At 41.3% G+C, this 288,358-nt stretch overlaps 14 protein-coding genes and 5 non-coding genes across 53 annotated transcripts; 10 read left to right on the top strand and 9 right to left on the bottom strand.

Annotated features, from left to right (window-relative positions):
- The first annotated feature begins 11,262 nt into the window (after positions 1-11,262).
- LOC124217702 (uncharacterized) lies at positions 11,263-54,267 on the top strand. The gene is made up of 3 exons (XM_046623663.2): positions 11,263-12,446; positions 48,709-48,911; positions 50,691-54,267. Exons 1-3 carry the CDS (start codon positions 12,329-12,331, stop codon positions 52,464-52,466), a joined length of 2,097 nt encoding a protein of 698 aa, XP_046479619.1. The 5' UTR covers positions 11,263-12,328; the 3' UTR covers positions 52,467-54,267.
- Positions 54,268-83,142: 28,875 nt separating this feature from the next.
- On the bottom strand, positions 83,143-127,498 carry LOC124224888 (NAD kinase). Of its 17 annotated transcripts, none has more exons than XM_046637186.2 (10): positions 96,690-97,097; positions 95,173-95,364; positions 92,719-92,802; positions 88,139-88,268; positions 87,572-87,697; positions 87,168-87,339; positions 85,895-86,247; positions 85,138-85,220; positions 84,050-84,274; positions 83,143-83,967 (listed from the first exon to the last, which is right to left on the bottom strand). In XM_046637186.2, the coding sequence occupies exons 2-9, from the start codon at positions 95,301-95,303 to the stop codon at positions 84,082-84,084; spliced, it is 1,272 nt and encodes a 423-aa protein (XP_046493142.1). In that variant the 5' UTR covers positions 95,304-95,364; positions 96,690-97,097; the 3' UTR covers positions 83,143-83,967; positions 84,050-84,081. The 17 variants fall into 17 exon arrangements, with proteins under 17 accessions (XP_046493142.1, XP_046493133.1, XP_046493124.1 ...); XM_046637177.2 differs by having other exon boundaries at positions 95,173-95,389; XM_046637168.2 differs by lacking the exon at positions 96,690-97,097 and adding an exon at positions 96,308-96,650 and having other exon boundaries at positions 95,173-95,403.
- Positions 101,109-101,180, bottom strand: TRNAE-CUC (transfer RNA glutamic acid (anticodon CUC)). The gene has a single exon. It is a non-coding gene; the product is annotated as a tRNA-Glu (tRNA).
- Positions 118,186-118,257, top strand: TRNAG-UCC (transfer RNA glycine (anticodon UCC)). Its single transcript has one exon. It is a non-coding gene; the product is annotated as a tRNA-Gly (tRNA).
- TRNAG-CCC (transfer RNA glycine (anticodon CCC)) lies at positions 118,594-118,664 on the top strand. The gene has a single exon. It is a non-coding gene; the product is annotated as a tRNA-Gly (tRNA).
- Positions 125,909-125,980, bottom strand: TRNAG-UCC (transfer RNA glycine (anticodon UCC)). The gene has a single exon. It is a non-coding gene; the product is annotated as a tRNA-Gly (tRNA).
- On the bottom strand, positions 126,318-126,389 carry TRNAE-CUC (transfer RNA glutamic acid (anticodon CUC)). The gene has a single exon. It is a non-coding gene; the product is annotated as a tRNA-Glu (tRNA).
- Positions 127,499-130,114: 2,616 nt separating the features above from the next.
- On the bottom strand, positions 130,115-178,786 carry LOC124214008 (6-phosphofructo-2-kinase/fructose-2,6-bisphosphatase). 4 transcript variants are annotated; one of them, XM_046616055.1, is made up of 7 exons: positions 178,763-178,786; positions 170,390-170,438; positions 136,150-136,311; positions 135,421-135,581; positions 134,135-134,518; positions 133,769-134,038; positions 130,115-132,469 (listed from the first exon to the last, which is right to left on the bottom strand). In XM_046616055.1, exons 1-7 carry the CDS (start codon positions 178,769-178,771, stop codon positions 132,041-132,043), a joined length of 1,464 nt encoding a protein of 487 aa, XP_046472011.1. In that variant the 5' UTR covers positions 178,772-178,786; the 3' UTR covers positions 130,115-132,040. The 4 variants fall into 4 exon arrangements, with proteins under 4 accessions (XP_046472011.1, XP_046472095.1, XP_046471933.1 ...); XM_046616139.2 differs by lacking the exon at positions 178,763-178,786 and adding an exon at positions 170,547-170,650; XM_046615977.2 differs by lacking the exons at positions 170,390-170,438; positions 178,763-178,786 and adding an exon at positions 142,424-143,483.
- Positions 145,547-148,311, top strand: LOC124214179 (cytochrome P450 6A1-like). Of its 3 annotated transcripts, XM_046616453.2 has the most exons (5): positions 145,554-145,833; positions 145,922-146,833; positions 147,347-147,568; positions 147,657-147,908; positions 148,003-148,311. In XM_046616453.2, the coding sequence occupies exons 2-5, from the start codon at positions 145,966-145,968 to the stop codon at positions 148,167-148,169; spliced, it is 1,509 nt and encodes a 502-aa protein (XP_046472409.1). In that variant the 5' UTR covers positions 145,554-145,833; positions 145,922-145,965; the 3' UTR covers positions 148,170-148,311. The 3 variants fall into 3 exon arrangements, with proteins under 3 accessions (XP_046472545.1, XP_046472409.1, XP_046472320.1); XM_046616364.2 differs by having other exon boundaries at positions 145,554-146,833; XM_046616589.2 differs by lacking the exon at positions 147,347-147,568 and having other exon boundaries at positions 145,547-146,833.
- LOC138190325 (cytochrome P450 6a2-like) lies at positions 151,701-154,825 on the top strand. Its single transcript, XM_069135366.1, is given in 5 exon segments — positions 151,701-151,970; positions 151,973-152,644; positions 153,535-153,756; positions 153,856-154,107; positions 154,218-154,825. Coding segments are annotated over 5 exon segments (1,506 nt in total). The 5' UTR covers positions 151,701-151,777; the 3' UTR covers positions 154,385-154,825.
- LOC124214365 (uncharacterized) lies at positions 156,109-165,922 on the top strand. The gene is made up of 10 exons (XM_069135069.1): positions 156,109-157,105; positions 157,619-157,840; positions 157,929-158,180; positions 158,275-158,432; positions 160,046-160,199; positions 160,303-160,439; positions 163,198-164,074; positions 164,965-165,186; positions 165,278-165,529; positions 165,624-165,922. Exons 1-10 carry the CDS (start codon positions 156,238-156,240, stop codon positions 165,788-165,790), a joined length of 3,309 nt encoding a protein of 1,102 aa, XP_068991170.1. The 5' UTR covers positions 156,109-156,237; the 3' UTR covers positions 165,791-165,922.
- LOC124214874 (PI-PLC X domain-containing protein 3) lies at positions 174,115-181,290 on the top strand. Of its 3 annotated transcripts, XM_069135370.1 has the most exons (4): positions 174,137-174,179; positions 174,779-174,908; positions 175,244-178,456; positions 179,105-181,290. In XM_069135370.1, exons 3-4 carry the CDS (start codon positions 178,336-178,338, stop codon positions 179,998-180,000), a joined length of 1,017 nt encoding a protein of 338 aa, XP_068991471.1. In that variant the 5' UTR covers positions 174,137-174,179; positions 174,779-174,908; positions 175,244-178,335; the 3' UTR covers positions 180,001-181,290. The 3 variants fall into 3 exon arrangements, with proteins under 3 accessions (XP_068991472.1, XP_068991471.1, XP_068991468.1); XM_069135371.1 differs by lacking the exon at positions 174,779-174,908 and having other exon boundaries at positions 174,115-174,179; XM_069135367.1 differs by having other exon boundaries at positions 174,150-174,908.
- On the bottom strand, positions 180,219-196,706 carry LOC124213320 (PAT complex subunit CCDC47). Of its 6 annotated transcripts, none has more exons than XM_046614670.2 (6): positions 196,417-196,706; positions 194,260-194,369; positions 192,952-193,673; positions 192,695-192,792; positions 192,498-192,597; positions 188,476-192,184 (listed from the first exon to the last, which is right to left on the bottom strand). In XM_046614670.2, the coding sequence occupies exons 2-6, from the start codon at positions 194,359-194,361 to the stop codon at positions 189,508-189,510; spliced, it is 3,699 nt and encodes a 1,232-aa protein (XP_046470626.1). In that variant the 5' UTR covers positions 194,362-194,369; positions 196,417-196,706; the 3' UTR covers positions 188,476-189,507. The 6 variants fall into 6 exon arrangements, with proteins under 6 accessions (XP_046470934.1, XP_046470849.1, XP_046470800.1 ...); XM_046614578.2 differs by having other exon boundaries at positions 192,498-192,606; XM_046614755.2 differs by lacking the exon at positions 194,260-194,369 and having other exon boundaries at positions 192,498-192,606.
- On the top strand, positions 184,819-187,813 carry Klp68D (kinesin-like protein 68D). Its single transcript, XM_046615102.2, has 2 exons — positions 184,819-185,209; positions 185,372-187,813. The coding sequence occupies exon 2, from the start codon at positions 185,400-185,402 to the stop codon at positions 187,566-187,568; it is 2,169 nt and encodes a 722-aa protein (XP_046471058.1). The 5' UTR covers positions 184,819-185,209; positions 185,372-185,399; the 3' UTR covers positions 187,569-187,813.
- A 393-nt stretch (positions 196,707-197,099) lies between the features above and the next one.
- On the top strand, positions 197,100-199,129 carry LOC124214814 (pre-mRNA-splicing factor syf2). Its single transcript, XM_046617515.2, has 4 exons — positions 197,100-197,332; positions 197,557-197,697; positions 197,805-198,097; positions 198,243-199,129. Exons 1-4 carry the CDS (start codon positions 197,243-197,245, stop codon positions 198,406-198,408), a joined length of 690 nt encoding a protein of 229 aa, XP_046473471.1. The 5' UTR covers positions 197,100-197,242; the 3' UTR covers positions 198,409-199,129.
- Positions 198,537-218,803, bottom strand: Tab2 (TAK1-associated binding protein 2). Of its 5 annotated transcripts, XM_069133341.1 has the most exons (10): positions 218,516-218,802; positions 209,874-210,008; positions 208,369-208,702; positions 206,553-206,942; positions 205,965-206,189; positions 202,597-202,748; positions 202,379-202,472; positions 201,555-201,803; positions 199,600-199,656; positions 198,537-199,346 (listed from the first exon to the last, which is right to left on the bottom strand). In XM_069133341.1, the coding sequence occupies exons 2-10, from the start codon at positions 209,979-209,981 to the stop codon at positions 199,321-199,323; spliced, it is 1,635 nt and encodes a 544-aa protein (XP_068989442.1). In that variant the 5' UTR covers positions 209,982-210,008; positions 218,516-218,802; the 3' UTR covers positions 198,537-199,320. The 5 variants fall into 5 exon arrangements, with proteins under 5 accessions (XP_068989442.1, XP_046471456.1, XP_068989443.1 ...); XM_046615500.2 differs by lacking the exons at positions 198,537-199,346; positions 199,600-199,656 and having other exon boundaries at positions 200,039-201,803; positions 218,520-218,803; XM_069133342.1 differs by lacking the exons at positions 198,537-199,346; positions 199,600-199,656 and having other exon boundaries at positions 200,039-201,755; positions 218,516-218,803.
- A 775-nt stretch (positions 218,804-219,578) lies between these two features.
- Clic (chloride intracellular channel protein 5) lies at positions 219,579-241,005 on the bottom strand. The gene is made up of 4 exons (XM_046617391.2): positions 240,775-241,005; positions 221,954-222,259; positions 221,518-221,844; positions 219,579-221,281 (listed from the first exon to the last, which is right to left on the bottom strand). Exons 1-4 carry the CDS (start codon positions 240,841-240,843, stop codon positions 221,201-221,203), a joined length of 783 nt encoding a protein of 260 aa, XP_046473347.1. The 5' UTR covers positions 240,844-241,005; the 3' UTR covers positions 219,579-221,200.
- Positions 241,006-255,225: 14,220 nt separating this feature from the next.
- LOC124213668 (uncharacterized) lies at positions 255,226-275,761 on the top strand. 2 transcript variants are annotated; one of them, XM_069133598.1, is made up of 7 exons: positions 255,226-256,653; positions 256,779-257,009; positions 265,038-265,151; positions 265,263-265,349; positions 271,693-271,896; positions 272,151-272,336; positions 272,442-275,761. In XM_069133598.1, the coding sequence occupies exons 1-7, from the start codon at positions 256,386-256,388 to the stop codon at positions 273,146-273,148; spliced, it is 1,797 nt and encodes a 598-aa protein (XP_068989699.1). In that variant the 5' UTR covers positions 255,226-256,385; the 3' UTR covers positions 273,149-275,761. The 2 variants fall into 2 exon arrangements, with proteins under 2 accessions (XP_068989699.1, XP_046471265.1); XM_046615309.2 differs by having other exon boundaries at positions 265,272-265,349.
- A 1,699-nt stretch (positions 275,762-277,460) lies between these two features.
- Positions 277,461-279,521, bottom strand: LOC124218832 (hemolymph lipopolysaccharide-binding protein-like). 2 transcript variants are annotated; one of them, XM_046625805.2, is made up of 4 exons: positions 279,443-279,504; positions 279,243-279,378; positions 278,729-278,827; positions 277,461-277,982 (listed from the first exon to the last, which is right to left on the bottom strand). In XM_046625805.2, the coding sequence occupies exons 2-4, from the start codon at positions 279,314-279,316 to the stop codon at positions 277,580-277,582; spliced, it is 576 nt and encodes a 191-aa protein (XP_046481761.1). In that variant the 5' UTR covers positions 279,317-279,378; positions 279,443-279,504; the 3' UTR covers positions 277,461-277,579. The 2 variants fall into 2 exon arrangements, with proteins under 2 accessions (XP_046481761.1, XP_046481681.1); XM_046625725.2 differs by having other exon boundaries at positions 279,243-279,521.
- Between the last annotated feature and the right edge of the window lie 8,837 nt (positions 279,522-288,358).

Here is a 288,358-nt window from a genome sequence, read left to right on the forward strand (position 1 = left end):
TAATTTTGGAGCAACGCAGGTCAGGCTCATGAGGTGTAACGAACCCTTGCATGGCTAATTTACACTGGCAAACTTGTATAAATTCCGTCTGCAGCTTAATTACTTGTTTAATATTGAACGATAGAAATTAGAGGATTCATACTGACCGCGCGGATTTCGTACGTTCGCCGCGTTATAGACGGCTATCATATATTAGTGAATACACCGGAAGCGCAAAATATTGTCGGGTGTGTAAGTTGATTAAAATTCAACGCTACTGCGGCAGCGGCGTTAAACCCGAGTTTTGTGTATATCGAATGGATGTTTTCTGCACGTTGTGTGGATGTGAGTTTACGTGACTGCATTCATTCGGTTTGCGGTTAAGCGTGTTTGCCTCTGTCCGATTAAATGGAAACAAAAAACCTCCACAAAACGTCACATTGATTCAACGAAGGGACGTTTCGGTGCAAATCAGATCGCAGATGTGAAACTTGTACGCAGTATTTGTATATATTGGCGGTGCCGAAATGTGGGCGAGTGGATCAATCCACCGGATGAAAAAGGCGCGCTGGCTATTTGCGGGAAAATTTTATTCGGATCGCTTTTGCTTCGGAAACCGTTTGAGCTTGAAAAGCAAGAATTGTATATACGTAGCGGTGTGTTTAAAATTCTTCTTCCGCAGCACCGTCTGCCAATATCGATTTTCCTTTGCTTCGCAAGAATTTAAACACAAACGAGGCTTAACAATTTCGTACAGCGCGCTTCTTTATCGACGAGTATTGTCAACCAGTGCTGCTCTCCGGATATTTCAAGCGACTGCTGAAACCAGGCCAAAACTGTCGTGTGTACTTATTCGAGGTACCGGTCGATGGATAAGTAACCGACTGCCAAGAAAATCATTTGATGATAATTCCGTTGGTGTTATATATAATATTTTTTTTTTTGAAATTAACTACCGTCAACATTTTCATTTAAGGAATAATTTCAAGTCTTGCCTTATCAAAAACTGAAAACCCGGCGTTTTATGTACAATCAAAAAAGAATAAAAAATAACTTTCGAAAATAGAAATTAGTTTTCATTGTAAAAACGTTTTTTGTTTTTCACTTTATATCCAATGTTGACAGCAGACGATAAGTTGCAAACATTCAAGAGACATTGACTCATCTGAAGTGAAAATAAAAAATGAGGAAAAAAATTGCATTCCTTGTTTTATATAACGATTAAAATCACATGTACGAGACAAACTGCGCGTTGTTGGTTACACGTGTAGTAATTATGAATTGACGCAGTGTGACGGAGTTCGTTACTTTACATCTGCGATCGGAATTTGAATAATGACCCATCTGTGGGCTTTCATTTATTTACACCGTATACACAGTGTGTCGTTTGCTTTATCAAAAACCAGTGCCAGTTACCAATTAGAGCGATGCTGACGCCAGTATTTCATACATTTATTGCATATACGTATACAATGTCATTATAATGCAAACGATAAGGAGCGATGTCAAACCTCGTGTCTATATACGTTTATACGTTAAGTACACGTGCTCGTGAAAGATTTCTTAAAAATTGCCAGACGCTATTCACGCCTGTCTATAATCAGCGCTATCGCTGCAAGTGCATAAGAAATCCTCACCACCGCAGTTGCTTTTCATTTCATGTATCAATAAACGCGATTGTTCGCTGGACATTTATTCAACGTTGACTCGCGAACGAATGCAAGCTGTTTACGTCAGATTTTACGATCCCTTAATTCGAACCATCGGAACGAGCATAAAATGTTTCGTGATCGATTATTGCCATTGCACAAAGGTCGTCTATTGATCGAACGGATTTCGATCAAATGTTCAAGGGATATCACGTTACCTTGGATGATCCGATATTCCCAGCTGCCCAGTTCTGTTTTGACGGTGAATTCGAGTCACTGAAAAGTGTATTAAAATATCTTTGAATCGGATCTTCTGAATTGATAACCTTTCCTGCACACCGTGGTCAAACGATGAATCGGCAGAATGAAGATGGGTAGCCTTAGCAGAGAATTAAATGGGATTACGTCATGTTTGGTCGAACAATAGTGCGGCTACACCCATCAAGCGATTTATCAATCACGCCGGAGTGAGCATAAATGAATGTGGGCTGACTAGATGCATATCTCGACTAGCTACGACATTAATGACTATCAACATCGGCTTGATGAGAATCCAACGAAGATTTGTTGCCGTCTGATTAATACATAATTACATGGGTTTAACGGCTGTTGAACTCCATTGTGTGCGACGAGCAATTAGTAACTGGAATATCGCATGTAAGCCGCAGAACGATTTTCTCCTCAGTGTCAGGCGGAGAGTTTATTAGTCCTCGCTTTGTCGACAGCGTATCGATTCGACTCACCTTATTGATTACACCTTCAATTTACACTCGGTGGTAAAACCTGCGCTTCGTAGACTCTTGCGACGTATGATTTGAACAAGTTTTACTCATTGTCAAATAGAAAACCACGGTAGTCCGCTAGGCACATGTGACTCCAACCGAGCGTTCGAAGCATGATAAAGTTGACAGTTTTATCTGCCGGAAAGATATTCAATATTTCATCGTCGCTTAAGTCCGAGACTAACGAATTTTATTCTGATCAGATGATATTAAGACGGAACGAAGACGGATTAGGATTTTCCGACAGCGTGCTGCAGGAAATAATTAACACGACGAAGAGTCATTTGACAGAAGAAACGGAATTCCAATTGAGGGAAAAAAAAAATATATTAAAAGATGAATTACCGTTGCGGAGAAGAAACGATCGTGCAACAACGATCTCTCTTAACCTTATATACATGTATATGTATAATATAACACACAGGTATGTAAGAAAATAATGAAAGGGTGACGTGGGCTGCACACGATTCGTCGCCTAGACAGTGAAAGCGCGTAGATAATGACCGTGTAATGAAAATCTGTCGCTTTATTATATAGCTGTAACGATCGGTATTCTCATTATTCTTGTTATACCCTCACCCTAGACGCCTTACAGAGGCGTAATGATGTACGGACAATGAACGATTGGAGAAAAATACCGCACGTCTCTGAAATATATAATAATACACTAATTGTAAGTGATAATCATAACGATCCAAAGATTAAATCTCTCTCTCTCTTTCTCTCTTTCTCTCTTTCGAGATATATCCGCGCAGCTGCGCAAAGACGAGTGCACATTAACAATTCGTGGATGGTACGTGAGTCATTAACGCACATAGAATCCGTCCGTTCTGCATGGCGGGTGCCACGCAAACAAAGTCGGCATCTCCCGCTGACCTAATTGGGAAATCCTGTGGACCGCTGTGCCGCAGATTTTAGATCGACTCAACGACGAGTTTACCCAATTTGCAATTAATTTATCACGGGTTGCGGAAATCTGGGGTCAATTACCGATTGGGATGTTCATTCGTTTGTCAACCCTTCGATATTAATCATTATCGTACTCTCGTGATTTGAACAGGAAGAGCAGTATTTTCGCTACAACATCAGTCATGGAAGTCGAGAGAAATCAAATTCTCTCTCTAGAGTGCTACGTTACTGAGGTTTATTTTGAGGCTCTGCTAACCGCCTTCAAAACTCTGAACAGTTTCGATTTCTTCCTTGACGGAAGTAGGGTCTGATCGTACATCTCGTCGTATTAATTATTTGTGACAAATGGAGGAAAATGCGGCTTCGACCAGGTCCTAGGCATTCATTTTTATGGTAAAAAATTCAATTTGTCGATCTAAAGAAAAATACTCGGGTCACGTATTACCCGCAGGGGTTCACAAAAATCATTTCACTTTATTGCTCGTCAGTAATACGTACATGGGTATATACGTATAGATGTTATCGATGTACCGTTATTCACACAGAAACAGACTCTCTGATCGTCGTTCTAACCTTGTTATTCGTACTTAGATGACATTATTGAATTTCTCTAGTCACCTCGATTCCGGATATCGATATTTGTTTACCCAACGTTCAGAAACGCGCGACGCTATTCGTCTCGTTTTGCAGTAGAAACGCACATTGCGTGCATTATTATGCGTGCATCTCGTACCCCGGACAACTCTGGCTAAATTTGGATCACACACATGCCCGGCGACTTGGTATATTCCAGCGGATAAACGGTTAGCAAATTTCAGTTTCCGTTCTTTCGCAGGCGAAGATAACAAGGCTCGGCGGATTTTTCATTGACCGTGATAAAAGACACTTGGCACTTGAAATTGACAACTTTTCGTTCGCGCCGTAGAAACGAGCGTAATTGTAATCAGTATTGTCCGATATATCATAACAACGCGGATGAATAGACACGAGACGATGGTCGTGGATTGTGTGTATACAGATGGTGGTATTACTGCGGGTTATAATCGTAACCATCTATGGACGTTTCCCAGAAGAAAGGATCATACGCGTATAATGGCTGTTTTTATTTTCACTTGGAACGTGACAACTCTCGTCATCATTGTCTTCCTTGATTTACCGCGTAAACAGCAACGCTTGTATTCCCTTCGCGATTATTTCTCTTACCCGTAGCTATTATCGAGCTTATAGGTATTCAAGGCGGGTAGCTCGCAAATTTTTTTCCCCCGTTAAACATTACCGCGTACTGCGGTAGCTGCAGGGAATTAAGCGTGTAAGTGCACGGATAGAACGTGTCGTGTATTACAGGCAGAGACCGGCAGCTTTCGTTTGCACCAAAGCTGAAAACTCTACGTTTCCAATGACAGGGAGCGTTGACGCCGCGCGCATACCTTTTACTTTCCATTTTCCAACGATTTATAATACCCGTAGAAAATTTATAAATAATGCATTCGCGTATTCAGAGGTACCTATGCATGTAGAATACATAGAGCGTACGTATATAACGTATGTTACATCGTCACGGTGCGGCAGTTCTGCAAATCAATGATAAAACAGCAAATGATGTACATTTGCGAAACGTATACCTTCGGGTTATTGCGATTTAACGACCGTCACTAACACCCGCGTACAATTCTAAATCGGTTTCGTACATCGAGTAGTCGGTATATAATGCATCGTGTACACCGTGCGTTTGTGTATGTGACGTGTGTGTACGAGCGATTGCAAATAGATTCGAGACAATTATTATATATAGGTACCGAGCGTTTATCGATATTGTGTTTCCGATCGAATGCCGCAAATGCCGCAGCTCGTCTCTATATCGAGATGAGCCCAAGGTACAAGCGTATATTTGGCACGTCTATTATATATTTTACTCTGCGAATATTGCACAAAGGCTTTTGTTTCGTAACGGCTTCGTTATAATTGAAATAGAAGAAGAGAAAAGAAGCGAATAAAAGTAAATAAAAAACTCATTGTCAGTCGGTTTTAACTCTCGGTCGTGTATTCACCGTTTTCCGATATTCCATGTATTCCCCATTGTCTCGACATTCAATCTCCGATGATAATTACGACGCGGATATATGCCGTAATACCTGTCGCGTTCAAAATAGAACATGATAATGGAACTGTTTTTCAAATTCGGGTGGGAAAAAAATATACGCATCTATTTTAATACGTTCGCTTTAAAATGAAAATGATTAGTTAAAATTCACCCGAAGTTCCAACTCTTTCATTGTAATTAGCTAATGACTAAAGCGCGTCTAGTCGGTGCTCACGCCCATAAAATCTTTTATACATACGTTTGCAATGCACCCGGACTCGTATTTACATGTACCTGTATACATAAAAGAATCACACACGAGTTTGCGAGGCACGTCCTGACTCGTGTGAGTCAAGCGAGCTCCCCGTGACTTGAGAGCAGCGATATCGAGTTTACTAAAATTAACGAAAAAGAAAATCCTGCATCGGACTTGCCGAGCGTGCGCATTTCGCGTTTTTCTAGGCATTTTAAAATTTTTTCATAGGATTGGACAATTCTTCGAGTTGTAATGAGATGTGTAAAGAAAAAAGAAGGGTGCTTTCATTTTGTAGGATTCTGCGATCATGAAAGGTGATCACCAACTTGGATCAGTTGAGAGAAATTATTGTTAGGTTTCTATCATCATTATTTCTTTATTAGGAACTGTCTAGTTTGTTGTATCTCGCATTGTAAAACGTAGATATAAGTTATTGTATTATTTTATGCAGCGTGTTGAACGAATCAATCTGTGTTTGATCTATTCGCGCGTGGTTTCGATATTACGTTACACACACCGTTGAAGAAATAAAGATTGTACATTCTTTCGGCAAAATCCATGATATTGGGGTGTGGCCGGCGATATTTTACTAAAACGGCCTGTTATACGTACAAGTAAATATCTCGCGGCTATTAACACCAACTGCTAAATCCCTATCGCATCTCTTACAGTGCATCACTACAGCGGCGGTGAAGCCCAGCTGTATAATTTATTTTTAAACGTCTCCAATGAGTCACGTGTCCGCGGCTCAACGAACGTAGATGTATATAAAATGAGGATCGCAAGTCTGAATAAAACATATATATCGCACATCACCGACGAACGTCGAATGAGGGTGAAACCTTGGTTTTAATTACCATTCAAAGCACTTTCGATTTAAGACCGCCGAACGAGTGATAACTTCGAATTCTCGTCAATATGTATAATAATTCGTAGCAATTAATTCCTGATATACGAATGGCAATCACACGGCGGGATAACAATTGTATTGTGTAGATTATTCCCGCCTTGACAATTTTTGTTTAATTAACACACCGAACTAGGAGACAATACACGTCGAGAATGAGATCGAAGGACACTCTCGTCGTGTAATATTTCGCACCTACTATATACGCTTACAATAATTCACAGTTTGAATAATATTTCGCGACGTGAAGGCGAACAGGCAACATTTCGTTGAGTACGTATAACGTATTATTCTTATCATCATCATCATCATCATCATCATCATCATCATCATCATCATCATCATCATCATCATTATTGTTGTTGTTGTTGTTGTTGTTGTTGTTGTTATTATTATTATTATTACGCACGTTCTTCCTAAAAGCGCCGTTGACGCAGCGCTGGCGCCATCAGTGACACGTACACGGTTCACCGGAGCCCAAGAGGAAGAACTTTTACGAGACTTGAGATCGGCGAACCGGACCGGATGACCTACGCGTTGCGTTGTTATATATAGAAAGCACATGCGGATTTATGACCCCAACTAAGGCCATCGCGGTTTCTTGATAATCGATCTACGTATGTATTTAATTTATTACTCGCCACGGACTTTTATCTCTGCGATCAGCGACGAACCAACTAAGAACTAACCACGTTACCAAGAAAGTCTAGTGAAATGAGTATCGTTACAATAATGGTCTACATATCGTTGGACGTATAAGAAAATTGACACGGTTAATTATTCAGTGTAATTACCGTAGTTCGTAATACTTTATTTTCTGGTTATAGTATGATGGAATCCGTTTAATTGGTTAACTACGTTTTTCCGGTTGAGTGACTTTCTAACAACAATCTTGTTGCACCATCAAAATATCGCAATAGCTGTAGGAGAATATATTGCGAGTGACCACGATAAAAAAAGAATAGCAACGGTTCTGTATATTTTTTCTTACTTCGTTTTTAGTCTTTCGCTTCTCATCCATATTTTGGCTATTTTGTGTACTGCAAAAAATCTGGAAAAATTCGTGCATGTTCCTTGAGGCGTTTAGTTGCAGGTCCAATAGTTTGTTCTCTTGATTATTCATTTGGGAGAATGCTGCACGCGTTCTAACATACAAATATACACAAGAAATCACGCGAGCACGAACGACTCCATGTGACAGGGTAAAAGTTAAACACCTTGCTAGATTCAGGAGATATAATAGATAAAACCTGGTGCTTCAAATTTGTTCTTTTTTCATGAAAAAGTACGCGGTATGCAGTCGGAAATTCTTAGTTTTAATTCATTGCCACGAAAAACAAATTCGACTGCAATAATAAATTTGATAATCGAACGATAAACAAAAGCTATGAGTTTGTCGGATCCAATTCCAGTTCCTGCCTCCCCTAATTTTAACATGGATAGAAAAAGCAAAGAAAGGTAAGGAAAGAGAGGGAAAAAATATGTTGTATATATAATCTCCGCAGAGCATTGTGCTAAAATCTCTATAAAATAGATTTTTTCTCCCTCCTTCTCCCTTCCTTTCTTTGCTTTTTCTTTTCCGTGCGCGTGTTTTTCTTTCGCTCTCGGTGTCCATTTCAACAATAAGAGGAATCCGCTAATACGTCGTCAGACGATACTCCGTTTGATATTCCCCTCGAATTCACTATACATACCTACATATACCTACTGCCCTGCAGTCTCCGCGTCGCCTTGCTGCAGGCTTTTGCACAACGGTGGCAGCAGTCGACGCGTGTTGGTTTAACGGCGACACTCTACAAAAAGCCTCCAATGGATCAGCTACTTTACTGCAGGGTGAGAGCTGACGATGTTTTCTCTAAGGGCCCCACCAGGCCTGCCCTTTCATTTGGGCCTCCACTTTGCTCCTTACGTCTGCCGCAGGAATGTTGCCCCATATCGCGTTAAAGAAATCGGGCTGTATGAACCAGAGGTACTAGCCTATGTATGTGACATTTGGCAAAGTCCTGTAATAAGTACTGTCCGTGGGCCCATTATTCTACATTCTATTGCTTATATAATTTGCGCGCACAGCGCTATAATACCTCGTTTGACCCGCGTGCAAATATCCTACGGCTGTACGTTCCGCGATGCAGAGAAATATGTTCACCGAGGTCAAAAACTTCTCTTTACGTATCATAGATGTAGCTTATCCACATTATCCAAGGGGGTACGTGTATAATTGTTATAATTAATATTGATTACTTTCTAGAGCGTTCATAAACCTTCGACGATTTCGCACGTCGGACTACGCGGCCTTTTACTCGATGGTAATTATGTTAATAACCCCAGGTTGATCTCACTTTTACCTTAACGCGTAACGGACGACGTCGAGTGCGGGAGATTAGGCACACTGGTATGTGTAATGCATACATATACATACGTGTACAACCCATGGACAACGGGGATGTGCAATTTGCGAACACGCATCGCTGATTAAGCGAGAATCAAATGTGTCGACTTTTGCACATTACATACACACGACACTCGTCATTCTATTTACATCGTTCGGATTAATGGCCCGTAAGCTTTTACGAGAGACGTATTGCAGGTATATAGAAAAAATTCGGTGCTCAACGATAGAGAAAGCAGGCACGAACGTTATATTTACTCGAACGTTATATGAGGTACTTAAAAGTTGAAAAAATTCTACAGTGAAAATTAACCAATGTTTGCACAGTTGTGCTCGCGCGTTTGTGTGTGTCTGTGTTTTTATATGTAAGGAAAAAAGCAACGATATGTATTTATAATTTAGAAGAAAAAAAACACAGACATATATGATATATATGTGATATATATGATATATATAATACTTTCTCCGAGCATTTAGAAAAGTCGTGACCCACGATCATTCGTGTTAACCTAATTATGGATCGACTCCGTAGTTCCGATTTATGGGATGTAAAAAAAAAAAAGAAAAGAAAGCAAAAGTTTGAGAAAATTCATGACGATCGAGGTTCAATCTCGATGAAATATGTACACCTACCAGGTAACGAAATTATAGTATCCCAACTTCGTGTAAATTACTACAGTTTTATTACACGTATACAGGTTTGTTCAACCGCCGATCAAGTGGTTTTATGTTACCCAAGTGCAGCGAGAAACGCGCGATAAACTATACCTGTAAACGCGACGCAGCATGTTCAGCGATTCGCCAGTTTTTATTCACATACATACGCATACATGTATAATTTCTCGGTCACTGCCTTCGAGAGTGGTTGTCACTTGACGAGCTTTCATATTATTATAATGACCATAGAACGACGTCTGATACTCTGTATCTCGATTCAAAATTTAGGTGTATACGTTAAATTATCTCGGCCCGAGGGCTGTAATACCTACATGCCTGTGTATTATATACGAACAAGTGGTTGTCGTATAACTTGAACAGATTCTTACGGAAATCAGAATACGTAGTTTTGTTTCATCGATCGAACTCGAGGATGTTAACTTTATTTTGTCGGTTGTATGATGATGATCGATAAACGAGTTAATGGAAACGAGCAAAATACAAACGAAGAGTGAGAATAAAGAATAAAGAATAATGAACGAAGATTGAACTTTCAAATTTTACCGTTGGCAACAAAGCGGCTAATCAAGTTCAATTCAATCTCTATGTCCAGACTTGAAGCGATCTATACTCACCAGGTTAATTGTGAACGTTAAATCTTTATTGTGCATTGGCGATCGCCTTCGGGTTAATTGCGAGCCAAACACTGATATTATACCGCGAGTCATAATTCTAACTAGAGTCGAATGCTGATTGTGCCGAATAGTATAAAGAACAGACGGACAGAAATAGCTGGCGATACGCGGTTCACACCTCAAGTTGAAATTTTTATCGCAGCTAGCCGATCCATATACGTATATATAACGTTGGTAAAAAAGTATGTTACACAAGTACAGGTAAAATTAAATGAAAACTTTGAATATGTAGGGCAGAAAATTGGGATAGTAACGAAAGAAAGAACACTTCAACGACCAAGTTTGTGAGAATTTTTTATGTGACAAGTACAATTAGCACATTAACAAGAAATTATTAATTACTAATAGACGGTGATAATATTATAAATTGTGCAGATGGTAGAATCGGTATTGTGAGTCTGCACTGTTATAATAATATCAACAAAAAAAAAATCATTCGTATCAAGAGCTAACCATACCCGTTTTTTTATACAACACACGTACCATACTTACAACTGATTTTCAAATGAAATTAAACTCCAGCAGCTCTAGCTGTCATTTTGTTTGACGTAAAACACCATTCGACATCTAACAAGCTCCGTAAGCCGTCGTAGAACCAAAATAAAACGTCAAGTGTGTCAAAGAGCGGCCATTTTCATTTTGCGTCTAACAATTGTTTCGAATCCACCTGACGAATACATCGTATAAAAACGTTATTTTTCTTAATATCGCGAAACTAAAACGAAAAAACGTCGTAAACTATTCAAACGCCGAACATTTTTATCTAAGAAACAATATTCTGCTCATCGAGTATTCCGTCAACACATTTTTACGTCCATAAACAAGTGACTCTCTTGATTCGTTTGCAGCAGTCGCAGCAGCCGCAGCAGCGAGATTCCGAGAGGGTAAGAATAAAAGGCATCGAACGTGGCTAGCAGTGGGGATAAAATCAGTTGCGGCGTGACGAAAGTCGCCGCGTCTGGTTAGTCGCTGGCAATACGCCCGCCATGGACGACGTCGAGGCGATCCGAGTTGGTCATAACTCGATCCCCGGTAAAACCGCGTGTTGCTCCTTACCGCTTCCCGATGGAGAGGATCGCGGCGGTGTGTGTAATTAAAAAAATAAATATTCTGTGCGAATTATCGTTATTTATTTACGTGGATAAACTCAGTGTCGTTGTCAATGACTGTAACAGCGTACCTCGAGTCTTTTGATTATATCGTGGATTCGCCCGTGTCATGTAATCTCTGTGTCAATACGCGCCTCGCATTGTTCGGGTGACGGGTGTATCGATATGATTTGACTGTAAAGAACTAGGGGAAAAAACTGCGTTGCATCCGTTGTTTTAATACTGCACCGATAAGAGACCGTCCACTTCCCAGCGCGAGAGCTCATTCTCAGATATAAATCGCAGTAGGCGACCGAGTTTTCGTCCCAGTCCGGAAACCGGGTGAGAAAAGTGTTTAACGAGAAAGCAAAATATACCGTATGCACACGGTTCAAGATTGTGTCTGCAGTTCGCGGAACGAACGTTAAGTTAAGGATTACGGTATAGAAAGTAGCGGGCTTGTGTCGTAACGCTGTTTAATAACAACGCGTACCTATTCAATTGTTGAATCATTCGGATAATTTGGACATGGCCAAGGAAGCTTTGGGGAATGATGAGATCGTCGTGAACGCTTCGTGTTTTCTCGTACAACTTTAGTAAGGAAGCGAGCAAAAGTTTGTAAATTACTCGGGTCGTGGAAGAATAATCGATGGTAAACCGATATCTCGCAACAAATAATCAACGGACGAACGAAGAAGAAGAAGAAGAAGATTACCGTCGGACGGTTGCGATCACGTACACAGAAAATTGAGGAGAAACGCGTCTTGTCCCACCTGGATCATTGGAACCTATGTATTTTAATTGTGTCATCGTCGTGTCAGGGCGATCCAGTGAACGAGTTTAAACGATATGTATCGCTGAGCGAATCACTCGCGTAACTGTGAAAAAATAGTGAAGATTTTGACGAGAAAGGATTAATCGAGCATCGTTAGTCAGGATGATGATGGCTCCTCCACAAGTTGTCGGGGTGTTGTTGAAGAAGCCCGGACAACGCGAAGATTCTCTAACTCATCCCAGAGTGCCGCCGTTGGATCCACAGGAGATAAAAATTCGCGGTGAGCTATTATTTATTGTATCCATTCAACGATTCTGTTCGACTATAATTTTCACAACCGTGACGCTACCGAGGAATTATTTCCATCCACGTGGATTGAATGTTTGACCGGAATCGAAACACAGCCGTCGCAATCGGCAGATGCTCGAGGCAAAAGGCGATTAATCTCCAAGGGGAGGTTCTCGGCCCTTCTTACGATTCGTTGGTGGCCTTGCTTTGAATTTTCTTGGGTGTAACGTAAGTATGGATTTATGCAGAATTTGCGACGAACGAGAAGAAGAAGGAGAAAAGGGAGCAGAGAGAGAGGCGCCGTTGTTTCCTGTATTCTACTGTTATCGGTGATTTGTACAATCGTCTGTTAACGACTAAGCACCCGCTGGACTTGCAGAGGTCTCGATAAACTTTCGGGACTGATTTCCTGCCGATTGCAGCCAGTGATGTATACGTATATAATGCCGATAAGGCTGAATTACGTCATTTTCGATAAATTGTCTTACCTGCTTTAGATACGTGTTGAGATTGTGTGCGGTTTGAGTCGTTACTAAAGTGCGAAATCGCGATTTATGGCACTGTTCAAATCAATATGTGTAAACAAAGCGAAACTTGGTTTATACGTTATTGCATACAAACCGAAGTCTCTGTATATACGTACTTGCTTACGATTTATCAGAGGTAACGAAATACGGACCTCCGACTTCGATGCTTCTCGGGTATCTCAATTTCAGGATATCCATAACGAAGCTGGATCGTGTGGATATCTTGTACTTTATAACGACGTGTTAAATTACTGTTTTCATGTATTAACTATCGATCAATAATATCTATATACCGCGATTCCGTTGAACAAATCAAAAGCATTCTCGTCGTCTCTTCACCTGCGAATAACTAACAGCTGTTGGAATTTTTTTCCTCCTCGTTAACCTGCGGAAAAAGTGAATCGTTATTCGTCGGTGCAACGAAAATTCGTCCGAGTTTCAGCGTCGGAACTTTCTGCTTAAGAAAATAGGTGAACGGTTATCTCGTATAAACTAACTTGCAAGAATAACGACTTCCGCGTATTTCGTTTACGCGAAAAAGGAAAAACTTGTTTTCGTACGCGCTTTGACACTAAAATGGTTTTAGTCGTCGTGTTTGACAATATCCAGGAAAGTAGCCGACTGCAGCTTTCGCCTGCAATCTCTGTACACGGTAGCAGCTCTGCGTATGGTCACGGAAGTTTGAAAGAAAGGACCGTATGCCTCGGGTCACGAAATAGCAAACGCCCCCGATATTTCCTCTTCTCCTTTTCTCCTCGGTCCTCCTTCTTTTTCCGGTGGGATCCAGGACTCTGTTAAAATCTCCGAGATCCCCTTACGGCCTTGGTTGGTGGGTAGGTGCCTTATATAGTAGGTTTTGCAAATACTAATGTGATTCCGGTATACAGCTGTGGCAGGGTCGGCTGAAACAACCCTGCGTGACATCGCATATCCAATCCAAGCGAACTTCGACCGTGCGGTGCAGTTACTTTCGTACGTGATTTACGAGAGTCCCTTTGCCAATCCGTGCAGGAACAATACAATGCGGATTGTGAGAGTGCCTACATTTTTAAAGTTGCGTTTGAAAAGGGTCGTGGTTGGCCAAAAATCTATGCTGTCCACCAACTTTATTGCGAGATAATATTGAGATTACACGTTACATTGAGTATTTGTCAAACTCTTTGGGAATGCGAAATAGTTAAACGAAACCATAAAATCAGATATGGATACTTTATTTCAAATTATTTAGACGACAATTTTCTACTAATTTACTGAAACACTTTTTTTTTCTCATTTCAACATCGTTGTGTATTTAATTTTACAACATATTTTCAACAATATTGATTATGATCGATGAATGGCTATGTTGAATCGTTTACTGTATAAAAAAAAAAAAAAAAAGAAAATCTGATTCAGTGACTTTGTAGAAAATGATAGAGTGAAATCCAACGAATCTACTAGATTTTTAACTGACTATCTTTTCTCTATCTATATCTATTAATACAAACTTTCCTAGTTTGATGCAAAAAGAAGGCCGGGAAATGTATTCCTTCAATAAGTGATAATTCCATTACAGGTATTCGTTTTTTTTTTTGGCATTATCATTGCGTCAAACAAAACTTTTTGCTGGGTATCCGGTTTCGACATTGCATGTAGTAAAATTGCGCTGACTGCGGCATTTTATCGTCAGTTATGCGTATAGACTTCTAATAATAATAGTCAAAAATTTACATTCTACTCAGTCGGTAAAGACTGACTATAGCATTCTCAATGGTCAGTTAGCACGGTGAAAAGACACTGCGAGTGCAACATGTGCGCGTATAGCTGCTGTCAGGCCAATTTCGACCTCCGCGACCCTTCTTTTTTGTAACGGCGATGTAATAGCCGCATGTTGGGTTAGCTTTTACTAAACGCATTGGTGCGTTTGAGCGTGTCTTTTTTTTATTTTATTTATTTTACGAGGAGTATATTATGGAACTTGGGTAGGTCGCAGAAGAGCCCTTTTCTTGTACCCTTATCTGCAACGATCTTGGTTTCATTGCGATTAGCTCTCCGACAGCTGCATGCTGCCCTGCTCCAATGTTTCACAAGTCGAGTTTTGTTTAGCCTCCTGCGTTTTGAGCTATACGTATACGTATAAGCATGGAAAATCGTGTTTCCGACACGTACTGATATTTGTTTATTCATTTATCAGACTACTCGCTGCGGGTTTTGATAAATTTGTTATTTTCATTCGACGCTCTTCGATGAAAACATTTTATCCCCTCTTCTCCTTTCGGCGTTTCTATGCCTTGGGTATGTATCCGGAAGTATTTTTTTTTGTTTTTTGTTGAGTATCACGTATTTAATGTCAAAATTTCCAGCGTAACGATTCGTCGTATAATAATAATAATGTTTCAGAAGTATATCAAGCGCAATGTTTGTCAAACAATTACCGAGATTATGCTAATGACTTACCCAAGTATCTCCTCGGCTTGAAATACTTATTCGTTGTGTGTGTTACGTCCAAATCCGTAAGTACGGTTGAAAAAATAAGAACAATTATCAAACCTGATATCGTTCATTGTAATCGTAGAAAACGCAGAGATTATCGTAGAAACAAATTCCTAAGAAAAATCGTCACGCGTTCAAACTCATGGCTTATAATAAAATGTGTTCGTCGTCAATTTTAGGAATTGATAATTCGAGGTTTTTGGTTCATAGAAATAGTCTCTTGGTATGTATGGTATTTAAGTGCAAACAATTCTACCCAATTGCATGTGCAACGGAGAACCGGAAATGGTTACGGAAATTTTAAACTAACACAATCGGCCTACGGTACAGATTGTACTTCTTGTTACAACGTTGGTCGTTCTCGACAGGTGAATCAGAGATTAGAACGAAACGAAATTAGCCCGCAAGAAGAAAAGGATCATATATCCCCGAGGTTCGTATAAAATCGTCGTCGTCTGGGAATAACGTTGAACTGCAAAGAATCGTTGCACCCCGCTTGAATATTTGTCGTGAGAAAACTCACCGAGCTGTAATCGTACGGAATGTTCAATCGCATTGCACCCATGGGGTTAGTAGAATAATTTTGAGTATTTTTTTTTAACGACGTTCCAGGTTTGATCGGTATCTGAAAATCGTTGAAAATCGCTGCAGCCATTGAAACGTGAAGGAAAATTTTGTTTGTTTAATTGTGCAAAGCCTCACGTTTCGAACCCCTGAAAGATTCAATTGATTTTTACGACTTTTCCATTATTATCCTCGATTCTCCCCAAAGTGTTCGTCGTCTTCAGGTCGTCCCGCCAATGGTGGTTTACTTTTACGATTTCGTAGACCGTAGACTCGCGCACATTTGCGATGCACGCGATTATATTACCCATACGCATACTTTGGCATTTACAACGGCGTTCCCTCGCCGCGGGTCTTTTTTGAATCCTCAAATCCCCGGAGTTCCGTATCGACGGGGCGTATATGGGACTTTCAAACAGTGCCCGTCAGGCCCATATCGCCCATTCGATGCTTTCGCCGTTTTTCAAACATTTGCGAAATGTCACGGGGTCCCATAACGCCGGTGGTGGTCGGTATTGTTCGCGTGGGTCGGAGGGGCCGACTTCCTTTGACGATACGTATATATATGTACATATACATATATACATATATATATTCCTCTTCTTCCGCTGGACGATCGTGCTGATGAGGCAGAAATATGCTGGACACGTACGTTTAGTTTTCGCAATTGCACATTCCCTTGCTTTTCTCTATACGTAGGTATTCCTACATCCTGAATTACTATATATAGCTTCGGACTTTCCCCTTTGCCCGCGGACGATAACTTATATTATCTATTCTTTATACAACCGCAGAGATTATGTTATACGTACACTTGTCGCACAAATGTATACATGTAATACTACCTAAATGTCAAAGTATGCTGTATGCAATCGGATCATTTATTCTTGATAACATTCAATGCATAATGTGAGACAGAGTGATTTTCAACGGGGGTTTGCGAAATTCAATTGAGACAACGAGTTGGAGTTAAATTCTTAGGACGATCGGGAGATCTTGCTTGCACACCTGCCTTGCATAATAACCATCTAACGCTTTCTTTCCACGTCGCCGATTCGCGTGACATTCTGCCAATCGATAAATCCACCCACAGCCAACGAAACAATGTCGCCTTCTCCTCGCCTTTCGTGCGGCGAGTCGATATCAGACACTCGCTGGTCAATCTAGATAATTCCATGGGATCCGGTGATAGACGCGAACCGATACCTGCCTACGTAGATCCAACGTGAGCCAAGCTGGGAAAAGAAACAGAGCTCCGCCATGATCGGAAAATACTCATTGTTGTATCAGACGTTCGCCTCCGCGCTGATGAAGGGAAACGACGTCGCGCGACGACGAGGAAAAGTTTTCCATATTGGCGAACCCTCAATGTCGTCACCCTGACACTTGAGTTAATCTATTCGAGTGTGGGTATAGAGGACGTCTTGGAAAATGTATGGCTGGGCGTATCTTTTTATACTTACGTAAAGGCTATACCGGTTAACCGGTGGTGTTTATCGATACGGAGACTAGAGCCACGGGCCGTATGTTATTGCAATAACAGCTTCATCGCTCAGTAACTTTGCACTTTACTGTGTACATAAATCGCCGTATTTTAATATTCTGCGCAAACTCGACCGTCACAGTTTACGAAGGTACGCGTGAACTGAAGGGTATGATTCGCTTGTCCTTGGTTGTTCAGAAATCGGTTTCGCGCAGGGTTCAGGATTTTTGGGATTTAGAAAAAAAAAGAATCCTTCGATGTTTGGTGGATCGAGGATTCCAGTTGAACCTGACACTCATTCTTCCGTAAAAAATAATGCTCCTCTGGATCTTATATTATAGGAACACATTTTGCCATGGTAGGTACTGTGTACAAAAGCTGTCAGCGTTCGTCTGGGCTGGTGCGGACTCGGATCTTATACCTGCTTTAGATGCGACAGCAGACTTCTGTATGCTGGACATAAGTTCATACCTGTTACGTCGGAGACTGTAGATATGCGCGAAGGTGTGCGTGTGTGGGTATCCTAGTAACACTTGGCAATTCACGCTGTCTGCGAAACAAGCTACCGGCTAACTATAAAGTCTGCTTCAGCCTTCGCCTCGAAAACCAATCAACCGTGTTCACTCCAAGTCGTGTGCAGGTACTGGTAGACCTTCCATACCTTATACTCTTTTTGGCCTGCGATATGCCGTCTGAATCAGATCGCTGGACATTACATGCCGGATAATCTATCCCCTCATCCGTGACGCTGTCAACTTTTAAACGAAAAGTAGATCCCCAAGTGCTTTCTGGCCCGATGTTGACCTCCGCGTGCTTGAATCCGCGTCAAAAATTCATTGCGCACTTTTATGAAGCTACGATGAATTTGAACGATTGCGGAAAAAGATTGTTCGATCATTTTCAAAAACGGTGAGAATCGTACGAAATAGTTCGACGTGTTCAAGCTCGAATCGGATCTTTTGGTGCTATTTTTAGAGCGCGAAGAGATTCCTATCGTAGTTATACGGTGGCTGGATAGTCGAGATGCGCGCTGCTTTCCGATGCGAGGCGGTGTCGTTTGACCTTTCAAAACGAACCCTAATTGCCAAATCAAATTCCATGCGCCCGGCGTATGTCTTTATTGACGCAAATCTTGGCGATATTTTTCATCCTCAACTGTCTCTGGAATGCGGTTTATATTATACGAATTGCTCGATACGGTGTCGATGTTCGAGGGTACGGGAATTCACGAATCAAAACTCGATGAATCGTTTTTATTTATTTCTTCTCGTCGTCCGGATTCCGGATCAACTTGTCGCTACTTTATATAATACATGTGTGTATGTGTGCATGTGCATAACGTTAACGCCTAATGCTTCTTGACTGATATGTTTGCTTTTAGAAATGTTTTTTGTTCACCCAGATCGATTTTACGCCCGGGCGAATCGCGTGACTAAATTATTGTTAATACTAAAATTCATTGATGCAGCACGCGAGTTTCCATACAGGCACCTCGGCTCCCCATATTGCCTGCATGCATGGTAACGATGTGACTTTTACGTCGAAACGGTTCCGCCTAACTCGACGACTTCTGACACGCGATAATATATTATCGAGTCGAGTCTTTCTAATGCTTTCAGGTGAAAATAACATCAAAGAAAGCAGGTTCTATTCTTTATTTCTTTTCGTTTTCGTAACCTCCTTTTCTTGGCGTTGACTTACACCGACGTTTGAAAATTCAGGAAAATGAAAACTGTGACTATGGCTTTTACAAATTTTTTCAACACGTCAGAGCCGCAGATCTGACCGATTTGATGGATTTGATTGAAACCGTTGTAGGGAACAGCAATTTAATCAGTCGGGGATTTCAGTCGTCTACACCCTGAATAATCTGTCTGTATCTCCTCTCTCCTGCAGGTATTGCAGTCCGCAATATTGATCGTTGTCAACCGAGTGCACGTAGGTATATACGTTGAAGTGAAAATGCAAATGGCTGTGCACCTGCACATACATGAATCACAGTAATAATATGTTCGATTCGACGATGAGCGTGAAGTTTGCAAAAAAAAGGTATAACAGCAGAGAAGTATTTAGTTTGAATCGCTTAGTCAAGCGGGTTGACATCTTTTATACGTCACGCTTCTATTGGCTAAAAATCATTGTCATTGTCCGATAGTGCACTCGATCGATCATTCAAAATCGTTGCACCGCACAGTAGCAGGATATTCGTAACTGTCACCTTCATTTTTCACACATTATAACGATTCCAGTGATTTTCGATTGGTTTTCCCTTTGCCGTAGGCATTTTCAAAACGTGATGTATTATTATCAAACTGAGAATGAGCGATCGGTTGTTTTCGAAAAAGAGTCAAAGCCGGTCAGTGACAGTCGCGTTAAAGCGCCAAATCGCAGCTACTGCTGCAGAAGAAGAAGAAGAAGGAGGAGGAGGAGGAGGAGGAGGAGGAGGAGGCAAGGCAAGCACTCACTCGGTTTAAGGTACACGGGGATTCATCCACGTGTGAAGACCCAGTGAAAGGCGGCAGACGGAGACGCCTGTGACCGACATCTAAGAATCCTAACCTATCGCATTGATCGTTTCTGTGCTACAGTGCCTACCTACGGGCCCATGGCTGCAGTTACACTCCTCGCCAAAGATAATCTCTGAAAGTCTCGGAGGCAGGCCCTCGAGCACTTGGACTATTCGGCAAGGCCCCTTCTGTATTTTCTCTCTTTCATGCCGACGAATACTCGGCAAGTTATTTCACAGACGGCGGTTTTTCTCGTGCAATATACATCTTTATATACAAGCTTGGAAATTGGCTGTACGAAAAAGCCAATTTATAAATCTGCTTCGAATTTCTCCGCACTTGCTGCGGGCGGCCAACGCGCAACACGAATTTCTGCGATATCGGTATCATTATACATTAGGGCGGTCCTTGTATGAGGTACAAAAAAAATGTCAAATCGATTCCAAATGGCGAAAAATAAATTAATTCGTTTTATTTTTCAAGACGACGAATGATCAGATTAAGTAAAAAAAAATAACCTCAATATTTGCACGTCATCGATTGTGATATTACGTAGCGTTGACTGAATGAATGCTAGTCTTTTGTTTCAAAATTTTTTCTCTCGGATTACGTATGATTGACAAAACGATTTTTTTCCCCACTGGAAAGAAGAATCTCACTGAATAGTCGAGATTATGGATTTTTTTTGCCTAGGAAGAAGTTTGAAATAAAATTCAGTACAAAATATAGCGTATGAGCATATTTTTGAATAATTTGAAACTTCCCTCTTAAACAGGGTGACTAGGGGAATGAAATAAAAGTCTGAAAAAATTGAGGATTTTTTTTTACCCCATATAAGGACCACCCTATTATACATATAACTTATTTGCAAATATATTACAAGTATCTACAAAAGAACACATTTCCTCTGCCATTTGTCTGGTTTTAATGTAAGTCTGATTATAGACGTTCCTTGTTCGGCATTCGGTTCCGTACCTACCTAACTACGTAGATCTGTAATAATATGCAACGTTTATAATTTCACTTTGGAATTCACACACTTTATTCCATATTTCCGCAGTTTTTTTGTAAGCGCATGCTTATGTTGTGTAAGGTACGTTGAAGAGTTGGAAAGTCGAAGAAACAGCGGCATTCCGTGAATCGCTATCTCTGCACTCGAGTGTTAGAATCGAATTAAACTGTCAATTTCTTTTTTACCCAATGTGTGCAGTACGGTACGTTATACCTAATTTTATACAAGCCCCGACTTTAAACCGATCTAAATTTCTTCTCTGAAATTGCGATACGCCGTAAACAAAACTGTATGCATGATTACAAGTCCAACGGGTTACTTACTACAAGGCTGTAAATTAACCTATGTCCATAAGTTCCCTGGCCCCGTTTCGAAGTATAAAGTAATTCCCGTTGCACCGTTCTTTCCAACTTGATGATTTCTATTAGCGTACACCGTGAATTCCGGAACTTGCAACGCGTCGGAGAAAAGTGGTTGTGAAAATTTTCCGCGAACCGGTATACAATACGACGTAGTGGTGTTAAATGGTGTTAAACGGTGTAAAACCGGACGTTCGAGGTGCGGTGACCCCCTGGAAAAATAAATCCTGAGAAAAAGAGTCACGAGGTAGTTTGACGAAAGGAAGCAATCTAGAAACGCAGAACATAGAACATAAAGTCTAGGCGGGCACGTAGACCTAGAATTAGGCTACCCTGGCACACTGTTATACAGGTATGTATACGTATCGATTAACGTTTGTACCTGCTGCAACAGTTCTCCCGACTTTCTCTTGTTCTAGGTATGCATGTAACTCGTACCTAGTGTCCTGTTACTCGCTATATACCTGCAACTGGAGTTTAAGGTACCTAAAACGTATCCGGTATTCGATTATAAACAACCGTCACATTTTATCGCAGGCAAAATTTTATCTGCCCTTTGGCAGATCGTTTCTCTTGAAAAATGTACCAGCGTTAGCAAAGCTGACGAGCGCTAAGCACTTCAATCTCTTCCTTGTACTATTTAAAGCAGCCGCGGCTTACGCTAGATCTCGATCCTGTACACATAAGGTACATACGCTGTCGATATTACGAAACGCATGCATACGTGTATATCTTCATTTCGTTATCTTCGCGTTTGGTCGAGAGTGATGCGAACAACGGATCAACGGATAAACATAACTAATTATAGGTTCCCTAGAAGAGTGGAAATCAACCACGACTTTCCGATGTAAAGTTGTGAAATCTTCTTCGCCTCGTCGTAATTCCTACCCTCACGTTTTACTCCTCATTACGAACACCATATTCTCGAAGAGTTATCGCTTATTGTGCAGTAATACGTATACGAGCTTATTTAAGCAGGTAGTTGTAGTACGACACAAATTTTTGGAAATCTTTAACCAATCTTATCGTTGTCGAACGCCACATGCTATAATGTACGGAATGCGTTTGCATAGTACAGGGTCTTTACGCGCACGCGAATTTCACGCCATTTCAACAAGTCGTTGAATTTCATATCATCCTTGAAAATTTTCACATCATTATAATCAACGACCCATGCGTGGAAAATGTTTTTGCGTGCGATGATAGATCTCGTTGATTGGTTTTATTATTCAGCCTTGGACAAAGCTGCAGAGGCGGAGGCTGTAGTTGGTCCGTTTGCCAGTTAGGAGCATTGATGTTTTATCACGGTGAGTCGGTGGCAGGAACTTGATAGAGAGTGAGGAGATAAGTCTGTCAACGGTTGCGCTGCCTCCGCCGTTTCGGCGTGGGTGTTAATATACGTATGTGTAAGAAATATTTTCTTACTTCTTTTTTTTTTTTTTTCAACACGAGCGAGTGGTTCGTAGACGTCTCGCCTGCATCAACGAGCTCATCGTCGGGGAACTTGTTTGTGAAGCTGTGACGAGCAACGATGGATTGGTGTAGATACCTACTTCGACTTGTGCGCGTCGCACGCGATGCAAAACTTCTCACTGTAAATCATTATTGCACAGTCGAGACTTGGCTAGTCACATTTAAGGGAAACGAGACGCAGCTTTAACGAATAGAAAAATACATATTTGGTGAATGTAGGTCAGTTTCTGAGGAATTTTATTTTTAGACACTGAGGAATCGGTGATACGGAATGACCGGGAAGCGAGAGGGAATTATCGTTTTTCGTAGAAAGACAACTTTGTCCTCATCGCGTTGTGTAAGCTGACGAATTGATCGTTGCGTCTGATTTCACTTCGGTCACGTTAGAGTCTTTCAACTCTTGAGGAATAAACACTATGTCAATATGTCAATATAAACGGAATAAATGTTTAAAATTTGAAAGCTCGAGACAGCCTGCAATTTTTATAATTACCATGACGTCTACTGTCACGCATAACGAATTAAATGTGCTAAAATGATTTTCAGAAAGTTTCAACTTCAATTTATTTCTTGTTCATAAACTTTTAATCGAGTCAGATTTTAAAATAAAATTTTCTCGCTTATTCGCTCGAGAAGGAGGATTTTTTACCGCATGATCATCGCCGCGCTTTCCAGGATTAAAGGTCGTTAATTTTATTATACCTATCCTGAACTCTCACGTGCATGCGGCGAGACGCGTGATCCATCACGCATTTTTACCGCGACGAAAACTCGTCTTTACAGAAGACGATCGATCGAGATCGTAACCGAGGGTTCGAAGGTTGTTGGGTTGTTAATGTGTCGTTACCTCCGTAGGCTTGCTCTTGAACTCCGATCGACCACTAGGCCTACTCCGTCAAATTTTTTTATTATTTCATTTTCTCTAAACGATGCCATCTGTTGCCTCAATATGCACTAGAGAGTTGAGCGGTCGAACTTTCTGACTTCGAAAAATGTATTCCTGCGACTTTCACCTTTTGTTTTTGCCCGTATATATTGTAGCCTTTTTATTTCTCCAAACTAAGCCTCGAGCGTGATATAATGTCTATAATTTTCACCGCGGTAACTTTGAGATAAATTTTTGTAGGATATACCGTACCTATAGGTATGTACAGAAAAGAGAGAAAAATGTCGAGAAAATATTAGAATATCGAAAAATAAACGAGGCTGGTATTGGTAACTTTAATGCATCGAACACTGTCAGAAAATTCACGGTGTCGGTAAAAGTCCACACCGATTACTGTAAAATTAAAGGTCATCGGTGTAAATCCTTCGATTCTTGACACCAACTGGTCTTAGAATCAACACCCAAAATAGTGTGGACTTTTAACAGAATATTTTTGGTGTTACATTCAACACTGCATTTCTAACAGTGAAACGTTGAAACAGAAATGACTATTTTACACGCTTTAGAATACCTGGAGAAGATGAATTTACGAAATGTGAGTTTCTTAATGTATTATTAACAGTTTAATAAATTTCAAGTAATCATAAAGCTAAAGAATAAGGATTTTTTTCTAGAAACGCTCCATACAAACTTCAACCTGATGAAAATAAAACGTACGAAATTTTACTTAATTCTCTTTTACGGAAATGCAGCGTGAACAGTATCCGATCAACGCCTGACTTCTGCACAATCGACCGGGATGTTAACCCCGTTGATCTTCGACCCTGTTGTCACGGAAGTGTCGAGAGGGGAAAACGAAATAACTCGCGGAATCTCCGCGTCGTGTCACGCAAAATACCTACGACTCGAGGTTGCCAGGGTCGCCACGTGTTTCTGGGAGGAATTTCGTTTTCTCCGCTAACACGACCCTCGGGAGACCAAAAAGAGGATTCTGGATCGCGCGAGCGTGCATCAAGAATCTTGGTAGAATTAGGTGGGCAGGATGAATAGGTTCGCTTTTTCCCAAATCTGTCTTAACAACGCAGGATCAGAAATATTCCTTCGCTACGCAGTAAAGTTTATCCGATTTCAGTGAATAGTAACGCGCCAATTTAAACCAACAATTTTTTTTTTTACTTTTGCCTTTTTTTTTATTTCCTCATCACCATTTTCACGCCGCTTTATTAAAATTATTGAAATTGGCTTACAGTACGTCGCAGCTTTAATATATTTCCCGCACGCTGTGCATTGCAATACGCGGATTAATTAAACTGCACTTTCTCTGTCTCTCTTTCTCTCTCTTTTTTACATTATCTTTCTCCCTTTTTCTCCCTTTTTCTCCCTCTCTCGCAAGATTGTAACGAGCACTCGGCGGCGAGCGAAATACATGCCGCTACGGCGTTGTCTGTATATAATAAGCCAAGTCACAAGTGGATATAATTAGACAGAGCTCTCTATCTCGCGTGTGGGGGATGAGAAGGAGAGACGATGGGGGATGAGAAGGAGAGACGATGGGCGATGAGAGTCCGACGAGAGAAAGAAAGAAAGAGAGAGAGGAGGTCAGGACGTTGCACCGTTGGCTCTGACCCAGTGTCTTCACAGCCTCCAGCGGTCCAGCGCTTCTCCGATTCGGCCCGAGGCATGCCAGCTTCTCTAGCGAAAGAGAGAGAATTAGAGAGGAGAGACAGAGAGCAGACGTCAAAGTGTATCAAGGACTTTATACTAGTCGTTCCATTTGGCGATGCTCTTTGCGCGACTCTCCCGAGCTGTAACATTCGTCACCGGAATCGATTCGGTTTCGTTTTTAGAAATTCGTCCATTTACGATTTCATTCGCGTATTTTTATTTATTTGCTTTTGTCCTCGTATCTCTTTCTTCGCGTTTCCTTACGTTCTTGTGCGAAAAGCAATAATCAGATACGGATATTAACAACGAGCTCCACTCACGATGACGGTCGTATTTTTTGCACGACGTTGCAGCGAACACGATACATCTCGAGAACCGCCACGGCAGTCGGATTTCGCTCGTCGACGTCTTGTATAAAGCGGGTTTTATGAGCCTTGAATGAAATCGCCGCGCACCTTATCATCTCTTTGTATTGAACTGGATTTTTTTAACGCTGTCCTACTGACGGGTATTCGACAAACGGTACTTGCACCCTACCCTCTGCCTTTTCGTTTTTTCTTCTTTTCCTTCTTTTTCATCTTCTTCTTCTTCTTCTTCTTCTTCTTCTTCTTCTTCTTCTTCTTCTTCTTCGTCTTCTTCTTCTTCTTCTTCTTCTTCTTCTTCTTCTTCTTCTTCTTTCCTTCGCTTTTATTTTCTCGGCCGACATTCGGCCCGTCGTCAAGGACTCCTTTTTGGCGAATAAATTATTATAATGTACCGATCGCGGCTTCGAATTGAAATCAACGATAATTTATCTCACGGTTTAATTCCGTTAAAAACCAGGTTCTAAAATGTGTTCTTTTTTTTTCCATCTTAGGGCAAAGTTGAATGACCGCGGATTAAATGCTCCGAAAATTTCATCAATACAATTCAGTAATATGGTAATAATAATAATAATCAATCGAATCAAGGTGCCAGTTTGAATTATGCTGACGTTTCTTCAATGTCGAAATAAAATTGTACCGAGATTGCGAAGCAACTTGTTTCTTTTTTCATTTCTTCTCCAAGCAGGAACCCGTTTGAAACCTCCACTACTATCTAAAGTTATTTTGATATCGCCGTCACAATTGATGATAAATCTTGAGCCTTACTCCGTTATACCGCGTAATACAGTCCAGTTTATACGCTCATTTACGCACGATGAATTCATCCATTCGGCTCGACAATTAACGGATGACGTGATTGTCGAGATGCGATGGGTTTTGATAATTTTTCCTCGTCGCGACGATACAGAATTACGTCGTTTATTCTTTGGTCATTTTCTTAGACGAAAAATATACAGGAGGAAATGTGCGCATAGCGGAAATTTTCAATATCCGTTTACGTTGATTGGTATTACAGTTTATTTTATTTTTTATTCTACGAAAAAATAAACGTAGGGAAACATGGCTTAGATCAAGTTAAAACCAAGATGACGCTGAAAAGTTTGACGAATTGACAAACCGCCGCGGCTTCAGCGACTGCAGGCTCGGTTAATACAGTAATTTGCGCAACGTGCAGGATGTAGTTTTACTGCCTGAAGCGATAACTGCACACTACAATTGTCTCGGGTTACAAGAACGACGTCCAATTCGTCATTTCTGACCACAGAAAGCATTAAACAAGCTTTACATCAAAGGGTAACACATGAAGAAATAATTGCGTTCTATAATTGCTGCAGAATTCCTATGAACGTCAATTTTTCCAGGTTTTCATTCAGCGCTCTTATTTCTCCGCTGTTGTGTGATTACTGAATTATTACACACAAATTTACCTTACAATTGACATCATGCACCTTTCTTTATCCCCACTTGACAAGTTGGTACATACTTACTCCAAAGACTAAGAAGGTGCAGGTGTTTCCACCGCGAGTGATAAGTCCCGGATATCTTGGCTCCGTCAACGTATCGGTGTCGACGAAATCTCGAAACTTGATATATTTATACGTATACACATATGCATATGCATTATACATGCATGACATGCATCATATGCAGACGATAGCATAAACTTCTTGGAAGACCTTATATGTTTTCTAAGAACACTTCCATATCTTTATCCAAGTTCAGGTTATTATAGACGCAGGCTTTTCATTCACCATCGTCATGTGATCTTGGTGTTAAAAATAGAATCTATCGGGTTCAGCAGCGCGAGTGCATAAAAGCGATGACTCGTATGCTCCGTGCAGCCGTGTCCCAAAAACTGATGCGTTACGAAGCTTGAAGGTATGAAATTTTTGCGGTACATAATAATAATAACAATAATAACAATAATAATAATAATAAGTAAGTAAGTAAACGCATCGCTGATATACGCTCACGTGTCCTGGTATATGGTTTGTAACGAAGTACAGACTACACATTAACCGCATTTTTTTACTCTCTGAATTTTGTCAAGCTCTTCGTGATTTTGCATACATTGATCCTCGGTATAACCCTGAAAAATGAGGTAAAAGTGGTGGAATGAAAAAGGAGTAGGGTATACCACGTCGAGAACAGCTTGTGTAACTTTTTGTCATTTCATTTCATGCACCTTATGGATCGATCGATCTATCCCTCGACATTTTCACGCGTTCTATACGTTGTGGTCAGACCGTTGTCCTTGGCCGATTCCAGCTTCCCTCGCAACGAATCTAAAGGACCTTGCATCACGACGCCACGGATGAAAGTCAACGAGCGTGCCAATCGCGTCCTTGACTTACCTATCAGGAAATACGCGCTAATTGTGCTCGAAATCGTTCAGCATCGCCGTGATACGACGATCGAAAAAGTCAAGTCGACGGCACGATTGGTTTAGAGACAGCTTTGGAATAGAAAGTGACGAATGTCCTCTCGCCGATTAAATGCCGTAGGTGTTAATAAAGTAACGGTTTCACCTTACGATTTTCAGGTCTGCGATATCGGAATAAAATGTGATACACAGTGTCGTTAATTTCAATTTATTTTTAGATCTCGCGTGTTGCACTGCTCGACCTAACAGCACTCTGCGGTCTTGTAATTATTCTATGGCTCTTCGTTATGGACATTACAGATACATAAGGAAGCTAGACTATTGACTCTTACTAATAGCTAAAATCTCACGTTTGTCTTGCAATAAAATTCGATTCTTGAAATTAAACGGTGAACACAGGACGGCGGGGGAATATTGACATCTTTCTCCTGATCAGCATAAATAAAAAATGTATCTAAAATAAATACTTTCACTAATTTATCGCCGATCGTGATGTTCGGTTTCTTTACTTACTTGCCAAATCGAGTCAACTCGGCTTTATCGTCGAACATATTACCTATTCTACGATACGGTGTTAACAGCGAATCGTATAATACCTACGGAATATATTATTAGACGGAGACACAGAGCCCGCAGCGTGAAAGTGAAGAGTTGAGTGAGCAGAGGCGGAAGGAACAAGAACACCAGTGTCTCTTACTGTTAATGTTTAGGTTGTTCGCACGGTGCAGAACGTGAAACCTCTTCTCTGCCGTTCCTTCTTGTCCAACGGGTATGTACCGCAACACAACGAGCTTGTCCGAGTCGTAAAAATCCGTGAACTGGGGTAACGTCGCTTACGTTGCTCCTGCAGCAACCGTTTGTCCGTTACAATATTTCGCGTTGCTTGTACATAAACGCATCATCCAGCGGCGAGGCTGGACAGCGTCTTTAAAGGCGTCAAATCCCCCTCCTGGTTAGGTATTCAAATTTCGCTCGTAAAATGACGAAATTACGGCCATGCTCGGGAGAGACAAAAAATCCAGGATTTCGAAGGGTGGAAAGTCTCGACCGGGGGCGGATCCTGCCGTCGTAATTCGTTTCTTGGGGTGGGTTCAGCCGACATAGAAGAACCTCGGGAGAATATCACCCTGGCCGGTTATGGGTCTGTTGTAATACGCGAGAAATTGATGTGATTATTCAAAAATAGGGTTCTCGACGAGCAACGACGACGTCCCCCCTTTTTCTTCCTCTATATAGGACAGCTTAGGCGCTTTTGCAACGCTTCTGCAACACACGGTTCGTATAATATGTACATGTGTGAGTATATCTGCGCGAAATAAACGCCTGTATAACGGAACTGCATCGGTGTTACGCACCACGCTAGTCTCTATGATGTAAAAATGTCGAATGTTGCCGCTGGCGATGCGTATACGTGATTAATAACCTTTTATACATTTTCTACATTTTCTACATTTTCTACGACGAATAGAGTGTCTTTGAAATGGCCTGCAATTGGTGCCGTCGATGTCGCGTGTGATTGTAAAACGGCGCAATTTACTGTTTCTTCGACATGTGGGAACGAAAGGAAGGACGAGTGAGACAAGGAACAAAGAATGCTAGTCGAGTGTCGATTTTGAAGATTTCCGCAGCATATGTACGTGCCGGAATCATTAACGCATACCTGCACGTATAAGAATGAGAATACACGCAATGCGAAGAGTGCGGAGAGGCATCGAAACTTGCCTGCGATCATTATCATATGCACGTGTGTGTGTATATATACATGTATGTATTCGAATATCGTGAATATTCACAGCCAACGAAATTTATACCCTTAGGGCGCGTGACTAATTCACCTTGCAGGACTTGGTTCTGTTTAAGAAGGGACAACTATCTATACAGACGAGTCTGCAGCTCGCCTCTAAGCAAATGGATGTCCTTTTGACAGCCAGCTGGCGGTGGCTAATACACGCTGAAAAATCATTTCCGAAAGCATATCTAGATCCGAGCCGCACCGCAGGGGACCCGGATAGAGAAAATTGAGTCTTCAAAAACGGGTCCAGAGATTCGGGGCTCGGCAAAAGGAGAGGGGGGAGGAGGGCTGCTAACTCCGCGTGTCCGTCCCATCAGCTAATACGACGTATCCTGTTTTTCCATGAGAAAAATCATACCCATGCATGCCTCTATGGGTATAGGTTGAGGAATCCTTCGCGCGGTGTTTTCTTATACAGTCTGTGCATAAATCTTGTTCTAGCTCTATGCAGAACAGGCTTACGAAAATATTCGTCACCGTGCCGACTCCGGACTTCGGCCAGCTTTTGGACCGGATACGTGCTGTTGGAATAAATTAGCCGTTACTCTGGTGTAGGTATTGTTTATAAATTCACCGTACACTTCTTTGTCGGCAAGTCGGGCTGCCTGGCCCACGCTGAAGAAAGTTTCGGTCTTTGAACTTGCAGACTGAACGCGCGGATAAATTAGCCTAGGTATCAGAAGGAACGAACGATTATCCTTGTACAGTTTACGGCTTGTGAAAGGTGTACGATACACGTGCGAAGTTTGATAAATTTTCAACAATTTTTGGAGAAAGTTTGCTGCATATTTATTATTCATAGATATGTATATAAATATTGTGCACGGGTGTGATCGTGAACATTTGTTTATTTCTCACGGTCATTACCATAAATGATTCTACAACGGCGTTGCCGCAACTTGTATAATACATGTATAGGTCTATGTGACGGCGATCGGTAACACCGCGGTGATAAACACGTGTCGAAGGATCCATACGCAAGGAGAGGATTGAATTTAACCGAGGCAAAGTTGTTAATTGAAAGTTCCGCATCGGTGTTGATTGAATTCGAGAAAGCCGATTAAGAGAGAAAGAGATGATTTCGAATATCCACGAAAACTTGTATTTATCGTCGTGATATATATACATATACTCGCTGCAGGCCGGTCGCCTCGGGGTTTTAGTGAAATCAAATGAAAAACGACTCCCAGTCGCGCATGGCCGTCCTCTAAACGCAGTTAAATATCCTACGACGCGGCGATGGTAGGATTCATCCTCTTATGTAGCGTCGTTGAAAAACCCGATCTTGCAGCGGGTACGAAATGATTAATCGAGGACTTCGCCAGAAGCTAGAGTAAAGAAAGGGTGAGTCGGTAATAAATGGCGAGTCATCGGTCTGCGCGCATCCGCCGTGTGTTATTTATTTTATTTCACATTGAGACGAGGATGAGAGAACGATGGAGCGCGAGGGTTGAAACGTCACAATATTCAAGACTACGGGTACGGAATTTGCCGCTTATGGTGGTATTGAGGAGACAATGTAACGCTCCTGCTGGAGTTTTCGCCACTGCGAGATGACACCCGGCATGTATAGTGTACAAAGCCTGGACCTGGACTGGTCACATCCCGTTGTTCCTCTCATACCCCGAGGCTCTCTTGCTTCTTTCTCTCTGTCTACCGGCAAACATGTGAGTTCGACACCTCGCTCAACCCTTGCCGCTTCTTACACTCTCGGCTAAGGAGTGAGGCGACGGTGTCGCGTGAGAAAAGGGCTTTGCGAGGAAGCGCTTACCACTGTGCATAGCTTTGTACTTTTACTCCCAGAAACCACGCCCAATCTAAGGAAATCTAGTCCGGTCTAGTCGAGCCACCAGTGATACACGGTCTAGCAAAACGCCCGTCTTCGGTAAACGGTTTTGGGTCGTTTTCTTAATTTATTTATTTATTTATTTTTTTTTTTCGTTGGAACCATTACAGACGGTAAGATCTGTAAAATTTATTTACGCGTGTGTTTTGCACGACAAGGTACCTAAATCGTTTGAAAATTCTGCGCGTAATGATACGATTGTCTGAGGGAACGGAGTGAAAACCACCGACGATACTGCACGTTGTGTTTCCACTTAGCTGTACGTTTACTTTATGAAGTAGCCAGATCTTTTAAGAGGAAATATTTGCTCTTGAAACGTTTTGCAAAAAATAACTTTGAATAGACCACCGTGCAGGGTACGCAATTGTCGTAGTTGACGTTCCGAATGAAAGCGTCCGTTAAAGATTTACGTGACTTTGAGTTTAAAGAGTTGACGGAAACTGTGCGTAAGCAGCCACTTCCGGTACCGTACGCGTAAGACGGGTTCGTGTACCCGGTCACATTCTTATTGTTTTCGCGACGAATCCTTGCGGATAAGTTGTCGCGTACAAGTGAAATACCATTTGTGCAATCACTAACCAGTCGAGTTCCAACCGAACCGGCACTGGACTTGTATCGGTGAACGATATTATACGTATATATGTACAGATTTACATATATATACAGGGTGTCCCTAAATTGCCTCCCACGGACAAGCCAGCATGATACCTCGTTAAAATCCAACCGAGAATTTCTTTTTCTGAAGCTCGTCCGACGCATAGTTTTTGAATTATAAGCGATAGCGCTAGGCCAATCAGAGTGTACCATTTCATCTAGATTTGCCGCCACGGAAATTGCTGTTTTGTTCGACTGGGTAAATTATTATTATCCGTTTACGAATTAAATATCGGCACCTCCCCTCTCTCGCTGCTGTACCCCTTATGCTTGAGGATGCGCTTCTGTTTACTCACACAAGTGTGCGCCCATGAATGTGCGGCCGGCAGCGTGTCCGCGGCAATAATACCGAGGTCAGCGCCCGAGAAGGGGTACAACAGGGAGAGAGGGGAGGTGCCGATATTTAATTCGTAAACGAATAATAATAATTCACCGAGCCGAACAAAACAGCAATTTCCGTGGCGGCAAATCTAGATGAAATGGTGCACTCTGATTGGCCGAGCGCTATCGCTTATAATTCAAAAACTATGCGTCGGACGAGCTTCCGGAAAAGAAATTCTCGGTTGGATTTTAACGAGGTATCATGCTGGCTAGTCCGTGGGAGGCAATTTAGGGACACCCTGTATATATGACGTATCAATACATGCACGTATCAATTGATTAGCGACTCGCTCCGCAGTCTCGTCACTTTCACTGTAAAATCTATATACCGTGTTTTTCTTCTTCTTCTCTCTTCCTTTACCTAGGAGAAATCGAGAACCAGTTGGATCGTTAGATGCCAGTAGTAAAGCACCGGTGTATATTTTCTTGACCCATTACTCGCCGTGCTTAATCACTTTTTTTTATTTAGTTTAAATCCCGTCTATGGTCGTTGGACCGAACCAACTCCGCGTACACGAGTACATCCCCGTCTTATACGATCGACTGTAATTAAAACATCAGCTATAACAAGGAGACGAACCATATCCTGACGATGGTGCAAGGTGACGAAAAACCCTTCCTTCGTGCTCGATTCTACCGCACCCTGTAGCGTTAGTCTGTACATATGAATAACAAACTTAAGCACGGTTGGGCGTATAAATATAGCCATACGCACACGAGTACGTAACGATGTTAAATCGTCGGCACGTATCAATGGACGGCTAAGCTCGTACGAGAAATTCACATGTGCATACATCTAGGGTTATAATTCCGTAACAGTAGACCGTGCGACAATGACGACAATAACGTATCGTATATCTATGAATATATCGGGGTTAGAATTTCAACCCCTTTGTTGGCGTCTCGATGCGTTATGGTTTTACTGAAACTCTATGGTCTGCGGGAAATTAAAAATTTGATTCCCTTCCGACGGGGTCAATGTAATACGGTCAAAAGCCTGCAACGAAAATCGGCTGGTTATTATTATTTACCTGACGCGTTTCGAAAGTTACGTTACGGTGAATTTTAATTTTCTTATTTTTTTCTTCTCAATTTTGTCAGCTCGCTCAGTGTACGCGACAAACCGACCAGTTTCCCTGTTCCGGAATTCCTGGCGAACTCTCCTCGTGCATTGGTGACCGCAGAGTTTTGGCAGGTGGTCAACGGCAGCTGGATAAACTCTCGTGTTACAATACACACGGGGTATACATTGCCAATATTTTGGTCGAGCAGCGGAGAGCGAAGCGGCAGCTAAACCGGAGCAACGGACCTTGACGACATTTTTTTCACGGACCTGTTGCCCCGCCGCTTGGACACTCGTAATTTACACGATTACCATTTTACATATCCCGTACGACAAAACCACGGAACACCCTTTACCGGGAACGCCCTATTTTCGAAGGGTGCCAAGTGAAAATGGAGGGAAGGAAGGCCCCATTCTCGTAATCGCGTATGGAAATTTTCGATCCGGCAAGTACTCTTGTCGAACGCTCGAATGCCCATGAATCGTTTCGAGAGTCTTACGGGACCCCGTTGCATACACGCGCGCACGAGGTTGTGGATTCTCAAGTGCGATCTGAGCATACGTGATTTTGACAAGGGGTTTCAACGTCTCGAGACGAAGGAAGCGTACGGAAGTTGAAGCTAGGCCTGAAGAACCGCGCGATGCTTGTACGACGGTGGTTTTCAGTCAACGGCTTTTCAAACTACCGAACGATAAGATTATATATATATATGTGGTATGCCTGTAACGCTGAACAGTGTATAGACGTGACCGCGTCTGTTCCCCGCCATTCAAATGTCAGCTTCTATCAAGATCAAATTTTAAACGAAGGGTTGAGATAACGTCTGCTCTGTTGTACGTGCTTATTTTTCGTCATTACTTCCGTTGCTGTACGATCACACTTTGTCAATAACTAATTCTCACACACCACTCTACGACTTATCGCGTGACGTGTAAGAATTATCGTTACCTTACGCGTTTCATATATCACGCCGATTTCTAGTTATTACTTTTTGACGTTTGCAAAATTATCGCGTGAGATCGCGTCGAGATGTTTTTATTCCAATCGCTCGTTCTCTCTTTTTCTTCTTTCTATTAATACGAATTTGGAGTGTTCTTGAACTACGGAGATAATAAATTCTAAAGAGGAGAGAAATCCCGACTTTCGCTTCTGCCGTATACACGCGTCGTTGCACGGATGAATTAGCTCTCCTCCATTATATATAGCTGTAAACTCTCGTCGATGGTTCAAAGTATTCTATTATATCCGTGCGCTCGATCGTTAACGAAGAAGTGCTCGATTGAATTTTTATTTATCTACGATGATTTTCAATGTGACAACTATCTTGATCTAGAGTGAAAATGATCACCTATCACCGGTTAGCTTAGCGCTAAACGCGTCGGTTATCTCTGCCACAGGAAGAATTCTCCATGCTTTCTCATTTCTCGGTCGAGGGAACCAAACTGCAGTTGAACGTGTGACGGGGAGGCAGAATGAGAGTCGTGGGCAAATAAGGAGAGCCGAATCGAGATAGGGATACCCATGTTGACCCGCATGAAAATCGACACCCCCGTGCGGTTCAACCGGACCCTTCCGTACCAAGGCGAACCATGGTCGAGGTCGAAGCGTCATGTTGCAGGACTTACTGACACATGTATAGGTCCCCAAAGCCTGGTGCAAATGCTGGCGTTGTACATTTCTCGAAATGCATGGGAGAGTAATCCGTTTTAAACCATTTTTCAAAGTAGAATATTGTTCCACGTTATGCCGTGAGAGCAAAAAGACATCGAATCAACTAAATGTACGGTCACGGGCGGTGAAATGAGTATTTATTTGTATCAAATTAAGATCTGTTGGTCCAACAAAATGTTTAGCTGATTTAAATAGTTGAAGGAGTCGGTTTTTTTAGACCAACAGGTCTTGAATCGATACAAATCAACGTTTATTTCGCCGTCCGCGATCGTACATTTAGTAGATTCAACGACTTTTTTCACTCGGTGTACGCATTTCGATTTCGAATGTTGTTGTACCAGTGCGATAATTAAGGAGACAGCATTGGGCGATCGATCAGGATTACGCAATAGCGCGTCGAATCTTACGAGCAGCATTCCCATGATCCGAGGGTAGTTTTGGCTCGTGAAGTATGCGCGATGCAAGAAGTTTGTGACGAATCGTTTAGCCGGGATCATAATCCGGCGGGGTCAAAGTCTGGGGATCGAAATTCATCCTACTACGGCCCCTTGTGTATTCACATGCGAAAGGATCTACGACGGAAAAAACTATGGGGAAAAAATACTGGTCTAAGCGTATACCGAACCCAACTTCGGTGCAGTCTCTGGAAAATTTTTAATGGACATCCAATCGTGTACATCTCTGTGCAACGACGCCTGTAGATGATCGGTGATTTCTGCCTTCCCGCAGGGTGGGGCTGAAATTTAAGAGGGGATTTCTTGCCCGATGCAGTTCGGTACTATTGCTGATAATTTCTAAGGTAAACAAATTCTTTGTGACGCACATTGGGGCGGCATTGTTGTACTCTGCCATTCGCTCCTACGACGTATATAATATACGATTGACAAAGAATGTCCCTTTGTGATCAACCCTAGATCGTAAATCATTTTTGACAAGCCCACGCGCGTTGCGTTTTATTAATGATTTCGACTTTTCTCAACGCCTATCGTTTCATTTCGTATAGTGTACCCCTGTTCTTTTATTTCGCACAAATTTCCGTTGGGCGTATTGTGGGCTGACGGCACAAACACGGAGCAAATTTGCCTCGATTGGGATGAAATCAAGAGTTGTATTTCAATTCGGTGAAAAAGTGAGTCAAGCAAGTTTGGTGCCGTATTTTGTATATTTGCGGATAAATTTCTCTTCCCAAACCCAGAATCATATTACATGTAAATCAATGTAAGACTTTATCAAATTCGTTTACTCTTAAATAGTTATTCATTCTCACGATTCGTCTGCGGTTTTTCACCGTAGCTTAATGAAATTTTGCGCTCAATTAGACGATCAGATCAAATGAAACCAGATCCTCTTACATTTAATATGAGTATACAATCGCCGCATATAAGAAACGCATTCGAATGGAGGAACACATGTAGTTTATGAATCGTCTCTCTGTCCGTCAGACGATCAGCCGATAAAACAACCACTGTGATATTTGATTTGCGAGAATTGCCATAACTCATCTCTCTCGCATCTATAATTGCGACGTGAAAACGCACAAGGAACTCGAAGATGCGCCGACTTGGCACTGAGGCTCGATTAACCGCAATGAGGAAGTAGTTTCTATAATTTGTGGGTTCCTTTTTCCGCTCGGTTTTTCTCAGTCATGCTTGAAGCTGTTTCGCCAGTTTGTATTCCGTTCTTATATGTTCTTGGTAGAAAATCATCAGTCAGTTACAGAAACGCGATGTCGAACAAGGAAACTGTGCTATTCCTAGCGTCCAGGTTCTCCGTCTACGTGACATACAGCGTGTGCTTCTTTATTGGCACCTAATCGACCAAAAGACGTGTGACAATACACGAAGGGGACTGCCGGTGTCCAAAATGGGAACCGATCCTGGCGCCTTACATCGGGTTCAACTGCTTTCGTTCTTCCTCAGTCTCTCCCCTCTTCATTCTATATTTTCTCTTTCCGAAAAAGTCAATGGTCCGGAAATATCAAGCGCGCTTTAACAGAGTCTGCTACTCAGTCAATGGCTACGCTTGGTATTCTTTAAATTCCTCCACGACGCAGAAGGCGCCGGATGAGAAGTGAGTTTCGGGTATCTTTTACGCCGCTATCCGTGCGGGATGACTTTGCGTAAAAACGACTATCGGCAACCCTTTCGTTCGACCGATAAATATTGCGGTCCGTTGCAGCTGCAACTTCCTTCACGGATGACACGAGCCATTTATTTCTTTGTGCGTAGGTACATATTTTTAAATCAATTTTCCCTTTCGCTTTTGCCGCGTGTTGTTGTCGGTATGATATAATCATCGGTCTGCAGGCATCGGATGCTGTCTGAATATAATATTTGCCTTGTATATGAGACGGAAAAAGAAATACATTTTTCAAACGTTGAAAACCTTACGATGGAATCGAAGAAACCGTTATTGAGATACGAGTACAACGCATGCCAGGAGTGATATGCAACTCTGGCATCATGCAGTAAAGCGGATGTAGACCGCGGTTTAGGGTGGAAAAAAAAAAAAAAAACATTACGGCTGCTTAGAGTGAAAAACTCTTCACCAAGCGATAATACACAACGTTTACCCAACGCCTTATCTGCGCTGTGTAGATTTTATAATCTTACTGCATTAAATTTTCTTGACAACGGCATAAATAATACGTACTTGTCGAGTCTGTCTAGTGCAAAGAAAACTCTGAATTTTTTTTTTTTCTCCAAGTATTCTTCCCCTCTCTAAATCATGAACCTATTTTTTCCATGACAGTTATAAATATAATTTCCTCTTGCAGAAGTAATCCTTATCCAGGTGATTTTTAGCTGATGTCTATTTTATTCGTAACGTTTCTAACGGTTTCTTCTAATTAGTTTTGAGTGTCTGCATCAGACTTGATTAACGAGAATTATACGACTGCACCTGATAGTGACTCGGAATTAACTGAGATACATAGACGAGATTAACGATGCAAACGCTGTTGCCTTAGCGGTAAAATAATAAATTTTTACGGAATGCACGAATTTTTTTTCAGACCACAGCTGAAGATTCTAATCACTGCGTGGACACGACATTAACAATGAGTTTTTAAATAATTCTAATTAACTTATGTAATTGAATGTGGATGTAAGCCAGGTATAGATGGATGTTAGGACGTAACGTGTTCACTGAAATGTAATCGTCAGGTGCGTACCTATTGTATGTGATCCCTACCATGCCAGAGTACCTATAATTTACGGTACTCTGTTGCAATACCCATATACGCCAATATGCACAACCCGTAGGGTAATTATGCATTCGTGATTCGCTGCCGATTGTCGTTACGATTATTTCAATTCCCGTACATACAAAAGCAGTCCGAACTTTCTCTTGCCAGCAATGCTACATTACACACGCGCATGCATTTACAATCGCGAATTTTCTTTGTGCCCTTCTGAATTTCTGTCAGTTCGTTATTTCGTTGCCCGGTTTGTCTTCATCTTCATGTGTGATTGAAAAATCAACAACGACTAAAACGCGTATGATTCCGCTAATATTGAACCGTTAATCACTCCGGCTTTGTATCGCGGTTTTCTGCTTTTACGTCACTTCCTCCTTCTCGTGCGCATTATTAAATAACTTATCCTTCGTTGCCGCCACGGTTGTAAATATGTCTGGAATATCGCCCTATGGGAATTGTATAATTAATTTTTTATACACGTGCGACATTATCGACAAATATAATTCAGCGGTATTTGATTTTCTCTGAAAGTACCAGCTACTGTGCTTTCCGGTTTTCGTTCCTTCGCTCAGTAAAAATTACAGATCATTAGTTCCTCCGGTTCCCAGTTTTTGCATCCACTCAACGACGACGACGACGCACGATATTTCTTTGTTTAACAACACCGACTCTTTTTTTTTTCCTAGTGAGAATACGGAGAAAACAGCGAGTTTGTTTAGCATTTCAGTTTTCCTTGAATCATATTTCACCGCCTATTCGTCAAACGAACGCTCTCGCAAAGCACGCAATGAAAAACTTGCGAGCTTTATATTACTTCTTGGCGCAGTAGATTGTCAAGGGCGAGGGTGAACTTGATATAAAAATTGGACACGACATTTGAGCCCTCGCGCTTCCCGCGACCCGGTGCCTTCAAATACCGGAGCGCCGTCTTACCGCTTATACCCTAAAAATAAAATCTCGTTTAAATTCTTCGACCACCATATATGTATACCGAGCCGTTTTCGGTGTCGGTGTCGCGACGCTTTGCTGGTGAAATATCGTTCCGACAATGCTCGTCTTCTCCACCCTGCGTCTACTTCCACTCTTTGTACGTACGTTTAACGTATGTTGGTAGGTATGTATATAGAAACGAGGGAGATTAGAGCCAGACAAGAAACGACATCGAAAACATCGGCTTGTCTTTATGACCGCCAAGCACTTCTTACTCGGGTCAAAAGACAGGACAGGCTCACACAGATCTCTGCGTCTTTCCGCGGGAACTTTTTCTCTTCTTCACATCACGAAGTAGGTGGTACCAAACAGTGCGGATTTTTTAGTTTTCTTCTAAATCCTACCGAAGAGACTCTGGGTTGTTTAAGCTGTACAAAAATACTCCGATTCACTGTCAAATGGAATCAATTTTGAACGAAAGTTTGAAAAGAGTGAAAGTAGGTGCAAATGGTAACAAAAATTTCATTTGTCGTTGGAGTTTTTTCTTTGACACATTTTAGCATACTTGCTCGGATGCTTAGAACGCGTGTCAATCAAATATGCCGAATGATTCGTGTTGCGGCGTAAGAAAAGATGTAGAAAAGATATCGCAACGTGTACGTACGTACGTATACGTGTAAAGAGGTAAACTTGAGTGTGGAGTACATCGATGACGATGAATTGACGGTGTATGGGGCGGAAATGTGGGTCACTCGTGACATCGGGGCCCCAAAGTACACGTTTGATATTCATGAATAAATTATCCTTACGGCAAGGTGCGGGCAAAAAATCACTCCTCTACAGATGTGTTTGACTAGGATAAGTCTGTCAGAGAATTGCGCGAATCAATCCGGGCGTATTATGGTGAAAGGGCGGACTCGGCCATGGTGAAAATCTATTCTGAATAGCGGGCTCGATCGCTATTGTAACGATTTGGGGGGGGGGGGGGGGGGGCAAAAGCCGAAGAAAAAAAGACAGATAAAAAGTTGTTCCATATTCGAGAATCAGGGTAGAGATAATCACACGAATTGGAAAATTTGTGGTTCCTTGGGATTCGTGAAAAATTACTGCTTTTTCGCTGTGTCCTAACTCGTGGCGGTTGCTTGGCTTGTCGGCACGGGTTAAACGAGGTATGCCGTTGACGTTTCTCTTTAAATTTTTTAAACAGCCATAAAATCTTCCCGTAGGGCTTGGTTAGCTCTGGTAATTATAATAATTCATGTAAAACAGTGTTCTCTCGTAAACGAGGCGTGTAATTGTACGACGAGGAATTAATTAGAAAATCTTGAGGACTTCCTTCCGTAATTTCAAATTACAAGCGTGTACGCCTACTCGAATTGAATTTGAACATGTATATGTGCCTGCGTACGCCTACCTATACCAACGTTAAAAGTAGTACTAATTTCAAGTATGAACGCCGTGACTCGATTTTTCAACACAATCACGACCTAACCGTAACATGTTGATTAAAAATATGTAACTGTAAATTAAAAAAAAAAAAATTTCAACTCTAGGCTGTTTATACGGTATGAAATATCATCACTAATTGCCGTGTATACACACAAACGTTACTCGGTTTAGATCTTAATTTCCTTTCGCGTTGTATTATACCAGCGATTCTCGCGGCAGCTCTCATCGTCATATATATCGTACCTTGCCGCCGATGCATGGAGGGTACCGTAAACATTGCCAGCTTACTTAATAACTAATATCTCTACCTTCACTTTGTTCATTCTATACATATATCAAGATAGCTTTCGATTGAGCGCGTGTTTAAAGCGCTCATTTCCTGTCCCTCGTCTTTCTCTCTCCCTCTATCCTTTTTTTTTCTTACTCTTGCCTTGTCCGTTGCATTGCGTTGTGGTTTTCGAGGTGCGGAGAAGGAACATCGAGCACAAGACACGCCCTGTACTCGTAACTGCACTCGACGTTGAAAAAAAAAGAAAAAATTGCACGCGCGATTCATCGACATAATAATTTCCCTTAATTCTCTTCCTATAACTAGAGTAATATCAACTATCGTCCGCGCAAAACTTCCTCCTCGGCAGACCATATTATATCCTATATACAGAGAAAGTGTAATATCGCGGTACATGCGCACTTTAATTGGCACACCGGCGAATCCGATTTTGCACGGTTATAACCAAAGCGCGTTCAAATTGCCCGCCAATGGGAAACGCCGGTTCAGACACTTGAAACCCCTTCGCCTATGTTTCCATCCTCCATTCTCGTCACACCGTTATCCCAGTCATCTGGGGAAGCAAACGGTTCCCTGGTATACTACGTGGGGGACAGACAGGCGCCGTTGCTTCGGTGCACAAAAGTTCCGGTTCGGCTCCTTGTTGTTATGTGTATATTTCACCGAGTTTGTAAAGGTACCTACACAATTATCACTTCCGCGTTGCGCGTGCCTTTACCCGCCGGTGTGCAGGTTACGTTACACTTATTCGCGTGCAATTACACGACTGGCGTTAGAAAATTCTTTACAACAACGGAAACCTCTAGCCGTAACTTCATTTTTTTTTTTTTGTTTTTTATTTTTATTTTTATTTTTATGTACATTTTTTTACCTGTAAAAAATATTTATCACTGTTATGTACAGAAAAAAAATTCAATATCAGTTTATATCGCGTTATGCAGCTGACCTATTTTTCTTGTTTACCGTCGGTTCAAATTCCCCTACAGCCCCAAGGCTGACCTGATAACGAGAGTGGCGTGCAAACCCATGCCAAGATGAATTTTTGCGAGTTTTTTTTTTCCTAATTTATTCTTGTACAGACACCGAGTGTTTCCGGTGGAGTACGGTGTCCTCGTCGAAGGGTATCATAGGTAGACGATGGTTGACGGTGACGCGCCGCGGCGCTTGTAATGCCTGCTTGTGAAAGTTGGTCGGTTCCAAGCTCTCCACCACCTGCGTGTACGAGATTTCTTAATCTGTAACTGGTTCTTCTCTGTGGTTACGGAATAGATATAGGTAGGTATACAAGGTATATCCTCGGTTGACAGTCGGAAGCTGGAGGGGAATCGGTGGCGGAAAATTGGAGAGTCGGAAGTCGGGTAAAGAGTGAAATTTAGATTTCAGCTTCTATAGATGTTCGCCGTTTGAATCGCCTCGGCACCCCGATCCACGAGTGACAGATTTTGAAAGATGACTCTCGCATCATGAACGTGTACGTTTGAGGATGCTTTAATTCCGGGATGATCAGCTCTAACACTCGAATTTTTCGGACCGTTGAGCGTGAAAGTTCCACCCGTAAATATTCCAACATCGAATATATCTTAATTTTTTCCCCTCCAGTATCATTTGACCGATTTCACACTTTGATTCGAAAAATCGATCGGGGACTTTGGGACATTTTCAAAGATACAATATTCGCGCTGGACTGATTTCCATGTACCTACGAATCTACTTCGACGCAGATCTTGAATTTGTCTTTCACTCAACGTCCAGGGTCGTCTTTCCGATGAGAAATTTCGTGGTTACATAAGATTAGACTAAACCGTCACGATGTGAGGATGTTTCTTCTTGCTGTCGATAATTTTTTATCTTCAAGAAAATCAATCGACACTTATTCCCGTCACGTATCTGATGCGGATCCAGGTACCATACTCGTGTGGAGACACAGCTGCATAAGCACGTATCGCGAAGTCAGCATCATTGGCAGTATAACGGATATGCGGGCCTCGTACAATACATCGCCGGGTTCGAATCGAGTTCATGTGTCTGTGACGTAGAAGCGTGGGAGTTTTTTCCTTCAGAGAATATATATGTACCAATTAGGAAAGGTGCCTACGAAATGAGTACAGAAATTCGTAACAGCGCTTTATGGTTTATGGCTATTATTAATAGATCCATGACGAAAAGATTTATACTTGCGTGTGTGTGCGGGCGTGCGTGTTTTCAAAAAAAGAACAATTCCTACAAGGCACGAGATGTTGGTGGGATTATACGCAGGGGGAAAGACTGAGTGTCATCCTGATGCAGCTGCATCGGCAAACTTCGCCGAAACGAGAAAATATTGTACACACGAATATATAGAATGGAAAGGGACGTGCAGACGGCAGCCGCCGAAACGCCTCACGAATCCCTAAACTGTGCTTGCGGACTTACACGTACACTCGACGACATTCGTTCCTGTCGCCCACAGTCTAGGTCGTATTCGAATTACTTTACCCACGTAAAGACAAAATGTGATGTAGATTAATTCGCACATTCTCGTAATCACTCGGATATTAACAGCGTTGCCAACCGTGCTGCATATCTTTTAAGTTTTTATGCAGTGATGACAGAATTAGTCTGACCGAGTGTACGCTACACGCGCCTTCCAGTGTCTGCTCGTGTCTAAAGGCATGTCGTATATGTGCAGAAACGTAGAGTAATAAGTGTATGCATGCGCCGCCGCATCCCCGTCACGCGACTCACAAGGTAGTCATTAATTGGGACTTGGAGATTTTTTGCATATGCTTGAACGATACGCCCAGCCTTTAATGAATGTAGCTATTATGCATAGTATTCGTCACATCCCCTTGATGAGTAACGCTGCATCTATCAATTACCGTTCAGAATCGTATGAAATCGATTTTTAATGCTGCGATAGAAATTACATGTGAGTATAAAGCGTTGACAATAAAATCAACGGATCATAATCACGGTGTTCGTTACATTACAGTGCACTAGACGCAAAGTTCGATGCCCTGGAAGATTCAAACGGACATTTTTCTTAATTGCGTCGCGACGAAGCCTTCTTCTGTTATATATTCCTCCGTTTCTTACATGCGTGATATATACATATATAAAAGAGACACGGGGTTATTGGAGTGCTGTTGCAGTGGTGCACGCATTTCAGAAGAGTCGGCGCACATGTTCTATCGCCCACGTTGGGCGGGGCGCGAAACTAACTGAGATGAGTGTGTACGCACAGTGACACGTAACGTACACGCTGATATATGAGAGACACGACTCACGCACCAGCAGCACCCGATAAAGATAAAGGAGACTGCAGTCTCTCGCGGTGCATCTTCCGATGACGCAATGGCTCGCGGGTGTCGGGTATCTCGTTGAGGAGAACGAGGGAGGTGAAGAGAATTCGAAGAGCAGAGGGAGAGGGGGGGGGGGGGGAGACGAGAAAGAGGAGAGAAACGAAGCTGCAGGATGCGGACATCCGCCCTCCTCTGCCTTTCTTTATTTCTCCTTCACTCTTTATGTCCCTTTACCTCCATTGTACCCTGTACCGCTTACATTTTCCATGGCTTAGCTGCCAAGTGTCGCCTGCCTTCTTCTATACCCACACATTGAAACAGAGCGTGTTGTATGCACCCAATGCTTTGGCCACGAAATGTCAGGGTCGAAAACGCATAACGTGGTGCAGGGAAGATGAAAGTGAGGGGTGAAAAAAAAAAAAAAAAATAAAAAAGAAACGAGAAGACGCGGTGATCAACCGAGTGCGCACCGTCTGCATGCCGTATGGTGCTTGAACTTCTTTCAATTAACCGTCGACTTGTTGTATATATAATACGTAGAAAGCGAGAACTTCTGGAAGAATACTCCGCGTTTATTGCGATGACGATGGACTCGGTCTTGAGAATTATTCGAGTTCTTCGCTTACACAGCGATCACTTCGGACGTGGTACGCGTAATTCTAATAATCCCCGTTAACGAGGAACAATTGCAATTCCCTCGGAGTCATCATCACTCCGCGGACATGCAGTGTTACATGTAACCGTATAACTCTGATCTGAGTTAAGACGACGATGATCTCGCTTGTTAATTCTTCCAGTTAAGCAACAAGTATTCTTGACCCTCACTCAACTTCATCTGGCTGTGTAGTCACACGGTTCGCTGCTTCTGTTTTGTAAATAATTGCGTGAAATTGGACCGAGGAGACGCGAATGGAGATTAGAATTAATAAATATAACTGATTGAAGAACGAGGCTGAGGAAGATTGCAATACACTGAGAACAGAACTGTGTCATCGAATAAACGTATATCCTACGCTACGACTATGCGCCGTTCTCGGATCAGTCATTTTGATTGTACTAGAGTTTCGCTGACTGTGGGAGTAACCCGTCAGATGTCCGATTATTCAATGCCTAGTTTGTCGTTTGCATAATATACGTGTGTAGTACATACTTAACCAGCGACCGCTTTCCATCCGAAAAGTTTTGCGCTCGTGTAAAACCTCTCGTATTGCGATCCTCGGCACAATTGAATTTAGAAAGGACTCGAGGCGTGTGTAACGTGACGTACGTTTCTCCGACGTAAATCCGCTTGTATAACCGCGATCGAACGCGTTGCTACATTACCGTAACGCACAAGGTCTTTGATCTTTGGCTTCGTGCTATCCACGATTGATCTTCTCTCAAGATAAATCCGAAATCAGTTTCTATAGAACAACACCTAAGCCTAAGTAAGCGAGTATGTGCTCAATCTCCTCGGACGTTTTTTTACCGTGAACTTTCGCAACGCCGTGTCGGATTGGTCGATTGATCGGAGGTCCGGCCAAAATTAATTTTCATCGCAAATTAAATAGCCGACCAAAACAACGGATCGTAAGGTCTACAGCTGCCGACGCGACGGCGGATCGCCCAACGGCCAGCATTTCCGGTTGGCCCACTATCTTGCCTGCTCGTGTATAACCGTAAAAACTGTCAAGCTTCATTACCGGATGGCTTGCGAGAAGGTAATGCGACGAGACAGAGAAAGAGAGAGAGAGAGAGAGAGAGAACGAGATCCGACTGATTGTGAGCGACGTCTCGTTTCGCTCCTCCGTTTAAATGAAAATCCGAAACGGTGAATCGCTCGTTATCTTAACACCTTGACGACGCCGCTTTGCTATACAAGGCAATTAGCCGGAGCCTTCAATTACGGTCGTTAACAGACTCGATATTTCGCGGTGGCCTTATAATGCCAATTTGGAAACAAAACCAACTCGTTAATAGCCCGCTCTGTTTCTTTCCCACGTGAAAACAACCCAATTACCACACCATATTCATATCTTCTGTGGAATCCGTCTATGGCTAATACGGAAAGGGTTCAGCTGATTCGGGGACGAGGTTGAAGCTAGCGATCAAACGTCCTAATCTTCATTCGAATAAGGTAGTGAAGGTCGATAAGAAAATTTTTTGAAATACCTTGAGCCCTCCGATACTTTTATACAGTTGTGAGGATAAAACTGAGATGCATTTTTCCTGTTTCTAAAAAGTTTAAACACATTTGGCTGCTAACTCTTGCTGCTAGCTTCGGCTTCATGATTCGGGGAGTGCAGTGCAAATCAAGATAATGTCAATTAGTGCGACTAGATCGCTTGCTCAGTTCCGAATGTTTTACTACATCAATGGCAGCTAACGACAGGAACTTCGTAGTCAAACGATGCTTGTTTCTTTATCTTTTTCCTGCATTCACAAATACTTATCCTCACTTTCCTGAAGCACCCACCAAGTGACGAAGGTTAAAGAAATTGTGAACTTGGGTACTTATCTGTGTGACGTAATCTCTATGAGTAGAGCTTTAAGAATTTGGTTAGGACGTTTTCGTGACTCGTCTGTGTTTACTATCGGGGTTTCTTTCGAGTGAGAATGTGGATGGTGTATGTTCCAAAATATCAGGGGACTAGTTTGTATCTGTATATGTCATCGAATGCGCAAATTGGAAATAGACGCATGGGTCTACCGCAATTTCAGCCGGGGACTTCATCTGTCACATATCAATATGAGAATAAATTCTCATTATATTTTTCTTACTAATTAAATACTAATACTATTAATAAGATACTTTAGAGTTGCATAACTGTGTTAGCTACTTTTTTCACATGGCATTTCTAAAATATTTATACAAAATTTTATCACGAAACCGTATGAGGTCACTTCCTACTTGAACTCAGCCGACCCGGAATGCTCGTTAAAATAGAATTCCCATTGATAAGTTAGGGGCTTTGATTATAGCCAGCACGGCTCTCTGAACTTCTCTGTCTTTGTCTTCTTCTCTCTATTTCTCTTTCTCTCTTTCTTTCCTCCATTCTTCTCCGACGGCTGGTCACTCAGATCTTAGTCGGTCGAACGTATCATAATACCTACTCATGAGACAAGGTCGGACGGCCGCTCCTTCTCTCCCGCTTGCATTCCGATATTTCGCAATCCACATTCCAGGTAAACATGACAGATGTGGGGGGTCGCTATACTATCGTCATTTGTGGTATCCATTCGTTGTCGGTCAAATCGATTTTGGCAAGGATTTTTCCGCAAAGAATAAGAGGATGTCGGTGACCTGTTTCTCACTTGCACTGAATAAGGAGGAAAAAATGTGAACCGACAACTGGCATTACTGGTCGCAATCATTTTCTTATCGTATGCGAGACAGGCTGTGATCCAAACACTATGATCTGTTGCAGCGCTCGTCACTCTAGCAATTTGCGATTCAACGATTGCATGGATATAGGTATAATTGCAAGTGCCGCCTGCGAGGGCTGAGGAGCTGTCATCTGTCACGTAATCGTAGACGCTTGAATATTCATGAAGAAGTAGATACTTATTATACCTCCAAGACTTCTCTCTTTCGACTGCAGAGACTGAAGAGACAACTTGCAGGCTGAATCGCAATTGTCGAGTCAGTACGCAATCCCGCCTTGTGCAGCATATAATGGGGGAAGAATAATTAACGTATCGTTAATGAACGTGGCAATCCTTTCACTCAAAGTGGTTCTTCAACGCGAACGGAATTTCCAAATTTGTTTCATATGTGAACGTCGCGGCGTCGGCCGCGGTAAAAGGGTCGAAAGAAATTCATTAGATGAAATCTAGGTAACGGTGCCTGGTTCGTAACACGAAACGCTACCGAACATTCACAATTCTAACGATATATTCTCGCCGTAGAATGAATGAGCCGCGAGTTTTTCATCGTCTTCAATCAACCCGTCGCTTATTGTCAGTCGACGTCGTTGACGGTGCTGACACTCGAGCTGATGTATACCCATTTTATCGTTCCAGGTGAACTGTATGTGGAAAACCTTGGAGAACAGAGGATGGTTACGATCAGGATGGGATGGCTTTGGGTCGAGGGAACCCCGATGAGGCTTCCTCTCAGAGCGCTGAACCTGCGCCAAGCAACTCCAAGTATATGCCAGCCCCACGACTCCGCTCTTGGTTTCACCTTGAGCAATCCCCAGAATGGCACTCTGGCTACGTTTTGGGTGAGCTGACGAGTTTTAGGAATGAATGATTTCTGAATGTGACGTCGAGGTGCATGCCTCACGACATTTCCATACAAGCATCGTGCATGGTTAGCGTAATCGCGTAATGCTCCAGTCACGTAACGGAATAATAATCAAGACATAATCACGCACCGCGAGAGTCTGCTCGGCGCGGTTTCTGACCTAGGGGAACGAGTTGAACTTCTTTGCTAAGATGCACCTGCAGAACGTGCCCGTGTCTTTTTTAGACATCGTGACTTGGCAGCAGTCCATGATACGACTGATCGAGATGCTTGTACGGTCGTTTCTCGAGACGGAATACCAATAAATGATGATAATACAAAGTAAAAAATCGCACGACGCTACGCATTCCAAGTCAATCATGCGCACTCACTCACACTGGCAACAATACCATGCTATTCGCACATTTATAGACGGACTTGAATCCTGGTATGTACAACAGTTTTCTCGGTTTCGTTTTATACGCGTTTCGTGGGAAACGTTTTTACGTCCGGAATATCTCAAGCACCGTTGCAAAAAGGCTCGGAATGAAATTTGCTGGACATCTGATCATCGCTAGTTTTGTTTCTAAGCTACTGATATAAGAATTCGATGCAGTAATTCTGAAAATTAAACTTGAATCTTCTCAAAGGTTTATTTTTACCGATATTGAAGTACCCCCTGTATCTAGGTACATGCTAGGCGAAAAAATCATTTGCAAGTGAACGTACAATCGAGGAATTAAACTGGTGATTGAACCCAAGGCATCTTGCGCGTGTAATGCCTTTGAATGATCCGAGGTTTACGTAATATCAAGTTGTATATCTACGCCGAGCACATTGATAAGCGGGCACGTATGTAATTTTGCTGATATATAACTGATGAGTTAAAACTAATGGCTTTGTTGAGAAGTCAAGGTCGTCGCCGTCGTCCTCTCTTCCATAAGATCGTTAAGATACAAGCACGTCTATGGTTAGCGTGGGAGTCCGAGATCGCTCTCCCATGACCCATTGTTCAGGATCTTCTCTTAATGCGTATGCATGTATATTCACTCTACACACTTTTCTATCCAGCTGTACACGGCGAGACGTATCTCTGTTGGCCATGTGTGTTTCATTAAGTACAAAAAAAAGTTTGAACTCTCCGAGCTCGCGAGAATGAATCATTCCACTCGAAAGATAGCCTCTCTGTACAAATACGGATGTATCGTGCGAAGAGCGCAACGAGACTGCAAGATAAATTTGATGTTTTATAATTGGTAATTAATGAATCGACGATTTATGTTGGTTTAATCAATACTGGACGAAGCTCAGTAATTCTGTTCTGTATAATCTAATCGAGATCAACGACTTGTATCCACCAACGAGACTTAGCAACACAATTGTTACCAAACATTTATATCGTTGAACAATATAGACTAGCGGGTCGGAGGTGCACGATTCCTGATCCGGACGCTTTGTAATTGGCGACCGCGACCTTGCAATTACCAAGCAGAAAGTCGCGGGTTCATCCAAGTTTCACATCCGCCGAAAGAACGTACGATGGCGTTGGCATCGGAAGTCGGCTGAATTCTACGCGTAACGTCGTCATGGTTCTCCTGCGATGAATTGAGCAACGTGAAACTTTCCATCGTTGTTGAAACAGTTTTGTTGGATTGAAAAATTTATCGTCGGAGTTAAAATTTTAAAAGCCAATGCTTGAGCTAAACAGTCAATCAAGACTTTTCTCTACGATATCCGTTCTTTACCCAATGAATCAATCGAGCTTTTCTTTTTCCAGGCCGACACAGAACCCATTTACTGGTCCTGGGTGCGCGCTATCGCTGCTGAACTCGTTAGACAAACACCGTTCCGGGCTCAGCGCTGTTTGAACTTCCTTGAGATCCTGACCATCTGCCCTCGAGGTCCGGTGCCGCTACCGGACAGTCCCACCGAGTCCAGAAGGCGGTCTCGAAGCGAACTGCGCTCCTGGTTCCGTAACTCTTCGAAGGAGCGAGAGGTGAACAGTTCGATCACGTCAGAGGAACACCAGAGGAGAGCCAGGAGCGAGCTGCGAGGATGGTTTAGCAATTCGAGCGACGAAGACGTCCACGTGGAGTTTCGCAGTATTCCTCATATACTCCCGAAGGAACCTCCAGCCACGAGGCCTTGGGCCTTTAGCGAGAGCAGCGAGGGTAGCGACGACAGCTTGCCCTGGGGTGGCGGCCAGTCGAGCGTCGACTCCGTCGACTCCGTCAACGGTATCTGCAAAACAGTTCTACCAGAGCCGGAGCTCAAGGAGCAGAGGATACAGAGGTACAAGGAGGCGAGGCGGAGGGAAAACGAGGCCCGGAGTCGCAGGGTCGTGGAGGAGGATGCCCGGCGCCGAAAGGCCCGGGCTGAGGAGAACAACAACATCGTGTCTCTCGCCAAGTTAACAAGGATTTACCGCTCTGCCGAGAGTGAGAAAAACGTCGAGACCAACAACAATAATAACAATAATAAAAATCACAACATAGTCCTGTTGACTTCGACGAACGGCGTGCGAGCTACGCGCAGGAACGGTTCGGTGTCGCGTGAGAAATTCGCGAAAGATGTCTCCTCGTGTGGTTTGACCACGGTGCGTCAGAGGTCACCGGAGTCGAGGACGACGGCGATGACGAACGGCTCGATTCTCGAGGGTGAAAAATTCGAGGCGATAAAGTCGTCGCTAGTCAAGGTGTCGGGAAACTTTGTGCGGTTCGAGGAGCAGGGGAACCTGGCCAAATCCGCGAACCTCATATCGAGCCAACCGAAAACTGATTCAGTTTCCTGCAGCGTCGGCGAACGCAGAAGCCGCGCCAGAGAACGACGCAGTGTCCGAGACAGGGGCATGACGACGTCGATTAATCACTCGTCGAACGTCGATACGCAGGTCGAAACTATCTGCGATCGCAAGGAACGACTGGCACCAGTTTCGTCCAGGATTCCGATATACCAACAAGTACAAACTCCACCATTCGAAGTCTCCGCGGCCACTTTGACCTCCTTACCCACCTTGTCCTCGACCAGATCCTCAGCACTAAAACACAGAGAAACGGCCCAGCCGAAATCCCCGACGTCCTTTTCCCTCGCCCCTGAACCATCCGAAGAAGCGATTGCCAGGCTCCTGAAGCGGTGTCAACGCGTCGATCACTATGTTCCGGTTCGCGACAAGCTCACGCTTTTCGAATCGTTGTCGAGACTCGGCGGCCGGCTCGCAAGAAGCACCGAGGACCTCGGCAGGGCCAAAGCGAATCCTAGTCCCAGAGGAAAGCAGCGGGCGCGTTCTCTTCACGACTTGAACAGAGCCACCAAGTCCGTTCCGGTTAGAGAAATGTGCAGGTTTTTCGAAGGGGAAAAATCCACCGAGGAAACTAATGGCCATTTGCATATACAGAGGCCCAGATTCTGTAGCGACTCTGCTTTGACCAGCCGGAGTCGGACGTGGAGCGATGGCGGCGTTGTTGCTAATCTTAGTCTATCAGCCCCGAGTAGTACCACGAATAAGAAGTCTTCGGCGAAATCGACCGGCAGAAGGAGGCAGTACGTTAAATGAACAATCCGATAAACGGAAAAATGTTTGAATTGTGTTTTGTTTCTTTTTGTATCTGTCGGAAAGGAATCCATTATTTGTTGCTATTGAATACACCTTTAAAGGGTGGATTTTTGCGGTAATGGAGTGTCTTGAAAGAATTACCAATGAGAAGTTAACATTATTACGGCAGCTGAGTAATCTTTACATGTATGATGATAATAAAATATCATCGATGTTCGATTGTTTAGCTTAGATTTTGTTGTGGTTTTAATTATATATTCTTGATGTCCCGAAAAGTCACTTCTGTAACATTTGGAAAATCACCAGTCGCGGGTGGTACTTTGTTAATGTTTATTTTTCACGCAACAATCACCAAAAAAGTTACCAGTGCTCATCCAGCGGTGCTTTTTTTCCGAACAATTAACGATTTTTCGTTCATCACGGCGACTGCGTTTATTTTGACTGATGACAACTACCGGATTACCAATCACAGCGTTATCACATGATTTTACTTTGGTAGATCAATCAAACGTTGTTATATTAAAATTTGGCTGTTGGATAATTCCTTCAAGGCACCCCAGTTCTTGAAAAGACACTATTTTGCACATATTGTGTCTTGTAGAACGTATCGCTTTAAATGAAAACTGATAGGTTTACAGGGAAATGAAAAGTACGCGTGTGTCCGAAACGACGTTGTCGTCGCAATTGTCAGATACTGTGCGTTATGTTATTATCGGCAATTATTTATCGCCATTTCGTGTTTCTAATTTTATACAAATATTTTGTACAATCAATTTTTCTTCGTTAAATTGAAACTGCGAGGAATAGATAGAAGTAATCAGTTTCACAAAAGTTGTTGAATTTTCATGTGGACAATAATTTATAAAAAATTGAAAGAGACTGGTAATTTACGGGCACTATTTATTATACGCGACGTTATTACACGTAGCGTGACCTGGATTCGCTGGGTTTCTTTCCCGTTCAGTTATCTTTGTACATATTAAATTAAATATTTACTTGTATCAAGATTGAATACTTGTATAACTACTCGCAGGAATCGTAGACAAGTTACTTTTAAGAAGAATAAATTTCCAGTATTGACTTCATTCTGTATACATATGTACACATAACTTACAACCTGCCGAGATAGGCGAGAATTAGGCAACAACGCCTGCATATATAATTCGATAATTTGCTGTACTGTGAGCAAAATGTTTAAAGAAATTAATTTCTGTTAGCTAGTTGATAGGTCTACGTAGAAATATTATAATATCGCGGTAACGCTCTTGTAGCCATTTTCACTTTTTGCAGGAAACCACCTGTATATATATCGGAAGTGTGAGTCAGGACGAGTGTGTTTATACGTTCTACATGTAATTAATAGAATACATACTACATGTTAATTTCTTATCCTATTTATTTATTGTATTGTACCGCGACCGGTTAAATTCGTTCAAGTATAAATTCTCGACTTACTGTCGAATATCAAAAATTTAATAAGCTCAGGCAAATGCTATTTTTTTGCCCACATGTTGGCACTGCTTTTTGAATCGGAAAATATTTTTTCTTCGAATACTCTACATTAAGGTATATAACGTTCGTTAAGTGTGGCTGATTGGTTGCGTAACACGTTCAATCTAAGGTACAACGGAATAGATGGAATTCAATTTCCGAATGCCCCACGATTAAGAAAGAACTAAAATCAATTGAGAAAAAAGAGAAGAAAAAAAAAAAAAGAATAAAAAAGTAAAATTAAAAATATTGTTAATTGAATAGATATTATACCTCAGAATTTATAAGACTGTGGCGCAAAATTAGAAAACTCTGAAAGGTCGTAGAGAATTTTTCGAATGAATGAATGTAGAAATGAAACAAATGACCAGGTTCTTTTTAAAACGAAAGTGTGGCTGCAGAGTATTTTTGTGCAACGGTTTATCATTGTTTGACAGTGAACTGTGTGTAGTGTAAGCGCTTGAATGTTATAAATATCGTGTAAAAATTTTTTTTATGTAAGTAAATGTCAATTGTTTGACCATTTAATCGTTATAATTTGTTTGTTTGACTTAAGACGTGTTTTGTTGACAATAATTAGCCGACGGTTTGCGGCAGCGGCCAATCGCCAAAGAGGCCCTCTAGTCCCTCCTCCACAATGTATTTATAATAAATAATAACAAAATCCCCGATCACTTGTCGATTTTGTTCATATATGACTAGTATCATTATCATTACTACTACTATTATTATTATTATTATTATTATTATTATTATTACTATGATTATAATATTATCATCAATAATTATTACTATGAACTATTATTTGTATTTACGTTTGTTGTAATAAAGGAACGAATAATGGCCGTTACATAAAGTGATTGTTGTTAGAAAGTCATCCGTAGCCTTGGTGCATTAAAGCGTACGCTATTTCGTTTATTACGAGTATACATACCGACATCAACCGATCCAACTGGTGAACATATCCGCAAGACGGTGGTATGTACGTACGTAGGTTCGAACGTAATATGTAGATATGTAGATATACGTATGCTGCATGCACTCGAGTTGCACATACGAGTATATCGGAATCGTGTAACCATTATTTCAGGCTAAGAGACTTTTCAAACAAGAAGCAATCGATAGTATTATTTGATTAAAATTAAACCTGTGTAGGTAATACATTATTGCAATCGACGCAACTCGCGTCAAAATTCACGACCAGTGACGTATAATTGTGCCGAACTTGAGATAATAAAATCAATCTGTTATATTGCCATAGGCTGACCAGATTGGAATTGTCGGGTTTTTGATTAACGTCAATGAATTGTTCCCGAATACAAGTGGTTCGGATATGACTTTTCTATTCGTCATCAACGTGTATATCTGATGATTAATTCGCGTAACCGAACGATGGTCGTAATGATTATTGTAAAAACGTGTGCAGGTTCGTATTTTACAGAAATCATAATTGAACTTCGTTCGAAACTATTTGGGATCACTCGGCCGGAGCAGATGAGTGGTTATAACCCAGGGATAACGGTACGGCTATTATATTTTCCAGTCGACAATGCACATATATTTACGCCTCAGTTATGCTTATGCGTTATTACGCACGTACACTTTCATGCAACACTAGCTGTAGAGCTTAACGATTATTTCCTTTGCTTTACTTCAACTAAGTCCAAAGTATGTAGCTAATTAGCACTCGGAAACTGAAGGTTTTCTTTCGGATAGTTGTTAATTTCACGTGCTAATGTGAAATAACCGAATGAATACTCACAATCCTTCCTTAAATTGTTTGATCGTATACGCGTTTTATTAAACTTGCATCCTTGTCCTTGTTCGTTTCGTTCTTATATCTTCTCTCCTTAGCAATTTTTGCCACCCGACAATTCGATACTCACTGTGTTTTTTTTTTTTTTCCAAAATTTCTAGTAGATATGAAAAACATCAGGATTACAGTGTCGCCTTATTCGTATTGAGGAGCGTATAACAGTTACAACAGTTATTCGATAATTACCCACGATTTTCATTTCGAGTGCTACATACAATGAAGGTTTTTTTTTCGTTTTTCATTCCCTAACTAATTGTAACACATTGTCAATGGATGTACCATGTTGGTTTCATGTAATTGCTAAATTGTTATCCTCTGTCGAGTCACGTATCACGCTTCAAAGCGTCACGGCTGCAATTCCGTTACAGTCGTTATTTGACGCGCGATGTTTTATTTCTATAATATCCATTCTTGTTTTTACACCGATCGTCATAATGACATCCATGATGCATCGTTTTACAACTGTACAAGAGAACTTTTGCCAGGGATTACGCACCTAGATTTTTGCAAATTCATTGTAGAATAAAAATGTTCAATTAGTCCAGTACAGCTTGAAATTTCGCTCCTAAAAATTGATACGTAATTATTGTAATATTGTAGTGATTTCTTCGGCTTTGTAAAATTCCTACTCTGATTTCAGCGAATTTGATACCGTTTCCCGTTGAATACTTATCGTCTCTAGTCAGATTTAGTCGTAGGTACACGGAGAGAAAAATCTGAGAAAAATTAGCCTGCTGTTACTAATCGTGATGTAAAAGACACCTAATGCAGTTTTTATTGATGCATGGTACAAAAATTATGGGTTTTTATGAAAAAAATTACTACCTTGCTTAAAAACTATGTATTTCGGCAGCACAAAATTTAAAATGTGACGACGCATTTTTCTGACGCAGCACGGTAAAAACTGCATTAGGTGTTTTTTACATCACGATTATAGTAACAGCAGGGTAATTTTTCTCAGATTTTTCTCTCCGTGAACGCTACTCATTGTCAGTTGGTGCTACAAGAAACTCGGATAATAGGACCACTGGCCTTGATATCGTATCGAGTCAGCACCACCAGCGACAGATTCGACTCAGGTGTGCGTGAATAAACATATGTGTAGAGAATAACTTTATATCCATATGCAATGCAGGTACATACATATGTATAGATATACGTAGAGAGCTGATTTCGGTTCCGGCCTATGCAGTGCAATCTAGATCGAACCTTTATGCATTCACGTTGGTACCTCTCTCCCCGTTACTTTTGTTTCATCGAGCTTCGAAGTTTGTCACACGCGATACTACAAGTATTACTGCGACACTGAGGTCACGAGGAAAGACGTTCTGGCTCACACGCACTGTACGATCTTATAGAATACAGAAACATCAATCGAGATTATTTTACCATGCACAGTCGCGGCAGACTTGTATGGGAAAATATTTTTCGCTTTTCGAATAAAAACTATCGATTACACAGACGCTACACGAACGTGAGTTTTGAAAAAAATAAGTTAAGCATAGTCTGAAGGAACTGTGATGAGCGAATCGAAAGTAATAGCCGCAAAACAGAAATTATGCTTCGTAATTGCCCAGCTACTTATCCTACGATGTTCTAGTAGTGTTTTTTGCGACCCTGAGAGATCGATTGATCGGAAAAAGAACCTACAAATCCAGTACTGGATTGAGGAAGAAGCTTTGAGAGGCTGAAGCCCCCGGTCCCGCCTTGATAGGGCCCCGTCTTAGGACATAAAATTTTTTTTAGGAAACTGATGTGTGTTCTGGAACATCGTGCAATAAATCACCATGTTTGGGTGAACCTTATTTCTGTTATATTATAATACATTCTTATTCCATAAAAACCGTCAAATTGAGCTCGATGACAATGAAACAATTTTCGATACCAAAAAATTCTCGATGTTGATATTAGACAAAAAACACAGGACTTTGTAGTGACCAATTGAGACTTGAGACCTAATACATAAGACTTGACACATGAAGAAAAGACATGACACGTGACACATTACAATTGACAAGAACAACAATAACAAACGCGAGAAAAACTGTAAACAGAAATTTATCTGCTGTTTGTTTGGTCCTAGGCTTTTTTCGATGTGATTTTTGCGTGATTGAAGGTCAAGTTGGTGCAGAAAGTATCATACAATTCAATTCTGAGACGGAACAACTTTACTTAAAAAAGTAAGGTTTTCGATTTTTGGTGATATTTTGATGTTTTTGCAAAATGCTGGAATCAATTATTCGATGTACTATATCGACGTGATTTTGCAATAGGAATGGATTGCGCGAAGGCCGAATACGCTAGGATAACGGATGAAAAGTTGCAGCCGAAAAACGAAGAAATTTCACAGTATTTCTTCAGCTGTTGGTCTTCTGCTGTCCTACGTGTCTATTTTGCATCTGTGGGGAGATCAGATTTCTCTTACGAAACTGCAGAATGAGCAGTAATTATACTATGAACGACAGATAATAAGTTACGGCCGAAAATCATGAAATTTACGATGGGTTTTCAAAAAGGTAAGGATGGAAAATCAAAAATTGATGCATCAATATATGGTTAAATCAATGCACCTGAATGACAGTACGAGTGTCGAGTGTCCGTGTGTGTAGTAATTTAAGTATCTGACAAATAGTATTGAAGTGTGAAACGAAGAGAATTCCACAAAGATTAAACATTACATGAAAAACCTAAGTATTGTACATATGCGGAAATGAGTGTGCAGTATGCATTGTATTCAGCAGAATATGCATGATCTATATCAGATAGTTATTATAAGTGAAGCTTCAGTTTCGGCGTATAGGTGCAACATACCTCTGTAGAATACAATGTATGATCTATGATGAAGTACTGTCTCTATTTTATGTAACCTGTATTGAAATAAACAAAAAATTAATTTTAACCGTATTGTTTTGAATTTCCCCATCTGTTGGTTCTTTTGCTGTTCTTGATCTCTCGTTCACGCTGCCACGGTTCCGATGAGTATGACAAGAATCATACCAATTCATTGTGAGACGAAAAATAATTGGGCCCCTTGTGTAACGATATTACATGCGAGTCACATAGAATATAAAGTAATTCGTATGTACGCGCCTTAAGCACATACAACGTTTCAAAATAAAGGGCAAACGCTTAACTCTAGGTGTCACGTCGGTCAAGATCACCTATCCGGTGAAATAAGTGTAACCCTCTCTCTCTGCGAGCCGGGGTCGAAGCGAACGGTCGATATAAAGTCTAGTCCTGTCATATTCACATTCTTATAATTTCGTTAACATTTGGGAAAACAAAACAAGCCAAAAAAAAAAAAAAAAAAAAAATTTGAGACGACGATTCATACAAGAAGTGTAACCCAACGCAATCCCAATCTTTCGGAGCCTGTGAGCCTAAAGAACAAATCCAAATATCTGATCGACGAACGACCACGCAGTATAATCGGTGAAGATCGATTCTATAAAAGGAATATCAAAGAACTTCAACATCCATGATCATCTACGGAGCCGTTAGGCCACCTCTCTTCATCAGAGATATTCCGAGCTAAGTCATCTTTTCATTACTGATTTGTAGGTGGATTGTGCCACAAATCTGTAATAGCCTTCTTAAGTCAGTATTTTATATCTTCGTCTGTTAACTTTATTGTAATCTCACCATAATTTAGAGTCCTTTGTCAGTAGATTCATTCTTTCACTAGAATCATTTTTAAATTTGAACCATAAAGGAAAAGAGAGCCAGTCTTTCGTTAATATGGTACAAAAATTTTACCAGAATAATTATATACAAAACGTCGGTAATCGCATTGAGTAATTTTAACGTGTGAATGAAAGAGTGAATGAGATTTTCTATGATTGCCTGTTCTTTTAAAAGGTTATACCAAAACTCAAATAATCTGTGTTCTACATTGTTTCCTCCTGATTTAATGTATTTTGTTTATTGAATATATGTAGATTTCTAATATAACATAAAATCAAAACGTATCGGTTGAACCTCAAAAAAAAAAAAAAAAAAACCGTTACAAAATGGCGCCCGAACATAAAGTTTAGACATAAAGAAAGTAAACATAGGATTAAATTTGAAACTTCGTCGTTGAATGTTTGTATGATTGACCTTAGGTAGTAATTGTAAGAAACATATATTACGCGATAAATAGAAATATAAGAATTTCAAAAGTACATGGCACCAACGATTAAAAGAACACCTGTTAAAACTAGGTCAAGGATCACAAATAAACCAAGGAGGTCAGAACCTGACATATCAAAAGCAGGCAATAGTCAAATACGAAATAATACAGGCGAGATGGAGGGAGAACTGGAGCGTTTGAAGGAGGAAATGGCGAGTTTCGCGGGTTTACGAAATGCGATTGAACAGCTACAGGCACAACAAGCAACTAACGCACAGCTGGCAAACGAAGTCGCATTGTTGAAGCTCCAGAACGAACAACAAAGACAGGCTCTTCAACAGATACAGAATCCAGTTCAACAACCAGTTACCAATAACGATCAAATATCGGTGAGTGAGTTAATAGTAAGTTTGCAACGAAGTCACATTGATGCCAAAGCTCCCGAGTTTACAGATGAAGAAGTTATAAATCCTATTGAATATTTGGAAAATTTGGAAAATTATTTCAGGTTAAAATGTGTGAAGGAAGAGTGTAAATTGTCGATAGTCGAAAGTAAATTATCAGGTAGAGCAAAAATATGGTGGGAAGCGAGTAAAGAAACTATCAACACGTATAATGATTTTAAAGAAGCCTTTAAAAATAAATTTTATTCCATTCCAATCCAAGTTAAAGTCAAAACAAGGTGGAGTTCAAGAAGGTATAATCAACAGGATGGTTCACTTCAAACATATTTTTTTAAACAGCTTAAGGAAGCAAAATACCTATTACCGAAACTAGACCAGTTCGAAATAAACTATACCATTATCCAACAATTACCATATAAAATTCGTGATACTCTAGCAACTGTGAATATGGCGGATACAAAAATAATAGAACAAGCTTTATCGCAATTAGATGTAAATTATGAAGAAAGAAACAATAATAAACACAAATATCAAAATCAAAGTAACAACAATCAAGTGAATAATGTAAACAACATGCAAATTCAACATAAACAACAGCAACAGATAAATAATACAAGTAGGCAACAAAATTATCCAAATGCTGCAAACAACTTTTATCAAAATCCTCAATTTGGTACAAACTTATCACCATGGCAATATCAACCGCAAGTTCAAACATCAACAAGCAACCAAATGAATTTACCAAACGTCAATTATCCACCACCTTATTTCTCAGGAACCAATAATCAGATACAGTCATTACAAACTCAAATGCAAACTAACACCAATAATTTACAAACCAGTCCAAATAGAAATTTAAACTAATAAACAGCTCGATGTGTATAAGTCCGACATCGAGTTGGGATTATGCAAATTTAGTTGAGGACTTAATGCACGAAATTGGTAATGCTGAAGAAAAAATTGAAAGAGTAAAACAAAACTTATCGAAGGGTCCAAATGTAGTAATAAATGTGTTAAATTATCGAATGGTAGCTTTATTTGATTCAGGAAGCCAAGTAACATGTATGTCTGAAAAAGTATATAAATCTCTCAAAGGTAATCATAGTTTAAATGAACTACCAGTTACAAATGTAGTAGTTTTACCAGCAATTGGGAAAAAGCCCACAGCGGTTAAGCGACAAATTTTGGTTGATGTTCATATGGGATCGCAGAAAATCACAACAGCTTTTTTAATTATACCGCATCTGTCTAGTAGTGTGATTTTTGGTAACGATTGGCTTGATATTAATAAAGTAGTTTTAGATTACGGTCAGAAAACAATTAGTATTAAAGGTAAAGTAATAGCTCCACCACTTTTCTCATACGACCGGGAACCTGCGGAAAGGTTGAGCTCATTTGCACAAAACGCGAAAATATATATCAAAATTTTAAGAACTGAAGATTCAGAAAAAGAACATGAAAAAATAGGTAAAGAAATATTTAAAAAGAATTCAAAGAAAGAGAATAATAATGAAGAAAATAAAAATGATGATGAAGATATAAAAACAGTTTTTGAAAATATCACAACTAAAGATCCTGAATGTGATAATGATGATAAAATGTCAGAAACACATGAAAATGTGATGCAAATTGACAATGAATCTGATTGTGTAGAAGAGAATAAAATTGATGAAGAAACAGAAATAAATTTAAAATATATTTTTGTAGAAAATGATGAAATTGATAAAAATATTTTAGTAGATAAGGAAAATATATGTGTAGCAATAAGTGAATTTGATAAAATTGCATCGGTAGATCAAAGAGATAATCCGAGAAATAATGAATTAGAAAATCTAAATTTGATGTGTGTAAAAAATAATATAAAATGTAATGAATCTGTATTTCAAAATGTAAACGAACATGAACAAAATAACGCAGAAACAATAGAATCACAAGACCATAATTTTTACAAAAAGAATTTAGTTTGCCAGAAAACAGTAGAATCGGAAGATCACAATTTTTTGAAAGATAAATTGGATGAAAATATCGAATCAATTTTAATAGAACAAATTCAAGTAACAAGATCTCAAACAAATGATCAAAACTTTTTCGAATCTGTCCGGTCGATCGCGAATAATCTTATGGGTACAAGTGAAGAGCAAAAAGCTGAGCTGGAAAAATTGCTAATTAAATATGAAAAACTATTTTCAGAGAAAGCCGGATGTACAAACATTTATGAACACTCTATCAAATTACTAAAAGACAAGCCAATCGTTAAAAAATCATACCCGGTACCATTTAAACTTAGAGAAGCAGTAGATGCAGAGATAAAGAAAATGCTTCAAGCAGGAATTATAGAAAGATCAAATAGTCAATACTGCAATCCATTGCGAATAGTACAAAAGAGGGAGAATGGAGTGAGGTTATGTTTAGATGCCAGATATATAAATGACATAATTGAGTCTGATAACGAATGTCCACCACCAATAAATGAATTATTAAGAAAATATCATGGTGTAAAATACATGACATCTACTGATCTAACACATGGATATTGGCAAATCCCGCTAGAGAGAAATTCACGTCAATATACAGCTTTTTTACACGGTGGCACTTTATACCACTTTTGCAGAATTCCATTTGGTCTCAAGACGGCAGGAAGTGGATTCATACGTGCCCTAAATATGGCATTAGGTAATGAATTTACCTCCTTTCTGACTTGTTATATAGATGATCTTTTAATAACCTCAACTGATTTTGATTCTCATATGAAACACCTAAGCCTAATATTTGATCGTTTAATGAAACACAATTTTACACTTCGTCTAAATAAGTCACTTTTTTGTAAGAAGTCAATCGCATTTCTCGGATACGTTATAACACCTGAGGGAGTTAGTCCCAACCCAGACAAAATCAAGGTGATTAGAGAATTTCCAGTACCAACAAGTAAATTGATTTTACAACGATTTTTAGGAGCGTGTAACTTTTACCGGCAGTTTAGCATAAAATATTCGAACTATGTCACGCCCTTGAGAGATTTATTAACAGACAATACACCGTTTAGATGGACAGAGAAACATACGAAAGCATTTAAAGAGATAAAGGAAAGTTTTATAAACTGTGTAACCCTTAATCACTATTTACCTGGCGTCATATGTAGAGTACAAACAGACGCAAGCGATCTTGGAATAAGTGCGATTTTGTACCAAATTGATGAGGAAGATAACCATAAAATTATTTCACTTATAAGTAAATGTTTGTCGAAAGCAGAATTAAATTACACAACTACGGAAAAGGAATTACTGGCAATAATGTATGCATTAGATAAATTTAGAATTTGGTTAATTGGAAGTCCATTTGAAATAATAACAGATCATAAAGCATTAACTTTTATAAATACAGCACCGTTTTTAAGTCCACGATTATCACGATGGGTTGTAATCTTACAACAGTACACATTCACAGTCAAGCATTGCAAAGGAAAAGATAATGTGGTGGCAGATTTTTTCAGCCGAAATATCAACGGGAAACAAAGTACAAACGAACGTAACAAGTTACTAATAGCAAAAATAAACCAACTGCTAGTAGATAATGTAGAACTCGAACTAAACAAAATCGCATCTCAAACTATTAAAATGAATCCAACGTTGATAAGAAACCTGAAAAATTTAAAACAATTGCAAATAAAAGATGAGGAATTGAAAAATATCATAAATAAATGCAATACAGATTCATCTGATGGTTGTTACAAAGTACATGAAGACTTGTTGTTTTATAAAAGTAAATTCGATCAAAATTGGCGAGTAGTAATCCCACAAAGTATAGTAGATTTACTCGTAATTTCTGTACATGAAAAAATAGGTCATATGGGTGTATATAAAACATACCAATATATTAACAGATATTATTACTGGCGAAAAATGAGAGAAGGTATCAAAAAACGTATTCAAGCATGTGACACATGTCAAAGAACAAAGGCATTATCCTACAGCATGCAAGGAAAGTACAAGCAGGTAACAGCTGATCACCCGAACGAATTGACTACAATTGACTTCTATGGCCCTCTGCCGAGATCTATTGGGGGAGTCCAATATTTGTTAGTTGCAATAGATGCATTTTCAAAACTAGTTACGTTATACCCCATAAAACGAGCTACTACAACAATAGCATTAAATAAAATAATCAACGAGTACTTTAAAAACGTAGGAAAACCAAAAAGATTGCTATCCGACAATGGAACTCAATTCACAGCTGCTAGATGGAAAGTCGAATTAGAAAAACAAGGAGTAGAAGTTTGCTATTCATCAATTAGACACCCACAATCCAATCCTACTGAACGAGTGATGAGAGAACTGGGGAGATTTTTCCGTACCTTCTGCAATGATAAGCATACTAGATGGGCAAAATATGTCAAAGAAATCGAAAAATTATTAAATTTAACAACACACCATAGCACCGGTTTTATTCCATACGAACTTCATTTTAATAAAACAGCGCATGATGAATTAACAAAAATTGTAAAATTTCCAGACAGAATTGAAAATAGTCACGATATTAAAATATTGTTAGCCAAAGAAAACTTGAAGAAAAATTTTGAATATAGAAGCCGGAATCAAAAATCAATTTCAACTGTAATTTTAAATGAAGGAGATCTAGTTTTACTACGTGTACCATATCCATCCTCCGCTATCAATAAATTAACACACAAATTCTTCCATTTGTTTAAAGGTCCGTACAAAATAAACAAAAAAGTTAATGAAAATGCATATAATTTAATAGATACAAAAAATAAAAACAAAAACTTGGGAACTTTCAATCGTGTGAGTTTACGCAAATATTATCAGCCCACAAATCCAAGTGCTAAATAACAGATAATTTTTTGTAATGAAAATTCACGAAAAACTCGTCATGAAACCTTCAAATGTTCTAATAAGTCCAACATGCATAGATTATAGAATTTTTTAGATGTAAGTCCAGTTAAACAAAATGTTTGCTAAAAGAAAATGTGATTAGATTTTAAAATGATAATTTTAATGATGAATGATGAAGGATGAATGGATTGAATGATTGATAAGTAAGAAGTAATTTAAAGAGAGGTTTTTAGATTTTACTGCAAATATAGGATAACGAGTAATTTTCGATATTTTCGTTCTCACAACAATCTCGAAAATGGGGGGGGTGATGTAACGATATTACATGCGAGTCACATAGAATATAAAGTAATTCGTATGTACGCGCCTTAAGCACATACAACGTTTCAAAATAAAGGGCAAACGCTTAACTCTAGGTGTCACGTCGGTCAAGATCACCTATCCGGTGAAATAAGTGTAACCCTCTCTCTCTGCGAGCCGGGGTCGAAGCGAACGGTCGATATAAAGTCTAGTCCTGTCATATTCACATTCTTATAATTTCGTTAACATTTGGGAAAACAAAACAAGCCAAAAAAAAAAAAAAAAAAAAAATTTGAGACGACGATTCATACAAGAAGTGTAACCCAACGCAATCCCAATCTTTCGGAGCCTGTGAGCCTAAAGAACAAATCCAAATATCTGATCGACGAACGACCACGCAGTATAATCGGTGAAGATCGATTCTATAAAAGGAATATCAAAGAACTTCAACATCCATGATCATCTACGGAGCCGTTAGGCCACCTCTCTTCATCAGAGATATTCCGAGCTAAGTCATCTTTTCATTACTGATTTGTAGGTGGATTGTGCCACAAATCTGTAATAGCCTTCTTAAGTCAGTATTTTATATCTTCGTCTGTTAACTTTATTGTAATCTCACCATAATTTAGAGTCCTTTGTCAGTAGATTCATTCTTTCACTAGAATCATTTTTAAATTTGAACCATAAAGGAAAAGAGAGCCAGTCTTTCGTTAATATGGTACAAAAATTTTACCAGAATAATTATATACAAAACGTCGGTAATCGCATTGAGTAATTTTAACGTGTGAATGAAAGAGTGAATGAGATTTTCTATGATTGCCTGTTCTTTTAAAAGGTTATACCAAAACTCAAATAATCTGTGTTCTACATTGTTTCCTCCTGATTTAATGTATTTTGTTTATTGAATATATGTAGATTTCTAATATAACATAAAATCAAAACGTATCGGTTGAACCTCAAAAAAAAAAAAAAAAAAACCGTTACACTTGCGATGTGACGTGAATTTAGTCGATTTTGAAAAATATTTGAATCAATTTTGCGATGCTTCACATGGAAAGCTATATTGCATGCGACTTCAGTTCTGCGCAGCCCGAGGACTTTGCGCGGAACGGAACGCAAATGACGTTCAAAAGACGAGTCTGCCTATTATTATTGCATTGCTGATAGTCGTATGCTTTTCATGTAACTTCGCTGAGCTCCTGCGGGTCCGGTCAAGAAGGGTCATACGGATCGAATGGGAAACCTGTGATTTTTTGCTCGTAGATACAGTAGGGCTTAATTTCGCCCCATTGCATTTTTGGCGAAAACTTTCGCGATCTTGAAAAGTGCTGGAATATATTCTTTCATTCACTATTCCGACGTAATTTTGCAAGAGAAATCGATTGGGCGCAGTCCCAATAGGCTGCGATCAACAAATCAAAAGTTACAGCAAAAAACGAGATCCTGTGTTTTCGACGTTTTTCAGCAGGTGCTTTTTTGCTCGCCATTTCTCTGCTGTAGGTCCCACGCTCTTTTTGCTGCGTTTTCTGAGTTCCTGAGGGTCCAATTAGTCAAGCTAGGGTCATTCAAATCGAATCTGGGACCAAAAATTTTTTGCCCAAAAAAAAAGTAAGGCTAACCCCTTTGTGTTTTTGGCGAAAATTTTCGCGATTTTGAAAAGTGCTGGAACAAATTCCTTCTTGCACTATTCCGACGTAATTTTGCGAGAGAAATCGATTGGGCGCAGTCCCAATAGGCTGCGATCAACGGATCAAAAGTTACAGCTAAAAACGAGATCCTGTGTTTTCGACGTTTTTCAGCAGGTGCTTTTTTGCTCGCCATTTCTCTGCTGTAGGTCCCACGCTCTTTTTGCTGCGTTTTCTGAGTTCCTGAGGGTCCAATTAGTCAGGCAAGGGTCATTCAAATCGAATCTGGGACCAAAAATTTTTTGCCCAAAAAAAAAGTAAAGCTAACCCCTTTGTGTTTTTGGCGAAAATTTTCGCGATTTTGAAAAGTGCCGAAATGGATTATTTCATGCACTATTCCGACGTAATTTTGCGAGAGAAATCGATTGGGCGCAGTCCCAATAGGCTGCGATCAACAAATCAAAAGTTACAGCAAAAAACGAGATCCCGTGTTTTTGACGTTTTTCAGCAGGTGCTTTTTTGCTCGCCATCTCTCTGCTGTTGGTCCTACGCTCTTTTTGCTGCGTTTTCTGAGTTCCTGAAGGTCCAATTGGTTGGATAAGGGTCATTTAAATCGAATCTGAGACCAAAAGTTTTTTGCCCAAAAAAAAAGTAAGGCTAACCCCTTTGTGTTTTTGGCGAAAATTTTCGCGATTTTGAAAAGTGCCGAAATGGATTATTTCATGCACTATTCCTACGTAATTTTGCGAGAGAAATCGATTGGGCGCAGTCCCAATAGGCTGCGATCAACGGATCAAAAGTTACAGCTAAAAACGAGATCCTGTGTTTTCGACGTTTTTCAGCAGGTGCTTTTTTGCTCGCCATTTCTCTGCTGTTGGTCCCACGCTCTTTTTGCTGCGTTTTCTGAGTTCCTGAGGGTCCAATTAGTCAGGTGAGGGTCATTGAAATCGAATCTGAGACCAAAAGTTTTTTGCCCAAAAAAAAAGTAAGGCTAACCCCTTTGTGTTTTTGGCGAAAATTTTCGCGATTTTGAAAAGTGCCGAAATGGATTATTTCATGCACTATTCCGACGTAATTTTGCGAGAGAAATCGATTTGGCGCAGTCCCAATAGGCTGCGATCAACAAATCAAAAGTTACAGCAAAAAACGAGATCCTGTGTTTTCGACGTTTTTCAGCAGGTGCTTTTTTGCTCGCCATTTCTCTGCTGTAGGTCCCACGCTCTTTTTGCTGCGTTTTCTGAGTTCCTGAGGGTCCAATTAGTCGGATAAGGGTCATTTAAATCGAATCTGAGACCAAAAGTTTTTTGCCCAAAAAAAAAGTAAGGCTAACCCCTTTGTGTTTTTGGCGAAAATTTTCGCGATTTTGAAAAGTGCTGGAACAAATTCCTTCTTGCACTATTCCGACGTAATTTTGCGAGAGAAATCGATTGGGCGCAGTCCCAATAGGCTGCGATCAACGGATCAAAAGTTACAGCTAAAAACGAGATCCTGTGTTTTCGACGTTTTTCAGCAGGTGCTTTTTTGCTCGCCATCTCTCTGCTGTTGGTCCTACGCTCTTTTTGCTGCGTTTTCTGAGTTCCTGAAGGTCCAATTGGTTGGATAAGGGTCATTTAAATCGAATCTGAGACCAAAAGTTTTTTGCCCAAAAAAAAAGTAAGGCTAACCCCTTTGTGTTTTTGGCGAAAATTTTCGCGATTTTGAAAAGTGCTGGAACAAATTCCTTCTTGCACTATTCCGACGTAATTTTGCGAGAGAAATCGATTGGGCGCAGTCCCAATAGGCTGCGATCAACGGATCAAAAGTTACAGCTAAAAACGAGATCCTGTGTTTTCGACGTTTTTCAGCAGGTGCTTTTTTGCTCGCCATTTCTCTGCTGTAGGTCCCACGCTCTTTTTGCTGCGTTTTCTGAGTTCCTGAGGGTCCAATTAGTCAGGCAAGGGTCATTCAAATCGAATCTGGGACCAAAAATTTTTTGCCCAAAAAAAAAGTAAGGCTAACCCCTTTGTGTTTTTGGCGAAAATTTTCGCGATTTTGAAAAGTGCCGAAATGGATTATTTCATGCACTATTCCGACGTAATTTTGCGAGAGAAATCGATTGGGCGCAGTCCCAATAGGCTGCGATCAACAAATCAAAAGTTACAGCAAAAAACGAGATCCCGTGTTTTTGACGTTTTTCAGCAGGTGCTTTTTTGCTCGCCATTTCTCTGCTGTAGGTCCCACGCTCTTTTTGCTGCGTTTTCTGAGTTCCTGAGGGTCCAATTGGTCGGATAAGGGTCATTTAAATCGAATCTGAGACCAAAAGTTTTTTGCCCAAAAAAAAAGTAAGGCTAACCCCTTTGTGTTTTTGGCGAAAATTTTCGCGATTTTGAAAAGTGCTGGAACAAATTCCTTCTTGCACTATTCCGACGTAATTTTGCGAGAGAAATCGATTGGGCGCAGTCCCAATAGGCTGCGATCAACGGATCAAAAGTTACAGCTAAAAACGAGATCCTGTGTTTTCGACGTTTTTCAGCAGGTGCTTTTTTGCTCGCCATTTCTCTGCTGTTGGTCCCACGCTCTTTTTGCTGCGTTTTCTGAGTTCCTGAGGGTCCAATTAGTCAGGTGAGGGTCATTGAAATCGAATCTGAGACCAAAAGTTTTTTGCCCAAAAAAAAAAGTAAGGCTAACCCCTTTGTGTTTTTGGCGAAAATTTTCGCGATTTTGAAAAGTGCTGGAACAAATTCCTTCTTGCACTATTCCGACGTAATTTTGCGAGAGAAATCGATTGGGCGCAGTCCCAATAGGCTGCGATCAACAAATCAAAAGTTACAGCAAAAAACGAGATCCTGTGTTTTCGACGGTTTTCAGCAGGTGCTTTTTTGCTCGCCATTTCTCTGCTGTAGGTCCCACGCTCTTTTTGCTGCGTTTTCTGAGTTCCTGAGGGTCCAATTGGTTGGATAAGGGTCATTTCAATCGAATCTGAGACCGAAAGTTTTTTGCCCAAAAAAAAAGTAAGGCTAACCCCTTTGTGTTTTTGGCGAAAATTTTCGCGATTTTGAAAAGTGCTGGAACAAATTCCTTCTTGCACTATTCCGACGTAATTTTGCGAGAGAAATCGATTGGGCGCAGTCCCAATAGGCTGCGATCGACGGATCAAAAGTTACAGCTAAAAACGAGATCCTGTGTTTTCGACGTTTTTCAGCAGGTGCTTTTTTGCTCGCCATCTCTCTGCTGTTGGTCCTACGCTCTTTTTGCTGCGTTTTCTGAGTTCCTGAAGGTCCAATTGGTTGGATAAGGGTCATTTAAATCGAATCTGAGACCAAAAGTTTTTTGCCCAATAAAAAAGTAAGGCTAACCCCTTTGTGTTTTTGGCGAAAATTTTCGCGATTTTGAAAAGTGCTGGAACAAATTCCTTCTTGCACTATTCCGACGTAATTTTGCGAGAGAAATCGATTGGGCGCAGTCCCAATAGGCTGCGATCAACGGATCAAAAGTTACAGCTAAAAACGAAATCCTGTGTTTTCGACGTTTTTCAGCAGGTGCTTTTTTGCTCGCCATCTCTCTGCTGTTGGTCCTACGCTCTTTTTGCTGCGTTTTCTGAGTTCCTGAAGGTCCAATTGGTTGGATAAGGGTCATTTAAATCGAATCTGAGACCAAAAGTTTTTTGCCCAAAAAAAAAGTAAGGCTAACCCCTTTGTGTTTTTGGCGAAAATTTTCGCGATTTTGAAAAGTGCTGGAACAAATTCCTTCTTGCACTATTCCGACGTAATTTTGCGAGAGAAATCGATTGGGCGCAGTCCCAATAGGCTGCGATCAACGGATCAAAAGTTACAGCTAAAAACGAGATCCTGTGTTTTCGACGTTTTTCAGCAGGTGCTTTTTTGCTCGCCATTTCTCTGCTGTAGGTCCCACGCTCTTTTTGCTGCGTTTTCTGAGTTCCTGAGGGTCCAATTAGTCAGGCAAGGGTCATTCAAATCGAATCTGGGACCAAAAATTTTTTGCCCAAAAAAAAAGTAAGGCTAACCCCTTTGTGTTTTTGGCGAAAATTTTCGCGATTTTGAAAAGTGCCGAAATGGATTATTTCATGCACTATTCCGACGTAATTTTGCGAGAGAAATCGATTGGGCGCAGTCCCAATAGGCTGCGATCAACAAATCAAAAGTTACAGCAAAAAACGAGATCCCGTGTTTTTGACGTTTTTCAGCAGGTGCTTTTTTGCTCGCCATTTCTCTGCTGTAGGTCCCACGCTCTTTTTGCTGCGTTTTCTGAGTTCCTGAGGGTCCAATTGGTCGGATAAGGGTCATTTAAATCGAATCTGAGACCAAAAGTTTTTCGCCCAAAAAAAAAGTAAGGCTAACCCCTTTGTGTTTTTGGCGAAAATTTTCGCGATTTTGAAAAGTGCCGAAATGGATTATTTCATGCACTATTCCTACGTAATTTTGCGAGAGAAATCGATTGGGCGCAGTCCCAATAGGCTGCGATCAACGGATCAAAAGTTACAGCTAAAAACGAGATCCTGTGTTTTCGACGTTTTTCAGCAGGTGCTTTTTTGCTCGCCATTTCTCTGCTGTTGGTCCCACGCTCTTTTTGCTGCGTTTTCTGAGTTCCTGAGGGTCCAATTAGTCAGGTGAGGGTCATTGAAATCGAATCTGAGACCAAAAGTTTTTTGCCCAAAAAAAAAAGTAAGGCTAACCCCTTTGTGTTTTTGGCGAAAATTTTCGCGATTTTGAAAAGTGCTGGAACAAATTCCTTCTTGCACTATTCCGACGTAATTTTGCGAGAGAAATCGATTGGGCGCAGTCCCAATAGGCTGCGATCAACAAATCAAAAGTTACAGCAAAAAACGAGATCCTGTGTTTTCGACGGTTTTCAGCAGGTGCTTTTTTGCTCGCCATTTCTCTGCTGTAGGTCCCACGCTCATTTTGCTGCGTTTTCTGAGTTCCTGAGGGTCCAATTGGTTGGATAAGGGTCATTTCAATCGAATCTGAGACCGAAAGTTTTTTGCCCAAAAAAAAAGTAAGGCTAACCCCTTTGTGTTTTTGGCGAAAATTTTCGCGATTTTGAAAAGTGCTGGAACAAATTCCTTCTTGCACTATTCCGACGTAATTTTGCGAGAGAAATCGATTGGGCGCAGTCCCAATAGGCTGCGATCGACGGATCAAAAGTTACAGCTAAAAACGAGATCCTGTGTTTTCGACGTTTTTCAGCAGGTGCTTTTTTGCTCGCCATCTCTCTGCTGTTGGTCCTACGCTCTTTTTGCTGCGTTTTCTGAGTTCCTGAAGGTCCAATTGGTTGGATAAGGGTCATTTAAATCGAATCTGAGACCAAAAGTTTTTTGCCCAAAAAAAAAGTAAGGCTAACCCCTTTGTGTTTTTGGCGAAAATTTTCGCGATTTTGAAAAGTGCTGGAACAAATTCCTTCTTGCACTATTCCGACGTAATTTTGCGAGAGAAATCGATTGGGCGCAGTCCCAATAGGCTGCGATCAACGGATCAAAAGTTACAGCTAAAAACGAGATCCTGTGTTTTCGACGTTTTTCAGCAGGTGCTTTTTTGCTCGCCATTTCTCTGCTGTAGGTCCCACGCTCTTTTTGCTGCGTTTTCTGAGTTCCTGAGGGTCCAATTAGTCAGGCAAGGGTCATTCAAATCGAATCTGGGACCAAAAATTTTTTGCCCAAAAAAAAAGTAAGGCTAACCCCTTTGTGTTTTTGGCGAAAATTTTCGCGATTTTGAAAAGTGCCGAAATGGATTATTTCATGCACTATTCCGACGTAATTTTGCGAGAGAAATCGATTGGGCGCAGTCCCAATAGGCTGCGATCAACAAATCAAAAGTTACAGCAAAAAACGAGATCCCGTGTTTTTGACGTTTTTCAGCAGGTGCTTTTTTGCTCGCCATTTCTCTGCTGTAGGTCCCACGCTCTTTTTGCTGCGTTTTCTGAGTTCCTGAGGGTCCAATTGGTCGGATAAGGGTCATTTAAATCGAATCTGAGACCAAAAGTTTTTTGCCCAAAAAAAAAGTAAGGCTAACCCCTTTGTGTTTTTGGCGAAAATTTTCGCGATTTTGAAAAGTGCCGAAATGGATTATTTCATGCACTATTCCGACGTAATTTTGCGAGAGAAATCGATTGGGCGCAGTCCCAATAGGCTGCGATCAACAAATCAAAAGTTACAGCAAAAAACGAGATCCCGTGTTTTTGACGTTTTTCAGCAGGTGCTTTTTTGCTCGCCATCTCTCTGCTGTTGGTCCTACGCTCTTTTTGCTGCGTTTTCTGAGTTCCTGAAGGTCCAATTGGTTGGATAAGGGTCATTTAAATCGAATCTGAGACCAAAAGTTTTTTGCCGAAAAAAAAAGTAAGGCTAACCCCTTTGTGTTTTTGGCGAAAATTTTCGTGATTTTGAAAAGTGCCGAAATGGATTATTTCATGCACTCTTCCTACGTAATTTTGCGAGAGAAATCGATTGGGCGCAGTCCCAATAGGCTGCGATCAACGGATCAAAAGTTACAGCTAAAAACGAGATCCTGTGTTTTCGACGTTTTTCAGCAGGTGCTTTTTTGCTCGCCATTTCTCTGCTGTTGGTCCCACGCTCTTTTTGCTGCGTTTTCTGAGTTCCTGAGGGTCCAATTAGTCAGGTAAGGGTCATTGAAATCGAATCTGAGACCAAAAGTTTTTTGCCCAAAAAAAAAGTAAGGCTAACCCCTTTGTGTTTTTGGCGAAAATTTTCGCGATTTTGAAAAGTGCCGTAATGGATTATTTCATGCACTATTCCTACGTAATTTTGCGAGAGAAATCGATTGGGCGCAGTCCCAATAGGCTGCGATCAACGGATCAAAAGTTACAGCTAAAAACGAGATCCTGTGTTTTCGACGTTTTTCAGCAGGTGCTTTTTTGCTCGCCATTTCTCTGCTGTTGGTCCCACGCTCTTTTTGCTGCGTTTTCTGAGTTCCTGAGGGTCCAATTAGTCAGGTGAGGGTCATTGAAATCGAATCTGAGACCAAAAGTTTTTTGCCCAAAAAAAAAAGTAAGGCTAACCCCTTTGTGTTTTTGGCGAAAATTTTCGCGATTTTGAAAAGTGCTGGAACAAATTCCTTCTTGCACTATTCCGACGTAATTTTGCGAGAGAAATCGATTGGGCGCAGTCCCAATAGGCTGCGATCGACAAATCAAAAGTTACAGCAAAAAACGAGATCCTGTGTTTTCGACGGTTTTCAGCAGGTGCTTTTTTGCTCGCCATTTCTCTGCTGTAGGTCCCACGCTCTTTTTGCTGCGTTTTCTGAGTTCCTGAGGGTCCAATTGGTTGGATAAGGGTCATTTCAATCGAATCTGAGACCGAAAGTTTTTTGCCCAAAAAAAAAGTAAGGCTAACCCCTTTGTGTTTTTGGCGAAAATTTTCGCGATTTTGAAAAGTGCCGAAATGGATTATTTCATGCACTATTCCGACGTAATTTTGCGAGAGAAATCGATTGGGCGCAGTCCCAATAGGCTGCGATCAACAAATCAAAAGTTACAGCAAAAAACGAGATCCTGTGTTTTCGACGTTTTTCAGCAGGTGCTTTTTTGCTCGCCATTTCTCTGCTGTAGGTCCCACGCTCTTATTGCTGCGTTTTCTGAGTTCCTGAGGGTCCAATTAGTCGGATAAGGGTCATTTAAATCGAATCTGAGACCAAAAGTTTTTTGCCCAAAAAAAAAGTAAGGCTAACCCCTTTGTGTTTTTGGCGAAAATTTTCGCGATTTTGAAAAGTGCTGGAACAAATTCCTTCTTGCACTATTCCGACGTAATTTTGCGAGAGAAATCGATTGGGCGCAGTCCCAATAGGCTGCGATCAACGGATCAAAAGTTACAGCTAAAAACGAGATCCTGTGTTTTCGACGTTTTTCAGCAGGTGCTTTTTTGCTCGCCATTTCTCTGCTGTTGGTCCCACGCTCTTTTTGCTGCGTTTTCTGAGTTCCTGAGGGTCCAATTAGTCAGGTAAGGGTCATTGAAATCGAATCTGAGACCAAAAGTTTTTTGCCCAAAAAAAAAGTAAGGCTAACCCCTTTGTGTTTTTGGCGAAAATTTTCGCGATTTTGAAAAGTGCCGAAATGGATTATTTCATGCACTATTCCTACGTAATTTTGCGAGAGAAATCGATTGGGCGCAGTCCCAATAGGCTGCGATCAACGGATCAAAAGTTACAGCTAAAAACGAGATCCTGTGTTTTCGACGTTTTTCAGCAGGTGCTTTTTTGCTCGCCATTTCTCTGCTGTTGGTCCCACGCTCTTTTTGCTGCGTTTTCTGAGTTCCTGAGGGTCCAATTAGTCAGGTAAGGGTCATTGAAATCGAATCTGAGACCAAAAGTTTTTTGCCCAAAATAAAAGTAAGGCTAACCCCTTTGTGTTTTTGGCGAAAATTTTCGCGATTTTGAAAAGTGCTGGAACAAATTCCTTCTTGCACTATTCCGACGTAATTTTGCGAGAGAAATCGATTGGGCGCAGTCCCAATAGGCTGCGATCAACGGATCAAAAGTTACAGCTAAAAACGAGATCCTGTGTTTTCGACGTTTTTCAGCAGGTGCTTTTTTGCTCGCCATCTCTCTGCTGTTGGTCCTACGCTCTTTTTGCTGCGTTTTCTGAGTTCCTGAGGGTCCAATTGGTTGGATAAGGGTCATTTAAATCGAATCTGAGACCGAAAGTTTTTTGCCCAAAAAAAAAGTAAGGCTAACCCCTTCGTGTTTTTGGCGAAAATTTTCGTGATTTTGAAAAGTGCCGAAATGGATTATTTCATGCACTATTCCTACGTAATTTTGCGAGAGAAATCGATTGGGCGCAGTCCCAATAGGCTGCGATCAACGGATCAAAAGTTACAGCTAAAAACGAGATCCTGTGTTTTCGACGTTTTTCAGCAGGTGCTTTTTTGCTCGCCATCTCTCTGCTGTTGGTCCTACGCTCTTTTTGCTGCGTTTTCTGAGTTCCTGAAGGTCCAATTGGTTGGATAAGGGTCATTTAAATCGAATCTGAGACCAAAAGTTTTTTGCCCAAAAAAAAAGTAAGGCTAACCCCTTTGTGTTTTTGGCGAAAATTTTCGCGATTTTGAAAAGTGCTGGAACAAATTCCTTCTTGCACTATTCCGACGTAATTTTGCGAGAGAAATCGATTGGGCGCAGTCCCAATAGGCTGCGATCAACGGATCAAAAGTTACAGCTAAAAACGAGATCCTGTGTTTTCGACGTTTTTCAGCAGGTGCTTTTTTGCTCGCCATTTCTCTGCTGTAGGTCCCACGCTCTTTTTGCTGCGTTTTCTGAGTTCCTGAGGGTCCAATTAGTCAGGCAAGGGTCATTCAAATCGAATCTGGGACCAAAAATTTTTTGCCCAAAAAAAAAGTAAGGCTAACCCCTTTGTGTTTTTGGCGAAAATTTTCGCGATTTTGAAAAGTGCCGAAATGGATTATTTCATGCACTATTCCGACGTAATTTTGCGAGAGAAATCGATTGGGCGCAGTCCCAATAGGCTGCGATCAACAAATCAAAAGTTACAGCAAAAAACGAGATCCCGTGTTTTTGACGTTTTTCAGCAGGTGCTTTTTTGCTCGCCATCTCTCTGCTGTTGGTCCTACGCTCTTTTTGCTGCGTTTTCTGAGTTCCTGAAGGTCCAATTGGTTGGATAAGGGTCATTTAAATCGAATCTGAGACCAAAAGTTTTTTGCCGAAAAAAAAAGTAAGGCTAACCCCTTTGTGTTTTTGGCGAAAATTTTCGTGATTTTGAAAAGTGCCGAAATGGATTATTTCATGCACTATTCCTACGTAATTTTGCGAGAGAAATCGATTGGGCGCAGTCCCAATAGGCTGCGATCAACGGATCAAAAGTTACAGCTAAAAACGAGATCCTGTGTTTTCGACGTTTTTCAGCAGGTGCTTTTTTGCTCGCCATTTCTCTGCTGTTGGTCCCACGCTCTTTTTGCTGCGTTTTCTGAGTTCCTGAGGGTCCAATTAGTCAGGTAAGGGTCATTGAAATCGAATCTGAGACCAAAAGTTTTTAGCCCAAAAAAAAAGTAAGGCTAACCCCTTTGTGTTTTTGGCGAAAATTTTCGCGATTTTGAAAAGTGCCGAAATGGATTATTTCATGCACTATTCCGACGTAATTTTGCGAGAGAAATCGATTGGGCGCAGTCCCAATAGGCTGCGATCAACGGATCAAAAGTTACAGCTAAAAACGAGATCCTGTGTTTTCGACGTTTTTCAGCAGGTGCTTTTTTGCTCGCCATTTCTCTGCTGTTGGTCCCACGCTCTTTTTGCTGCGTTTTCTGAGTTCCTGAGGGTCCAATTAGTCAGGTGAGGGTCATTGAAATCGAATCTGAGACCAAAAGTTTTTTGCCCAAAAAAAAAAGTAAGGCTAACCCCTTTGTGTTTTTGGCGAAAATTTTCGCGATTTTGAAAAGTGCTGGAACAAATTCCTTCTTGCACTATTCCGACGTAATTTTGCGAGAGAAATCGATTGGGCGCAGTCCCAATAGGCTGCGATCAACAAATCAAAAGTTACAGCAAAAAACGAGATCCTGTGTTTTCGACGGTTTTCAGCAGGTGCTTTTTTGCTCGCCATTTCTCTGCTGTAGGTCCCACGCTCTTTTTGCTGCGTTTTCTGAGTTCCTGAGGGTCCAATTGGTTGGATAAGGGTCATTTCAATCGAATCTGAGACCGAAAGTTTTTTGCCCAAAAAAAAAGTAAGGCTAACCCCTTTGTGTTTTTGGCGAAAATTTTCGCGATTTTGAAAAGTGCCGAAATGGATTATTTCATGCACTATTCCGACGTAATTTTGCGAGAGAAATCGATTGGGCGCAGTCCCAATAGGCTGCGATCAACAAATCAAAAGTTACAGCAAAAAACGAGATCCTGTGTTTTCGACGTTTTTCAGCAGGTGCTTTTTTGCTCGCCATTTCTCTGCTGTTGGTCCCACGCTCTTTTTGCTGCGTTTTCTGAGTTCCTGAGGGTCCAATTAGTCAGGTAAGGGTCATTGAAATCGAATCTGAGACCAAAAGTTTTTAGCCCAAAAAAAAAGTAAGGCTAACCCCTTTGTGTTTTTGGCGAAAATTTTCGCGATTTTGAAAAGTGCCGAAATGGATTATTTCATGCACTATTCCGACGTAATTTTGCGAGAGAAATCGATTGGGCGCAGTCCCAATAGGCTGCGATCAACAAATCAAAAGTTACAGCAAAAAACGAGATCCTGTGTTTTCGACGTTTTTCAGCAGGTGCTTTTTTGCTCGCCATTTCTCTGCTGTAGGTCCCACGCTCTTTTTGCTGCGTTTTCTGAGTTCCTGAGGGTCCAATTAGTCGGATAAGGGTCATTTAAATCGAATCTGAGACCAAAAGTTTTTTGCCTAAAAAAAAAGTAAGGCTAACCCCTTTGTGTTTTTGGCGAAAATTTTCGCGATTTTGAAAAGTGCTGGAACAAATTCCTTCTTGCACTATTCCGACGTAATTTTGCGAGAGAAATCGATTGGGCGCAGTCCCAATAGGCTGCGATCAACGGATCAAAAGTTACAGCTAAAAACGAGATCCTGTGTTTTCGACGTTTTTCAGCAGGTGCTTTTTTGCTCGCCATCTCTCTGCTGTTGGTCCTACGCTCTTTTTGCTGCGTTTTCTGAGTTCCTGAGGGTCCAATTGGTTGGATAAGGGTCATTTAAATCGAATCTGAGACCGAAAGTTTTTTGCCCAAAAAAAAAGTAAGGCTAACCCCTTTGTGTTTTTGGCGAAAATTTTCGCGATTTTGAAAAGTGCCGAAATGGATTATTTCATGCACTATTCCTACGTAATTTTGCGAGAGAAATCGATTGGGCGCAGTCCCAATAGGCTGCGATCAACGGATCAAAAGTTACAGCTAAAAACGAGATCCTGTGTTTTCGACGTTTTTCAGCAGGTGCTTTTTTGCTCGCCATTTCTCTGCTGTTGGTCCCACGCTCTTTTTGCTGCGTTTTCTGAGTTCCTGAGGGTCCAATTGGTCGGATAAGGGTCATTTAAATCGAATCTGAGACCAAAAGTTTTTTGCCCAAAAAAAAAGTAAGGCTAACCCCTTTGTGTTTTTGGCGAAAATTTTCGCGATTTTGAAAAGTGCTGGAACAAATTCCTTCTTGCACTATTCCGACGTAATTTTGCGAGAGAAATCGATTGGGCGCAGTCCCAATAGGCTGCGATCAACGGATCAAAAGTTACAGCTAAAAACGAGATCCTGTGTTTTCGACGTTTTTCAGCAGGTGCTTTTTTGCTCGCCATCTCTCTGCTGTTGGTCCTACGCTCTTTTTGCTGCGTTTTCTGAGTTCCTGAAGGTCCAATTGGTTGGATAAGGGTCATTTAAATCGAATCTGAGACCAAAAGTTTTTTGCCCAAAAAAAAAGTAAGGCTAACCCCTTTGTGTTTTTGGCGAAAATTTTCGCGATTTTGAAAAGTGCTGGAACAAATTCCTTCTTGCACTATTCCGACGTAATTTTGCGAGAGAAATCGATTGGGCGCAGTCCCAATAGGCTGCGATCAACGGATCAAAAGTTACAGCTAAAAACGAGATCCTGTGTTTTCGACGTTTTTCAGCAGGTGCTTTTTTGCTCGCCATTTCTCTGCTGTAGGTCCCACGCTCTTTTTGCTGCGTTTTCTGAGTTCCTGAGGGTCCAATTAGTCAGGCAAGGGTCATTCAAATCGAATCTGGGACCAAAAATTTTTTGCCCAACAAAAAAGTAAGGCTAACCCCTTTGTGTTTTTGGCGAAAATTTTCGCGATTTTGAAAAGTGCCGAAATGGATTATTTCATGCACTATTCCGACGTAATTTTGCGAGAGAAATCGATTGGGCGCAGTCCCAATAGGCTGCGATCAACAAATCAAAAGTTACAGCAAAAAACGAGATCCCGTGTTTTTGACGTTTTTCAGCAGGTGCTTTTTTGCTCGCCATCTCTCTGCTGTTGGTCCTACGCTCTTTTTGCTGCGTTTTCTGAGTTCCTGAAGGTCCAATTGGTTGGATAAGGGTCATTTAAATCGAATCTGAGACCAAAAGTTTTTTGCCCAAAAAAAAAGTAAGGCTAACCCCTTTGTGTTTTTGGCGAAAATTTTCGTGATTTTGAAAAGTGCCGAAATGGATTATTTCATGCACTATTCCTACGTAATTTTGCGAGAGAAATCGATTGGGCGCAGTCCCAATAGGCTGCGATCAACGGATCAAAAGTTACAGCTAAAAACGAGATCCTGTGTTTTCGACGTTTTTCAGCAGGTGCTTTTTTGCTCGCCATTTCTCTGCTGTTGGTCCCACGCTCTTTTTGCTGCGTTTTCTGAGTTCCTGAGGGTCCAATTAGTCAGGTAAGGGTCATTGAAATCGAATCTGAGACCAAAAGTTTTTTGCCCAAAAAAAAAGTAAGGCTAACCCCTTTGTGTTTTTGGCGAAAATTTTCGCGATTTTGAAAAGTGCCGTAATGGATTATTTCGTGCACTATTCCTACGTAATTTTGCGAGAGAAATCGATTGGGCGCAGTCCCAATAGGCTGCGATCAACGGATCAAAAGTTACAGCTAAAAACGAGATCCTGTGTTTTCGACGTTTTTCAGCAGGTGCTTTTTTGCTCGCCATTTCTCTGCTGTTGGTCCCACGCTCTTTTTGCTGCGTTTTCTGAGTTCCTGAGGGTCCAATTAGTCAGGTGAGGGTCATTGAAATCGAATCTGAGACCAAAAGTTTTTTGCCCAAAAAAAAAAGTAAGGCTAACCCCTTTGTGTTTTTGGCGAAAATTTTCGCGATTTTGAAAAGTGCTGGAACAAATTCCTTCTTGCACTATTCCGACGTAATTTTGCGAGAGAAATCGATTGGGCGCAGTCCCAATAGGCTGCGATCAACAAATCAAAAGTTACAGCAAAAAACGAGATCCTGTGTTTTCGACGTTTTTCAGCAGGTGCTTTTTTGCTCGCCATTTCTCTGCTGTTGGTCCCACGCTCTTTTTGCTGCGTTTTCTGAGTTCCTGAGGGTCCAATTAGTCAGGTGAGGGTCATTGAAATCGAATCTGAGACCAAAAGTTTTTTGCCCAAAAAAAAAAGTAAGGCTAACCCCTTTGTGTTTTTGGCGAAAATTTTCGCGATTTTGAAAAGTGCTGGAACAAATTCCTTCTTGCACTATTCCGACGTAATTTTGCGAGAGAAATCGATTGGGCGCAGTCCCAATAGGCTGCGATCAACAAATCAAAAGTTACAGCAAAAAACGAGATCCTGTGTTTTCGACGGTTTTCAGCAGGTGCTTTTTTGCTCGCCATTTCTCTGCTGTAGGTCCCACGCTCTTTTTGCTGCGTTTTCTGAGTTCCTGAGGGTCCAATTGGTTGGATAAGGGTCATTTCAATCGAATCTGAGACCGAAAGTTTTTTGCCCAAAAAAAAAGTAAGGCTAACCCCTTTGTGTTTTTGGCGAAAATTTTCGCGATTTTGAAAAGTGCCGAAATGGATTATTTCATGCACTATTCCGACGTAATTTTGCGAGAGAAATCGATTGGGCGCAGTCCCAATAGGCTGCGATCAACAAATCAAAAGTTACAGCAAAAAACGAGATCCTGTGTTTTCGACGTTTTTCAGCAGGTGCTTTTTTGCTCGCCATTTCTCTGCTGTAGGTCCCACGCTCTTTTTGCTGCGTTTTCTGAGTTCCTGAGGGTCCAATTAGTCAGGTAAGGGTCATTGAAATCGAATCTGAGACCAAAAGTTTCTAGCCCAAAAAAAAAGTAAGGCTAACCCCTTTGTGTTTTTGGCGAAAATTTTCGCGATTTTGAAAAGTGCTGGAACAAATTCCTTCTTGCACTATTCCGACGTAATTTTGCGAGAGAAATCGATTGGGCGCAGTCCCAATAGGCTGCGATCAACAAATCAAAAGTTACAGCAAAAAACGAGATCCTGTGTTTTCGACGTTTTTCAGCAGGTGCTTTTTTGCTCGCCATTTCTCTGCTGTTGGTCCCACGCTCTTTTTGCTGCGTTTTCTGAGTTCCTGAGGGTCCAATTAGTCAGGTAAGGGTCATTGAAATCGAATCTGAGACCAAAAGTTTTTTGCCCAAAAAAAAAGTAAGGCTAACCCCTTTGTGTTTTTGGCGAAAATTTTCGCGATTTTGAAAAGTGCTGGAACAAATTCCTTCTTGCACTATTCCGACGTAATTTTGCGAGAGAAATCGATTGGGCGCAGTCCCAATAGGCTGCGATCAACGGATCAAAAGTTACAGCTAAAAACGAGATCCCGTGTTTTCGACGTTTTTCAGCAGGTGCCTTCTTGCTCGTCATTTTTGTGCTGTTGGTCCCACGCTCTTTTTGCTGCGTTTCCTGAGTTCCTGAGGGTCCAATTGGTCAGGTAAGGGTCATTTTGATCGAATTTGAGACCAAGAATTTTCGGCTCAAAAAATGAAGAAAAAGTGAGGCTAACTTTGCATTTATGGCGAAAATTTTCGCGATTTTGAAAAGTGCTAGAATGAATTCTTTGGTGCACCATATGGACGTACCTTTCACGAAAAAACGATTGGGCGCAGTCTGAATACCCCACGATCAAGTGCTCAAGAGTTACAGCTGAAAAACGAGATACTTTATTTCTGAAAATCTTCCGCTGCTGATCTTTTCTTGGTAACTTCGTTGCCACGGGACCTACGCGTTTTTTTGCGTTTTCTGAGGTTTGCAGGTTTCAGTAACTCACGAAACGGTCGTATAAAACGATTTCCGGACTGAAGGTTACTGACTCAAAAATCGTGAAAAGTGAGGCTCACCCCTTTGGATTCCTTTACTCTAAAATGGGGTCATTTTGAAACACTTCAGATAAGATATCTCTCGTATATATTAACCAGTCAATTTTGCGAATGGATCTATAGATTTCAATGTTGTTTAAAATTCTTTCGTATGCCTTCGCGATAAATACTTCTCCCACGGAGATAATTTCTCCTTTCACAGTTAAAATATAATATGCAGCATTTTGGCTCCGAAGCTGTACTATTGACGACCAATCGCCTGTAGCTTAGTTGACAATCCTCAAAGTCCCCACTTATCACACGTTCTACACCCCCGAAATCAGACGAAATGAGGTAATAACACTCCGATCCTTATTCAATAGATTGAGGGTTTCGATTGAATAATAACTTTCGAATATTTGTACAAAAGTAATTTTTATTGAAAACAATGATTAATGGTAAGATTCGTTCAAAATTTACAACAAATTGGTCTAGATGCACCGTTTTATCTTAGTAATGATCAAATTCTACAGTAAATTGGTATATATTCATGTACATGTATACGTAAAACCATTGCATGTGCCCAACAAAATTTTCTAGTAATAAAACATACGGTTCATGACAACAACGTCAAATATTGGGGACATGCAAACTGTGAAAAGTGTCAGGGATGATTTGGCTGTGACCCAGTTGCTGCTGGTTTTGTAATTTTTCATTCCTCATCAACTAATTCAATGTTTTAATGCTTAAATAAATAAAAAAATATCCTCTACCGATCTACACTTACATGTTATTCTATGCATGCGTTATAAGTTAGGGTTCTTAAAAATAGTGAACAGTTTTAAGCAACACTTCATGCGCATTGCAATCGAATTTGTTAAACAGTAATAGTAAGTGGCATTTATAAAGTCCATATATTGTCTTGGTTCGCTTTAATGCTGAGCTTTCGCGATAGTTAACTTACTTAGTATCTCCCTCTAATCACGATATTTGTTTGACCATGTTCTGACAGATCAAAATCGATTAAACAAGCGTTACATCATTATTTTCATTTCGTTTCTCTGTTTTGTATATCCTAAACTTAATCAGTATCATATTGTATATTCAATCGAATCTGGCGATAAGTTGGTCCGCTTTACCATCCGTGAGCAATCGAACCTCATTTGGCAAGAGATTCGAATAAACCAGATATACTTCGCCGCATTCATTCATCAGACCAGCGTTGTGTACGATCGTGCTATCTAAAAGAAAATTGATTAAGGGATGTTTGAGAAGAATCTGAACATCTTAAGAAGTTCATCTTAAAATTGAACAGCGTATTACATCAGACAATTGAGAAGAAAAATGCATGACGCCTAGCTGTCGCGATCAAGCGAATCCAAAGTGTCGTTGCTGGAGGAATGCGTCAGATCGCTGAGTTCATCCAAGTGTTTCTGTCGTTTCCTGACATTCCAATGTAAGCATTCCGCCAGAGAATCAAACCAGTCGGTGATTTGATCAGCTGCACAGATGCTGGGTACCGGATAAATTGAAGTTGTTACTCTCAAGCTGTTGGACAGCAAAATACCTTGGTAAGAATTCATATTGTTCATGTAATATTACAGTATTTAAAGTGTATTTTATGCTTGAGACAAAATAATCCTAAGCATATTTGACAATCCTTTCAGTTAATAGCACCATAATTCGATTTTTCATATTATGCATACACTTCAAAAATTTTGTAAAACTCTGAATTTCATTTCCCAATTTTAATCTATGACAACATTCATCTTCCTCCATATGTCTTCTCAAATCAAGCTAGTAGTCTTATTTAATAAATATATCACCATCACCATCCCATGGTTAACATTTCCCCTTCACCATAAAGTTACTCAGGGATAGTATATGGTACGCAATATTTTTTATTCCAGTGTGTGAGATTAATAACTAAGGTCACCATCACCAGCACATCAACGTTGCACAGCAGTCTTGACAGCCCACGTCTCGTTGTAACATTAGTAACATACAATGAAAAAATATTCAACAAAGAGAAGAAAAAAATGGCATTTGTGTAGAGTGAACAGTGATAGATTTTATACAGTGAAAATGTCGAAAAAATCTTGATGAAAAACTTTGTCACGGATATATTACGAACGGATTTAGTAGTGTGACCACGGTATATTGGAAAAATTACATGACCACACCCACGAATCGAATATTTGGCTGAACAAATTGAGGATGGAAAAGTGATATGTGACAAGATATAAAAAAAAGTATATCTTTTGGGACAAACCTATCCCCAACGCGAAGCTCTTGCTGGTTACGTCCGTCGAAGGAGACGTAGGCTGTACTGCGAGCCTCGCTGTTGGCCATTATCTGAAAACGATAAATACTACCTGTTAAAATTTCGTCCTAATAATATATTCATTTACCTGTCTCCGTGGAAAAGCTCCTGACGATTTCTTCCATCAAACGATACCCAAGACGTATTTCTGCTGTCCGGTGACACGGATATCTATCATCATCATAGTTCACATCTATTAATCGCTTTCTTTGTCTATTCGTGTAAAGATAACTTTGACACAAAAATAATAAATTTCGACTCAACTAATCTTGACAAAAGGTGCGGAACAACTGATTTTCTTAGCTAATAGAAGCTAGACTTGTTCGACAACATCCAATTGTTAGATTATATCAGTGAATTCTTGATTTAGAATTAACAAATAAGCATAACAAAAAAAAAAAATGTACAAAAATAAAAAGTACATCATATGTTCGTTAGCATGGAAATTTAATTTTTTTTTTTTGTTACTTTATGTTAATTTGATAATCCTGCCCAGGAGAAGCAATTTATACACGACTATGCAATTTTGGCTATGCATGTACTGTATGCAACGTCAGTGTTTGAAAATTTTCTTTCTTACACCGGAAGGTTGCGAAGCATCTAAAGAAGTGAAAAAAAATGTTGATATTACATGTTCCCTATGTTTACGAAAAAACTTGATATTCTATTCGTGTATACTTTTATGACGACTAAACCTCACCTCAAGCAGTAGTAAATAAGAATAAAATTGGAAAAACCAAGAAAATACTATCAGTGTATCGAACCTCTATAATAAGAATATGCTATGACGATACTCCTGGGCAAGAAGACAAGAAATCGTTCTCCTCTCGTGCGGACTGAGATACCTTGAGTTCGACTCCAGCCGGAACAACGATTGGCCTGAAGGACAGAGAGTGCGGACAAATAGGGGTGACCATGATAGCCGGTACCGAGGGGTGAATCATGCTGGCCCCGGCAGCAACAGCGTACGCCGTTGACCCCGTGGGCGTGCTAACGATCAGACCATCTCCTTGGACGCTGGTAACGTGTTTGCCGTCGATGAACAAGTCGATATTCGAGAGGTAAGGCGAGGGACCTCGGTCGACTACCACCTCGTTCAGTACCAGAAGGTTCGTCGGTGGTTTTGCCGGCTGTCCCTCCTCGCCCTTGCGTATGATTATGCAACGAAGACGGCTCCTCAGAGTCAGCGCCGCATGACCTGATAAAAATTCAAACAGAGTTGAGTCAATTTATCGCAAATTTAGTTATACTGATATGGTTGAATCAACAGACAAATCATTTCTTAAAATGTAACACGGTTACTGCAATAATCTTTTCCAACAATATTTATTCGCCAATGCAGCCTGGCGCAAATTCTCATCCGCCGATGTTTGATCAAAGCAAATTGGTAACGTCAACGACGATCTTGGTAAGGGATATGTAATGAAAGGATGAATAGTAGTACGTAACACGCAGTGATGGTGAATCTGTTTTTTCGCTTGTTATCATATTTTGTCAACACTAATTTAACCGGGAAGCCCGTATTATCGATCAGTCTGCCGTATTACAGGTACATCAGAAATAACCGTACTACAATTCTCATTCGTTGCGCGATCAAGACGTGTCCGATAATTTTCATCGGAAACGAGTGACTTCTCTGATTGTGAGATCATATTCGTGACCCGATGATCGAAGTCTGACGTGTTTTCACCCAAGACGTTTACTCTCGTGAGCTCATCAGGTACGTCAGATCGGCGATTCTTAATCTCAAACAACGGGTTGGATTCACTTTCGGCGATTTTATCGCTCTCTAAAAATTCACCCGTGGACTCTTCAATGTCGAAAGAAGTCAGCAGAGGCACGTTGAAGTGTCGCTGACACCTGTTGCCATCCCATGAACAGTAAATTTCTGATGTATCGATTTTCACCTCCGATTCACGCCGATTATTTATAACTTTGCACGAATCTTTCTGGGCAGCTTTCTCGGTTTGAATCTTGTACGAAGTGACGCAACTACGGCTTGAATATTGACGGGAATCGGGACGCTCTGCAGAAGAGTAGGATGCTGGGTAAGGAACGGGAATGAAAATAGACGTGAATAGGTATAATGCGGGCGAATATTCGTTGGCGAGTACTGACCTTCTAGGACGTTGGTGACTTGCTCCTGAAAGTTGTCGAACTCGAAGGGTGTAAGAAAACCCAAGGAACCCAAGTGAAAGGCCATCACAGGCGGTACGGACTGTTGAAATAGGAGGCTGGCGTAGAGGAGGGTCCCATCACCACCAAGGCAGACGATGAAGTCGATACGGTCCTGCAGAGAATCTCTTTAAAATCCGAGAAATATTGTAATTAACGTTTCATCGAGGTTACAGTGAACTACTCCAGGGCGAAACATGTGAAACGCCAAACGTTTGAGAGAATAAATGCTTAAAGAAAGACCCAGAAAAGACATACGAACGTATCGAATTAGGTTCACTTAAATATCAACTACACAGCCATCGGGATATCATTTCTCCTAGGATTATTACAACAATTTTAAGAACCTGAAGATCGTCTGTGCCGTCTCGGAAAGTTTGAAGTCTGTCTCGAACACCTTGGAACCTGGGGTCCCGCGCTAAGGCGGGATCCTCCAGGACGGATGCTTCGACGAAAACCACCATCCGTTTCTCCTAAAAGAATACAGAGTTTGCATTAATTGGCAGATAATTAATGTTTCGTGATTGGTAAATAAAATATTCAAATTCGTTATAGTTTTCAAACAACAGCACAGATTGACTTGAAAATTATAAATAATATATAAAAAATAAACTTATTCCCCTTATAGACTTGAAATCTCATATCTTCATTCTTTTATTATATCCCAAACTTTAAGACTTGGCTAGATTAGACGCCGACAAGTAATGACTCCTTTTTTTCCACGCAGAGAGTAGGATAAATTTTGCAACGCTATCTTAACCACGGAAATGAGCACCATGAGACACATGGAACGGCAAAGGGGTAAAAATTCAAAGGGGAAGTATATACGAATAAATCTTTGGGCTCTGAAGCCAAATCTCGGATAAGCATCGACCGAACAAGTTAAGGAAGAAAAGAAAGAATTTCCGGCTTACCTCGATCAGCCATGTAACCAGTTGAACGAAAGGTGGCAAAACTGACGAGTCGCGGACCTTCTTGATGACGAGCACCGTTAACGGTGGCTTGTACCACGTCAGCCTCTGAGACGCGGGGTCCTGGATGGTCCTGAAAATCGTTCCGATTATTAGATCAATGAAATTACGAGGCAAGCGAATAGAATTCCAGAAAGAATCCGATGTATGTTCAATCGGGTGTACGACGCTTGAAATTAATTCAGGTTTATTGTAATGAAACGTGAACGCGATGAGTCTGCTATTACATAATATTGACTACCAATGTGCGTGACAAGCTGGATACTTATGGTCACGTGGCGGTTTCCGGTGAGGCAGCTAGCGGACAATAAGCGGAATAAATTTCCTCTTTTTTCTCGAATTTATTTCTCCCCTGCTTTTTTTGATACCAACGAACCGCTAGATTATGACAAGTGCGTTGTCACCGCGTGAACTTACGTCACCACATATATACTCGACTTCTAAGCGCACGTCAACGATTCTAAGGTATAATTCTACCATGTGATAAATACATAATTCATGGGCGCACGTAACGTTACATACGTAATATTGACCAGTGAAAACTCAAAGTACGTCAAAATAAAACAAAATCGAATCGAGTCGAATAGGAAACCAATTTCTTTTTGTATTTTCTGTCTCAGTGTAGCAGAGAATAAAGCTGCAGTGAGTATCGATATACTGTCTGAAATGAATGCATGAATGAATGAAACGGGTTTGTTTAATCTAGTTATTAATACAAATGCAAATTCACGCAGAATAATAAGTCAAAGAAAGAGACAAGAAGAAAATTTGTTACAAGTAACGTTTCGTTTCTTTCTTCTGTTGGAAGTGTTTCGCCTGTTACCAGTTGCATTGTCATTAACAGTCTTCAATTGACAGCGATGACATAATCTATGTTTCTTTTGGTATTGTTTAAAGCAAGTATAGAGCTGCTCACGATAAGTCAGTTGCTTATTACCGGGCTTATTGTGAAACGTTTCGTTGAGCGATTCAAGCGGCATTCTCGACCGTATAAAAAGATTATGAATATTTGAAATATTATCATAATGAACTACAAGATAATGACTGTAAAATATGTAGGCCGTTAGAAAGCTCGAGCTTTCAAAGCAAATTCACCACACGTGAAAACTTGGGAAGAACTATTCTGGAATATTCAAACAGGAAATAGTGACAATTTCTCAAATCGATTATGTACACGTGTTAGACTTGCTGGACAAGACTTAACACCCAATTACCGACGCATAATAATCTATTGCCCGATGATCTTGGGCAAGAAATTTTATTTTACGATACCACACTGCCAGATAGTCGTACAATAAATTTGCTCGTCGAATGAAAATTGGAAAAATCTGGCTGTGAAAAGGAAATTTCGCTACTATTTTTCGTTCCTTTTAAATAATGTTTAGCGGTATAGTATCTGTTAAGTTAATATTTTTTTGGTACGGTAAAGTAATGAAGTTAAATTTATAATTAATGAAACTTATGACGAAGGCGTTCGCCTTGAAAAACGTACATAATTGCAAATAATTAATAGAATTTGACAGGGTATCTTGGCAGATCAGAGCGTATCCTACTATAAAGCGTTTCTTACATGAATTACTGCCATTAATGAACCTCGCATTACATTAATGAGCACACAATTTGCCAGACGTCAATCAGCCGCACAATATCCTTGAAACCTAAGAGCGATTGATATTTGTTTGTCTCGCATGCGTTATGACTGTAATATTATAGATAAATTTAATTCATCGATAATTTCAGTAAATAATTCATTCAACCTTTGATGTATTCTCTTCGCAAATTGACAAAATTCTTCGTGATTAGTGTAAGAATCATTAAAATTAACGAAACATCATTCTCTTGCGAAACAATTTAGAAATTCTTCGCAGTGATCAATTATACTTATGTCAAACTGTCAACTACTGTTTCATTTTTTAGGTTTTTTGAAAAATTCAGATCTATTATCAATGTTTTCAATTGTAGGTTTCTACATTGGCCGGATTCACCTTGCTAATTACTAGTATTTTAATTTCGTATCATCGATTACGAAGCTACAGGGATCCGAACCCGTGAAAATCGTCAAATGACTCGACATTTCGAACGATTACACATTTTTTAAGCGAAGTATTATACGAATATTACAGGTACCTCGTTACGTTCGATGTCACAACACCGTTTCAGCCCTGAGCTTTCCCGCAGAAAAAGTACTCGTGCGGCACACGATTATAACAGCACTTAACCATTACTCATCATTACTTTCACATAAATAACGTTGTTATAATCAATGATGGATAGATGCGGAGGCCTTCGAGCTTCGAAGGACACTTGCACTGCGGTAAAGAACGTGTCTAAACGATCGGTTGCGATTCCCCGGGACGGTTTTCGAATTTCAATAGGTACATACTTTGGCTGAAAACTTGTTTTTCGAGCGAATCAAAAAATTGATTTCTAGAAATATGGCAGTTTGGCAAGTTGACGCCGGTCGATTCGCGAACGAGCCTTGCAGGTTCGCAACAGCCTTGCGTTTGTTACGATTACGCGCGGCAACTGTGAATCGATTTGACCACCATCGGTGTAATATTATCACACGAGTGATATTATTTCATTATTTATCGGTTTAGGATCGAACGGAAAACGCTTGACTCCAAATAAACGTACATAATACATAGAGTAAAGTTTGCGTATTGCTGCAGCGCGCAAGGCGGTGTAAAATATTTATTTGATATAAATATTTGCGATATAGCTTTGGGCAAATGTCGACACAAGGACGCCAGACACGGTACACATAAATTATGGAAGAATGCGAGTGAAATCGTGTTGAGAGTGTCGATCGGAGGTGTTCAATCACAAAAAAAGTGATTGGAGAAGACTTTCAAACATGTGTCTATATTGTACTCGCAGCCGAGAGTTCACAAGATTAAATAAAAATGCTCACGGAATTTGATAGTAAAGTAATGCTTCTTTTTTACCGTATATTCGCTGACCTCTAATCATTTAGCTATTTTCTATCACCCGTCCTACGGCAATAAAAGCACGAAAAGAGGATGAAAACAATTGTGTTCGTAAACTCACGCCTGTTGACTGTGCATTTTGCGTGAATCCCATCGTCAGTTACGGAAATAAAGCGCAATAGCCGGTATAAAGAAATCACACAAGATATTAAAATTTGGTCAGTAGGCACAATGTTATCTGTTACATTATACAGGGCCACGAGCATCCGTCCGATGCATTATAATATTATAAAGTGGTCAGCGTTTTTTCTTTTTGATCCTTACGTCTTTCGTCGTTCGTTTTATTTTATTTTTTGTTTTATTTTCGTTCATGAATACCAACGTTGCATTAAATGCACTGAAATGAGCGAAACGAGGTGTTGTCGAGTCTCGTTCCGGTGCACCGTTGCAAAAGCTGTCCGTTTGACGTGCACGGTCAAAAGTCAGGATATCATGAATTGCCCACCTGACAGACGGCGTCCCCACCATGTCGTTCACCAACGAGAGTCGTGGCCCTACTGTCGCGTCCGATGAATTAAGTCACATTTTTTAATGTCAAACAACTCGGTATCGCGCATGCGCCTCCGTATACTCGTCGCAGGTCTTGAAGAAAACGCGGAATCGCTTCGCCTTGTTAATACTGCTACACATACACGCATCTAATATCGATGATAAGCCCACGCGACAATATTATAAACGCACTCACTTGAAAATTGATATACTTGTACACGCATCATCGAATACTGTGATTGCGATAAAATGTGTCGTGGAATTGCTAAGTTCTTTGCTTTTCTTCTCGTTTTGCGCTCATTGCGGTGAACCGTAGCGATACGCAAAATGTCTGTAGCGACTTGACTCCGGATGGAGAATCGTCAAAAAAATTACATGGTTGCGCACAAATAAAAAAAAAAAAAAAAAAAACAACTTATAAATTATTGGTACTTCAAAATTTCAAAGAACATTTGTCAACGTAACTATTTCTCGTCGCGATTCCTGTAATTTTTACTTTTCAAAATTTCGAGTATTTTTTAGTTTTTAGTTTTAATTTCACACTTCCTTGATTCAATTAAAGTTCATAAGTATTCTTACAAAATTTGCACCATGATGCGTGAAGCTGTCGGAAATTTTCTTTTTTGGAATGAAATTCATGTGAATTTTGATGAGCTCCAGTAAAATTCGCACGAGCCCTTACAGATTTCAAACTACACAAAATCAAAAAGTTCTTACTGTATATAATTACTGTCCTGCGCGTAAATTCAACGGTTCTTTTTCCGTGTCTCGTTTTGCAGTTAACAGGAATAACCGATTGTTTTTCGATCTATGACGTGATTGTTTTCAGGCAAATTGAAACAATACGAAGATTTATGAATCCTGTAGCGTATTAAATAGAATTGTGGAACGACCGAGTTATTTTTATTCGATGGGTGTAAAATAGTTCGATATTGAAGTAATAGTGCCAACCGTATACAGCACAATTCGACGCATGGTTCTATACGAGTATTGACGAAAACTTGAAATTTACGAAATGCATATTACGGGTATACGTGTACTTACATGACCATAGCAGAGTTCTTCATTATTCGACCGCATGGCCCAAACTGTTGGATCGGACTCGGAGCATTCAGGCTTCTAGTTCTCCTGTAACAAGAGATAATAGAAAACGTCATTAGAAATGTTTACGCATGGCTAAACAATCGAACAGTGATAAAATTGGAAACAATCAAGATCAGATAGTTGTAGAGCTGTGACAAATTGTCTCGACACTCATCGTCAAAGCTAGACAAAGGTTATTTACATATTTATATAGTAGGTGATTCAAAATATTATTATAGTCACACTCATCGTCAAAGCTAGACAAAGGTTATGTACATATATTATTGAATCTTGGTGAGCGGTCATAGAAATGTAAAACGTATTTTCTTCAAGTTCTGAGGAGGGCCCATATCCGGGGCGAAACGTTAACGAAAATACGTTTTACATTTCTATGACCGCTCACCAAGATTCAATAATATATTATCTACGAGGTCGAGAATTCTTACCCTTCACTTTAAAATTGGGTTATGTACATATTTATATAATAGGTGATTAAAAATATTATTATAGTCATACATATATTACAGTGCACTGACGGGGTGTTGAAAATTATTTTACACAATACATTAACTACGTTAAATTGTATTCTGTTGTAGAAGTGTAGATATTGGTATAAGGTGACGATTGGCCCGCGATAGATTGGAAATTGTTGTAATTAATTTACACCGCATGGCATGTTATCTCACCTACCAAGCGTGTAAAATAAAATGTGATATTTTCGGTACGAGTACGATACTCAAGAGTATCAATCAAGTAACTAAAACATGTTTTTCAGCTTAAAAATCACAGGTACTATCTAGCTGTGTAGTTTTATCGATACAATTTATACAGATTGCTGTGTTACCCGCAATCTGTTCCAGAATGGTTGATAAATTATCTGTTATTCTTTTATTTGTGAGTCGATGAGCACGTGATAGCAGCGTGTACGTACGTATGCAGAGACCCATCGAATGATACCGCGCGTGTGGTGGAAGTCATTCGAAGCCAACAACCTATTGACCTCGGTGACACGGCCTATAAATTCACCAAATCTCTGCACTTGCAGCGCGTGACTAAGATATTTTGCTTTGTTCTTTTACCAAGCTGCAAAAACCGTACGAACGATAAGCATTTAATTACATACTTACTTAACGTTTCGTCGTTGTTTGAATAATGGGTGAAATGCGTATTGAATTGAAAATGTGCTCCACGGGAATATTTTCTTTACATTTGTTTTTACATTTCTTTAGGACACTGTAATATATAACGTATATGGAATTGAAAAATTTTTCCAATCCATTCTCTTCTGTTTACAACGTCTATTTTATAAATACTTGTCTATTAGTTTGTGTCACGCAATGAAACGGTGGTTTCTATCGGTTGATTTTCGAGCTCAATTACAACCGATCATCGCAACATCAAAAGCGATCAAAAGAGCTTCAGACGATTATCACAGATTATAAAGACAGTTATAAATTACAATTATTGGTGGGAATAAAATTGAGAAATATTGAGTGAAATTGTAATTGTGTGCCTTATCGTTGTAGCGAAAAAACGAGAAGGTCGAACCGTATCTAGTTATCAAGTTAGAATCGTTCTTATGTAAGGTCTCCTAAATTCAATATCATGATTCCGTTCCGTTCAGTTGAAGAAGCAGGAATGGAAACGTTACCTCAAAACTCCACCTTCGATCTTGGACTGCCCCTCAATCTTTGTCAGATTGATATACCTTACGATTCCCACCTAAACATCGGTCGCGTCTAACCACAAGACAACGTCCATGTCAGCGACTGTTACATACGAAAACAGCCTCATGATTTGAGTTTTCACCTTGGCGCAACCGTGCACTCATTATGCATATATTACCATGTGGAAAAATTTAAGGTCATAATATATGCTTGACAAAAGTGTTCGAAAACTGCGTGAGAGACGATTTTATCAATAAGGAACAAGGAGGTGTAGTACTAGGTGCAAATTCCACTTTATGCACGTAATGCGTAGAGTGACATGTCGAGTCGATGATTCATCATCCTTGTAAGGCCGCCGAGCCGCACATGGCGCTCCGTATGAGGAAAAATGAGATACGAATAAAAAAGAATTTTTTACCTTATTCCGGATCTCATTTCGAGATCTTTGACCGACACATCGCTTCTGTGATCGTGAGTAGAATACTTAATGAGAATTGTCGGCACTTGACGACGAAATTTGTGCTCGCAAAGAGGTCATTTTAACACGAGTAATCTGCGGTAGTCAGTCTGCAGACGTCTGATTGATTAGAGTTAAATGTCACACATAGAAAAAGTAAAAAATTTATGAAGGAAAGTGAATTGCGCAGTCAGAATAGGTCGTTCATTAGACCGTACGTATTCAAACCGAACTGACAAGGGTATGGAAAACGTCTCGGTCGACGAGATGAGAAGAGATGTTTCAAACTACCTGAGAACCCTGTTCCGAGGACTTCCTAGCGGGAGTCTTGCCAGTCCATTCTCGAGCTGATCAATCTCGTAGGAGCTGTCCGCATGCCCGTTGCTTTCGACGACTCGGAGAGGAGGCACCTGGTCGGCCATCCTACGTTACAGTGTGTCGAACGCGTGTCCGAAGTCCCAAGCACGAAACTCACCTCAGTATCTATCCGTCACTATTCGATTAATCACTATATTCGACCGTCTTAATCACAATCATCCAGTGTCGAGCGCGGAAGGAGAATGAAAATAAGAAGGAAAAAATTAGCAACCAATAACTCATAAAACAAACCGGAGGTCAAGGATAAGAATCTAGCCGCGAGGATCCGGTGTCGTAACGAGCTGCGGTGGAATCTTTTTAAACCGCGACGTTTAAAACTTTACGACGGTACACTGGTTGGATTTTTTCGTTGTTTTGCTCATTCGTCTGGACTTTTTACATACATGTAGATTTTTCACTGGTGTATATTATAGCTGAACAAGAACATACTTAATGCATCGCTTCGAGCTGAGCTTTGAACGACAGTGGTAATCACGTGTGTGTGTGTGTGTGTGTGTGTCTTGGATAGCTACAATGAATACCGATTGACAGAAGAACGCGTACGGCGAAGTCGTGAAAATTTCATTTGTAACAGAGTTTCGGGTAAATTTTGATTAACAATTACGTAGGTGCCTTCAGGAGTCGTGTAAATTTCACTGCGAATGGAGCAAAGCAACGATTAATTCAAACGATCGCATATGGGGGACGTTTGTTTTGCACGAAACACTGTGCAAAAAAAGTAAACTGGTAAATCATAATAATCGGAGGATGCGAGCGAGCGGTGGTAAGAAAATTCTCTTTGTAATAAATTTTCACGAAACACGGGATTAAGCTGATCGCAAAACTACCGCATAAATGGGCGGATACCAGACAGTAACAAGGAAATGAATTTAAATCGTAACGAACGATATTCCGTCAGCTGTAGATCCGATCGTCAGCACTTCACAAACCGATTACGGCCGCGATGTACAGAGGTTTCGCAACTGCGTTGCACACCGGTTGTCGTCGTTGGCGTATAACGAAAACTCGCTGCGGAAACATCGTCAGTGCGATAAAATAGCGGAGGCACCTTCACAGATCTCGCCTGCTTCATTCCAGTCTGACGATGAACTGAGAAGCCCCCGGCGTCGTCGCCGATCTCGAGGACGTAGGCGTCGTCGCTGGTCGAGTCGTCCTTGAGAAGCCTTGGTGGGACAGGAGTTCCAGCGAAACACAACGCAATTTCACCTGATCTCCAGTCACTGTGCGAACCGCGACGCAAACTCGCGAAAAGCTTCGATAACAAGGAGCTAGAGCGAAGCGCGACAATCTCGAGCTCAGTACCGAGATTCCGATTTATCCTCCAAGTCGGCAGCACAAAGAAACGTCATTTTGCTGATTGCGTGTGCGACAAGGCTGATTGCGAGAGAGATAGAGAGATAGAGAGATAGAGAAAGAGAGAGAGAACTCACGCTGATCGAGACGGAACAACTCCTTTTCCTTAATGTGCTGCTCGACCACTGACCACTGACCGACTGACCGGCGACCAACACGCGTAATGGACGGAAACTTGCCGAGAAACGCGTTTCACTTGAGGGGAACCCGCCACTGGGACTCAGGGCCCCTGTTGCCGGTTAACTGAGAAACGATTTGCCCCAGGGCGGTGGGCAATTAAGGAATTCCTCGGAGATGGCCGACCGTCCCGCCGACCACGTGACGATAACGCGAGGCCTCGTGGTGACGGCTATAACCGGCGGATACGGGCTTCAACGACGATGGGGAGATAGTGTCGGACCGGTGGCGGAATAAGCCGTTCGTATGTGACGAAACTGTTGTTTACACGAGGCGTTTACGCCGTGGAAATCAGCCGCGGGGCATTCGGATCACAAATTATACTCGCCGCGAACGCGTCGGATCTGAAAGTATGTACTGTGGTGAAAACACATTTTCACACGACTTTTCGTCTCGTCTTATTGGGTTGTTATACGCCCCTGATAACAGCTGGCGGTTATTACTTCGCCCTGAGATGTAATTAACTCGAGGATAATCATTACGACGTATATATGTGTGATATAACCTTCAGGGTTTTTGTATTTCATGCCGGAAATTTTAAACTCTCACCGTTCGCTGAACGTGATTCAACGCAATGATAAATCGTCTGCGAATTTGTTTGCCGTCAATCTTTTCCAACTATCACCTGATTCGATAACCAGTTTATTACCCCCAGGTGCATAGAGTTTAATGAGAATTCAGTTTCATGTACGATGGAAATGTTAATAATGAAATTTGCATTTTCCAGTTTGAAGAATTGGAAAAACTATGAGAATCTATCGACAGAACTAAGAATACAAAAATAGAATACTCGTACGAAAAATATAGAGTTGCGAGTGACAAAAGGTTTACACGCACAATCGAGCTGAGAGTTTGTAATATTATCTACAACTCGAAGTTTTCAAGTTAAGCCCGTTTAGCACGATACACTCTTGTGAGATATTGTATGCCGATCACTCGAGTCAAGCGGAATCGAGTTCGGCTTTCTCCTGATCGGCGGAGAAATCTCTAGGAGAAAGAATGGCGGTAGGAACGTTGCTCGATATTATCTTATATCAGATATACCGCAAGCGTCGCGATGATTGCACCCAAAATGTTAACACAAAATGTTCACAACACATTACGAACAAGGAACTCATTATTCGCACCAAGGCGGCTGGTAGATTCGCGAAAAACTAGAGATCGCAAAATATATCAGCCGACGTATCGACCGCAGGTGCGACGTACAACGCATTGCAAAAAGTAATGAAGCATTTGACGCGTAGCTTGTATAATGAAGTAATCCTGTAAGCTACAAGAAACATCACGCTTATCACGCTGTTCGAGCTTCGGACGATGCGATATTAATTATCAGTAGGTTATGAGACGTTCTACAGCGTCAAACAGTCGCCGGTAATATCGAATGGATTATGAGATTCAGATTGAGATATTCGTCTGCAGTTCATATAATTACAACTCGTGGATCAGTTGCAGATCGATTTGGTGCCCGTGCATGACTAGGAAAAATATATAAGATGATTTATCATAAGAAAATATTCAATTTTTGCGCAACAATGTCCGTATTTACCTTTTATATGTATATACGTTGAGAATGAAAATGTTCTTTGCGAAGTGGAACAATGTAGAAAAAATTTGCGCAGTGAGTCCAACTTCAGGAAAAACTGCTGCTTAAGACACGAGTTTTTATTTAAAGCTTTAATTGTGCAGTCTGGCAAATTTTTTAAACACGAGTAGCAACGATCATCTTGCAAAAACGTACGACAAATACGTTCTGCAATCCGAGTAACCCAACGGACGTGTAGACGTTAAAGATAACCGCGACCAACTGCGTGCTGCGTCGAATTCAATGGCACGCTGAAGATATCGTTCTATCGCTGAATAATATATGTGCCAAGAGGGTAGAACACGAAACAAACAAAACTAACTGTCAGCATTTTCAATGAGTGAAATATTGTGCAGTCAAGAAAAAAACCACGACCTTTTAGTGCTTGATTATCACGAACTAATGACGTAGATATGATACTCGCCGACGTTGAAAACCACCAGTAAACATATGCGCTGTGTAAAAGTCGATGCAATAATAATCGTCGAATAAATTGGATAAAAGCGGAAGTCATATAACTAGGCAAGTAAGTATTTTTTATACTTGATCGAAATATCCTGATGTAAGCAAGTGGAAGTGAAGAAAGCAAGCAAGGAATTCACTCTCACTGTTTTACCACATTTTGCACTGAATCAAGTCATTCTCTTGCTTGCCAATCGATCATCACCAATTATCCTTTGCCGAAAGCGAAGGGCTCTAGTTATCGTACTTTCTAATCACAGTAACGAGGAATTCGTACACATGTACAGCAGAGTGAGAAATCTAGCTCGCGTCATTAACCGCAGCATAGTTCAAAATAATGCTGGTGCTTCGGAATTTATCGCAACCCCTAAATTACACGGTTTCGTTTGTACCCAGATGCATTTAATCTCTACAACAATTAACTTTAATTGAGGCGATTGGTATCTTTTTGCAATAGTTACTAAATGATTAATGTCCGATGTTTGACATCCACCTTGAAAAACAGTTTACAAAAAGAATCTGAATCATTTTACACGAAGTGTAATCGATGATACTATTCGAACAGGTCTTTCAAGTTTATCTCTCAAGTCCGTGCTTAAGTAATAATTCAAGTGAGTTGAAGTGGGGTCAAGTCACTCGAGACCGTATACGAAGTAATTTCGAGCCACTCAAATTGACGTCAAGTTACTCAGAGACGTCTGAAGTCACGAAGCTTGGAGAAAAATATTGCTGCAGTTGTGTAGTTAGTTGCAAGTGTTTGTTAACGAGTATAATATAAACTTATACCGTGGAAATTGGCGCAGGTATGTGGAAGCTGGAACGTACGCGCCTTCACCAGTCTTCAGTGTTTAAAGAGAGCGGCGTCCAATAAAAACAACGCACATGCCGGCGCGGCGTGTAAATTGCCTCGAAATTTCGGGAATACCTTTCTCCTTAATGCCGGATCCAGGTGACCCGAAGTCTCGCTGTGTGGCTCGGTGGTTCTAGTCGGAAACAGGTGTCGGCGTGACTCAAGCACGTGAAAGCACGTAAAATGTATAGCCTGTTAACTCCAAAGAAAGGTGAGCGTCTGTACTCTGCAGGTACGCCGAGCTTTTACGAAGGTCGCGAGGCTTGAACGTCTCCGAAGAAAGAATAAATCGTGCCAATAACTACAGCGGAAGAAGAGGAAATGCCGACACGATATTATTTTACGAGTTACAGGAATTTGATAAAAAAATTCCTCCGATTTTATCATTTTACTACGTAAATGAGAGTTAAATTTTCCGAGCCTTCGTAATAACCTCTCAAGTCACTCGGTTTGGAGAAGTCGGGGAACTTCGCAGATCCAGTCAACTTGGCAGAGTTAAAAATAAATTTTCCCAACCTGTATCATCGTCCGAGAGATAGAGAGAGTTGGCCCTGTTCTTAGACAAAGTAGCCGGTCTAGTTGCGGGTCAGAGGGGCCAAATACCCAACGAAAAGGAGAGATTCAATTTTACTCACTGCAGGAGCAGACGACGCGACAGAGTTTGCAGGTTGTCTCCTACCTTAACTCCATCTCTGCGTCATCGACGAGACTGGTACACCTGGACAACGAATCCATTGATTGCAGGCACGTCGTGCGCGCGACGAAACAGGTTGACTATCGGAACGGAGTACGACACTTGTAGCACCTCCCAAGTATCACACTACAGGTTCACCTGCACAATCAGCTCTGTGCATCACTTTTCGACGACACTGTCGTTTCACCGTTAGCGACGCGACGCTTCTGCCGCATCACGGATACTTCGAGGCGGTTTGCGTTCCGACGCACCGTAACGTCTGCGCATGTTCGTCAATTATCTTGGGATCAATTCAAGGGGCCGTTACAAGGAACGCGGGAGGAAGTTCCCTTATGGAAATTGATCAACCAACTACAATGGAGATAGAGAAACAAATGTGTAGACAATTTTTACACGACTTTTATAAACATTGTCGCTAAAGACTTGACATTTTATGATCGTACAAGTGTTTACCGTTTGTAGGTAATTGCTGGGTGTTAAAATTGTAACTGAAGCGAAACACAAATAGATCACCGTCTAAGGTTCGCACGGAACACATGTGTGAATTGGCAAGAGTTCTGCATGGTCAGAGAAAGAGTGGCATCGCGTTATACTTTGATTTCTCAGGTACTCGTTTTTGACTAAATCGATGTGGAGCCAGAACAAAATCTTTGAGGTAAAAATAACGAGGGATCAAAATCGAGCAATAATTTTAATAATAATAGCAAAGATAGAATTAAGAAAAAAAAAATTTCCGGTACCGGGAATCGAACCCGAGCCTCCTGGGTGAGAGCCAGGTATCCTAGCCACTAGACCATACCGGACGTTACGATGGATATGGGACGTAATGTATACATTTTGAAAATTAACTAAACAAACAGCGTAACCTTCGATTTTGAATTTTTCAATTACACGAGAACGTAACCCGATGGTGTTTTCTTTTTTTTTTATATATTTTGCGCTGGTAGTTACTCGTATCAACTAACAAAGAATTGAGAATCTACGGCGGTTGCATCATAAATATAAAAATTTCAAATTAGTTTGCAACAACAGCAACACCTACACCAAGAACAACCTCAAGGCCGGCAATGTATTCGCGAGAGGCAGGCAGAAGAACGCGAAAATATCATCGCAGAAGCACGACAACGAGAAGGCGAACAGCGAGTAGAAGTGCCATCAACCCTGAGCGGTAAATATAACTCAATGTGTATGCGCGCATTGAAGTGTAAACAGAGAATTAAGAGAATCGCGAATTATATAAGGCCGGAACTGTCGAGACAAGTAAATACCCTGCTACAAGACAAGAACGAAGAGATCGAAAACTCGCGTGTGAGGCCGGAGAAGAAACATATATATAGCAAGAACGCTATACATATATACGGCCTGCAGGCTCTTGGCGCAAGAGACTGATAAGCGCACCGATACGAAGCCGTTCTATGTGTATACCCGGAAGAAAATGGATACCCTACAGAGAAAAATCGAACGTGCGAAACAGCTGCGCGAATACGGGACAAATAACACGCGCTTCACAAAAAAATTTAAAAAGGCAAGCCCAGGAGATCAAGGGCTTAAAAATGACGCCGTCTCAGTTTATACGCGCTAGTGAAGAGAGACTAAAATCTCTTCGGTGTAAGGAGGAGGTGCAACGTGCGAAAGCCGAGGCACTTGGACTGAGGAGAGAGTTTCGGAATAAACCGTCGAGTGAGACGATCTTTCGAAGCAAAGCGCGCCCTTTCTTCCCTGATGCGACGGTCACGGAAAACTACTTTAAGGGGGCGTATGCGCCACTTCGCGGAAACGAGATTTCACCGAATTTCAACGCGTGGCTAGAACGAATGCAGGAGCACACAGATGCGCATGATTATTCGCAACAACTGGAGCCCGCGGAAATCGAGAGAAAAAAAAATCGTATGTGCGATTGAAAAGTCCAAAAAAAACGGGGGGAATGGGCCTGAGATCAATAAGAGACCAAACAGAAATTCAGTACGTGAAGAAGAACATCTACCTCCAGCATCACCCGGATATGGGTAACGTCAGAGAGCGATTCCAGAAACTCGCGAAGAAAGGGTGGAGAAGCCCGATCATTGACGCGGAGAGCGTACTGGAAAAATATAGGGTTGAAATACCAGTAAAAGAGGACGATGAGACGGTGAGCGCTTACGCAAAAAGATCGGCGAGAGAGGTGGAAAAAGCGCAGCAAGAGAAACTCATGCGTTCATGGACAGCTTGATGCACTACGCGAGAATAGTGGAGCGGGAGAGCGAAAAAAAAAAATCAGTTTCCCGGCGCTCTCAGATATCGAGCTCGACGATTTACTATCGGAGCGGTGATTCAGGCGACAGCGGCTCCGGAATGCAGTTAAAATTCGGTAAAGCGACGATCCTCGCAGAGTACAGCTGGAAAAATCGACGAGTGAAGATATCGGCGGGCGTAAAAGTGCAGACAGATCCGGAACTGTACCATAACAGGCCGGACATCATCGTGATGATTTGCGATGATTTATTGACCCGGTTGTCATAAGGTTCCGTTAAGGGGGGAAACCAGTTTAGACCGATCGAAAAATCTTATTTTTTTATTGCATGAATCGTTAGTATAACTATTCAAGAATATGTGGTCCAAATTTCAAAGCAAAATTCCCATTAGTTCGAATGCAATGAGCACTTAAGTGACCGCCCGTCGGTTCTGTGAAGAAGCGCACGGTAATTATAACGGAGCGGTCGCCCAGGCCCTTCTTTTCCAGCTACCTGCCTCAATACCGCTGTGCTATTGAATAATAGAATGACGCATATGAGCAAGAAGAGGGATTGCTATATGGTGCTGGAATATCTGATTAACCGGTGAGCATTTTTTATAATTAATTATTGCCTTGAATTTCTCGTTTTCGCTACATTTTATTTCAAACGCGTTTTTCTCGAAACGACTTTTTTTCGACTAGCGTACATTCTAGCTCAAAAAGTTATTGATCAATCGTTCTGAAATTTGGTGTAGATATTCTTTATTCAATTCCACGTAACATGAACCAAATTCGGGGATTATATTGTTACTAAAAATATATGTTTTTATACAAGAAAGATGAAAAAATATAGTATAAAAACATGACATTGTGTTCAAATACCTCAAAAACATGCAATTTTCAATTTGTTTGATCAAAATTAGGTTCATATTCTTAGAAAATATGTTTTTAATGAAAAAAAAAATCCTGATGATTACAGATAAAAATTGCGACGTCAGGGATGTACGCCAGCCAAATGCTCGGATGGCAATCGTCCATGGTCTGCACGCGGTAACTCCACTATTTCCGGCGGAAATCGTTTGAAAAAATTTTAAAGTGTACTTGAAAACATAAATAAAATATCCTCCAAGTTTAAACAATTTGTGATTATTCCTTCCTGGTTAAAAAAAATCATGAAAAACAGCAAAGTTTCGACCTCATAAACCGGTTTCCCCCCTTAAGTCAATAATCGGTTAGAGGTCAATAAAATTATTATAAAACCACAGGCAAAGATTGCAGCCAAAGGAATATAGATCAAAAACGTTTGCTCTATTCTTGATATCGAAGTAGAATCTGACCCCGTATGATTTACATAGTCTTCTCGTGTTTCAGTGCATCCATGCATAGTTCGTACGGCAAGTTACGCCTGGAATAGGTTACATTTAGCACGGAACCGAAGTAAAGAATAAGCCGCTCTGTTATAATCGTTGACCAATCATCAGGCGGACGGATATTCGCAATGGAAAGTACCTAAGGTCATTGTCAGGACAGGAGCATCGCGTGCCTTAATGGTATGGACTCGATATTTTGGAGCGGGAATATTCCACGCATTAATAAGCAACCAGCAGCGCGAGGAGATGTGAGCATGTATAATGTATTATATACATGTATATATGTATATGTAGAGTGGTTAACGCCTGCCTGGTATCATATTGTGTAGACGTCGAGCTTGCCATTCGTCAATTCAAATTCACCCGACAGGATAAATCAATTTGACAGTGATTTATCGCCAAGTCCAAAGTATGGGATCAAAAAAAAACAAAAAAAAATTTCCAAACTAGCGATCCACCACTCACAATCAGCAGAATCCAGAATCAAATGTTTGTAAAAAGGAATCGAATGTTTGCGAGTCGATAACTACAGGAGCACGAAATTAGTACAATCGTCATACAATAAGTGCTGCAAACGTGCAATTTTGTGATATTATAAGATGCAGAAATGTTCCTAGTTTGAATTCTTTCAACGGAAATCCAAACAAGTTTCGAGATTTTATGAACTAATTTTGTGAGTATAGGCGAAATATAGTCAAAAGAGAGAGTCACGAGGTTGGCTCTCAGCGAGGGTTTATACTCGCCGCCGGAATTCGAGTCACAAAAGTGGGGTTGAGAGCTTTGGTTGCATGGAAGAGGTTTGAGGCATGCGCGCGCAGCCGCTGCTGCTTGACCCGCCATCTGCCGGATTTGCCGCGCAAATTACGAATGTTCCAGTTTATCGCGAACGCACTTTCATCGGTCATTGTTTACGGTATATGAATTTCATATTAATTCGTACGAACAATTTGATATTAGTACAAATTATATTATTTAAATTATTCCAATTATCCATCAACAATTTTAGCGCCGGTGAAAAAAATCCTCAAGCCTTCTGGCTCACGGAGTATTGGCAGATAACTACGGATGCCGAAAAACGATAACGAGATTCGCGGTAGCCGTGCAAAACACCGCTACCGGAAACAGAATTAACCAACCAGGCAATTGCACATGGAAAACGCAGGCTGGTCCATTACAGCTATAATGCACCTCTCGGCAGCCAGCAAATGGCTTTCTATAATATACTCTTAACAGTGGTATAGAACTTTCATACATACGACGGCTCTGATAATTATCATTCGCAAATCTTGAGAGTACACTATAAGGCATCGACCATGGGAAGGAAATTTTATCTAAATTCTTACGACCTCGATAGCGATAAGAATGAATAACTCTTTCTTCGCGTTTCACGGTATTTCGCGCACAAATTTTAAATGGAACAACTTTTTGAAACTGCATACAGCAATGTTGTTCAAACAGTTTCACCTTTTTGTTAATATTTTCACAACGTTCTTTAGAGAATAATACATTTCTCGACCGAAACGAAACTGTTTTAGAACAAACTTTCGAACAGACTATATTTAGTACGTTACAGTCGTATGACCAAGTGAAATAGACCGGAGACGTCAAGCTGTCTTAATCTACAAATGAATTCAAGTACTGTACGGATTCTCCGCTCTTTGGTGTACTTCCAGGAAACACGGACTCAGCAGGGTTTCGTCTTACACCCACGATATTGTTCGTCTACAACGAGCTTCGAAACTTCGCTCCTATAATTGTTTTCTTCATCTTCCTTGTTCGCTTTTCATTGGATTCCTATACTCTGCAGTACCGGTGAGATACTTTTTGGTGTGATGGATTTAGATGAAGAAAAAATAAATATCGAACAATGATTTTGCATGAGCGTATAAAAGTCGAATAAAAACAAAACCTCGACTTTCTAATAATGACCTTCTTTACTACAATCAAGACCAAGTGAAAATTTCTCAATGTTCGAAGAAAGTCACGCAGGAGTAGGTGTATACCGTTAATTCAATCCTGACACTGAGTGGGAGATAAACCGATCCGAAAGAGTAAAAGGCTTGTCGCGTCAGCAAATCGCAGTCCTTAAATTCTCCAACGCGTGAAGTAAGGTACAAGGATAATATACGGTTGTGAGACTCACGGCCATGTACCGGATCGCTTCCGGCGTCTGAAGTCACTTCCGTCAGGATCCTCGTCTTCGATAAGCTTAGCACTCCGGTCGAGTAGCTCGCTGACACTTCGGGTTCGCGGCCTCTCTCTCATCCTCTCCATAATCGACTATCACCTCGCACGCAACAGCATCGCTTTGCCGCCGTATCCGACGGAGAAGATCATCGTCATTGTCGTTTTTAATACCGCTGTAGAGAGATTCCCCGTTTCGTTTTACACTCTCTTCAGGCTGTCCGTGTCTGTGAGAGGCGGCGGGGAAAGAGGATAAGATCTTCGCTCTGTACGTTCACCGGATCAAAAGTGAAACTCCCCTCGTCGCCGTGGATCCGGATTGATCCGATCGCTTCGCTTGGTTAGCCGTCGGCAAATCCGATATGAAACTCTTCGTTTAACCGTCGTTGGAATGCCTCGAGTTTCCGCTCGCTATTCGAGAGTCGCTAATACTTATGACCGAACGGCGCACTTTCTTCGGGACCGGACGGTAGGAGGAATCTATTGTGTAAAGTAGGTACAGTTGCACAGTTGATGACCGATCCCGTTGCTCAGAATCGGAGGTGCTCGGTATCATCGGTCAATCAAGACCCGACAATATATCGTAAAATTCGCGCTGACTTCGTCTATTTCCTCCTCTTGAAACTGTGTTGCCCAGCGATCGGCTGATAAGAATACACAACGAACGTTGGAATTCCACGCTCCACATCCGTGGCCTCTTGGCTTTTAAAACTTTCTTTTTTAGCAAGAATTCACTAATTTATTCACTCGTCAATCCCCGATAGAAACGAGCGACGAGAGCTTCGTCAATAGAGACATTCGCGCGTTGTTAACAACAGTCCGTAACTCGTCGTCACGTTAAAACGCACCGCTGTATTATTAATTATATGCTCAGCGACTGTCGATGGGTCTCAATTTATAAATATATACATACATGCATAAAAATGTACGTCTCGTATCAGGGTTACGGTACTTCGTAGAGTACAGTGAAACTGTCCGCTGTAGTTACAGACACAAATCCCCGCAATTCAAACCGCGCTGTTTCGCGCGTCAAACGCTATACACACATAATAATATGTGATCGCGATTCTATACCGCTCGTTTGTTGACCTCGCATACACGCATAGTTACAATATATATACAGCCCATTAGCACAAGATATCGCGACTTTCGACTAGATCCGTTTCACACGACACGGGCACAGCTGGCGGTTGTATACGTAAAACCGTTAGTAACAAGTTACGCGTTCCACAACGCGTCTCGTTTTCACTCGTCGACGAAACCTCCGACTACGGCTTCAACGAGTTTACTGGCGATGATCGGAGCACCGACTGAAGTCGGGCAACCAGAAGTCGCCCAGTTGCCTTCCCCGGGGGCTCGCTATCCTCCCCCCTCCCCGCCAACCCGATCAGCCTTTCGACGACCGCGTGTCACCGGAGTAGGTATCCATCTCAACCCTTCTCCCATCCCCATCCCCATCCTCCCCCCCTCTGCCCCGTACACAGCATCGTGCAGATACCGTCACGGATTTGTTCTTCCAATGAAATCGTTAACCGTGCTTCCGAATTTGCGTATTTATTATTTATTATATCTACTTCCGAGCTATGTGCAGAAAATTAGACAGATTCTGAAACGTTCGATATACCTAGGAATTTTACGACCCACGGTGTTGGATGAGCACCGTTTTCACTACCGGCCAAGCGCTTAGGGCCGAGTAGAAAACAAAAAAGAGTCTGCGCCGGACGGCCGGCGATGCAAACGGTGCTCATCCAACACCGTGGGTCGTAAAATTCCTAGGGATATCGAACGTGTCAGAATCTAGGCGAGTTCTGTAAATATGTATGTATTATACGTGAAATTCTCTGAACGATATGTATACGGGTAAAAAGATGGTACTGAACTTGCTGATCGGACAGAAAACTTGTTCGATAAGATCGAAAATCAGTTGATCCGAATGTTAATTTAGTCAATTTAAATGAGGTGTGGCTGAATAAATTAAATGCAGTTGATGTGAATTTTTTTTCTCGTTTTTGGTGGCACGTATACTTATAATAATATAAAGAATCGCGGATTCGCACATTCAGGTATTCTATATATTTGCTGTATGTGGGTAGAATAACAATAATGATTATGTACTTTAATCCTACGATATAGCGAGCTGCACGCGTGCAATTGAGAAATAATTTAACGAATTTATAAGCTTCAACGTTTTCTTGTAGCTCGGCATTAGAGAAAAAAGAATAATTTAGAGCTATTTCTGCATCATGGGGTTATCGACGGCCGTAAGATCAATTGCAAAAACTGGAAGATCTAGAGAATTGATGCGTTACATAATTCTGAAAAAAGTCAGAGTTGAGAACGACTGTTTGCAATATTTCTTTTTTCATTGGGTAATACGACAGGACGTCACCGAAGGCTAGTCTTGCGTTTCGAACGAATTAGACTTTCAAAATTTTTTCAAAGTACAACGAGCAGTTTATTATTATCATTGCAAACTTGGATGTAACGATTGATCGTATATAATTATACAAGCTATTCAGAAAAAGTTTTTACCTCTATACATTGAAATTCAGTCGAAGCAAAGTTGCTTTTATTAACAAACAAACAAAAAAAGTAGCACGAAAATCAATTTAAAATTTGCACTTGGAATCCTAATCACGTATACGAGTAATACGGTGGTCATAACGAAAGCTGGATGAACATGGGGTTGGAAAATTTCCCTGAAAATAATCCGCGGGGAGTCTCTAATACTTTTTATTCGCGTTGTTTATACGCGACGGAAACGGAGCTCGAACTTTCGCCGAATGAATTATTGCATGATATCTGTAAAGAAGAAACGTGTACAAACAAGCCTGTGTGTGCGTTTCGGGATTGTGTTTACACGTGCGTGTTACCAGCGTGTATTTACAAATGTGCCACGTAAGGTTCTCTATGATAAACGAAGGACACCGTGCGATAGACTTTCTCAATTCCATAATACACTGCAGGCTATGCGAGGCCGGCCACCAGGTCGCACACACATTGGCCGTAATAGCGGGAATAACATCCAAAGGCCACGGCGGCGTGACGCTTCTAAAAATTAGTCCGCCTGTGAAAATCGATGCTCCGGTTCTTCGGGTCAATTTCCGCTCGAAATCCACGCGCGCTAATGCTAATTAATATAATTAATATAACTATAAAAACTACGTGGCGCTAGATTAGCTGGCGTAAAAACCTTCCCTCGCGTCACAAGCTGCGATTGAAATATTGGCGAAAACATAAGGAATGTAATCATGCGTAATATATTTTGTTACACCTGTGAAATTTAGGTCGGATTTGAACGTCGACGCGCTTCGGGCCGGATGCCTCGACTGTGTTGAGCCCCGACATGCACGGAATTGAGCACCGCTGTTACGTTATCTGGAACTTGAAAAGTTACACTCAACACTATGTTACTAACGAACTAGCTAACGATAAGCGTAGACTATTGCTAACAATAAGTGTAAGCCCTCGGCGCCTGCAGCATGCAGGCTTACGCAATGCCTTAGATCGTGAATAACCTATATGTACACGTCACGCACGCATACTGACGATGAAAAGAAGTACGGAGTGCAACGTATATGCATACCGTCGCAAAATCGTGTTTGCGCATTCTAGGGACTCGGAAGAAAGGGTTTCCGGTCGGTTCGGGGGAAACCACAGATGCAATAATTCATTGTCCGCATCAACAATTGCTTCGATTTTTCATAGCCCAGTTGTGATGATACTTCTTCAATACCGATCAATATTTGTCATTCTTCTCCAAATTGCGTGAACACCTTTTTTTAGACTTACAGTGTAATAGAATAACGGAAATTAGTCTGAACGGTATTTTTAAGCCTGCGGACAAAGTTGTTAACGAAAAACTCATTAACTTCTTCTGTGTAGAAGTTATTTCGAAGTTTTAGGGAAGAAAATAGATATAAATTAGTTTCGTTGTTTGTTCTGATAAATTTACTTTAGCTTGTTGTTAAGGCGTTTGTAAAACGTACGTGTAATAGACGCACGAGAGAAACATGTAATTTCTCCGATTCCTCGATGATCAATACACGACTTTCTTGGACAAAAGTTTTGCGGCTGAAATCAGCTTGAAAATAACAGGTGAACTTAATAACATCTGCATCGATTAACAATTTTCCACGATCGGGTCGACACATCTGGACTACTTTTACATCGTAATATACCTAAAAGCTGGGAGAATTGCGTACTAATTGCATTTTAATGACACAAAAAGTCGTGGAACATCGCAAGTCACAATCACGTGGTTCCATTCGGTAATCTAATTTTAATTCGTGACCCGGTTCTACGTACTTCTCTAGCTTCTGCCGAATTCCTATTTTCCAAAACTTGTCATTCTCAGGCACGTTTACTCGTGCTCGCGATTTTAATATAATATTTAATATGTATATAATATGTAATACATCTCACGAGAGAAATTTCCGGTATTTTCAAATTGCATATATTATGCATTGAATGCGGTATATTACTACAGTTCTGCCACATAATAGAAACTTGAATACCCTTAAAATTCAAATAAATTATTAACGCCACTCACATCAGGGAAGACAAAAGACCGTGAACGTTGATGACTCGTTATTATATTGTTACAAAGGGTGAAATCACCCGTTTTGTCCCCTATTAAATGATCTAGTAGTCATCATAGATAAAAGACGTTTATAAACCTCTTATGTCTTTAAAAAGAATAAGGTTGCTGCGTCAACCGATATTATTGTAAAAACAGTCAGTCTCTAGACTTTAAAAAGAGAGCTTGTGTTAAAATACATCCATTTTCTGTCTAATATTCCTTGTTCGTGAGACTTCTTTGGCTCGGCGTTCACTTAAATCGCACAGAGAACTCTTTGATTCTCTTAGATCTTTCGTAATTTCCCCCCCGTTGTAACATTGGTGTCAGAAGCGGGATCTCTTCTGTGCCATTTGAGTGGATTTTGAGTGTAAAGAAGTATACAAAACAATAATGCAACAAACTCCTACGTCGAGAGCATCACGCGCGGAGCGACGAGCTGCCGGACGCGTTTCATCGTGCCAGCGTTCTCCTGAACCAGCGTTTCCACCCATTTCTCGTCGTTCGAAAGCTGAGGTTCAGCCCCAGCCCCAATTAGCTCTCTTGGCAGAGCTCATCCAGGGAAACCAAGATTTGCTGATGCGTCAGATTCAGCAGCAAGAACAACATCAACAACAGCAACAACAACATCAACAACAGCAACAACAACATCAACAACTGCTACAACAGCAGCAACAAGAACAGCAGAATCTTCTGCACGAACTCCTCTCGCAACAGCGTCAACAACAAGAAATCGTGTCTCAGGCGCTGATCGGGATCCTGCAAGGTTTGCAGAAGCTTCAGGAGCGGCCGCAGGAATTCCCGATACGCCCAGTTCCATCCCCAGGTAGAAGGACTTCTCTTCCTTCAGTCCCGGTCCCGGCAAGGAGGACCTCCATTCATTCAATTCCGGATCAATCAAGGTCTGACGCTATTTATGGGGGAGGCGAAATTCCCCCTGTTGCTAAAAATTTTCCACCTGTTCATGTCTCGCGACAAGCTCAGGTTAGCTCTTTTCCGCGATGCCACGATGTTCCGTCACGTGATATTTCGGAAGTAGTTGAGCCTCCTGTCGCGTCGTCTCATCCTAGCGTAGATATTCAGGCAGAGTTCCTGGCCTTTTTAAAATCGCGCGGAACTGTCAATGTTCTCCCTCCGCAGACTCAGAGCTCGTTCGGACTCAATCAGGTCTCTGTTCCTCCCGCGAGTATTGTAGAGTTGCCCTCGAAACAATCGAATTTGAAGCCCGGTTCGTATGACGGTTCGTCTGCTTGGAGTCTATACGAACGTCAGTTTAACATGATTAGTAAGGTTAATGGTTGGAATCCGTCCCAGAAAGCAGCTAATTTGACAGCGTCTTTGTCTGGTCCGGCTTTGGTAGTTCTTGGATCGCTTTCAGATTCGGATTCTGAAAATTTCGACAGCATTTGTGCGGCTCTTAAACTCCGGTTTGGCGAAGAACATCTTTCCAAACTTTATTTTACTCAGTTTGAAAATAGACGTCAAGGGCCCAAGGAAGATTTAGCCTCTCTCGGAAATGACATCGAACGTCTCGCTCGACATTCTCTTACTGATTGTGCAGAAAAAGCTAGAGATCAGATAGCTCGGGCGAAATTCATTAATGCGATTCGGAATCCGGAGCTTCGGTATCATCTGAGGCTCGCAGCTCCAACTTCTCTACATGAAGCTATTATTAAAGGCTTAGAATTAGAAGCCATAAACGAGGCGGATTTAGGTTCGCGTCAACTTCATCGTTTGAGCCAAGCTGAACCCTCAGAAAATTCTTCGTCCCGTCCTTCAGTCAATCAGCCTAGCTCAGATTCTCTTCCAGGAAGGAAAAATAGTGGTTTCTCTCGTTACAATAGATCAAACTCCAATCGGCCTGTCTCAGAGTGCCAGTTTTGCGGCGCAAGAGGACATATCGCGAAGAATTGTTTTAAACTCGACCGTCAGTTGAAGACTGCGGAAGATTCGTGGCGCAAAAATGCCTCCAAGAGGGCTCCCTCTAATCCGGTTTGGGCAGCACAACCTTCTGTTCCTCAGAATTCGGGAAACTAGCTACCGATGTTTCGAAAGGGCGGATATCATCGGTTTCTTCCAAGTTCCTTAGCCCTATTGCTTCACAGTTCGTGGTTAGAGGCCTGCGACGTACCGGCCTATATGCTAAAGGTTCCGTTAACGGACTAAGTTGTTTGTGGGTGATAGATACTGGAGCCGAAATTTCCGTTGTTCGTCCTGATATGATTTCGTCTCTTGCTTCAATTATTCCTTCTGTGTCTATTCGCACTGCTACCGGAGCAACTACCCCTGTAGTAGGTAAGATGGTCGTGCAGGTAACAGTAGCAGATTGTGTTCAATCCCCACATGAAGTTCTAGTAGCTGATATAGAAGATGAAGGCATTTTAGGCGTAGATTTTCTTTCCGCTCACAACTGCGTCATTTCTACCGGGGATTCGACTCTCTGTTCTGGTTACCGTAAAATCAACCTCGAAACGTCTAGGTTTATTAACTCTTCTGAACAGAAAGAAACCCTCTCGTCTTTGCGCGTTTTAGAACATGTGTCGGACTCTTTAGTCGTTCCTTCTTATCTCACGGAACTCTTTACTAGGTCTTCTAAAGATTTAGATATCGCTCAGACTAACAGTCTCGTTTGCCTTTTTAACGATTTTAAAGAGACTTTTGCTAAAGACTCTGCCGACATCGGGAGATGTACCATAGCTAAGCATTCGATAGATGTAGGGAATAACGCTCCGATTAAACAGGCAGCTAGACGGCTTCCTTTAAATGGTCGCAGGGAAGTTGAAAAATTAGTAGAGGATATGAGAACAGCAGATGTTATTGAGCCGTCTTCTAGTCCGTGGGCTTCTCCCATTGTCTTAGTCAATAAAAAAGATGGTTCCAAGAGGTTTTGTATAGATTATAGGAAGTTGAACGAGATCACCAAGAAAGATGCATATCCGCTTCCTCAGATAGGAGATACCCTTGATTTAATTTCTGGTGCCCGTTGGTTCTCTACGATTGATTTACAGAGTGGTTATTGGCAAGTCGAAATGAATCCGTTAGACAAAGCGAAAACAGCTTTTGTCACAGGGTTAGGTGGACTTTGGCAATTTAAAGTTATGCCTTTTGGCCTTTGTAATGCACCAGCTACCTTCGAAAGAGCGATGGAATTCGCCCTTCAAGGTCTGACTGGCAAGATTTGTTTAGTTTATCTCGATGACATCATTGTGTTTGGTAAGACTTTTGATGAGGAATTGGAAAATCTTAAGCAGGTTTTTAGTCGTTTATTCCAAGCTGGTCTAAAAATGAGTCCCAAAAAATGTCATTTTTTCAAAAAGGAAGTATCTTTTCTCGGACACGTCGTTTCAGCGGAAGGTGTTAAGACAGATCCTTCTAAAATAGAAAAGGTCTTGAATTGGCCTCGTCCCGATTCAAAAGCAAAGGTTCAAAGTTTCTTAGGACTTTGTACTTATTACAGACGTTTCGTTAAGGGCTTTGCTTCTATAGCGAGACCTCTCCATGCTCTTACAGGAATTAAAGTTGTTTTCGATTGGACTCCCGAATGCGAAGGAGCCTTTGTTCTTCTTAAAAAATTATTAACTTCGTCACCGATATTAGCTTATCCCATCACCGATTCTCAATTCATCGTAGATTCTGACGCTTCTCTCTGTGGTATAGGTGGGGTTTTGTCTCAAATTCAGGATAACCAAGAGCGCGTTATTAGTTATTTCAGTCGGGTCTTGTCTAAACCGGAACGCAATTATTGTGTTACCCGTAGAGAATTATTGGCGATGGTAAAATCTATTTGCCATTTCCATCATTATCTTTATGGAAGGAAATTTTTGATTCGAACAGATAATGCTTCCTTAACTTGGCTTCTTTCGTTCAAATCACCTGAAGGCCAAGTAGCTCGATGGTTGGAGAGGTTAGGTCAATATGACTTCGAAATTAAACACCGTCCCGGAGTTCTAAATGGTAATGCTGATGCACTTTCTCGTCGTCCGTGCGGGGACGATTGCAAACAGTGCTCTCGTTTAAATAAACAGCTAGATTCCTCGCTTAACGTTCGTCAAATTTTTCTCGTTGAAAATAAAGAAGACTGGATCATCGCCCAGGGGAAAGATTCAGATCTCCTCCTAGTTCGGAATTGGAAATCCACAGGAGTCAGGCCTCAGTGGGAAGAAATATCTTCTATGAGTCAGTCTTTGAAAATTTACTGGGCGCAGTGGGACTCCTTGTTTCTCCTTGATCAGTTGCTTTATAGGAAATGGGAATCACCTGACTCCAGGTCGGTTCGTTGGCAGCTTCTGGTTCCTAGAGAAAAGATAACCGAGATTTTGTCAAGCTTTCATGATTCACCTGTCGGTGGCCATTTCGCTTCTAATAAGACTTTAGGTAGGATCAGAGAAAGGTATTTTTGGGCTCACTGCCGAGCTGACGTTGAAAATTGGTGTAGAACTTGCACGGTTTGTTTAGCCAAGAAGGGACCTCGTGAAAAAGGGAAGAGCTCTCTTCAAATATATAACGTAGGAGCTCCATTTGAAAGAGTCGCAATCGATATCCTAGGCCCTCTTCCTCTTTCTAGGTCAGGAAATCGGTATGCCCTGGTGATAGCAGATTATTTTACAAAGTGGTTAGAAGTAGTCCCAATTCCGAATCAAGAAGCTAGCACCGTTGCTCGAGCTTTCGTTCGAGAATTCGTCTGTCGTTACGGAGCTCCTCTTGAATTACACACAGATCAGGGTCGAAATTTTGAGTCGAATTTGATGAAGGAGTTCCTTCAAATTTTAGGGATTAGAAAAACTCGTACCACCGCTTTGCATCCGCAGTCTAATGGAATGGTAGAAAGATTGAATAGGACGCTTCTTCGTTATCTTTCTTCTTTCGTTGATCGGGATCAGAAAGATTGGGATGAGTGGATTCCCTTATTTCTTTTATCGTATCGCTCTGCAATTCACGACACTACCGGTTTTTCTCCAGCTATGATGTTGACAGGTCGGGATCTTCGACTTCCGTCAGATTTAGAAAAGGGTGTCAATCCTTCCGTGGCTTCGTCCCAGGTGTATTTTAATTCCGTTTTCCGTCAAAAATTGGACGAGGTTCATGAATTTGCTAGGGAAAGAATTCGTATGGTCTCCGATAAGACTAAGGATCGTTATGATATTAGAGCTAGAAATTTAAAATTTGAGAAGGGAGATTCAGTTTGGTTATTTCAACCTCGTCGGCAACAAGGGCGTTGTCCCAAACTCCAAAGCAATTGGGAAGGTCCTTATTTTATTGTTGACCGGATTAACGACGTTGTTTTTAGAATTAGACGTTCCCCTCGTTCGAAATCTAAAGTCGTTCATCTGGATCGTTTAGCTCCTTATCAGTCAAGAGCATCGTTTCAGTAGCTCTCTGAAGGTTAGAAAGTTCGTTGACAGGTTAAGGTTAGTTCGATGTTGTTCGATTCGAGAAATTTTGATACATCGATTTCTTTGGCTTGAAGAGTGTTTCGGTTCTGCGCTTGAATGAAGTAGTGAACGTTTGGTCGATCCTCTCTTATTTTTTCTAATCCATATGTCAGTTTTTGTGAGTACTTTTCAGGTTACTTGACACAGCCTTTTCCCATCCAATCTTTTCCCGATTCCTGAAGATGACTGGTGGTCTTATTTTGAAGAAGGATGCAGAAATGATTCAGATAAGATCGTTTCTTTTCTTTTGAATACATATTTCATTTATTTTATTCGTGTATTCTCCCGAATTCACTTAGTGAATTTGAATTGTCATACCATCACTCACATTTGTCCTTCCAAAACTCTAGGGTGAGCTGTTTCTTAAGAAGATTAGGATCAGTCACCCATCTATTCCCCTATTTCCTGTGAAAAGGAGTCTGTTTCTATCCTGTTTGGTCCTGGAATTTTTGGTTCTCGCCTCGATGTTTTCACCCGAACCTGTTTCGTTTGGACAATCCTTCATGAAGAGGATTGGATTTCTTTTCGACATCGATCTCGACCGTTGCTGTTAACTTCGAATTCATGAAGCCACATAACACTCAATAACACTAACCTTTATAAAACATGGCACATAAATTTTTGAGATTATTTAATGCTCAACTATCTGCTCAAGGTTTTCTGTGGTTTACCTTGAGACTGTGGGCAAATGCCAGATAGTAAAAAAGGGAGTTCTTAAATTTTTAGAGCCACAGCTCCAACTCACCTTCGAGCACTGACTGCTAGATCACATTTTTTTTGTAATTGTTTATCTTTTCCGAGTCGGGTCGACTCTTTTCCTCGAGGGGGAGTAATGTTACAAAGGGTGAAATCACCCGTTTTGTCCCCTATTAAATGATCTAGTAGTCATCATAGATAAAAGACGTTTATAAACCTCTTATGTCTTTAAAAAGAATAAGGTTGCTGCGTCAACCGATATTATTGTAAAAACAGTCAGTCTCTAGACTTTAAAAAGAGAGCTTGTGTTAAAATACATCCATTTTCTGTCTAATATTCCTTGTTCGTGAGACTTCTTTGGCTCGGCGTTCACTTAAATCGCACAGAGAACTCTTTGATTCTCTTAGATCTTTCGTAATTTCCCCCCCGTTGTAACAATATATTTATCTTTATTACCGGAAGCTACCTACCTTCAAACAACTCCTACCTACTTTACATGAAAGCACCAAAAGAATAAACTACAATTCTCACCACGAACTTTAATTGCCACAACGAAGCTGTTCGGATGATTTCCAGAGTGAAAGAAACCGATTTTTTGATTATACAATCGGAAGAATTATAGAGTTTTAATTAGTAGTTTTCATAAGTGAAATATTCGTGTGCCGATTCAGGGGATATTCGTAGTTTGAACACTTTCAATTAACTCAAACTGCAATACGTTCACTGGATTAGAGATAAGCCAGATTTAGTCACGTAATTTTCTCGAAATCTTTATTTCACGAAGGATTCTAAGCATACGACTTCGACAGATATTCGTTGTTCAATTTAACATCCAACTCCCGTTTTTTCCCTCTGCAATCCTTAGAAAACTCGGGAACGACTGTCACTCCCGAAAAATTCCAAGTCCTGAACCTTTTTAGCAGGATTTGCCGAAAAGTGATTTGAGCCAGGTAAAACTGGATATAAAGTTGAGAATATAGACGGTGATTCGCTGCAGCCGTGAACCGAGATGAACTCTCAACCTCATCTATATTCGTCTATGAGAGAATGAGGTAGTTCATTCTCCGGAGGTGTTGCAGTGCTTGATCATTGTTTTATTTTACTCTTCTACTGATTCTCTCCTTTTTCTCCTATACATAGATCTGAAGTGAGGAGGGCAATCTTTACGTAATGACGACTTGGTCGCTGGTTACTTATACGAAACTCTGCAATGTCATGTAGATAGGCTGAGGACTGGACGATGTGTCTGCTGAATATATCAATCATCGAAATGTTTTTACATGTTTTTTCATGTTTATTTGAATAATAAAACGTACTTTCACCAGTCAGACATGTGCGATGGTGGTGTAATGGTCAGCATAGTTGCCTTCCAAGCAGTTGATCCGGGTTCGATTCCCGGCCATCGCACTCAAATTTTTTACATCTCCGACCTAACTCTGGATACGTGCAAACTTGGAAGAAAATATTTTTTTCATTCGAAATGAAATAGATTATAAGCATTAGGTAGAAATTTTATTTCAAAGTGAAATATAATTGTTTGATTCGTATATTTATACTTTATACGCGAATACCTCAGATGGTTTATAATGAATAGAATATTTGAACCAAGTGAAATATACGGTGCCAAATTTATACGGTGGAATAAAATTTTCAATGTATTCATGAGGAAATAAATTGAACGGTAAATTTCAATCTCATAGCTTTAAGCAGATATGAAGCCTCAATACAGTCAGCGTACCAAGAGCACTGCTGGTGTAGTGGTATCATGCAAGATTCCCATTCTTGCGACCCGGGTTCGATTCCCGGGCAGTGCAATTTTTTTTTTCTCCTCTTCATTATTTTTCATACTCAATGTCAGATTCAATGCAATTTCATGTTTTGTATAAAATAAAACGATCAGATGTGATCTCCGAATTGTGTGTCAGTTTCACTCACCACGTCCACTTATTATTAGACACTGAGGGAAAAAAAAGTAAGCAGATATATAAAAAGAAAAATATCTAGGGATGTTCAGGCAAACATATTTAAGCATTCGACGCTAGTTTTTGCTTCACGGCAAAAAGCTAACGGCTAGCCTTTGTCCGAGCCTACGTAAGTCGCCCGGCGTGACATTGGATCGATTTATAATTCAACGACGCCGGGACAAAAAAAGCGTAGGATCGAATGTGAAACGATATGTCGTATGTGTCGGTGTGACAGTTATCGAACGATCGATAATCACGCGAGCCGCGTGAAATTTGACAGAATTTTTTCAAAAACCGAGCTGTGAACTTACAACACGTACGCTACAGAAATCCACAGCCATATTTCAAGGCGCCGGGAAAAATGGTCGTTGTACACAACAATTATAATGCCAGTGTTACACGTCTATGATAGAACGTACACGTAACGCACTTGCGCATGATGAAATAATTTAACGGCTATTGTACCTGATTCCGTTGTTGATAAAGATGGTTCGCGTGCGAAGCACTGCCTTCAAGATGCCCTTCGTGCCCTTCATGACAAGCAACGTTCATTTCTATATACGTTGGTTAGTTACTTCTTACAAAGCTGCGTCCACCATCGCGCGCAAATTATTTCATAGATAACGCGAACTTCTCGATAACCCTTTGATTTATACATACAATATCGACCGCCGTGACACACCTATACGTACAATGCGTTGCTACACACATAAGCGTGTGTCATTGACCAGTCACGATGTATGCCTGAATGATTTTTCTCGAACACTCTCAATTTTCGGCTAATTTTTTAAATTTCTTCATCTACTCTTAACAGTTTCGACGATGCGACAATGTACTTAGTTTAGTTTGACTTTGCCTCTGATTACATTGTTAATCGCTTGACTCACGCGACAAACACAATTATATGCCTAACGACGCGCGTGTTTCTTGCTTATCACATCTACTCGTTGAAGGTACGTCAATATTTGTACCGTACGGCTAATCGAACGAAACTGCGCGATTCCGATAGGTCTATCCCAAATGGACATACCCACAACGAGCCCGATGCCTGCTAGCACCGCAAAGAGACTTTGATCAGTAACTAGGAGAGCGCGGCTTATACTCTGTACAGATAACCAGAAAACAGACGCTGAACATTTATCAATCACAGTTACGTTTATACCACAAGTTATATTAAAATCGGCACGGCACACCCTTGGGAATTAGCACGAAGTCCAAAATTACACATTCACAAATGACAAGAGTTCTATTAACGAGTAAGTAGTTTCCACTGAACTCCTGAGTCGTTCTTCCATGCTGTATCCTTGATGACAACAACAAGACTTCGACCCCTTCAACCGTTATTATACTTTCGCTGCAATCGTATACATGTAATATCCATATAGGTATCATCGGCAATCTGTACCAAGAAATAAACTGGTGGATCTAATCCGTGAACAACTCTAGACGTATGTGACTTTATCGTGGTTGATCGGATACATTCATCTATTGTTTGTAATATGCATACTTGCTTATAATGCTTATAATGTGACGTCACAGAGCGTCACAGAGCACCATGGGAATGTTTCGAGCGAACGATTTTAAACTGAAGTTACGTGTGGTCAGCAATAAAACGTAGACCTGAAAAATACAACGGCGAGCCGCACATTGAACTCTGTTGACCCACAGCCTTCTTTAGCTACTACATAATTCAACATTTTTACCTATTCGCTCCAGATTCGCTACCGTCCCTGCTTGTCTTTTTTTTTATCGAATCGACCCAATTGACAATTTTATCAAGTTTCAGTAACTAATGACCACGGAAATCACTGTCACATTATGCAAAAAAGTACCCTCCGAGCGGACATGTACTTTTCGAATTTTTCGTCCGTTTTCATGGACTTTGATTCGGTTGATTACTTGTCTTCAAATCCAATTGTTCGACGACAAGCCGTGTAGTCAAAATCCAATAATTACCGACAGTATTCCGAATGGAAAGGAATGTACGGGAGTCACTCATATAGGGGGCCAAAACTTCACCAGAATTGCGCCCTGAATAATAGTTCTAGAACTGCTTCAAGACAGACGGTTCTTCCTCTTTATTCGTGATATGGATTTCACCGTTTTGCTGAACATATCGAGGTGGAACTACTTTTGTAGGTTCTGCAAGAGTATATCGAAGAAATTCGTGTTTTTAAGCTAACCTTCACACCTGGCAGTGAAAAAACTCCGCTTATTCTTCTAGCGCGATATTAATAGTTGCTACTGTATTGAGCTGATTGTTTTTCAAAAGCCCAAGCTGATCAGACGAGATAAATGAAGAAGGGGTAGAGTACATAAATGCGAAAGATCAAAAAGCCGACGGGACGAAATGACGAAAGTCAAATTATGGACAGTTAGTAATGTAGAACGACGATAAATACAAAAATTGTCTTTTAGAAAAATGAAAATTGAAACCGCAACAATGTATAAATAAATTTATACCGACGTGTTTTTGTTTTTGAGAATGGGCAAGAATACGAAGGGAAAAATATTGAATTGCGATAATACCGAACAGTCAAAATGCCGACTTTTCAAACGTCAGACTTGTGACAATATAGATTACAACATTTTTTCCCGTGAAATCGAACCTTTTTGCGTACCGTTCGCTGCTGATATTTCAAGTTTCTGGATCACGACGCCTCCGTGCAGTCCACCTCGCTACATTTTCTCCACCTTCACAAGATTAGTTGACGTACACCTCGATTCAAGCGGTTCGTCAAACCGACACAAGATTGTCAGAAGTAACAATAACCGTAGACGCGTAACGCTCATTGGTGTGTTTTGCGCAGGAAAAAAAAATCAGTCAGCTGTACATCGACAAGTAGAAGGAAACTTGTAACTGTGTATAATTCATCAGAATACATCGTTGTGAACACACAATAAAAGCTTGTCAATCAGGCGATCAGACTTTGAAGGTGCGGGTATCGTAATGTAACGGGAAAACATGACGAAAGGAAGCTGAATTCCGACAAGCTCATACATTCGGCGAAACGCCATTGCATCTGGCTTGCGTCGAAAACAGCATTCCAAACGCATGTTGCGATCGACGTCCGATTGCTGAATGTCGCAGAGTCCGAAAGAACCTCGTCGGAAGAGAGTCTTAACTGGTTTCGTGCTCACCATACGGAAAGGTCCTCCAACGAATGGAATCCACTGCTGCTTGACGGGGAGAGCGACATCCCGATGCCGAAGGTGCGAAGGTGAGAAGGTGCGAAGGTCTCGACCGCCGCGGAGACGAGGATGAGCGACGAGGAGTGTCCGGTCACCTCGACGTCACTCACTGGGCGAAGTTAACCAGCTCGCGGAACGCAACTGTAATAAACCCCGAGAAAGTGTGTTGACGATTCGATCGTCCCACCCAGCACTTGCCGTATTGCTCGCCTCTCCTCGAGTCTTCGAGGCCGATCGCCGACGGCCACTTCCGCCTAGCTCTCGGAGTGAATTTCGCCTGTCCAGTTATATATCGCGGAGAGGAGAGCCAATTACAACCGGGTGTTATTACGTCACGTGACTCCGCGTCGCTCGTCCCGATTGCACTTCGCGACGATGCACTCTGCGAATTTCCTCGGACTCGCGCGCTGCATAAAAGCCGTCGACGGATACTCGGGGAATTGATTTGACCTGCCACCCTTTTGCGGTTCGATCGTGCCGCCTTTGACGCAAATTATTCACGACATCGTCGGTGACGGTGAAAAACGTGCTTCATATTTATGCGCCAGGCGACGCGGTCTCGACGGATGAGCGTCGCCGAGACCAAGCTTTGGAGTGAAATATTTTGAGTAGTCTGTCACGAAGATAGCTCGAGGTGGTTGGAAATCAGGCCGTGTGCTAGAATTACCTCATCGCCCCGATCCCGACAGTCTTATAGACGAAATGCAACTTTCTAGTTTTTCACCCGCGCACGAAGTTTAATGGTGCTGCAGGTGTAAGCCCACGCTCTGGTCGGATCCCCGAGTCTCCTCAGGCGTTCACGGTACATACCGCATTACGGACATTATTAATTGTCCGGAACTGTAGAAGCTTGGGTGGTTGTCGTTGTCTTGACCCAGCAAGCAATTATACAGCCGTTGCCATTGGCGCAAGTGTGTGCTCGATTGTTCCGAAGGCGGATGTTGGCCACGCGTATGCATGCAGCGCAAAAAGTAGTCGCAGGTAAACACTCGAATACCAGTTGCACGTGAAAGAAGAAATTTTTGTCAAATTATTCGTGCAAAGGTAATTCCATCGTGCCAATATATGATAACATACCTTCTAAGTGTTCAAATGATTGAAAGTAAAAGTTCACGGAACAAACCGTAACGACTATTGTATATGTTATAAAAAATTATTAAGCAATACGTAACAATGGAGCTAGTTAAAGTACTGGAATCGTGCAGATTAACGGGGATCGAAAAAATATCAACAATTTAGAGAATAAATATTTGGCACACCTATATGTTGAATTGTAACGTGCAATTTGAAGAAGCGTAAAAAATGTCAATCGTACTAATTACCATCGTTGATTAGGCATTCGCTCTACAGCTAATAAGTGATTTAGACAAATTATGAGTAGATCGAGAGCATCGATAATATAACAACAATAAATGAAGAAAAAAAGGGAGAAGTAAAAGTAGCTATAACTTCAAAAACTGCTTGGGGATAAAATAACATGCAGATGGAGCCAGCTACAAAGTGCAGTCAGAAACTCTTTTACCTTCGTGGCTCCGGCAGCTCGACCGATAAAGCAGTCTGCGATTCGCTTCATGAAAAACGAAAAAGATCATTAGAAACAGGTTGCAAGTTGGTTGAGAAATTATGCTACTGCAGTAATCGATGTAATTTCCAAATTTCGGTATTCCTAAACAATCTTCGTGCAAAAATTCTCTCGGATTCACTCTCCGTTATGAAATAAATGTTCATGTCGTAAAAGATAAGAGAGTATCGAAAGAGAAGAAACGTGCATCGTGTAATCTACAGCGGAAGAACGTTTTCCTGTAAGTTCTAATAAATGCTGTAAAATGAGAGAATAAAACACTGGTACCATAAGCGAATGTAACATTTATCTACATTTGTCGGGGACACTGACCTAGTAACGTTTGACTCTAGCAAGAATCTACATTGCCAAAAAAGAAACACCGCGAACAGACTTTTGGAGCTCCATTCACTTCGCATAACAAATAGGTATAAAAAATATTAGCAAGGTAACTGAGCGTTCGGTACTTGTAATTTTGTTGCACGAGATGGTAAACTTATTTCCGTTTATATCGTTGCACTGAACCGAGATAGTTAAATTGCGGTTATAACGAAGCATAAAACGCGGTTGTCTTCAAAGCGTTCAAAGTTTAAAACAATGTCGAGTTACTCGGATGAATGTTATCCGAAGCTGAAAAATTGCTATTCACGAATGCGTGTCAATGCATTTTGGATTCCGTATTCGGTATATTTCGAAAAAAACAACAGAAAACTGTAAAAGCTACGAATGAACGTTACACGCGACATACGTGTCATATAAATATGAATTGAGTAGATTATTTCTTTTCTTCCTTATTTCTCGTCTGCAATTATTATAGATGTCAAGCGAAAAGATAAACCGCAAATCGGACATGTACCTTGGTGCAGTGATAAATTGCAACGTTAAACCGCGACAGGTACGATACGATAACTATAGAAGGGGATAAGTCAATTGAGACCGGAACCTTGACTTCGATTCGAGTTCTTCGAAGCTCTTGGGAAGCTGAGATGCAAGTAAGCATACCTGTCCGCGTATCTAGGAATAGATATATATTCCTGCAAGACGATTGTTCATAAACTAGATCGATATCGGCGCTTCTAGCTCGCCAAACACAATCGCGTCTTTGTATACATGTATAATGTACAGTTTCCAGTCAGTCGGACACTTTGCCATTCGAACAGTGCACGGTCCATACTCGTCTTTAAAAACGCAACTTATAAGTACAGAAAATGGCTTAATGTCACGTTCCGGCGATGCAGGCTTTGCATTTTATATCTGCACAAGTCTGCGTTGCGGTCATTGTTATGCGCAGTTATCGTTAAAATTTTCAGATCACGTCAGGATATAAAGACTTTATCGCAGGAATGATGCAAACCGCGGCGTTGCAGGAAAAAAATATTCCATAATTACGATTTTATTGATAGTTTTATAATATGAAGCATAACGGTATCACATGATGTCTTTGGTTGAAAAATATTGTAAGTTGGACCGCAGTATAAACGCGTTACGCTTGGTTGTTAAAATACGATTTCGGGTGAGTGTAAGTCTGTGTTATAGCCGGGGGCTAATTGTAAGTCTTTCGGCAAAGTAGAGAATGTAGTTTTATATTGTTAGTGTTCTGCCTCGTGCAGTGACAACCGCATGGCCGCAGCATAATAGATTACAACTATGACATGACCGAAGTCACAAATCTGAAGTGTCGAACCGCCTAGATTGAATAAATTCTGCCCATTTTATCCTTGACACAGATTCCCAAAAATTATAATGTGCAGAACTTTCGAGCTATTACCAACATCAGCAGGTGACCGATTTCTGCTGGTTATGCGAATCACGCGAATACCCTGCGACCCCTTTCTGAAAATTGGAATCGACCCGGCTGGAAATTTATTGAACGAATCGACAGACTCACGGGGTATATTTCTCGCGAGCCAATCACGATAACACGCCCCTCGTAAATCTTCAAGGAAAAAATGTTTTGTAGATTTTACATCTGCTGTGGTGAATATATGTAGGTACGGCACTTTTTTGGAGTTAAATCTACATCAATTGCGATAGATCTACTTAAGCGTATTGTAACTCTTACTATTAGTAATAGTTTTCAAACACTTACTATCAGAATTATAAATCTTGCCACAATTTAACTCTAAAAAAGTGCTGGCCATGTATTCACCACAGGAGAGGTAAAATCTACATTATTCTTCTTTCCGTATTCAAACGGACTGTAATATTTGCTTCGTTTTATTTTGTGCTCGGCTATTCGCTCTAATAGGAAAATCTATATTCACTCAAAAAAGTGAAGAAATGTCAAAGCCTGAAAGACCATATGATGGCCGTGAAATAAACAGAATAAAAAAAATTTACGTGCGATGGCCGGGAATCGAACCCGGATCAACTGCTTGGAAGGCAACTATGCTGACCATTACACCACCATCGCACATAATCAATGGAGAATAAGCGTGGTATCGCAACAGTAGAGAAGCGAACGATTATTAATGTATCAACGTTGTAAAATTGCTTGTGCGGTTTATTTTTGGGCTCAAAGGGACTTCATTATATTATTTTTCTGCTGTACCAATGCAGACCATGCATTCGTTCCTCCGTGCAAAGAATGCAAGTAACATGTAGCGAGCGAACAGTTTCAAAAATATGATCATATGGACTGTATGGCGTCTAAACATTTTTGGCTGTATCCACTTTTTTTTTTTTGACATAGACTGGGGAGAGGGGGGGGGTGGTATTTCATAAACAAGACAAAAAATTATCAAAAAAATTTCCGGTACCGGGAATCGAACCCGAGCCTCCTGGGTGAGAGCCAGGTATCCTAGCCACTAGACCATACCGGACGTTACGGTGGATACGGGACGTAATGTATACATTTTGAAAATTAACTAAACGAACAGCGTGACCTTCGACTTTGAATTTTCCAATTCCACGAGAACGTAACCCGATGGTGTTTTCTCTTTTTTCTTTTTGTATATTTTACGCTGGTAGTTACTCCTATCAACTAACAAAGAACTGAGAATCTACGGCGGTGGAATCATAAATATTAAAATTTCAAATTAGTTTGCACACGGTACTTACAATCTGCTGGCATATCCTGTTAGCAAATAGGTAGTTTTGATAAATTAAAACCAAGATCGTTCGAAGCGGCGGTATGATAACAATAATAATGACAGTAATAATAACACAACAGCAACATTTACAAGTCCGACGAAGTCGGTGGCACGAAGCCAATTATGTTGTTCCGACTTGATCGTTCATCAGTGTCGGATAACGTCGGTGCATATAATGTTAATCGGTAAATTAAGCATATAACGACGGTGCTGCGACGAAAGTGAATAAATCAAAAATCTAAGTTCGCAGGATAAAGGGGTGTAGAGAAAAAAGAAACGCGCAAGTATTGCCAAAAGCAAAACTCAGCACTTCCCTTCAGATTCGTCAGACATACCTGAACGTTTGTTGTTTGTCCTGCATTCGTGAAACGTTGGTTTTCTTGGGCCTCTTGCCGTCTATTTCCATGTCGACCATCGCCTGGGCGAGATGGAGATCCTTTTCGTTCATGTTGATAATGAAGTTATTCAGAAACACCGCGTCAGCCCGGGAGGTTTGAACAAACTCTCAGCCACTGACAATGAAGCTAGCCGCATACGCTGCGCCTGACGGAAATAGGTAGACGCGAAGCGCACAATTTTATAAAACCAATGCACCGATGCGCAAGCACACATGCGCCGTCGATCAGCGAGAGACGCGCTTCGACTTGCCCGTAGCTGCGAGATGCGAGAGCTAACTTCTAACCTAACTAACCGCGATGAAATCCGACTAGTTAAATATTCACAGGGAATTATTACCCGTCAATCGTTGTCTGTAATGCCGGTCGAGGAAGCGGCCGGCCGGTCGTTCGCGCTTTTCGCTTTTCTGCGATATGACGCGCGTCTCGTCTGAACGCGAGGCGAGTTTGAACACCGTTCGGAGTTCGCGCTACCCGTTAAATCGTCAATATGCTTGCGCCCACTTCGCCCGCCGCGTGGCCCTGGCGGCGGGAGGGGGGAGGGAGGCATCAGCTGACTCTCTCGACCAAATCCGCTTTGCGTTGCGCGCCTTTTGCGCTGTCCGTGTCGATCGGGCCTTCTTGCCGCGCAAAATGGAGCGGGGGGGGGGGGGGGGGGGGGGGGGTTAAGGTCTCGCGAATCCACGTATAACGTTATATTTTATGTACTCTAGGTACGAATGTGATTATATTATGCCATTCTGACCTGTGTATTCTCCGTTTCATCGGAGCGTCGTTTTCACGTTTTACATGCACGCCGGGTGTATTACGTTATATATTATGTATGTGTATGTAAGGTCTGAACTATGAATTATTTTTAAATCTCTTACTATAGACGCTGCACCGGCGGACTAACAATACCTATGTACGTGGAGCTCGACATGATTATGTTTGTTCATTCATATGACATTCTTTTGTTACTTTTTATTGATGGACGTATTTTACTTGTAAAGCTATAAATAAGAAAAATTTTATATTCAGAAAAAATAAAATACAAGTAAAAAAATTTTTCGTGCCGAGTATGTGCCTTAAAATAAGTATGAATACAGTTTTTTTTTTTTCATTACATCTTTGACCTGCCTCACTTTGCCTCAGTTTCTCCCATAATTGGCGATGTATAAATTTAGCAAAATAGGGACTTGGTGACCACTTCAGCTTGAATGGGAAGCTCTTGAAACTGGACGACATTTTCATAAATTATTTAATTAAGCACACTTTTCTTTCAATCTGTTTCTACTTCACTCTCTTCTGACCCTTGTTCAATCCCCTTTTCTAAGCTGTTGTCGATTTTTCTTCTTTACACAGTTACCGGTTTTTTCACAGTCTTTTCTGGCACGTGAAATACAAGCATTATTATACAATAGACAATGTCGTGATTGTTATTATTGAATAGAAGAATTAAACAAATGTCTCTTCTCAATACGCGATGCAAATTTTGTCACGCGAGTGTCCGGAAAAGAATCATCTAACAATAAGAATATTTCCGCGTATAAGACGATAAAGTTCTATGGTAATTGTCATCGTGTACGTACATATGTATAACACGACAGTTCGCAGTAAGAACATTTTGCCATAGAAGCTTAGTTCAGGCTACACTAATGATTTTAAAGCTACATATTTTTTTCAGACCGATATTGGTTAATCGATTCTTATTCTACAATTGGAATTCTTCTTCTCATTCTTCCTGATGCGTCTACATTCTCACATATCTGAAACTATAGTTTATTTCTTTTAGCCGATAAAATAGTTATACAAGATAATACGTAACGTACTTTGTCGTCATTTCGTATCCCCTGACCCCTTCAAGAATATTGTTTTCTTTAATTTTTCCTGTATATTCGTATTATTTATTATTCAGACAACTTCGCATGAACAGTGTGACCGTCAACTTCTCTAATTAATTCGACGCTCGTGACGGAAGGTCATTTAACTTTCATTAACTCATACCTGTACGAACGAATTTGCGTGATGGAATTAATTTTCATATTTTTTTTAGTCCAGCAGGATCTAACTTCCAACGTAATCACTATTTAAGAATACTCTTCCCAAAATTTTCGTACGTAATGCAGGATTTCGCTTACGACAATCTACTTATTACGTTTTATTCGAATATAGCTTTTGCATGAATCTTATATTTGAATATCTCACCTCTTTTTGCGCAATAACGCAAGGTGGTTATTTACGATACATAACTTTATACATTAGGTATATCGTTTGTTCACATCAACAAAATTGCTAAACAAACAAATTATGTCGGTTAAAAATTGAGTTGCGGCTTCAGCTAGTTCAGCAAAAAATTCCTGAAAATATGTCACGACGTCACAGTTGAACTCTGAATAACAGTATCCGCATTCAACTGGTGTTGGGAATTGTATGTAATACCTATACATGGGGTGGTCTCCGCCAACGCAGCTACTTTTTTTTTAATTCTCTCGGATCTGTTCCATAATTGATTATGGGCTAAGATTGTACGCGACAATGACAATATTATGCTTCCGTGAAGTTCAATGTACGGGACGTCGTTAAGAAAGATCATCGTACAGCTAGGCTGTAAGAAACCACATGACGATTACATGCTTTCGTTTGCCTATAACTAACACTTGAAGAGAACGCAAAATGGAAAACGACGAAGAAATCATCATCAGCTTATCTGTTTTTCGATCTCGGTGCTACTAACGATGGAACACATGACAATTAGATTTTGGTAACAACACAAAACACAGGAATGATAATGACTTCGTTATGACGACTGTTATGCGACAATTCAGAAACAATTATTATACTTTTATTCGGGTATTTCGGAAACGTGAGATAAATCGATGTTTATCAATTATACAGACGTAGTTTGAATGTTGTAACTTTATAATTACCAAGATACCAACGTTTCAATGACTTTTCATCACTGGAACGTCAACTGGTAGGCTGTACCAATCATTTGTCTTCGTGTAGCAAGAGGTCTTCATGCATGTGTTAACACGAACCCTCGAGTTTGCTATGCAAAAAAATTAAACGCGGTTAATGTCATCGTAAAAAAAGAAAATCTTTATTGTTATCATATTTATCATAAAATGTACTACATTGAAATGATAAAAATAGTTATGGCAATAACAAAATCCCAAAGTTATGGGGGCTATACGTGTATAATATATAATACAGTATAACGCACGCATCACGGATATTTTATAGGTTACTTATTAATAATTGGCGTTCATTAGTCACGACTGATGAAGAAATGACTTTCCCTTACAACCCCAAGACAAATCTGTATATTGATAACTTTTTACAATAAAATACATTCAACAGTTCATTTCAACAAGAAAACCTACTCACGAATCCTCTACAAAACGTTCAGAAAATTTTTAATTCTAAACATAACTTGCGAGTTTTCTAAACCTTTAAAACTTAACTAACAATTTCACCTCAGCTATTTTTTACATTATATCGTTTCTTCTGATCATTCCCGAATGTATGTTATTTTACAAGAGGAATCTATTTACTATCAAATTCGCATTGTTATGCATTCTCGTAACATGCGGCTTTTTGTGAAATAAATTCATTATTCTTAATGTACAAATCTAGCTTCTACGCGAGGGGGGTAGGCTGGGGGGGGGGACATCACTCTGCAGCAAAATGCAACGTTGACTTTTAAATAGGAATAACACATCGATCATGTATATGTATGTATTGTGTCATACTATCCAAAAATATGGACTTTGATTCAAATAAATATATCGTGTCCACACTATGTGCCTCGGCGCGCGTATTCGCGCCCCGCAAAATATACGCTATTATAATATGCAATTTTGTTTACAGGCTGTTTTAACTGCGCGGGACTCGTATATAGCATCCCCGTTCTTAATAAGCTGTGTAAATTTTATAGAGATTTAAATATGTCTTCAAATACCGTATATGTATTCATAATCTACGCGATATTTGCTTCAATAAAATCAGTTTTTTCATATTTTCCTTGTCAGTGGTTTTTTTTTCTTCTGTTTTTGTAATATTAAAATACACTCTATAACGTAATGTATAAATTAAAAATAAACTACTCTAAGTACCATATACTAAAAAATGAAAAAGGCTCAGGCAGTGGACACCGAAATACTGCCGTTCGAACATTACCATTTTACCTTTCAACGAGATGAATCCCAACACCAACCATTCCACTTGGCAACCAGCATCATCGGTCTTCGTTTCTACAATAGTCACTAATAGCTATTTTAATCTAACTGTTTACTTTCTACTCTCCACTGCATAAATTGAAAAACATTTGTAGAATTTTACTGATTTTCTGGTTACACCATACACAGGTATGTAGTACTTATTGTTCAATTACGGGAAGAGTATATTACAAGATTTTCCAAATAATGGTATTGTATTTGGCCTCAAATATTACCAGATTTTATAATTTACCTTTTAATTTCAATGGACCGAGGGTGAAAAGAATCGATTTGACTCTTTCTCAAAATTTCCAATATTCTTCGGCCGTCGGTCCATATCCGTGTACTACGGATTTCTATCAGATGAAAATCCAACTCAACTCCTAACTTCATCACCGTGGTTTTCCTACCAAGTCTACACAAGTGGCGATTGGTTGAAATGTCGAATTAGTTGAGCAGTCAACCCGATCAGAAATTAAATCGTTACTCAAATTTGGTTTCCAAATTTTCAATACCGATGCACGGATTAACAATAAACCCGTACAGAACTCCTCAATATTATATCGTACGCGATAATCCGATTATTCCGAATCCTCTAACAGATGATAAGAAAAGCTCAGATTCGATATTCGGTATAGTCATTTACCGAAATACATCTAAATATAATACTTTATCTCCGATCCAACGGGACCGCGAAGTCGCTCTTCGAAGAGCACTTGTCTCTCGAGGACTTCGATGAGCCTTGCTTAAGGTCGGTACAACCCTTTTCGGAGACTTTGTCCTGCCCTCAGTGTTGTTGGACGAGGGTCGGACCACTGGCTGGATTCCTCCAAGGATCGGGTATGTCGAAGTGAGCCGGCACCGTCAGCAAAGCATCGTCGGCAGTCCTGTTAACGCTGCAATTCTTCGGCTTAACTCTGGTGGTGTTTACGCACTCGATCGGCAGCTTGAAGAACTCGAGTTCGTAGTTAAACCCGCGGCTAGTGATCTTGATTATCGTATGCAGTGGGACCTCCATGTAGGGCAACTCCTCGGGTTTTTTGTCCATGAAAAAACCGATTATGCAGCGTAGAACCGCCTGGTGAGATATCACCAGCATGTTCGTGGCCTGTTGAAGGTCGGCCAAAACTGGTTCCACCCGCTGCATTATATCCACGTAGCTCTCGCCCCAGGGGTACCTATACCTTAGCTTGTCCTGGTCACGCCAGGCGAACTCCTGCAATCATTCAGACAAAGATCTCGTTATTTATTGGCCGTTTGTCTTCAATCGCTTACACCTAGTCGACGATACCACGGCTTTTGTTGCGCAGACTCCGCTGATTATTCGGCCACGGCTCGTTCATTGTCAGTATACTTGTATATATGTATATGTATACATGGAACTAGAAAACTAGGTCACAGATTCTCATCATCATGACCTACTACAGACACGACGTATTCGTCACGGCCTACCCCTGTGGGGCATATTTATGTACAGAACGCTAAGTAATTGCGGATTCACACCTTGCGTGGTTGAAAAAATTTCCTAGTTATTAGTACCAGTGCAACACGTGGAGTAACGTGATAGTCGAGTTTGCGCCAAGTCGATTATTGTGGGGGTAAGACATTCGGGACGAGGATTTTCAAGTCAGAATCCGTGTACACGAATGCTTTACGTGCATGCATATAGTGAAAAACGTTTACATAAATATGTGACGGTGAGTAGATGACGAAAAATTGCCAAAGGCTTTTGCAGAACAGCCATGGCATATTGGATAAGGTATTAAGCTGTCGTTCCGAAAATAGCATGGGTATTTTTCTTCGAAAAACGTGGAACTCGATACTCTGCAATGGTGGAAATTTTAATTTAACATGGTTTGAATCCTCTAGTTGTTCGTCCTGCTCGACGTTAATCGAAAGAGAATAACACCAAGGTCTGTGTTATTCTACATTACTACTTTAGTTGTTATTGTGGAAAAGAGTTATTTTTCCATCTGAAATGAACTCCAAGCAGTGATATAGTTGACATTACCAAGTATAGGTTGACATAGAAGTACACAAAGCAGTGATAAATTAGCAGAAACACTTTACCACATTGTGGGCGAAAACTGGATGTTAACAAAAGCTTACTGTCATCGCCTTTGACAAATTTACAGTCTTCCACAAACTTGACTCACGCCGTAATTTCATCTTGCTCTAAAGCCTGAATAACGTCAGTTTTATTAATAGAAATATTAACTTTACCCCAAAAAGTTGAGACGCACTGAAACACGTTGGAAGAAAAGAATTAAGAAGAGGGGGGAAAAAAAGATGAGAATCGTGCAACGACGGGAAATATTGTGTGCTTGAGAACGCAAAGTCGTGAAAACACTTTTAGCAGCAAACAACGGTTATGCGTTTGAAACTTAAAGATTATTCACGTCACCGAACCTGTGGCGCCTTTAAAAACCGTTCGGAGCCTCGCGGTTCTCTTACAAATAAATTTGCTAGAAGGTATACACATTACGCCGATGGTGTCAGAAGTTCGGAAAATTACCTGCGGGTATTGTTCCTGCATTTCTTCGTAGGAAAGTCCCTCGCAAACTCCGGCATCGAGCTCGTTCAGCTCAGAAATGTGCTCTTGGGCGGCTTCAACGCCTCGAGCAGTCGCGATGGTCCTCCGAAGTCGGCTAGTAAGGACTCGTAATTCCGGTACGTGCAAGCCGTTGATGTGGGTAGCCAAGGCTTGCGCGTAGCGCTCTCCACGAGCACTCAAAACAGCATCCCCGCCAATTTTTCCGAGGACATTGTACTCGCTCTCCCCATGCTGAAAGCCAGACGTGAAAAGATGTTTGACTTCGAGAATTTCGAACAAACCCTGGCAACTGCTCGCAGCACGCATTCACGGCATCGTTACACTTACCCTTGAGAAGTAGAGGGTATGAGGCTGGATCCTGACGCTGCCAAGGTATCCCAAGATCTTGGTCTCGACGTGACCGCTAACTTTGTGCGCTGTGATATCCATGTTGCCAGTGTCAACGGTGATCCTGGGCCAAGTATTTTCGTCCATGGGTTCGTAAGCTTGGGCGTAATGGGCGACCTTCAAACGCAAGTCCTCGACCGCTCTGGCCTTGTCCATGTTCTTGTAGTCGGCACTGTACGTTAGGATCCCTTGGTAATTTTGTTCCAACGACGCAGGATCGGAACACACGCACTCGATGAAGATGACGCGGTAGCCAAGTTGCCCGGAAAAGTAGTCGAAGACCTCCGCTCGCTGTTCGTGGGTCACCAGAGTGCCGTCTAGGATCTTAAAAATTGTTGGAAATCAATGAATAACGGAATTTTTTGGGTGGAATGTCACACAAAATCACAGCCAACTATCGTAAATGTACGAGGCTGTTGAACGTACGAATATAGTACAACGAAATTGATCTATCTGTAGTTGAAGAAATCGCAATGCCAAACATCGCGGTGAAAGCTGATAAGTTATCTGTTGTTTAAACACAACGCGATAGCTGGAAAGACCCTGCTTTCATCAAATGATATACATGCTGTATAAAACTAACATCTTCTACGTCAGACTATTTTTTTCCTTTTACTGCTAAGTTGGCCAATTGATCTTGAACTCTACAATCAATTTTTATTGTCATGTTATGTGCTATAAGAGACTCACCACGGAATTGAAAAACAACTATTTATAATCCTGGTAGTAGTGATTAAATGTCGTTAAATAAGGTCATACGAATGAAGCAAATTACAGGCTTACAAAACGTAGGATATACCCAAGCTGCTCCGTCTTAACCGCCGTTTCAGATTAATTTCTTAGAATTCAACTTCTTTACTTTTATTCGTTGGTTTATTTATTCATTATTCTTATTTTCGTTATTACTTTTTCCTTCATCATGCATTTATTCAAACTTAACAAATTATACTCTACTGCGAAAAGGTCAGACGGGGTGTTCACAATCTCTCTGCAATTTTGGTATAATAAGAACTTTTTTGGATCACAGATATTTGCGCAATAATTTTATCAGTCATTTCAGATTTATACACGTGTGCATAATTAATCTGATATATTTAGGTCATCGATGGAGAATTTCGCCCCAAGATCTCCTCCAATTCAAATTACGAATTGTAAGAGGAATTTTCTGACCCGGTATGGGCTGACACCAGTTTCGTTGCTCTTATTTAGGATCGATGAATACTTACAGCAAGACTATTCCCAGCGGCCAACCAAGACGCACAGTCCCGCATGGCGTCCTTCTGAGCAAGGGACCTGATCGCCACATTGGTGGCATGATCTGGCCTGAAGAGTTCATGAGAGGCGTACATGTCCAGTCGTTTCTGGCGGTACACGCTGACGCGCATAACTGTCAACATATTTTCATCATAAATTTTTCAAATGAAGGATATCGTATGTAACGATCTACACGCGTCTGGAATATTTCATTCACGGAACATCACGATTCCATAATCTGTATACAACGAACACACTATAACGCAACTAACGGTGAGAGGAATGGTCATCTAGGGTCGCTTTCTTTTACTAACCGAAATACTGACGTTTGTATCAACTTGGCTTATATTGATCAAAGAGCAAACAATCCCGAGTGACGTTAAACGGATTCGAAACGAATTTCGTAGAATATAATATGACGTTGCTGCTGCACTCAGCGATCGCTTACCAACATAATGTGCTGTGCCTACACTCGATTAGTAAAATTACAAATGAGATACCGCATGTGCGGTACTCGGGAATTTCACCTTGACTAGCATACACTCGCTATACCCTGCAGGAAAACGCGTTCTCCAATAAGGAAAAGGCTTTCTGGTTGAATGGCTTGTCGACTCTTTATGTACACGAAGCGAGCCTCATACCTGTACCATAACAATATCGACGCGAGTGGGATTGGGTATCTTACACTAATTTCAAATCACCTTTAGCAGACTCGCCGTTCCAGTTCAACCTCCGAGCAAGACAATGTGCGACCTGAGTTTTACCCCTGGCTGGCAAACCTGCCATGGCGACGACAACCCCAGCAAACCTGCGTGGAGGCTTAGCCTTGTTGCCGCTTCTCGCTGGCATTTCCTGGCCGGTTTCTGCAATGAAAAAAATAGGGAAAAAAGGTTTAGCTCGTTATAAAAAACGATGTCGTAATTTATTTCGTAGTTGGATTGCTACATGCCTATTCCACAACTTGTATTTCATGGCGACGACGGATGTCGTATAAATAGAATCCATGGTTGCATAATTAAGTTATGTACATATTATAAGGACCGATTCAAGTTTTTTTTTTTTTTTTTTTTTTTTTTTTGCGGAAATGAATATCCTACAACTAATATATTAAGTTTTGAAGTTCGACTAGTTTGAACGAGTCGAAATAATTTGCTACTGTCGACATTTCCCTACATTAGAGTTGATGGTTCGTCACATTTGAATTCTCCAATCGCTTCTGTCACTTCCTGTTCGCAGCCATTCATTTGTACACATATACAGAGAGATAATTACATACTAAGTGGTATTATTTTCCCTGAAGATAACATCTGTTCCATAATTGTTCGTCATTTCTTAGAAAACACCGCATGCAATAAGTCACTGTGACGCGGTGTTAATAATATATAGAATCTCGGAGCCTGGTACGTTGTTTCAAATCGCTAAACGTTTGGTATTATTTCATTATTCCACCGTGTCATCGAGAAGTAGCGATAACTTTAACGGATCGTCAATTCTGACGTACTGTGAAGCAAATAAATTACGATGCGTTCGCGGCTGTGTTTGCACTCCGATCGATAGTCGAGACTCATGATTGGCGCTTGTTAACGAACCGAAGTCTATTATTGTCCGAACTCTGTTGCATCAATAAGGTGTTTCGATTTTTTTTTTGTTAATCATCGACACAGTCGGATACCGAAAGACAGTTGCGTCGTATCGAGAAGCTACTTTGAACCCATGGTTACTCTTGGTGTAAAGATATATTGTAATACGGTTCAGCTTGCATGGACTCGTGCCAAAGATAGTTCACGATCGACAATTGTAGATCATATAATATATCAACATACAATATATCAAGTGCTTGCAAAACAGCCGAGCACAAAGTATGTGAGAGATAAATCGAGGTGTGAGGCCGCTAGGCTGAAACAAGAATGAGTTCTACTTTTTCCGTTTAAAAGCGAGAGCGCAATTTTCCCAGCAGCTGCCTCGTTGCGTCGATACTTGTCCGTTATTAACACAAAACCTAGCATAATTGCTACTTGCGGAGCATGGGCACATTGGCTTCGTATTTTTTTTACCTGCCGCACACTCCAAACTAAACTTGCACAAAGCGTTCCTCATTTGGGACCCTCGTTATCTCAAAATAACATACTAAATACTTCGACTGAAAATGCCACGTTAATTCCCAGAGACTTCTCGGAATTTACCGAATATACGTCTTCCCAGCCTTCGTTACAGCTAGAGACTAATCAGTTAATGATAGTTTAATTAAAGACTCGACGGGGATCATTAATATGTATCATACCGGATACAGTGGATTACGTGGAATGGTGAAATTAGACCGATTTCATTGGAACTACCGACGTCTCAATGTTCTTGGTTTAAACAGGTACGGCATTCGCGTCACTGCCCTCCTAACAATCGTTGTTGACAATTCGCTACAGTATTTTTTTGCATACCGGCGATTGGGAGAAGTCTCTCGAATGTATACTATTTGAACCTGGAGGGGGACAATGAACACGGCAAGAAAACGCTAGCTCCTAAAAATAGGTAAAACAAAAATCGGACCCAGTGTCACGGGATGAATGGGATTAATTGCAGGCCTGTCGGGTGGGTGATTGATTTTGTTTACAGTCACTGTTAAGCGCCTGATAAAATTAAGTGTCATCATCATCATCGTGGTTATCGGGAGTGCGCTGCGTAACTAAATCATTTAGCGGTATCAATTGATCGTGGCTAAATTTAAGTTAAAAATAAACGTTCCAGGACGATTGATAAGTTTCAGATAGTTGCCATTAAGACCTACACTTACCGCTGCGACACATGTTGAAGATCGGTTACGTAACGCAATTAATCCCTCGGTGTATTATAGACCTTTTAAAAATCTTTTCTTGATATCAACGATCACGCCCGAATGTTTAGAAGTGATTCCTTCGAGTGATCCTTGCGAACTGACTTCTGCGCCGGTTTCTTTGCCAACGTTTTAAAATTAGACAAACTCGTAGGCGATCTCCTGGGGGATGTATAACGTGCAGATGTACCTCTGGATGTATTTTATATACATGTGCTAGCCGTCGCCAAACTCTGACGTAATTGAGGGCGCAATTTTACGTCGGTATATAACAGGCCAAAGACCAAAATTCATCACCTATGCTCGTACAAAGAGTGAGCACCGATATATGCCGTATACGCGGGGTTTATCAAGCGTTCAAACAGTGAACATTTTCCGACCAAGGTTACACCGCTGGTACAACGATTATAGGTAGGTGTAGGTATACTATCGCTTGTAAGTGATCGCTGCTTTTACGTAACTTTCAGCTGCGGAGCAGTTTGTTCTGGTCAGAGTGGGAATCGGCAACTGACTGACTCTAGAACTCTAAGACAACATTTGTCGCATCACCAGCCCTTATCTTGGAGCAGGCTTATCACCAGCTATTAAGCTCCCCTGTGTATACATGTTGTTAAAAACCGGCATTTAACGGGACCCACAGTTCTGTAAGGCTCGGAGGACCTTCGAAGGCAATTTGCTGCGGTCTCGCTCGAGTGGCAAAGAAAGCGTTTCAGGAATATCAAGGCCTCGTGGCGCGAAATATTTTTGCGCAAAGACACAGCTTTGCTGTTATCTTGCGCTAAAATCACTCTTGAATCAAGAGATCCGAAATGAGGCGCTGGGCGAATCTTAAAGTCTTTTGCCGGCTGCGATATACGTTAATGACGTTAATTATGAAAGACGTTTATCAACAAAAACAGGATAACTGTATTCAAGTATTGTCTGGGTTTATATAGAATGAAGTGCTCGAAGCGAATGTACCTCTCTCAGTCGTTTTGATAAAAAAATTTATTTTTGACTTCTGCGGTCTAGTTTTTATGATAATTGTTCCTTAAGTGCAATAGCTACGAAAAAAAAAAAAAAATTCCGTCGATTCTAAAAATCTAGGCTGAACGAATGAATTATTCAATTTCCGAACTCTAGTCGTAACTAAGAATCGATCACAACACCCATTGTTCACAGTTGACTTGAAATAACATTCTATTCTTCACTCGGACAGATGATCGTTCAACGGTTAAAAGTTCACTTCACATAGTTGAATTCCGCACGACTAAAGAGGTTTTGTTATACTTAGAAGATTGTTTAGATCTACGGCGTGAGTTGAATCTCGAAAGTTGCGAAAACCGCTTATTACCGTTTGCAACGTGCTTTATACATCATAATTGCCTCCTTACTCTTCTGCGGGATGCAATCCGTCCTCTGCAATTCCAAGGTAACAAGTTACGACAGACGATGCTTGTATTGAGTCGGTACTATAGCCACTACAATTCACGCGTAGAATAAGCATTTAGGAAGCGGAAATGCCGTGTCGTGTGAACAAAGTTTAAGATATCGGTATCAGTGGGGCGATAAATTGACTCAAAATATATTTGCGTACCGCATACGTATATTAGAGGTCGACCATGTCGAGTGATGCAGAATGGATTGCAGTTCGTAAGACAGTAAAGTTTTTCTTCACAACCGAGATTGCATAAGCGGGTTTGCGACTTATTTCGACACTTGTTATCGCCGCCTCGAAAGTTATATCATTGAGTTAGCCTATACGCTTGTCGTATTATTTCGTAACCCAGAATGTTGGGTGTAAACTAATGTACGAACACGGTTCGTACAACCTTCGAAGCTACACTCCAGCGGCGCTCCAGGCATTGCATAGCCAGAGACTGAATAAAAGTGCTCGAAAACGAAAACAACAATCAGAAATAAGTGGTAAATTGAATAGAGCTAACGAGCAATGAATACGGTATCGAGAGAAAGCTTTTAATCGAGTCAAAGTATAACAACGAAAACATGTGTCTTGTATTCCATCGTCAGGCCTCAACGAACAGCGGGGATTTACTTGACAAATTCGATCGAAACTTTTCTCCAATGATTTCCGTCTCCAAACGAAGATTCACGATCCACAGGGTAATAATTTTATTTCAACGTTTCATCGTCAGCTTGCAGTTATAAGCCTGAACTTTAGTGATCCTCTTTACACAAGAGCAGCCATCTGTGTTGTGCACGGTGGACAGTTTCTGGTTTCAGATTGCTATAAACAGACCTACCGAGCGCGTGTCAGTGTGTATACACCAGCACTGGGGGTCGTTCTCTGATTGGTTGACGAGGCGGGCGCGGCCTTTACCACACCAGCTACAAGTTCTTTAAACACATGTAGATCTGGCAGAGCGGAGTTGCTTTTCAACGGAGAGGGGAAAGCGACGTGGAAGAGAAAGAGAGAGAAAGAGAGATAGAAAGAGAAATACAAGAGGTCGAGGCGCAAATGGTCAGCTCGTTATAATATCGCTGAAGGCTAATTAAATGCGGGAGGTCCTGAAAAGCTGGTCAAAATATGTAAACAAACACGTTCGAACCGAGCCACAGAAACGATAATGATGAAATTTAAAAAATTATAATAAAAATAAAAGAATTAAAAAAAAAAAACAAAGCCAACAGGCGTCCGTCGGAGTAAAACCGAGATACTTTAGTGAAAGAGAGAGCAAGAGTGTCGCTGTGGTACCTGGGACGACGACACGTTGGCTTGTTTACGAACGGTCACAGCATCGGCGGCCAAGCCTCCGCGGTAGCGGTATTGACGTATTTTCTTGATTGCGTGTATAATTAAAAAGTCAAGTGGGACGTGGTACTGAAATCCACCAGCTTCGTTGCTTTGGACAAATCGTCCAGAAAATAATCGCGACGTGCAGGCGTTTTTTGGCGATTATGGTATACGGAACTCGATCGCGTTCGCGAATCAGCAACCGCACCAGGCGTGCAGAAGTTGTTTTGATCAAAGTAGGGAAATGCGAAACCCCGTTAGCCAATGGAGACGAGTTAACTCTCTTCGTCTAACTCGATGTCAAAGACCCTACTTAAACGCGGTCAATTTAATTCTCATGATTGATATGCATACTGCCGCGTTGGATCATTTTAGCTTACGCTGCGCTATCGCGAGTTATTTTGGGGTAATGTGAAGGTGCGCTACGCTCAGCAACACGCTGCAGACTTCGAGTACTCGGTTAAGCTGAAACGATACGTCTTGAATAGCACATGTGTGCACCTCCACTGACTCCGTACACTAGCGGTAATAATATTTTTTAGCGATACAGCCGCGGTGTTGTTTAACCAATTGTTGGTGGCGCGTCTGCGCGTCTGGGTGGAAAAAACATTAACTTAAAAATACCGGGCCTCATTACCAGGAGGCACGTCCCTGAGCATATCACACGTTTGCAGGAGGCACATGCCGGTGGCCGGGCCACCGCATATTTTCTCCTCTTGCTTCTCAGTCTTCTTGAAACTCTCGGCTCAAACAGATGGACCTTCCGTCCTTGTCTATTACAGTCCCTCTCCCGCTTCCCCTCCTCTCTCTCTCTATTCCTCTCCCACCAATCTCCCTCCCAGCATCAACTTGTTTACTAAAAGACTGAGCCCAGTGTCTCCGGTTCCAGTTTCCAGCTGAGAAATTCGAAGCCCAAACGGACGAAGGCTCGAGAGTTGCATTTGTTATTCAGAAGGGAATGTTGCAGTTTACAGTTCAGAATTTCATAGGAAAGACGAGAAGAAGAGCGTGAATTACGGATTCGAAAATAGACAGTATAGGTAAGTCAGTCAGCGCTGAGGGTAGGAGAAAGCGAGGGCGCCATTGATTTTCTGCAAGCAGTTACCAGAGAGCTCACGTCGCAGTATACGTTAGGGAAACATTTGCTTAGTCTCATTGTTTTTCTGCGATATGCAGCACGGAGACCGCAGATGAGAGCCAAGATTACTCCTAACGAAGCACAGGCTTCCATCTGCTCCTTCGGTATTTACGGTCGAGGAAACAAGAGCAAAAAAAAAACATTGCGAACCGCAGTGGCATCGGGGTACCTACGATACGGCAACGATGGTCATAGGTCAAGCCCAACGCCATGAATAAACCAGGAAGACAAGGCAAGGTGGAAAATCGTTAGGGCACGGCCACTTTTACGGCTTACCTTTGTGCACCTCTTCGGCACAGCTCTTCGCCTCGACACTCGGCGCCATAGTTTTGGTAGTTATTCCAACCGAAGAGTTCGCGACTACCCCAGCCTCGTGGAGAATCCCAACGTGGAGAGCTAGCTTCCTGACGGCAAGGCAATAGCCAAACAGCGGTCCGACCAGCAGATCGAGACAGGCGGCTACCCAGGGCATAACAAGGTCGCGTTTTCGCTTCTGGTTCGCAGGATACAATTGGCGAACCGATGCTTTCTCGGATCTCTGCTCCTTCCAAGGGGTGACGACGAGCGGTCCGTTTTCAAAGTAGGGTCGGTAACGAACCAAGGAACTATTCTGTCCGTTTTGCGGGAGTCCGGTGGTCGAGGACAATCTCTTGGGTCTCGGAATGGATCGGTTATTTATCACAGAGTAGCGACAGGTACCTAGATAAAACTCGAGGGGTTGCGGGCCTGGGGTTGCCGCTAAAGTTCTTCAGAAAAATGGTCGCTACTTGTGTGACGAATTATCGAGAGCAGATCCTCCCTCATACCAATTTGCTTTATCGTTACTTCCGGAGCCAGTTTGCGAGCTTCTGGTTCAGGCTTCGAGTGAACTTCTTCAATGATACCGGGCTGTTCCGTTTTTCCCCCGGCTTACATAGTCACTGGTTCCCCCCAGTGACGCGAGTTTGGTGTAACGAAGATCACTGACAATGAAACCCCTGAACGGCGGGATTCGCTGAATTGGTGACTCCGAAGACGCGATCTCTGCAGGTACCGTTTGCCCCGTTGATGCACTCAACTATTAATATACACACTTCGACCTTCGTTATTTATCCGCCAGTTCTCTTCAGCTTCTTACTAGTGTTCTACACCTACGGGACACCGTCGCTGGTATCGTCTGACTCTTTCCAGTGATTTAACCGGAGAAGAGCAACTACGAAATGAGTCAATATTCGAGAGGAAATAGTCGGAAGCTGTTTTTGTTTACTTGGCTCGCTTATTTCACTGATATCGTCTTATCGACCGTCCACCGCAGCTGTGTATTCTCCGTCGAGCTCTAACCCTGGACTGTTCCGCGCGTCGCCCGTTTCTCCTTTTAGCATCGACCCGGTCGAAAGCCACTCCTCCTCCACCCCTCCTGCCTTGCGTTCCATTATTGGTTGAGTCGTCTGCGCAACTGGCGACGCGGCATCCATGAAAACTTGAACGGTTTATCTCTCGGCTTAGATTACGACTGAATACGGATAACCGCAAACGGGAAGACGGAACGCCGACGGTAGTTGGCTAAATTTTGGCCTTGGTGCGAAACGCGAATATTGGAATCGAGGTTCATCGGAAGGAACGTCGAAAAGTCATGGGTGTAATAAATTATTAGCTCGTCCGGATTTGCGAAAGCTGATTTCCACCGATGAGACAGCTTCCAAGCACGTCGGGAAGTTTATGTTTTGAAAGAGGATTCACTCGTTTGTCACGCAGCTTCAACCTCTTTCCTACCTCAAAGAAATGGTATAATGGCGTGACAGATCTGGTGCAACCGAAATTGCTCAAAAAAATTGTTTAATTTGATTGCCGCGATCGGGCATCGAAAAAATGTATTACAATATTGGATTCTGGTCATGTCATCGGCGGCAGACCGCCATATGCTTTTATCGTGGCGGTTTGTTTGTTGGCGCCACCAGCTCAACAACCTTTGTCCGGCTGTTTTGTCCCGAGATCGAACGAAGGTCCGCCACCATTCGAAATTCATGCCTCGCTGCCTGGTCAAGGTATAAAAGAAAACGTGTACAGTACACGTGACTTGGTAATTACGTATGCGACGAAAGCTTAAGCACATTCACCGGTCGGCCGGCAGGATGGTTCGTTGAATCACCTGTCGTCGGACATACTGCAACGTTGTTGTACTCCAGGAATACTTTCACGAAAGTACCTATAGGTTCACTAGATGGTTGGTGAATTGAATTTTCAAATTATCAAGTCTCCGTATTGACGAAATCCACACGCGGTATAACCACACGATTTCCAGAGTTGTTTGCCAACGTGGTTATAATGTTTGAACATTTATTCACGCCAATGCGGTATCGAAGCCACCTATTCAACAAACGTGTTTTATTTCAATAATATGGTTTTGATAATTCACATTTCCCGCAAGTAAACATTATCACGGTTTATTTCGAAGGCAAATTTATCACAGCGTTATTTGACTTCTTATTCAAATCTATTAATCGCAGCTCGTTTTCATTACACAGGCAATACATTTTCAGTCTCCTAAACTCATGTTTAGAGACCTTCCAAAAATTGGCTAGTGCTGTAATACACAAATTAATTTATCTTCACTTTCGAACCCAAGTAACTATAACAGAGAGGTATAATTTCCGAGAGAATGATGTGGCGTGCAACTCCTCTGCGATGGATTGATCGGTAGTTACGCCGGTTAACAATCCATGCATCGTGTCGGAATTTCTTTGCGAAATTAATAACATTCAGGTGCATGTGTGACGGGGATATATATGTATAAATGCGTTAAGAAAATTTGCGCTGTCTCTATTACTAATGGAATACGGCAACCTTGTATAATCCTGCCAGTTTAAGTAATCATTCTTGTACCGAGCTCTGCATCCAACTCAAGTATCATCCATAACTACCGATTCCTCTTCCAAGTGTCACATGGATCACGTGAACCGATATACAGATGAAGAGTAACGGGTCAATGGTATAAGTAACCCCTTTTTCAAGAGGTCTACCGAATCGTAATACTTGTTTTCATCAGCAGCCTTAATCACACTGTATCCACTGGTAGCGATAACTCTTATACCGATAAGGCGAAAAGATAACAGAGGCTATCGAGTGGCTGGTTACGAAAATTGCAAAATTTTATTCGCAGAGCGTAAATCTTGCATTTTGGAGCAGCACCTTTTTCAAGCACTGATATAACGGGTGTACTCCGTTTATACCTGACAAAAGGAAAATACCAATTGACGCAGGTACTGGATGCAGTCTAGGTTAAAGATTCATCCTGTATCACGTGACTCGATGATAGTGTTGTTTACGCATCTACGCGTGGCTGGCATAATCAACTGCGCGTAGCGCGACGGCGCACGTTTGGAAGAGAACCATTGCGGTTAGTAGACGTATGCCGTCCACGGTAGGACGTGTTGGTTTATAAATAGACGTAGCGTCCAAACGAATGTTGCATGTGACCGATGGTGGGACGTCTGAAGCACTTCGCAATTGAGAGTAGCTCTTTAATCTATATCCGAGAAAGGATAAGCCTCGCGTAAACAATGGAGAGCGTGAAAAAAACCAGTTTATCTGGTTTGCAGGATTGCAGGCAACGTCGGAATTACAGGGCAGAATACCGAGAGAGGGGAGAATAGAACTTCATCTTCCAACGGTTTCTACAGGCATTCGTTGCTGCTGGTTTCAGTACGGTGAGGATCGCGCGGTCGTGTGGCTATAGTGGGGCGTTAAGTCCCACAATAGTGTTACGTAAGTTACTCCGACAGTTGTTATTTTTAGACATTGGATTGATAAATCGGCGGTGGGCATTCAGAGCTTTCGAAATGATTGGTGTTCTTGGAACGGTGGAGATGGTCTGCGCTCTCGCAGCCATCCTAACCGGTATCTGGTACTACCTCGTGGGATACTACGGCTTCTGGAAGGAGCGAGGAGTCCCAGGACCAGAACCCAGGCTACTTTTTGGAAACATAAAGGACATCATGCTCGTAAGAGATTCCTTCGGGGAGTCGTTGAAGAAAATGTGCGATCAATTCCCTGGTGCACCTTTGGTGGGTATATACGCCCGTCGCACGCCCGTGCTGCTCGTGCGTGACCCTGAACTCGTCAAGGACGTGATGATCAAAGACTTTTCTACGTTCTCGGAGAGGGGCAATCCTATGCACGAGAAAATGGAACCGCTCGCTGCGCATCTGTTCAATCTGGAAACTAAAAGATGGAGATCCCTTCGTCCCAAATTGTCGCCATTATTTACCACGGGTAAAATGAAGCATATGTTTGCCCTGATATTGGAGTGTGCGGACTATTTTGAGAAGTATATCCATATCCTCGCCGAGAAGGGTGAGCCCATTGATTGCCGCGAAATCACTGCCAAGTTCACCACGGACGTGATCGGCAGCTGTGCTTTCGGCCTGCAGATGAATGCCATCGGCGACGAAGACAGCGAGTTTAGGAAAATGGGAAGAAAAGTATTTGAGGTTAGCTTGAAAGCAAGGATCTTGCAGATAATGCGCACGGCAGCACCTTGGCTCTATGAATTAATAGGAATATCAGCACTGCCTCTTGATGTCCAGCAGTTCTTCATGTCGTCAATGAAGGAAACGATAGATTATCGAATGAAAAATGACTTTCGCAGAGGAGACCTAGTTGACATGCTAATAGAGATAAAAAACAATCCGGAAAAATTAGATTTCGGTGAGCATATTAAGCGCAATCTGAATCATCGTTATATTAACGTCACACATAGAAATGAAATGGAATCGGAATATCAAGCGGACAATATAGCACCTTATTCTCGACCAATTATTATCGTTCATTTATAATCGCTGTCCTGCTATCACGGTTTTCAAAACTATCTGTACACCTATAATTCCCGATATGTTGACAAAGAATCACCCGATTGCCACTTGTTATCATACGCAGTATTTCTGTATTGTTGACACTTCTATCTGATACCTATTAATCTCATTGTACAAAGTACTTATGAACTCGATAAGTTTACGGACAATTTCTTTCCAACATGTTTTGATCGCTAACCGACCGTACGAGGCGATTGAAAAAGTCGATTACTCAAAGATATTATTCTGTGAAAACAATTCTAGGTCTACGAATTAAAATACTGCCTCAGGAAAACCGCAAGAGTAATAATTATGACGTCGTCATCGGGAATTTGATGCCAGGGTAAAAGAAATATCGATTTTATTACAGAGCTCACTGATGCGCTAATTACTGCTCAGGCCTTCGTGTTTTTTCTTGCCGGCTTCGAGACTTCGTCAACGACGATCAGCCATGCTTTACTAGAACTCGCCCAATACCAAGATATACAGGACAGACTACGCAAAGAAATAAAAGAATCACTCAAGGCAAACAATCACAGTGTTACATACGACAGTGTGAAGGAAATGAAGTACTTGGACATGGTATTCCAAGGTACTGCTTATATTAAATTTTCGCAGATGAGAGTGACGACAGTGGATTGATTGTAAGGATGAAAAACGTGATTGATGTTTTGTTTCAGAAACGCTTAGGCTCAGACCGCCGGTTGTGTTTCACATGCGAAAAGCAGTGACCGACTATACGTTTAGAGGCACGAACGTAACGATTCCAAAAGGACAGAAGGTCTGGATTCCAGTATGGGATATCCATCAGAACCCAGAGTACTACCCAAAACCAGAAGTCTTTGACCCGGAACGCTTTACTGATGACATGCGTCAGGCCAGACACCCAATGACGTATCTACCTTTTGGCGACGGACCAAGGAACTGCATCGGTATCAAGTTTTGTTCGACATTTAAATGATGATCACTGGTCTCGAGCTTCTTCTCACAAAAATTTACCGTCATAATACTTAACGCTTATTACAGGTGCGCGCTTCGCTGTCTATCAAACGAAATTGGGCTTGATCAAGGTATTGTCAAACTTCAAAGTCGACGTCTGCGATAAAACTCATATTCCATACAAACCTGACCCTAAATCGTTCCTGTTGGCACCCATTGGAGGTGTATACCTTCAATTCTCCAAGGTTAATTAGATTGACCGAACAGTGTCGAGGATCCTTTTTTTAACGAAAATTTTCTAGCTGCTATTTAACTGGTTTATTATTATCAAATTTTGTTAATACGTGATTCTGATGTGATTAATATTGATTGTTTCAATAAAAATTGATCATTTTACTTGTATGTTTGATTCGTGATACTCGTGATACCTATGACCTTGCAATCCTATACCATACTACTGCGAAATATTTCCAACCAACGTAAATGAACTTTTATGCAGGGTAGGGTGCGGCGTTGAGCAGTTGGCATTTCCATAGTCACGCAGACTCTCATGGCGCATCAGTGATATGTATTTTGGAACCAAAGACTTTTCTCACACAGCTGCGATTCAGGCACTGTTTCCAAGCAGTGAAGAATTTAAATTCTACTGTTGCTAGTACCATAAAAAACTGTTATAGAAACGCGTTTACTTCGTTCTTCTTTCCGTATTTGTCAAGTACAGTCAGTTAGTATGTTTCAGTAATAGCTTATGACTCTTTGATTGCGCAGAAAGATTTTACCTTGTTATCTGAGGATCCTGCATTTTCTTCTATCATGACAACTCTATTTGATCAGCGCAATAATTATAAGAATAACATTTTCTCGGTGTGTGCTTTTGTTATTTCGTTTGAACGGGGAAATATGCAAATAATTAGACCTTCAGCAGCAGACTATCACCAATCTATGTGTCTGATTACTGACGCGAAAGATGATTCAAGTCGTCGTAATTTGATTGAATAAAGATTACGCGTAGTATTCATGATTATTTATATTACAACCCGTCTTGAGTTTGTATCAAGTTTATCAATGCGATTGAATCAATTATTCCCTACACAAATCAGGTATAGACAAAATTTGGATTGTACTATCGGAAATGTATGAGTCCCACAATGAAATATAATAACTTCAGCAGTGGAATAAATTGCAATGTGTGATAAGTTGACGACGAATCATTTATTTCCCATTTGATGTTATCATACGTAGTATTACTGCGTTATTTACACTTCCATCTATTCTCTGATCAGATCACAATGTTGCCGCAATATCATCCTTTGAACACCTAGTAAACATCTTCCAAGACTTCCACTACTTCTAGTCATTGATAAATAAACTAAAACATGTCATCAAAACGCTGTGAGGATAAAAGTTATAACCTCATTATCGCGTGTCCGATGTGAGTATAACAGGAGTATCGATTCAATCATAGAGCTGACCGACGTCTTAAATGCTGCTCAAGCCTTTGTATTTTTCATTACTGGCTTTAACAATTCTTCAGCTACAATCGGACACTCTTTATTGGAACTCGCGCAGTGCCAGGATGTGAAAGATAGACTAGAGATAGATAAGAAATAGAAGAATCCCCTGAGGCAAATAATGGCATCGTGACTTACGACAGTGTGACTGAAATGAAGTAACTTTGGACATGGTGTTTCGAGGTACTGCTTAAGGCTCCTCGACAACAGTGCATGGACTGTAAAAGTGAACGATACGATTGTCGACTCGATTCAGAAATACTTAGGCCGAGTCTACCGAATGTTTTCTTATTCGACGAGCATCTGCGGACTATACTTTTACAAGCATCACGATTCCGAAAGGACAGCGGGTGTGGATCCCAGTCTGGGATATTCAGCAGAACCCAAAATATTATCCAAAACCAACAGTCTTCGATCCCGAACGGTTCACGAATCAGATGCTCAAAGCCAGGCACCCAATGACATATCTACCATTTGGCGATGGACCGAGGAATTGCATCGGTAACATCTATAGTTCTACATTCGTTGTTAGATGGCGGTTCGTGTTATATAACTTTCTATTCACGATTGAAATAATCAATATGCTGCTTGATGCTTGTTACAGGTGCACGCTTTGGCATCGTTCAAACAAAATTGGGACTGATAAAGATATTACGAAAGTACAAAGTTGAGGTATGCAGTAAAACTTGCGTTCCCTACAAGCCTGATCCTGGCTCTCTGCTACTCTCACGTGTTGGAGGAGTACACCTTAAATTCTCCAAAATCGTTTAAATCGAATAAAAATTATTTTGATTATCGTCACTTATCTGCACAAGATGACGTTAATTATCGTGTGATTTGATAGATTATAACTATAGCGTTATTTTTAGTCTTTTACTATGTTATTCTGCATGTTTAGATCGCATTTATCATTATATTATTAGTTTTAATAAGTTGAATTACGTTAATTTTGCGCTACATGTTTTTCTTACGTGATGCGTGCAAAAGTAGCAACTCCATTTCTGTTCTAATAAATATTAATGACTCCTCAATTCACTACAAGATTGGGATGGCAAGCTAGTTCTACCTGGTTACCGTACTGATCAAACAAACGGTAGCAGTAGTTATTGATCTCATCTATAATGCGGTCGGTCTTGTAGTGCATATTTTGCAGAGAATTCAACATCTATGCTTACAAACATTGATAGATTAACTACATGTTACTATGTAAAGCAGGGAGTAGCTGTTTGAAAAGAAAATTCGAAAGTTTATAGTTCTTTCGAGAACGAAGCACATGATATTAAGGAACGCTACAGCTCCGAACAATATATTTCCACAACAATTGCAATTCATGCTACATTTTCTGTATCGACAGATCGATTTTGAGGAAATTTGGAGCATAATACGATCGATACAGTAAAATAAAGATGCGTGCCTCAATGCTGCGAAGACGCCATTGTATTACGATGCACTGAAATTGGTACAATGGTAATATGTACCATCGTGTAGGTACAGAACGACAACCGTCCTCCTCGGGTGACGGACCTAGGAATTGCGTCGATAATCACTCTTCGTAATTAATTTTAGGATTGGAGACTGTCATCAAGTCTTTCGGTTTGAAAATTGACTGTCGTAATACCTAACGCCTCTTACAGCTACGCGCTACGCCACTACGGCTACCTATCGGGACTGGGCTTAATTAAGATAATGTTCAAGCTCCGAAGTTGACATTTGGCGATGAGACTCATATTCGATACAAGCCCGAACGCCAGTCATTTTTATTGACGCTCCTCGGAGAAATACATCTTTAATTACTCCGCAATATCAACAAGATTATACTGTCAGTGACGTGGCAGTAATATACAGCGTTACTCTGAAGTTTTCCCAGATGAAGTGCAATCAATTTATTATTACCCAGATTGTTCACTATTGAGTTAATTGCATTCGACCACCATGATTGTATTTCACACCATGTACTCGAGTATTTCATGAAATTATCATTTTATTTAAACGGCAGCTCAATTTACACGAAGTTATTTATTATCGCGTGCGCAACGAATGATTTTAATCGACAGATTAAAGACGTCAAACATTGTTTCCAAACAATAAGTACCTCGCTGTCACTTTTAATATACATACGTCCTAGGTAGGTTCGCAAGAACGGCGCAAATGTTATTGGTCGATTCAGAATGGGTGGGGGCATCATTTTTAAGTTATCTAGGGATTACTAATCTTTGAAATATCTTACAGGTAGGTATAGTATATTGCCGCACACTATGCAGTCTGGTTCAATTAAATACGTCTGTGGTCTATTAAGAATTCCTACTTGGAATAATTTCGGTAACAAGGACGCGTATTCGTAACACCTCAAAATGGTTGGTGCAATTGGATTGGTGGAGGTACTGTGCGCTGTGGCAGTAATCTTAACAGGTGTCTGGTACTACCTCGTATCAAATTACAACTTCTGGAAGGAGCGCGGGGTTCCAGGTCCGGAGCCCGAGATAATTTTTGGAAATATAAAGGATATCGCGCTCGGAAAGGAATTCTTTGGATTGTCCTTAAAGAAATGTGCGATCCGTTTCCCGATGCTCCTTTGGTAGGCATATACGCACGTAGCCAGCCTGTACTTTTGGTGCGCGATCCTGATCTGGTCAAGGACGTGATGATTAGGGATGTTTCTAACTTTTCGGACAGAGGCATTGAGATACACGAAAAATTTGAACCGTTCGACCTGAATCTGTTCAATTTAGAACCGACGAGGTGGCGACCTCTTCGTTCCAAATTATCACCAGCGTTCACTTCGGGTAAAATGAAGCACATGTTCACTCTGATGACTGAGTGCGCGGAGCACTTTGAAATGTACGTAGATACCCTCGTCGAGAAGGGAAAACCGATCGACTGCCGTGAAATTACTGCCAAGTTCACCACGGACGTGATCGGGAGCTGCGCTTTCGGCCTGCAGATGAACGCCATAGCCGATGATGACAGCGAGTTTAGGAAAATGGGAAGAAAAGTTTTTCAGGCGAACCTGAGGAACCGAATTCTCGGTGCATTGCGGATAGCAGCACCGTGGCTCTTTAAATTACTGGGAATTCCTAAACTTTCGAATGATATTACGGGATTCTTCACTACGTCGTTGAAGCAAACTATGGATCACCGAATGAAGAATAATATTCCAAGAGGAGACCTCGTTGACATTCTCATAGACATAAAGAAGAACACGGGAAAGTCTGATTTCGGTGGGATATTCACGCTCAATTTGTATTCGTATTGTAACTCATCCGTAACTTTGTTGAAAAAAGAAAAAATACACTATTCATCGAGCAGACAACAACGAGTAATCTATTTTCGAGTGCTCCGTACGTCATGCTAATTCTTTCTTCATTCGAGTAAAACGGTATTCAAAAGTAACCACATAGCGGTGTCCCGTAATTCCCGCATCGTAAGTTGAATTTATATGTATGAATGATATGTAATCAGCGTCCTCAAAATACAGCGGTTATAACCAAGTTTTAATAAAATCAAATAATTTTTTGCATTTCGAATAGCCATATTGGTTTGAATTTCCGAATTTTTAGGTTCGATTCGTAATCAGAGATATCAAGAACTCCCATTTTTTGAATTTTTAATCAATAAGAGGCAAGGAAATATGTATATTTCAAATGGGTGAATAACTTGTTCACTGTTGCATCATGCGTAGCTTCGTCAATATGCGCGATAGAGAAAGATGGCTTATCCCTAACTATCCTCATGCTTCATGCACAACAGCACTACGGGCTAACAACGCTCGAATTACGGGACATCTTGTTCGGTATTTACCTATATAGAGACCGTATTTTGAGTAGTTTTACCTGAGAATCTGAGAGCTATTCGTATCATTCGTACATACTTACAACAAGGTGACACTGATTCATTTATTCGTTACCTGTTCAGTATATCACAGTCACACTCGATGATGCTGCATTTTTCTCACTTAGGCTCATGTATCTAATCTTTACAGAGCTCTTTGACAACGTTTAATGCTCAAATTAGATACGTTATTCTTTGAACTGAAGAAAAAATGTGGGGTATTATCACGTTATCACTACGTGTTCGCGGCATGATAAAAATTACTTTCATATGATTGCAGAGCTGTCTGATGCGCTAATAACCGCTCAGGCCTTTGTGTTTTTCGTTGCTGGTTTTGAGACTTCGTCAACGACCATCAGCCATGCTTTACTGGAGCTTGCCCAAAACCACGACATACAGGAAAGACTACGACAAGAAATAAAACAAACACTTGACGATAATAATGGAAGCATCACGTACGATAGTGTCAAACAAATGAAGTATCTAGACATGGTGTTCCAAGGTACTACCCACAGTCCTTACGATCGGATAAAAATTGTAACGAATGATTGATTGTAGGGAAAAGACGGGACCCTCGTTGTTATGATTGATATTTTTTCAGAAACACTCAGGCTGAGACCGCCGGTTACTTTTCATTTGCGAAAAGCAATGTCCGATTACACTTTCAGGGGCACAAAAGTCACGATTCCGAAAGGGCAGCGGGTGTGGATCCCGGTCTGGGATATTCAGCAGAATCCAGAATATTATCCAAATCCGGAAGTCTTCGATCCCGAACGGTTCACGGATGAGATGGTCAAAGCCAGACATCCGATGACGTACATACCTTTTGGCGACGGACCCAGAAATTGCATCGGTAGGTCACTCTATTCTTTCACATTCAAATGGCAGTCCGTGTTATACGACTCCGATTTGTTTGCTCATGAATTATTTTCCATAATTGCCGGATACTTATGCTTGTTACAGGTGCTCGCTTCGGTATTTATCAAACGAAATTGGGATTGGTCAAGATATTACGTAAGTTCAAAGTTGAGGTATGCGATGAAACTCGGATTCCGTACAAGCCCGATCCTAAATCGCTCCTGCTCACCCCCCTCGGAGGAACATTCCTTAAATTCTCCAAAATTATCTAACTTAAAACAATAGTAATTTACCTACTTACAATTGGTAGTACATGATTACGTTAATTCTTGAATTGTTCGTCAGGCTCTTCATTTTAATTGTGCGTGATAAGCTTAATTCGTGATTTTTATCACATCTACCTGCAACGGTAGAATTATTGGATTTTACTACGTGAAGTACGAAGTAGCACTGTGGACAAATAGAATTTTATTATTTTTTATTTTTGTTGTATATTTGCAGTTTTCACGACAAAATAACGAAGTTATATTCTTTCTTTTTCCAATTGGTCAAAAATTATTGCTCATACGACGGATTGATAAGAGCAGAGTTGTGACGTCACCTTGGCTAATTGTAAAACATGTTTATACATAAAACACTGAAATTCAATTGCCTATAAAATTGTTAATTCTTGCTTTTAAGAAAATAGAATAAAAACGCCATAAACATTTCAAGTCACTGTACCAAATGTACCTACTTACGAACATTCGAAATGAAAATGTGGGAAAAAAGTTGGATCGAATGCTATTAAGCACTTTCAAGAACGAAGTAGGTATTGTAACGAATTTCTTAGAACTATATTAGTTTCTATAAAAATAATAATATTTGCAATTGCAAACGGGATAATTGTCGGATAAGAAAAATTTTGTTAAACGTTGAATTTGTAACGAAAATTCAATATTTTGAACGATTAATAATAAATAAATGTAATGTTTATCTTTAGAAGCGTCGTATGCTGAAGATATGTTTTAATTATGATTATGTTGAACCGTCAGTATTCCTCTTATATAGTCAGTTTTCAAAATTTATAATTGCGAATTTATAAATCTCCCAACAGGGTTCGAAGGAATAAGAAGAACAAACGCCGTGATAAAATAATTTATAATATAATACTTTCTAATTTTAAGGTAAGTGTACCGCTTATTGACCTTTTTCGGTTGTATCTGGTTGAACCTTAGTTTTGAAATTACCAAAAAATAAATTTGTAGTGTCCAACCCTCTAGCAATTGGTTTTAGTCATCAAGAAATTCACAATTTGTACCGTCGATTTATTATTTTGGAAAATAAAAGCGTCAATAATTGGGTCTAAACGTGTCTATCACCGTTACACTTACCTCAAATCGTCACTCGCTAATTTATGTGTTTACTCTTCGACAGATACCTCTCGACGCCCTGCTCGGCACGATGTTAGCGCAACTTCATTCATCGCATTACGCTTGAGCGCTGTATGTATGTATGTGACTACCTTACAGTGCCGACACTTAGATTCTGACAAGTTCAATATCCCTAGAAATTTTACGATCCACGGTGTTGGATGAGCACCGTTTGGACTGCCTACCACGGGCCTCAGGCTCACCACACTATAATTCATAGTTCAGTGCTCAGGCCGGGCAGCAAATAAAAAAAAAGTTCATACGGTGCTTGTCCAGCACCGTGGGTCGTAAATTTTCTAGGGATATAGAACGTGTCAGAATCAATCTAAGTATCTGTAAATGAAACGAAAAAGGCTGAACCCTTCGGGAAATGAGGTTAGTTTCGAACGAATCTGTCCCAGTTCTCGAAATGTAAAAAAAAAAACGAAGAAATTAAAAGAAAAAAAACCAGTTATCTTTCAGAAATAGCTTGCTCAGCGTTACGATGCGGTATTTCTGAGAGTGATATTTCATTTCCACCGTCATGCTGCGATATCTTGAATGCTCATGTCTGATAAAAGTACATAACAAGGCTCGTTTCAGTTCAGTAAGCGGTACACTGGCACGGTAATAGTATACCAGTTAACCACGCGTAGAACAACTAGGTTACTTGCACCAACAATTGTTATTCTTATTCATTCACGAATTGGTGTCGTTCGTCGAAATCATTAAAAATGATCGGTGCCCTTGGGCCTGCGGAGTCGCTGTGCGCTGTCGCGATTATCTTGACTGGTATCTGGTACTACCTTGTGGCAAACTACAGTTTTTGGAAGGAGCGTGGAGTTTTAGGACCAGAACCAGGGCTGATATTTGGAAACATGAAGGACGTCATGTTCGTAAGAGAGCACTTTGGAGTGCAGTTGAAGAAGATATGCGATCAGTTCCCTGGTGCTCCTTTGATAGGCATATACGATCGTCGCACGCCCGTGCTGATCGTGCGTGACCCTGAACTCGTCAAGGACGTGATGATCAAAGACTTTTCTACGTTCTCGGAGAGGGGCAATCCTATACACGAGAAAATGGAACCGCTCGCTGCGCATCTGTTCAATCTGGAAACTAAAAGATGGAGATCCCTTCGTCCCAAATTGTCGCCATTATTTACCACGGGTAAAATGAAGCATATGTTTGCCCTGATATTGGAGTGTGCGGACTATTTTGAGAAGTATATCCATATCCTCGCCGAGAAGGGTGAGCCCATTGATTGCCGCGAAATCACTGCCAAGTTCACCACGGACGTGATCGGCAGCTCTGCTTTCGGCCTGCAGATGAATGCCATCGGCGACGAAGACAGCGAGTTTAGGAAAATGGGAAGAAAAGTATTTGAGATTAGCTTGAAAGCAAGGATCGTGCAGATAATGCGCACGGCAGCACCTTGGCTCTATGAATTAATAGGAATATCAACACTGCCTCTTGATGTCCAGCAGTTCTTCACGTCGTCACTGAAGGAAACGATGGATTATCGAATGAAAAATGACTTTCGCAGAGGAGACCTAGTTGACATGCTAATAGAGATAAAAAACAATCCGGAAAAATTAGATTTCGGTGAGCATATTAAGCGCAATCTGAATCATCGTTATATTAACGTCACACATAGAAATGAAATGGAATCGGAATATCAAGCGGACAATATAGCACCTTATTCTCGACCAATTATTATCGTTCATTTATAATCGCTGTCCTGCTATCACGGTTTTCAAAACTATCTGTACACCTATAATTCCCGATATGTTGACAAAGAATCACCCGATTGCCACTTGTTATCATACGCAGTATTTCTGTATTGTTGACACTTCTATCTGATACCTATTAATCTCATTGTACAAAGTACTTATGAACTCGATAAGTTTACGGACAATTTCTTTCCAACATGTTTTGATCGCTAACCGACCGTACGAGGCGATTGAAAAAGTCGATTACTCAAAGATATTATTCTGTAAAAACAATTCTAGGTCTACGAATTAAAATACTGCCTCAGGAAAACCGCAAGAGTGATAATTATGACGTCGTCATCGGGCATTTGATGCCAGGGTAAAAGAAATATCGATTTTATTACAGAGCTCACTGATGCGCTAATTACTGCTCAGGCCTTCGTGTTTTTTCTTGCCGGCTTCGAGACTTCGTCAACGACGATCAGCCATGCTTTACTAGAACTCGCCCAATACCAAGATATACAGGACAGACTACGCAAAGAAATAAAAGAATCACTCAAGTCAAACAATCACAGTGTTACATACGACAGTGTGAAGGAAATGAAGTACTTGGACATGGTATTCCAAGGTACTGCTTATATTAAATTTTCGCAGATGAGAGTGACGACAGTGGATTGATTGTAAGGATGAAAAACGTGATTGATGTTTTGTTTCAGAAACGCTTAGGCTCAGACCGCCGGTTGTGTTTCACATGCGAAAAGCAGTGACCGACTATACGTTTAGAGGCACGAACGTAACGATTCCAAAAGGACAGAAGGTCTGGATTCCAGTATGGGATATCCATCAGAACCCAAAGTACTACCCAAAACCAGAAGTCTTTGACCCGGAACGCTTTACTGATGACATGCGTCAGGCCAGACACCCAATGACGTATCTACCTTTTGGCGACGGACCAAGGAACTGCATCGGTATCAATTTTTGTTCGACATTTAAATGATGATCACTGGTCTCGAGCTTCTTCTCACAAAAATTTACCGTCATAATACTTAACGCTTATTACAGGTGCGCGCTTCGCTGTCTATCAAACGAAATTGGGCTTGATCAAGGTATTGTCAAACTTCAAAGTCGACGTCTGCGATAAAACTCATATTCCATACAAACCTGACCCTAAATCGTTCCTGTTGGTACCCATTGGAGGTGTATACCTTCAATTCTCCAAGGTTAATTAGATTGACCGAACAGTGTCGAGGATCCTTTTTTTAACGAAAATTTTCTAGCTGCTATTTAACTGGTTTAGTATTATCAAATTTTGTTAATACGTGATTCTGATGTGATTAATATTGATTGTTTCAATAAAAATTGATCATTTTACTTGTATGTTTGATTCGTGATAATCGTGATACCTATGACCTTGCAATCCTATACCATACTACTGCGAAATATTTCCAACCAACGTAAATGAACTTTTATGCAGGGTAGGGTGCGGCGTTGAGCAGTTGGCATTTCCATAGTCACGCAGACTCTCATGGCGCATCAGTGATATGTATTTTGGAACCAAAGACTTTTCTCACACAGCTGCGATTCAGGCACTGTTTCCAAGCAGTGAAGAATTTAAATTCTACTGTTGCTAGTACCATAAAAAACTGTTATAGAAACGCGTTTACTTCGTTCTTCTTTCCGTATTTGTCAAGTACAGTCAGTTAGTATGTTTCAGTAATAGCTTATGACTCTTTGATTGCGCAGAAAGATTTTACCTTGTTATCTGAGGATCCTGCATTTTCTTCTATCATGACAACTCTATTTGATCAGCGCAATAATTATAAGAATAACATTTTCTCGGTGTGTGCTTTTGTTATTTCGTTTGAACGGGGAAATATGCAAATAATTAGACCTTCAGCAGCAGACTATCACCAATCTATGTGTCTGATTACTGACGCGAAAGATGATTCAAGTCGTCGTAATTTGATTGAATAAAGATTACGCGTAGTATTCATGATTATTTATATTACAACCCGTCTTGAGTTTGTATCAAGTTTATCAATGCGATTGAATCAATTATTCCCTACACAAATCAGGTATAGACAAAATTTGGATTGTACTATCGGAAATGTATGAGTCCCACAATGAAATATAATAACTTCAGCAGTGGAATAAATTGCAATGTGTGATAAGTTGACGACGAATCATTTATTTCCCATTTGATGTTATCATACGTAGTATTACTGCGTTATTTACACTTCCATCTATTCTCTGATCAGATCACAATGTTGCCGCAATATCATCCTTTGAACACCTAGTAAACATCTTCCAAGACTTCCACTACTTCTAGTCATTGATAAATAAACTAAAACATGTCATCAAAACGCTGTGAGGATAAAAGTTATAACCTCATTATCGCGTGTCCGATGTGAGTATAACAGGAGTATCGATTCAATCATAGAGCTGACCGACGTCTTAAATGCTGCTCAAGCCTTTGTATTTTTCATTACTGGCTTTAACAATTCTTCAGCTACAATCGGACACTCTTTATTGGAACTCGCGCAGTGCCAGGATGTGAAAGATAGACTAGAGATAGATAAGAAATAGAAGAATCCCCTGAGGCAAATAATGGCATCGTGACTTACGACAGTGTGACTGAAATGAAGTAACTTTGGACATGGTGTTTCGAGGTACTGCTTAAGGCTCCTCGACAACAGTGCATGGACTGTAAAAGTGAACGATACGATTGTCGACTCGATTCAGAAATACTTAGGCCGAGTCTACCGAATGTTTTCTTATTCGACGAGCATCTGCGGACTATACTTTTACAAGCATCACGATTCCGAAAGGACAGCGGGTGTGGATCCCAGTCTGGGATATTCAGCAGAACCCAAAATATTATCCAAAACCAACAGTCTTCGATCCCGAACGGTTCACGAATCAGATGCTCAAAGCCAGGCACCCAATGACATATCTACCATTTGGCGATGGACCGAGGAATTGCATCGGTAACATCTATAGTTCTACATTCGTTGTTAGATGGCGGTTCGTGTTATATAACTTTCTATTCACGATTGAAATAATCAATATGCTGCTTGATGCTTGTTACAGGTGCACGCTTTGGCATCGTTCAAACAAAATTGGGACTGATAAAGATATTACGAAAGTACAAAGTTGAGGTATGCAGTAAAACTTGCGTTCCCTACAAGCCTGATCCTGGCTCTCTGCTACTCTCACGTGTTGGAGGAGTACACCTTAAATTCTCCAAAATCGTTTAAATCGAATAAAAATTATTTTGATTATCGTCACTTATCTGCACAAGATGACGTTAATTATCGTGTGATTTGATAGATTATAACTATAGCGTTATTTTTAGTCTTTTACTATGTTATTCTGCATGTTTAGATCGCATTTATCATTATATTATTAGTTTTAATAAGTTGAATTACGTTAATTTTGCGCTACATGTTTTTCTTACGTGATGCGTGCAAAAGTAGCAACTCCATTTCTGTTCTAATAAATATTAATGACTCCTCAATTCACTACAAGATTGGGATGGCAAGCTAGTTCTACCTGGTTACCGTACTGATCAAACAAACGGTAGCAGTAGTTATTGATCTCATCTATAATGCGGTCGGTCTTGTAGTGCATATTTTGCAGAGAATTCAACATCTATGCTTACAAACATTGATAGATTAACTACATGTTACTATGTAAAGCAGGGAGTAGCTGTTTGAAAAGAAAATTCGAAAGTTTATAGTTCTTTCGAGAACGAAGCACATGATATTAAGGAACGCTACAGCTCCGAACAATATATTTCCACAACAATTGCAATTCATGCTACATTTTCTGTATCGACAGATCGATTTTGAGGAAATTTGGAGCATAATACGATCGATACAGTAGAATAAAGATGCGTGTCTCAATGCTGCGAAGACGCCATTGTATTACGATGTACTGAAATTGGTACAATGGTAATATGTACCATCGTGTAGGTACAGAACGACAACCGTCCTCCTCGGGTGACGGACCTAGGAATTGCGTCGATAATCACTTTTCGTAATTAATTTTAGGATTGGAGACTGTCATCAAGTCTTTCGGTTTGAAAATTGACTGTCGTAATACCTAACGCCTCTTACAGCTACGCGCTACGCCACTACGGCTACCTATCGGGACTGGGCTTAATTAAGATAATGTTCAAGCTCCGAAGTTAACATTTGGCGATGAGACTCATATTCGATACAAGCCCGAACGCCAGTCATTTTTATTGACGCTCCTCGGAGAAATACATCTTTAATTACTCCGCAATATCAACAAGATTATACTGTCAGTGACGTGGCAGTAATATACAGCGTTACTCTGAAGTTTTCCCAGATGAAGTGCAATCAATTTATTATTACCCAGATTGTTCACTATTGAGTTAATTGCATTCGACCACCATGATTGTATTTCACACCATGTACTCGAGTATTTCATGAAATTATCATTTTATTTAAACGGCAGCTCAATTTACACGAAGTTATTTATTATCGCGTGCGCAACGAATGATTTTAATCGACAGATTAAAGACGTCAAACATTGTTTCCAAACAATGAGTACCTCGCTGTCACTTTTAATATACATACGTCCTAGGTAGGTTCGCAAGAACGGCGCAATTGTTATTGGTCGATTCAGAATGGGTGGGGGCATCATTTTTAAGTTATCTAGGGATTACTAATCTTTGAAATATCTTACAGGTAGGTATATATTGCCGCACCCTATGCAGTCTGGTTCAATTAAGGGGTTAGGTGGGTTTCAAAATTTCAAAAAATCGAATTTTTTTTTTTTTGCTTATCTTATAATTGAATATGTTGAGAATATTCCTTTAAAATTTTGAAACGATCCGAGTCATATTCTAAGAGATATAGCCTTTGGATGTTTCACCCATCAGGCTATAACCGAGCGTGACGCAGGTATATGGAGGCAGATATATCGAGGCAGCTGCTTAGCTATTGTTCGTTTATTTTTGTGATGCGAATACTAGGCTTAGGACTTGCCGGATGTAAAAAATTCTGTGGTTTGATGGATATAAGTTCCTCATTCTTGAATGCATCAACGTACAATTTTTATGTTGATAAAATACATGAGTGCGTCATAACTGTTGCCGAATCAATTTTGTTGTCTGCTGCAAATCAAGAAAAAAAATTAACGTGTGATGAAAATAATGTTGAAGATACGACAGATGTTACCGTGTCAGGTGATGGCACGTGGAAAAAACATGGGTTTGCATCATTATACGGTGTAAGTACGATTATTTACATGTTATTTGAATGTAAATCTTCAATCGCGTTTTTCTCGAAACTACATTTTTGAAATCGGTAGTCACGATTTCTCGAAAACTTATGAACCGATCTCTTTCAAATTTTGCACACTTCTTCAAAATAACATTATCTCGTACTTGAACGAAGGAATTTTTTTTTTTTCTATTCCAAGTAATTTTTCAAGGCCATGAAGGGTGCAAATTTTACTCAAAATAAGGGTTTTTTGTTTTCAACGCCGCCAAAAATGTAATTTTTGTTTTTTTTTTTTTCCTTCGTCCAAGTACGAGTTTTAAACATCTACTAACAGAAAATTTTTGGTTTTTGCATTTCAGATGAATCTGTCATGAGTTATCCTGACTACGCCGAGAGAACTTTTTTTTGTGGGGTCATAGCAGACGACGTGTCCACGCCTTAATTTTCAATATTTTTCAATGAAAATTTCACAAACTACTTATAAAATATGTATCTTTTATGTGTTAAATTGATGGAGTGAAATATTCTGTTGATTAAGTGAAAAAAAATTCATAAAAATGTACCTATTTTGAGCTTTTGAAACCCACCTAGCCCCTTAAATACGTCTGTGGTCTAGTACGTGTCGTACTGCCGTATGGACTGTATAACGTTGATTCACGAGTACTATTCAACAAGTTGAGTGTTAAGAATTCCTACTTGGAGTAATTTCGGTAACAAGGACGCGTATTCGTAACACCTCAAAATGGTTGGTGCAATTGGATTGGTGGAGGTACTGTGCGCTGTGGCAGTAATCTTAACAGGTGTCTGGTACTACCTCGTATCAAATTACAACTTCTGGAAGGAGCGCGGGGTTCCAGGTCCGGAGCCCGAGATAATTTTTGGAAATATAAAGGATATCGCGCTCGGAAAGGAATTCTTTGGATTGTCCTTAAAGAAAATGTGCGATCCATTTCCCGATGCTCCTTTGGTAGGCATATACGCACGTAGCCAGCCTGTACTTTTGGTGCGCGATCCTGATCTGGTCAATGACGTGATGATTAAGGATTTTTCTAACTTTTCGGACAGAGGCATTGAGATACACGAAAAATTTGAACCGTTCGACCTGAATCTGTTCAATTTAGAACCGACGAGGTGGCGACCTCTTCGTTCCAAATTATCACCAGCGTTCACTTCGGGTAAAATGAAGCACATGTTCACTCTGATGACTGAGTGCGCGGAGCACTTTGAAATGTACGTAGATACCCTCGTCGAGAAGGGAAAACCGATCGACTGCCGTGAAATTACTGCCAAGTTCACCACGGACGTGATCGGGAGCTGCGCTTTCGGCCTGCAGATGAACGCCATAGCCGATGATGACAGCGAGTTTAGGAAAATGGGAAGAAAAGTTTTTCAGGCGAACCTGAGGAACCGAATTCTCGGTGCATTGCGGATAGCAGCACCGTGGCTCTTTAAATTACTGGGAATTCCTAAACTTTCGAATGATATTACGGGATTCTTCACTACGTCGTTGAAGCAAACTATGGATCACCGAATGAAGAATAATATTCCAAGAGGAGACCTCGTTGACATTCTCATAGACATAAAGAAGAACACGGGAAAGTCTGATTTCGGTGGGATATTCACGCTCAATTTGTATTCGTATTGTAACTCATCCGTAACTTTGTTGAAAAAAGAAAAAATACACTATTCATCGAGCAGACAACAACGAGTAATCTATTTTCGAGTGCTCCGTACGTCATGCTAATTCTTTCTTCATTCGAGTACTACGGTATTCAAAAGTAACCACATAGCGGTGTCCCGTAATTCCCGCATCGTAAGTTGAATTTATATGTATGAATGATATGTAATCAGCGTCCTCAAAATACAGCGGTTATAACCAAGTTTTAATAAAATCAAATAATTTTTTGCATTTCGAATAGCCATATTGGTTTGAATTTCCGAATTTTTAGGTTCGATTCGTAATCAGAGATATCAAGAACTCCCATTTTTTGAATTTTTAATCAATAAGAGGCAAGGAAATATGTATATTTCAAATGGGTGAATAACTTGTTCACTGTTGCATCATGCGTAGCTTCGTCAATATGCGCGATAGAGAAAGATGGCTTATCCCTAACTATCCTCATGCTTCATGCACAACACCACTACGGGCTTACAACGCTCGAATTACGGGACATCTTGTACGGTATTTACCTATATAGAGACCGTATTTTGAGTAGTTTTACCTGAGAATCTGAGAGCTATTCGTATCATTCGTACATACTTACAACAAGGTGACACTGATTCATTTATTCGTTACCTGTTCAGTATATCCCAGTCACACTCGATGATTCTGCATTTTTCTCACTTAGGTTCATGTATCTAATCTTTACAGAGCTCTTTGACAACGTTTAATGCTCAAATTAGATACGTTATTCTTTGAACTGAAGAAAAAATGTGGGGTATTATCACGTTATCACTACGTGTTCGCGGCATGATAAAAATTACTTTCATATGATTGCAGAGCTGTCTGATGCGCTAATAACCGCTCAGGCCTTTGTGTTTTTCGTTGCTGGTTTTGAGACTTCGTCAACGACCATCAGCCATGCTTTACTGGAGCTTGCCCAAAACCACGACATACAGGAAAGACTGCGACAAGAGATAATCGAATCACTTGAAGCTAATAATGGGGATATTATCTACGATGGTGTGAAGAAGCTAAAGTATTTGGAGATGGTTTTCCAAGGTGATGCTCAGAAGCCGTACAGATGCGAATTGCGAATACTGAAGCAACTTCGAGGATGGATGAGATGTAATTTTCTTTCTACTGGTTTCAGAAACCCTGAGGCTCAGGCCACCGGTTCTCTTGCACATGCGAAAGGCAATGGCCGAGTATACTTTTAGAGGCACAAACCTCACGATTCCGAAAGGTCAAATGATATGGATCCCGACCTGGGAAATTCAACAGAATCCCGAATACTACCCAAAACCAACAGTATTCGATCCCGAACGGTTCACGGATGAGATGGTTAAAGCCAGGCACCCAATGACGTATCTACCTTTTGGCGACGGACCCAGAAACTGCATCGGTAACGTTTGTCGTTCCGAATTGAAATAACACTTGTTGCAATCGTCTTTGTTTTCGCGTTAGTATTTTAATATAATATTCAATGCTTGTTACAGGTGCACGATTCGGTACCTACCAAACGAAATTGGGCTTGATCAAAATATTATCAAACTTCAAAGTTTACATGTCCGATAAAACCAATATTCCATACGTGCCTAACCCAGCAGCTTTCCTGTTGGAACCCGTTGGCGGAGTTCACCTTAAATTCTCGAAAATTAAGTAATGTTCATAAAAATTACCCCCCGACCTAACCTTACAATATCAGTATTTATTGTAGTTTAGTTTTCTAAATCGATGCGATTACGTGAATATCTTTAGCAACTAGTAAGCTTTTTAATAAATTGTCGTAATTGTATTTCTAAAGTTAGAATTCTTTTTCATCTACATGAACTATCTTTATCTACTGCAAGTAGTATATTCGGTAAGTAGGTGGAATTTTGTACCTCAGGCTTTCACGACGCATGGGTTACGCCTCAAAGACGAAGAAACGTCCGCACCGATATCGGTTCGTTGTCTGAAAAAGTTTTAGAGTATTTCCTAGGCTCGTCCAAGTAGCCATCACATATACCTAACTTTATTTCCGTTTCTGGCATTGTATTGCATATTTACATACATACACCTAGGTGTGAGAAATTGTTCTACATAATGCCCGATATTCTTTCGTCGTAACATCGACTTAGCAGTTCATGAATAATGAACCAGAAGACACCAAAGTCAAACCGTCAAAACGATGGTTAATTAAAAGGGGTCTCGTAACCCGTTTATTGACTTCCAAAAGATGTTTTTCACGACTCGTCGACGTTAAAAAACCGGTCATGAGACATTCAATGAACGTACATTTGCCTATTCTAAGTTTTGCGCAGGCAGGAAGTTTCTTTGATCACGACACACGATGAATGATTTGTTCTGATCTTTCATTGCTCTAGTGTGGAACACGCGCAGTAAACTCAATCCAGCCAGCGTCATGTACAATTGAACATTTAGGATCAGACTATGCGAAGCCCTCGTGTCCGATTTTAAGCTTGCAAAATGTTTCAAATCTATTTCTTGCACTTGGCTGGCATCCAATTCGCAGCAAAGATGATGTTCGTCTTGGAATAGTTTATACGCGCAGCGTTTTCAGACCGGGTTCATAGCAAGAACATTATTTTTTTGGGTCAATGAGATTTCGTACTATGCTTCGTAGTGCCGCTCAAACTCGAATTGGGGAAAAAATATTCTGGCTAACGATAAGCCGAGTAATTCAAAAGAATCGCACAGGCTGATATCACTACGGTTTCAAAAAGTATACACCGTCATGACGGCGAAAAATATACGTTTTTCCTACAACGGTGAATTTGCATTTATCGGATACTGACGTTATCTTGAAACACCGCTATCATTGTGCAATGAATCGAATCTTTCTTTTCATTTTAATATTATTTTATTTTTTGTGCTTAGTTCCGAAAACATTTGCGAAGATATCGGTATAAATAAATTTGCCTGAAAAAACAACTCGCCAAGTGAGTGTACCTACTTATAAATTAAGTTCAACTGAATAAGAGACTAAATTAAGCACGAACGAAATTCTTTTTCTGTGATGTACGTCAGAACAAATTTACTTGCAAGAAAAATGATCCACAGATTGTCGTCAAACTTTCTTATAATAATAATGATATATAAATAAAAGTGAAAACATATTCTTTCCCGTAGAGTTCAATCTTGCTTGTTGATACCCACATTATTTTTAAACTAAATAAAATATTTCCTACTTCTTATATAAATAAAACTGAGTATCAACGATCCAACAGTTCCGAGAAATGAAAATTCGGTGCCAAATTTTTTCTGCGCTTTCTAGCTGTAGAAATTAAAAAATAAGACGGCTAATTGGATCATCGTTTACACAGAGTTCATTTAAAGCGAGATTGTGGAAGTTTTATGAACGACATTAGAACCATTCGTTCAAGGCAACTAATATTTTTACCTGTGTGGTGCAAATTTCGAACGCTCCCTTGACCTCTATCTAATTCCCGAACAGTTTCGTGGAAGGTGCTGAATCCTTTAAATAAAAGTTGATTCGCCCTGTATAGGTATATATAGTATTCGCGGTATAGATCTCGGCGTAATTTGATTTTTTTTACTATTTACCACGCCACGTTCAGATTCGGTTTTTGAACTGCATCTATTTTCACTCGGATGTGCTTTTCTTGAAGCTGGTTCAAACAGCGAATAACAATAATAATTTTCCGTGTTATTCGGAGAAGCTGTATAATCTTTTTTTACGCAACTTTGCGTGAAACAGACGCCTGCGGCAACCAAGTAAAATCTTTCTACATCGGGTTCCAGGTCTTTACGTGCATACTGATGTTTGCAAACTTTCAACAAAGCACATTTTTGAAGCCAACAGAATATCGGGCTGAAAGATCAATATTTAATTTCGTCGTACCAACCGTGAAACGTACGTAAAATTTCAAAAATTATTCATAGCTGCTGTTGCCAGACTCGAGCAAACCGAGGTCAGGCATTCCGTTGTATCATTGAGAGATATTTCTAGATTTTCGTTTCAACAACAGGTTATTTTTTATAGGAAACAGGGTTGTTAAAACATTTTCTGCCCGTTGGTTGTGCAAACCGATCATATTCAGATGGTTGAAAAAGAGAGAATCTATGAAACACAAGCAGCCGGTAACTCGAGTAATCTACAGTATTTGTGTGTTCGAATGACGGAGGTTTACCTAGTAAAAGAAATCAAGGAGATTTTGGGGAGGCAGATAAACACGAACTTAGAGTCAACCGAGGTTTATAAAACGCAAAAACTATTTATAAACGTGAATTGATTGTCAGACTTGAAAGAATAATAAGAGAGGTGTGAGCTTCAGATTAGCAAAACCTTGAAACAAATATCTACGCGTCTAGAAGCTCAGGAATTATAGAACACTACTAATTAAAAGTGGTGAACAAAAACATTCGCAAAACAATTAGACCAATTCGTACTACGTGTCGATCGAACAGGCAATATTTACCGAATTATCAGTGAGATGATTATCACTCCTCTCACGTACGTATGTCCGGTGAATACTAAGAACGGCTGGTCAAGGTAATCACTCCTAATAACGAAGATTCGCCGATTATTTGAAGAAAACATTGTACCTGATGGTCCGACACGTACGCAGGTTGTATTACGCGAGTTCGAAAAATTTCAAATGCGAATATTTAATCGCAGAAAGTCTACGCCAGTGAAATAAGAGTGATAACAGGCGTGAGTACCGATTTGCACAAGTGCCATGGTTATACAGCAGCGCATAACATGAGATAACGCGTATTAATATTACATTATACAAATCGTTGATATTAATGTGTTCAGCGATTATTTTAATTATATTTTGTATTTCGATCTATATTCTTATTGTTTTTTTTTTTAACGCACCATATTTTTTATCCGTGACAACAGGGCCGATAGAATAATTCGCTGCTCGGTAGGAAATTTTCTGTATATATACCGTTGATTCTGAAATTGCGAAAGAAATCGACCCTGCGAAAAGATTAGACAAACTGTTAGCTCTTCCACGGGAACTAGAACACGTGCGCTCGTAATAATACGAGGCGATGATTGATTCTAGAGCAATATCTTATCTTCGTTACAGAATGCTGACAGATGAGGTATTACAGGGAGCAGAGAAGGTACAAATATTCGACTTCAATGTGTATATGATTTATCTCGTGATCTGCGCAGGTGGACAAAAATAATTGCAGACACGTGCGTTACAATGTTACTCCGTGATAATTATCCCTTAGACCTTACGACTCATTAAACGTAATTAATCTGATTTCCAAAAGTTTCGGTAGCAATATAACTCTCTACCCAGGTGTTTGCGTAGTGTGATCAAGAGTAAATTTGAAGAACAGGCGCAAGTAATTTATTGTTTATAAGTGTTTGTGTTACGAATTTTTTTTCACTCATTTTACTTATGTTACGCCTGTTTTTACACTGGTAAAAATGTCACAGTATTGGAAGTTTTATTCGGATACGGAACAGTGAATTCACCTTGCATTTACTGTTTATTCGATTCACAGATACAATAAATTTATTACACAATACAGTAAATTCAAATTACTTTTTTGCTTTAGTCTTATAAATTTTAGTAGAATCAAAAATTTTTATTGTAAGTTTAAATCAAATACATAGTAATTTGTAAACTTGCAACTATCTTTCAGTAAATATACAATCATTTTTAACAGTGTACTTATTCGAAATTGCTCACACAAGTACGCCTTTATTAATTCAAAATTGAAATAATAAAAAAAGCCTGATTCCGATAGCGCGTAAAACGTTTTGCAATGCCAGTGTTAAAATCAATTGCAAAACATCGTTCCAACGTGTTGTTTGACTGTAATGGCATCTCGCTATTTATCGCATGAACGTTTTAATTTTTGAATACGTGTTACTTAATTGACCCGATTCTCGCGCAATTGCCACCGAACGTTTTTACTTCCACGGGAAGTCGCGTAAAGGCGTCGTCAGTCGCAAACAACAACCGCGTCCATCGTCATTTGAGTTTGAATTGCAGTGATATGATCGTAGAGAAAAAAAAAAAAAAATTATAAGACAAGAATAATCAACGCGCCCATCAAACGTCGACGTAACGTGACTGTTACGTTCCCCGATCGTTTTTCTAAAAGTGAGAAACGAGCCTCACATCCTCGACAGAAGCCTGGATCCCCCGCGATCCAGCAATCATCGAATCCTACGAGATATGCTACCTGCACAGCAGCATTTGCCAAGCCGAAGGCTTTTGGCATACCAGCTGGATACCGGTATTTAAATAAACTGAGGTACACGCACCTGCGAAGAGCATTGCTAATGGGGTCGGATCCTTGGCCTGACTTTCGTCCTGTAACAAGTATCAAATTTATTCGTTGAGAATACTTTGTTATCGATAATTACGAATAAGAGCTGATCGCATTGCGAAGTTCGTTATACATAGAGCCCAGTCACGTACCATAACCGCGATGTCTCAGCTATTGGTACGTTGATTGATAAAGTCCTGAAATGGATTCAGGAAGCTGATATGAATGAATTGGAAGCTTGAAATTTCGATATGGGAGAGAGGACCGAACTCAGCCGCTGATCACTCCGTACTACAACTTTCTCGACGGTATATTCGCGGGTGGTTGCGATACGCAGCGCGGTGATAAGACAAAAACGTGTTTCTGAGGCGTGTCTATTTCGGCGTCCAATGAGTTCGCAGCGTTTTCAAATTATCACAACTACAATGTACGTATACGAGAGATGATATGGTAATAAACTTCCTGCCAGTTCTCTTCGTTCGACCACATAGGTATAATTAAGAAATCGATTATCGCATTCGTTATCCTCACTTAATCCTGATCCATCCAAGGCGACGTCGTGTTTTCCTCTATCGTCATTTATCGCGGTAATTACAAATTTTTTTTTTTTTTTTACAACACAATTGATCTAGAGCTATAAATACAATCTGCTTAATCTGCAGCAGCGGTTTGGAAAAGTTGCGAGAAATGTAAAAATTTACGTTGATGGCAGTAACGTGAAAGCTGAGGCGTCTAAAGTCGTCCTTTGATCCGTTCGAGCGCTTGTCTCGTGTATACACCGCTTTTGATATGTCATCGAAATAACAGACACGGGATGTTTTTGAATTGAGAAAGCGCGAAATATCCGATACACAATCTCGATTCGAGTTTTAATCTTATAAATCGTGAGAGCTCCTTCATGACAAACCAAGATTCATTTCCTCTGGCACAGTATTCCGATTTCCGAGAAGAGAGTGAGTGACATGACACGAGGAAGACATGAGGAAAAGTAGACTGCTTACGCATATCCAGGAATAACGCCCAGAAAGCGTGCGATGCTGGCTAACATCTGGTAACTTGTCATCGCGTGACGGAAACGTCGACAAAGACAATACAGCAACTGTTCGATGGTTACACACTGTTCTCGTATAACTTTTCAATTCGTTCGAATTTCCGACATGTCGACATACATGCGTATTCACATTATACAATTTTCCAAATCGTCATAATTCGGTCAACGCATAAGAGACTCGTGCCATTATATTTTTTCGAGTCAACGAAGCTTGCGTAGAGTTCGAGATCTAGAAGTTGTCAAAAAAAAAACCTAGTCGCCAAGATTCGCACATGAAGGTATAACCGAGGCCACGGTCGTTGCGACAAGTTATTGCCAGAATGCAGTAGGATGGTTAACGTGTACCATTGTGCAACGTGACGTCACGTTGACCTACCGATTACGAAATGAAATAATTCGTACCATAAACTTGTCTGGAGAAATGTGATAATTTCGGTAAGCGAATCGAAACAAGTATTACGCGGAGGTCACGGAAAGGTCATCGCATTATCTATCGTGCAATTGGTTCGACCAGAGTTTCGTTAACAGACTATGTATGTATGTACGTACATAGAGATGGAAGTACGTAAATACGTGGGGGGTATGAACATGTAATGTACTGTATGCGTATAATGCATGAAAGTGTGTTAGATACAAATGAAGAAACAAAATAATTGCCTCAACATTTCGACTTTGAAATAGCACGTTATATTCCGTTGAGTATTCCAACGCAGCTGTAAATACAATTAAATTATCGCCAAAGGTTATCGAACCGACGACAAGTATCTACCGCTTGTATTTCAGTCATATAATCTGTCACTTCCCATTTCATTGTGCATCTTGTGGTCGACGCACCTGACTGCAAGTCATTAGGATAAATTGTGTGCGCGAAATCAGAGAAAATGGTATAAGTGGTTTGGTCCAAATTGTGTTATCAACTTTCAGAAGTATTTCTAGAGGCTGGCTTGTTTATATTCTCGGGAAAAAGTTTCGTGGAAATGGCTTGATGGCTTCGCGGGTTGGGGAACTTTATATCCACGTGTATCAAGTGGGAAGGCAAGTCATCGAGCTCTTAGTACCATGCCTAATATACATGGTTGGCAGGTCCTTCAGCGAGTGTAATTTCGTGGCAAAATAAAACTACAAGTTAATCGTAAGACTGGCCATTATCACAAATAAAAAAAAAAAAAATTTAATAAAGGGTCAAAAAATGAACAGTTGATCAGGGATTGCCCGAAATTTAATGTGCAGTTCGAGAATTGAACGAACCTTAAGAAGACGCGTTGTGGTCGTGACGTTATTATCTAGGCGTAAACAAGGTTGAATTGAAATCAACGACATGTGAAACGTGTCGCAAATCGATCAGCTTAATCAGTGGATGACGGTGAAGAAAAAATGGTACGGAGTCCATTTCTCGTCATCGGTCATATACTTTTTTTTTCTTTTCTACGATTGCAGTCTTATCTATTTAGCTACATGAGCTGCCTTGAATTGTTATTTACAGTTACAATTGCGGTAACTCTCAGCCTTCAAATATAAAACACGGCACGCACAGGTGTAATGAATTTTATTTATCTCACGACCTAAAAACGGTTCACTGATCTTATTAAGCGTAGGAAAGTGGTCGATATATGTTGGGATATGTTTACCCCTCGGTTCCTAATGTGTGTAAAGTTAACCCATCGAAATTTAAATATTGCTGTTGTTAACAATAGAAGAAAAATAATTGATAGTCCATTTTCATTTTTAGATAATAATTTCTAGGAAAAAGGGGTGTGCTTTGCATAAATATTGGTCGAAGGAATCTTCGGTACGAAATTTGAAAAGTTGGAATATCGCTCTAAATCTTTGATTGCGCATATCGACGGGAAACGACGGATAAGATATGCCTTTTACATTAGGTCTTTACCTAGGATGGATGAACGTTATCTTATTCGTGAAACGCTAATTACGTACAAAGATCACACTTATACTTTGTTTTCATCGTAATAAGGTGAAAAGTGACTTACAAAAATATGCGGCCGCGTTTGCCACGTGAACACCGACACAGATGTGACACGTGGCACAGTTTTCGATGACGATAGATCGATTACTTTTATACAATAAAATACAACGATATCTTTATCCGAAAAACTTGATGCAAATTGATAGTCATTTTCAAGTTTGTCGCAGTTTACAAGTCAATTAAGTTATGCGAAAATAATTTATAAATATGCCTATACGCAAAAGTTTTGTTCCGATTCAATCAATCGAAAATTTGCACATCTGTATCAGACCTAAAGATAGATCCCCGAAGAACATGTTTTTTATATCTATATTTTTGTTCAAATAACGCGGTGGATACATCGAACGAAGTACAAGTATTATTTCAGCTGTAGAAATTTGCGTGTTTGGAAATTCTTGTTGTGAAACGAGTTATGCGCAGCGAAATATTCTGCGAATCGTAAGGCTGATATAATTATTATATGTACGGCACAAACAGCTCACAATCAGCACCGCAGGTGAGGCGCCCGGCGTATGATCCGACGATAAAATACACAATATCTCATGTATAACTCAGTTTATTATAGGTAGAAACGTCCATATCTGCATCAATATGTGTCTGTTTGACGAAAGAAAATAAAAGAAACCGTGCAAATATAAACATCGGTGAGTACAAGAGGATGCTTTCGGAACACGCGATGATAAAATTCTACAACTATCCATATTTCTTTGCAGTTAGTCCTAGCTCTTCTTGTATACCTAATAAAACGAAGTACGTATGTGCTGATTGTATCGACGATTTACAACTCTGCTAGTTGTGACGTGACAAAAATAAACATTTAACGTGTCAGTTGTGATCCCGAATGATGTTTGAGAACGCTTTGTCATACTAATGAAATTTGGTTTTATAATGCTGTTTTGATATGGAAGGTGTTAAATTACCGACGTTATGCCTAATTTGTTCCACCCCCCGCGATCACTCATCGCATGATAAAGTTATGACTGAATATTTACTTGTAATCCGTGTAGCTTCGTGCATAACACACTGATAAAAGCGCAAACAGGAAGCCGCAGTTCATTCTGATTAATTACATACTGTGCACCTGATGTTTACGAGAGTTAAATTATAGTGAAAATTCAGTCATTCTTGATATCCCGCGTTATTCGTCAGTCTCGGTTGCAAAAATACTGCCTAGTCTGTACTAACTGAGCGGACAGCACTTTGGTCACCTTGCCTATTATGTGCCGCAGACTCTCTATTCGCACGCAACATTTAATTAACAACGAACGCGATGTGACTTCAATTTCTTATCCGGAAACCATATATTCACGAGTTTGGACGAACGACATTAATTCAGAGAGTACTTTCAGGATGAAAAAAATGAAACACTTGGGCTTGAATAACAGTGCTCGATGAACTGGGAATTCGATCTGGCTCGGTTTGTTGTTATTGTACAATGATCTAGTGATCGTTGAAATGCTACTTGCAAGAACATCCAAGGTAGTTGCATAAACACGAGCCTGTAAGGCTAGCCCAATTTTTTACAGGCATGCACTTATAGACTTTGCATGATACCATAATTCTAAGAATTTTTAAGTTGGCAAACAAGATTTTGTGAAAAGCAATAATTTCGGCACAAGGTTAATGGCGTAAGGCTTATAATTGTACTAAATTATTTATTCCTTGGTCCGTAATGTATAAATAACTCGTCCTTACCTCGACGACCATTACTCAGCTGAATTGAATATTTCAACCCATGGTCAGCCTCGAATTAGTTTCAAATCATAGGAAGTATGACCTCTTACCACTTAACACTGGTCTTTTATAATTCACAGGGGGTTCCTCGTGGAGGGTCAAGGCGAATCTTTTGTCGTGAGAATTCATTCTACAATTAAATATACGAGACGCATTGTACGAATTTAAAGCAACGTGACCCATTTACGGATAAGACAATAATGACATCGGAGCATTTTATGACACTAAAACTTGCCGCCGAATCCAGCCGCTTTTCAGGGACGAATCGTGGGCCAGGGGCCCCGATACCGAAGATTTTATATTTCAGATGAGGAGATCGTACAGTTAAAATTATTGTAAAACATTACGGTTTTACTCATTAAGGACATGAGATTCGATATCGTTTTTCTTCTATTTCAATTCGCTTGAAAACGGTGAGAAATTCAATAAACTTGTTCAATTTCTCAGGCCACGATAACTCATTTTTTCTGTAGATAACCTGCTAAATATTCACCATATCTTATACTTTCTTCTCTCTCAATAATCAATTCAGTATAACAATACTGAATTTCTTGATCAAAATCAATATCAGAATAGTTTTGAAAAATGATTTGAAGATAGTGATGTGTTGAAAAAATGTAATTGTGGGATTGTAGAGAATCATCTTCCTAATAAATTCGTAATCTCTTGTAATGAAATTATCCAAAAATACTGCTGGTTTTCAACAGCAACGTCTCCTTTACTGACATCTTAAGGCTAATGAAAACGTGAAAAAATCATGGCGTAAACAGTGTACAAGTGAAAAAATTGAATTTTCGTCTTCGTGTGGAAGAGATGCAGCTTGTTCGAAATGTATTAAACGTAAGTGAATGGATTACTTGCATGGAGAAACGTTGATTTGAAGCATCGTTTCTTTGCCAGAAAAACAATTTTTTTTTGTTTGCTTTGAAACGCACATTTTGCTTCCATATTTAAATACTTGTATACTGTTTCTACATAAAGTCCCTTACGTTTACACTTACTCCGGATCGTCAGTGAAACGAAACAATAAAATTTCTGTCCTGGGGCCTCGGGCTTGGATTCGGCCCTGACAGTTGGCGACTCGGGTTGCCAGCTTCACAATCAACGTCACTACCTATTTTTCTTCTTCACATACATAGTATACACTTTCTCTCTAACATATGGCTTATATGTAAACTGACCTCAATGAATATTATTGATCGCATGTGACTAGCAAAGTGCAAATGTGTGTCTTTAAAAAATATTTACTCGAAACATCTCTCTCTCTTTGTTGTGGTAAAACGGCCGGTCTAAGGTAAACGAAATAGTCACGTGAACGATCAGGAAATTAAACATCCATTAGTAACGAAAGTTGTTTGATACATGTGATACCTGCATAGTATAAAATAGCTGTTTTATATTGTACTCTATTTATCAGGCATTCCCAAAGAAATACAAGTTCTTTTTCTCCCCGCCTTGTGCGTCGATGTATAATCAATATGCCGTTTCTTTGTTACGCCTATATTGATCAGGAGTCATAAGAAAACCTTCGGATATTGAAGAAATGAGTTTATACATGCGTGAGTTGAAAGCAAGAAAAACGCTACAAAGAATTCTTCAGAGCTGACCAAAGAGGATATAAAATATCTTGTATACTGACGTCGAATATATCGATATCAGGATAAAACAAACATTCTACTCATTGAACAACTGGAGTTTGAAAAAACAGAGAAACTATAACAAACTCACTGATAAGCTGTGTACATCGAATAACGCTTAGTCGAATAGATTATACTTTATAATTGTGATGATTGGTATAAAATTTGAATTTCAGTTATGCATTGAATAGCAAGCAGCAGCGAAATGACGAAAGAGGATTGCCGAAGCAGGTGTGCTTAACTATATGCAGCTTACAATACGTATCAGCTAGTGGAGTAGCGGTTGATTCCATCGATATAACATTTCGTTATACCCGTGAAGCCAAGATTCAGTGTTTTATTATATAAATTTGAATACGATTAAATTCGGGTTTTAAAAACATGCGAGATTGAAAATGAAACCTACAGGCCCAACTTTCAGCTTAAGACTCAGGTTTTTGTAATATCCATAATTTCGTATTCTTGTATTTTTTCAACTCTTGGCCACGGCATCAATTGTTTAATATTTTTAATTTTAGTGCGCGAAGTGTATGACATACGTATATTAGTTACGCAATGCTAGGTATACGAAAGCGTGAATATACATAATCATGATAGAATTTCATATGTAGCATAACGCGCGTTGGTTAAAATTTCAGATATTGTCGTGAGAATAATAACAATTGTGTGTGTTAAAGAGGAAAATAATATATAAAAATTGTCAAGCTGACAGCTGAACAAATCACGCATATAATAAAGTATGCACAGGTGAGGCGAGTTCAAGTAAATTATAGGTTAACGGTGAATACATAGTTAAAAATAGTGAGTATTGAAAATGCGAATAGAAATAGACGAGTTATATAAGTAGAGATAAATATTGTTATACGAAACGTTAACGACGATGTAGACCTGTGTGTTAGTATTTAGCCTACAGCCTAAGCAACACGCGAAGACGGATTGCAAGCCATTAATATTGCAGGCGACAGGAAGAGAAAAAGATAAAGCCTGGTGCGGTTAATCAAATAATACATGTATAATATGTATAATAAACATGTCTATGCGAATATGATTAATGGACTATCTTTTCCTTTGTCTTTTGTATGCATATCAAAAGCGTTATCGGACAGTATCGTTTTGGCTCGGATGCTGGATTGGCAGTTTGAAATCCTTTTGTTTGCCAACAAAAGAAAATTCGCAAAATTCTGTGAACGTTGCGTGCTCGGTGGCGTGTGTGATAAGGGAAATAATAACGCTAATTCACATCTGCAGGGAACTGCTGTGTAAGCCATTAGTAGCAATGGGGGAAGGGAACAAAGACTCGAATAAATACTAAACTCGATTTCGACAATCACGATAGACGTCAGGAGAGAGAGAAAAACGTAGACGACGAGTAGATTGAATCGCGTGAGGTCAGCTTCGCAACGATCGCGCGGCTGCGGCTGACATTTGCGTCACAAACCTGCTACAAGGAACACCTGCGAGTAGCAGTCAGTGACATTATTCCGGTCCTTGAACCAGGTGGTTTTATCGTTTGTAATTAAGTGAGAGTTTTCGGTATGCAGAACATTGACGATGCTCCGCCCGAAGAGACCGCGATTTACAAAAATCTCGAATTCTGGATGTCCGATCTCCCGCCACAGTTGAAAACATTACCCATAAATCATCTGGCCATACCCGGTACGTTTGGCTTATCAACTATTATGGCCGTGTTCGTAAATTGACTGCCAGTACTAGAAATTCGCTAGAACAGAGACAGAGCTGTCCATGAACTCGGCAGCGCAAAAGAGATAAACGATTGCTGACAGTACTGTCAGTCAATTTTCGAACACGGCCTATATTTCCTATCCGGAGGCGTTATCGCAGAGGCTGCTGACCCGGATTTAAACACTAATTAGGTTATGTCTTCTACGCACATACATAACGACGAAAACAACGAAAACTTATTACTCGACGTAAATTTTTAATATTTCAAATCTTATTTACCTTTTTCATGACGTAGATGACAACGCTCGTTGTAGAGTCCAATTTCTCTTTCTTCTATTCTCCGCCAACTTTTAAGATAATATATTTTGAACACAGCTTTTGTCACTTTGCCACTGTTGCTTGAAGTTGTCACTTAGTAGTTCGTTCACATATTTTTTGCACTGTTTTTGCCCGTCACTCGAGTTACAGTAAAACTATGGACTTCAGGTACAACTTACATTTGTTTTATGATTGATGTGAAGTCAGGTCATGGTGTAAAAATGTCTTCAATAAAAATCGATGCTGTAAATCAGAAAATTTGAATTGCCTGTTGTTAGTATATATTTGAATACACATGAACAGGTTCACATGATACAATGACCTACACAATTTCGCGGAAAGGTGAGATTGGACCCGATGGACCAAAATTCTTGAGGCACTTGGGCTGCTTCAAGATGCTAGCGAAGCCAGTCATATTCAATTGGTCGATAACGCAACATGACGACATCAAAGCCCAACTCAACGGAGGAATTCGTTACCTCGACCTGCGAGTGGCAAGAAAAGATGGTGTAAATGAAATATGTTTTTTACACGGATTGTATGGAGCTGCGGTTGAGGAACCACTTGAAGATATTGCTGATTGGCTTACGTCGCATCCTGGCGAAGTTGTGATTCTTGATTTCCAACATTTTTACCAATTCAACGATTCTCTCCACAATATGCTAATAAATATTATTGAAAGAACATTCAAAGGAAAACTGTGTCCAATCTTTCCAAGCTTTACTCACATTTCTCTGCAGTGGCTTGCCTTAGAAAAGTACCAAGTATTCGTAATATATAGAAATGTGGCTGTGATGAATCACACTAATTTTTGGTTCAGTAGTTTATGGGTGACTCCATGGCCAAATACGGTCAACCCGGTACACCTTATTAAATTTTTGGACGAATCACTAGAATCTAGAAATCCAAGAACTGGTTTTGTTTCCCAATGTTTACTTACACCAGATACTTTCTATGTTGTGAAGCATGTTTTTGGAAACTTAGAAAGAGATTTAGTCGACGTTTGTAGAAATAATACTTTACCATGGATACGCAATAAGAAACCGGGCAGCGACGGATTGAACATAGTGATATCCGATTTTGTGTCGTACAATGATTTTTTATTTGCAAAAACTGTAATTCAGCGTAATGTTGAAATGTTAAAAGTATCTAGCAAACCAATCTCTGGAAAATACATAGAGGTTCAATCTAAATCATAGATTCAATCATGTTGATTTGAAAAATTGGCTACTGTTGATAATAATCCCTGTTGTACAAGGATAGTTTAGTTTAATTTAGTATTTTAGCTGAAGAATTTTTAGCTTCTTTACTTTCTCACTTCATTAGTCGCTACCGGATACCTTATGCTAACAAGCAAAAAATATGTGATACTTTTCTCAAATAAATTTTCTACACCATATTATTTTTTACCAACAAATGATTGGTAAAATACTGATTTTGAGGAGTTTTAAACTTATACTACTAAAAATATTTGACATACCCATGAATTCCTTAGGAGCTAGAGTATAAATGGCATCATACGTTAAGGACTGGTGTTAATCCAGTAAGGTGAACGTTCAATACGTGACAAATTACTTTCTGCGTGCCGCCACAGAGGCTGAAAATAAAATTGAGTATATATGCAACTAATAATCATGGTAAAAATATTACCCATTGCACAGATTCCAATTATTATACATACTGTTAAGTAAATGATATTGCTGGCATATAATTCTTTGAGATCGTTACAGAACGATCATGAATATATTACTATAAAGAGCAAGAGACCTGAGCATTATGTTTTGTATTGTTACCATATTTATAGTTAGAAAATTTAATCTTAGTCAATGACAAAAATATTACGCAATTTCAATCACTCACCCAATAAATACTAAATAAGCTAATTTACCTGTATAGATACGTGCATATTATGAAATAAACATTGATTCACCTCTAACTTCAAAGTATTCATGAATATTGGGCATGAATGTTGCATGTGGTGCACAAGTATGTAAGGTATGTTTTGATTGCAAGTATGAGACAAGTATTTCATAAATCAATACCATCATCAAAAAGTCAGTCCACATAACGTTGTCTTCCTGATTTGGGAGACCTGTCAAGTGTTTGTAAAAAATAATTAGATGGTCCTAAATTACTTTTCCTATAAATACACCTATTTAGTGGATGTATGTTAATAATTAAATGACCAAAGAGTCCCCATTTATACTTATTATAATAAGTCGATTCTTTTATTCCATGAATTGATACATAGTTAAGGCATATACATACATACATTCACAAGCACATGTATGTATGTATGCATGTATGTATGTATTTTTTTTCGGTTCGTGAACGAAGTGCATTCTTGGAAAATTACACCTAACGTAAGACACGTTACTTCATGAGAGAAATTAATTCAATAATCTCGTAGGGGGGTTGCTCAGGCAGTGAAGTTGTATACGTTAACTGTGGTTGTTGAATGCAACTATCTGAACCTCGTTTACAATTGATATTTTGTTTAAAACCGTTTCGCTTGCGAAGTAATATTTTCTAGAAAATTGACGGAATACCGATCAATAACCGAGCGCAGAAATTAACGAATATTATGTGGATGTGCCGACGTAATTGGCGTTTTCTTGAAGGTAAATTTTCTTACACTCTGAAAACGATCTAGTTAAAGTACCCGTATTGATTAAACAGCACGATGCTATAAAATAAAAAGGAGAGCGCTGATTTCTTATAGTGGAAACCATTGGTATTAATTTCCCCACATAATTGATTACAAGTAGGGGAGCAGTTCATTTCCCACTCGATTCAATTAATTAACTAACGTGAAATGCACAACGTACTTTGTTTTTAATGTAAATCTCACTTGTATTGCTTTTATTTTGTGAGATTTCAATGAGTGAAAATTTTTTTAGACTAAAACCATTTACTTATCAATATGAAAATACGATAATCGTTCAAGGTATGAAACAGTTTGTGACTGAAGAAATTTTGCAACCTTACGCACCAAATAATTGAAACCATGTCACAATGCCTTAACTTTAAGTTGTTTCATTCTCGGTGCACGTTTTTTAGCGAGTCTCCGCTGCTCTTTTTCCTCCCACTTTCTTTGCTTGTCAGGATCTTCTTCCTGTAGAATTCTTTCTTTTTCTGCTCTTCTGCGATCTTCACGACGTTGCGCGGCCGCTTCAGCTCGGGCCGCATGTGTTGTCTTTAGAAAAGCTTCCTCCACTCGCAAACGATTTTTGTCAGCCTTATTTTTTCCCTGAAATTATTGGTAACTTTAAATAATCCGCCCCATTTTATTTATATGACAACAAAGAGTGTTTTGACAGACTTTGAAAAGTTGTTAAAAAATGTTTAGGGTACCGGAATTTTTAAGTTTCATAATTCGCATAAACCTATATTGAATTACAGTTGGTAAAAAAAATTTGTCCTCGGGTGTTAAAAATCTAGTAAGTTATGTAATCAGTACTGCAACTTTGAAAGTACGATTTACCTCTTTGGATAATTTAAATCGACGTAATTTATCCAACAGATAAAATGTCAGCTGCAGCAATGGTCGCATTTGCTCCTGTGCTTCGGGAGTAGATGTTCGACCTTTAATGTTGATATTAAGTCCAACTAGAAGAACCCTCTTTACTTCAGGCATGTTAAGTTGCGACGCATCTCTGTAAATAAAGAAAATAGCCAAATGATTTTCATTCGTTTATGTGTCTGCAGCAGACAATATTTGACCCAGTTTATGAATTAATTTCTGCTTATCTACAACTGAATCTTATCAAGAACTCAGATAGTACGTTAGTGAATTGTAGGATACGAAAAAATATGTTATACATACTCCTGTTGTTTGGGTCCACTGAATTGGTCGCTAATATGAATATAGTCGATATATGGAGCATACTTTGTAAATGCTTGTAATACTCTGGTATCCAAGATAGCAGATGCTGCCTCAGCAATTTCTGACATGACATAGAATCCAACTGGAAGACCAAACTTTTCTCCAGGCCGCTTCTCAGGGCAATAAACGCATACATCTGCCATATCTCTTACTAAATGCGTGGCTGTTCTCTTTGCCGCAATGGCTAAGACAAAAGTGTCTACATCATCTTTTGGCAATTCAATATTAAAGTGTACCTGATCGTTTTGTGGTCTTACTAGTTGTGCCAGTACTGCAACCAGATCTTGCCTCTTGATCAACTTCAATTCTATCAACATTGATTCACATCCTACTCTACCAGAGCAATATAAACTATACTGAGATTCGCTTTCTTTGAGTAATCCGTTTTCAGAGACTTCATCATTCAGTTTGCCAGTGTCACCCACCAATGAAAAATTGTCTAGGAGCAACTGTTTATGGTCATTCAACCATGTTTCGGCAATCCTACAATTTTTAGATCTACCAGCTATGTAATTTATGAAATAAACAAGTAGCCCAGCAACCATAAGAATCTCTAAATAGAAACTATCCCATCTTGCGCGCAGGTGAAGCGGAACTTTTGTGATCGTTAACGTAGATGGCTCGTCTGATTTAGGGCCAGCGTTGATTCCGGTTGCATCTAATCCTTCAAATTCTTCCTCATCTTGGAAATGATCAAACTCGCTATCTCCGTCTTCGACTAGTACGTCGTCTTCTTCGAATCCATCAGTTAATTCGGCCTCACTAAATTGTTCGACTAAATCATCAGGCACGCCAAGGTTTGGTTTTTCTTCCTCAAAATCCTCAAATTCTGCAAATTCATTGTCTTCGGGTAGCTCCTCTTGGAAGTGTGCTGTCACCCATAAATTTGTACCAACAAGCGCTATATGTAGCGCTACCAACCACAGCCTCATTATTTACTGGAACACAAATTACAACCAAATTGAGATTATAATTGTGAAATAATTTTATTGTTCATTAGAAAAAAATTACGTATAACTGATGCAATGCCCATTTCTCCACATATGCATATAATTGATAGATTGAAAAAGAAATTTGAAAAAGGCTCGCAGGCAAAATAACTACCATTTATAAGACAGCGCAATAAATAGTCAGATGTTATTTCTGAGATATTAAGCTCAGAATGGATTACTCAGATAAGAGCTGTATTTTTTTATCAACACTTCTATTGGAGCAAACGTTGACATCAATCTAGCTAACCCGAATCAAAATATTATGGGAATATCAGTGACAAATAAATGAATATTATGTTGTGACTCGTATCTCCAGCACACACATTTGCTGTTCTTATACTTAGAGGCGCGGTATTGCTGTTGTATGGTTGAAAATAGGTCAAAGTCAAACATTTCTTTTTAGCAACAGCGACAACAGCTGTGATTTGATTATTGAAACACGCCCAGTTTCACTTTAGAAACAACATTAGAGAAAAATCGCTAAATGGTAAGCTGCCGAGATTATTTAGGAACAAAGTAACATGATAAAAGTTTCTCTCCGCATCTTGCATGGATGTAATAAGTATATACCTATATACGTGACTTGTAAGCTTGAAATTTTCGTGGGAAATATTTTATTGTGAAAATCGAAATTATATGTGTCGTTTTACGTGAGGCACGTCTGTATATGTCATGCAAAAAGTTCACATGTAAACTTGCATAATTTTAATAGTCAGAAATATATCAGCAGCACAGGTAATTAGCTCGATTAACAGAAAACACAGTGATCGATAGGGACGATGCAGTCTAAAAGTGATGTGCAATGGTGTGAACATAACCCTAAAATGAACTGAATTGATAGGCTAGCCATGTGTAATTAGACTGTATTCTTACCTTTATAGATCTAAGTTGGAACGCTAAGTACTCGGTGAATAATTGGGCTAAATTTACGAATTATTACCTACGTGAAAACTATTACATATACATACTACTTAGCAGATTAGCAGAACGGTAAAGTCGTGCCAAACGCCTTGAAAGTGTCTACGAAACGACGTCCTTCACGTAACGTTATGTTCGACGAGAAATTCGATATTTAACACACGCATGTCGCGCACGCTCGTGTGCAAATACAAATCGAGACATCGATCTGGTTGATTTGACGGCTCCCTTCACCGCGCAGGGTCGGCAGCGACAGTGTTTGCCAGTCTGCTGGCTGTCTTCGGGTTCTGTCAAAATACGCGCAATGCGACGGGCGCAGTTCGGTGTCGTTAAGCGTTGACGAAAACTATGCTTTGCAGTGAAATACGTGGGATTCAGAGCCCCGATGTATACTCTACCCTACGCAATTAGTGATAAACAAGTCGAGCACATAACCACGCAATGCGTAATGGGTAGATGTTGACAGTGAAAGAGAGTCGTCCTAGAACCAAACAATGGATCAATATCTCGAGGAGGAGGGCAAAACGGCAACGAATTACCCTTCTTCGTGCGTGACGTGTCTTGAGAAGGAGAAAACAGAGCGACGATAAACACGCTCCCGGATCTATCGAAGTAAGCTTAATACTCAGCTAAAAAGACAAAAGAAAAAAATTCAAAGAAAAATAAGTATATATTACGTATCCTGAAACTCACATCAGGCACACCCCATTAAATTAATATTAAACCCGACCGATATTCGATCTGCTTATAATACTCGTGAAATTACTCAATCAGCGTTTAACTCTAATTCGCAACCATCGACATGGAGAAGTCGGACAAAACCCTGAAAAAACGCAGCGCCAGATCCCTTGCGATGGATGGTGGGACGCAGTGTGTTCAAGTCGTCGTACGATGCAGACCAATGGACGAAAAGGAGACGGCCAGAGGACACACCAGAGTTGTAGACGTCGTTCCATCCCGAGGAGTAGTGGAGATCCGAAATCCCCGCGAAGATCCGTCCAAGGATAACGTCAAAGTGTTTACATTTGATGCCGTTTACGACTGGCACTCAAGACAGCAGGACTTGTACGAGGAAACTGTTCGGCCCTTGGTTTCTTCCGTATTGGACGGTTTCAACGGGACAATATTTGCCTACGGGCAAACTGGAACGGGGAAAACTTTTACAATGGAAGGCATTAGGGCGGATCCTGAACGGCGAGGAATCATCCCAAGGTCATTCGATCACATTTTCAGCCACATTAGTAGAACAGAAAATATGCAGTATCTGGTTCGTGCGAGCTACCTGGAAATTTATCAAGAAGAAATAAGGGACCTCTTGCATCGTGATCAAAGCCTGAGGTTCGAACTAAAGGAAAAACCAGACACAGGAGTTTTTGTAAAGGATCTATCAACTTCTGTGTGCAAAAGTGCAGCTGAAATTCAACAACTAATGAACATGGGGAATCAGAATAGAACAATCGGAGCTACCAACATGAATGAGCATAGCTCCAGGTCTCATGCAATTTTTTTAATAACCATAGAAATGGGGACCATCGGAGACAGCGCTGGGATCAGGGTTGGCAGACTAAATTTGGTTGATTTAGCAGGCAGCGAAAGACAAAGTAAGACTGGCGCGAGTGGCGAGAGATTAAAGGAAGCTAGTAAAATTAATTTAAGTCTATCCGCGCTCGGTAATGTGATCTCTGCGTTGGTTGATGGTAAAACGACGCATATTCCATATCGGGACTCAAAACTCACGAGACTTTTGCAAGATTCACTTGGGGGAAATTCTAAGACTATTATGGTAGCTAATATAGGACCGGCAAGCTATAACTATGATGAGAGTCTTACGACTTTACGATACGCAAATCGAGCAAAGAATATTAAAAATAAACCGAGAATCAACGAGGATCCTAAAGATGCTTTGTTGAGGCAATATCAAGAGGAAATAAATCGGCTAAAAGAAAAACTTGCACTGAAAGAAACAGTACAGCGTAAGAAGAGGAAATCAAAGAAGAAGAAAGAAGATGGAAGTCCGGATTCAGATTCTGAAACAGAAGACAGCAGAGATGATAATAAAGTTACTGAAGCTGACAAGAAACTGATTGCAGAACTTTTGAAAACTGAAAAACAGGAGGCTGAATTTTTAGTCCTCAGAATAAAAGATCTGGAAAGTAAAATGCTTTGCGGTGGTAAAAATATTATTGATCACACAAACGAGCAGCAAAAAGCTCTCGAACAAAGAGCTATAGAAATTGCAGAGCGTAAAAAACGAGAAGTGGAAATGCAGCAAAAGTTAGAAGAGGAGGAGGTCACTACCTCTGGCGTCAGAGAAACATATACAACTCTGCAGCAAGAAGTGGATGTGAAATCTAGAAAATTGAGAAAATGTTTTGCCAAGCTTCAAGCGCTGAAACAGGAACTGCACGACGTCACCGGAGAATTCAACAGAGATCGAAGGGATCTAGAGGAAACGCAAAATGAATTAATTAAGGAGTTGAAGCTAAAGTACCTCATTATCGATAATTTTATTCCAGTTGAAGAGAAGCACAAAATTCTCTCCAGAGTACGATTTGACGAGGATGAAGATTGTTGGGTTGTAAAAGAGCCCGAACCTTCAAGCGTTGATCTTATAAAACGGCCCACATCCGTCCCTGGTGCTCGCAGACCGATATCGGAATATGCAAAAATTGCCCTTGCTATGGGGAAAGGTCATCGTTATGCCGGAGAAAATATCTTGAACTTGGAATTGGATATGCCGCCTAGAACAACGCTGGATTATCAGGGCCCGGTGATAGCTCCAACGATTCAAGCTGTTCTTGAAGAAGCGTTGCGTGACGAAGGTGACATTGACGTAGATGCTTCCGATGCAAGACTCAGATCTAAGCCACGCCTACAATCGGCAAAAGTTCGTCCTAGAAGCGTTGTTAATAAGGTTCAGCAGATACCAACGCCGGTTTACCCTAAAACTAGAGGACTAGTACCCAAGTAGTTAATGTGTCTTGACTTAAGTTGAAAATCGATATTTTTTATTTTCTGTAAATATGTACTATCACGTTGTATGCTTGTTTAATTTATTTCATTGTTTGTGATATGGCCGTGGGTCTCCATTCAAGGGAGAGACGGAAGAATAACTTAGACTGAATCCTTGTAACTCTCTAGTCAATGTGCAATGTCAGCCGCTTGCTATAAATAATGATTACCCAAACTGCTAAAATAAAGCGCTATAATACCACATGTTACTATATCTAATTATTCACTTCTTTCATTCATATACCTAAAAAAAAAAAAACGCATTCTCTTCAGTACATGTTTTGTAACATTTTGTTGAACCACGCCAAACTTTGTAATTATTTAAAGGAATTTCGGAAAGAATAGACTTTCACTTGTGGTTTTCTATGATTACTTCAGACAAAAACATTTATATTGTATTATTGATTCACTAATGACTAGCTTCGTTTTCAACGAAAAATTTTTTTATTGTCTATGATTATTATCCTCAGTAATATTAATATCGAACGTAGTAAAATAAAGTCTGTACAGAGAAAAATTAGACATTCTTGATGTACCAAATTTTTATTTAAATTAAACTGCAGATTTAATTTTCACTTGTTTCAAGTGAACATACTTGTGGTTGTAAGATCTGTCAGAGACGAGATGTGTTTTACACCAATGTGTACTTTCAATGTCAACCTAAGGTAACTTGTATTCAAACTGGTAAAATTGAATTCAGAATCGTTAGTATATCGAAAAATAAAGAATAATCATATTCTTATTTTTGAGTATCTAGACTTTTGTGGCCACTGTTATTTACAAAAAGTATTATTTCTATGAATCCTGGATACCTATACTACGTACATACATGATTTAAATACACCCTGTGAATAAAAAACAGTACATTCTTTTTGTAATGTGTAATTATTTTATAACAACTTTATAGAACTTTTGTTAATCATGAAATTAGAAGGCATAAATTCAAATGGACAAACGTGACTAAATAAGGCAGAGAAAGAGTAAGGTTTCGAGCTTATTTCCGTCACTAACAGTAATTAAACTTTGAAACAAGCTACATTGTTCACTTGTACTAAAAATTGTTGAATAAATTGACGTCGAAAGAAGAAAGTACAATTTCCTTACCGATCTACATATACCAAATAAATCAGTGATTGTTTAATATTCTATTTGAAATGTTTACAGCTTACCCAAGAAATAAAATTCAGATACTAGTATTATTTTTCGAATATTCCAATATCGAATTATTTAATGGAATTATGAACTGAAACTGATGATTTATGTACAATGAAGATTTTGACTTATAATTTTTATGATGTACATTAATATGATTTTTGTACATGTAAGACGATACCAATACCAAATATTATCATGTTTATTAGGTACTGCCTGCGTGTAGACAATTTTCATCATTTGCAGTAATAATTAAACCTCATTAACCTACATCGAGATTAAAATCAAACATAATAATAACTCATGACAATAATTACATGCATATATACGAAATTCAATGAGAAATATCTGTCGTGCATAAAATGACACCAAAGTGAAGAAATCATTTGAATTTCCTTTAGTATGCCAACAATTGAGCTTTTCATTATGTATAATTCTTCAGTATCCTATTGTATCAATGTTCATGGTATCGATGAATGTGAAAGAAGAAAAATTACCGAGAATCATATCAGTAAAATCGATTTCTATTAAAACAACGAATACGTCAGTTGCATTTCTCGTCATAACTCTATTACACCAGGTAATCACAACATTTTTTTGGCTATCAGTGTAGAATATGGACACTGCAACTCAGAAAAAATAGTATTGAGTTACGAAAACACGGCTTGATGTGATTCTGCACCAAAGGGATAGTTTGGAAGTAATTGGTGCAAGTTATATTATCATCGTATGACCGTCCGTCTTCACTAGTAAAAACGTTGCTGTGGCGGATAATTCCCATATTGTTGTTGCTGCTGCTGTTGTGGAGGATAACTAGCCAATGGCGGTGGTCCGCCGTAAGCAGGGTATCCCTGTTGAGGGATTTGAGGGTATTGATTTTGTGCAATCTGGGGTGTACCATAAGCATTTTGATTTCCTATATTTCCATATCCTGGATTATAGTTATACCCATTGTTCATATTATAACCAGGATTGTTGTTGTAGGTCTGTTGTGGAGGGTAGGTTTGGAATTGGTTTTGCATATTAGAATATGATTGTGGGGCTTGAGTTTCCTGCAAAGAACGTTGATTAGGTTGATTAGGATTACAAATTTGTTCGTAAGGATTTGAAAGAGTCATAGAACTGGTGCCAGGGGGCCCTAATTCCATGGTTGACTTTAGATCTCTTGACAATGTTTCACGATCTTCTTTAGCGGAAATAGGAGATTGCAAGTGAGACTTTGGCACATATTTATTCGGGAGTTCACCCATAATATTGGCAATAAGTCTCTTTGTCTCATTGAGAATAGCATTGGGATCATTGCTTTTTGGAACCTCTACAGGTTTCGTTCGTGGCGATCGTGAACGCGATCTGGACCATGATCCAGGCGAATTTGAGCGCGATCTCGAATAGGAACGTGATTTTTTCTTAGCTTTTTCATTCTCATTAACATTTTTGTCAGCTGCTTTGTAAATATCTTCAAACGTGTAGTCGTCATCGTCATCGGACAAATCCAATTTTTCCTTAGTCTTTTCTGCTACCTTTTTCTTTTCCATTTCTTCATCATCTTCAGCAAACATATCTAATTTAGGTTTCCACTTGTCCTCGTCATCTGTCGGATTTTGAATTCCTTTTCGTGTTGAGAATGGAGAGCTACTTTTACCAGGTCTTGTTATCGGCGGCTCTGCTTCCGGGGTAGGTGACTTTACAGGCTTTTTTATTGGTGATGGAGCTGCAGGAGTACCCAGATTTACAAATCCTCTTAACTTTTCAACCCGTGCAGGATCGGTTGCTTCAAGTTTCTTAAGGAAATTTATAAGTCCATGTTGCTCGTCTGTACTCAGGTCCTTAAAGTTTTGAAGTAGAGTTTTGAGATCAGAATCTGATAAAGATTCCATTCTAGCAGCTTGAGCTTCCGGACCAGCTGGTTTTGGCGGATCGCTTTGTTGCGCCAAGCTTTTGACAAAATCAGCTGCTGTAACTGGCTTATTGCACTGTTTTGATGCTTCGGCCATTCCAACCACTGCATTTATTAAAGTTTCCAATTCATCGTGAGACACATTCGTTCTTCCCTGAGCTATTAGAGCAGCAGCAATTTGCTGCGCAATGGCAACTTTATCAACCGAACCCACGCCGGGCACACTAACTGGCTCGGATTTAATTGGCGTTACTTCAACAGATCGCGGCAAGATAGTTCTACTAACATAAGTGGGTGGTTTAGGTTCTAATAGTTCTAGTATTTTTCTCTTCTTTGCTTCTTCATCACGCTTTCGCTTGGTTTCAGCAGCCTTGTGCAACAACTGGGCAATGTTTTGTATTGCTGATTTAGTTGCTGAAATGGCCATTTTTTCAATCATTCCAGCAAACAGTTGGCCTTTCAATTTTTCCTTCACTGTTTCAAATAATACGTTCACATCTTCGTCAAACAAGAGTTCCTCCGCAGAATTTGGCTGTGCTTTTTCAGCCGCCAAAGCTTTGGATAACAAGGAAACTACCTTGGGACCGAGCGAGCCGAGCTGTCCTTCTAAAGCTGTCAGTAAACGTAGAAGCCCGACAATTTCCAGATCTTCACTGAGTGGCTCTTCCTTGGCTATTGGACTTGGCGATTTATCTTTAACAGGGTACGGTGTAGCATAGTATCGAGGCCTTGTAGCTACTCTGGGATAATAGCCTCTATAAGATCCTCTTCCCCGAGGATAGGCATACGTATATTCTCTATCCCGTGAATCATGGCGCTCATGATATTCAGTTTTCAGTGTTCTTGTACCAACATATTCTACATCGTCATCGCTATCGACGCGATGTCTACGTTTTATTACTGGTGAACGCTCTCGTTTCGTAGATGATGTCCATTTTTCTGGAGGTTTATCTTCGGGCAATTCTAATCTTTTTCGAATTTCTTCCTTTCTCTGTTTCAGTTGATCATTATGCATTTCGCGCATCCTTTTATTCCAGAATTCGATCCACTCAGGCTTGAAATCATGCTTACTTGGATCTTTTCCTTCTGCCTGTAGCTCTTTGTACCTTCTATTCCAAAACTTTTTCCATTCGTCTGGATATGCAGGATGTTTCTCTGGATTTTTCTCATGAAATTTGAGCGCTCTGTCCAATGCCTCTTCGGCACGTCTAATTTGATCTCTATACTTATCCCACTTGTCCCTTTCTTTAGTGGGTTCTAGTGAATGAGAACGCGATCTGTCCCTGGAATGTTTTCTGTACCGATAACGATTACTCTTGTCGAATGAACTAAGTTTCCTACCTCTGGGTGGAGTGCGAGATCGAGAACGCGAAGGCGATGGACTACTAGATATGCTAGATACCGAGGAGAGGGATTTTGTATCGTCCGATGGTCTAACTGCAGGAGTTTTTTTGGACTCATCCTCATTCTTTTCAACGTTCCGCAAGCTCATTTTGTCCTTCGCAACAATGCGAATCTTGAATCCTCTGTAAGACATATGCACTTCATTTCACGTAATAATCAGTGGACATTATTTAGATATTACTCGATTCCAACGCTGAACAAATTATTATAAAATATTTCCAGGTAACCGTACAAACTGAGGATTTTTTAAATTAAAAACTATATGAATTTCATTGGTGTGTCAAAATAAAAAAAAATTTCACACACAGTGAATTATTTTTATATCGACAAACTTGTTTGTGAGAAATTGAATATTGTTGAAATACACTAAAAGAATAAAAATCTATGACTTGGAATATTCATCAATGTGTGTAATACGTGATATATTCAACTTACGACTTGGTGGTATCTGTTTTTGATTCTACTTTTTTGGGCGATGATTTATCAGTTTTATTTTCATCTTTCTTGTGTTTGTCTTCTACCTTTTCTTCTGGAACTGAAGATTCTTCATATGAAACATTTCGAAGATAAACGTCAATTGTTAGAGTAGGTAAATATGAATTTTCGAATTAAAAATAAATTATCATACTCACCTTTCTTAGATCCACCACCAATTTCAGCCATCTTTTCATCGAAGTTCGTTACCCACCGCACATCGTAAACTTCCATAAATGTTAATTCGGGCGTTTCCCTGCACGTAGGAAACAGCCACATTGATTTATTGCGCTCGTATTATTTCAAATTAAAACTGTCAACATTGCTTATAATCTGAATTCCGTAGGTAGAAATTTGCGCATCGGTACTTTAGTATCTACGGTATTCTAATGCGGTAAAGATTGGTCAGACCTACCTAAAGTGATAGTCTTGGTAGACTCTTTTGATGTACTGCATCTTGTTCTTCTCAAACTGATTTTTATCCACCAACTGGGGCTGAAGCCTGCCAAAACGTTCTTCAATCTTCTTTGCGACTAGCACAGAAATTTCATTTGCTCCACGTTTATAATTAGGGGTACGCGGTAGTTCTGTGATTGCACGAGATATTGTGGGAAAGTGCCGATTCAAGTATGTAATGCGATGATTGTAACTCGTAATATGAGCCATTACAGTCCGAGGATCGCCTCTTTTGTCACAGAGAACACAAGTATAACTCGGCTCGCACGAGTCATTGTCAATCAATTCCAAAAGGTATTCCAAGCCCACAAGAGGAGAACTACGATGTCTATCCAAGCTGACTTGTATCGTAGTGGTTCTGGTCATTTGGTCCTCCATACCTGGTGGTACCGGTTCTCCAGGCGCTAATGCATCACCGATAGCTTCGGTTGGAGCAGGTGCTGACTTTTTCACTATGTCTGATCTTTTGGACCACAGTAGAACGGGATATGGCCATTCGTCTAATTTTATCTTGTGTCGATTGCAAGAGTTGTGGCTAATGAGCTTGTGTGCTCCAAACAATGCAATATTGCAAATGTGACACCAAATATCACCGTCATCGGTATGCGAGTAAACAGGTCTGCGAGTTCCATCCTCAGCGGTAACACTGCTACGCATCAACCTTTTATGGTCAAGTTCCTCCTGCGGGGCACATATACAATTAATTGATATAAGAATGCAACAGATGTTACTTTACTCCCTACAACAGGATAAAATGTGCAACTACACACGCTAAAAGTATAATTGAAATTTATAATAACGCAGCACAAAAATCTGAAGCATTTTCGAAACAATTTTTGTTTTCAGAAATGAATGAGATTTCATCCCTGTATTGTTTTTCCAAGTTTAGCACTCTTCTATTATGTACAGATTGGATCTTTCAGTCAATTTAACATTAAACAGGAACAATGTAATCCACTTCTCTTCACATGTACACCTCCTTCGTCAGCGTCAACACTTAATGACGTATAATTGGTGCACTGCACTGATTTGAACCAAGGTAACTATTTATATCACGTTTTAGATGTGCTGGTAGCAACCAATGATCTTCCATTGTAGATATAGCGTTTTAGTCACTAAAATGACAACTGTATTACATATTTTCTGTTCAATACATGTATATTATCAATTGCCACATACAATGATATTTAAGGTATATGCATAATTGAGCGATACTTTTTTACATTCATATTTATTGTTCAAACGCCAGGCATATCGTAGCTGTTACCTTTTCTCTATCTGCTTCAGACAAGCGGGAGGGATTCCGTCCCTCAATATCAAGATCATCGAAGTTTGGCATTGTACTTCCAAACGCAGAATATCCTTCCATAACACGCTCTGAAACCACCAATATGCAATCAGATACAAAATTCACTGAATGAATCCCAGATAAGCTTCTTCTTTCCACCAAAAACTTTTATCAAACTTGTGCTTTTCTTATGCAGTTAAACCACAGTCTACTTACCATCGATACTTATACTTATAAAGATCAGTCTTATACAAATTCTTTATTCGGCTTAATTCCTTCTAATCATTCACACAATGATAAAGATAACAAACGTTTCTGTCATTTTACAAAATGTGAGGTACGCAAAAGATAATACACTATTACGATCAAGCTGGCATACAGAAGTTACTGTTTAGACTCAGAAGAATTCATTTAGAATAGGGTGACTCGTCCTAATTGTAGTTGTGAGTTTATTATTGCACTGCACCCCAGTAATTTTTTTGAAATACAATCAAAGTAGCACATTCCTTATGCATTCTATCAGACATTTTCATGATTACTTAACCGAAGAGCCTTGCAGAAACAAAACGATGACATAGAAAGTCACAGTTTTTAATGATTAATTAGCCGATTAAAATTATCTCAGTTAATTACCTATTTTAGGGATTCTCAGATTTATTATTATTTATACTTGCTGGAACAATTAGATCCTGTTCCAGCTACTTACCGAGCGATTTAAAACTTTGCTTTTTACAACTTATTTATGATAATCTTTTTTTCATGTAGTTCAATTTTGTCTTTGAAAACACTATTTGCACAGTAACTCAAAATATTGATTTCCGATGATAAACCGTGTAACATGCAAAGAATTAACCAACGTTAACTCTGCACAAAAGTCTCCATTTGCCCCGGGGCAAAGGCACTGTTACATTTTTTGACGATTCTAATATTTTATGTATAATGTATTTTGAAAAATTAATAAAAATGGTCCTACGGTTGCGTTTTATAAGTCCAGAAAAGGTCAACAACTCTTGCTCATTGGAAGACCAGTTGACCATACGATTTTTGCTTCTTTTTTCTCTGAACAATCTCAATGGTTCACACGTATTGGAAAGAAATTGTCTGGGTATATTTCGGAGATATAATTAAGTACAATGAGACATATAAATGCGTTTACTGATTTTTGCACAGTTATTTAGGAAAGCTTAAACATATGCTGGTAAAAATCACACAAATGCGTCAGCAGATATTTTATCAAAAAAGAGCAGGGCTCATTTGGCGCGTAACTGACACGGCATAGAATCGTACCGACCGCAAACACAGTACTGCATAATTATTCTTATACTAGACGTGATATTATCAATGCAACTGAAAATTTATATCTACGTTTTAGATTACTTACGACTAATAGGTACCTATGTTGACTAGTTTATCAGATTATTTTATTAGCTAATATTACTGCTCAGCTATCTACATACCACTGTCGGTAACAAAAAGAAAGCTGTAATCAAATAGTATTTATACACGCAAAGTAATTGTAAATATATTACTTATATTGGTTTCTATTTTATACTTCTTTATGCTTATAGCCACATTGGAAAACTTGTATGCAGAGAAATTCGGTCTGCAATCACCTTCCTCAAAACTTAAGTCACAGAGGGCTACCAGACGAAAAATTGTATAACAAACGTGGTAGCAAGTGAATGTAAGCGTGTGAGCATTTTTATCTTCCTATAGAATATCGAAAACCAAACATAAATATATACATTCACCACTGTACCACAATACGAGTATGTTTACGTGGAGTGGTAAATTCGTAAAGTGAGTCTACATACATACATTACAGAAAGCATAAGTATGGGTTTTACCATTTTCAAATCGCATAATAACGTGGAGGTGGTAAACTGAAGAGTGAGAGGAAGATGAGGAATGTAGATGTTTTATGTATACAATTAAGACATAAAATATTTAGCAAACATAACTGAACTATCAGGTAGAGGATAAAGAAAGGTGTGTAAGTATTCAATATACAGCTCTAACTGGGGAAGCTGTTAATATTTTCGGTGACGTTCGCTGGGTCTGCTGCATTTCTTAGGGAATTATTCATACCAGATTTTTTAAGCGTAATGTAAGCTTGACAATTTGTTCAAGACTTACCAAATTATCAGTGAAAATAGTCAGTAATTATTTTACTGACAATACGATACAACTTTTCTTCCGAATGACTCCATCTTGAACGTACCAACAGGAACTGCGATTCCCAAACCCAAGTACACAAAACTTCGAATCGGAATAGACTGAATGCGGAAATGAGCCTTTGACCGACGTCGATGCTCTTGAAGCTGAGCTACTGTACCGACTTCAGTGCACAGTTAGTAAAGTGGAGCCTCGAGACTTCACTGATTTTCGAGATGCCTACCAAGGGTGTGACTGGAATGTAGCACTGATCTCTCATATACACAGTGGTATGCAGTATGAAGGTATCGGCAGCGCTCTCTGGTGGCGATAAGCTGAAACTTTGAAAAAGGCTAAAACTTCGATTCAAATTCGATTGAAACTTAAAATAAATACTTTACGAACGTTAGCTGTCAGCAGATATCGTTGACTGAAGATATGTACAGTTTCAGCCCTTTTCAAAGTTTTGGCTCACGGCCACCGGTGAGACGCTGCGGACAACTAGGTTCCCTATAAAACGCTTTACGGACACCTAACACGACGAATGTAGCATCACGTAAACAGTGGATAATGCAGAGCGTATTTATCAAAGTGCTCGACAATTAGTTCCGCAAATCTACCTCGGGCTAGAGGGCGTTGGAAAATGAGAACGGCCGACTGGGACATCAGAGATAAGGAACCACAAAGTAGTAATAACTTCGTGCAAGGAACACGTAAAACGGGAATCAGAGTCGCTGTTGGCTGAGAGATTTCACACTTGTCAAACTATTGAAAAAGTTTTAGAATCAAGTTTATTCTGATAGAAACAATGGCAGACGAAGCTGGTACGAGTTCGCAATCGTTTGCCGATAAACAGGCCGAGCGTATGAAGCGGCTGAGAGAACTGCACTCAAAAAGGGTATTCTATTTGTAAATTAATGTCGTATTCTAACCTAGTTTGTAAACATACTGATGATGTATAGTATACATTTGCGTAGTAAACAGTGTTTGTCGTATCTTAATTTTTATACAGCCTTACTAATTTTGGAAAGTTTCTTAAAGGTTTAGACTGTTAAATTTGCAAAAAAGTTAGCGCCGATTTACGCAGGTTCACTTCATCATATAATGTAATCGTTCTTACAGAATGAAGCCCGGCAACAAAATCATAAAGAAGTTATCGAAGAAGACAAAAGAAATAAGTTACCATCTAATTGGGAAGCTCGTAAGCGTCAGGCAGACTGGATCATGAAAGATGAAGAAGCTAGAAAGGAAGCACGGGCCAACGTAAGGGGAAATAACTTGCCTCTATCTACCACCTGATATTATATGTTTCATCAGCAATGATTTCCTGTAAGATTATTGTCTAAAATAATTGTCGACTGTGCTTTCAGGGAGAAGACTACGATAGAGTGAAGCTATTGCAAATAGACGCAACAGAGGCTGAGCGCCTGGCTCGTAAACGGAAAAAGAAAAATCCAGATCCTGGATTTGCAGACTTTGAACAGGCAACTATCAGACAATATAATCGATTGGTCAAAGGTATTAAACCAAATATGGAAAACTATGAAGCGGCTAAGGAAAAGCTTGGCGCTGCATTTTATGGTGATAGGAATACAATTCTACAAGGACTCCACGAAGACAAGAAGGATGCCGTTGATAGATTGGTCGAAGATGTGGAAAAACAGTTAGTCAATTTTTTAATCAATGCTTCTATTTTTGCTGTGAATATATGATCAAAAGATTGTGAATATTAATATTGATTATTTGGTAGAAGTTATGAAATATATTTTCATGGGACTGGCTGCTTTAATTGCATTTTATTGTTTCAGAATTGCTAAACGTGAGAAATACAGTCGTCGTAGAATGCACAACGATGATGCGGATATCGACTATATCAACGAAAGGAATGCCAAATTCAATCAAAAATTGGAACGGTTTTATGGAGAACACACTCGCGAAACTAAACTCAACTTGGAACGTGGTACCGCTATTTAACGAATTATCATTTCGTTCATGCGAATGTTTAAGTCACCTCTATTGGTGATCATTTCGATTCTATGCCGTGTCTTGATTAGTCACGGCAAGCATTACTCGTATCTTGTAGAGAATTTTTTTATAAATCCGTAGAAATTTTGTAAAATAATAGAGACATGGATAACATACTAATTAGTAGACGTTACTAATTGTATAGAATGGACCCATCTCTAAATTTATTTTATATTAATTTTCGCTGGTCTTGATTTCTTTCCGTAATCAGCTTTCGCGATACCTCATGACTCATTTATTATTCAGCCACGCGATAATTTGTACGGTTTTACCATTTTGTGCACTTTGGCACGGCTGCACGGAGTTCTGGCGCAGTACAGTTTTTCAATTGAATAACATTATATACACAATGTGTTGGGAACTTAATAAAAAAAAATCGTACGAAGATCGTCGGTATTCTTGTTTCGGTAGGAAGGAAAACTTATAACAAGTTGCAACTGGACCAGATTTTGACAAAATTAAATCAAGTTAGAAGATCCCAAACTGCGTAAAATCTAGCGTGTGGCGATTCATGCAATATTTATTGTTATTTTACAATAAAAAAGATTAAACTGGACTCAGAATCGGTAGTATTGGTTTGAAGATAACAATAATAATGGTTGAACAGTTGAATGTAAAATACGTATTTCTCATTTTGAATAAAAAATTAAATTAATTTACATTATTACAATATTCACATTTTTATTTCAGTCACTTAAATTCCTATAATTATTTTTATCATTACTATATTATGTATTTAGTTTCTTTTAAATATAAATAAATAAATTATTTATTCGGATATATATGTATACATGCCAGGGTATGTATACAAATATACTTGCACATATGTATACAGTTTTCAGTTCTCTAATTCGGTTTACATCATACCACCCAGTTGTGCACTGTTCCTAGAGAAGAAAAAATGTTCCGTATTTCAAATATTACATTTTCAAAATACAACATGTACTAGTAATGAAAATTGCTATTTTAATCGTTCAGTCATAGACAGATGACGTGTAGTTTGCAACAGGCGAAAGTGAAAATACGATTCTATCTACAATTCTTGCGTTCACAAATGTGAAACATTTGGCAAATGATTACTGCAGCTCATTGTCGCTTGAATGTTGAAACTAATTTTCTATCATTGTTTAAAATACTTACGCCTTGGTGAAAAATTGTGGTGATGTGTCACTCGTATGTGAATATCTTGCGTTTCACCTATACATGAAAAGTCAACTTTCGTTACGATATTCCAAATGCAGTATAGCCCGATGACATTACATATGCATTTTAATTTATTTAAATTGCAATCTTTTTCTCCTCCGATATCAAGTTTTAATTTTTGCGTTCTAAGCAGATTGATACATGTTTTTCCATTATCCAAAAACGAAATGTTGAGATATAACTGGACAAAAAGAAAGTTTTTAAATATGTAATGGGAATCAGAATATACAAATGTCTTTACTCCGATCCACATTCTTGTGGAGTAACAAAGACACTTACCTCGATCCGCTTGCGAGAATAATAATGCGCAGGTATGATCAAACATCTTGCTGTTAGTTTTATTACTTTCAAACAATTTGTAAAATGAAGCCAATAATACATGGTAATTAGTCTCTTTATTTGCATGGAATGCAAGACACACATAAAATTCTGATAAAACCTTCAGAGTACAATTATTAGGAAAAACATATGCAGGGTAGTTAACATTACGACATCAGGTCACATCATACGCAAGTATTCAATAAGAAATTATTTTGTGTGAAGATGAGCCTGCCTCTGTGTATACCTCTAAAAACAAAAGTCTATACATTTGATCAGGTTCTCATGGAGCTTTAATGATAATTGCATGAAAAAATATTTGTACATGAAGCTTATTAAAATTTTCTTTCTTTGTTATGGGGAAAGAAATAAAACTAAAACATTTAAAAAAATAAAAAATTTAGTTAAGTATTCAAACCGATGGAATGCTGGACGGGGGTTTCCGTTATTATTACTATACACCAAAGAGGCCGGAAACGGGCTAGCGATAAATCATATTAACTATTTACTATATTGGAGTTTATTTTCTACAACGATCTTGTTAACCTTTCAACACACTTTATAAAATATAACAGTGTAACTGTAGAAATACACGTCGCGTGTATAACGTTATACGCGCTAATTGCAAAGTAAATGTGGAGGACTGAATTACGGAATGCGTGTACATACCTCTGATAACTGATTGGATCGTTCAAGTTAAATCCTTTATATTTACATGACGTTTAGAAATTATCTTCAACCTGAAGCGATTGTGTATTCAATTTTAATGAAACGTGATTGAATTATTTATTTATACGTTATGCTTTTAAAATAGGCCTCATTTATTGTGGGATGTATTGCACTTTTCACGTGATGTGTTATATATGTACTTAATATTTATACAAGAGCAATTGTTAATCTATCAAACTGCATTCAACACTTGACACTTTACTTGTAAGAGTATTTTTGGTTTTGGGTTCATGCAGCGAAGTTTCAGCTCCGGTGACCCACGACTGATACGTGATTTTTCTCAAAAGTAAAATACAAAAATCATTGGGACGCAGAATTGCAAAACCCCACCGACTTTGGGGCTAGTGAGATAAAAGGGAATTGCCAAATTATAACGGCAAAAAAAATTCCCACACTTTTGTATTACATTCATCGTCGTCTAAGAAACTTCTATCGCGTTTCATACAGTTTAATCATCTCGGTATCGCAAAAAATTGTTGAGAATTAATATCGAACGAAAAGTTCAAACGCGTTGCTACTGTAAGTCTACGGTCCGCTTGTGACAAGTATCTGTCACTGTTCAAAGACACTGTGTGAGTGGATCTCCCTTTCACATCAAAGCGCGAAACGAAAAAATCTCCAGTGAAAAAATCGAGCTGTGAACGAATGGCTGAAAAATACCGTAAACATCCAATCAAACCCAAAAGGGTAAAGATCAACTGCGGTTCGATCTGCACCAGTGATTCACCGTTCCTGAGTCAGCGGGGCTGTCTTCGAGGCCTGGTCATCACGTTTTTGGGTGGTACCAGAGTTGAAAAGTGGCCTCAGGCTCTCAACGGGCACCAAACACTTTAGACTAGCCGTACCTGAACTGTGGCTGGGCAAACGCGGCATATCGCACTGTTCGCACTTGTCCATAAGCGGATGGTTGTCGAAGGTACACATCCCGCAGACCCACGAGGGTCCGTCGCGTTCTTCCCGGTCCCCGGACGGAATCCAGGCTGGAGGTCGAGAGGGCAGAGGCGGTGGCCTCGGGTTCGTTCCAGCGAAGGGTACGAACGGCTGCCCTGTGTAGATGCTTTGATAGAACTCTTCGTTTGTCTCTCCCAGAGGCACTGCGAGTAACGTGGCCAAAACGTAATTCGAGCGTTTTTTTTCTTTACTTTTTTTTAAATGCGATTCCGTCGTACTTCGTAAGCAACAAATCTTTTACAAGGAAGATATCTCCCAGATCGATCTCGCCGATTTGATTTCTTTCGCGATATGTTGTAGTGGCCTAAGAACTAAGCGACACGTGTTTTTTTTTTTATCTGTCATTAAACACTTTGAGGGGTGAATCCACCCTCCAAAGTAAGGCATGTGAAACGGTGATTTGGCAATTTCCCCCACAAGAACATAATATTTTTTAATCAATCCAGCTGGAAAAGTTTTCTTGTAACGAGAAATGGACAATGTTAGCTTCTCAATTGAAAAAAAATGAAATTAAAAAAACCGCCAAATCGCCCCTTTACACGCCTTACCTTAGAGGTTGGTTTCACCCCCTTAAAGTGTTTAATGGCATTTACAAAAAAATAAAAAATAAAAAATCCATGTCGCTTAATTTTTAGTCTACTATAACATGTTACAAAGAAATAAAATCGGAGAAATCTACCTGGGATACCTTCCTTGATAGAATTATTTCGCTGCTTACCTGCCGGGTCTGACGATTGGTCGACTTCGCTAGCCATCCTGTCGCATTCAACCTGGAGTTGGTAAATTTCGCTTCGAAGTTTGCTCTCCAGCTCCTGTGAATTGACGAACAATGAATTTGGTGCGAAGTTGGACATTCAACGGTTACCGAAATGAGAAGAGGGTTGAACAATTTTGCAATCAACCGTATCGCTTGAATCGTGATCGATTAATTTATACCTGCGGGGGCGTAGCGGCGTTGAACGGTCTTGCCAAACATTTCAGTTCCCGTTTCATGGCGTCCAGTTTTCCTTTTTCCGCTCGCAATTCCTTAGCGAGACGATTTCTTCTCACCATCTGCTCAGCGACCAGCTGCTTTTGATGATCCGCCACTGTAACACAAATACGAAAGATAATGCTTTAGCTGTATTAATTATAATTAATTAATTGATTATAAAATAATTCATCAACTTTACAAGTAATAATTTCGCGCGTGGAACAAAAGCAGGCGAACTTCACGGCATGTTTAAAAAATCAACTTTCCACGTCTGCGCGAGAAATCGATATAAAATTTACATAGCCGAATCGAAAATATGATAGAAATTCTTTAAGAGGATATGCCTCACGTCTTTCGAATCGGTCTTCCATCACGAAGGAGTTGAAAAGTAAACTCGGAAGATGAAGACGAACAATAACGCCCACTACCGTGTTTCGACCGGACGCTACATGACAAACTTCGTCGTTTGTATCGTCCAATGTTTTTCCACATTGGATTCGCATAGGTACTGATTACGAAACTGTCACGTGATTATTCGGCCTTATCTGTCGGCTGATAAGCCATAACGGGAGTCGGAAGGCTCGACCTCGCATTTCAATGACGAAAAGTCAATTTGGACTTTGCATTGAAATAATCTAGGGACTTTTGTAATTTTTTATACAAATTTGTTTTCCGTATCTCAGCCGAAAGTCGATATTCCATAAATGCAGACCTCGACATTCGCAGAAACAATCATGTACCTCGTACAGATCTTTTTACTTTCTCTTTTATTCTTCAACACCTCGAAACGGAAATATTTCACCCTAACTTATCTCTTCTGTGTATATTTCCTGATGTTTTCGAATGTGAAGTACAATATTGTTCGACACTCAACGTCCGATAGCTGTAAATATTTGCGAGTCAGCCGATGACGAAAGTCGTGAATTGAACTTTGTCCAATGATCGATTGGCCGTTGGGACAAACATGCAGAAGTGAAAATGTGCTAAATATACCATTCAGGTAAAACGAACAGCTTTCGCGTACGGCGCAGAAACGACAAGTATAATAATACGTACATGCATGCTCGTGTACAATTTATGTACGTACATACGTAGGCAGAAAAGAGAGTAGAAATCCACGGTCCTGCGACCACTTACGATTTCCGTCCGGATTATCCGCGGGTGTATAATAACTCGTGGGAAAAACGCCAACAAGGAAAATCTATTTTAGCTATTGAACGGATAAACGCACGCCTAAACCGAATAGTAAACACAAGCCAATAAATTGGCGCGGAAATAGTACGAACAGATTCCAACCGGATAGGTCGTAGGTGGAGGAGGAGGAGGGAGCGACGAGGAGGGGCTAATTATACACATTTATAATCACCCGCCCCGACGACTTCGCACCCCGCCTCCATTTGATTGTCAACGCTCTGCGGACGCACGAAATAAACCCAGACAGAGATTTTTCGAAAAAGGTTTTACCTCCGTACGCCGCGACGACCTCAATGATGGAAAACGGGACCAAGTTACGCACTCGTTATGCATTCGCAGAAATACGTTAGAGCTGTTCGGAGATTGGATTGGGAAGATTGTGTAAAGACTTGAATGGAGAGAAAGAATTAGGTATGCAGTTAGTTTATCTGACGTTTCTGCGTTATAGTTTTATCGCACTATTTTTCTTCTTTTTTATTGAAATTCAGAACGGATGCACAGACTCGATCTGTTTAATTGAAATCAAATCTGCAGGGAATTTAATTTTTTCACTGTACATAGTGCACATTGTACCTAGTTTCTTTTTTCGGATGCCTGCAGGTAGAAATATTTTTTCGAATAGATATTTATACCGGTGTGTTTTGTTACGTGACTGACAGTGAGTTATGTCTAGGACTGAATAGTGACGGAGATTAAAATAAAATCATTATATATACAGATCACTGTTCTCTGCGTTGGCGGTTCCGGAAATTCTCGAATAGAGTGTAAATTTACATCGTCGAAACATTTCAAGGATAACAATAAACCGCGGGGATGATCTCTCTCTTTCCCTTTCCCGTTCTCTCTCTCTCTCTCTCTCTCTCTCTCTCTCTCTCTCTCTCTTTCGCTCTCTCACTTTAGACGTCTGCACAGTGAAGCAATCGGAAAAGCAAATCTATTACAAGATTAACGACGACGAAGTTCTCCGTGTTTTCTTGCAAAGCAAATACCTTATTGTTTGTTTGTCAGCGTATCGTACTAGGTACTGTACTGTTTTCTCTGTTTCAGAAGGAATGTTCGCCAATGTAAAAAATGCGCGAATCGTTTCACCCAAAAATTATGAAGAGAATAAAAAATTTAACAAACGGTACAAGATAAACGAGAACGATCTTCCGTTTCAATCAACAATCCGGAAAAAGTGACATGTTTCAGCCTTAGATTTTGCAATTAATCAAAGCTCGCGTATAGATATAGCTAATGCCAGACCTCGAGATCGAGTTTAGAAGAAACTTATACTAAATTGCATCGACGAAGGATATACAAGCGGCTGCAGACGCATAGATCTAGAGAAATCCGTATCACGTTCCGAAGAGCGTCCCGCAAATTCGTTCTCTCTGGTGAACGTTATTTGAAAAAGAGCGGAACTGAAATAGCCGAAAAAGAATAGTCTACAAGTACAAGCGTAAGAAGAACCATCGAGAAGCCTGTACAAGGCCGCAAATTATTCCGTCGACGGGGTTCGCGGGGTCGACGAATTCGTCGAGTCGTTGATAACCGGAAGGCGATGTGCGTCGGATGAACGAACGGCGAAATCGCGTTTTCCCCGCTTCTGAATTCCTCCATGTTCGAGACGGTTTTAGCCCTAACATAACGGGGGCCACCGGGTTGGATCCCAGAGTGCCAGACGGTCAGGTGGCCGACGACGGGGGCGACTCTGACGCTTTTCGAGCGCCCACCAGCCATCGTCATGCGGTATGCGTCGCTCCCACACTCCGGCTATCTATAGTCTCGCTCTCGGCCAGGAATTCATAAATATCACCGACACCGGCCCGTCGACCATAGTTGATCCCGATACCTCGCCGCCGACGCTATCATTCGCCTTGTTCCACACCCGCCCTTGGGCGAGCACCTTCAGTGATACGGGAAGGCGGGTGTCGCGCGAATCGATGAGAATGAGAAACAATTATTTCGAGGCTTTAGGTCATCCAAAAAATTGGCGAGAGAAAAGGGTCGAAATAAATTGGTGAAATTTGCCTCGTCGGTGCTTTTTCAAATTCGTAGTTTTACGGAAATTCTTCTCCAAAGGCACGCAGCTTTGATACTCACCTGAAACGGAAAAAAGAAAAAGAAAGGAAGCGCACGACGGTTTCCATCTCACCTTTGTTTACCGGCGATTGTAAGAAGTCGGCAACGGTCGTGTTCGTCAAGATGGGAGGTGGAGGGTTGGCGTTCGGTGCGAAAGTAGAGGGCGAGGGTGAGGCGGGTGTCGTTGGAAGGCTCGTCGAGGGCGCGAGGCCCGACGTCGTCGGAACGGAAGGCGTCGTCGGCGCGCTCACCGTTGTCGTGGGACGAGGCAGCTGGCTCGGTGGTCCGGCCGGAAGCCCTGTCGAACAATTAGCCATTATACAGTTTGTCGTTGACGATTCGCGAAACGAAACCAGGAACAGCTGGTCAACCCTTGGAGAACACACAGGGTCTGTCTTTTTTCGTCAAAATGAACATTTTTTTTCGATGATTTAACATTTCTGAAGAGGGATTTGAACTACGGTGATTGATTTGACAATATTTGAGGAATATCTAGGAACGTTCTTTCAAATCGATGGAACGAGTAGTTCTGAAAAAAGCACAGGGTGATGGAATAAAATAGGCGTGTACTCCGAAGGTTAACGTCGCTACGAACTTGAAACCCGTGTCAAGTAAAACGTACAAATTTTTGTTAAACTTTGTTGTCTAAAGAAATTTATACCCGGGGGTCGGTGGGGCGTCGAAGCCGGGGGAAGCAGCGTCGTGGGCCTGGTCGGACCCATCGGGGGCCTTATCCTGGCGGCGGCCACGCTGCCAATGGCGCCGGGCCCGATGCTGATTTGAAGGCGACTCTGGAAGCCCCTCGGATCGACGGATGAGGTCGAGTAGGTGAGGCTGGAGCCGTGAGATCTGATGTTGATCGGAGGCTGGGGCTCGGAGGTCGGGGGCCTCAGGGTAAGGCTGACGGAGGTGTAGCTCCGGGAGGTGTCGGCGAGGCCGTTCGTCAGTCCCCCGTTGTGATCGGGTACGTGCCCGACGTAGTGAGGTCGGGGCTCTACCAGCAGGGCGCTTCGTTTACAGGTACCGCCGGCTACTGGTATCGTTCGGAAATCTGCACGACCCGGTGGAAGAAAAGAATCGATTTAATCGACGGACCCGATCGTTTGAAAGTCGACTGGCTTAAGGATGAAAAGTTAAGAAAAGATACGGAAAGACCTTGGAAACATCCTCAAGCAATCTTATTTGCGCCAGTGATAGTCTCTGTGCGAGAAAAACGAATCTAAACAAATTCAAATTCGAATGAGACAAAGCTGATATATTAACCTATTCGGTAAAATGTTCGAAGATTAGAATGCTCAAAATGATGATGAAACTCTGGCGTATCCGATCCTAATGCTTTTGGGCTTGTTGCACATAAGCACGGGGATGTTGTTTCATTCGTTGTTATTATCGTTAGCGCGAATAACACGGCTTGAGATTTTCCAAGTATTTTTATTTGATTCTCCAATTTATGACTCAGATCGCGGGTCTCGTTCATCCTTAAATTGGGTCTTAAGAATGTATCGCGTCTAGGTACAGACCAGCCGTCAAAGTGTCGGAGTGCAAGAACCAAGAAACAGTGATTTAGAATCAATATCTGACGATATATCGAATCGTCACAAGTTACGTCGTAAAACGATTCCCACGGTATATCTACAGACGCTCGTTCAGGCATTGTTTCGTAATTCTTTCCTTTGGACGTTGTTTCGACTGGGCTTCTGTAGGTACCTACACGTGATTCATCCTTAGCAAAATTCCAAAGCAAAATTAACCTACACCTTCACCGTCGTTAGCGCAGTTGGAAAATGATCAATATTCTGAAATCGGGTCGTGAAACCTGGAGGAGGTGAGATGAAATCGCGTTTAAGATGAATGAGAACTCTATGTTTATGATAGAGATGAATGTATGTACCCAATATCCGTTATTTCTTCGACAGGTTAAATCGGTGTTACTCTCATGATTTTTAACAGCTGTAGTTTACGCTGGCAGTAAAAATTGTAGATTATGTTTTCTAGTTAATATATTTTGAATTTAGATTCTCTGAATCGTGAAAAATAACGCATTTCCATAAATACATACGTATATGTTACATGGGTGGGCGGTGTTCACCTTACTCAACAGAAATATGGTTTTAAAAAATGATTGAAACATAATACGTATGTACGCCCCGAGGTTGCTACCGTTTGTTCGTTCTCCGTCAATATTATTCCAGCCTGGTGTGCAGAAGAGAAATGATAAAATTCCCGAATTGAATACGAATCCCTTCTCCGCCCACGCGCGACCGATAGAAATAAGTTACCACGCTTTTTTCTACCTCCCCAAACAAAATAAATACAATCGTAATTCTCCCTGGGAAAAAAAAAAAAAAAAAAAACCAAATCGGCAAGGTAAATCCTGCATATTATTTCGCGCGTTTGCGGTCAAAGGCGGCTTCCTTTCAACGGTGGTTGCGTAATTTATTCATCTCTTTTTCTTAACGCAATTTAGAGGTTCGTACCGCGATTGCCAGCTGCAGGACTGCAGGCTACGTTGACGCTGAGTTCGAAGCCAGCGTTGTTGGGATTCGTCAGGTCGTCGAAGAAGCCCCGTGACGGGCACGCGGCCGGTGCGGATGCGGGGGCGCCGTTTTGGGTGCGAGGACAGGTGTGGGCGACACCGATGTCCAGGGAGGCTGGCCGGTGGGGACGAGGTGCGGCCTGATGATTCGTGGTCATCGCGTTGATCGAGGTCAGGGTGTCGGGGGGCGGTGGGGGCGGAAAGGCGCCCGAAGGCGGCCGCGACTCCTGCGTCGCGCGAAGGCTTCGCGCGCATGTCTCCTTGTCGTGGCTGTTCTGCAAAATACGCCCTCCGATTTTACTCGTCCGTTATCAACTTGCCTCAGCTCCGTAATCCCAACACACCGACAACCGATCGGAGAGTCGACGGCCTTACGCATGCTGAGTTAACGGACCGACTGCGGATCGTAAAGTTGAGACACCCGGCATGCGAGCTCCGCTCGGCCTTTCGCCGACAAATTGTGAAAACATCAATTTCCGGCTCTTCGGTGGTTACACTTTTGCATCGCGACACCTCCTTCGGACCTCCGACTCTTCCATTACCGCAGATCAAGCCTTTGGTGATCTTGAACTTGAGGTTTTCACGCATCGGAGCTCGCATGTGTCGAATGTACGTACGTCCGAGACCTCGAAAGTAAGGCGTTTGAAGAGCTGGCTGAAGGGTGGGCGAAGGGGAATTTGTCGAGAACGCATTTTCATTACGGCAATTGATCGCGGACTCTTCACGTGTGATTGTGCCAAGCTTGGGAAATCATATTGAAAACTGTGTACGAAGAGAAAAATATTACAGGTTCGTACGTGAATTTAAAAAATTCTGCACAACGTGAGGTGACGGAATCAATTATTGCAGTAACGGAAGTGCGCTCGTTGAAAAATTCCACCGTCGTCTCTTCTCTGAAGCTCGCTTTCGAGGTTGGAAAGTCTTCTTTCAGAATATCTTTTCAACACGTGGGACAGAGGAATTATTCACGCCAGCTGACATGCATGTGTAAGTCACGCAAGACTGTCGCTAAGTGTATACATGTGTGTATATGTATATATACAGGTAGCACGACGTTCAGTCTGTTTAAAAATCATATTGCGGTAGGTTCGTAAAAACAATCGTGTTACAACTATATTAAAAAGAGCGTGGATGATTATATTTGGAACAGAGTTATTGTCATTCGTATAATCAAAGTGCAATTACGTATTGCTACGTACAGCAGGTAAACGAACAACGGCAGCAACTCAACACTGTTACGGTACATACATGTAGAATTAGCAAAAAGAGCAACAACGGGCTTGCGGCGAATGAACAAAAATCACAATCAACGCCAACGACACACAGCATGCAACAACGAAATTTGTGGTCCGGTCACGGTGACGACGAGAATGACGAAGGGTGTGAAAACATGGGTATCGGTATCTCGTGGAGGGATGGTGAACGTGGCTGGCTCGCCTTGGGTACCTGGGCAATGCACTGTGACACGACGTGGTCCGGGAGTGCGGGAAACTGCTGCTTCAGCTCATGGAATAGCTGCATTATCGCGATGTTAGAGCAGTGACAGTCCCCCATCGCAGGCCCCCATCCTCGTGGAAAGGCCTACCTAAGAAGACATCGGATCAGTCACAATTCAGGCATTAACGATAAAACCGGATAAAACGAACGGAACGGGCGATATTGCGTAGGTGTAACGGTCGTTCCTCATATATATCCCCGTACAGGCTACTCTACGGTCCGTGGTCGAATGATCGCCGACGATTGAGAACTCGATTATTTTCATAGAGATAGACGTTGGTGGCGGTGGTGGTGGTGGTGGTGGTGGAAGAGGAGGCGGACCGAGAATTGGCGAGGCAGGCGTTTCTCGACTGCGATTCATTCCTCCGATCGCTCGCAGGATGAATCCAAACCACCGCAGACCACTTTTGACTATTTATAATCAGGATTGACCCATTTTTCAAGACCAAGGTATAGTTCATTGCGCCACTGTTGGGTCGCGGTGAGGGCAACGGGCACCTCTGCACACAGACCAAGAGAGTTGGCAGCCGCCTCTCGAGGTGGACACCTGTGCCGCGTGCCAAAGGTGTTCTGCCTGCACGCAATTAACCACCGCCATCATCTCCGGTAGGTATATTTTGTCCTCTGGTGTATTTTACTCATCCGTGAGTTGGACGCCATAGCCTGCGCGAGCCCAACTACGTACCATCGCATCAGCGGTGGTTGGATAAAGAGCGGCGATACCGCCTCATTGTTGGCAACAAACTTCGAGCTATAGACGAAAATGTCTGCAGCTGCGATCCTACGCGTCAAACAAATTATTTTCAATTTTTTTATTTATAATGCGTCGAGTGTCTCTCGTATCTCATCTCTCCGCTGTTGCTTCAGGTACCAAAAGCATCGCGCCGCGGCGGCGGTGATTTTCAAAGAGGACAAATCGTGAATGCAGCTACGGTGCGCAACATCCTTGCACCTCGGTCACTCAATTAAAACGATACTTCCGGTTGCAGCAGACTTTGTGGTACATAGACCGGTCCTTAGACCCGCGATAAATTACCGACGTGTTTTTGCTTCATGCGGGGGAGAGTCGCACGCGGATTTTATGCGAGGCATGCGACTCGTCAAGGAACAAAGGGCTTCCTTGTTCAAAAGGCTTCGTAACGCTCGGATTGCGGCGTCGTCGTGCGGTTGGAAAAGCGTTGCTGCTGCTGCTGTTACAAGTTCTGGCTGAGCAGCGCGTCTGTGGCAAAATATCAGGCGTTGCATCGGAGTAATAAGTATAATGTATATACCCAGGCATGTGATCTACGATCCACGGAAATTCTTGATCATCTTAGCGGGTTTCGCAAGAGTTGCCAGATTACTCGAGTTGCCCAAAGTATATACGCGCGACATGTAAATTGGTTCAACTTATAGCACGACGATGCAGTTCGTGGCTAGAGATCGGTTCGGCTCGTTTACTGCAGGAAATATTACTCGTTCCTTGTCAAAATTAGTGAAAATATATTGATAAACGATCCTGGATACGCGAAGTCTTCCATTTGTCATAACGCATAATTCATAATTATATCCTACTATGAAAATAGAACACGAAAGTTATCGGCGTTATTTTTCTCATCCAATTATTATTGCGCCAAATTATTTCCAACAACTTGTACGTACAGTACCTGTACTATTCTTAAGTTGTCATGTAAAAAACTTGTGGCACGCTTTTTGCGCGTTGTGAATTATCCAGAGAAGTGTGATCACTTTCCGGATTGTTAGACATAATCGCGTGATGGGGATTCAACGACGAGGAAATTTTTGCGCTACTTATTGTTAGTCACCTGCGTAAAAGCAATGACAATCAGCACTGTTGTTTTCATAGATACGTATACTCATCTGCTTTAAATGCTGTGTATACGATATTGTATAATATTTATATAACGTGAGGAAAACTGCGATAAACAGAGAGAAATTACTTTATGCTCGGTGATATGCTTTCGCTCACTCGTCGACGAGCGAAAGCGATGATAGATAAAATCGATATCGATGACGAGTGTACGGCGAAAAAATGTTTTGGCATGCCCGAAACGTTTCTGTGATTCATCTGAACTCGATTTGTTTATCCGTGTGACGTATGTGTAACTTATATAAACAAAACTCGCACGTCAATCGTTGAGAAAATTTGATACAAGATTAAAGAAAAGTGTAAAATAAGCGAAACGGTACAATTGTACTAATAATAAGAACGTGAAACCCGGCAAAGTCCAGTAGTCGTGTGATTTGGGTTTTATCCTTGAATGAAGTTGATTTCATGCGTTCTTTTCGGCGTTGCGAAATAGTCGATGAAACACGTCGCTAGCAGACGGATATTTGGGGGGCCCACTTATATATTTTCGCAAAAAATTTATTTAAAAAGTTTGCTAACAATAAGATATTTGTTTAAAATTTCAGTTAAAAGTTTGATCTCGATGAGTGTATTAATAATCTCAAGTGTAGTAGACACGTATGAGAAAGAGGAAGAATTTCATTCATACAAATTCTGTGAAAGATCGATGTGAAAATAAGTATGTACGGTCCAAGACATTATATAATGAACTTGGAGCACGAAGCGATACGTTTCATAAACGAAATTCCGTCTTGTCGTATTAATCGCGAAAATTTGTTTACTCTGCAATAGATTAAGACAGAATGATGCGCCGCGGTGTAATTTAACGTAGATTAGGATACGGGGATACAGAGAGACGGAGAAAGTAAGAGAAAGAGGCATGGATATGAAGCAAACGAGAGCAAAACCGGCAAATATTTGTAGAGAAAATGAAAAAGGTAAAAGAAAAACGGAATTCTGGCTTGCCGGGAAGATATTTGTGTCACGAAATACCAGCTACGACGGAGGACGTACCCAAGTTCCTACCGACTGCGCTTCGTCGGCGTCTGCAGCCCTCCTCCTCCTCCTCCTTCCTCCTCCTTCTCCTTCCCCCTAAGCTAGAAGACACGCAGGTTGTCGCGCTGCTGCCGCATTCGGAGGCTCGACTCGCTTAATTAACGACCAAAAATTAATTACCATTTTTTCAAACATATTATACGTCGATCGAATTTTGAACAGAAATTTGGTCGTAGAAGGAACGTCGGATGAATTGCGTCGATTTTCCCTTTTCGCGAACAAGAAACAAATTCCAGGGTTAAACGGTTTTTAGATTGACCCGATACCGACGGTTCATTTCTCAAGCAACGATTCGAGATTATACGATACACCGAAACGAATTGTTAGACCCCTTTTAAACTATACATGTATAATAAGAATGTATGTATGAAAAATAAAAATCTGTTGAAAAAATAGAATCCTCGATATGTATTATCCTACGTGGTGAGTATTTTTCCAGAGGCCTCGAGGATGGGAATAAAAAGAAATTCGAAACGAATCGAGTATCTCTTCGGTCTGATACTTGGCAAGGAATTAGGGAAAATCCAGGGAACGAAATGTTGGCCGGACGAATTTCTCAGTGCATGGGAATAATAATTAGGATAATTAGCGTCGAGGCGAGCCGATGGCAGGTGGCTGGTTATATTTTGAAGAAAAAGACGTCGTTATTAATTGCCGAAAGCGTACGCAATTCGGTCCTGTCTGTAAATGACAGCCGTAACCGCGTGCGAGTAATTGGATAAGTTAGGAGCGAGTCGCTCGCCGCTGCCTTCCTGAGGGATGCTTTTTTTAAACCAGCTCTCGAGGTCTCTCGTCCACCGTCTGAATCGTCCGAACTACACCCCGAATCCCCATCGGACATCCTATTTTGCGAAACATGTCACATTTCATAACCCTGCGCGACACGTAAGAACGTAAATCAGTCACTTCCCAACCGCTTATCGTTACTGCGATTTTAATCAAAACGCACGTGTGCCTAATTCTGGATCACCGAGACTTGACGCCCGCTCAATATAATTAACCCTTACGCTGCACTCGTCCTGTGCTTAACGCCGGTGTTACGACGGGGTCGCTGGAGACCCCGCCTCGAAAATTATTGCGTAAAGTTGAAAAAATTCTGGGATACACTTCAGATATGATATTTCAATGCAGATTAGTTATCTTTAGCAAAATGAAACGTTGAATATTGAAGAAAAATTCATAGGACAATAAAAAACTGGAAAATCGATCACTCTCATAAATGTATCATAACTCATTGAATTTTCAATATTTTCAGCTGAAAATTAACCGAGTAACTTTCAAGGCACAGATATTTGAGGAGAAAAAGTATGGAAAAAAAAGTATTCGGTTGAGTGAGTGAGGTTGAATTTTTTGCAATACAACGAATTAACGATCTTTGCGATGTTTTATTGTTTATCTTCGATGAAATTAGATTATTTTGGAGGTTTTTCGTATGGAATTTATGGCAAATATGCCCTGAGGTCATTTTGACCATATTGTGCAGCGCAAGGGTTAAATATAATGTATATTTAATTATATGTCTCACGCAGGATTTTTGCCATTTTTATGCCCCGATTCGAAAGAATTTTCTACCGCTTCTTTGAGGAATAATTAAATAATCGATGCTGTGGAAATTATGGGTAAGTTGTTTTACTTCGTATTGTTAGGGTAAGCTTATCAAATCACATATTTTACATGGAATGAATTTTGCCTGTCGGTTACTATTACTCAATTACTATTAGAAATTACACTCTCTTCTACCAGTCGAATCAGGGTCTAATTAAATTGATTCGATTCAAATTTTAATGAGGCTGAAATTAGTAACGTTAACGTAATGAAACCTCAGTAAAAATTATTATTGCGCAATTTTGGAACGACTTTCAAGGATTTGCCTTTGCAAAATATGAGTATACGTTATTTATCACGGTTTACGAAATTTCAGACATTCCCAAAGGTGTGAAGTAACAATTTTTCCTCAACATGCATATCTACAGTAGCGTTACAAACTTCATTCTCATAAATTGTAAACTTTGTTCCTGTTAGATCGAAAAAAAAAAAGTTAAAAAAATATACTAATATCTGACAAATTTTTCGTCACGCGTGCAGTCTACTCGTCAACACGTCTGGATAATTTAATTCCTGTTGGGTAGACCTTGTGAAACATATCTGTGAAATCTCGTCCAACGGTAAAATGAACAGAGAAAATGGTTGTGACCTATATTATTTGTAAAGTCGTTGAAAAAATAGTCAGGGAGAAAGGGGTTAGGAATTTTTTAAATAAACAGAACTCAGATGTTACGCTACTTCTTGTCGTATATCGGTGAAAATGAAACACATCCGCGAGTCCATAACGGCACGTCGCCGATTGAAATTTATCGAGGGTAATTTGTCACACAGAGTTGCACAGGTATCCATCCGTCCGGTGTTGGGTGATATACTGCGTCAACAAAGTGTGTGATAGTTTTCGACAAGCGTATAGTCAGGTGAAAAATTTTTGTTAAAGACGAAAAAAAAAAAAATAAATAAAAAATAAAAAATGTCGAAGCGAAGGATCCGCGGATAAATTCCGAGGATGATACTGTGCCGCAGCGGTGTAGGAAAGCGGCGATAGATAAAAAATTGAACAAAGTAAAATATATTTTCTGCCCGACAATCGCAACGGGATATAATTCAACCGCGGTGAATATTTGCCAATGAAGAATTGAGGAGGCGGACAGATTTCTCGTGATAATATTAATATATTTGCTCATTCCTATGCAGATAAACTACACTGCAAAACGAATCGGCGAATGTTTATAAAAAGTCGGCGACAAGGCAGAGAGAAAAATGCGAAATTCGGCGACACCTGTTCGACGCGATGAAGGTTCGTCGTCGCCGTCGGCGTTGCGGTTTTATTACGTCAGAGATCGGGGTTGACGTATGCTTGCTTGTGCCTCCTCGCAACGTAGCTACATAAGTCCATCCGAAAGTATATATATATATATATATATATATATATATACACATGATATATACACAATTATATATATACATACACGTGTGTAACGTATACCAACGACACAAATTGTAGCTTTTTTACTATCGTGTGCAAACTTTTAAAAATAAATACAAGCTTTATATACTCCGAGGAGGTTCAAGAGCGCGCTCTCGGTTATTATAATATGTTGTGGCAAATTCTGTCGATCTACTGCTTATACGCGTTATAGATATGTATGATAGACACATGTCGACCTTATAGGGGAAATTTGATGACGAAAAAGTGGCATTTTCACTACAAACTTCACACGCACAGATGCGGATGGGAGAGTTGAATTTTATTCCAAAAAAAAAATTGCGATGTGCAATGTGCAAAAGGCTGTTGATCGGAAGTACGGCAATGAGGATAAGAAGAATTGTGTATTAAAACGATATAAAATTATAGTTGATTTCGATTGGCTCCGTATCGTTTCATCGAATTCCTTCAGAGTGGCACATCATCGTTTATATCACACTGAGAATAAGCCAAAGTAAAAACTACGATCAAGATTCTACAAAGTTAAGCTTGCACGAGTAATCGAGAGGCGACGAATTCGTTATTACCGACAATTTCACGCTCTCGGCGCAACGAATCGATGATTCGTACAATTGTCCGTAAATCTGGTACGAGATTGGCATGAAGTATCGTAGATAGGATACGATTATAGATTTATACTCCGAGTGGAAATATCTGGTGTATTTTATTGATTTTTGTTACTCAAGCGTTCCAGAATTACGATGAATAAATGTATCAACAACCGAGCGACTTTATCTCGTTAAATTTTACGCGTAACAGGACAGGATATACGAAGTGAGATTATTGTGTGGACTGTGGCCAGTATAACGATTTAATTGATGCAATTAGCGTGTATAATGTCGGTATTGCATAATCACAAATATGCATATGTAGTATATATATAGTATATATATGTAACAAGACACGTAACGGATATATACATGAATATGTAATTTAATCTGAAGCCAAAGTCTATTTCTGTTCGTCATACAGCCGTGCATAAAATACCGAATAACGTGTGTAAGACGTATAATATGAGAAGAGGGCATATCATAGAAGCAGTAGATCATAGAATGGGGCGAGTCACGTGCGAGGTATTTTTTGAATTATAATATTGACGTGACGAAGTTTCTTCATGTTTTTTTTTCTTCTTCTTATTATATTACATATATTCGCGAGGCATAAAAAAACTGCGAGTCTTTTAACGGCGTGCCAAGGTTTCGGGTTTAGAAGTTGTGATCAGAAAAATTAGGAAAGCAAAAAAGAAACTTGAAAAAGATGCTTGTTCGAATTTAGTTTGTTCTCGCGTGAATTTGAAATTCAAATTTTGTAACGTATAATATGACGAGTCAAGTTATCTCGTGAATTGATAAAGAATTATGCAAGTTGTGTGCGGTGTGATGTTTTTCATCTTTTTCTCTCTCTCTATCTTTATCTCCCTCAGACGAACGTCATCGCTAGCAAATTAATTGTACCGGCGCCGCCGGCGAGTTATATTAATTTTGTTAAATTTCAAAGCTATCCAAGATGACAGGTGACAAATTCGATCAGCTCTTTGATCAACTTCAACTCGTCCGTGATATTGTTTCAAGGTATAGACAAATTTATTGTTTGCTATGTTCGCTGTCAGCGTCAGCTGACCGGTTCTTCTTCCTGTACACGCACAGGCATTGACGATCACACGTGTCTCGCTCTCTTTCTCTCTCTCTCTCTCTCCCTCTCTTTCGACTTACACATCGTTGATACAGGCGTACGTACATGCGTATGTACACACTTAAGATGAGAGCGAGATTCCGCGATCTTGGCCTTGGCAGTGTTTGTGGAATAAAATGACCATAGATTTAAGATGAAAATCATACCTCGTGCGCAAACAATAATTATCACATACCTACGCGCATACTTAACACTACATTCAATCCATGAATCGCGCTACGACGCGTGTTTACGATGCTGGGAATACCTAGGAATTATGAGTTCAGAATACAACACAATCAAGATCGCAAAGTTTCTCTGTCGGGTAATACAAATTGTCCAGTTACGAGAAATCAAATTACCAATTAAGAAAGTTTCGTATAGGTACATGGTATATGTAAAAGAAAAAAGAAACTCGTCTCTTCCCCTCAACCAGCTGAATAGTGCTTAATCACGTGTCGTAAACAACATCGGTTGCAGTCACATGTGGGAAATGTACGCGTGTGGGTTTTTCGGGAGAATTACACGCATGCGAAACAGATCATCGGGTACATTGCGTCTATGACATCAGCCGTCGGCGAGTCAAATCAAACCGGTTCCCAATATCTATCTATCTATCTATCTATCTCTATCTCTCTCTCTCGCTCGTTCTCTCCTATTCGATCACCTCCGCTCTTAGCGTCGGCGAGCGATTTCGTCGGTGAAAATCGAGGCGGTCGATTTGTTTGCCTTCGAATCGATCGTGAACGTGTGCTCGCGTGTATGTTGCTACACTTACTACGTACGTACGGTGCGACACGCAAGCCAGTTAGTTTTAACCTATGGAATAGAGAGGGTTCTAAATCCTCGGGATTGGTCGATCGAGAGTGAAAGCGGAGGGTTAAGAGGTGAAGTAAGAATGTTAAGTCGCACGAGTACCGCGATCGCTTCGCGCGTATAACAACGTATATGTAGGATGTATGTACGAGTGATACATCGCTCTACCTACCGAATGGCAACCATTGAAACGTCCATAGTTTACAAGGAACGGTCACACTCACTCGGGTTCTACGCACACCGGTATTAATTAGACAAAAAGGCACTTAGGAGGACTGGTAGGTTCGACACCGGGTTGACAACATGTCGCGAATTATTTAGTCCGGGTCCCGGTTCCGAGCCGTGTTTTGTAACACTCTCCGTCTTGCCTCGGGTTTTAAAAATTGTTACGAGCGAGCGGCGACCGTCCGTCGAGACCACTGATCAGCTGTGCACTGCGTTTTGTTACTCGATGTTCAGATGGTCAACTCTGTCGAGTCGCGTCTCGCCGAAAGACTGTCGAATCGCAGCGTTAATTGATTAAATCGAAAATCGCCGGTTATGCGCCCCGTTTTGAGGCCCTAGCGTCGCTTTTACTTCTCTACCGATTTTCGTGTTAGTCCTTGCGTCAACTAGCGTAGTCAAAATGGCGTCGCTCAGCCACAAGTGACTCGGTTTATGAATGGGCCGGGATAGCAGGTGCCGACCGCAGGCAGTGGCGGGCGATTCAAATACTTACTTGACATAAAATATGACGAGAAAGAACAAAAACACGAAAAAAAAAGAAAAACAGCAATTTAAATACTCAACGGTACTATTATCAACTTTGCGGTAGATGCGAGTATAAGAAAGGGATAAAAATTGAACTGAGTGGTAGAATCATAGCGCCAGATTTATTTATTTGAAAGATGTGTATCGGAAAACGCGTAACGATTTGTAGTTTTCAAGTTTATCGTTGTATAAAAATCTGTTCATTACGTGCTTCGTCAGTATCGTTACAAATTTGTTCGTCGATTTAAAATAATTCTGAACATGTGCGTACAATGTTCTTATACCGTTTGAACGGGTAAGAAACGTATGTGAAAAATAATTGAGAGATGTGTGTACAATTGCGTATTACGCGAAATGATAAATACGGACATCTACTATAAAATTGACTGTAAACACTGGTATATTGATTCCTAAAAACGTAATAGTATTCGTGATAATATGATCATAATGATAATGATAGTAATAATAATAATAGTTTCAATTGTACAGTTTCATAATATTTCATTTATTCATAATTTATAGTTATAATCTGGTTTACAGATAATGGAAATTTAATGAGGGTTTTGGATAGAAATACTTTTCTTAACAGTCATGCGTTGTCATGATTCGGTGTATGTAAAAATAACGATCGATATTGAAAATAGAATGATTCATCAAAACATAATACCACTGAATGTCAATGCGATCAACAGGTATGATATACCTACAATGTGTGAGCCCGCGAAATTAATCTTACAGATAAAATAGTACGTTAGCCACAAATTCATGTGCTGCGAAAAAAAAAAACAGAAATACTTGGGACAAATCCGCGTATGATTCCGTAAGTAAAGATACGTCTATAGTGTATATAATATAGATTAGCGATATCAAGCCGTTTGGGCGAAAGCCGCTAAAAACTAAAGGCGCAAAAAAGTTCCTACTATAATACGATCATTGTTAATTTCTTTTTTTTTCAAATCATTTTTCATTCCTCTCTTTAATACTTAACATTTTATCATAAGATGATAATATATAATGTTAATTATGCTGATATAACAATAACGAAGCATATAGTGCTTTATGTACAGCCTTGTTTCCATTACCGAAATTTTAATGTAACGGTAAGTAAAAATGACAAAGTATAAGTCGTTAATCTAACAACTAGTAAGTAACTTCAAAGCCAGAGAGTGATACAAAAGAAAAAGAAAATTACATTCAATTTTATTTTTCATCATTTGCCATTAATATCTCCGATAGAAACCAGTATCCCGTAGATGGCAGGTGTTGGTTTATTTATTTATTTTACTAAAATGTGAAATGAAAGTCAATATCCGTCAACACGTATCAGGTTGAACGAATATAGCTTCTTTGATTGTATCAGAACGGTGGAAACAGAGATAAATTCTTTACAGCGAAATGAACGGTGTTTAAAAAATCTACGTAGATTGAGTTTGAAAGTAGAGAAGAAAAGAAACAAATGGGTGATTTTACCACTTTTAATAATTTTGATGCAATCTACAAATCGTTATACGATTCGTATACAAGAAAAAACACAACTCTCGATTCTCAAACTCGGAAAACAGGGTGTTGCCGTTACACGTTATAATTTAATACCTCGTCGAGTCAAATTTGGAGCGAAAATTTTTTCATACATCTTTACAATAATGCTGACAATAATAATAATAATAATAATATTAATAATCGATACTTAGCATTACGTATCGGCTCTAGTAATGGCGTCGACTGTTTAATATAATTTTTTTTTCTTTACACACTTTAGGAAACTGCAAAAACTACCGACAAGTATTACAAAATACGGTATATTGTATCAAAATAATTCTCTGTAGGTAGGGAAATGTCTATAAAAAAATTTAGGCGCAGGCGAGCAAATCGCGTGATAGTATGAAGAAATTTAGGAAATTACGCCGAAAGCGATTGCTGCGCTTTACCGCTTAGCTTAGTTAAGCTATTATTACAGGAGATCGAGAACTTCCGTGTGTATATTAAACTCGTTACACGTAACTTTATCCGCCAAGGAAGTTATTCTCGATCCGACGTCGACGCCGATTATGAATAAATTGGGATGATGAGGTTCTTGATTTCAGTTCTGATAAATCCAGCCCTCTAATCGTCGTTAACCTCGATCGGGATGCTCGTTGTAAACGTCGGAGTCTCCAGCTCTTCGTGTTTCTTCATTTTCATGCTCTGCGAAGCGAACATCGGAATAGATTAAAGATAATTACACGATTAGGATCAAACTTTCGATTTCAAGATTCCCCAACTTTCACGAGTGTGTTTTCGGCTGTTTATTACCCTGGATTAATCCCTCTTCCCAACAGGTAGAAATTTTCCTGCAGATACGCTCTCGATAAATTGCGATAAAATAAAGTCTCGTAAGAATCTCGAATGAAACGACGAATTAAAACGTTCAGACAAATCACCTGCTGGAGCTTATAGTGGTTGATGATGTCCTGATCCGCAGGACAGCTTTGCAGGAAGGCGTCGAGCCTGTACATGTGATGCATGTATCTCCATAGGTGTACGAGGGTTTCGGGTATCTCAAAGTCGGCGAAATACTTCCCGGCAACCCTGATGTGCTGCAAACGCGGCATCAATTCGCAATCGAAACAGCACATCGTATCGCCGGTTAGGAAACGCGTTCCCTTGCGCCCGAGATGCTCGTCGATTTTACGCAAATGCGACATTAGCGACGAGTACTTCGGGTCCTTGTCCTTGTCCTTGGCGTTGAGCAGCATCAGCTTCAGTTTCTGTACGAATAATCGAAGAATTAATTACTATCGGGATTTAGATTAAATTAAAGAAAACTCTTCGTTTTCATTTCCGAATCAATCGTGTATTGTGTGTAGCTTTACTCACGCTGAAGAGGTTTTCGACCAGCGTGGCGACTTCCTTGTCCTGTACGAAAAGGTTGTGACCACCCGGTACGTTCTTCATGATGTGTCGTTCGATCTTTTCATTTTCCAAAATCGCATCCCCGTTGTCGATCAGGATCGGTGGCGGCGTGGCCTGGAAATTTGTGCGGAAGTCCGGTGGAGGTTTTTGCATATCGACGGTTGTCACTTTCAGGGATATTGTCTTGAGCTCCGCCAGCAGGTACAAATCCATAAAGTACTCTTGGCAAAAGAGGCACGCGCCTTTTCTGCGGCCATCGATAGTCGAGGCCTGAAAACAGATTGCGAAAATATACATCCAGAGAGCCTGACAATTACGTCGACTCTTATCTTCGGCTTTTTGGTTCAAGCCCATGCATGTTTGAGAATCGAAAGGTTCGGTGTCAAGTAGCTTTAAAGCTCTTTTAAGGCTTTGGGCTGCTGCAGGAAACAAACGTATAGGAAATTGGATATCGGATGTCGCGGCAACGAGACACGAAAAAAAGAAGACACTATTCTCTCAGGGTACGTGTGTGCCTCTCTCTCTCTCTCTTTTTCTCTCTCTTGGAATAAGAATTCAAGCGCATGGTAGTTTCTAAAAATAACCCGCGTATTGCTGCCCGTACTTTCTGTGTATAATAAGTTTATTTTTGTGTGCCCGATGCTGCATCTCTCGAGGGAAGAAGCTTATGTACATATCATATGGTTATATGTACATACATGTGTACATTCACACACATTATTATAGGTGCCTCTCTGCATATTATGGCGTTGCCGCATCGCGAGGTATGTCGGTACAGTTATCCTGGCAGATGGCTGCTACAATCTCAAACGGTCTTTTTTTTCACGCTTTTTGTCCTCTTCTTGCTTACCGTGCAAACAACTTGCAGTACCCCCCCCCCCATCGCGTACCCAATTTTGCAGGGAACGTGTTACTACAGACTCTGTAATTACGTTAATTCAAGCACAATCAATGTTACGAGGTATTACTCTGTTATGTTTTTGAATTTGATTCGTATGAAGAAAATTTTAGAGATTCAATTGCATGAGGAATAAATGCGATTTATGTGTCAACCAATTGCCATTTTAAGAATAATTGTGTGTAGCGGAGTAACAGCATGTAGGAAATTTCATTCATTTGCTGGTTCAAAAATTAATAACCATGGGAGAAAACTGTTTGTACAATAAGTCACATAGACGGCGTATTGTTGTATTCCGAGTGATTTAAGCAATGACAACGGAAAAAGAGCGAAGGGGTAAAAAAAAAAAAACTAAAACCTTATTTCGAGTACCGAGTTCGGGATGAAAAATTGCGTCGTTATACATATAATAATGTAAGCATGAAAACGCGATTATGGCACCAAAGAATTTTCAGTTCATCCAACTAATCGTAAATAAAAGATGAATAATCGTTACATTACAGCGACGATAATTAAATTAATGATTCCAACGCGTGGAGAATAATTCGGTAGGTTGTGACGTCACTTAATGCAAACACCAAATCACGCATTGTTTGTTATATGTTCCGTAAAAGGTGCGAGCGTGGCGGTAAAGAAAAAACGACATAAAAAAAAAAAAAAAAAATAGTATGAGTAAGAAAAGAAAGAAAAACGGTAGAAACAAGGAAAGAAATATCAAGAAAATGATTCACCGTAACAAAGGATATTATATATATATATATATATATATATATACACATATAGGAGTCACATGGGAATATGAAGTCACGGCTTGTTCGTTTCTTTACGGCGACAAGGAGGCGACACGCACGCAACGTGTGTGAAAATATTTGTCGCCTCTTGTGAAAAGCGGTGATAAATTGTAAGGTTCACTATCCTAGGCGAGCGCATTTACACGTGTGTGCATAATTTTTTTTCGCATTCTTGTTTTTATCTGCAGCTTGAGAGAAACGCATCAGCCGCTTCCTGCCGTGCGCGCGTTTAACCCAAAATTAACGTAATGGGATGATATTTTCGGTCCACTTTTGTACACCCGGCTTTCCTTGTTCCAGTAATTGTCTGGATAAATTTATTCCCCACTCTCCCACGCAGTACACTTATAGATATTCATGTGTCTGTCCACGATTGCTGAAGCTGATATGGCGATAGTTTAACAACGATTCTGCATTTGCAGGAATCGCGTAGTTTGACCCTGGATAAATCGCGTGTATGTAAATTTTGCAAGTATGCACTAGAAGACTTTTAACTTCGACTTATTATGGTGTTGGATCGGTTGGATGGATTTAAAAAAAATTACAAACTATTTTAAAGGTATTTTTAATTAGGTAGCTGCCGGTGTCATATTGTGTGACCAAACAACCTTGATCATTATACCTTTAATGGGTGATACAACTGCTGTGTCGATAAAAAGATGCCCGCATTCTTGAAGCCCAAATCCATGCGGAGCGGCGGTGTATTTTCTTTTTTTAATTTTTATCAAGTAATTTTATGCCTGATTATATATTATGATGGTATTAAAAAAGAAACGAAGAAGAATTAAATTAGCCAGTCTGACAGATGACGTGTGACGGGTAAAATAGTTTTTTCTTATTTTATTCGTCACGTAGAAATTAAGCTGTACTTTTCCATCATCGCGTAGCCGTTCGGCTGCTGCGCCGTCGTGAATTTATAGAACCGATGGAACGGTAATCGATCAATTCCCGATGAATCAATCGTAAGTAAGCATCATAAAGTGGCGGTGGTGAAAAGTATAAATCTTTGATTACTTCGACTATAAACGTTGGCAAAAAAAAAAACAAACAAAAAAAAAAAAAAAACAAAAAAAAATGATCAATAAGAACAGCAAGATGTGCTGAATTACGTGATGAATCGTTTGTCAAATTTTATTGTAAAAACAAAATGTAACAAATAATTAAACAGAAATGAAAAATTTACAGTAACAGTAACGGCAGAAGCATATGTAATTATACAAAGATGGTATACCTAAGTCTTATACTATTTCCACCCGTTGTTCACCTTCGGGGAAAATCATCGTGCGTTTATAATGTTTATTCGTCAATTATAAGCGTGAACGTTTGCGGAGATGACTGGCGTTTGTCGCAGAGTAAGACGCGCGTTTTCCGGTTGGCAGACAAATCTAACATTAAACCTCCGCACCTCCTAATCGCAAGGGAGATAAAACGTTACAGCTGAATATAAGGCATGGGTTCAGGTCTAACGGATTCACCGCGAGACTCGTGGTGTATATTTTCTCCGAACGACTGTAATCCTGACGTTGCAGCGTTGGAATAATTTTCAATTTACACTATGCACGATACGAAGCACGAGGAAGGGAGGAGATTTTAACGAGCGATATTTCTCCAAGTATAAGGTTGTGATACGGACGAAAGCTCGTTGCGTGGGCAATTCGATGACTCTGATACGTGACTCACATGCACGCGAGCAGCCTATCCGCGAATGATTTGATCTTGTACTTTATCGCCAGGAAATTTCCAACATATCGTTTACGGTAATTCGAAAATCTCATTTGCACATTTGAATAACTCCGCAGCCGACGTCGGTCGATGATTACAAAATTGTAGTGTAATCATTTGGTAATTTTTCTTGAATTATATTGGAATTTTGACAGTGAGGTTGAAAAGCGAAGAAAACAAAACCAATTTTACTTATGAATCGTATTTTAACGCGTCTGCTGCGCTAAAGCTCCGACGGCGACAACAAGAATAACAAATAAACAAAGTAAAACGTCGTGTAATAAATGATAATAATCAAGTATAACTTTTTACCGTATGACGCATAGTTCTCCGCGTTTGGTCTTCGCCGCATTACGTAATTTGAAAGTTAAAAGATCAAGTGTTGACGCTTATTACGCTCTGTAAGAGCGACCTTATTTTTCGGACAATATTTTTCCCGTCGTCATACGTATTCTGGGTCAGTTGGTCGCACGCCGCAGGGAGGCTGATAAAAAGTTTAAAAAAGTCAAAAATTGTACACAGCATCGAACTCGGCACACGCGGTTTTCCAACGAAAAGCATGAAAATTGAACGTAATTCGTATGTTCGTAAAATGTTGAATGATTTTATCGAATCTCGTGACGTTTCCAAATATTAATTTAAATATTTTCCCTCCTAGTATAGGTAATTATATTATTCAACATACGGTGCGTTACAGGCGCTTGTGTAAATGGTTTTAAATATAGCTTTCGCGACTTGTAATTTGTTTTTGAACACTTGCGCGGTCACCTGATTGTCAGGCAGCCGAGCATATGTACGTAGCTTTCTGGTTTTACCAATCTAGTGACGTTTTTAACGCCTCTTCCTTATTTTTCAGACCGCGCTGCCAAGAGCAGATTACATTTCGATACTAAGAATAGAATATATCATGGGTAAAACAATCTTCTTGACAGCTAAGATACGTACGTATGGATGCGTTAATATGTAATAACTACAGATACATTGATTTATAATTTCGTATGACCTCCAACAATTGGATTATCGGTCAGACATTACAAGATGCTGAGATGTAAGCGTCTATCGGTTTTCTTTGTGACCGCACTTATAATAGAATGTCAAAACTTGTCGGGATAGAGGCAAATATTTATACAACTAAATGCAATGGCTTGTTTGACAAGAATATCAGCAAAACAAATTTCACGGCGGTTTTGGACTATGAAAATGGGCTTTTCATCACCTCAGAATTTAGATCGCGATATTCGAAATGAATGAATGAATGAATGAATGAATGAATGAACGAATGAAACTGTGTAACGATAGCGGCAAATTACAATCGGTTGAATCATACATGTATAATTATACAAATTCACACTCAATATTCTGAGAAAAGATAACGATTTTTATGCGTAGAAAAGTGCACAGAGCTCGTCATGATTCAGATTTTCTTTGACTCAATGTTCGTTTGTTCATTTTTACACGTAGGTATATATTTATAATAATACTCGCATAGCGAGCTATTGCAGAGCTGCGTCACCGTCAAGAGAACGTATATATCATACAAGTTTGGTAAGAATCAAATGTCAGATGTAGCGAACCTGCATCTTCGGTTTCCTTTCCTTTCTCCGCACGGCGAAGAAACCATTTGTGAACTTGAATTGCATTACCGCCATTTTTGTTGCTATACAGAAATCACAAAGTTGTGCACTCTCGAATTTCAATGACCATTAATTTTCATGTATAACACATCGCGAATCATACATTCTGTGTTGTAATGAGAAAGTGGGAACGCAGATGTAAGAACTTTCTTCGACTATCCGTTCGAGATGATTTGGAAATTTTGCACCGTTATGTATTACGCATATTTGAGGCCGCACGTAATGGCTGGGGCAACATCCGAAAACTGGTTATGTAAAATGGAGGAAGAAGAAGAATAAGAAAAAGAAGAAGAAAAAAATGGAAGAAGAGTGACAAAAGTTGGTAGAAAAAGGTCGTCTAGATGCTTTTGCGGTATCTGGGTGACGTATTCGAAATTAAAAGGCGGTCAATCGGTTCTCGAGACCGACACTTAATTTTTCGGCCCAATTTAAATCGAGTCATGCATACCGCGTGTACTATAACTATTCGACTGCATAATTTGTACCGTGGTAATTTATCTCCGGTACGTTTCAACGCCGTCTTAATTAACACAGTTTTCCGATCCGATAGCACGCAGTTCGCCAATTGGAATAGAGGAAGTTTATTTTTTTTCATATAATTATGTAATTTGTTTATCAGCTAAGGTTACACGAGTTAGTAGTCAGTGTGAAATTGAAACGAATAAAAAACGAAATTCCTTAAACTAGGTTATATAACAAAAATGAAACGAGGAAAATCACAGATTGAAAGGGGGAAAAAGACAATGAAAAAATGGAATGAAGAAATAAATTTGCACAGAGCTGTAAGGTGTAAATAAAATGTAATCCAAGATCCAGCGATCGCTCCGATTCTCAAACGAATGGAGGAATTATTTGATCGACGAGGCTTTCAGGAGTTTAGATAGTAGACACATGGACGCGTTTATAGTTTAAAAATGGTACAATTGGATGATCCCGTGCGTACCTAGAGATAAAGATGATTAATGCCTGCAGCATCCCGAGGGAATTAAATTCTGTAACTGTGATAGTTTTTTTACGAGTCGAAGCGAAAGGTTGAATTCCTTTCGCAATCTCTGACGATTCGCTCAAAAATCGCGGCTGAATCGTGCATAAATTGCAGTGCGACATAGGTATATATATATATATAAATAAAAATAAAGGAGCCGGTGTAAAAAATAAAAATTAACGGGGCCGGACGCAATCCGCGATTTATTGTAACACTGAATCGGCAAGTCTGCCGAAGAGAGAAGCCTTCTTGGATTTCGCACTGATGGTGAATTCGGTGAAACGACACGTGGACGCAGGCTAGACGCGTAGGCGTCGTTTTACGCGAATTCTCGCGTTGCACTCACACCGTAACAATTCGATGGTAAGTAGAATCGCGACGAGGTAACTGATACCAAAATTTGAGCATCCGTCGAAAACTGATCCCGCGGAGGACAAGTTTTTCATTAGTTATTTCATGGTAGCTGTAACAAGTTTTTATCTTGAATCTTATATTTTTTTGCCCAACGAAGATTTCATCGAATTCAGGATCGACTAATCTCGAAGTAAACAGATGCCATCTATACCGATGTATATAATTGGCGTACAAATTTTCTGCACTTTGAATCAATTTAAATTTTTCACGCACCGTAGGTATTTGCACTCGAAATTTTTTTTATTACGATTTTATTCCTCAACAGAGAAATTTAGGAAAGAAATATTCCGATTTAAACGACGGATTTATCCTAAGTACAACTAAATTATATGCTATAATTAACTCATGGTCAGTTTTTCTAACATGGCTCTGCTAATTATATCGCGAACGTCGCTTATAAACAGACCCACGCAGTCGCTGAGAAGAAACGTAAATAACCGTGTAAAAGTTACTTGCTCTCTGACGGAATAACAACAAGAGTTTATAGATTAAAAAATTCATCTCAGTCCGAGATTAACAACGGTGACGTACGTCGAATGCAAATCCAGCTAAGCTGAAAGTCTGGAAACTTGGACGAAACCGCCGAGTCGCGTCGCAGCGATCAAATAATCGACTTCGTACGTGTGTACGAAGAAATAAAAAAAATGAAAAACAGTGGAAAAACGTCGTCATCGTTACCGTCTGTTATAAAAATAGAAAAAACAATTCAGTTGCATCTCCGTCTCGCATGCAATGCGAATAATAATTCAACAACTAATTCGTTCCATCGTTCATCCGTTCATTCGCTTATCAGGAAACATTATTCAATCAAATATTAAGCATTAAAATGCAAAATAATAACCGGATACTAAGAGACGCCGCCGCCGCAAAGACCGTTGCTAAAAGGATCGAGGATGAGGTCAGCTTACTTCAAGTGTACGGGTAGGCATACATGTGTTGTGTAGGTACGAAGGTATTTGTATGCATTATACACGCAACTACTACAAGTCTCCGAAACCGAGGGCAATGGTAGAACAGCGAATGCTTACGCACGGCGTGCATATAAACGGCGGTGACGCGTTTCTGTACTTTCCGAAGAGTTCAGACGTGCACCGACGATAGACTCGCAATCAATCTCGTTACGTGCCTCACAAGTCGGGAATACGCCTTTTTTACAACCCCTTTGCCTCACTCGAACCACGAACGATTTCTTACAAATCTGACCGGCCATTATTCGGTAAATTTTCTTAAAGAATTAATGATGATTATTATTATACTCGGTTAGATTAAGAAAGTGGTGATGGTGGGAGTAGTGAAAAAAACGATAATCGCTGGGATTCCCGATTACGGCGTTGTCAAGAATTTCGCTCTTCATTTTCAACAAATTTTCGACAAAAAGAACTGCGTAAAATTTTTTAAACAAGTTAACTTGCCACAGATCGATGCTTTCTATTAGTTTCATTCAGAGGTTTGTAGTCAGAGATCGAAGATTTATCAAATTTTTGTATTCGCGTTAAGCAGCGCCGATCTCTTCAACAATTGAAAAATAGAAAGTACTGGAATTACAAATGAAAACGTTTTAAATATCGATGTTTCAGTTTGAATCGATTCAAATCGATTAAAAATCCAGTAGATCCCTCTGATTTCACTCCGGGATGAGTCGTTTTAGGATACGACTATATTATCTATACAAAATCAGTAACAATAAAACAAATCTATTTTTCAACATGTTACCATCGTTAGATATTTCATTTTACGTAATATTGCACCGATTTTAATTACGACGAAGAAATGGCTACAGTATTAAATCTGCAGACGAAGAAAAGAAGAAAAAACTAGTCCTCTGAATAAAATGAGTGAAATTGAAGAAAATCTGCTGGATCTACTTCATCAATTTTGAAGCAATTCAAAAGTATGCGCGGATATCTGGACCATCGATGTCGATTTCGCTATTTCTTATTTTTGTATTTAGAAAAAAAGAAAAAGAAATGTTCGAAGCTACGAACGCAATATTTTGCCAAATACTCGACTTCCTGTTATTGCGTGATAAAATTGAGGAAAAGTACCGATTTTCAGGCAGCTTGTCAAGCCTCCGCAACGAGTCAGCGTAAATGGCTTCATATATTACAGATAAAACAGCATTAAAATATCAACTCATCGACGTGCACCCAAAAGTGTTCACTTCCGTGTTTCCATTTTTTTTATTTTTTTTATTTATATTTTTTTTTTTCAAAGATGGGACGAAAGAAACGGCGCGGAGATATTTTGCGGGGTGCATAAAACGAGGTAACGGTACGGCATTATACACCAAAAGGTGTGTGAAGGTACAAACCAAGCGGCATAAACTCGGTGCGGAAAATAAGTCGTCACGAGCAGCATTCGCAGGCCGCTTTCTCAACGAACCGCGGTTCAGCAATTGGCACACTTTTTAACCACGAGGACTTCCACCTCCTGCCCTATTGCAAGGTCGGTGAGTCTCCTCGGCCGCAAACTCGTTCGTTATCTCGAATGTATATACAGTATAATAGTTAGTAACAGGAAAGCGGCTTCCTTGTACGTAGGTGTTCGTGTTGTGCAGTGATGGATACAGACTGCACGTGAGAAAATAAGGCGAGAGACGCTTCGAAGACTTGTACTTTCGTTAATTCAACACTCGAGCCATGCCGAATTCGAATTTTATTAAATTCGGTGGAAAAAGCTGAGAAATTTTTAAGAAAAATTGCGAAAACCGAAAAAGATTGTTTTCAGATCTACGCGATAGTCAGACTTTCACGGATAATACGTTTCGCGAATTTGTAAAGGCGTTTCTAATCCAATTGACCTGCACGTGACGATATTACTTCAGCCAACGAATGTTAGATCCTGTACGAATTGCGCAAGTTGAGGGTATTACTTTTTAAAGTGTACGGACGACAAAAGAAATGTAATTACAAAATCGAATATACAATATAACTGCACTTATACGACAAGTATATTGACTATACTTTAAAACAGCATTAGAAAATCAAATTGTAATCCGAAGCTGAGCGCATCTCGGTATAATTTGTACAATAATAAAAAAGCCTCCATCCATTGTAAGCAGATAATCAATTCGTCCCTCGATCATCGCGAGAATATCGAATACGGTTTATGGATTTTTATCGTTTCTTTTTCTTTCTTTTAATACAGTTTTATCGTAGAGCTGTGATCAGGCGACGTACTATAAAACGACTCGGGCGGTTTTACAACGATGACTGACGAAAAAGAAGCTGCTTTACAGTTTTACGACGCGGAACCAGTTTGCTATAATTATTTGAAACTAGTGCAGCGTCTGTCGCCGGTTTGCTGATAAGAGTAAAAAAAAAAACTGAATAGTGAACGTAAAGAGAGACAACCTATACTGCACATACCTATATAATATATATTTTTTTAAAATAACATCAATCGTAGTATCAATTTACGTCACAAAGACGACCCACACTCGTGATATTAAGACTCCGGTTGATGTTTGAAAAGTGTATCTGACAATTTTTCCATTATTAATACAATTTCATAAAATAGTTGTAACTTAATATGAACTCTCATTTTAGGAGAATAAGATTTCCGGCTGATAAATGGCTGTTGTTGTGGATCGCCATTTTAGGGTTGAATATAAATGTCAGGAGAGAAATAATAATTAAAGTGATACAACGTGTTTTTTTATGAGTTCAAAAAAAATGCGAAAAAAGAGAAAAATCAAACGAGCGCGATCTTCCACGTAACCTACAGCGTTCATTTTTAAACAGAATCTTTTTTTTAATCTAAACAAAGTACTTTTCAGTTGGTGCCACCTTGGAAAACCGTAAATTATTCGTTTCTGAAAGACCCTACTAAATATAACATACGACGATTAACGCGGGTACAGAGATCATGGACTGACAACGAATCGGTTTTCAGCCGACCGTCGTTACGAGTATGAATATTTATCGTATAATAATATCGTACAGCGACACCTTGAACCCGACGACTTGCCGCGTTGTTGAATAGCGCTTCTCATTCTTCTTATTCAACAATTTTTACCCAATCGCATAACGCTGCACGCATATAAGCCGTTTTGCGTTATGTTATAATAACGTATAAAGAGTCAATTAGCGAAGCGTTCCCACATCGATGCTGTATACCTGTTAGATTAATACGCGTATAAAGCGTATGCAGCCACTGTTGAGCCGGCAGCGGCATTCAGGTGTACGAGTAACTTTGCGATTATATAATCTCTCAAGTACATGTTCGTACGGTATATTACATACTGCTCTTCTCTGCATGGACACCTCGTAAGAAGGTTTAACAAGCTGTTCAAACAAAACGATCGAGAAGCCTGCGCTAAAACTCGCGGGTTCCTCCTCGTTCTGCCAGGTCTGCTATATTCCTGCAATTGGTGTAAGTTTCTTGCATACAAACGGAACGAATTGAAATTCACGATATTGCGAATATGCAGTGCAAATTGACAATTCGAAAATACGTCAAATTTTTTTTTGAAATACAGTTATTTAAAGAAATTCGGAAAAACACTGACAATAATCTGTTTTCTTTTTTTCTGTTTCTTAATTGTTTTCTAGACGTTGATAGATGTTACATTTCGTAAGCAGAATTTTTATGTGTTGCAATACGATTAAAAGTGTTCACCGACGATGATGATGACCATGAGAAATATCTAACACTGACATTTTAATGCCACGCGTTTCAGAGTTATATTATACATATATATATATATATATTCATTGGGCAATTCGTTTCAGTCTCATGAACTATCATAACTTAATGTTATTTTTGGCACAAGTGATGCTCGTGTGTACTATTATATTAATAATTATGAAATAAAGATTCATACCGCATGAGAGTTCGTAAGACGCTGAAGCTCGCGGCTTGAAAATTTTGTTACTTTCTTTTTTTCTACAAGTTAATCCTATTCTACATGCGTTGCAAACGATAATTGCAAAAATTAATTTCAATTATACTTTACTGTTTTGTACATAATATTGCAACGGGCAGGTATATTTTAACACAGATGACGTCACGTCCTAATTTTTCTCAACACGTTGGAATTAATTGCATCAACTGTGTCTCGAATGAAGAAAGAAGATGAACGACCAAATTATTATTCCCTATAAAACTGATAAAACTAAAATTTGAAATACGAAGAAAAGGAAAAATAAAAAATTCTACGATCAGCGCTCATTGTCGCACAGTTTATTAATATTCGTTTACAATGTTTCACGTGCGAGGATTACAATTGTTCTATTAACAACGTTATACATTCGTACATTGATTTCACAATCACCGCGGATTATCTTATCGCGTCTAAGCGGTTCTGCAGATAAAAAACCACGACGAAAAATAACGATTATATTATACGATCATACATGTCACACGAGCCATTGAATACGATGATATATAAAACTCAGTTGGCAGTCGTAAGTAAATGCGAGGTGAGAGTTGTCACGTTTCGCTGGTACTTTAATAATAATACCGAGTAAACTAATTAATTAACACGTGAGTGAATTTTAAATAAGGCGAAGGCCGCCGCGGCAAAATGTTTTGTAACGATTGTTTTTGTAGAAAAAAGAAAAAGAGAAGAAGGTAAAAAAAAACAAAAAAAAAAAAAGAATGTTTTAACTTGGTTTTAATTTTCTTTTACGCGTTTTAATTTATAGTGGCATAAATCGACTTTATACACGTTTATGCGCGACAGCAACGGTTTTACTATGAATAAAAATCTACCGTGTCACGTTTCTTATCCGAGATTGCATTACAGATATTTTGACATCAATTATCTTGACAAATGATAAATAAGATAATCTGGATACATTTCGATATATCCTAATAAAATACCAGGGTATTACGTCCGATGCTTTGCAAATACCCGACTTCCCGTATATGTATACATATTATAGTTTAAAACGAGTTTATTTTTTTAACGCCAACGGCTCGCTCGGTCGTCACGTTCAATTCATCGCAGACCTTTTTGCTCGTTGCGTCGACTCGCAAATGGAACGTGTTCATGCCGGTCGCCCGTTCGTCGTTCCTCCCAGGGAATTTAACGTGTCCGCAGCTAGTGTGATGTGTCACTGTTGTTCAACTAGACGTTGTTTTCGTGACCAAGAGCCGTCTAATTGCTGGTAATCAGCGGAATCGTTTAAACGGTTAAAGCTCGTTCGAGACCAGTTAATGATCTACTTCGCTACGGGATGTGAATTAGAAATCTGTCCCATTATCATCGGCCGTTGTATTTAGTGGTGCACTGAGTAATCTACCGTAATGCGAACATCACGGAAACACGCCCGGTTCGCACTCACCGAATTTCTGTCGCAATTTCACGCCGTACGTTTAAGGACGATAATCCTTAAAAGAATATAAATTGCGAAAAGTGAAACGAAAAAACGGTTTGAAATATTACTTGCGCCTATGATGGTGAAGACGAATGAAGAAACGAACGTTTGAACGAATTCGGATAACAGAAACAATTACATATCAACAATTCGAGAGATGGTTTTACTATTCGAACGTTGGAAATGATTAAGTTCGAGTGTTTTTAATCCGATTGCAATGTTTTTGGTCACTTTTTTTTTTTATAATAACTCTACGAATCAGCTTTATTTAACGTCTTTGAAAATTCTATATTTTGTCCCTTCTGTCAATCGGTTGTTCTAGTTTTTCACCCCCACCCCCGCTGTTAGAATTGCAGAGCTTAGACCATCGTCCTCATTTGCATCTCGACGTCACGCGCGGTTTTTGCGGTGCACGATCGATTCCAAGACGTTTTTCCATCCGTCGATCAACCGGCAAGACGACGATCGGTCACGTTCGCTGATGCCTGATGGAAAATCGTGCCTTCCGACGCAGCGATCTAGGATTCCAGGCGTTGAGTCTTTATTCAAGGGAAAACGAGGTCGCTTTGTGCGATAAAAATTGGATACCCTAATTGTTTGTTCAGATTTTTGTGCACCAATCACACGGTGCGGTAGTTTCACATGTTCCTAATCTTTGTTGAAACGATTTTTAATTCAGCAAAAATTAGTAATTCTATAAGCTTGAATATTTTAAGACGAAATATTAACAGTCGTGTATACAAAACGTTTATTGATAACTAAAGAGGAGGGGGAAAAACCCCGAGTTTATTCGCGTTGAAATATGCGCATAAATCGTGTTTATAGTTATTTGCATGTTCTTGGTTGATAGAGAAGAGCCAATGAAAGCCTGTGATTTTTATAATCGGTAAAATTCACGCTAAAAGAGACAGCAACTACTATTTGTTTTTCGAATCAGAGTAAGTCACGTCACACCGTCGCAGTCAACTAATTCTTTGCTTCGTTATTTCGTTCGGAATTCCGAACCGCAATGCTAATACATTTTTTATAGGCACACGCGGCCGTTTCGCAGGTTGTTAACTCCCGGCAAAAGAGATCATACAATTAGATGTTCTAAGAGAAGCGTGAAAGGCGCATGATATAATTTTTAAAATTAATTTAGAGCTGGATTGAAACGACCAGTGGTCAACTAACTAAACGAATCTCGTTCGCAACCAAGATAATGGTGAAAAATGAAGAGTAAAAAGAAGAAACACTGCAGGCAAAAAGAAGTCTTCGGAGCAAGGATCAACACGGAGAGTCGTCCTGCTGTCTTTCGGATATAAATAACTTTACGATAATGGTACAGTTAAGGCCTTGGGTGTTCGGTAAATGGTCGTGGACTCGGCTCGACTCGCCAACTCGTACAAACAACGGTAAATTCTGACACTGCAGGTGAGCAGGTGAGCAGGTGAGCACATCTTTTTCCTCTCATGCTTCCTGCTCATCCGCGTCGTCGTCATCCTCTCTCGTTCCCGGTCGATTAATCGATCCGAAACAATTTACCGATCGGCGAACGCACGTTCGAAAACATTTTTTCACTCAACGAACACACCGTTCATTTTCATCAAACGATCGAACTTCGTGGAGGAAAAAATGTAACTTTATTTTCTTACAATACCGGTATCGTTGTGAAAACATATGATGCTAACGTTCATTTTATTTAAGATTCAGGTCCATCGACAAAATTAGAAACTTTCGAATGACCGAATACGTACGTCGATTAATCGTCATTTTCTCTTGTATAAAATACATCGGCACGACCAGAGTGACGCCATATATCTATATCTGATAGATATTGTGAATTTACAATTAGTCGAGAGGTTTACAGGTACGATAAGCATGCATAGCCTTGAGTGAAGGTGTGTGTGTGCGTGTGTGCTTGTAATATAATATATCAGAGAAATCTTGAAATCTGAAAATCCATCCTGTAACGACACGTTCTTAGAATTGATATAATACCAGCTTCAAGTCGAGCTTCAAGTCTGAGTTTACGATCAATTTGTATTACGGTGCGTGTAACGTGCTAATACATCATTTTGTACTAAACTACGCGTTCGACTGAATTGCTCGGTCAGCCGTACCGATTATACTCACTTTGCGGAGGTTGTTGCTACATATAATATAACTACACCTATACTTTTCCCTCTTTGTGAACGGGACGAATAACTATAACGCATGACGCGGAAACTTTGTCACAAGCTTTCATCCGTTGTATTTAAATCGAATCAAAGAGAGAAAAAAATAAAGAAATAACGTTTATCGCGTTCAATTATCTAAGTAAAATTTGACCACTGTTATAAATTTTCTACCTCTTCACCCACTCAAAATATGAAGAATAAATAAATTTGACACACGCGGCTTGGTATTTTAACAGATCGCGATCAGCGAGTATATATATATATATTACACATAGAATGCGTAATCGTCGGAGGAAAATTATCGATGAAGAACAAGTAAATCAAATTTCGAAACTGTTCAACGATGACCACAAACTCTGTGTATTAAATAGTGAAGAAATTTTTTTGTGGTGTAAAAATCTTTGGATACCAATGTTATACGATCGGTCAAAGCTGCAGATGCGTTTATATTAATTAGAAACTTAAAAATATTCAAATACCGCGGAGTAAACAAACTCGATTCGTGATGCGAATGAATGATCGGGGATCCAATACGCGAGCAAGTAGGAAGTTACGCAGCTGACTTGGCGTATATTTCCGCAACAAAAATACGGATCGAGGCGAAGTTGCTTACGCTGTAGAATCGTTGAAACTTGAAATAGCAATTACGCGCAAATAGTGCAGATATTATTATTAAAAATTCTGTCGGACGGATATTGTAACACGGTGATAAATGAGGAGGCTGAAGTTAGTAACGTTAACGTAACGAAACGTGGGGGGAAAAACCAGTTTCGCAATTTTAAGGTAACTAAGATAGTCGAGTTTTCAAAATACGAATATATTTTTCAGTATTATAACTCGGTATAACAATTTTTTCCCAAACGTGGATCGTCACAATAACGTTACCAACTTCATCTTCAAGATAAATGAAGTCAAGATACCTGCCGCGATGATATAATTCGTCTATTAGGTATATACTTGTATACTATCAGGCTGAAGTTTTTAACCTTACTGTAATGATGCATCTTTAGAAAAAGTCGTTATTCTACAATTTTATGATCAGGTATACCTGAAATTCAGCAAACCGTTAACACAGCATCAACAAACTCAGATTTTGTAAACTCTGTTCGATACGTAAGCGTTGCCAACTTCAGCCTCGTCCATTACTTGGATCGAGAATCAATCCGTGGGACATTAAACCGGATCTCTAACCGATCGTTGAATTCCTAATTCATTCAAATCAGGTTCGCCGTTTTCATCAACAGGCGTAATGCATCATCGGCATTCTTTTACGTATCCGGTGCCGACAGAACGCCGAAGAATCATATCGGAGAGCGAGGGAGGATATATCGCGCGAATCAAACTTGCCAAGGGGTGAATTTCCGTGGCGGTAATGAGCTAGGAAGAGCTTCACGTATACGGTCTAGCGTCCTTCTGTTTCCGGTTTAACCGAAATTACGATCATTATTCAGACATTTCTTGCTACTCGGCAGCTGGCAATGGACATCCGTCGTCCTCGACTCGAGTCTTCTCTCTCCCTCTCTCTCGTCAGCAGCTTTACAGACGCCTGCTTATGTGGGACGAGGCTATAAGTTATACGCGGATGTACGTATGTATGTACCATATGCGGTTATAAGCACGGCGCTCATTTGCCCGCAACGGGACTCGATGCGAACTTTGCGGTAACGCTTGAGAATAAAAATGAATTAAATAAAAATGTCCGTTTTTTTTTTAAACTCTAAATTTTAGGTGCAGGCAAAGATGTCCATCACGTTATCTATGGCGTTTATTACTAACGTTATTATACGTTAAAGTTTGAGGAATAAGGCAGACTTGTTTAACGAGGTTCCCAAGGCGCGTGTATAAACGAGCGTCGCCGTATTGCAGTTTACCGCTGCGGGATTTATTGCGATTACTCGACGTTCACGTTTGTACAACGCTCGTTATTATTGCCTTTTGCGTAATTCAACCCCGCGGAAATTGGCGATACGCTGTATAATCTAGGAATAACAGATGTAGGAATTGAATCGTTCGAAATACGGAGTGGAGGAAAGGGATAAGAAATATAACAACTTTTTTTCATCGGACAAAAATTCGTTGCAGTTTACTTTTTCTGCGTCAAATCGACCGACTCTTTCTCTCTCTCTCGACAGAGAGAGGAAAGGAACTTTTACCCGGTAAGAGAATGCCGTTCGTTGGTTCGTTTCAAGCGACAACCGCATTACATTGCCATCATTGTCGACGACTATCAAGTTTCCTTCCTCTCTTATACGACCATTGCCGCGTGTAGGTATAGACGACTATTAAGGAAACTTACGGTAAAACGGGAACAAGAATTAAACAGGCCTCGCGACACGACGGTACGATAATAATATAAACGCTTTCCTAGGAGAACGAAAGGATCAGGTTCGGTCGGAGACAGAGAAAGTTCATTCCGAACTACATCATAATGCTCCTTCCTCGCTTATACATATATATACAGTATATTCTTTTCTATTTTCGCTCCGAGGTAAAGACCGTAACTGAACCGCAAAAGTTTTTTACCGTTCCTCCGTCTCTTGGTGTTCACGCGTTATATTCTTCCTTTGAGAGATAGATGCGAAAGAAATTTGCGCGAAGAAACGGGTTATTAAATTTGCAATTATCGACACCAGTTTTAGAACTACCATTTCTCTCTCCGAGTTTTTCCACCACGAATCAAAATTATTCCAACATCCTTTATTGCGAGTTCACCAACTTTCTTGACCGTTTTGTCAGATAATGTCCACCGTCGTTACATTCACGCTGCAGGCCTGTTTTAACATCGATGATCTGGATCGATGCTTGGAACCATAACGAAATCGATTTATCACATACGTAACGTATGTAAGAAGTTATATCGTTAAGGCAGCCGACTTGATCGTTGTAATCAGTCAACAATAGTTAGAGTTACGTAGGTACGTACTTCGCAAGCCGTTAATCGACAATTCAAAAATTCCTAAACCGCAGTAAAGAAAAGATGAAGAAGAAAAGAATTTTGAAGGAGAAAAAAAATCAACTTCAATGTACCGTCTGAGGTATCTCGAGGTTTTGTCCGTACGTCTGCGACAGATGAGCAGTTGTGGTCTACCTGCATGGACGAAGACTCTATTTAAATAATTGCGTCACCGCTTATGCATACATATTAGCAGCACATGTACAGTTCCCGCTCCTGTTTGTACATCGTGCGTCACTTTATTACCGTCGCGTGTACGTAACGCGTATAATATGATAGCCTGTATGCGTTTGGTCTACATACACGCGTGCATGTGTACAATTGCGTGTAAACCGATTGGTTGAAAGTAACGAAATCAAAGAGGAGAGAAATTTCGCGTAGGATCGTCCCGTCTCCCACGTAATTTGAACTGAAATTTGGAAACAAGGAGTAGATAAACGAACGAGCGTTCAAACGACAACCGAATCGCCTTCCGTTCGTCAAAAGCGAATGAGGGAAATCGTGGAAATATTTATAGCACGTAAAGGTCGAATAAACGATCGTCAAGAGACAGCTGACAAAGACGACCGGTGACAGCGAAAGGAGGAGGGGGGGGAGATGAAATTAAAGAGGTGAGACGACAATTCCAAACGCAAGCGCCGTTTTCGCGTACCTACGATGTGCGTGCACCTGCAATAGTATAGGTTGTCGGTCGTGACTCGTTGAAATGGCCGAAGCCTGGTAAGCCGGCGTATCTCTCTGGCCGACTGAAACTGGCGTTTAGATCGCTGCGCGGAGGAATCGGGCCGGAATTGAATATCGCAGGGGAAAATATGTCCGGACGGCTTGGCGGGCGGCGTTGCGTTAGTCGGTTAGTTCCACGCCCATCTCACGGGGCACCGAATCGCGACGGTCTTTCCTACTCACCTTTATGATCAATTCTATCTCCGGGACGTCACCGTTCGCCGTTCCGTTCTCGTGACCGTCGTCCGCCATTATTCCGCTTTGGTATTTATCGGGATATGCTCGCAAAACTGGGATAGAACCGCAGAGGTAAGGAAGGCACTGGGCTCGGCGTCTCACGGCTCTCTGGGGTTAACCGAACGTGTCAGATCGACCAGAGCGCAATGGAGGCTCGCAGAAAACTAACGACCCCGAAACGCTGCGAGCCACAGCCGCGACACTGCGAATGTCGCGACGCCACCTTTCCCGTCAACTCCGATTGTTACCTCATATACCGGTGGTTGGGAGGTGAAAAGAGCCGGCCGACGATCGGTAGTGCGGGATCTGACTTACCGACTGACGGTAAGGCGCGCTTACCCCTTGACGCGAAGCATCATTGATACGACGTGTCGTGTGGGTACACGAAAATTCGGTATCTGCGACGTGGCGCCAGGTACCGTTGCATGTGGAATTGAATATGACCGAGGTATTTTTTGGTAAATATTTTATGCTTGTTTTATCTCTCGTTCATTCTATATGCGTGTCTGGTCGTTTGTGTTTGAAATGACATATTGTGTGTGTGGTACGTGTTATTTGGAAGAAACCTTACAGCAGGATTTTTCTAACAAGTTCTCGAAAGGTCTACGTAGAGTAGTATTTTATGCAGATTGAAAGGAAGGGTAACTTACCTCAAATGGATGTAAGCATTTCATTCTGAAAAAAATGGGAAAAATACGGACCATGTGATTGCCTCAGAAGGGAACTTAACAAGAAAGGTATAAATTTCAGTTTACCTCAGCCACAAGACGCAGGGCTTCAACATCAAGTGGAGAATATTGAGTTTGAGATTCCGTAGTGACAAAATTTTCAAATTATGTTCATTAAAGATTTTCTCCATTCTATAGATATTAGCGTAAACGGGAATACAGCGATGGATTTTAGAAAGCTGTTGAAAAATACGTACATGTTTTTAATCTCGAAACGAGGTCTCGGGCTCGGTTTCTGTTATTCCGTTTTTCATGGTGGAATATTCCGCTTCGGGGTGTCGTTCGACTGCTACTTGAATGTAATATTAAATTCTCAGGAGCGAGTTGACTTCATCAGGCGACATTTACGCCTTCAGCAACGGCGTTTTCCTACTTCTTGCTTACCTTACCTATTTGCCGATCGTGCGAGCTATTTACAGTGTTGATTTTTCGTGGCAGGGGAACGTCCTCGACGATAAAGAGAAAACGCGGAGATTTGCCGTTACGTTATGCGAACGCTCGTAAGTACACACGCAAGAAGATTTATCCATATCGAAAAAATGATCGCTGCGTAACTTTTGTATATTATTTTACCGGATGGAGTATCGGTTCGTGTAAATACAATCCGTAATACGAATAACAAAGCGAATGAAATTCACCTCTTTTCTCTGACGAGCGATCCCGAGAACGGTCGAAAATTGGAAAAACATCGCGACGAGCCCCATTTTCGAAAATTTCGAGACCCAAGACGGGGCAACAAATTGCGGGAGTATAAAATTCCAAGAAAAATTCTGAAATCTCGGAGTGACACGTCAGCATAGGTACGGAGGCAACCGGCGTCCCCGGGGACGTTAAATGATTCACCACAGCAGCAGTGACGACTCGGGGGTGGCTGAGGGGCGGCTACGACGGTGGCCGGGAGTCTGGGAGACGGAGACCGTTGGATGGGCCAGAGGCAGGTGGCGTTGAAGGACCGATCAAATATTAACACGCCCCTCACATCGCGAATAGAGCGAAGCCGGAAACAGGTTGGCTAAAAATATGCACGACTAATGATGCTTTCCCCGAGAATGTGATTCTAGCGCCGAGATTCGCTCGGCTATTCGAGAGAAATTCGCTTCCGGTTCCAGTTCCAGTTACACCCATTTAGGTACCCTGCGCGTAAACCTGGTATCGGTACGACGTTCGAGTCGATACGTGATTCAATTCGTTGAGCGAGAATCCGAAATTGGTTCTTCATGCTCCAAGTCAAGACGACTGCTGTTATCCTGCAAGAATTTGTAAAGATTCGCACCGGGATGCAGGACGCGGTTCCGCAAGCCGATCGTGTATTCATCGTGCGATATTGTAGAGCTTATTTGGGGGCTAGGCGAATAATCACGATAAAACCTAACTTTTTTTTTTACGACTGGTACATATCTCCGAGAAACGGCACCCCCAGGAACATTTCTATAGCCAATCCGGTGACCCATTCTTCGAAGGACATAAAAATATGCCACCCGGGTCCTATACAATTTTTTTTTTCCTCCTACTTTTCCCTCCGTCCGTTTTTTCACCCTGGAATTTATCAATATCATCAAACTTTTTTCGATATATCGGAGTATTTCTTCGCGTACCTCTTATAGATTTATGCGCTAATGAATATCAATATCAATCGAAACTCTGTGTTCGGAATAACGCCAATTGCATCCCGAGAAATTACCGATTATACCTATATTCAAGTTTGCACAAATTTTTGGGATTTTTTTTTTTTTTACCGAACCCAAGTGTTTAACACGAAACGTTGTTTTCAATTTACAGATCAATCTGTTGGTGTCACTATAATGGCTGCAGGTGGGAGAATAAAGCGGACAAAGTACAGCCAGGTGGTTTAAAACGAACGTAAGTAGAGGAGTCATAATTTTCGTAAGTTTAACGCAAATGATCGCAATTTGTTCGAATAACAATATGTACTGAACTACGTATATTATATGGCAAAGAAACAAAAAAATACCAGTCGTGCAGAAATAAAATTCTCTCCAATCAAAACCGAAGCGCACAGGCACTGTTTCGAAGTGATATTTCGCACCCTCGACGTGTTTACTCTCGCGATGTTTGAATACAGCGATTATCTGAGACGGTTTGATTACCTTTATAAATGTCAGCCTATATGCGGGAACAGCGTAGATATGACACACAAGCAGCGTCACGCGGACGTAGTTTAACCGTTTCAACGTTAGTTTGCCTCAACTTTCTCAGCCATACCTATCTGTGTGGGGATGTGAGAAGGCGAGAAGAAAAAAACGAAAAGTCGAGAAAGCCTTTGTCTGAATACAAATCGATACCCTCTACCCGCGTGGTGTGTGTAATACGTAGGTGGAAGAAAACAAGAAGGTGGGTGAAAATTGGCCAACGAGGCGTGCTGCTCTCCTAATCATCATTCTAATTATCTTGGTAACCCAATCCTTGGCGCTCCTTGGCTTCCTTCGTTCGCGCGTCGATTCCCTTCCCTCAAACTACGACCATCCCTGTTCCCCGATTCCCTTTCCCTCTCTCTTCCCATCTCTGGCTACTGTGTGCAGCCAAGTTTAGGTCTCGACCCGACGACCGCTCATCTAAGTTTAACAATTAACACTGACAACGAGGAAAAATAAATTAATTCCAGAGTTGCGGCGTGTCAAGTACACTCGTATTGCTTACAGACGTGCTGCAGCTTCTTCAAAGATTCGCGTCTAGAGGTGGCCTTTGTTTCTCAGACTCGGATCTGTCCCCTCTTTTTGTGAGAAACTGAAAAAAAACCAAAACGCTAGAAAAGAAAAAAAAAAAAAAAAAAACAATGTATTTATATTCACCGATACGTTCGAAATTCACGATCATCCGTCATAAGTCGAAAATCGCGAATTTCCGCAAGTGTCGCGACCGATTGATTTTGGGGAACAGATTGATCATTTTTAGGAGTGACGTCGGGGCGGGGATGCAGGAATTTCTGCGGTGTGGAGGATGACGCGTCGTCTCGATCGTCCTTCTATCTTTTTTGGCAAAAACCCGGGCGAATCGGGGGAGTCGAGAGGAGACGACACGGGTTATTTGTCGTGTGTCGATAGGCGTCAGAGCTGACATAGTCAGTGGGCGTGAAGCGGAAGTGGAACGAGCACCGAAGGGCGGTAGGTATAAATATTTGAGGAATTTATTCTTCGAGGAGGGTGCACGAGAGCGGTGTATGTCAGTTGTTTGTCGAAACGATAAAGTGATTTTGTCAAATTTGCCTACCGTATATGCATAAACATGTGTACAATATACGTAGGTATATACACATGTACACCCGTACAGTTATAAGGTACCACCTAGCCGTTTGATTTTCAAATTTCCAACGAAACACGACGAGCCGTATTTTCGATTCGAACATTACCGCGCTGCAGACGAATCTTTTCGCAAAACAACGAAACCCCGGAGCTTGGAATTCGGATAATAAAATCGGGACGCCGGGACGCGAGGCGGCAAGAAAACAAGGAAACCTACTCACTCGTTAACTAGCCCGGCGACGATCGTATGAATAAGATAAAGGTGAGCTGAGTGCGCTTATACGCGAGATACGATGCAAAATTCACTCGTAAGGACGAATCGCGACGTGTGATCGCGTGTGTGGGGAAAAGGGTCGAAAGGGTAAGGCGTTCGGCGAAAGCTTTGCAGTCGGGAAAAGGTCCGATTTCAATTTCGACCAGGTCAGGTGATCAGACGCTCCTTCAATTAGCGCCGAAAACAAGGTTCAAATTTGAGAGAGTGAAAAGAGAAGCGGCGGCGATTCGGTAATTTCCGAAGGACAAGTTTCCGGGATCCCTTCACCCCGGTAGCCGGGGGTTCGGGGTTCACGCATGTCAGCGGTAACTAAACCGAACACACGTCGGCTATCGATCCCAAGATTGATATGAGCGGTGTGTAGTCAGAGCTGGAGGCGGTCGGTACCCTAGACCCGAGTAGCGCGTATGGGGGATGAATTTTAAAACTACCCCCGAGAGAGCCGGCTCTCTTAAAATCAGGCTAAGTGTGGGAGAATAGTGCGGGCGGCTCGGGTTCCCGTTTCCCCGTTCAGCGGACCGATGTGAAACAGGACGACACGTCCCCGGGGATCCTGCGCGTCGGTTCCAATTTTGGGGATCACCTTCGATCGGGGCTTTGGATTAAGGACATCGCCGGAACTGCGGGAGCGATTAATCAATCGTCCAGAGTCATTCGAGTCAAGCGCCTCTCGGACTTCCGAGATTTTGACGGGGGCTCACTCTGTACGCCGGATGTGCGTCCATCCGCAACGTAATAACCCTTTCTCAAGGGGCAGACCGTCTTCTCGGCGCTGGTTGGCTCCTGCTCCGGGACCATTTCGACTCCAACTTCACGCTCCTCGCTCTGCGATCTTCCAGGTCAGCCTGGCCGACCTACGGTTTGATAAACTGTCCTGACTAACCTCCCGTCTTCTCTGTGTACCGGCTGGGACGAGACGAGAAGGTTGAGTCGTTGTTAAAGTACTCGAAGAGACACGGTCGTGTGGTAGATGGATTTTATACCATCGGTAACATTTAACCAGGCATTTTTTTCAACGAACAATCATGAAAAATTGTGGAAGATACTGTAAAGCACGAGCTTTAAATCAGTGATCTTAATTCATGCTCTAACGCTGTTGAACGAAATAAGCATAGCTAGTACGAAATTAGGAACGCATGAACTTGATTGTTCTGAATGAGCTTCGTTTAAAACGTTTCGATGGTTTTTTTTTCACCAAACTTGGTCTCCGGGGGCCTTAAAAAGAAGCTTTTCGAAACGGTGATCCCATATACCTAAGGAGTCAAGTTATCCAGAGTGAAAGTCACGTGACAAAACCTTTGCATATGTATATCACGTAGCGAATCTTAATCGGGGTAAAATTAAGTAATGACAAATCACTGGTTTCAAACGAGACTTGATATGCGGCTGTTTTTCATTTATGAACCGTCAGGTCGTAGACCATTTACCGTTAACGTTCCGGCGTCCACTGTAGTATCTGTATTAATATAATAAAATCTTCACTAGAATTTTAGAACGAGTGACTCGAAAAAATGCCTGGCCATCAAGCTGCGTTTAAATCCAGCGATTGATTGATTTTACTCCGCTCAAAGGCAGCTGTATTGAATTCACGATTATGAAAATTACTTTATGGGCATCAAATTGAAACCGGGGTACTTGTAAAGCCGCCGCAGAGCGAGTTCCATAAAACCCTATTAAAAACTTGAGAAAAAAAAACCAGAACAATTTCGTAACACGTTAATTTTCATGAAAAATTATTATAAATGCTCATCTTTTCGAAATCGCTGAAACATGAAGGAGCTGCAAGGACTCATAGCTGGTGCTACAAAAATTTTTCTACGATTCACCGCAAAAACAATATCTCGTCAAATTTCATATACTTTTAGAGTCGTGTACTTTCATCTGTTCGAAACGATACAATCACTCTCATATGCGATGGAAATGATTCAATGAATTCACGGTCCACTCAGTCAGTTCTTGCGAATCCTTATTAGCGGCAAACGACGCGTTTTACATGTCGTAGGGGAATTTGAATATATATAATACATACACACACACACATATATATATATATATAATACATCATGCACTGCTCCGGAGGAATGAAACGGTTTGGTTCGACGCACCCGGTTCTATTTCCATGCAAATCCGGGGAGCATAATTTGCGCTCATAAAATCTCGAAAAAATTACAGCATTAGTAGTCAGTTCCGCGTGAAATGGCACCGTTTCACGATGACGTTCACGAGCCTCGGGGACGTGGCGAGACGTTGAAAAATTCAAGGGGCCAACTTTATTCCTATAGTCGCGTTACACGTCTTTGCTCGCAACGTCTTCCCAACCGCTGTATCGCATTGCGGATGTAAATGTCAGTTTTCTAGCACCGTAGCATTAGTAATTCCGAATCATCCCCCAGTCGCATATACGGCGAAAGCAAAGCTGCACGATTCAAAGCGATAACTCGAGTAGTTACCGTACACAAGTGGCGTCAGAGACGTCGAAGAGAATACGTCTTACACAGAACGATCGATTAGGCAGAGGAAGTATCGGAACCCGCATCGGTCGCGATTCCCTCGGGAAACCGCGGTGTGTAGTTCTGGCCAAGGGATGATTTGAATCGAGTAGTGACCAGCTGCGCTTCCCTCACCCTTGAGGGTCTTACCCTAGGGAAATGAGGTCCCTCTCTACGGGTTCAGAATGTAGATAACGTCCGGAGACGGCGTCGTTCGCCTTTTTCCATCGTACTTCTTCTCGCGTCTCGTTTCTGCATGATATTGTAATGCCACGTGAGTATCGCGGCTTCTTCCGAGCCGTCGTTGTCTTTGAAAAAACGTCCAGACGAACGGAGTTCCCCGCGAGATGAAACACGAGTCATACCCCCTGCAGTAGGTACTCCGTGCTCCCTTTCTTCGCGGGAGAAGAATATCTTTAAACGTATTCAGCCTCGAGCCGAGCCGAGGCGAGGATGGAAAGACGGCGATAGTGTGAACATGTGTCGCGGATGCGGAACTCCGGGGGTGAGAATCGGGTGAGGGCGGTTGCCGGGAGACTGGGAAGAAGTTGTGACGAGGGTGCTCGCTGCCCGACCCCCGCTGCTCCAGGGGGTGGACGAAGAAGTAGCGAGGGGCGAGGGGCGAAGGGCGAGGGTGGCTCATATTTCATAACGCCAACCCTTACCTTTCCAACCTTTCGCTCCTCCGAGCAACGCGTGTCTATTCTCATCTGTGTGTCGGTAACGGTCCTCGGAATCTTGAGAGTGCAGGACTCTTTTTTCCGGGCATCGCGTGTAAAACGAGGCTGCCTCGATTTTTTAGATGTGGGTACTTTCGGTCGTCGTACGGATACCCCAGAGCCTTTAATCGCAGTACCGTGAACGACTTCCTGCGACGAAATCTTTTAATTATCTTAAGTGTCGTCTTGAGGGTTAGGCGGCAACTGACAAGGACGGTCATAATATTTAATCGCTATTCATTTATTTCACTGAAAGCCGTCTTAGTGTCTCGTTTCGGGGTGTCGATGATCGTAAAACTGTTGTCCGTTTGCCTTCTGTACTTTTCACCCTTTCCTCGGACGGTTTCTGTAATTTACGCTTCGACCTGATACCCTCGATGATGCTGAGAACGGTTTTCAAACGTGCCGGTCTTTGCCCCAGAGCTGATATCGCTCGGGATACAGAGTTTCCTGGAACCGCGTGATTCAAACTAGGGACAAAACATGATCTTCTAACGAAAATTCACCTCGCCTTAACCCTTCCAATCTTAAAGATTATGGAACAAACGAGAGGCAAGGAGGTGCATAAATAGGGTGCGAACTTTAGGGTGGCTGGCAACCCCTTGAAACTGTCTACTCTACAATGGGGCCTGGTAGTCCCATGACGGCATAGTTTTCTATTCCTCAATAGGATGTATGAGCGCGGTGAACGGCTGGAAGCCGTGAATCGCCTTAATTAATTACACGGATCGCCTTTGCGGGTTGAATAAGTAGAAATGTCACACGGTTAGACTTATATATTTGAAGCAAATTTTTTTTGTTGTATTTCTGATTTTATTTCGCATGCGAGATAAGATCGAGATAAAGGTAAATTCGGAGGAAGCGAAAACCACATATCGATGAATTAAAAAGTTTTCAATATTTTCCAATAACTATAGCCCAATGCACGTGCTGTAAACTTACGACACTTGTATAAAAGCTTGCGAAACGGTAGAGAAACTGTTTTTATGGAAAACTTTATGCACCGAGGAGGATAAAAGAAGAACGGTTAACTTTATACATCGACACGCTTAACTGGGCCGGTATCGGCTGCATCCGTATGATCGTAACACCTTCATAATTCTCGTGCAACTTTTTTTGGGGCAAAGAGTACAAAGTAACATACCTCGCGACGAAGTAACGCGGATGTGGACGTTATACCTCTGCCTTCGATCCGCGTGATAAGAAATTGTGATTTCCGTATTTCCGCTTTCACGCGATCCTCCGTTTCGACGGGGAAAAAAAATAGAGGAGCCGCGACGCCGGCTGAGCGAAAGGTCGAGGAATGGCGGGTTCGTACTCTGCAGCGAGTTTCATTAAAAAATCCCTGTGACGTTACAGAGAATCTCCCCGAAAGAAAACAATCCAACTTTTATCTCCGAGAAATGAACGCGCCGCTTCGCCCTCATCCCCCCGCGCCACATCCACTTCCTTCGGAAAGGCCAACGATCCCCTGACGCAACCTCATCCCTCCCCCCTCCCCCCATCGTTCCCATGTTTTCCTCGTAGAGTGCGGAGGTCGAGGGGGAGGCGAGGGTGGCGTTTCATTTTTTGACACCCGGTGTATTTGATTCCGCCCTTGTAATAAACCCTGGGGGGCGAGTGCCCCGCTTTCCCTAGACGTCGGCTGGTAGTCCCTACATGTCATATCGACACCTCGCCCCAAGGGGTAAGTCGGTGGGTGGCTGGCGGCCGGGTAATTTGCTTCCTTATTCTACTCCGTCAACTTCGCGAACCCCACCAGGTCCCGAGTTCTCGGTAGGTGGTCGCATTTGCTCGAGAATCGTTTCCACGATCCTCGCAACGGCTTCGTGCCGATTTTTGGAACAAGTATTTTCCGCCTGTGAACACCGATAACGAACATGGTGGAAAGAACCGAGCTAAGCCTCGATTATTTTGCGCTCGCCCGCCTTCCAACGCCCGGCCGAGCTAATGTGGCTGACTGTAATACAGCTAACCTGATGAAGCCCCGACGTGTCTTCCTTGTATAATCTTATTTGGCCGACTAGCAGCTTGACTGATACCAGGACTGACAGCGCTAAGAATCTACTCCTTTGGTTTCTTCGAGGGGAAAGACCGTCGGAATCATGGCGGCAGTTTCGGTGACGAATCAATCGGTCTTCGGCCTTTATGCATTTTTCTACTGACCTTCGTCTTGGACTCGCCCGCAATATGGCGCGTTGTGACTTTTTGATTCCATAAAAACAAAGTACTTCAATGACCGTTCGTGAATTTTTGAACGGAGCTGAATAACCACCCGCAATCTTGGGGCTGTTCTTTGGTATTCGAAATTTTTATTCAGACAACTTGGTTTTTTCGAGTCCGGTTTAGATTCGTAGTACTGCGCAGCTTGCGGAGTAAAATCAAGAAATCATTGTCACGTTTTTGATTGATTTGTACAGGCAAAAGAAACGGTACATTTGTAACTCGTAAGTTGAGTACTAGTAAGAAACGGGAATCTTGAAAGATTTGACGATACTCACCTTCTTAATTAAAAGAAATAAGGAAATAAAATGCTCCTGGCCAAAGTAAAGATTGACACATTCTGCTCAAATATCATTTGAACATTTTTTTTTATGAGATGAAAGTTCGGTTATAGCCACTTTCTGTAAGATTTTTCATTCGAGTTAGGCTAAAAGTTCCTGATCTCCAATCGATGATATGAAAAGAAAGAAAGCTATAAAATCACTCGAATTATATTAGTGGATAGCTTTCCTGACGATTTTAATGTTTAAACTTCATAACTTTATAACTTTTTTTCATGAATATTGTTACTATCACTGGTCTTTGATTGTAATTTGTAAGCAAAAATAGCGTTTCATTAAAAATAAAACACAATAAAAAAAACACCACATCGAAAAGTATACGTGGTACATATTTTTTATTATAGTTACACATAGTAATAAGAAAGAGAAGAAAGTTTTTTGTTTTGGAGACCGGTGTAATTAGATTGTTGAATGAAAAATTCCACAAAATTCCATTAGTCCGTCCGGCAAATAGAATGACAAAAAATTCAACGTTTATTAGCATAGAATATAGCCAGTTGAATTTGCGTGACGTCATGACGTTCACATTGCAGTATAACTATATCTATGCGCATTGTAACGTCACGCGTCAATTTCAAATTGCTATAAACATTGAATTGAAAAAAGAAATAATAGACGTCGATTATTAGTCGACTTTTCATCCGACGGACCTAATGAAATTTTTGATTCAACGATCTAATTGTCACCAACTCGTTGACGAAGGTCCGAATGATGAATAAAACTACGATTGCGAATGATTGAAATACGGATGCAGGAATCCAAGGGGAACTAAAAATATAATTTCATCCGAAGCCAACGTTTCGTGAAAAATTTTCGAATCCCTTTATCTTCCGGTTCTCGTGTAAAGGCGAAACCTTTTCGACACGAAGAGTAACACGTCGAGGCCAACCCGCAAGCACCGCATCCTAGACGATCCGAAAACCCGATCCTCCCCGTGTCGTAGCGTGTTTCCCCGGTTCCCCTACCGCCGGGGCACCCGCCGCGACTTTCTTGCGCTGCGGGAGGACAAAATTCAACCTAAGAAGCCTTTAAGAACCGAGCCAAGGTGGTGGCGGCGTTGGTGGGGTTTAAAAAGGCTCGCATGCGCACCCCGGGAAAAACTCCGATCCGCCCCCAGAACCGCCTTCGCCGTCTCTCGTCGTCTCTCCTCTTCGTCCTCCTCGTTTGAACCTCCGCAAGTTCACCTCCCCCCCCCCCCCCCCCCTTCATCCCCCTGCCCTCACCGCCCCATCCACCCACCGCCTAGTCCGACACCCCCAAGACGTCGCGACGACTTGTGAGTTTTTCGAGAATTGTCCGCTATACCATGTGCAAACTGTGAGTTCCAATATTAAGCCTTTCGGTTTCATTCGAATTTCGTGAAAAACTCTAAAACTTCACCCTCAGAGTGGTTAGAGAATTATTGAGGGATACCGAACTGATTGGTTTAGTTGTATCGTCGTGTGTGAAAGTTTGTTGGAAATGTTGCATAAAACTGACGAAGGCCTCGTAATTTGACGTGTCAATCATCGATTAAAATTCTGACCGATTCGTTTAATTTTATTCAATTAATTTCAAGCAGGTATCTGGTGATTCGTTCGAACCGTTTTCGTGCCTCCTAATACGGCACATTCGCGTTAACCGTTGATTGTTCGCGATGTGCTAATTGAATGTGTGTCAAGAAGCTCATTAGCGATACCGTTGTTTTTTTTTTTCGAAAATAGTTTCAAACGCGACTGCGGATCAAACGGTTTTGAAACCGAACATCAATTATCCCGATTCCGAAAAGCCAAAGCTTTGGACCAGAAGTGATATAACCGGAATAATTAAACATTGTTCGTTGCGTGGTAAAATTGTACGATTAAAATTATACAGAGACAGACACAACAAGTGGGATGTAAAATTGATCAGTAACGTTTACCAGCAGGATTCCTTTCGCTGTTAAAACCCCCGTCGATGTGCTGTTTCTACTTCAGTTCTTTCGCCATTTTTTATCATCCCCATCTCTATATTCTCTACTCGAGTTCATTAAATCAAATTATTTGTTACCGCGGGTGAACAGTCGCAGTAGCGAGTGGCAAGTAAACCGGTTGATCTAATTGGTCGCCAGCGCAGGTAATTGCTCGGTCCCCATAATTGGTCCAATTAATTTAAGCAAAAAAAACCTGTTGGCAATCGAATGTCGGCTTCCCTCTCACCGCCGCAACACAGCGGAGAGGCTACGCGCATCGGAGGAAAGGCCTCGCGAGGTTCTACGACGTGAACGCGATTTGAAAGGACGAGCAGACGCGGTGTAAGGATTTTTAAAAACAGACCCAACGTACGAGTCGTGCCGAAAATATGATCGCGCATAGATAACAAGCGGCTCGTGGATTATTAAATTGAATGGACGGATAACGCGTCGTTACGGATTTGTCACGTGCAGCGAACGCCGATGAGGACTCGGGCTTGCAATCAAAGCTCTTTGCCCGGTTACTGGCCCGTTGGATAGCCGCTCTTTTCAATCCCGTATGGAACTTCGGGCACGGTAGAGCTGAGATTCGACGGCTGCAGGGGCGAGGCGAATCTATGCGCTTCGTCCTGGTGTTACTACTTTTTTGGCTCTGGCCCGGGGGCGCGATGCAGGGGGGCTTGCATTGTTACATGTAGGGGTGGATTACGGGGGGTTCTCATTTAGGGTCCTGCCACTTCGGCAGAGATCCCATGATCAATAGTAGTGCCGCGCTGGCCGTCGAGCGAGCGGAATTGCGGAGAGCTCTCCGACCGAACATGTTTCGTAACTTTGATAACTTTGATAACTTCGATAACCAAAACTCGTTCGATCAGCGCCAACGCCGTCCCTTCGTTTCTCGCGTATTCTTATGTTTCGCTATTAATTCGCGGCTGCGGGATCGATTTTCATCAAATTACAGTGACGCAAATGCAGTGATGTAAAAGTGGGAAAAGCTTGTCGTCGATCGAATAACGAGTTTGCGAGGAATCGCGGTAAAACCTTCACCGTACATTCTCGCTGACGGAAAGTCTTGTCGTCATTGGGATTGAAATTTCCTACAGAATTTCAACAGTTCAACGATCTCGACGTTTTAACGCTGTTACGCGATCCTTTCGACTCTGATTACGTTCAAAGCAACGAGTATCATGGGAGATTTGCTGCAATTTTGAGAAATGAGAATCGGTATCGATCCCGTTCAGCGTCAACGCCAGCTAATATTCTCTGCCGGTAATTACGTCATCGGTCGCGTTTCCCTGAATTCTGAAAACCCAATCCGATCCGATAGTTTGACGAAATCGCGTAACATTAAGGTCGTGTCAATGCCTGTGCGGACGAAAGCAACTAGCTCTAGTTACCGTTACTCAACTGTGTAGGTTCGAAATCAACCCCCACCCTCGAACCCCCCAGCCTCTCATCCCCTTGACGGTCCGACCCCCGGCCCCCCCGTCCGCCGACGCGCACCCCTATTTCTCAACGCTAAACGCAACTAGGGTTTCAACTGTCCTTGTTTTCCTTTCTTCGCAGTGTTGTTCCAAGTGGGACGTGAAACAGTTGTCGAACATAAAACGGTACCGAGGGATCAGTGTTAAACGCGTGTAAAAACGAATGCGATAGAAATGTTTACGAGAGTGCAAAAAATTGTCAAAAAGCTCAGATGCGAAGGAAGAGAAAATTCGGTTCCTGACTTGCAATCAAGAGTGCTTCACCGTTCAATTTTTATATTATATATTATGTATATATATTTCGTTTTTTTTGTGTCTGAAGTACGAGCATAAACATTATCGCAAAAGAATATCGATCCTTTTGCGAATGAGGATAAAAAATACTGAGTGAAAAAATGACGAGTGTCTGAAAAAACTTCGCTGATTAGGTGCAGTCGTGTACGATCGGTTCATTTCCAGCGCTGTCGGCAAGTTACATGTGAGGAGTGACGAAGAGAGTTCGAAACGTAAATTGTGTCAGTGAAGGATATTTGGGTAAAAAAAAAAGAACCGATAAAAATCAACGAAACTGTTGCAAAACCAAAGCAAAAACATGACCGCATAAATCGTAAAAGTGACGCATCAATGATTTGTCGGAAAAATGCGTCCGAAGCCAGGAATGATCGGACTACCGTAAAAGAGGCAGGAGGCGTGATTCGTTCGAAGTGAGGCATCGTCGTCACCGTCATTATCATCGCCGTGATCGACTGCGTCCGCTAGTTTTGATCGCGGCGACAAGGCGAGCACCACGTGAGGGTGATTTTCCCCGCCCGCGGTATTTTTCCCCTCTGCGTGAAAAAGCAGCCCCGCCAGCGTCGCGGCGCCTATGGTGGTGGCGGTGGTGGGGGTCGGAGGTCGGGGGCCGGGGGCTGGGGGCGGCGGCCTCAAAAATACACCGCAACCACACCGCGCACCTCTACCGCAGAAGCCGCCACTTTCTACCGCCAAACCCAAACGCAACCACCGGCCGCAAGACTTACCCTTATTCTCGTGCTCCGGTTAACTTGGACCCGTGACAACTTCTCAACTCCGGTCACACCGCCGAGGAATTTTGACATTCGCTGAGCAGCCTGGGTGCGTGTAGATTACCTCGAGAGTTTGTGATTTTTTTGATTTTTTTTTTTTTTTTTTTCATCAATTTCGCTCCCAAATTTTTCACCGCACTTTTACCGATTTTTCATTTTTCCAAACATCGAACCTCCTCAATCACCGGACGACTGGCTCAAACTGTGACAGAGAATATAGTTGTGGTGATCAGTTTTTTTGCGAGAATACAACACGTTCGATTTGTGGTGCTGCGGCGCGATTTGAGATAGTGTGGATATCGGAAGTTGACTTTTCACTGTGAACAGAACTCGACGAGACTCGTTGCCTCGAAGAGTGCTTTGTGACGTATCGATGCGTAGTTCTGTGACGTAGTCTTAGTTATTAGTTGAGGAAACTGAAAAGTTTCTCCGTCGAATGGGAAGAACGGATCTGATCGAAGCGGAAGCAGCTCGAGTATAATAAACGAGAGTGCAGATAGACAAGTGAAGAAGGGGAAAATTCAGCGAAGTAAAAATCGTAAAAAGGGAGATCGGGAAACCTCCTCGATTCCAATAAAACGAATTTTCTCCGCGACTTGGCAGTCAAGTTTTGAAGAATTTGCAAACGGCCGCTCAACTCTGTCTAAGGATAATGAAATAAGGATCAAAGGCTGCCGGAGGAGGAGCAACAGCATCGGTGGCGGCCCCCCGATTCCGCCGTTTCGTTGTACGTACTCTCCGACCCGGGAACAAATCTAATTCCCGAGGGAAGCGATTGATATATTGGTGTTCCGGGACCGATTGAAGGAATCGGCATTTCTCAGGCGCGAATAATCGCCGCCTGGATCCTCGGAGCGATTCAACTGGTTCCGGAATCTTTTTATTACTCTGGTAAGATCGCGTAGTCGGGATTCGTCAAAGCTGCACCGTCGCGTCGTCGGGGAAACGGAATTGAGAAGAACCGTTGAGCCGTAGGTTCGATCCGGGACCGCCGTTCGGACATGAATTAATTTCCGCATCGGGTAATGCACCGCGGTCCGGTCTCATGACGAATCCTTCGCGTGCGGCCGTCCGTTCGGAGGATCGCCCTCTTCGCTTGGAATACAGAGACTCCACAGTGGCTTGCGCGAGCAACAGGGGTCGTCGGCTTCGGGGCTACTCCAGGAAAAGGATGCACCTGGCGAACGACGTCCCTGCCCAGGGCAACCAGGGCGCGAATCACCTCCCGGACTATCCGCCGAGCGCGGATCTCCTCGTCGAGCGGACCCTCGACGGACTGCTCGCCGAGCATCCCGGGGAGTTGATAAGGACCGGTGAGTTTTCCTTCAATAATTATTCTCAAACTCTTGGCAGATTTTTAGCATTAGGGAGGATGCCGGGAGGACGGGGGCGGGGGAACGAATGAAATTATCTCGAATGCCGTGTGCCCTATGAAAAGGATGTCCCCACGTCGTCTGCACGGTTCTTCCTGGGCACTGGAGGTCCAACAAGACGCTGCCGGTCGCTTTCAAGGTCGTCGCCCTGGGCGAGGTCAACGACGGTACCCTGGTCACCGTCCGGGCCGGAAACGACGAGAACTGCTGCGCCGAGCTGAGGAACTCTACCGCCCTGATGAAGAACCAGGTGGCCAAGTTTAACGACCTAAGGTTCGTCGGGAGGAGCGGAAGAGGTGAGTGCGTGCTGCGATTTGCGATTTGCTATTTGCGATTTGCGGTGAGGAAATTTGGAGGGACGGCCGCGTTTAACGGATGATTCTTTGAAAATCGGCGAGGTGGATCCCGGCCGCGTCTACCGGGGATGAATGATTCAGCGGGTACATTAGGGGGGATCCCAGATGGCCTCATTTCTCTATCGCCCAGTCCTTATTCGGGCTCATTTTTAATTCACTCAACAAATACCGGAGCCCGACCCCCTCCATCCATCCGTCTGTCGGCGGACACAGGATTTTTAATTCCAGACCTTCGTTAATAATTCACGGGCTCCTTTGCTGGAGCGGCGGTGGTTCCGTCCCTCAAGGAAAAAGAAGCCTCTGGGTTAGCGCGTTGCACCTGAATAATACATCGTAATAATCGCCCCCATTACCAGTAGTTAATGCCTAAGGAAAGAAAACTCCTCGGGGCTGAATATCGCCCGCGTTACTTTTCTTTCAGCCAACTCGACACCCCGACGTTTCACTTCAAGGGGCTGCAGACGACCTCCTAATGTCATTTATACCCTCGCGCCGATGGGAAAGCAAACGTTCTCTCGCAATCAGAAGCCAGACACCTTAAATTCGGTTTTTCGGTTCAACTCGGGCAAAAAATGCTAACGTACTGGGGAAAAAGTGCGCAAGCTTGGAAAACCGTTTTTCCCGTCAGCAGGTGGAAATTCTTCGCCTAGAATTGTGGAACTGCCGATTGTTATCGTCGAACGATCGATCCGCAAAAAGTTCCGGCAATTTTATAATATTTCCAATAGATTTTCCCATCTTACACTTCGAATTGGTCATTGGCTCGCTTTTCTCCGCGGGAAAATTGAGTGAAATTTCTGACGAGGGTCCCTGCAGAAGCCGCGGATAAATGCTCAGCCAGAGACGGTGGCATTGCTTAACGACGAGGCTGTCGGCTTGTTTATGGTAAATTGGAAAGGGAAATTGCAGTTAGATCGAGGGACGCGATGAACGACGAAAGCCACCCTCTTCGCGGGATTTTGGAGGGGGTGGGTTTTTCAGATTTTTTAACTGTCAACGGTAATGGTTCACGTCTCAGGGACATTTTCCGACCTCTTAGCCCCGGATTGCCAGAATTGCTCGCGTCAAAAGACAATCCCTCTTATATATACAGCTGCTCGGAATCTCACCTCCAAATCGTTCCCAATTCTTATCGCTGACGCTCTCGCCGACGGGTTTCACGCGCCTTTATCCCTCAGTTCGACCCGACTGAAATTTTTCGAGGCTTTTACAAGTTCAACCAGATCCGAGTACGTGTTTTTCTAATTTCGCCTATAATTGCGAAATTCAAGCTCTGGCTGCGACGGATCGCTGAATCGCGATTAGATGAGAGCAATAATTTGCTAAATCGCAGTCGAGTTTTTGGACAAACGTAATATTCGAGGATCAAGCTGAAGGGGTAATCTTGAATTTACTATATTATAAAAAACACATTACTAACTGCCGTATGTGTAACGTATGAAATGTAACTCGTGCAAAGCATCGAAGCGATGGTTGCTATTCAGCTAAATTAACGTGTAAATAGAGTGACAATTTATCGTTGTTTCGAATTTTAAGAGGATAAATTACAGAAATATACCAGGATGCGGAACGATCTCTAGAGATTAGGGTAAGCACACTATATGTACGTATCGGGGGCGATGCTACCGTTTCGGAATTTTTCGCTGCGGGGAATCGAGTATTTGAAATAGGGATTGTTCCGGCGAGTGGCTGAGTCTAAGCGGCTTTGGTTTCCATGGCAATAAGCTCTCATTACTGCATTACTGCCATCTCCTAACTATCAAACAGAGATTGACGGTGTACCGGCTCAAGGCTATAGCCAGACGCGTAAAGTAAGCCGAAATTCGTATACCTGATATCGATCGTGCGTGCGAACTGGATACACTAGGTTTACATTCGTGATTTGTTGATAAAGTGCTTCCGTGCAATAATCACCTCATTACACATGACACGAAATTATCCGTCCGATCGATAGATTGCGCTTAATAAATTCAGAAAACTGGCTAGATTTATATAATTGAGAATTTCTTTTTCCGAAAGCTCTACCTTATTTCCGGTTCTTTCGTCTTTCCGAAACTGGTCACGAAGCGCGTCGATTTTTCGCGAAATTGTGAAGGTGCGGGGAGGAGGGGGGCAAAAGGACAAGACAAACAACATAAATTTAAGATTTATTTCACGAATCTGTTTACTTGCAATACGGGAAAAGCTGCTGAGCCTCGGTGAAGTCGGGCTATTTTTCAGACACCTGATCCGTCCATCGTTGTTCACCAAAAATTGTTTACCGTTATTACCCTAATTTTTCGTGGCATTTTTCAGGCGCGTCATGTGATCGTATTTCACTCCTTCGCGAAATTATTACAGCGCGTTTTGGTCATCTGTGATAATAATCCCGGTTTTTATTGAGTGTAATCAACGCGATGGAGAACGATTTGCAAAACTGATACCTGCGCCTGCGTTGCGAATTATCATTCGCTCGCAATATATACATATATTTGTATGTATACATGAAGTAGCTTTGAAAGCAATAACGAGTGTATCCACAAATGCGAAAAATTCTGCAGCTTTCGTATGTACGTGTAGAGATCATATGCCATTTGACCAATCAACTCGCTAACTATTTTAATTGAATCACGAATGGCCCAACGAGCAGAACGTATTATGGGAAAAAAAAAACTGTTCATAAATCCGTGTAACGACAGAAATAACGAAAAAGCGGTGCGGTGATAAAATTTTTGGCATAAAATTTGACGATAAAAATTTTTTCCAGCAGCACGTTCGATGGAAATGTAAGTTTGCGAGCGCGGAGCCAAAAGTTTGGTCACTCTACGGTAAAAGAAACGACAATGAGCGAAAAAATGTGAAAAAAGTGAGAGAGGCGGAGAGGGAGAAACAGATTGTTGTTAATCCGGGGAGTTCCGGGCGCTCTAGAAACGGGAAATATTATCGTAGCAACGCAGGGCGTTATACATCATACGGCTCTCTCTGCTTTGCGATTCTGCCTCGAACCGTCGAGGATTAGCGTCAACCTCCGACGACTAGGAGGCTGGAGTCGACTCGGTACGTACGTGAGTGAATCCGTGTGCTTCGGCGTTGCGACGTAGTCCAAAACGACGAACGAGTCGCATAAATACAGGAATTACTGATGTTTTATGACGGTTCGCGATTTTCTCTGTTTGTGCGGGCAGCTATGAAAGAGCGCCCATTCGGGAGATTTCACCGACTCCATATATATATATATATATATATATATATATATATATATATATGTAGAGGTACACACACGATACCAGTATCGACAATTCCACAGTGTGCACAGAGGTAAACGTACCGGATCGCCAATAATAATAATAACAACAATAATAATAGTAATAATAATAATACCGTTCGCCGAAACGCGGAGAAAGAAATCAGGCATGATTTCAGCGGGAAATTAGCGCTGATACGAGTTCGAACTGTATAATACGAGATGAAGGAGTTAAATTTGCGTAAAATTCGTCAAATTTGCAAGAGCATATGTATAATAATGAAAAATAAAACGTTCACCCGCGAATGGGCCTGAATGATTTAATAACTCGAAAGAACTGTCCGCGTTGAGAAGGGTTGACGTACAATCTGTCGCCTTTAAAAAAAACGAGCCCTTTTTATTTTTCCCAACCTCCCGATCTGTCGGTCCGCCGAAACTCTGATACTGTTACCGGGTTCTTGGTGTAGGCGAGCGCTCGAGTGTTGGTAGCAGGTACGATTGGACGTGTGAATTTGCGGGCCAACCTGTGGCTCTGGATGGAAAAGAGAAGGAGAAAAGACGTACAAAAAAAAAAAAAATAATTAAAAAATAAACGACACGAAACACCAAAAAAAAAAATATACGGCAACGACTAACGAGGCGGTCGTTGGGCGGTAAAGCAAATCTGTGCGACGACTCAGCTCCGGTTTTTGTCCCTCCCGTATCTCCTTGGATCAAAGAATACCGGACGTACCGAGAGCAAGGTCTTAATTAAAGTTTCAGGTGACCGGTGCGAGTCGCACGGACTTCGTTAGGTTTGGAAAATTCCCCCCTCTCGTTGCCGTTTGACACCAATTTTGAAGATCGGCGGACGGATCTCACCGTCAAGATAACGACTTGTCGAACCTGAGAGTCTGATTTATCCCGGAGAGGAGGAGGTTCGCCTGCGCTTTTTTCCCCAATTAAAAATTAAAAATATACCGTCCCCTCGGTAAGTCTCTCACGAGGCTGGTACACCTATTTCAGGTAGAATCACGCACAGTTGACTAACTGCGCCGTCGATCTGCCTTGTCGCACGGATTATACATATTTTATTTCTCTTCCATCCGTCCGGCGGCGGCCGTCTTCCGCACCAGAGATTTCGTTTCTGTAATGCATCGGAGGGGCCTCGCCGTGTTACGAATCCAGGCATTCGCCTCGCGATTTCTCATATTTAACCGACGATAATTTTCGTAATGAATACACTACCGTCTGAACGGATATACGCGTATATTTAGCACGGACGCGCCCCGGTGATTCTACGTTTGATGACCGATCTCGTCCATTTCCCGATTGTCCGACTGACGTACGTACGTCAATTGGCTCCAATTTCAACGCAGTGGACGACTTACCGCATCGTTGTAAATTTATGTCGGTCCTTTATCCATGATTACCGTGGCAAGTTAACTATTTAGACAGGTGTAGCCGATTTCGCGTGAGGCAAATTCGGACTGGCGGCTGATCCGATCGCTACGTTGTAGAAATAGCACTACGCAGCTGATGTGGGAAATTCATTTATCGGATCGATTCAACGACGGTTGACGACAAAGTTGAAGACAAAAGTGTGGTATTTCCAATTCGTGTAGAGTAATGTGAACAGTGTTTGCAGGAAAGTTTCAAAATATTCAATAACCAGACGTACAAGTTCGATTTTTGTGTAGTACGAAAATCTTGATTCGAAATGAGAAATAAATAATAACAACGACACGACTGAATGTTGATAAGCCATCCCCGTTTGTCAAAGTTGCCTCGTGCGGGTCACCCTTAAGCTCTGAAAGAAGAGCCTCGCCGAGTCCACCGCTGATATTTTACTCCCCGCACGGTAAATCTTTTTGAAATATTCCCGCACGCAATCCGGTGTACCTGTCCCTCAACAGCGATTCGGGTAGTCAAAACGTCAGAATCTTAAAACACTGCAAACACCCTGAAATAACACTGGAGTGGCAAACAGAGGTTGAACCCCGCCATTCCGCGCCTCCTTTTGCTCGGGTGGCAAACAGGGGAGTTTTTAACACTGTATGATCCCTGAGTAAACTTGGGGTGAATATGAAATCGTTAAAAACCTGAATGCCGATGTTTTTGTGAACCGTCCTCGCCCGAGGCGCGTGTAAGATGCCCGCAGTAATTATTCAAATTTTGATCCTCGAATTTGGCGATGAGGAATAAAATGTCACTCGGTCGACGCCGCAAAGCTGCTGTCGAAACGCGATTCACTTTCCAACCTCGTGATGAAAGTGTCGAGGATACGATCGGTGTGGAGAAATAGAAAAATAATAAAACAAAAGGAAGACAAGAAGAAGAGTCTAGACAGTGGAGGGATGATACAACTACCGAATTGGTATAAGCAGACAGAATCGATGCGGTCTTCTCGAGGGGCACTGTATTCGCCACATAGTAAACGAGCTTTCTTGGAATCTCTCCAGAATGAGAGAAACTCTCGTGTTCTTTTCTTTCTCTCTTTTATGGCGACGTCAACAACTTTACGATTCCGTTAACGTCTGCTCGCATAATTTTTTTTCACTACAGGCATACCGAATCTACCTATGTATCCGAATTTCAGCCATTCTCTCGACGAATTCTCCGGCTTCCCCGGCGTTTAGGCCTGTCGCGAAATCCTAACAAGGCGAAAGTTTATTGCTGTGGTCCCGTAGGTGAGGGATGAGAAGCGGTTTCGAGGGTTGCCAAACGTCGAGGGGGCGTAGGTGAAGGGTAAGGGTGGAGGGCGGAGGGCGGAGAGGCGGCATTTTGGGGTGTTTATGAGGCATTATGTGTAACACGCTGGAAGAACGACTCCCCCGCAATTTTGGTGCTTGTGATACAGTTAGCGAAGGCGCGCGCGTGTAAGCCCGAACCGTCGGTGGTGTTAAATCGGAAGAAAAAAAATATTAATTAACGTCTACGAAACAGCAGATTCCTCGCTGGTGGAATTTCAGTTGGTGTAAATTCTCGTTCAGCGCGTAGATAATGCATTCGGGCATATTTGTCTATCGGTAATTGCATCTTCGGTAATCTGTGTATGTAACATACGCAAATCTGTTATACTCGCCTTTCAATTCCGCGAGCCAGTGTTAAAAATTTTTATAACACGTAGTACTCGTTCAAGGTAGAATCTTCGTGTAAACATTCCGTTTGAGAAATTACACGGGTGTTTTTGCGAAAGATTCGTAATTAGGAATTTAGGCGATCCGTTGGTCGTTGGAATTGTTCAAAGGAATTTTCAGATACCCGATCGGAGAAAAGCTCCGATCGCAATCATCCGCGCAGCGATGCGAATGATCTTTTAGCGGTACCCGGCAGCTCGACTCTCGACTGCTTACCGAAAAATGTTCTTACGGAAGAAGTTCTTTCGCAGGAAGTGTGAGAAAAATATGAGCTGTGGCGGGGGGTGACAAAAGTAGTGACAAAGCGGTCGCTGACGTAACCTACTCGTCGCCTGCGATCCTCCCGCTTCCGTTATCTCTTATCTCGTTTTTCTATCCCTCAGTCATTCCGCCCTAGGCGGTGTTTTGTTTTCGCTGCTCACTGCGTGAGGAAATTCGCGAGTTCCCCGTTTCGCTGGATATTTTCCGTGGCTCGACGGAGCGGCGACAAAGCTGTTAAATGTCGTGGTTCACCGTGAAAATTCTCCGCCACCCTGGCATTCGCCGTAAAATAAAACTGCTCAGTTTCTCTCCGCGAGCTAACCGACGCCGTTGTGCGACGTTGATGCCCGCAAGATTTTCCGTAAGTTGGACTGAAGCTGAGAAATTTTAAAGGCCCGAATTCGACGAGGCCTTGAGGTCAGTCGACCAATTAGAATTGAATAATTCGCGAAGACTGCGATTATATGTAGCTATCCGGGATGGAGAACGGAGGGAGAGGGATACGAAGGTGAATTCCAAACGGAGTCGTAACTCAACCGCGGAAAGAATTAAAAAGCATAAAAATGCGGCGAACGCAAAAGTTCGGTTTCTCGGATAGCCCGCAAGCCGGGGGTGCAAGTTCGCGGTGGGTCGCGTTATTCTGCCGTGTTCCACGTGCCTGTTTCTCTCTATTATTCAAATCCAATCCACGTGGCCGCAAAGTGCTTATTCCCATTTCCCCCAGCCCCAGCCTCACTTTCCAATCTTTTTATCACCAGAAAGTGATGAATTTTAGATCCTAACCGTCACTCGCCGCTAACCGCGGTCGCTTCAAACTCAAATAAGACTCCGATTGTCCGCATGCAGTTGCAGCAGTGGTTATGAATTCCAAAGAAGTAGTGACCCGCGAGAAAAGAAGAAGAGGTAAATAAAAAATAATAGCAACAACGAGGAATTCAAAATATATATTATATTTTTACTTCAATCTTAAAAAATTTCCACTCAATTCCTCAACACGATTATGGGTAATCTGAGTGTGGGATGAAGACCATGACGAAATGTATAACAGCTCGTGGTGAATTTGGTGGATCGGTTCTGTCACCGCTTCGAACGGTTACAGGATGTGCAGAGGCAGTAACGCGCTGCACTGTGCCACGTTTACTGGAAACAAAACATAAATGTGCCGGAAGTAAGGGGTAGTCGGATGGCGCCGCAGTGTCGGGAGGGGCGTGCGGGGAAAACCGACGGGAATATGCTAATGCCGTAAACATACGTACTTATGGACCGGGTTTGGCGTGTCCGGCACCTCGGCACCCGGTTCTGGACGAGATCGACCACCTCTGGTCCTCCGCGAGGTGTTGAAAGGCGTAATTTTTCACGTTTCAGGAAAGAGTTTTACTCTGACGATAATGCTGCAGACGTCGCCGCCGCAGGTGGCAACCTTGTCGAAGGCCATAAAGGTCACAGTCGACGGTCCCAGGGAGCCCAGGTCGAAAACAAGTGAGTACCTACGAAATTTATCTTGGATTCGTGTTGTTCGAGTCGACGAACACGGACGAACGGACGCTGCCGTCTTCATAAACGAGGAATTCACGCAGTGTCCTGTTTCAGGACATCAAGCTTTTCATCCTTATCACTTTGGGCCGCGTACCTTCACTTTCGCACATCCTCAGGATCATCTGGGATTCAAATTAACCGGTGAGTCGTCAGCGTTCCGTTTCTTTTTTTCTTGTTCTTTTTTTTTCTTTATCGATACTTCAACCCCCGTGTATTGACACGTCACGCGAAATCCCCTCGTGGAAATGATCGAGTCCGTAAAATACCGAATGCAGGAAAGTTATACCATCCCGAGCGAGTGACTGGTAAACGAGTTCTTGCAAGGCTGCATGGGATTCGTTGATAACTAAGTTTACAGCCCTTGCGAGAGCGACGCTCCGGTAGTCTTCGTCGCGAGAAGGGTGTCAAAATTGAGCGGCACCGGTTGCTGCGAAGTCAAAATTGAGTTTTGACTTCGAGTCTAAGTAGAGGAGAGTCTGATTAAGTCGGGCTCTTTGCCGTTCGGGGGTTAGGGTGGGAGGGGTTCTTCTCTAACTGGAGAACTTTGTCTTTTCAATTCCTGTCTGCAGAGCAGCTGTATATTATAAGCTCGGTGCGACTTTCCTCGGTACCTTCGATTATAATTTGCCAACAGTTTTGCCTTCGCATAGTCTCGCGGAAAGGCTCCCGTCTGTTCATCAAACAAATTATGAAATTCACTTGAGCAGCGACGTGAAATTTTTTGCGTTCATGACAGAAATTAATTTTCCCGCATCGCATTTCGTCTGAAAAAACAAAGACAAACGACTTTCGTTCAGCCATACCGCGTTTACCGATTCTAGAGCGGTATTTCGTTCTTCGTTGAAATTCGGCCAGAACTCGAAATTTTGACGAAACCGGCCTCGGTGAGTGGAAGTGATATTGGTGCACCGACAGTGTATTGTTTCGGCATGATAAGCGGCTTAACACACCCTCTGTTCAGCGACCCAGCTTCCCGCGCCCACCACACCACCCCAGTACCACCACCACCACCACCACCACCACCACCACCACCACTACGAATTCAGTCCCGCGGACGAGCCCGCAGTCGCGATCAAAATCGTAACGACAATGAAAGCTGGCCGAGCTCGCTGGGTCGTGGAGCCAAATTTTGCCGGATTTTATGGCGCTGTTATATAAGCCGTAACGGTGCATCCAAAAATCAATTTTCATAAGAGGGATGTAAACTCGAGAGCAGAAGAAACGCTTGATAAGATCGTCGCAAATTTGTCATTCGTTGAAGCGATATCTGCGCACTCTTTGTCCACAACTTGGCGACGGCTGATACGAGACCGCGAGTCATGATGTGCAAATTTTTCTCTCAGTGCAGGTGTAACGTGGCGATGCCTCCAAGAGTGAGTCGGTGTCTGTGTAAGAGGAGACGTTGGAAGAGAGGCGGTGTAGGGTTTCGAAATTCAAACTTTCCGCGTTACCCGACGAACCCCTTCGGTCATTTAGTTCGGCGGATAAAACACAGGTTGCGCCGCCGTCCGCTCCTCTTCCGAGCGGTCAGCACCCACCCCGTCCACCCCGTCCAGCCCAACCCCCGACCCCCAACCCCCAACCCCCGGGGCGAACCACCCGCCTCGCGATCCGAAGCCCGAGCCATCCTCGCGTGCGATCCCAAGAGGGTATCATCGGTGTAGTAAGGGTGTGTTTCAAGGGGTGGTTTATTAGATCCCGGCGCCAAGGGTTGATAAAGGAGACCCAAGCAGGGGTTGTTAAGGTGTCCATTGAGGTGTAACTAGGGGCTTGTTATTAAATTTCGTTCGGCCCACCTCAGCGCCAGAAGGGACGAGTTTCACGGGTTTTCATAAATGCTAAGAATATGGCTGATCGCTACCGTAGCGTCGGTCGTGCGTCGCCTCGCGCGAGTTCGTTTATTCATTCGTTGCCCCCCTATTACTTCGAAGCGATGACCGATCGATGTGCGCTCTGAGAAAAGAAGAATTTTTTAGCATCTTTCATTCGCACAGTTTCTTGTCAAAGTAATTTTCTTCTCTCAGAATGGTTAAGCTCCTTCTTTCATGTTTGTGAATTTTTTTCCCTCTTCTTCACTTCGCGCAGAGTCGGTATATTCATTTCTCGAGTGCTCTCGTATACTATATTTTTTCTTTATTTTTTAATGTTCATAATTCATCCCGCTTGGGTTTACTTCGTAAAGAGAAATTCCGGTTGTTATTCTTGAATGTAAAAATTTTCCCAAATTAGCAGGCGCTCTTGGAGTCATGTAAAGCCTTTCCTACGTGCCTTCCTCTCTCTCTCTCTCTCTCTACCCGTACGTTTAGTCGCCAATTTAAAATCCCGGAGTAAAAACGCCCCAATCAAGGTCTCTCGGCGTCTTGCTAAGGGGATGAAAAATCCGGAAGAGAGGTTTAAGTTAACAAGAGTCCCCGTTGGCCGCCGCCCTTCGCTGCCCTCCGTCACCCTCAGCCTCCCGTGTCAATTAACCGCCTCCAGGGGCGGAAAAATCGCAACCCCTGTTTCAATAAGGTGGCCTTTACCTCATTTGGGGGAGATTGTTAGGAGCGCGTTTAAAACTGTCGACTCCGGGCTGGCTCGGATCGCTTTGCAATAAATTTACGCTCTTAAAGCCGAACCTTTCATGTTTTTATTTCCTCCTCTTGAGATTGGTACCGTAGTGCGGACTTGGTTTCCAAGCAGCTTGACGATTCTTGAAAAATAAACACCCGTCATGCGCTGCAGCCGCACAATTGCAGGCATCGGGCACACGACCCAAACCTGAACTATTCCTTCCGCTGTAACGTAGATTTAATTAAAAGTCCTCCGCGTCTTGTTTCCGTACGAAAATCCCCTTTGAAAATAAACACTTTCTAAGGATCCGGGGACTCTTAGCGCGTATCCGTGGAAGAACTCGGGGCTGATCTTGGCAGGGAAGCGTCGCGCCGTATCAAGGGTTGTCCACTTCTCGTTCGGCGGCAACCTTTGCGTAGAAACTCTGTCTCGAATTTCGGAAAGGAGAGACACAGGGGTTGCCTATATCTACGCCCTTTCGTTTCATTCTTTACATTTCGTTTCCTCGGTTTAATCAGGTCTGCGTGGCATCTCCGAGCGAGGGTTGTTTACTCCCGCGGTAACAATCACGGGTATCCTTTATATCACGAGATCGGACGGATTCCCCCGCACGCCTCTCTTCTAGGCGCAGTCGTTATTACACTCATCGATCCGCGCAACGGATCAACAATTACTCTCGTTCCGTTTCAGCGATATACACTTTCTTCCGCGAAGACGGGCGTCTACCGTAAAAGGGTTGAAAGAAAACCGCGAGCCACGTGACCCGAGGCGAGTCACGTACTATTCCATTTCCTGAAATTTCTACTGGTGACACTTACTGGTGCAGGAGGAGGGACCTTTTGGGGTGGCATTTTAGGGGTTGCTACGCTGCGATAATGAGAACAGGAGCAGCCGGGTGAGTCAGGTTGGGCTTGGTTCGAGTAAAGACTCCCTTCGCACACCCTCGCACACCCCGTTCGCCAACCTCGACACCACACCCCCATAACTAGCGGAAGAACGCGCGAGTACCGAGCCGAGGAAAGAGCAAGGCTCCTCTCGTTGCGCAAGGGTTAGCACCTTGAGAAGGGCGTTTTAGGCGCCTGTTTTGCATAGATTTAAATAGATAAGAAGAGAGGAGGGGAAGAAGAGAGTGCGAGATAGACGGAGAGAAAGAGAGAGAGGGACCGAGTGGCGAGGAAAATACGAGAATTAATTTATTATGTGTTTTAGGATTCGGGACTTTAAGAGATCCCCGGATTTACAGTTCAGTTTGGGTTTAGGTTTTCGTGGGGTCCGCCCGTCGGAGTTTCACTTAATACCTCTTTAAGGCCATCCGAGTAAAGCACGGGAAGTCTTAGGCTCGGATCTTGTTTACTCAGCGAGGATTTTCGATAATTCATTATGGTTTCAAGGAGTTTAATTAAAAAAGCCTTCCACCTTCTGCAAACACGCGGTTCCTTTGTTTTCCTCGATCAGGCTATCCCTTGAACACTCACTCGAGGAGAGTCGAGTTTAAATCTCAAACGATAATAAGACTTTCCACAGGTTGCATCGAATTCATTCATATTTTTGGTATTTTCAAAAAGAATTATACAGCAATTCGATCAGTCTTGAAAGGGATTTTTATGAATCAACAATTTATACACGCGAAATTTAAGTACAGCTGCATATCAGAAATCATACTTGAATACAGTTCGATTGTTTGAGAATCGTAACGAAGTCATCGAAATTAATTTCTGTAGATGTTTCTAAGATTAGACTTTCCTTACAATCATACGATCGGTGTGATTTCGAATGCCGATTCCTCAAATCTTTCGCAGATATTCGAGCTGAACGCATTTGATCTATGCTGAGAGTAGGTTGAGAGTTCTTCTGACCACCGGCTGATTAGCTCAAGATGAATTTGGTAGCACGTATAAGGGTTGCTCCATGCACGTTCGAAGGATGATAGTTTATAATACGTCATCCCTTAAAAGGGACGTCATCCCTTGCTAGAATAGCTTAGAGTATAGCTACCGAAGGAAACTACCCATGGGGTCGTAACGCTTAAGCTTAGCATTTCTCACCCTTTAAAGGGTAGCGCGTCGGCTCTGCTGCTTCGTCTCCGTCTTCGTCGCCGTTCTCTCCTTGCGCGAACCCTTTTCCCCACACCCCTCATTAGTCTTCATTTGTTTTCGGAATTATCGCCCCCGCCCCTGTTCACCCGGTTCAAGGCGAAAGGGTGGGCTTTCAAGTTTATTAAATTGAAAATATGTTACGGGTAGTTTGGGTTAGCTGGTGTGGCACGAGCCGCGCAGGGGTGAAACTTCCGAGGGTGCAAATTTGAAGTTCAAGTGCCGGTTTGCCGTAGGAATTTTGCGCTTCGGTTTCAATGTACAGCGGAATTGTAAATCCAGGAATACTCAAAATTTTCCCCGCACGATCCCAACCCCGAGAAACTCCGATAACACCTCTCCGCGGACCGGTATATTTGAAACGTTTTTCATCTCAGAATTAAATTTCACCGAAAGACTTGATCGCTCACCACTGCCCGACCATATCGTCGGTCGCTCTACTTGGAGGCGTTCGTTAACCGGATATTCCGTTTCACTCGACGCGGTAAACAAAGCGTGCAGCAGAGCAGCTCGTGAATTTTCCAGTAGATCAAACAGCGCGGGCAGCGCAACCGAGATAGATTACAAAATCAGACAAAATAATCGAACGAGAATTAATTAATTCACTACTTTCCGACCGCACGCGAATTTCCATTAATCCGCCGGTCGCTTACACTCACAGTCCGTGCGTATGTACCGCGTTTCTCACACCGTCGAGTCAGACACTCGATCGTATACGTGTAACACATCTACACGCGAGTAAAGGAGGGAACGGGGACTCGCTGCTGGATGGGCGCATGCATGACACAACGAGCGAAGGCTCTTTGCTTTGTAAGCTCCAGTCCGAAGCTTTTCAAGTCGCAGGCTCTTATCGTTTTCTTAATCCTCTCATAAAGTCCCGGGTAGGTATTGTATAGCTGTACACAGGTACGAACATCGCACCGGTGGTAGTACGCTAGATAACAGTGTCCTCTCTGTTTTCCGAGCTTAAAGAGAGCTTAAAAAGTTCCCCTCCGTCTCCCCCTCCTCCCTACTCATCGCTCCCGCCAGAGCTTTTTCCCCCCACTCGAGGGGCGCGCATTTGCGGGCAACCAATCCGGCCAGCCGCAAGCGCCACAGGTCACGCCCAGGAGCCAGTAGCTCGGTATGTATCCCTACCACCGACTTCCCCTCCGTTTCCCGCTCCCGTTTAACTTCAAGAGTAGAGATGCTTGCAGCTAGCTTTGAGGGGAACATTTTTTTTAAATCCTTCTGCTGCGCACAGATGACGGAGTAATCTAAGATGATTTTTTGGAATGAACTCCGTGTCGATATCCCGCTTCTCGCGATGACGAATGCTCAAATTGGAGCGATAGCAGCGGATAAAAAATAATGGCAATCCATCAAAAGTTTGTTTTGTGAAATCTTAGCTGACGCCAGGTGTAAAGGAGAAGCGGGAAAAGAGTCTTCTTCACTTTATGGAATTCAATTACCATTTGGCAGATTTTTTCGCGAATAATCTACTCGAGCTTGCGGCTTTAACTAATCAGTAGGTATATATCGAGAACCAGGAACCGGTATAGTTGAATTCTACAGAAAACATTCCCTTCGATAGTTTTTTTCTAGTAGATAATTGAGCACTTCGGATAACAATGATTGAGGAACTAAATGCGGTGATGCATAAACGACACACTGTTGGATCGGTCATTATTTGAAAAATACCTCTATGCATCTTCGGTTCGGACTTTTCTCGAAACTTAATGCCGTGGCAAAAAGGGATGCTAGTTGCAGTTGATCTCGAACGCCGCGACGAATACCCGAAGCTTTCAACGTGGGCGGACATTACGCTAAGTAACCTGGTATTTTATTTGATCTCTCAGGACTGCCACACCTGGGCCTGGAGGGAGTCGGAGCCGGGGGCGGATGGGGAGGTTTGCCCCGCGGCGGTCTCCCCCCGCACTGTCTTCCGCCGCCGCCGCCGGGCCACCACTCGCATTCCCACCCCCCGCCAGGAGGTGCCTCAGCATTCAACCCGTTCCAGCACGCTATTGAGCAGCGCTCGCCAAGAGTGCCCGCTACCACCGGTAAGGAACTTCCCGGTAACAGGAAGCTCGACGCATCTTACAATTAGCCCAAGTTCCGACTTGGCCTGAGATCAAAGACCAGGGAAATGGTTTTCGCTGAACCGCGTTCAATGCACCTGCTCGTCTTCTCTTTCCTTTTTCAACGGGCTTCTTCTCAATGTCGAGCGAGGTAGCCGCTGCCGCCGCCGCTGCTGCTGCTGCTGCCTAACGAGCCTTATCGCCCCGACGTCATGTGCCGACTGTTTACTTTACAGAATCTTCGCGTGGAGATCTTGGTCCCATAACCGTTTCTGTGAGGGATGTTAGCCCCACAGCATCCCCTGGAAACGGGCCAGGACTGCTAACCACCGCTGCTGTCGCCGCTCCAACCCCGCCAGCTGAGCCAACAAATGCTACGTCAAGCCCGTCGACCCACCACCCGCCTCATCATCATTTCCAAGGTATTATCCCCCTCGAGTTATCAGGCGCACGTCACCTGGTCCGCGGTTAACGCGTCTTCTTCGACTACGCACCAGATCGATTGATCCCAATTTCCATGGTTCCAGGCCTTCATCCGGCGCTTCTTGGTCCACACAACCCGCTCTTTAGCTCGATATTCGCACCTCTGGTCCCGCATCAGTCGCATTGGCTGTTTAACCAATTGTATCAGTCGCAGCCGGAGTGGCACGCGCTGGCTTTGCACATGGCGCATCAGCGCCTTCAGATGCCGGACATCCGGCCTGGCCAGCTGCGGAAACGCCGTGGATCCAGCGGCAGCCCCGACGGAAGTTCGAAGGACGATCCTCAGCGGGAGGAGGAGGTTCTGGAGGACAGGGACGGGGACGTCGAGGAGAGGGAGAGGTCTCGGGACACCGACAGTCCCGAGGGTAGCATCGAGGTGGACGACGAGTCCGACCGCAGGCTAGAAGGGGCGAGCAGGATCCCCATCGGACGGAAGCGGGACCGCACGAGAAGCGAGGACTCCTCGGAAGAGTTGACCATCTGCATCCAGACGAACGTCAACAATTTCAAGGAGGATTTGAGCGTCGCCAGCGACCTGGACAACAGGACAGATCTGACGATAAAAATACGACTCGAGGAAACCGTCGACTTGAGCACCAAGAGCAATCACGACAAGGAGAACAGGGAGGAGGACTTGAGCAAGGGTCAGGATCTGACCACACGGAGAAAGGAGGAGGACGTGGCCACTAGGGAGCCAAAGAGACCCAGGCGGGAGAACACGCCACCCAGGCAAGTCTGGAGGCCCTACTAGGCCGTGACTGACGAAACGGAAACGGAATCTTAGCGTAAGAAGTTAAGAACCGTCGGTGGACACCGTTCGCGACGAAAACCACGGGTTTTCAAAATCAGCCATCCGAGGTTAGACCTCGACGTAGGCTCGTGGCGCGCAGTGATGTTTACACCTCAGTGGGCAGTTGAGTTTCCCCGCAACTAGTCGGCGACTGAGGTGACCCGGGGTGGCCGTCGTGGTCGACGTGGTCGAAGCGGCCGAGACGCAGGGACTGAGGGCGGATCAGCCTCGAGTGCCGTTGGGATCCAGGAGAACGCCTCCCGGTGATACAGTTTTCGCGACAACGAAGATGCCAAGCGATGCTCCCGGTGTGTTTCCGATTCTCGGTCGCTTCGATGCGTCCGCAAGTCAGCAAGTCTTTGTGGAACAGTCAGAAGATCGAGATGGTTACTCGTTGATGGTTCGTTGTTTTTATTTTTTTGTTTTCTTGATGCTTGGAGACCGTGGTGGAAATATTATCATGAAAGAATTCTTAACGATTCATGGACTAACCAGGGTTAACGTCTGTTCAACTTGTATATATAATAATGACGTCCTAAATTGAGTATAAGAAAATTATAAGCAACATTGTCGTTCTCGTTGAACGAGTCCTGGCGGTCCTGCTCTCGTGATTATCACTGTTTCAATGAGAATTCATGCGGTGATTCATGAGGAGACTTTACGTCAGTGGTAAATTTTTGACGATGGCATATGTATCCGTAATGTGATCGTGTGTACTGCATCGTTGGGAGATTACAATATCTCTGGTGATGGTGAAAATTCAAATTCCTTCCAAATCTTGTTTTCTAGTTGTTATTGATTGACGATTAAAGCTCTAACATTATGAAAGAATCTTCGACTTGAATCGGATTTGACAAGGTTGCGGATTATTAAACATGCCGTTGCTACGAGCTCTCTTTAACTGCTGTGACTCGAAAATCAAGGTATAATGTTTACTTGAAATCATGTTGATAGGAAATAGACATGTAACCAGTTTAGAATGAACCCGAATAATCACTCAGGCAATAACGTTCATCATACGAACAATTGAATACAACAAAATTCGAATTGGACATCGAGCCCGTTCAAAATGTATGATTGTTTCTTGTGGTTTCATTCTGACGACGTTTCCAAAATAAAATTCGTCCATGATAAGCGATATTTCATTAAATCGTTTCATGTCTATCGAAAAGTACAACTTGTCTAACGAGCAAATAACAGCTAGAAATTCAAGATTACAGTTCTCATTTGAAAATCATCTAACAAATAAAATGCATCGTCGAAGGTACTGAATCTCCGTTACCCGCAGATGTGTCTGGGCAAGTCGTTGCGACGGGTAATTCATTATTAAACATAGGTAAATAATGTTGTAACTTTCGCCAACTTGTGTCACGGTCGCGGTTGCCGAGAGACGACGGATTACAGAAGAAAGAAAGGAAGACATTGGTCGGCGTGCAATTGGTTGATAATTAACCTGCCCACTTAATTGTCTGTATCGATTTTCATTAGTGACGATGAATCTAATGCAATACCATCTAATTTGTTCACGTTAATTGAAAAATTTCACGACCCTGTAAATCAGTCAGACATACCATCTAGCAAAATCTTAAACCATGGACGTAATCATCGTTCACTTATACGTGCATCGGTTGCAGACGAAGATAATACGACTCAGATGGTTCTCGGTTTATGACAGGATCCAGTCACCCGACTTCAAATTCCTGTCTCACAGATCATGAAATCATTTTCTGCCTATTGTCTGTCCCGTCAATCGATCGACAGTATCTGCATGTTTGGTTTATTGAGACAGCAGCCCCCATGGAAAAAGGATGCCAAAAACGCGAAGCATCAGAGCAACGAATTAGGAAAACGCGAAACTTTCACTTCAGTTACTAACTGCGGAAAGTGCGATCGATGCGTAGCTCAAAGCTGTAATCGATGACAGACCTATAAAGACGACAATCCGGGCGCATAAATTGCTGCAGGGCTGCAACAAAGGGCTTTTTTGAGGATCACGCGTCACTGATTAACATCGAAGGTTTTATTGAAGATATCTCGAATGAGGTTTAATTTTAATCCCGCTATTTAATATCGATGTAAATATCTTAGCCTTATCCCTTACACCTGCTAAAATTCGAAAATGAATATATGATACGACGTATGTAATGTATAGCTTAGGTATGTAAAATGTAAGAGAATGTAATTAAGAGAAAAATATCTCGGGACAAATCTTGAGATCGGACAATTTGCCAATATATTATTTTTAACCGTTCGTTTAGCCGATGATCCGAGTGGATGGCGTGTCGAATTCGTTCCAATAAACGTCCAGGCAGTTTTAATTTCGAAATTTTCGTTGGAATATTCTAAGATCGTCTCGTCAGGCGATTCGACTTCACACGAAAAAGAACCTCATCTTTAATTTAATATCGAAATTCAGTAAGTATTTCGCTATTTGTCCTCATATCTGTTACTTCTTCCCTTCACGCCTTCCCTTCGTCCCCTCACCTCGCGTATATATATATACATATATATATAAGATTGAAATCATCAACCGTTCGGAATGTGTTATGAAATAAATATCATTTGTTCTATTAAACTAAAGTCGTATTATCTCCTGGTCATTAATTGCATGCGGACTAATCAGAAGTTCCACTATCGTAAGTAGGTGTATTTTATTCTGATTGTTGTTTATTGTGAAGATGGAAATTTTATATTGTGACGAGATTTGTTTATTGGATCTTATTGTTAGACAAATCCCGTTCAAGTACATGAAAACAAAGTACTGATGAAGTAGTGGCGGAATGAAGAAGCCGAGGTTCCAATACAATCACTTCATTGTGATACAACACGATCAAGAATGTATTTATTAATATTCGGTATCAGATACCGCAGATAGTGCAATGAATATATATACCTATGTACCATATGGATGAAAAATGGAATAGTGGATTTTTCCGTTAAACGCGATCGTCGCTCGATTCGAGAATACAGCGTTTTGACGAATCGAAACAAAATCATTGGAGCTGTAAGCGCGTGATATGATAGAGAAAACGCCATGACTTGAAGAGTCCTAATTGCGTGACTAAAACGCATTAAATTCGCAGTGACGTATTCGGAAAACTAGCCTGGCAGCCGGGTATTGGCCTCTGGTCGGCGTATCACAACAAACTACCCCAATGACGAGATGATTAAAATTTCACGGGAAGCTGCTCCGGCCGTTCGCTGCACCGAAAACCCCCTACGATTCCGCGTTGGTGACGAGGTTCGTGGCTCGTGTGAGAGCCAAAAGGGAGAATGATTGGTACGCGACCACAACCACCCCCGTTTTTAATACACCCGCACCTGCATAGGTATACATTATAGTTGGTCCAACCCCCCCCCCCCTCTGCCCTCGTTGATTTCAATGGTTCAGCCCTGGGTCGCCGGTGTTCCCCGACAGTATCTATCGGTTGTCCATCGAACCGTGGAACTATGGATCCGCGCGCCATCCGATCTCGTCAATATCACGACGAGCAGATTGATTCATCGATTGAATATCAACTCGGCGAGAGCTGCTAAAATAGACGGTAAAAAGTAGGCGCCGGACGAAGCTGACCGATCGTTCATTCGCTGTGCCGCACAGGCACGGGCCGGAAATGCGGTGCGCGGTGATTCCCAGAGAAATTGATGTTCGGGAAAATTATTTCGGCGTAATTCGAAAACGGCAAAATCGATTTACGTATGTTTTTCACATCTTTTTTTTATCCCCCCTGACTAAGTGGTTTCAAATTACAAGGCTATAGTGTACAGAGAGCAGAGAGAAATGGTGAAATTCAAACTGTTTCAACTGTTTATTGATATGCATGAAAAATCTTTTCACCACACTGGAACTACGTAGTTAGAAGTCTGTTCAATTATCATACTAATTGTCAAACTTTCAACGAATTTCTATATTCGATATTTTACGTTGGGCTTGAAGGACTGGACAAATCCAAAAATATTTGAAACCATTGAAATAATTTTAATACGGAACGTAGGTCTCGATGATATTTTTCACGTGTTTATTAAAAAGTAATAGTGTGTATTTTTTATATTAACAGTTCCGAGCAATATTATTAGAATGAATTTTCGATATTTTCGTGACATTAATTAACACTACCCTCCACTATATGTATATTATGACATAGAGGTCCTAATGTTTAGTAAATTCTGTACTATACTGATGTAACTGTATCGTCTTAAATACCTGGCACTTCGCATACAAACCAAGGTCGATCACACTTGGTGAGTGACAGTAATTGAAACACAGAAAACCTAGTGGTTTTAAATATTTATTCCAATTTGATACATCGGCAGCAGAACTTCATTTGTAAAATGGATACTGCTCATAACACGCATGATAAATCAATATCTGATTGTACGAGGCGGCCAAGCCTAGGGCAGCTCACAAACGAAGCTGGATAAGTGAAAATTGCAATTCTGGTTGTTGAGTTTACCGTCTGAAATGTGGATCGATCCACAATGTTCATCTCCGTCGTCCCGGTAGCTAGGTTCACCCTCCTGCCACTCGCTGAATCCTGCCCCAAACAATGATTGACCATCAATTGTCACCCATTGGCCGTCCGCGTACAAATCATGAAAACCAACGTGGGCATGGTTGGGGGAGTTTCCACCCCTTGTAGGACCCGCTTTTCTTAGGAGTGATACGATTAGTTCCGATTCGGTACGAGAGTTGACGACAGCGAGGTGGGCCCTTTCGTCTCGGCACTTCGTCCAAGCAGTTGACCACGAAGACGCTTCGGTGTGAACCTTATGAGCACCGATTCCCGGCGTGTAGCTACGGATAATTGGAATCAGTCATGGTGAGTGACACGTCGAAAAAGGAACAATTGAGTTCCAAAGCGGTGTCTTTACTTGACTAAGGGTACGTGCCGTTGGAATTCCAAAACTTTGGGTCGATATGTAATTGGGTCGATATGTAATTGCAATTATCAATAGTTTCACGCGGCAAGTATGTATCTGCCGTAGTTTGTGGATCGATTGTATTCGTTTGCCTCCTAGATATTACAGGTTCAAATAAAGACGGAAGTTGGTGTTCTTCAAATGGCATTTTCCTAGCGTCACACTTTTTCTCCAGAAAATTCGAAATAATTACACAACTATCCCGATAGTATGGAGAACAAACGATTTATCATCGAACTAGGTAATTTGGAACAATAAAAAAAATTGGAATTCAGAAATAACTTTGAGACTTAATCTTGACATATTTATTGCATTTCTTCTTCATTTCAATAGCTTAATTAATTTAATAGTTTATAATGATCGGATTGTAAACGGGACAGTGATTTTTGGTTCCTCATTACATGCTACCAGGATCTAGCTAAGTGACTGATTCAAATTTTCAATAAATAATTGTGACATACGGAGGATTTTGAAGAACACTCATTTCTGCTATGATTCGAGCTGATTACAATCAATCGAAATGAGTGGAAAATTTCGGTAATTACAAGTTGAAATTTTTACATTAATCGAAATGACGTGGAGTCTTACTGACGTGTTCCCTTACGGAATAAACTTTCTTACGTGTAGTCGTTCCGTTTGGTGAGGGAAATGTTTGGAATGTAGGTGAAATTAAGTAGAGCTGGTAGAGCGTCGGACCGTAATCCCGAGCTGAAGATTGGGCTGAAACAAAGAAAGTTAACGAGATGACGAGAGGGTGGCTTAAGCCCGAGAATACATAATAAGATCAATGTGAATTGACACTGCAACTCTAGTAATATATTGCGAAGTTAGTGTCTGGACGGAATCGCAACACACTTAGCTAGTAAGATAAATACAATTGTCCTCTTCGTAATTATATTTCACAATGTTAGTGTGTCTTATCTTGTAGGTTTTCCAGCAAAAATATCACCTACGATGAAATCCTTGATCGTGAATACAAAGAAAGATGTTACATTGAAAATTCTTGCACAGTAGTGTAAGCATGTATAGTAAAAAAATGTCTAGCTTTTATTTTAGTATAACGCTGTGTGTTTCGAGCATTGCAAACCAATCGGGTCAATCAATTGATGAAACACTAAAACTGATAGTCACTCACGTGTTATAGCTGCGTTTCGCATCCGTCTCCGATGGTATCTCTTCGATTCTCCGATCTATTTCTGGAATCAACATTGTATTTGTATTCCCCTGCGATGGTTTTTGCTCATTCAACGTACGGTCGATGGCTGGGATTGCTGTTGAGTAATCAGATTCAATAACGATTGGTCGAATATTTGACGCGGGGCCAAGGATATATACTTGTCCGAAAACGATTAACGATAACACCGCAGACATGGTGACCCTGGATTCAGCTCAGTAGAGATCCAACTGTCCGTGGTGGCGGCAGTCGTGCAAATTTATACTCACGAAGTTAGGTTGGGTTCATACATATGTATATATGTCATGAGGAAATAAGCCATTAATAAATGATGTCATTTTTGAATAAGCAGCGGTATGTTAGGAATTCACGAATGAAATGGTAACCGGTTTGGGGACCACAAGAGCTACCTTGATAGCCTTGGCCGTTATACTGTTTTTTCTTTGTGACGAGTCATCTTTGATTTTGCACATGCGAGATTCAACTCCTCGCTGATTTGTTAATTTTTTTCATTATTTCATTCGTTTCTCAAACAGGTCAACGAATGTTGACAAGTTGAATACGAAAATATGAGGAAATGTGTCTAAAATTAACACATTTCCAAAAACTCGTCGGTTTATTTCTGTCATACGTCGTTTTAGAGCTCTTCTCATTTCTCCCAAAAACTTTGACTCACTTGGACGAGGGGTCATTCACTTTCGAATGACTTGAGTGATCGTTTCATGAATTATTTCAACCATTGGTATTGTTTGATAGTCGAAAAATAAATTTCTTGCCATGCTGCATGATTTTCCAGTAGTAGTTATTCCACGTTAGTCCTTCCTTGCATTGTTAGATAAAGTTTTCCTGTTTGTGGCTGATGTAATTAACTTCGAACCCAGCGATAATTTTAGACATTCACAATGTGCTTACCACTTTTGCGCATGTACACATTGTACACGTTGCTCTGGGCACACGGAATGAGATGAGTTCGAATTCGCGAGTTAAGGAAAGAGAACGAGAACGATTTTAGGATATTTATTTTAAACCTCTCGGGGCTTTGTTCCGAAGTAGAAGAAGCGCCGAGAAGGCTGACGGGCGGGCATTACTTGCTTTTTCGTTTTCTGTTTTTTACACGCTCGCGCTTTTTCTCGTCACTTTTTTCTTCAATTTTTTTCACTCTCCTTCCAGGCGAGCACTTTAGATAATAACGCCGGGACGCTTAACCCGACGAAAGGGTAAATTGGGTATTCATCTGGGAAATGATCATTTGAATTTTCACAATTTTCACCTCGCGCAATTTTACTTTCAAGTCAAATATATTCTGAAATCTTTTCCTGAGTCCACAAGCATGTTAAATTATACTATCGTCTCTTTTCGTCTATGCGTACCTAGATTATATCTGTGAAAGTGGAATGAAGATGAGTCGAAATCGATGCAAGATATCCATCATTTAATTCTCACATCGATTATCGCGTCAGACGGAATTACATGCACTTGGTGATTATACTTCTAAATGTAGATACAACCTGTCTGTGAATGTCTGCAGCGAGATTGATAAACTGACCAATGCAGTAAAGGTACCTCGCGGATAATAGTTCACCATTTTCATGATTTCATCTCAGAGACCGAGTTGATCGATGTTTGTCACTCATTTTCATTTTTCTGAATCCATGCTCGACCGTGCCGACCAATGGTTCGATCTCGCAACGATGGCCGACGGGAGTGACGCGTATTTCACGAGTCAATCTGCGAGGCGGCGTCGTTTCGCCTGTAATGGAATCTCAGGTAGCGGAAACGGGCGGCGATAAAGAGGCGCGGGTCAGACCGCGACTGGAGGAAGAGGCTGAGACGAAGGAAGGTGTGACGTCAGACGTTGGCGTCGCAGCGGCCATCTTGCGTGATAACAACTAGACCAAGCCCGCCACCCATTACGCACCACCACCATCACCGCGGGCAGAAAGACCGACCGCCACCGACGGCGACGGGAAATCTCTTTGTGCTTATAGCGCTTAATTTAGAAGCGCCTCCTACCGCGATTTCCCTTGAAATTTGATAAACAGACGGAGACGATGCGGGGTCGAGTTGGCCGTTCGCCTTGCATCGCCGCCGTCTTCGCTCCGCCAAAGAGATGACTTTGGGTGAAAAATTTTCATTTGGGATGCGAACGAGGAAAAAAAAGATGCGGAGATCGGACCGACGCCTGCATCGTCGACTGGGAAAATCTCCGCCTATGGGCATCACAAAAGCATTACTCCCGGAAAGCAACTAATAATAACAAACGACGCTCGACCCGAGAGGACGGTAATTCGTATAAATGATTCCGCTCCTATCGTTACAAGGGTAAGACAGAGCCCGGCCCTAGCCCCTGGCTTTCGGAACACCCGGAACACCCCTGAAAATACCCCTGAAATTAGATCCAACCCTCCGAGCCATGGTCCGAGTTGGACAAATTCTGTTAGACGAGTGAAAAATGAAGTCCCGTCGAAAGAATCAAGGCGACGGCTGCTACGCGGTGCTTTCAAGGAGCCGAGGTCGACGTCAATTCAAAAAAGGTTCATCCCGTCCGTCCAGCAAGAAATCGTCTGCAAAAATGTCTCTCAAACAGCTAACGTTCCGTTGTAGATAAAAAAAATGTGCAAATTGTATTCCCAATTTTCATTTAGATCCAGTTCAAACGGGGGGAAACAGTGAAAGTAGACCAGAGCTTGCAAGCTCGTCGACTTGTTCACGTTACTACGAAATTGTTGGCGCGTATGGCGATACATGAACAGGGGTGTATTTAGTTACGATACAAACATGCAGCGGATACACGCGCCTCGTACGTAGTCTCATTGCACGTTGTACGCAGGAGATTGTACGCGGCGCAAGAAGACCGCGAGAGTTTGAGCTACGGGGAATGAGAAATAGATAGAGAGAGAGAGGAATAAAGGGGGTAATTTCATCCCCCTCTTCCACCGCGCACCGTTACCCAGGGGCGGTCGTCATATTGTGTTTGCTCACGCTGTTTACAACCGCTCCCACCCTCCACCCCCCATCCCGATACGAGGGGAGCGAGGGGGGTTCGATCGTAAGACGCTCAATTGACAAATTCGTTTCCCTATAAATTGTTATTTGCAGACGCTAAGCTTGTTCCGGCGTAAAATTCCCGCTAAGCGGGTTTTGTGGTGGGCGTTGAATTGCCGGCAACCGTTGCCGATCTCCGAGCTTTCACGAGATACGTGGAGACGGCATTTGGGTCACGTCGTTTGGCTGACTCCGATACCTGGAAGAAGTAATTGATCCTGCTTCACCCTGCAGTTCGTTGGGACGCGATGTAATAAAGAGCCTTTTGAAACTTGCCGCGGGAATTATTTTCGATATAAATCCTCTGGCGGATCAAAATTCCAGTTACCTCAACGAAAGGAAACTCCAGCTTGTACAGAGCCGGCAGCATCCTTGCCAAAGACTATACTATAAAAGAGGTGAGGGCAGAGGTGGATTGGAAGTCGTAAATATCATCTGCTAAATAAAGCTTTATCCTCTCGAGTGTGGCGGGCGGCGAACCCCTTGCAGTTCGGGCATTTCCCGCGGCAAGGGAAATCAGAGACAAAGACTCGTGACGCAAGCTGGCGTTAAGATCAGGGCAACGCATCGGGATCGAGCTTTGTACGTTTCGTTTTCATCCTCAAACTGCTACGTCGAGGATAATCCGACGATATCGAACGCGGAGCGTGACGTTGGCAGACCTTCTTCGGTCACCATGGTCGAAAGCTCGGACTAGAATCTGGAACTTTGCCGGTGTCCCAAAAGCAGAGACGCGGCCCGAGATGAAAGAGCAGCGAGCAAAGCGCCACCCTTTCCGGTGGCATTCAAATGTGGCCTTTCTAGCCTTACCCAACCTTAACCGACTAACCCTGCAGAATTTAGGAGGTATACGTAGGTATACATCCCTGCATCCTGGCCCCCTCTCGCCGCCCTTGTCCCTATTCCGCCTCCCTTTCCCTTTTCGCCTGTTCCGCCGCGCGACTCAACCCCTGCCAAACAAATGACGCTTGAAACAAACGAAAGACGCGACGGCGTTTGTCTTTTGTCCGCTATGTGCGTGCAGGCATGCACGGAATGCCGTGGAGAGAGAGAGGGAGAGAGAAAAGAATACATCCGCCGGATTTTTGCCTCGGTTAGCCAAACGTTTTTGCTTAATGGTTCGGGAGAGGTGCGTTAGATTTCCGCAGGAGAAGAATTCTCCGTCCCTCTTCCGAAAAAAGAACTCCCTCAAAAGACAAAAGAATGCAGCCTACTCGTTCCTCTGCGGTGAAATGGAAAAATTGCAAAACGTGTGAATGGAAGAAATATTCACTCCGAAGAAGTGTCGACCGGGATTTAAACGCCGAGTGTTTTTCTTACACCCCTTGCTTCGTCTCATCTCGTCTTCCGGATAATTCAAACAGTGCCAGAAGAATGAAGCGGAACAAGAACAGAAAGGAAACTATAAGTGCGCTTGAGGTGATTAAAGCTCGCAACATCGAACGAGCTTGCAAACGAGAATTCTGTCGGTAATCCCTGATAGTTTTCCTCGCGACTTTGGAAAGGAAGCGATGGAAGGAAGGAAGGAAGGGGCGTGCTGCTGCACTGCCGTGTTACGGAAGAAGAAGATAACGATAAAAAATCAATCGACCCCGAGAAGGTTCTTTCATGAGAAAATAATTAAGGTTTTCTATGGAGATGATGGATTCGGGGCGACTCGAGACCGGCAAGCGCTCTGTCAACGTCGAAGGTTGACAATGGGCTCAATGGATGGAGTTTCTCCTTTATTTAAAGTAGCTTTGTGTCCTCTTCGATCCTGATCCCATTCTGTTCGGGCCCCGAATGCCCCCGGGATGCAAGAAGCTAATGAAAAAAATAGTGCTCAGTCATCAAAGGAGCGTGATCCGTTTGACTGAGAATCTGAGCTCTGCTCAGCCTCCGAGAGAAAAAAAGATTAATTATTGTAACTCCTGTAAGGATTCAAGGCCGTCGTGATTTCACGTGTGATTTTACGAAAACAAAACGGCGAGAATTGCTTGAAAGCAGAGTAATTTTTTATTGGATAATTTCGGGTGAAGTATGAAGTATAGTCAGGTTACCAGGCATCTTTTTCTGGTATTATACATTACGAATTTGCATATTTGCGAAAAATAAATGCAATCAAATGGATTTTCCTCCCGCAAATAACGTGGGACTGCTTGCGGCGAAATACCAAGCAAATATCACCCGAGGCTAAATATGGAGGGTGATGCTAATTATATCATGGAAATTGATTTTCCGGCTTTCCTAACTTCCAAACAAATACCCCGTACGACACAAGGAATGATGAGCTACAACATTGTCGGTGCTTATGGTTACACGTGGTATACTTGCAACTTTCTATGGCATCACGTTAAATTACTTCGCTACCTCGGCGAAGTTGTAGACTTGCAAAAACTTGACGCTCTTCAGAAAAGTAATCAGATACACGAAGTGACAAGCTTTGATGGTATAAAATACTTTTCAAAAGCGAGCAGACTTATGTATCTGATCAAGACGCTGCGTTATTAAAAGTGAAACAAAACGTATCGGTTCAGACGATAGAATAACAAGAGACACGCTCATTTCTCGGGAAAAATATTCAATGAATAATAAATGGCTTCTTTTGTTCGTATTTGAAAAACAGAGTGAAAATATATTCACGAACGGTTTTCTATTCTTTAGTTTGCAATTTATTATCTCGAGTAAGTATAAAGTGAAAATAAATCAATGTACGAAGTGAACTGAAATATTGTGAATATGGCGAGGGAAAAATCACCGTTTTTTTAGTTGAAAAAAAATTGTTTTCTCTCCGACATAATATTGCTGAAGAATATCATATTATTCTACTTTTGAAATAACGTTCTACGTTAGATGTTTTATTTTAAGAAGCGGTCAAGAACACGCTATTTGCGAAAGACGGTGACGAAGACGAAGAAAACGCGTTGATCGTTCGTCCGAATCAGCCCTCGTCAAAGCCCCGGTACATGAAACAAAGACACCATTTAACGGCATTGTTTTGCCCCTCTGTCGCGATAGAAGGTGTTACCGGCCCCTTAACCACCCCTTTACCCCCGTGCCTCCTGCCCGTTTGTGGGTGGAGGCAGGGTGGTATTATTCCGAGCCATTTGTCACTCGCCCGCTTCCCAACTCGCCCCCACCCTCAACTCTGCCGCCCGCCTCCAGCCAACCAACAACCCCTTCAACTCCTTCGTTCGCACCCCGTTTTTATAGCCGTGAATTCGTGGCAATATGCCGACAAGGGGTTTACACCCTGCGGAGGAACGACGGAGCCGTGGAACGGGCCGGAAAGAAACCGGAGAGGAACAACGAGAGAGGAGCCCGAGAAAAGATTAAGAGGGTGCGAGGAGATTTTTCTCCCCTGGACCGGATTAAACGTTCTTAATCCAGATTACGATCTTCCGTTCGAGAAACGCTACCGGAGACGGGGCTGAACAAACGTGTCTTGGAGAATTGACGGATTATCAGGGTAGATTTAAAACCAGTCCCGTAGGGTGGATCTGGACTTGACGTAACCATGTCGCGATGTGTCTTGATGCGACTAATTTGCCAGGGAGGAGAGTTTTAGACGTCGCCGAAAATTGGACGAATATTGCGTTCGGAGTCTGGGCCGTCGCTTGCAAGTAGACATTTGTAAATCTGAAACGAGCGGAGGGAGTCGGTATTCGCATTGCGAAGCGGTACTAAAAAGCCAGTTTTCAGCTGTGGAAACCGAAGATGTAATCTGCTAAAAGTCTGCTTAATTATGAGCAGTAGCTCGAGCAATGGGAGTAGGACTTTTCTCTGTTTTTGGACTTTTCCATTAGCTGGATGAATCGTTAGTCTTTTGTTGACTTTTATTGGGGGATGCTCCGGTAGCGGCGATGCTGCCAGTGGCGTTGGAACGCAGCCTGACTCGGGATGGGGGATCCCCGGTTCGCTGTGCGCTTGGCCGAGTCGGCGGGCCTGATTAATAAACTAAGGCTCCCGGGTCTTGTTTCGCTAGGCGGACAATATGTTACGCAATCGAGATTGCCAGAATTATATCTACCGTGATTGATGGCCTTTGGAACGCTACCAGCGTCCCAACCTCCGAATCTCGTTTCATGCGTTCTTAGCAACGGTAAAACAGTCACTCAATAATTAAAGATGGGACTGTACAACTTTACTATCGGTCGACGTCTACAAACCAACGCTCCTGCAGTTATTTGTCACTGTGAAACATCTTCACTTTTCACGATGCTTCTAGTTCGCGATCGTCGCACTCCAAGATCTCTCCTGAATGCACCGCAGGCTGTACCGCAAGCCAGTGCTTGATGACAGCTTAAATGGTTGAGGGAATCACCTGCACCTCAACGGCTATATCTCAAGATTTGCCGAAGTGGGTTGCTCGGTCGTAATTCAGCGGTCGTTGCGTTCAGTAGGTTGGTAAATCCAGTGGAAGGAACGACGGATGAGCCTGGAGAAGTACGGATAGCGAAGAAGAAATAAAGCAGGGACTGTGGAGGTATTTGGATTGGCACAACCCTATTCTATCGAATCTACTTGAGGGTTAATTTTCTGGTCAGTTGGTCGCTTCTGGCTCTTCGGGGTTATAGCCGCGATCTCGAGACCGTAACAGCCCCTACTTCGCCCATACGAGAAGAGCCCTACATAAATATCCGGAATTAGCCATTTCTCGTGTTCTCTTGACCGAGCCCGCTCTTGTGGGTGAAGGATGCCTGCGGGAGGAGCTCGGGATGTTGGGGAGGGGCTCTTCGATCACTTGACCGATTAAGGACCAAGGGATTCCCTTCCAGCAATCGCCTCACCCGATCTCAAACTCACAAGGGGGTATCCGAGCAATCCTGGATTAGTCTTCATATAAATTTCACGACCTTCTTAACAAATAACATTATTTTCAAGAATGTGATCAATCGCCCACGTTGCCAGAAATCACATTGAAGAAAACCAACGATACTGTTTCATGAGAGAAAGGTGGATGACGCCTAGTTTTTGCCGTGTTAAAATCCTAGGCTGGTGGACTTACTGATTCGTTTTTTGGAGAGGTTATCACGGACACTAGGTGAGATTTCGGAGTTACCACGCGTACTATTCATCGCCGAAAAAAACTGGACCTGATTTTGCATCCCTTGCTCAGCCCTTCTGTTTCTCTCAGCTAGTTTTTGTTCCGTCAGGATTAAATGGAAGCCAAAGCTCCTTAAACTGCGGTCTCACAAAGCTGGATACATGTGACTGTCCGGTGCTGGGTCGGACCTTTGTCTAGCTGGGTGAATATATCCCTTCCTTCCAACCTTGATTTGCTCTTCAGTGTTCAGTTCTATACGAATTAATTTAACACGTTGACCAATCCCACTTGGAAGTCGAATTTACATTCATTCGTTCTCTCGTACCCAAATCTTGAATGATATTCTTTGACAGACCGCGCGACAATTACTCAGTCATCTAATTTTAACAGAATAAACAGTGACTTTGCCCGCGTTTTGGATCTCGAATCAAAAAGCCAGCAGCGAAGTTCGTAGGGGATGGAATACAATACGTTCAGGTTGGAAAGTAAATCCGGAAAAATAGTGTAACTCTGTTTATAGTTGCCCAGTGCCTACGCAAAACGAACTTTTCCCGCCGGGTTTGTTTGAGCTAAGCCAATGAGAAAATCGCGTTAGAAATAACGCGCTCTCGCAGCACAGTCACGGGAGAAAATGAATAAAGGCTGTAATAGTGGGGGGGATGTTTTTATCACGACCATTCGATATTGTATTCATAGTCGGTACTAAGAGATAGAGATATCGGCGTGATTCATGGCCAAGGAGTCGGCGGAATATGCATTAAGGGAAAAATCCGAAGGTAATATTCCGTCGTGATTTGGCCCAGCCACCGTTCGGATGTCCCAAAAATTCTCTCCATTTCACCCGATCGATGGAATTTCGTCTGTGAAAATTATGTTCGCGAATTATGGGTGCGTGGCTCTTGTCAACGCGTAGGTGCAAGTTTTTCCCAAAATCCGACGGTTCTGCGAACCCGGAATACCACGGGGGACCGAAAGAGCGGGACGCCTTTGTCGTCGCCGTAGAGGG

Source organism: Neodiprion pinetum, chromosome 1, assembly GCF_021155775.2.
Source record: "Neodiprion pinetum isolate iyNeoPine1 chromosome 1, iyNeoPine1.2, whole genome shotgun sequence".
Taxonomy (NCBI): domain Eukaryota; kingdom Metazoa; phylum Arthropoda; class Insecta; order Hymenoptera; family Diprionidae; genus Neodiprion; species Neodiprion pinetum.

Coding starts and splice junctions, on each gene's coding strand:
- LOC124224888 (XM_046637140.2), bottom strand. CDS start 106,233: ATGGAGAGGATGAGAGAGAGGCCGCGAACCCGAAGTGTCAGCGAGCTA. Junction 85,221..85,894: donor CGGCTGGAGTCGAACTCAAG/GTATCTCAGTCC, acceptor TGATGATGATAG/ATATCCGTGTCACCGGACAG. Junction 84,275..85,137: donor GAGCTTTTCCACGGAGACAG/GTAAATGAATAT, acceptor GCTGTCCAACAG/CTTGAGAGTAACAACTTCAA.
- LOC124214365 (XM_069135069.1), top strand. CDS start 156,238: ATGATCGGTGCCCTTGGGCCTGCGGAGTCGCTGTGCGCTGTCGCGATT. Junction 158,433..160,045: donor TATACCTTCAATTCTCCAAG/GTTAATTAGATT, acceptor CCGAAAGGACAG/CGGGTGTGGATCCCAGTCTG. Junction 160,200..160,302: donor TGGACCGAGGAATTGCATCG/GTAACATCTATA, acceptor TGCTTGTTACAG/GTGCACGCTTTGGCATCGTT.
- LOC124214814 (XM_046617515.2), top strand. CDS start 197,243: ATGGCAGACGAAGCTGGTACGAGTTCGCAATCGTTTGCCGATAAACAG. Junction 197,333..197,556: donor GAGAACTGCACTCAAAAAGG/GTATTCTATTTG, acceptor TCGTTCTTACAG/AATGAAGCCCGGCAACAAAA. Junction 197,698..197,804: donor GAAAGGAAGCACGGGCCAAC/GTAAGGGGAAAT, acceptor CTGTGCTTTCAG/GGAGAAGACTACGATAGAGT.
- Clic (XM_046617391.2), bottom strand. CDS start 240,843: ATGGCGGACGACGGTCACGAGAACGGAACGGCGAACGGTGACGTCCCG. Junction 221,845..221,953: donor TGGTCGAAAACCTCTTCAGC/GTGAGTAAAGCT, acceptor TTATTCGTACAG/AAACTGAAGCTGATGCTGCT. Junction 221,282..221,517: donor ACCACTATAAGCTCCAGCAG/GTGATTTGTCTG, acceptor TTCGCTTCGCAG/AGCATGAAAATGAAGAAACA.
- LOC124218832 (XM_046625725.2), bottom strand. CDS start 279,478: ATGTCTGCGGTGTTATCGTTAATCGTTTTCGGACAAGTATATATCCTT. Junction 278,828..279,242: donor GCGAAACGCAGCTATAACAC/GTGAGTGACTAT, acceptor TCTTTGTTTCAG/CCCAATCTTCAGCTCGGGAT. Junction 277,983..278,728: donor ACCAAACGGAACGACTACAC/GTAAGAAAGTTT, acceptor AATTATCCGTAG/CTACACGCCGGGAATCGGTG.
- LOC124213320 (XM_046614578.2), bottom strand. CDS start 194,361: ATGGAAGGATATTCTGCGTTTGGAAGTACAATGCCAAACTTCGATGAT. Junction 192,793..192,951: donor TACCAAGACTATCACTTTAG/GTAGGTCTGACC, acceptor TCCTACGTGCAG/GGAAACGCCCGAATTAACAT. Junction 192,607..192,694: donor TGGTGGTGGATCTAAGAAAG/GTGAGTATGATA, acceptor TTTCATATGAAG/AATCTTCAGTTCCAGAAGAA.
- LOC124214008 (XM_046615977.2), bottom strand. CDS start 142,619: ATGCCCTGGGTAGCCGCCTGTCTCGATCTGCTGGTCGGACCGCTGTTT. Junction 136,312..142,423: donor TGCCGAAGAGGTGCACAAAG/GTAAGCCGTAAA, acceptor TTTTCATTGCAG/AAACCGGCCAGGAAATGCCA. Junction 134,519..135,420: donor CCGCTGGGAATAGTCTTGCT/GTAAGTATTCAT, acceptor ACAATTTTTAAG/ATCCTAGACGGCACTCTGGT.
- LOC124214179 (XM_046616364.2), top strand. CDS start 145,966: ATGATTGGTGTTCTTGGAACGGTGGAGATGGTCTGCGCTCTCGCAGCC. Junction 147,569..147,656: donor CTTGGACATGGTATTCCAAG/GTACTGCTTATA, acceptor GTTTTGTTTCAG/AAACGCTTAGGCTCAGACCG. Junction 147,909..148,002: donor CGGACCAAGGAACTGCATCG/GTATCAAGTTTT, acceptor CGCTTATTACAG/GTGCGCGCTTCGCTGTCTAT.
- LOC124217702 (XM_046623663.2), top strand. CDS start 12,329: ATGATGATGGCTCCTCCACAAGTTGTCGGGGTGTTGTTGAAGAAGCCC. Junction 12,447..48,708: donor ACAGGAGATAAAAATTCGCG/GTGAGCTATTAT, acceptor TTATCGTTCCAG/GTGAACTGTATGTGGAAAAC. Junction 48,912..50,690: donor GCACTCTGGCTACGTTTTGG/GTGAGCTGACGA, acceptor TTCTTTTTCCAG/GCCGACACAGAACCCATTTA.
- Tab2 (XM_046615500.2), bottom strand. CDS start 209,981: ATGGGGGACTGTCACTGCTCTAACATCGCGATAATGCAGCTATTCCAT. Junction 202,473..202,596: donor ACGCCGCTACGCCCCCGCAG/GTATAAATTAAT, acceptor GTCAATTCACAG/GAGCTGGAGAGCAAACTTCG. Junction 201,804..202,378: donor CCAATCGTCAGACCCGGCAG/GTAAGCAGCGAA, acceptor CGTTACTCGCAG/TGCCTCTGGGAGAGACAAAC.
- Klp68D (XM_046615102.2), top strand. CDS start 185,400: ATGGAGAAGTCGGACAAAACCCTGAAAAAACGCAGCGCCAGATCCCTT.
- LOC124214874 (XM_069135371.1), top strand. CDS start 178,336: ATGCAGAACATTGACGATGCTCCGCCCGAAGAGACCGCGATTTACAAA. Junction 178,457..179,104: donor AAATCATCTGGCCATACCCG/GTACGTTTGGCT, acceptor ACACATGAACAG/GTTCACATGATACAATGACC.
- LOC124213668 (XM_069133598.1), top strand. CDS start 256,386: ATGACGAATCCTTCGCGTGCGGCCGTCCGTTCGGAGGATCGCCCTCTT. Junction 265,350..271,692: donor TCTGGGATTCAAATTAACCG/GTGAGTCGTCAG, acceptor TTGATCTCTCAG/GACTGCCACACCTGGGCCTG. Junction 271,897..272,150: donor AAGAGTGCCCGCTACCACCG/GTAAGGAACTTC, acceptor TTTACTTTACAG/AATCTTCGCGTGGAGATCTT.